Source organism: Camarhynchus parvulus, chromosome 4, assembly GCF_901933205.1.
Source record: "Camarhynchus parvulus chromosome 4, STF_HiC, whole genome shotgun sequence".
Taxonomy (NCBI): domain Eukaryota; kingdom Metazoa; phylum Chordata; class Aves; order Passeriformes; family Thraupidae; genus Camarhynchus; species Camarhynchus parvulus.
This window is the reverse complement of record NC_044574.1, coordinates 63,601,239-63,875,517: the sequence shown is the minus strand read 5'-3', so window position 1 is coordinate 63,875,517 and position 274,279 is coordinate 63,601,239. Positions and strand designations below refer to the sequence as shown.

At 41.3% G+C, this 274,279-nt stretch overlaps 5 protein-coding genes, 3 long non-coding RNA genes and 1 other non-coding gene across 16 annotated transcripts; 4 read left to right on the top strand and 5 right to left on the bottom strand.

Moving 5' to 3' along the window:
- Positions 1–12,238: 12,238 nt before the first annotated feature.
- Positions 12,239–28,395, bottom strand: MYOZ2 (myozenin 2). Of its 2 annotated transcripts, XM_030947597.1 has the most exons (6): positions 28,233–28,395; positions 27,579–27,682; positions 22,388–22,557; positions 20,840–20,969; positions 19,308–19,491; positions 12,239–12,667 (listed from the first exon to the last, which is right to left on the bottom strand). In XM_030947597.1, exons 2-6 carry the CDS (start codon positions 27,652–27,654, stop codon positions 12,436–12,438), a joined length of 792 nt encoding a protein of 263 aa, XP_030803457.1. In that variant the 5' UTR covers positions 27,655–27,682; positions 28,233–28,395; the 3' UTR covers positions 12,239–12,435. The 2 variants fall into 2 exon arrangements, with proteins under 2 accessions (XP_030803457.1, XP_030803459.1); XM_030947599.1 differs by lacking the exon at positions 27,579–27,682 and having other exon boundaries at positions 28,233–28,368.
- Positions 28,396–44,242: 15,847 nt separating this feature from the next.
- Positions 44,243–124,561, bottom strand: SYNPO2 (synaptopodin 2). The gene is made up of 5 exons (XM_030948418.1): positions 124,188–124,561; positions 71,316–71,467; positions 66,277–67,070; positions 60,904–63,089; positions 44,243–49,134 (listed from the first exon to the last, which is right to left on the bottom strand). Exons 1-5 carry the CDS (start codon positions 124,314–124,316, stop codon positions 48,571–48,573), a joined length of 3,825 nt encoding a protein of 1,274 aa, XP_030804278.1. The 5' UTR covers positions 124,317–124,561; the 3' UTR covers positions 44,243–48,570.
- Positions 124,562–131,164: 6,603 nt separating this feature from the next.
- SEC24D (SEC24 homolog D, COPII coat complex component) lies at positions 131,165–180,821 on the top strand. Of its 5 annotated transcripts, none has more exons than XM_030948419.1 (23): positions 131,165–131,254; positions 141,438–141,620; positions 142,511–142,637; positions 144,012–144,160; positions 145,506–145,778; positions 146,538–146,659; positions 149,365–149,476; positions 150,799–150,926; positions 164,850–164,988; positions 166,180–166,295; positions 168,616–168,740; positions 171,126–171,317; positions 171,924–172,017; positions 173,900–174,016; positions 174,319–174,486; positions 174,945–175,041; positions 175,654–175,799; positions 176,344–176,482; positions 176,893–177,011; positions 177,674–177,853; positions 177,986–178,177; positions 178,644–178,733; positions 179,134–180,821. In XM_030948419.1, the coding sequence occupies exons 1-23, from the start codon at positions 131,242–131,244 to the stop codon at positions 179,272–179,274; spliced, it is 3,162 nt and encodes a 1,053-aa protein (XP_030804279.1). In that variant the 5' UTR covers positions 131,165–131,241; the 3' UTR covers positions 179,275–180,821. The 5 variants fall into 5 exon arrangements, with proteins under 5 accessions (XP_030804279.1, XP_030804280.1, XP_030804281.1 ...); XM_030948420.1 differs by lacking the exon at positions 131,165–131,254 and adding an exon at positions 138,248–138,320 and having other exon boundaries at positions 179,134–179,274; XM_030948421.1 differs by lacking the exon at positions 131,165–131,254 and adding an exon at positions 138,372–138,468 and having other exon boundaries at positions 179,134–179,274.
- Positions 180,822–181,678: 857 nt separating this feature from the next.
- Positions 181,679–189,650, top strand: LOC115903747. Its single transcript, XR_004060725.1, has 3 exons — positions 181,679–183,516; positions 185,014–185,158; positions 189,487–189,650. It is a non-coding gene; the product is annotated as an uncharacterized LOC115903747 (long non-coding RNA).
- Positions 189,651–195,935: 6,285 nt separating this feature from the next.
- LOC115903633 lies at positions 195,936–198,020 on the top strand. Its single transcript, XR_004060717.1, has 4 exons — positions 195,936–196,290; positions 196,501–196,656; positions 196,810–196,948; positions 197,152–198,020. It is a non-coding gene; the product is annotated as an uncharacterized LOC115903633 (long non-coding RNA).
- An 8,888-nt stretch (positions 198,021–206,908) lies between these two features.
- On the bottom strand, positions 206,909–250,258 carry METTL14 (methyltransferase like 14). 2 transcript variants are annotated; one of them, XM_030946962.1, is made up of 16 exons: positions 250,174–250,239; positions 248,444–248,689; positions 248,268–248,339; positions 246,809–246,957; positions 242,885–242,952; positions 224,116–224,639; positions 223,938–224,026; positions 222,664–222,751; positions 218,503–218,583; positions 218,043–218,130; positions 215,482–215,572; positions 213,857–213,998; positions 212,469–212,561; positions 211,596–211,712; positions 209,181–209,391; positions 206,909–208,412 (listed from the first exon to the last, which is right to left on the bottom strand). In XM_030946962.1, the coding sequence occupies exons 6-16, from the start codon at positions 224,179–224,181 to the stop codon at positions 208,099–208,101; spliced, it is 1,380 nt and encodes a 459-aa protein (XP_030802822.1). In that variant the 5' UTR covers positions 224,182–224,639; positions 242,885–242,952; positions 246,809–246,957; positions 248,268–248,339; positions 248,444–248,689; positions 250,174–250,239; the 3' UTR covers positions 206,909–208,098. The 2 variants fall into 2 exon arrangements, with proteins under 2 accessions (XP_030802822.1, XP_030802823.1); XM_030946963.1 differs by lacking the exons at positions 248,268–248,339; positions 248,444–248,689 and having other exon boundaries at positions 250,174–250,258.
- Positions 236,672–270,052, top strand: PRSS12 (serine protease 12). 2 transcript variants are annotated; one of them, XM_030946959.1, is made up of 13 exons: positions 236,672–237,079; positions 244,733–244,871; positions 246,783–246,961; positions 248,472–248,622; positions 251,286–251,464; positions 251,664–251,805; positions 252,737–252,942; positions 255,909–256,050; positions 259,665–259,870; positions 260,585–260,663; positions 262,598–262,720; positions 265,559–265,839; positions 267,471–270,052. In XM_030946959.1, exons 1-13 carry the CDS (start codon positions 236,761–236,763, stop codon positions 267,776–267,778), a joined length of 2,454 nt encoding a protein of 817 aa, XP_030802819.1. In that variant the 5' UTR covers positions 236,672–236,760; the 3' UTR covers positions 267,779–270,052. The 2 variants fall into 2 exon arrangements, with proteins under 2 accessions (XP_030802819.1, XP_030802821.1); XM_030946961.1 differs by lacking the exons at positions 236,672–237,079; positions 244,733–244,871 and having other exon boundaries at positions 246,790–246,961; positions 251,205–251,464.
- Positions 270,053–271,503: 1,451 nt separating this feature from the next.
- LOC115902958 lies at positions 271,504–273,254 on the bottom strand. Its single transcript, XR_004060667.1, has 2 exons — positions 273,161–273,254; positions 271,504–272,732 (listed from the first exon to the last, which is right to left on the bottom strand). It is a non-coding gene; the product is annotated as an uncharacterized LOC115902958 (long non-coding RNA).
- On the bottom strand, positions 272,877–273,007 carry LOC115903799. The gene has a single exon (XR_004060729.1). It is a non-coding gene; the product is annotated as a small nucleolar RNA SNORA24 (small nucleolar RNA).
- Positions 273,255–274,279: the final 1,025 nt, after the last annotated feature.

Genomic DNA, 274,279 nt, shown 5'->3' with positions numbered 1-274,279 from the left:
AGGTAAGGGGCTGTCACAACCCCGCTGCTCCCTCCCCGCCTGGTCTCGGTTCGAGGGCACAGGCGCCCTCGGTTTAAAGGGCGCAGCGGGCGCCACTTAGGCGCCCCTCAGGTGCTCCTCAGGTGCTCGAGTTTGGAGTTAACAACCCGTTAAAATGAGCACGGCGGCGCTTGTTTTTTCCAGCAATTGTTTTCCAGTTCTCATTCCAGGATATCTGGCCGTGCACGTTGGCTTTCCTTGAGATGCCCATGGAATAGCACTGGCTTGGAGAGGCTTGTGAGCCAAAGCCCACACAAGTGTACGTCCCCCTCAGAGTTGCACTTGGCTTCCATGCGGCCTACAAAGGTCCTATGTGATTATTAATTTATCTATCACCTGCCCCAGAGTCATAGCCCCAAAGTTGTGTTCCCTCTGATTTTTATCTAATCTATTATGTTGGCCAGGGAGTGGTGTTTCCTTTTGTTGTTTGAGATAGGAATTCCGTATCCACAAATGCTCATATTTCAAGTTGCTCAAGTACCTTTTATATTCCACAATTACGATTTTTTTTCCCTGGATAAACATGTAGATTTCACTAACACACTTCATTTCTAGGTTAGCGGTGGTATTTTAGGTGCTACCACACCCAACATCAGTCTTTGGCACATGCTGATGGATACAACTTGAATTTTTTGTCTTCCAATTCCCTTTCTGATAGTCTTCTAGGAATGGAAAAGTGCTTCTGTGCCTAAGAGCATATTCAGTTTTCCAACAGCACCTTCTGCAATAGTAAATAAAATAATTTCCAGTAGAGTTCCCTTTCTGCGTCTGCTTCAGGTCATGCAGATTGCAAAATGACTGTGTGGAATGCAAGGCACTGCGTCAAATTAGCTCACTCCCTTAAATACCACATTTTGTTGTTCTTGTATCCATTTTTAATGGATACATTTTCCTCAGATTACTTTTTGCTACTGTTTCTTCCATTATACTGCCCGTGTAAAAACGCCCCTAGCAAAGCGATTTTAGCAGGTTCACTCTCCAATGTTTTCCAACAGCTTTTTGATTTGGTGATTCTTTGGCAAGACTTTCATTAAGTTTTCCAGACTTTTGTCTTTACATATATATAGAGATAGCTAGATAGATAGATCAACAGATAGATAGCCACATTTTTCAGTGATTTGTAGAGTCATGTTCACAAACTGGAATTACTTACTGCAGGATTTGTATAAAATGTTTTTTCTTGAGGCATTAAGATGTTTTCACTGGATTCCTTTTAGTTTTTGACAGATACTATATTTTTTGTCTCTTGTTTTCTTAAAATTTCTTAGAATTTGTGATTTTTTTAAAGGGAATTGAATATTTGATCCATTGTTCTAAGATTTATACAGTATCCTGGCTCTACTTTTTTGCAGCGTTCTTTCTTAACTGTTTGTTGAGAGATACTCACTGGAAATTTAAGGGTAAAAACCTGTTGAAAGTCAGTGTGTTAACATGGTAATTAAAAATCTAATTTTGTGTTTGTGCATCTTGTTATGGTATACTTATAAAAAGCATTCTGCTTATTGTTTTGGGTGGTGTCAGTTCAGTCCTTGATCCCTGCATTGCTTCTTTGCAAAGCCAGTCAAGCAAAGGCATCTGTGTGTCCCAAAGTGGGATTATGACCTCATTTTGATATTTTTGCTTTCCCTGAATTCTGCTTTTCATGTTTGCCTCTGCCCTTTCTTCAGCACGGATTTGTTTTTCACCACTAATCTTTAGAAGTCCCTTAGGATTTATATTGGTTTCTTCTGTTCCTTTTTTTTTTTTTTCTCTCAGAGTAAGTGTGGTCTGTGAGCTTTAATTATAATATATTTTAAGATTCTCTAGCACTGAATCTTAAGAGAGCAGTTCAGGCAGAGGGTGACACAGGTGCAGCACAGGAAGCCCTAAATGAGGTGGCAAAAGAATTTTAAAATTAGAATAAATGGTACAAAACAATGCTACCAGGACAAATGATTTCCTGCTGCCTTTTGTGGCAGTGCAGGATATGTGCTGGGCATGATGCAGAAGAATGTTTCTGTGGGTTTATGAGTACAGTTTGGTGTTATTAGTGAGTAGATTGTTACACTGGAGAGTTGATGGAGAGCTGGAGAGGGGCTAAATTTGCAGGAGAGGGGTTGAAGCAGGAGTGTCCAGGTTGTGACACAAAACACCAAGCTGGGAGGGAAAGGAGGTGAAACTCATCCAGATCCTTGAGCACATCCAGGGCACTGGGGGTTTGCACATGTCCATTCCAGACTAAAACACATTTGTGGATAGCTACATGCCAAAAGAAAAATCTTAACGTAGTTAGGAGACATCCAAATGTTCAAAGGTAATTGCATTAAATATTTTTCCTCAATGTTGCAGGAGTCACACATCATTTTCATCACTGACTGAGCTACAGATCTGTGTTTTACAGATGCACACAAGGGTTCATTTTGGTGTTACCGTTTTCCTGCCTAGGGTCATCTCTAATCTTGTTGCCAGTGGCTTTTCTGTAAATATATTCTGACCTCTTCCTCTGAAATAATTATATTTTGTCTTTTTTTATGTGCATTTTTATGAACATTTTCATACCTGTAGCTGTACTGAAACACCTGTTCTCTAATTTCTTTCATATTTCTGACTAATGCTTGGAATATGTTTACAACAACCTTTTCAATCAGCTGCTATCCTCTTCATGTTGAAATGTTTCATAAAAAATTATGCCTGCTCTAATTCTTCTTGGAAGGGTAGAATACTAAGGTTTGTGGGGTTTTTTGAAAAATGGTTAAGCAATGTTTTGAGTCATTGATTTTGTCATTGTTGCTCTTGTCTTCTGCATGGATCTTTCTCCTTCTTCACGAGCTGTTCATCATGTGAAATGAACTTTGTGTACTTAATAGGAACGGTGTCTGCACTTACTGGAGTATTTTGCAAAAAGTAAATTAGCAAATTATGTGCAAGGTCTGAGGCAGAAAATTCCATAAGCCAATGCAGAATTTAAGGTGTGCTTTATTAGTTGCATCTTTCTATTTAAGTATTTTCACTGCAATGAATTCAGCACTACACTATCCTGGCTGTTATGGTCCAGTGTGTTTTACTGGCCTATCAAGAACAATTTTTATGTGATTAAGTACCATTTAGCACTGACTTTAAGACACTTATGAGATAATGCCATTTTAATTGAAAACATGTTTCATTCCAGTGGATGGGAACTGCTGTCGTGTTGTTGTGAAGTAATTATTGAGCTCTGAAGAGAGTGTTTGAGGCTGTGCTACTCTTCTCAGGAGAAAAAGGATAAAGATAATCATTCTTCTAGAAGAAAATGTAGTTTGAAAGATACCAGGGGCACTGGGCCCTATTCTGCATAGGCTGTAGCAGGATAAAGTTTCATTAAGGAAGGTAAGGGTCACTTCAGAATATGTGCACATTCTCTAAGCCTTTGGGGTATTGTTAGATCCTATGTTTAAACAGTTCTGCCTGAAGAGGAGAAAAAAATCTTTCCAATTCCAAGATGTTCTTGCAGTTTGCTTGTCTTCAGGAGCAGTTCTTTTTCATTGAGAGATTGGCTCAGTGCTCTGCATAATTCTGCAGGAGTTAAGGAAAACGCCCTGGTAGGATGGAGTGCCATAAAGGTGGAGAAGAACCAGAGGAAAGGTAAATAGTATTTTTATTATTTGTGCCATCAAATAGCAATCATATGCATTTGTAATGGCTTCTGAAGGGAAGCCCTACCAACACTTTAGTCCAAGTTCTCTAGGCTGTATGCTCAGCTGTATTGTCACAAAATGATCCAGAACAGGAGCAAAACAAATGAGAAATATATCTTCAGCTTGCAGTAAGCTACATGAGGTTGTGTTTTCTTATGGGGAACTTTACCTAACTCCATTCCAGTGCTCAAATCTTCCCTGCCATGAACACCTTATTCCCACAACCTTTCTTTTAAATGCACTCCAGCAGTGTTTTCCTCATATAGTCTGTAGCAAGCAGTCACATGAAGCTTACTCATCCAATTGATCTCATTCCCACATCCTGCATAGAGCCTAAAATTTATACATGTAAATTGAGGACATTACAAGGCATGAATGAAAGGAGGAGAAAATGGATCCTGTCTGAAAAAAAACAACAAACACATCACTGGCTTTTTTCATCTTAAAAACTCCAAGTGAGGCTTCAGAAGCAATGAGAGTGTTAAGTGGTGGTTTATTTTAGCTAGGTTAAAAACACTGCCTAGCATTTCTGGTCAAGTTTGATCTTTTTTCTCCTCCTTCTCTCACTTAGCTGTGGACACTTTCACAGAGCACAGCCACCTTTTTTAAACTTATCTTCCTGTAGGTGCAGAAATAAACACAAGATATTTTCCTCTTATTCATTGTACACTAGCCTGACTATACAATTTTTCCTGGTAGCTTTTAAGGGCTACAGTGTTCAGTGGGGTGGCAAAAGCAATCTCATTGAAGTTATCTAGGATTTCACCCTTAGAAAAAGAAACATTGGTTTGCATTCTTCTCCAGACTTTTTGATGATAATGGGCCTGGAACAAGGTCTCTGTGTTCTTGATTTTTTTTCGTTCTTTAGGAACAAGGAAAAGGGTGGGGGTTGCATAAGTCTTGCAACTGAATATTTTTCCTCTTGGATAATCCAGTTTCCAGTCCAATAATCTACTTCTGTGGAACAACAATGTAATAGAATAGTCTAAAATAGGAAAGGATTTCAGTTTTTAAAGTTAGTTGCTGAAACAGTCAAAGTATAAGAAAATTCTGTGCATGCTGTACATATCTGACAACTGTTAAAAAATTGTGTCCTCATCTGGATGCTCCTGAAAAAATAAAGTTTTTATGATGATCTTTGTGTTGCATCAGTCTTCAACAATCCTTGCAAGTTTCCAGGTCTCATTTATTGCTTCCTCCTAGCATGTAAACCAATAAGAATGGATGTCTGCAACAGAAAAAGAAAAGAAAGAGAGCTCTGATTCATACAGAGAACTCCTGTGGTTGAATTAAACTTTCAGGGTGAAATCCAACATGAAGTAAAATGAAAACAAAAGAGAAGAATTTAGTGAGTATAAAATCAGAAGTAACATAGTGGCTGACATTACATAATATATTTTCTGTCTCATTAAAAAAAAAAACATTGAATACGTCAGATAATAGAACGCAGAAAATATTTTGGTTTTTGTCCTGGGTGAGAAACTAAGCATGATTTGATTTGAAATACATGAGTTGAGTCCCTTCCTCATGCACCTTAGTCTATACCCAAGAAAAATGTAACGGGGTTAAAACATAGTATTTAAAGATGATGTGACTTAGAGAAAAAAATGTGGAAGTAAATAGGATAAAACTTTTTTTTTTTTTTTGCCATAGACAGATCATGCCAGACTTGCCTGCTTTCTTTCTGTGATACAGTAACTGCTTTTCTAGATAAACAAATTTATTACACTGAAGAAAAGGGGAATTCTTAAGGTAAGTGTCAGATGGGCAAAGAAATAGCCCAGAGGAAAAGGTGGCAATATGTTACACTTAATGACAGTTGTTGGAGCTCTGCCTGAAAATTGGTATTGAAACTCATATTGTTTAATTTTTTCATTTGTGATCCTGGCACAAAAAGTGGAACTTGCTAATGAGCTCTGTTGACATCCCAGAGTTGTGAAACGGTCCCTGTGGTGTGGTGTCATACTGAACTAATTGGATGAGCTCGAGCAGTAGAGAAATAAAATGGGATACAATATAAAGTACAGGGTTGTGTGTTAGAGCCTAATGGGAAAGGCTCCCTGATAAAAGCTCAGAGTTTATTGGATGGAAGATGAGAGGATTTTAAAGAAGTGGGTGTGCAAGACAAAGACAGAGTGGCTGTGAGTCTCTGACTGGATGTTACTGTGGAAAATGTGAATCCAGTCACAAATAATTTCATCCCTGTACTTCTTGTACAGATAAGACATTATTAATGCCGTGTGTTGTACGTGTGGTCGGTGAGACCTAAAAACAGAACAGATCTGGAAATCCACATGCAAAAAATTGAACTTAAAAGAGTTGTAAAAATATGTTTTAAATCCCTACTAAATGAAAAGAGTGGACAAGAGACTAAAAGGACTTGAATTTTTTAGTCTGGACAACTGAAACATAAAACACCTTACAGTCTTTCAATGTACCAGTTGAAGAAAATGTGACAGGAAATGAAGCATGTATTAATTAAAAAAAAAAAGCAGTAATAAGAAATTAAGATGGATATGACCAAATTTAGATTGAAAATTAGAGGAAGATTTTTAACTATCGAGGTGTCTGAACATTGCTAAAAGAAAATGTCTTGTGCAAGGAACACATTCTAGAATAGCACTGTCTTCATCTCACAGAACTCTAGAGCTGCAGGTTGCTTTGCTGCTTCCCACTGATGCTTTCCATTTCCACATTTTCCTTTCTTTCTGCCTATTTTATAAGCCACATCTGAACAAATGATAAAGTGACATCACTAAATATAAGGAGACTTTTCATTTTGAGCTGTATGTAGTCTTGCTTCCTTTCCAGCATCGAGACATTAATGAAATGGATTTGCATCACTGCAAAACCCGGATAGGAAATAGACACTTCCATTTCAGTTCAACTTGCTCTTTTCCTTCCTTTTTGTACAGCATGTTCTTGTTTTTACCTTTGCCAGCAAATAGTCAAAATGTTCTCATTAAGGACTTGAGGAATGACATAGTGCTGGAATTTGCTGCCGGAATTAAGCCTTACTTGGCTCCTTGACGTACAGTTGGCCAGCCTAGGAAGAGCCTGTCATGCCTCAAATGTTTGTTTATAATCATTTGTAGTTATCTTGCGTAGTCATCTTTCAGTAATCTGGAGGGTGATGACCACAGTAAGTACTTTTTCAAGTTACTATTTGCCTAGATTAACTTGGCTCTGCAGAGAATCTTCTCAAAGGAAAAGGAAGTGCAGTGATACACTCTGGATTTCTGCATGGCTGCCAGCCTTCCCCCTATGGGGACTGAGTATGGTCAGCCTCCTGGCACCCAGGGTCTCCTTAAGATTTGAAATTTTTAACTTTTTTTTGGAAGATGACTGTCCATATGTCCTTCAGAACTCTAGAGAAATCCAGTTCTAAGTTATACCTTCCATGCAAAGTAGCCTGAGGGCTTTCCTGTGCTAATGAGTACAGCCAGCTCTGAACTGGCAAAGTTCAAGCTGTTCTTTGTACAAACACCATCGAATATTTTAATCTCCATTTGCTTTTGAAAGAATAGTTGGCTCAAAATACCAGGGCTTATTTTCACTCTTACAGTGATTTATAAATCCTCTGCCTCTTGCAAATGTTATTTAACTTTGTCTCACAGTGTCTTTGTGCAGTAGGGAAGTATTGCAAATTCTGGGCCAGGTATTTTGGATGAATAGTCTGTTCTCAGGAAATCCAATTTCCATCTGAAAACAAAAGGGTTGTGAATTCATTCTGAATTTAGTTTAAAGTTTTGTCCAAAAATAATAGTAAGAGAAGTTATTTAGACTTTTTAATAGCTAAACTTACATCTTTATTTTAAAAACATCAAATACTGATTTGTTGATACTTTTATTAGTTAGAGTCAGCCCATTGTAGAATGAAATCCAGTATTTCAAGTAAAATGAAAGTAGAATGTTATTCTACTTGTAATGTTTCTTGCATTCATTTTACACCCTAGCCAGGAATATTATGTATGTACTAATGTAAGGCTATTTTTTACTTTCTTTATTTTTACCATGAAATTCATTCTTCAACATGAGAAAAAAACAAAATGCAAAAAAAAGAAAAAAAAGGCAAAGCAAACCAAAACAAGCACAAAACAAACTAACATAAAACAAAACAGAAAAAAAAGCAAAAAACCCAAAACCCCAACCCCCAAACATACAGTAATAAAAAGAAAGGTTTATACAGCCTGCATTAGTACCTCTATTTTATTAAAGGGAAAACTGAGGAATAAGTTTTGTATGTTGTGTCCTAACCTGAGCTCTCTGTATAGAATCAGGACTCTTGCCCAAGGTGTAGCTGAGGTCAGGCTTTTGTGTTCCCTGCAGTGCCCATATGCTGTGTGGGAGGTTTAAGTTAGGCCTGGCTCTCTCTGGTCCCAGCTTACATTTAAATGTCCCCATTTCCATGTGGCAATTGACTTTGCTTTCACTGCTCTCCTAGTGGATATTTTGATGTAAATTAATGAACATCAGTCCTAATGGCACGTGCTAGAATTGACATGGTACTTTAATACATGGCTTTGGGGAGACAGAAAGTATTTCATAGGACTGACAAATCCCTCTTTCCCAGATCTTTAACAGTGCCCAGTAGATGATATTTACAGAAAGAAATGGGGTAAATATGGGGTGATCTTTGTAACACACTTCCTGTGTTCCAGGTGCAGATCCCATAGCAGCCATTCTCCATAATAGGCATAGTTACCACTATGAAGTTGTTTATGCTATTTTGAAGTTATTAATAGTTTTTGACCCACAGAATCTTATAGCACCAGGTTCCACAACCAGGCATTTCTTGAAAAAATATTTATTCCATTAATTTTAAAGCTGGTTCCTTACCATTTTATTAAGAGTCAGTTTGTTCCTGTGTTATTGTTCCCTCATCATCTTTTCCATACCGTTTGTGGAGACCTCTGTCATAACTTCCTTTATTTGTGTTGAGATAGTTTAATGACTGTGTCCTTGCAGTAAAATTTTATTTGTCTTTTTGTCTTCTGAGTCCCCTCTATTGTACTCTTAAACCATGATAACTTTTTTTTTTTGGGAGAAGGGTTAGAGCTCTGTAGTAGTTTTTCCTTGCTCTGAACACTTAGTCAGCAGGCTGTTTAAAATAATACATTATTTCCTTGAAAGGATTTCACCCTTTCAGTGCCTTCTTTATTTCCTTTTAGTAAGAGTAATTTATATGTAATTTTTTGTTTCTTAAACTGTATCAGTATTCTGACAGCATTTCGTAACTTTTTTATAATCTATATTCTAACACCCAGTTACGTAACAACTCTGTGGCAAACTCACTATTTATAAATCATTTAGATCACTTTTTATTTGGTTTTGAACAGTGTGTAGCCTCTGGGAATAATGAAGGAGCCAGTACTACGTGACTTGTCAGCCTTATAGGGATCTTCTGGTGTTTCTGTCTAGTCTGCTTATAATTTATGGGCCTCCCAATGAAAAATACTAATCTAACATATATGGGGGTTTATGCTTCACAGTCTTACTGTATTTCAGGAAGGCTGTTTTATCCTCTTGGTTTAGTTGCTGCCCAGAATATTTTGTGCTGGTTAGCAAGGGCATCTAAGAGCTGAGGTAGAGCGCAGATTATTCATGTCTGGTCTGAAAATAATTTTAAATCGATCTAATTAGATAGGGGCTCATTTCCCCTGCATTTCCATATCGTTTCCCAGAGTATATCTAAGGCATGATTGGGGTTGTTAGCACTTCACCATATGTAAAAATGCAAAACAAACTATCTACATAGTTAGGCCCAGCTCCGTGATCCAAAACATCCATTCTGATCCTGAACACATAGTATAAATTCTAATTGCAAGTACATGTTTGAGATGAAATAAATACCATGTAGATGTTCTGTCTGCACAGAAGACAGTGCCAAGAGCTTTGTTTGATTTCATTGGGAGTAGAATTCTGTCTCCAGTGTGTTTTTCCTGCTTCTGATTGAGACAATGTGTATTAAATTAATTTAAACAAAGGGATACTTTGAGACAATAGAATAATTATTTATTTCCACAATTGTCAGTTGTATGGATCATACAGGAGGGAAAGCAGCCAAGACGTGCTGACATATTTCTGACTTCTAAGAAGGGAGCATGCTGTTAATTTTTTTTCTTCAGAGCAGACAGTGCAGGCCATGGACTCTGATTTATCATGTCAAAAAAGGTTTAAGGTTCATATGTTTTAAAAATCCTTTTTAGTCATGGAGCTATTTAGAAGTGTACACCTCTTATTTATTTGTTACATACTGTCATCATAAGGTATTTTGTATAGACTGGGAAATAGTAAATCTATTTTCTCAATTCAACACATTTTTTAGTGAAAACATTGAAATTAATTTTTGAGTTCCCTTTATACTTCTGCAATTGGTACCTTATTGTAAATAAAAATGAGGCAAAAAAAGCCTTTGGGAACTAAGACTTTTAGGCATTTTATTGTATATTTATTCTCACCATACTTCTGACTTCTCACCATGCCCTTCAGTGCCTTTCTCTTTTTGAAGCAAATACGAGTCTTGTGACAAAATGTACATGATGTTAAATGCACATTTCCTGAAATATTTATAAACTTGTACTTGCTTGCTTCTGTTTGTGTAAATCTGTTACTTGTGTATTTTCCCATTCAATCTGTCCTTGCAGCTGAAAGAAGCCTTTAGGAGCCCCCCTGCAGCTTTCCTTCAGTTATAGGATACACTTCAAGTGCAATATAACAGTCTAAAAAAATAAATGCAGGTCCTAAAACCTAGTGAAGGTAACAGTGGACTTCTGAATTCCCAGTCTTACCACGGGATATTCCTTTGTGGCAAACTAGTTGGATTTTGGCAGAGGGATTTGTTTATTGCCATGGGACTTGCACAATGAGGCTCCATGCAGGCTGATGCAGCCAGGGAACATTCCTGGACACTGGCACTGGCTCCTGCGTGCTGTTGAATGCTTAGCACATTGCACAGTTAACACTCTCCCAAACCCTTCCCAGCTCAGCTCAGGAGTTTATTGGGGTCTCCTCCCAGCAGGTGCTTTGGCCAAGCCCCTCAGTATGGGAAGGTTGAACCGTGTGGCTGTGGACTCTTCCCAGCCAGTGGGGCTTCCACGGAGCCTATGGCCCCCATGATGGGCTGGTGTGCTTGTGGTGCTCTGCTGGCAGAGCTGGGGACAGAAGGCACAGGGCTCCTACTCTGCTGCTACTGACTGAGCTGAGAGGGGAATCAGAGCTCCCAGTTTTGCCTGGACACAGCTCCTCTGAGAAGTGTCAGACAGAACATAAGGACTGCCGGTGCTTTCTGTTGTTCAGACCATCAGCTGAACGTGTCCATAGCAGGCTCAGCACCTCTCAAACATCTAAAGCCTCCTGAGCCCGTTCTGCTCCAGTGGATCCATGGATTGCCATTATGTGTGCTGTGTAAGAAGCAAGGTGGCATGCTCTGCATGTATAGGTTGTTTTTACAGAGAATACAGTAAAAATTATGTATCCCCTCTTCACAGTTCTGACTGTGTATGTGCTATGCACCAGCTTTCTCATATTTCTCTTCATTTTATGAATGCTCATAAAATGCTAATTTCTCCAGAACTTGTTTGCATTACACCTCACCATAGTTTTTTTATTTAGTCTTGCATCTTTAACTTTGAAGAATTTGTATTTTTGTCATTGTCCATTTAATGGTTGTACAATGTGCACAGTTAAGATCCCCAAACTAATCCCTTGCTAGGAATGTGTTCTCAGTCAATGAGGTGGAATTTTTTAAAAAATTTACTTCTTTATTTCCTAAATTTGTTCAGCACCTGTACATTTATTTGTGAAAATTGTGTGACAGAGTAAATGAAAGTAAATGGATGGCAAAATTTCCTTTGCCAACTACCTGCTTTGAAATGACATTTGAAAAACACGTATACTGATATTTATAAAATATCAGAGCCTGTCAGTATATCAAGAGCAAGGACTCTCTCATGATTTTAAGTCCCAGTATAGATGTAGAGGGAAAGGTCTATGAAATTTCCTTCTAGTAAGAAAAACATTTGTGGTAACAGAGCTTGATGATACTATTTTTGTGTGTTTGACGTAACCAGTCATTGCTGGGCTTTTTAGTTGTGAATAATACAAACATTCTAGACATCCAGGAAATACCTCTGTACTTTTTCATCCCAGTACGTAATCCTTGACATTGCCAAATTTACTGAGTTTTCTGTAAACAAATCCAGGTGACACAGTCACTGATGTGCATCATGACTGCTGAGGAAGAGTCAGAAAGGAGGAAAATGGTCTGAACCTGCTGTCACTGGAGTAATAGCACAATTCTTACCTTGGTCCAAAGGCAGGTTTTGGGAAGGTTGAATTGTTAGAGCTTATCTACAGCAAGCAGGACTTGGGGTGCATTGAGTGCAGAGTTTGCTTGGCTATTTTCCCTAAATTACTGTACCTTTCAAGTCCCTTGAGAGTAGTGTCACTTCTTTTTTCTTGGTACACCTTCTCTTAAGTGACATGCAAATATTTCAGAAAGTAAAAGAAGAACATGTAAACACAAATAGAAAACATCACTGTCATATTTTCCAAGTTATTTTATTTAGCTCATGTTTACAGATGAAACCGGGTTCCAGAAAAGAGCCACTGCATCCCACATTATTAATTATACTCCAGCTTCCAAGGAAAAATTTTATCAGTAGCTTTTAGTAATATTTGGACCAAAAATACATGGATGTGCAGCTTTGAGCATTTTGTACCATGTAGGATGCAGCCTCTCTCACAGGTCCTCTGTTTCTGGAACGGGGTTGGATTCCGCAGGCTGAATGAACACTACTGGGATATTCTCGGATGTCCATCCTTTGGGAGTCCTGTTGAAGGATCTTCTGGCAGCAAGAGGGTTTGCAAGGATCATGAATCTGGGATCGTTTAGCATCAGCATATTATAATCTGGTACCTTGAATTTAACCAGCTTTGATGCTCTCTCAAAACCACCAAAGGGAGTGGCAACTCTGTAGATACCAGAGAAATAAAAGTTAAATGTGATTTTAAAAATACTTGTTTTCTTTCCCTCCCAGAAGCTGAAAAAACCAGATTTTTGTTCCAGTTTCTTGTTTACATTTTCAAGCTTCAGAAAAAAAATATTCTGTTTGTTTTTCTAGGAAATTCTCTTTAAGGTCTGATTAATTTACCCTTAGATAGAGCTTGCAGCCTTTTCAAAAATGCAAATGGATGGAAAAGCCAAGAGAAAAAGACGTTACAAGACAACCATGTAATCGGTGAGTCACAGTTACTAAACTTATTTTGTTGGTGATAAGTTGATAAGTCTGAAACTGTAGCTCAACACATTCTCCCTAGCAAGTAATTAGTTCAGAAACTTCTCACCCCATTTTCTCCTCTCCTCAGCTGCTTGTTCCTCCCACTACACTGTGTTTCAGCACCATATTGTTGTACCAGTTAGAATGTATGTGGGTTGTGCTCTAAACTTGGGTCACTTCTGTGATCTGGGTTAAGCAAAGACCCTTCAAAACAGAGGAGCGCTTCAAAATCCAAATTATTTCAGCAAGCTAGTTTATATCAGTATGCTTGAACAATTGTAGTAGTACAAGTGAAGAGGAGTGGAGCTTAATGAGTGAAGCAGAAAGGAACAGCCAAAGACAACAAGCTCTGGAAAGGAGGGGATGGGTGAGGACTTGATACACCAGCTTTGTTTCTCAAGAAAATGTTTATGTAACTAAACCTTGAAACACTGTTCTGCCAGTATTTTTCATGTTATTTGAATGTAGATTTCCCTGCAGGCAGTAAGCCTGAGAAACTGGAAGATAAGGAATACTAAACTGGAGTTGACTGTTACATGCATTTGCAAATACTTTAAAACAACAGTATTTCCAAATACCTCCCCTGATCTTCTGTATATACAGGTTTCAGACTGAAAAAACCCTTGAGTTTTCCTGTCACTTCTTCCAGCCTCCTTTGGACAAACAAACAGACTACGGTATGTGCTCTGCATTTTGATCAGCTGCATAACTTTGCTGGGATATATTCTAGCCAGTGAAGAGTGTCAGATTTTTCAATTGCACAAGAGCACCTGGTTTCTGCAAAAACCAAATATGTTGTAGCATGTTTATGGGAAAATGAATTTTTGTTGAAATGGAATTTCAGCAGCCTTGGTATATTTGGTGTGTGGTACAGAACAGAAGATCTGATGGAATATATTTCCAGTGGCTCCAGGTGTTTTAGCAGAAGCCCAGAGAAATTAATACAGAAACTAAACTAAAAGAGAACAGAAACTAAACTGAGATTGTTTGAAGATCTGTCCAGGATTTTCAGCAGGATAAAACCCCTAAGTTTTGTACTAAGAATGAAGTACACGCACAAAAAGAAGAGATTAGTTCAGAAAAACGAATTTGTGACATGAAAGAAATGGTGCTGCTCTCTCATTACATGGATGATTCACTGCATTTTGGTACGAGCAGCATTTGTTGAAGGGGATGGTGTTAACTCCAAAGCATCAATCCTGGGAGATATAAAAAATCACGCAAGCTCTGGGCATGCATCCTCACTGAGAGAAGAACACTGCTTTAGATTAAGCTCTGAAAATGTGTCTCAAATGATGATAAGACAAGATGTTGCTGCAGCAGCAGCCAGTCCAGGCATTAAACTCTTTTGAGGTCAAAGGAAATTGTTTATCCAAAGTTGGTATCGAGCCTGTGGTATCAAGTTTTTCTTGTGGAGCTGTCTTCTAGGTCACAGTGTCAACATGGATGCCGTGTGATACTGATTGAAAAGAATTGCTTGGTAATTGGCACGGAGTGAATGTAGTGATCTACATCTCACCGGATAATAAATATTGTTTTAATTGCTGCCCTAATTACGATACACATTCTCACATTGTTGTGATGTTTAATTATCACTGGTGTGTATATTAAAAGGATAATCAAAATAAACAGAATTGTAATCGTTTTATAATTTACAAAACAATTCTGTTGTTTAGAACATCCTTTTTGTAGTACTTATGTGTTTTATATAGAGCATATTCCTGTATATAACAGAAACAGGAGGGCTTTTTTTGGAAATTCAAGTATCTTTTGTGGCAAAATACCACCCGCCCCCCCCACCATAGTTGCTATACAAAGTCTGGCCTCAGAGAATTCTGCATTCCTGCCTTATAGGCAGGGGCACATGACGATTGACAGAAAGGAGAGTACAGTAATTGGCTAAGAGATGTTGATTTTCCTTTACAGCAGCAGTAAATATGGTCTTGTGAGCAATAACTTGTCTGACAACATGGTGTTGTAATGACCTCTGTTGTGTGCACATCAACTGTGCTACTTGAGCTCTGATTCATTGTATAGAAGCCTAAATCTCATGCCTAAAAAATTCCAGTAGTCATTGCTCAGAAGGGCGGAAATGCTGGTTCAGAGCCATAGGAAATAGTGCCAGGAAGTGTAACAGATTGTTTAATATTCACTTTGCATATTCCTAAAAAGTAGGTGCTTGATTTAACAAAAGCAGGTACAATCATGTTTATTTTTACCTGTCATTTTAACAGGAATTCTTTTTCATTTTTTACCCTTAGTCTTTCTTATTGAATATTATATTGTCTCAACATAGGAGACTGCTTGTAGCTAATGATTTGGGAAAGTCTGAAGTAATGTTTTAACTGCATTAGATTAGCACCTCTGGTTACATAATCACAAAAAATGTGAGTTTCACATTTTAAAATGGGATCATCATTCATAGAACATTTTGTTTATCATTAATTCTGCAAAAAAACGAGATGTAGGAGGAAAGAATCTGACCCTGCAAAATGCTCAGAGCTTCATGGGATCTTAGTGCAAGAGCTAATGCTAATTTCACAGAGGTATTTGGGTGCTAAGGAACTGGTTAAGCACCCAGCTCCCACTAATATCACGTCACTTGAGGTTAGCACCCAAAATTCCTGGGAGACTCTGGTCTTAGCATTTTATAATAGACTTCAAGATCCATGAATCAATGAAAACAGAGCCCGGTCCAGATGGACTGAATTCCTGTAGTGCTTTTGAAAGAGTAGTCTTTGGGAATTGAGAAAGCCGAGTAGAATTTGTCTGGTAGGAGAGGCAGAACTAGTCTGACTTGCTTGTCCTATGTGAGTAAGACGTGGTGCTTTGTATGTTACTCATAATCCTACCTGTGACATTTTATCCGGCTCCAAGAAAGCAGATGGAATAAAGGTACTAATTTAAGTAATATTTTAAACTCCTTAGCAAATGCAGATTCCTGCTGCTTTCCCACAGATTCATTACTTGGTTCTTCCATACTGATAAAAGAGACAAGAAATTTTTCCACTAGCAAATGCTTCCTCAATCCTAATAGGAATGAATCTCCAAGAGAAGCCAGATGGCATGGTCTGTTCTGCTGCTTTTCTCTGCTAGCACAGATTGGTTTTATCTCTGAGGGGGACAAAGAGCAGCCTGGTGTGCACAGTGTGTTCAGAGCCCCTCTGAGCCCCACTCCTCTCTGCCCAGTGCTGTGCTCTCAGAGCACCGCTGCCAGTCTCACAGACAGCCCTGCCTCCCAGCACAAACCCTCCTGACATTTGCTGCCACAGCTCTTCCTCCAGTGATCTGCCAGCACTGCAAGGTCCCTGCAGCTTAAAATGAATACTAGACTCCAAAAAATACCTCTATGAATTCCTTATGTGTTTTTAAAAATTCCTTAGTGTTATAAAAATTGCACTGCTGCAGGGTCCACAGTCACCTCTTCACCGCTGGACAGTGGGGAAAAAAATCTGGATGCTGTTTAGTGCTGAAGTGCTTTTATCTGTGAATGTGTGCCTCAGTTCCAACGCATCAGACGTCCCTATCTGCTCAGGTTGTGCTGCTTTTCCAGCTTGTTGTGTAACAAGGAAAGCTGAAAGGAGTCTGAAATGATTTGTAAAGTTTGAGTGCCACTTCAACAGACGCCAGTAAATGAACCGGGCGGCATCCCAGGCCCATTTCCCTTGGGAATCCTATGGCTCACACTTGCTGCTAACCACACCCCTCCTGACTAATGGTGACTGTAGCAGTGCTTTGCAGGAGAACAAGCACAATGGCACTTTACTGGTTGATTAAGCAGGATGGAAAGCCCAGATAGATACCCTCACTGATAACAAAATCGTGCCATTATATCACACTTTAATTGTTTAATACAGCATAATTTGCTTTCTCTTCAAGACTGCAACTAAGCAAGCCAAGGATGCTGTGACCTAGATGCACAGGATGACTTAGTAGGATCTAGACACAGAAGTCCAGCTAGTCTACTTCTGCTGGATAGCTTGGCATGGCAGTGTGCTGTTTTAAATCCCATCATCAAACACTCTCCTGTGCATTTTTAGGAGTGTAGACATCTAAGTCATGGTTGTGAAATCCTCTCCAAGAGATGAGTATCTTGAATTTTAATTTTTCAAATTCTCAATTTTTTTTTTGAATCTGCTAGAAAACATAAGTCTGATTGTAGCATGTAACAGCTTTTCTAAGGCTACCAGGTATCCTTTTCTACTGGATATCAGGTTTTTTCCATGAAAAGAACAGTTGTGGTGGACTATGTTTATGTATTTTTTGGTTTGAATTTTACCAGTTTCACAGTCTGGATCTCGATTATGTGCCAAATTTTAGGGTTTTGTGGCAGTTACAAGAGAGTGTATTGACTTTTCCCTTATAAGAATGCACATATGTTCAAGAAATTCAGACTGTAGTGAGCCGCAGTTCTGCCATGTCATACACAGAGAAACTCCACATAGAAAGAAATCCAAATTGTTAGTGTTGTGAAGAGTGCAGCTAATAGAACACAAGGCCACAGAGACAGCCTTAAAATCCACAAAGAAGCCATCAGACACCATCTCAAGACAGATATCCCTGTTAATGGAGTCTCTGTGCCCTGTCTGATGCTCTCCTTCACAATAATGACTAGCACCTCTTGTGAGAGGGAGAACTGATTCTGTCTCCATGCATTTGTATCTTTAGCATTTTTTCTCGGGCTCTTTTTTTTTTCTTTTTCTTTTTTTTAGGTTACAATAAGCACAGTACATAAACTGTGCTGTTACTGTTCTGATGCTGGCAGCTGTTGGCAGCTGTGGCACTTCTCTGACTTGCATTTGCTGTTTTGTCTGCTGAGAGGAGTGTGCCACACAGATTCAGTTATTGACATGGCAATGTATATTGCTGCTAGGAAATCACAGCTAATGCAGTGTCTGCAGTGCCAGTTTTGATGTTGAATTGTGTAATGTTTTAGTCCTTGCAGTCATAGTTGGGGCCCACATCAACACAGGAACACAAGTGATATTTGTGGTATATTTCTCTAAGTTTGTATTTGTAGGGGGATAGAATATAAGAATATAAAGATAGTATAGAAAGTAATCTTACCCCCTAAAGAGTTGCAGCTGGGTTAATTATTAAAGATTAGGAGCAAGCCTGTCTTTAACAGGTCACAGCTGTAGCCAGTAAGAAGAGTGTTATAAAAGAGTGGGTTGGTTGGTTGAGGGGATCTGGAGTCAGTTGGCTGCTGTGAGAAGAAGGAAGAGTCAGTGCTTAGAGGAGCTGCCTATGAGAAACATCAAGTATGCAACTCTAGCAATGTGGAACCTTTGTGATGTAATGACAATAGAACTATTGCAATGTAATAACAACATGTATTTCCATGAACAATTTTGTTTTTCAATAGATTGCTGTCTGGCCTTTTGAGTAGGGGTTTTGGTTTGGATCAGCTGTCTGGAACTCAGGAGGGTTGTCCATTACTTCAATAAATAAAAATAGCGTAAATAGAATGAAAGAAAGCAAAAGACATGAGTAAGAATTTGCTTTCAAGCTTTAAAAACCCAGTGTTGTCCATATATCTAGTTCTACTGAAAGCCATGATACACTAGTTACTGTGTAGGTAAAACAATGTCTAAGCTGTTAATGTGTTGCTTAAGGTTGTCAAATATATAAAAAATGTTATTCTGCAATAACAGGGAAATCTTCTAGTTATTTAGTGTGAGGGATTGGTTGTGGGATAAAGTTCATTGCACCATCGTTGCCTAAAACAAAGCCATGTGAGTTGTATTAAAAAAAGAAATAGAAGAAGAGTACTTTGCATTATACAACTTAGAAACAAAGTTCTGACCGAGAGATCTGACAATACCATGCTTACTGAAGTCAACAACAGGCACCCTGAAAGGAATTTGAAGCTCATGTTTCCCATTAATTGAGTACACTGAATCACAGAATCATAGAGTGGTTTGGGTTGTAAGGGCCCTTAAAGATGATTTAGTTCCACCCCACCTGTCATGGGCAGGGGGACCTTTCACTAGACCAGGCTGCTGAGAGCTCCATGCAGCCTGGCCTTGAACATCTCCAGCAATGGGCATCCACAACTTCTCTGGCCACTGTATTCTGATACTTTCTTTCTTTCAATATTTTTAGCAGTTTAACTTCTGTTCCTAGTTCTAGAGTTTGAATTGGGGTCCATACTTTAGAGATAGACTAATTTGCTCCTTAGCGCTCTTGTTTACCACTTGTAATCTCTGTGTGTGTTCATGTTTATGCATACACTTGCAAACACGGGTGGTAGGGTTTTTAAAGCTGGTAGAAGCATTTTATTTCATAGTAATTTTCCTCAGGTCAGTAAAATTCTGTGTTCATTTAGGATTACCTGTTAAAGCTCCTGTAGTCAGGCAGTTCTGGCTTTGCTTCAGGTGCAAAAAGTTTAGGATATAAAGCTTCCAGCAGTTCTGGATCATCCCTAATGGCTTCTATCCAGGGAGACTGGTAATACTTTGGCACAGCTGTAGTGTTGAACTTTTCAGGAGGAATTTCTTTCAGTGGTCCAGAATATCCTGCAATGTGGTCAAGGTAAAATGATTATAATGATTCTTTTTGTTTTCCACTTCCTTGCACCATCCTGTGCAAGCAGGAACTAACACAGCAGAACTTCTCAGTGAGTTAAAATTAACAATTGGGCCAAGTCACCAGGCTAGAGCTACACAGAAATAGAGACCAGGCAGGGCAAATTTGTAGCTTTTTTAGACAGATAATTCCTCCAAAGTATTCCAACTTCTTTTGAGGCTGTTTATTTTGATATTTTTATAAATTTGCTTCTATTGTAAGTATTTGTTTGAAACCAGAGAGTCCTTAGGCTAAATTAACAAAAAGATTTTAAAACCAGACTGTTGATTAAAAGTAAGATAATTCTACCTCTTTGAGTGAAATTTTCCACAAGTACATCTACATCTCTAAATGAATGCTGATTCATTCTATAAGCTTAAACCTCCCTGTGGCTTAATGTCTATTTTGACCAGATCTTTTTTGCCTAGAGAAAGGCTTGAAGATTTCTATCATGTCTTAGCAATGGAAATTACCTCTGTTTGCATTGTGTTTGGCCAAAGGATGCACAGAGCCTCAGTAGACACCAGCAGAGCAGGACTGACCTAGTTTACATGGACTGGAAAAGGTCTGCACAAAACATGCATTGAGTAATTCTGAACAAAGAATGAATTTGTAAAAACCATGGTCTGCTCATGGATAATTCATAAACAGGAAGAAGGGCTATATCACTGAATAAATTAATTAAAACAAATTAGCCTTCTCTAGTCTTTAAAGAATACGAAATAAAGCCTTCTTGTAACTCACTCCTTTAAATAAAGCCAACAGTACCCTCACAGTTAAGGATTTAAAAAAGAACAGTTTATGCAGCCAGAGGCAAATTCCTTTCAAAGTTACTCTTCTCTAAAGGGTTCCAGCAAAATTTAGTGGCTTCAGATTTACATTTATGGATAATTAAACTACAATGGATAGCTTGCTGACTGTTGAGCAGGGTGTTGCATGTTGGAAACAATGGTTTGACAAAGATAAATCAATATATTAACGTGGTTTTAAATCAAAGGATCTCTTTCTCAGTGTTTTAAAGACCTGTATATGTAGGAGCAGCCTCTCTTCATATTAAGTTATGTTTTCAGTTTAGAGAGAAGTAGCACAAAGGGTATATCAGATCTTTTAAAAATGAACACAAGCAACTAAGAGCATCCCTTTATATTTCTGGGAGAAGTTCTGATTAGTTACCTGACTCAAATGTGTGTATTTTAATATTAGTCCATTATCTTCCTATTGGAGATACTGCCTTAGTGGTCATTTCTTTGCTGTGCAATGAGGCTGAGTGTAGTCAGTGTCTGCAGACTCCCACGTTACCTGGGGCAATGTTGTCAGGGTGTGGAGGGCTCCGGGGGTCAGGTGTGTTGGGAGGTGTCATTGGGGCATGCTGGGGGATTCCTTCCGCACTGAGGCCATCCATTCTGACACTCTGGATGGGCTCTCCACGCTGTGTTCAGACAGAAGAAAGTAGAACTTCAGGCATGGCATTCTCTGGGGAGGCTGCACCAGTGCTCTGATTTACAGCCCAGATCTGATTTCCAACGTGCACAATACTAAAGCACACTGTGCTGCTGTTTGGTAAAGTATTCCCTTCACTCTTTACATTGTCTAAGTAACCAAAAATGAGCATTTTTGGTCACTAGACGCTAGAAGCTGTTCTGTGCCAGACAGAGCACCCATGCTACCCAAAGGGTCAGGAAATTTGGCAAGTTTGAGCCATTTGAGTTTCAAAGCATTGATTCTTCAAAGCGTCTCTTCCCATATCAGTTGAAAATTTGCTGCATTTGTTGAACTGCTTTTGTTTGGGATTGTCTTTTCCTTTATTTGTAGTAGAAATAACAACTTCAGTGCAGGTCACTTTCTGGAGATTCATGATATGCTGTTATTTTCCACCCTCCTATTGGGATATCAGTTCTAAGGAAACATCTGAAGGCTTAATCATTGTTGCATAAATATAGAATTAGAGTCTCATAAGAAGTCAGCATCTTATTTTAGCCATGACACATAGGCTAAAAGCAATTTAAATATAGACTGGTTTAGAGTAAGAATTTCTTGAATAGGAAAGCAAACAAATAATACTTCTTTAAACGTGAAGTAACAACAAAAAAGATCAAGGCAGAATGTTTTCTAGTCATCTTGAAGTAGGTTAAGAAGATTAACTTTGGCAGGCAGAACCCTAAAGATGATGTAGACACCACCAGCGGTGCTAAATAGACACTTAGGGGAGGGAACAGGAGCCAGAGGCATCATTTTTTCATGTGTTGGAATGTCATATTGACTGTAAACCAAGTGTATTCTGTGGTTTTGGGGGGAAAAAATGGACTAGAGGGAAATGGATCTGTCAGACTGTAGCAAAATCATGGAATTGCATACAGAACTCTGACAAGATTGATGGTGTGCTCAGAATTTATCTGTGTAGCTTCTAATACTCAGTAGAGGGAGAAATGGGGGGACAGTATTAATAGATGGGCTTTTAAATGATAGTGTTTAATAATAGCCTTGGGTGCTCAGTGGAGTTATTCAGATTTTTTATATGGGATTTCTTTTGTGCAGCTTTATTTTAAAAAGGCAGATTAATCAAAGCTCAAACTGGATCTCATTTTATCCCAGTGTAACTTAACTTCTGTTGTGCAAGTGATCAAAGACATTGGAAATATCTATACCATATGAAAATAAATGTAAATTTATTTTCTTGTCTATAGGATCTCATTTAGTAAAATACAATTGGCTCATTTTTTCTTAGCCTCATTCTAGGATTTTGCTTTTATTTTTCCTGAAACTACAAGTAAATCATCCACAATGCATATCATGAGCACCAAAGGAATCTGATGTAGAATCACCAAGAAGCCATTACAAAATACTCACATTTCTTGGCTTGTTTGCCACATAATGATAATTTTCATATGTGTATTTGTCAGATCTCCGCTGGCGGCGCTTGAAGAGCCTGGCCCCTCTGTTGCTGAGTGTCGACAGCTCCTCCACCATGATATCTCTGGGCGTGCTGACCTTTTTCCCAAGGTTCAGGGTGGGTGAGACTGCAATGCCATGGGTAAGTACAAACCTCTCTTTGTCTTAAATGTCTGATATTTCATGCTCTGCCCCTGAAATCCAGCAACTTCTTCATGCATATTTAGCTAACACATAGCACAGTGTCACATGGTGTTAGTGAAATTAAGCCTTCTTCCTGATTTTTGGAGATTATTGAACACCACAGACCTGTATTCTCAAAGATGATAAGCACCTCAAGCTCCAAATTAGACCAGGTCTATAGTGTCCTACACATTATATTAATAGCAGGCTAGTAAAAACAGGCTTCTGCTAAAACTGGGAACAAAATTCCTTCTGATCCCAGGTTCCCAGATCAAACCTTTGGTTAACTTTCTGTGTCCTCCATTGGATAGATAAGAGATAATCCCCTTTAAACACATCTAATGGTTTCTATTAAATGTTATTTTTAGACTGACTCTCAAAATAAAGCTCAAGGTGTGGAAATGAGTCCTAACAAAGAATTATAACATGCTTCTAGAAATTGATTCATTTAGGGCCTTTTGGGTTTTATTCTCTTTAAGGGGAAACTGAAATACTGGATGCATATTTATTCACTACTTGGGGAAAATTTCTTCTATGTCTTTATTCACATCCTGTGGAATTTGAAAAGGAAGATGCATAAGCAAGGTAAGGGAGATCAATCGGGATCAATCAGGAGAATTCTGAATGTCAGAATTCCTATGGTCATGTTCATGATGGTGTTCTGGAAGCTGGGATGCTGCTGGCACCAAGCAAGCTATTGCTTAGTGACTGAACTCTCACTGAATGTCCTCAACCTAGAGACAAAACTTAAACTTTAGAACGCAGAAACCTAAACGCTGAATAAACTATTTTCTAGTTATTAATTTTTGCTTACAGCATTGCAGAATTTAAGAAATATAACAATAATAAGACATTTTACGTTTCACATATTCTTATGGTCTTCAGGATTTAAAATTCTGAACTTTGACATGTATTTTAATACAATAAAATGAAATGAGGACAAATTATACATAATATGTATCCTGCTAGCAGAGTAAGCAGACAGGAGGGCTGATTTGAAATTAACATTATGATTTAATTAGCTGCAGAAGGTGCCTAATGCCAAAGTCAGTATTGCACATGAAGGGTTTTGTTTTTAGTAAATGGCATGTTCAGCCTGGCATGTGTCTCCTAGTAACTTTATGTTGGGAAAACAATGTGATGTGCTGACATTTAGGAAAACTTAATGGAGACAGATATATTAAATATTTAGCTGAAGCTGGATGGACAAGAGTTTTCCACGTAGTAAATCAAACAAGTAGATGGGCCCTGGAGCGCACCCCTGTTGATCCATTTCTGTCCATACCAATTTCAACTGAACGCTTGCAGTGGATTTCAGTGGAACAAGAGCAAGTTAACTGGATCATGAGCTGGATTGTGCACTTCTGCTTTAAAAATAGTGTGTGCAAAGAATCCTAACAACCTCCTGTTATTTAAGAGCTAGTTACAAAACAGAGCGTTCTTAACATGGGAGAAAAAGACTCAGCGTGCCCAGTGTATCCCTATCAGTGGCTGATAGTGGTGGGATTTTGGCTCTGACATGGAGATAACTGTACTGGTTATTGGCCCAGGGCCTGAAATTTAGACCTCAAGTCATATTTTGATTTTATTGTTTCTCAAAATAACTGCAGGGGTAGAGACTGCTGGATGGTTTTATATTAGCAAGAAGAAAGAAATTGACCCCACAATTCAGCAACGCTTTCACATAGAAAAGCTTTTGTTGTTTGTACACAGAATGGGGAGCTTGAACATCCTCAGAGACCAGGGAGCCAAGGCAACTGCAGAGCTCTGTCCAAAGCACTTGGGATTCTTCTGGGACACTCTGGGTGTTATCTATTTTGGGCCTTGCTGTTCCCTTACATACACACTGTTCTTGTTAATGTTAACTGAAGGCTCCAAGCTACTTTGTAACCCACAGTTGTGTACTCTTGTGTATCCAGGCAGCATCCCAAAATCATAAGTGTAAAGTTCATTTGAATTCCTTGCCAACTAAAATCTAATCATCTGTCTAGCTTTATGATGTGTCTAGGGATAGTTTCAGTGTCAGTGCAGATAAGGTGATGGAGAATGAGAGAAGGAGGACATTTAGGGGGTGATAGAAAGAAAACATTAATGTCTTAGATGGACATGGAAAAATAATATTGAAAGTTTAATTCATAGTTTAATCCTAATCTTAACCTTTTAGCTTCCTTTCTTTAATTTGCTCCTGCCAAGTCCTTCTTGTCCTGTGCTTAAAATGACAGCAGATTGTATTTAAATATGATTTATATAGTCCCTCCTGCATTCACTACCTAATATTCCTTTAATCCTTCAGTTTACAATCTTCTAAATACCTTAATCTGGACTATAAACTTTAATGACAAATATTAGAAAGTGTGTTTGTCGTAGTATCAGAAATAAGGTCTTTTAACTCTATCAGGAAAGACAGTTAATCATGTAGATACTGAAGAAAGCATTTAAGAAGTGATATAGAACTGGATGCGGGATTTAAGTGGTGAACTCCAAGGGCTTCCTTAAATATATGTATTTATGTGCATCCCAGTTTATCAAGTAGTCTTAGAAATGTTCTTAGTGGTCCAAGTCTGCCAGTGACAAATCCTGGGCTTGAGGAAGTCACTATATGCACTCACCGATTTACTCATGCAGTTCCTCTTTGAGACTGTAAGAAGGTTTACAGTTGGCGTCTATTCCTACAGCATTTTATGGTGTGTCCACTTTCTCTAAAAAATAGGACAAAGGCATGTCCCACAAGCCAACAGCAGAGGTGGACTTTCAGTCTTCACCAGTCTTGCCCAGAGATTGGTGATCTCAGACACTGGCAAAAATCTTGGCTGGTTTTGGAGTCTACCAACAACTCTTTCTACTATGAATGTCTTTTAACAAGGAGGTGGAGAGTCACTGTTTACCTGAAAGCAATATAATAAAAAGGGTCTGAAACAAAAGTGGAGTAGGAATTCTTAGACCATTCCAAGGTGCTAGGGTTTATGGTACAGAGCCTTCTGTTGTTGTGTACCTGTGCTGCCAGTGGAGAGTTTCACAGGGCTGGGAGACTGGCTGGAACTGCACATTTAGTTTTGATGTAATCACCAGTTGCAGGATTGTCATTAGGAATAGTGATTCCAAGCCCAGAGAGACAGCAGTTCACCTTCTAGATCTCAAATTAAGCTCATTGAATTAACAATTCAGAGCAAAACAAAATGTCAAAAATTAGTTAAGCTGAATCTAGTCAATTAAATAGTGTATTTCTCCTTGGTTTTTCCAAGGCTTGTTGAGATTTGGTCCCAAAAAACTGGCTTATATTTTGTGTCACTACAGCTTTGGTTATCCTTCTCTTTTGTATCTGGCTTCACTGAACTTGTACAGTTATAAATTTCAGTCTCTTATCACACCCAATTCATGGACTTTCATTTTTTATTAACATATAAATATCTCAAGCACCCGAAGAAGAGGTAAAAATAGAATTTTACTAAGAGTTAGAATTGCCTTCAGTGGCCACATATCACAGCATATCTTGCAGGATAAGCTGCCATAACTATGAGTATGAATCTTGACAGCAAATCTGATAATACGTAAATAATAAAAGGGAAGATTATGTGAGGCAAATGTTAAGCATCAGCACAGATTATCCAAATACGCCAATGATTTCAAGGGCTGTATGCTACATTTATTAGTATTGCTATGAATAGTAGCAACATTTACCATGTGAAATGCCTGGTTCCAAACAAACATATGAAAGACTTTTTTTTCCTTTTGCCCTGAAGAGCTTACAGGCTATTTCAGGCACATGTAGTGCTTGGGTTTACAATACCAAAAAAAATGGGGTTGTAATGAAATCTGGAAGGACAGACTGGCTTGCAGATTTGAGTGCATATTCAGTGAAGAATTGAAACAGGAAAGAGGTATTTCTTTAGGAATAGAAACTTCAGGGAAAAAAAACCCTCTGGAAATATCAGAAGGAGTAGAACCAGGCAAACTTGTAGCTTCTTGTTCTAAAAATTCTTAAGTCCCCCACCCTATTCTTCATGTAATCACAATGGTCTTCAAGTGAGTGCAGAAACCATCCACAAGGCTTTTGAAACAAAAGCCCACTGGAAAGATTTTCAAAACTGGAATTCCATGTTCGATATTTCATCCCATGAAAGTGGTATAACTTTCATAAATTCTAAATATTAATGCAGCTCCCTGTGGTTGCAGCTAGGCTTGAGGGGTGCTTATCACTTTTAGAAAATTGATCTTTTATCTAGATGGTAAAACAGTCTTCATGAGCAGGATTGGAAGGCTCTCCAAAAGCATCCAGCACATGCCTAATGAAAGCCAAGCAGATTTGTATTCCCACTGGAGTTAATTGCTTCTTAAGGTGTCATGCTAGAAGAATAACTTCAAGAATCTTTTTAGAAAATCAAACAACCTTCCAAAAAGTGCCTGCATTTTCATCAGTGCAACTACAGAGAAATAAAATTTCTGTCAAATAAGATTATTTGGTGGCTGTGCATTAGAGAGAATGCCAAATGCTAGTAAAATGTGTTAGTTACAAAGACAAGATCTGAGAGGAATGGAGATGTGAACATTTGTTTCAAATTTTTTTAATCATTTATATAAAAAGCAGAGTGAAACAGAGCAAAAAAACCCTAACAAATCAAGAGGGTACAGATCGTTATGTTTCTTAGATGATAGCCTTTTAATGTGGAATGAAGTCATGTTATTAACCCCAAATAATGTTCTGAAAGGCTATCCTAGCAGAATGTACATCAGCTGCTAGATTACTTCATTCCTCCACAGCAGTTGTTCATCTGAAAATAGCTCTCAAATGAAAAGAGGCAACTACAAAAGGATTAGTTACCATAGGCAGCATGATACTCCCACAAGATTATTTATGGCAAAACACCCAGAGATAAAGCTGTAAGAGAGTTAAACTCTGTGATTAAAAAATGTATTAGGGAGGGCTAGAGGACATTGCATATGCAGTAAGCTGGGTTCAGTCCTATACCATTTCTGTGTATTTCATCCATAATGGCTGATGCTTGCTCTTTCCTCTCTTTGGCCAGGGCAGAATCAGATAACATTGTGATTTTCTGATACGACTTTTCCTTGCTGCAAAAAAACAACACGTTTTTATATTGTTGAGCCAGCGCACAGAGTTTGGCCAACTTTCATTTCCAATAGCCTGTTTAGAATGGCTGAGCAGTGAAGTCAGGGGTTTCTGACTGAGAAATACTGCACTGCAAAATGCACTGGCAGTTCTTGCTTGCAGACAGATGTTAGGACATGTTTTGATGGATAGAAGATTCAAAGGAATGGACTTTGAGTTGGTTACATAAATTCTTCAGCAAAAAATTAGTGTCAGTGGTATAAGCCTTCTCACATCTACTTGCTATACCTTAAGATGTAAATTCCTAACTAATTTTAATTTACATCTTGGTTTATGTTTTCAGAAATGTTACATTTTGAAATTTCTTAATCTAATAAAGAATCTGAGGAATGAAACTAGTTCCTCTGGCATCTTTAAAGAAGGTGCATTTCTGATTAAGTAAAAATATAAACATCTGTTAAGTTGCAGAGTCAAGAGGTTACATAAATGTCTTGTATATGACATTTTGTAGGACAGACAATGTCAAAACATTTCAGGAAACAATACACTTACCCTACTGTTTTGTTGTGCAGATAAAAAGCGATGTCAACCCTTTAGCTGAGGCTTCAGAAGTTAGTTATGCATGGGGATGACCTGCCTGGTCCTGGATGGTTTGTACCCTTGTGCTGGGATCTGCATGGTACCTAGTACTGAGACAAACTGGGGGGCTGATCCTCTCCAAAGGGGTTGGCATCCAGCTGACATCAACCAGTTATATATAGAACCAAACACTCCAGCCACTCATATCTTCCTGGCAAAAGAAGAGAACAGAAAAGATTCAACTGCACCCACAACAAAGAGAGGTTATGTCCCTTTCAGAGCTTATTGAAAATTTGGTGGAATGCCCCCCCTGATGTACAGGTCATCTCCTCACCTTCTCATCACCCCTGAGAATTATAACCTGTGTGTTATAATCAGGAAGGAGACATTTAAAAAGAAGGTGTTAAGTGTATAGATAGGCAGGACTATAGCAGATGAGAATGGCATGGGCTAATCCTTCAGTGAAAGATGAAACCCTGCTCCTGTAGGGGCTGATGGCTGAATTCAGTGGCAGATGGCTGATATACAGAGGCTGCTCTGCAAAAGAAATGAGATTTTCTTCAGCATTGTACGTGCTAGGGAGTAATTGCTCAACAAGCACACGCCTCGCAAACTGTTACTCAAAATCCCTTCACTGTCTTTGAGCACTGGGGACAAAAAACCTTCAGCAATTTGAAGCTCACTAATATCCAGCATTCCAGGATAGTGTTGTGTCAGTTTATCAAAGAAATGTGTGATTTGTAGTGCGCAGATATTTCCGGACAGCAACAAACTTTGGACAGGATAAAACGGCGGCGCAAGAGAACATTCCCCCCTTGCCCTCCTGTCTGAATGCAGATAGATGAATTTTGGGGCAGCAAAAACAAGGTGAAGTTCTTATGTTTCTGATTTGGATTTGAGTTTGTTCTAGGAAGTTCCTTTTTATAATGGAAAATTATGATCTAATTTGGCTTGGAGGATTGATTAGAAAATTGCACATATTCTGACTTTAAAGGGAATCTGGAGAGTAATAAAATAAACCAACACAACCTGCAGACCTTTTCCAGCAAGAAGCACTTTGAGGTAGATAATATTTATATGCCTGATCCAATGTCCTGAAAATCTGCCTGTCCAGCTGAAAAATTGCATTATTTTTCCCTCAAGCTTGCTATTCCCTTTGCTTGGCTTTGCAAAACATATTTCTGAGATCCTGGCCATCTCTGCCCAAAAGAAATGTTCATTTTAGTCCTCACCATCAGAACTGACCTGCTGTTATTGCTGATTGGTGATTTTTTTCTAGCTTTTATGCCTGGATCAGACACTTTTAACAGTACTAACAACCATGGTTAGAGTCTTGGTTGAATCTTACCTATTCAACTAACAACTTTGAATAGTCTCAGTGGTTCATCACCAGCCGGTCAAATGGCACTAAGGGAAGAATTTTAATGTTAAAATAGCCTGATGAACTGGGGGGCGGTGGAAATCAAATGCAATTCAGTAAAGCCATATCCAAAAGCAATTATAAAGTGGGCATTCATCTGATTGGCACTGACTTAAATGTTTAATCCAGGAGGAAATATCAAGAGGCATCCCAAATGGGATAGTCTCATGTTTAGTCTATTCCAATTCCCATTAACTAATTATTTAATACAATAAAAAGTACAAAAATGTTATTGTTTTGAAGCTGAGCATTAAAAAAAACTTTGTAGCATGACTATCCTAGAATTTAATTCACTACTTAGTAGTGTGTGAAGGTTTTGAAATAGAAAGTAGAAATAAGCATATCATTGCAGCTGAAATAAAGAATATGTATCTGTCACGACTGCAAAGCTAGAACTGATCCTGTTCAATGCTGCTGTCTTTTATAATGCTCAGAGAGGGTCAGGACACCATAAAATACACCAAAGATGCTGAAACATGTTTCATATATAATTGTGACTAGTAAAATGTCCATAATTATTAGTAAAAGCTAAGGAAGGTGAAAGAATTACAGTGCCATATGACATCATCTTAAAAATTAAACCCTGCATGTCAATGAGAACAACTATTTTATTAGTGGTAAACTAGGATGTTTAGTCAGCCTGGTAACAGAGGCAATATTTTCCTGTCTTCTTCATTTAGGGCATTTTTATTTAACCAATAAGACTTGGTTAAATTGCTTTTATTTGACTAAAAGACTTTTCCTTTGGATCTGGTCTTTTCTGACACTTTGTGGCTTCTTTCCCACCATACTGCTTCCTCTAAATTGCACAATTGACCAGAAAGGGCACCCAGGCTGGCAAGTGGAAAAAGCCTGAACTATTTCTCCCTCATTTTCTCTCCTTTTCCATCCTTTGCCTCTTCTCTCATCTCCACAGAGACAATTTAAACGCTGAATAAAGCCCCAGTTCTTAACAGGTGCTTAAATTCAACCTGAGGCTGTGACTGCCAGTCTGCCTAACTTCATGCCATGAATTTAAAGCAATGAACTACTCAGGCTGTTAATGTATCTGCAGTGTATAATTCACAATATGAGCAATACCTGTTTGTAAAAAGGGGGCTATAATTACTAGACAACAGCAAAGTTGCTGTTCAATTAATGATGAAGCTGATGTTTCTGTATTCTGTGTCTATCTGTGCTTCAGACAGCGATTTACAGGTCTATCTTATTGTAAAATACCTGGTTGGAGCCAGGTAGGCATAAAGTGCCAGCTATTGCTTTTAAAAATTAAACTGGTCCTTTTTTTGGAGCTAAACTGCCAACAGTTGCTTTTTTCAAACGAAACTGGCCCCCATAGATCTAAGTGTACTTGTAATCTTCTTTTTACTTAAATTCTGAACCTAGGCCTCCTACATGTGTTGGAAATGAGACCAAGTGCTGTTGTCATAAATTTTCATGAAGTACATCCTGCAGTCTGACTGAGGCAGTACAGGGTTCCCTATTTCCACTTCTAAATTCAAAAATATTGGAATGAAAAAAACACCCATTATAGAGTTATCTGGAATATCCTTCTCTGCCTATGAAAATTGTGGGAAAAGCCTTTTTTTAAAAATAAGTCCAGTTTGATTTTTTGCTTAGGGAATTTTTTTTTCAGATGAAAAATGAAGTATTTTAATTTTAATTATATGGTTCATTGGTACTTTTTCTGTAGCTACATTGAGCAGACTAACAAAAGATCATTGCACTTGAGGTATTGATGTATTTAATAACATATAATCAATAATTTGATAGGCTTTAAAAATATTGTTACTGTTGTCTTTCTGTTCAGGATCCAAACAATATAATCTTTTATCTGGAATTAATAGGAAGACATTCTGTGATTTAGTATATGATTTAGTAATCTCACTATCCTCAAGTTTTTTTAAAACAAATGGGATGGTTTATTTTGTAGAATTTACATTTGCCACATCGGGCTCAGTAACAATTCACATAAAAGCCTGAGAAAAACGTCCCCTTGTTTTACCTGCATTGTCTGTAACAGAAGAAGACCTAAAGGAGGATGACAGATTAATATTGCCCTTGCTTACAGGCTGTCAGGCTGGTTTAATTATCTTAGCTGTTAAATAATAGTTCTCATTGAAATTCATGGTTCAATAAGTACAACTCATTGGAGACTCTGCTCTGTGTTTGATGGAAGTTAAATAATCTGTAAAAAATAGGAGAATTTCTTCAGTGGCGTTTCTTCCATGCTGTGGGATCTTTCTGCATTTAGTACAGACACATGGGAAATACATTTTCTGTGCAGAGGTGGGGATGGAGCTTCATTTTTGGAGGCAAAAATACTGTGCCTCTATGTCCCTGAGAGTGAGAAACCTGCCCCAGCAGCATGGGGCTGTGCTGCTGGTGTCGGTATGGCTGCAATCCAGCCTACAAGGACAGCAGATATGGGGGGACTCCTCAAGGTTTATTACTTCCAGTTGTCTGCCACTTTCATGCTTCATTCCCACTTGAAATAGGCATTTTAAGAAAACATAAAGCCGACAGCCTGATTTAATCCCCAGGGCTAAGGCCACAAGCAGCAGCCTGCGCTGTCAAAGACTTAATCAGAGCCAGCAGCTGGCCAGGGAGCTTTATTTCAGTACGTGAATGTTCTGATGGTCACTGAATGAAAACTTCATTTCTGTGGGTGGTCCACCTCACTGTGAGCCTGGCATACTCTTTGGGGTTGTTTTATTCTTCCATCAAATGATACAAGTCTTCTCCCTGCTTGCATCAACATTGCAGCCTGACATTGTGGCACCAGCATGGAGAGTGCTTGAGTAAGGGGCTCTTAAAGAGAAGATCCTTTCTTCTTAAATACTGCAGGGCATGCACATCTTTCTGGCAGGTTCATGTTTGTTTAGAGATAAGCCCTTTTCATACTGCATTCAATTACAAATTCTTTCTCCGTACCTAAAGAATCTATTTAGATGCCTTCACCACAGGATTTGGATACCTGAGAATTTTATTTTGTTATTTTTGATGTGGCGCTGTGATTTTAAAAGGAAACATTCCAAATGAAATAGGAGTTCAAAGAAAAGACTGACTATTCTGCCAAGTTGTTGAACTTCTGTTTGCTGGGGAGTGCCAAACATCAAACTGGGAGACTATCTTGGGGGGTTTTGTTTTTGAAGGTGAAGGGGGAAATTTTAGTCCAAAATACATGTCACAGTGGTTAAAGTATGTAGAATGTTTTTAAAATACTTCAGGATGTAGATCCAAGGCCAACCTCGCTGTATATGTGATTTTTATGAGCTCCACTGATACTATCAGATCAGTGGATTAGTTTCATACTTATTTTCCTAACTTTGTATTGACAAATCCAGCCATTCAGAATGAAGAGCTATCTTCTGGGCAAAGGTTTATAAAGAATGGGTGGTTTTAACTGCATTGTGAGGGAAGTACATAATAACTTTTGTCTGGCGTGTGTTTCAGACATCTTTTCAATTTTCTGAAAAGAAGCTATTGGAAGGCTCAAGTTCTTATGAATGCAGGAGCTGGAAATAAACAAACAAACCAAAAAAGCCTTAAAACTTTCTATTAAATTCTGACATCTTAACAGCATTGCTGTTCCTGACTCAGAAAAAAGCCAGACTTGCTGCCTTCATATGCATTGAATTCTTTTCTCTCTGTTAAGACAGCTACAAGCTTGGCTTGTGATGCTGCAGTACTCATGATGCAAGGATCTTGTTGATCTAACTTCTATAAACTAGGTAGTTTGAAACTAATTCAGAGAGGACAAGAGACTTTTGTTATGAGCAGGGTGAGTTCCTTCATATGTGGTTTGTAGTTCATATGTTTGTTTTTAAGTCAGGACAGTGTGAACTCTTCAAAATAAACAAAGAAGAGAGCAAAATGCCACCACTTAAAATCAGCCTTAAAGTGGTAAACACTGGTAAACAGAGCTGAGAATAATGGGGGTAAGGGAAAATAATTTTTGGTTTAAAGAAAAATAAGTTCCTGATCCTACCAGCAAACACCTGTTCAATTTTATATGTGTTTGGTCTACTGATCACTGGTGGTTACAGCTCCAAAGCAAGACTGGACTAACTGAAGCATGTTCAACAGAAAAGTAATCTGAAAGAGCAAATAAAAGACTGTAGAGCAAGAAACAAATTTGAACAGAAAGAAGAGTATTTGGACTATAATTTTTACATTCAAGTATGAGTACCATCAAGCCCTGTGTTTGTTAGGTATGGTTCATATAACTCTTCATGCTGAAATAATTTTAAATTAACCATAAGTCTGTCAATCTGAGAACATCGTGTGAGTGTAAAGGCACAGAGGTTGAGATGGAGTTATGGCTAAGTAGAAACATTGTTGTGCACACACAGGAGCTGTGCTAGCAGGAAATAGTCAATAACATATCCCAAGAAGGGATCAGCTGACCAAGTGTTGCCATAGGAAAAACTGGCAGGAAAATAGCCTTATATTAAAAAAGAAGAAAACAAGAACAAATAAGGTGGAAAAGCTTACTTTGGTGTTTCCCTTTTTTTCCCACACTTGAGAAAGAGAACAGTTATTAACATTTGGTTGAAAAACAGGGGTTCTGGCTGCCAGCCAAAGGTAGCCCTGCTGTGAAAACATTTCTGTGGCTGATACAATACTTTATGGTAATCTTATGATACAATACCTTATGGTAACTGCTGTGCAGCAGGGTAACACAGTACCTGTTTTATTGCTGATGTGTTTCAGCTGTTGTAAACACTTTTTCCTGAAGCAGGTCTATTAAAGAAGCATTCTCCAGTACTATTTCTGTTTCTTCCTCCATTGTTTCATCCTCTGTACAGCTCATCATCTTGCCTGGCACCTCTGCATAGAACTTCAGTGGACTTCTGGTTTGACTACCAATGTCAGGCTTCCTTTAGAATCTTAGGTTTCATTTATCATTTGCTCTAATTCTTTCCCACAGACGATAAACTTACTGCGGTGTGAATTTATTCATGTATATTTTTTGTTCTCCAGAAAGGACAACCTGTCTTCTTGTAAAATAACAAACTACATATAAAGAGTAATAGTATCTAGAGATTACCATCTTCTGAAGTAGATTTCTTTTTTTTATCTTTTTTTAATTTTTTTTTTTTTTGCTTTATTTGTGTTCCAGGCAGATTCTTTTTCCTAAATGAAGAATACAATCTAATATAACTTCTAATCACTTATTTTGTAAGGCCCTAGACTGTATCAGCATCTACTTTATTATAACCATTAGATGGAAAGCACTTTTCTGTTTTCTGTTGAGGAAAGTATCTCCCACAGCCCTTCACTGGACTCACAGCCTGGAAGCCTATGCCCATGCTTCCATGATAGAGGAAGGATGAAGAGACAGTTCTCTTTGAAGAGTGGCAGCCTGCAGTAGAAGGGACATGGATAATTTTGCATTCTTTTCTTAAGTCACTGTGTAGGCCATAATACAAACTTGAAGGCTGGCCCCAGTGCCCCATAAGACCACAGCTAAAAATCCCATTTCTTCATGCAGACATGTGCATGAGTGTCTTATCTTGTTTCACAAGAAAAAAAAAAAAGAGAAATGATGTGATACTCCTGTGCTGCCCTGAGGAAAAATTTTGTGAACATGGCTTCTAATCCCTAGAACTGAACTGAGTCTGTCCTGGAAACTTCAGCACGGTTCCAAGAGAAGTGTCATCCTAGGTAACAGTGGTTTCTTTCCAAGACACTTGTTCCTCTGGGTACAGTTGCTATTTGTAAGTGATTCAGACAAATGTCTCATAGTCTGCAGGAACCTTCAGTCCTGACACAGGGCAGCTGTGCTAACCTTGCTTTATCCTCGGGGCTTTGGGGCAAGGCAGCTCTGGTACTCATTGGTGTCACTGAGTTTTAGGCCTCCGTGTCACAGGGATGATACTGTTCTTTTTGAGATGGGAATATGTGATGCAGTGGATATTCTAGTGTTTGGTATAGTAGCTTTTGATGGACATTTCACCATAAATTAGAATAAATTAGGGGGAATTGATTTGTGATTTATAGCCACTGAATTTTCCCTCAGTGGCAAAGCTGGTGCTCACTCCAGAGATGGCAATTCATGTCTCCTTTCAGAGACATGAAGCATATTTCAGTAAGTACACATTACATAACTTGTCCCACATTTCTTTCTCTTTTTAGTATCCCAGTTTGTTATGAAAAATTATGCTCCCATTAATCATTATAACCGCTCATATTTTTCTGTGAAAATAAATCACCATCCTCTGCCCTTCCTGCACAGGAACAAATTTAAATCAAAACAAGGATATGTCCACGATTGGTTCAGGGAAGGGAGTGTCAGCTAATGTGGCTTTGCTGCTGCAGAAGGATGAAAGCAGGATTTGTCTCTGTACTCAGTGGATTGCAATGCTGTGTGGTAGTGTCACTTGCCAAATAAGATTTCCCCTTTAGCACATGCAGAGCTTGGCTGAACGTCAGTGGAAACTGCGAGCACTCAGCACAGGGAGACCTGCAGTTGGGTCCTGAGGGGAACATTGAACCCTCTTTTGTTCCTCCTGCATCTGAAAACATTTGGGCTGGCAAAGCTAGAAAGCATCTATACTACTGGGAGAAACCAGCAGGCCTCTAAATTCCTGATTTAGGTTGCCACCAGCTTTATTGAGACTGTTTTTAGAAAGCATTTAAATCGAGGTGTCCAAACTTGCATATGCAACACGATATTCAGGCTACAGAGCAGGGGACTGATTTTAAGACATTTAGGCATTTACTGTTTTCAGATCTCAAGGCTTCTGCAAAGTCATTTTTATTTACATGCTTTGAACATGAATTTAGGGACTTACCTTATCCAACAGTGTAAATATAGAGGCTACGCTATTTTTAGACTTCACAATGTGATACTAGGCAAAAGGACTTTTGAAACGGAGATTGCTGGCTACCAAACCACAAACCTGGACCAACATTTTTCAGTACCTGTCTGTTTCTCTCTATTCAGGACATGTGAAGCCTTGGAGAGTAAGTTAAAGGCTGTAAATGTAGATGATTCTCGGGGAACGGATCCTCTCTTGGGATGTCAGTTTTCTCCAGAGACGAAGTCTGAGGAAAATTTACCCTTAGGACAGACTGAGTTTTCTTTTACAGTATATATAAGGTGTTAATTCTGTATTACTTGTACAGGAAGGAAAATCCGTTCCTTATTTGGCCTCTGAAGAGAGAAAAATTTACTTTGGTCTTCTGGAAGAGCACAATGCTGTATTTTGGAAAATGAATATACAATACAAAAAAGACAGAAATTTTAGTGCAAAATGAATCAGATTCCTCCAGACAATTGACTACTTAGAAATTGAGCTTTTCTGCTGACCTGTTCAATTTTGGCTGAGAAATTAAGTCCTTTCATAGTGAAGGTAGCAGAAGTAAAGAAGTCATCCAAAAAAACTCTGGTCATCTTCACAGCTGACAATCATGCGACCAAAGCAATGGATGTTCCCTTTGCAACTATGCAATATTTGCTGAACTTATAGGCATTGGGTGTCAGTTAACAACCAGGCTTGTGAGGCAACCTGGATGTATTTTAGAAGCCTTCAGATATTATTTGTTTAATAAAGTCAGAGAATTATTATTTATTAATAAGGGAATAGTCCTGAATCTCTAAGTCTGCCTCTGGCATTTGTGAAGGTTCTTCTCCAGGTGTTTTTCACAGGCAGACTCAGTATTAGCAGAGAAGATGTAGAGTGTATTGCTGTTGTGGTTTTTTCCCAATAATCAGAAATGAGATGTAGATTCTCTTCTAAGATTATAGTCTGGCTGAACTTTCTGTTTTCTGTTTGGTGCTTTCATTATCAAAGAAGGTTCAGAGTTTCTCTCTTGTCACTGTTAATTTTGCTGAGGAAAAATATGCCCACCACCAAAGTAGTCTTCTTGTGGGAAAAATCCATCTTGGAAAAAATTCAACACCATTGTCACCATTGAAACAACACAAACTATCAGTTGGATTTTGGGGCATTTTTTCCTCTGTTTCACATGTAGGGAACTAATTTCTGCATTCAGCAGTGAAAATTGTTAGCAACCATCTTTAGTGAATTTTCCCTAAATGTAGGGATGTTGCTGTTCTGCTTTGTGGCATGTCCAGTGTTTGGTATTTTCTGGCGATCTCATTAACTTTGAAGTTACTTAGAATACTTCATGGCTGAAATGTAGAAAGCCTGTAGTTCAGCAGATATTCTTTTTATGAGTTAACACAAAAGTGGTGAATAAGAAGTAGTATTTCTTTATTGTGTCATCAAGACATGTCATGACCTTACCTTTCAAAAATTTGAACACTGTGTCCAAACTCATTTCAAAGGCTCTGCTAGTCAGTGAAACTGAATACGTTATCATTAACTTAGGCAAGTATAAATTTTAAAACTGTCACATGTCACAATTACATTATACCCCCAAATATACCTATCAATTTGACCCTTTTAAGTGCAAAATATTGCAGTACTTTTCATTGTGTGTAGCACATCTACTGTACTACTGTGCATGTGTTTTAGGGATAATATCTGAGTTTGTGATTAATTCTTGGCATTTTTCCCTTTTTTTTTCCCCTTTAGCTGTTATTGGAGTCGTGCAGAAAAGATCAGTGAGCAGGTTGCCACAGAAAGGATGTATTTTACAGGATATTGGAATATACAATCAATGTACAATAGGTTGGACACTATTCTTTACCAAGTGTGAGCAATGGTGTTGGAAGTAATACTTGCTGGGTTACACCATCATCAGTCTGCCCCTTTAATTTTTTTAAATAAAAAGTTATTTGCTGCATCCAATTAATTGTGACCTCACATAGCTCTTAAATATGAAGAATCAAAGGCCAAATTTTGATCCATACATCCATCTTTGCAAGAAGAATCATTTTTAAATGGGAGAAGGAATATTTCACTCCTGAAATGTGCTATATTTTCTCTTAATGTTCTTGCTCCTGTTTCTTTCTTCACAGATTCATTTTGTTTAGAGGCATTCCATGACTAATGGGCTTGCTAGATGATTAGCAGAAAATAAAACTCCTACCATCTCATATTTTCCACTTTACAAGAGTCCAGCCATGCCATAGATATTTTCCATTCTTACTCTTGATGTTCTACAGATGTGGAATTAAAACTCCTCGCACTGTATGGGAATGCATTGTGGAATTGTACATGTGTGTTTTACTCTCCTGAGTAATTTCTTCATTACTTGAGCTGCCCTAAATGTGGGCATTGTGCTCAGTGGAGTAACACTTGCTGTACCAACACTTTTGTACTTCTTAATTCAGATAAAGCTTATCTGTCAAATCAAACAGAAGCTGCCAACATTAGCAGCTTAATTGCTTTTCCAAATTCCTCTTTCACTTAGAACAGTGAACAGAGCTAAAAGAAACAAGAAACTATTGTTGGCAAAGGTCTGGAGTTGTGTTTATAGTTCCATCCCCCTCAAAAAAACACACTGTAAGAGTAAAAGTCATTGGTGGAGGAATTAAGGCTTTTTGAAGAGTAAAACTTCCAGGAATGTGGACTTGGAATTGCACTAGGAATAAAAGATATGTATAATATAGTATGTACACACTTAAATACCAAGGCTGAAGGTTTTCTCCTAGGGAAGGATTTATCTTTATGCTGTAACATTTGATTTAGAACAATAGCCATGCTCTGGTGCAATAGGAAAGACGAGACATGGATGGGTGATTAGGGATGACAGATCCAATGTTTTTGCTGTTCTCCCTGAATTGTGTTTACGGTTAGAACTTAAACTAAAACTAAGCAAGTATTTAGCACTGTCATGCAAGTGGATGGGAACTTGGGCCTGTGTGGCAAGGAAGCTGTAAACAAAGTGTGTGTGACTTTTGCCTGTGCACATAAGGCATTTTAATTATGCCAACTTCCTTCTCTTTCCCCCAGAGACTATGCCTCAGTATCTTGCATGGAAATCACTGGAGCTGGTGGTCACGTAATCACATGAACTGACTACATTTGTTCATTACCTTTAGGCTGTTCCTTGCCACTGTGCATTCAAGGAAGATTCTTTAGCAGTGCTTGTGTTGCTTTCTGTTTGTGTGCTTTCTGTCTCTCTTTTCCAGGAGGCTTCTGTTTCCAGGTGTTAGTATTGCTAATCCATTAGCAGAGATTTTTTTTTCTTTAAGCTTTTTGTCCATCAAAGTACTTTGTCTGCACACTGATTTTGTCTACATTTATTGTTATGCCACCTGCTAAGAAGGAGAAGTTAATTGTTAACTCCACTTTGCTGAGAAAGAAGTGGCAAGTTGGTCAAGTTTTGCTCACTCATTTAAAAATCAATCACAGTTTCTTATTTATGCAGTTTTCAAGGAGGGACTAGAGAAACTCTTGCACCATCTGTCATAAATTTTCATGTGTGTCACCTTTTCCCCAGGTTAATGGAAGTGACTCCTGACATAAACATGCCTTCATATGGTGCCTTTGAGTATGGCTGTGCCATTCTTTTCCCTTTAGTGGCAGGGTTGATCCCCTTAGTAGCAGCTGAGTGTATGTTTTACATTACTGTTGGGACAGATACAGAAACAATATGTGCTCCTTAGAAACAGACATCAGACTGAAGACATTGCCAGTGGCGATTTGGCAACAGCTCATGGGGAGGCTCATGATTTAACAGGAACTTAAGATTTGGTTCCTTTGGATGGGTTTTGTTTGCTTTGTTACAGACTTTAGGTAAGACTAGCATGGTGACATGGGAGAAGGCAGGGGCTTCCATTATGGTAAAAATGTGGACTCCCCCTTTAATTCTGATGTTTTAAACGAATTCTTCTACTGCCCTTTGAGGTTAATCTCTGTTCACTCAGCTGTGGTTACTATGAGTAAACAACTCCAAAGCCTTACATTCTCTGTCATGAGATTTGGTGAATTTTGTCAGGCAGTCTGGGCCATAACTTGATCTGTCTCTTGAGTTACTAGATTGTTTCTTCAAAGGACCTGGAGCTCCCTTCCTCTTCCTTTTTTGAGCTGTAAGAATGTAATTGTGCTGGTTGTGAAGTATGCATGACTGCTATAAATAACCAGTGGATTATAGGTGAAGGTAAGAGCCAGGAATGTACCCATCCAAGTGCAGCATTGCCATTGTCACAACAGCCTTGGGCAGTGCATGTGTTCTTTCCATTCCATGTTCTCTTCCTTTGGCAAAATGAGATAATGACATCTGTCCACCCCATGCTGCTGAGGTCAGGAGTAATTAACTACAGTCTGTGTGAGACTCATTAAGCAATGCCTCCTCTATCATCTGATTTAGCTCAAACTTTAAAGTTTTATGGCATTTGAGTTCCAGTGGACTGCTGATAATGACACTGCTTGGTGTCTGGTGTCCCCACAGATCTCTAACTGTGCCACAGCTTCTCTGTAGAAACAGAGGCTTTGTCAGGGAGAGCAAATAGTATGGATGTGTGGATTGTGTACCATTGCCCTCTGTTGGACAGCACTAGGCTTAGTCCAACCTCTTGTCTTCTTTTGGGCTTGCAAAACTTTAGAGCAATAAACCTGATATTATTGTATAAGTAAGCTTGAAGTGTTTAGTGACAAACTGACCATCCTTGTTCCAAAGATTGCGCCAGTCCCTAAAATGCAGACGGAAATAGAAGTTTGAAAACCTACCATGTCCTAGAATGTCCCAGAATTTTTCTGCTTTACTGGTAAAACATGATTTTATTTTTTCCCTCCTGCTCTCTCCCTACCTCACATCTTCTGGGGCTTGTGAGCTTTCTGTGTATATGTAGGTGAGTGTTCAATATAATGTATTTCTTGTATTTAGTTTCGCTATGGTTTTTCAGGAAGTTTATATGCTTTGTCAAAAAGTATCGTGCATTTCGTACACACTGTAGTATCTGAAAGAGAGATGGTGAATAATGGCAAGAATTTAAAACAGGGAAGTAAAAATATGAAAGGTACAATCAAATTATTATCTGAGGGGAAAAGAAATCACAATGTTTTTTGGAAGTGGCCATAATCCTCATTGTGGTTGTGAACTTAGTCCTAACTACTTTTGTGTTCTCTGCCCTTCAGTACACAGTTTATGGCAGAGCATTCAGAGCAGTAGAAATTATTATAAAGGTCACAAGGGAAAACAAAGCTACTGTTGCTACTGTCTGAATGTTATCTGTTTGGATTGCTGCTCTCCAAACCTGTATTCATACTGCTGTTCATTTGAGGCTACATGGAGAGCAGTCACATCTAACTCCAGTAATAAACATCCAAAACACAGTGATCTGTGGGTGAGCTGCTGGGTAAACAGCAGCTTATTAAAGTGTAGGAAGAGATGAGTGCTGATCTGTTCCTTTGAGAAGACTTCAAGTTGATTTTGAAAAAGCATCTGCCTAAATTTCCATAACTTTATGGCTCCCAAAATAACAACAATCATCTCTTCACTGTCCTTGGGTGTTTTTTCTGGTCTGTTGATGATCCATTTCTCAAGTACAGAATTATCCAAACAGACCTCTGCAAGCCTAGGTGAGTTTGGAGTGATGTAAGGCTATGCCTGGGGTCCTGGGATTCAGTTCACCTATTTTAGGCATTTGTTTGAGGATGGAGTTAATTTCTTTTTAAGAATGCCCCTTCACACTGGTTATACAGGAGGCCAAAACAGCAACTTGAGCCTCAGCAGAATCCCAGCTGAAATAACTCTCCATAATTCTGCACATGAGTGAGCAAGTTCCTAACAGAAGATAACATTTAAAAATCTGATTAATGCCATATTGTTTTGTCAATCACATTTTGTAATTCTACAGGCTACAAAAATCTACAGAACTGCTGGCACCAGTTCAGTGCTTGTAAATTTGTTGTGTTTTGTCGTGCTACACATTTCTGTGTGAGATGGAGTCTTTGCCCTGCTGGCATAAGTGGTAGATTAGTCAAGTTCCTGTTGATTTAGCTGGTAACAGGATTTTGCTCCATGTGTTCCAAGGAATTTTGTTACCCTGTTTTGTTCTTGGTGTTTCTTTGAAATGTGGGTTTTCTCAGGGTGTACTGATTCAGTAGGAAGATTTATTAATTTCTACACTAATCTGTTTATTTTATTACCACATGGAAAATCTCTTGGGGTTTTAAACTGCCAAAGGAAGTAAAGAATAGTGAACTCTGCAGAAAATAATCTTGAACTTTCACAAAATGATGAAATAATGTGGATCTGTGGTGGGGAATTTCTTGGAAACTATAAAAGTTACCAATATTGATCATCTTCTTCAAAATATTCTGTTTTGCATACAAGTAATTCACTAGGGAGCTTCAAGTCCTGTGTTTGTATACAAACCATTTTATAGGCCATATATTTTTCAAAAATTACTGACATTTTGAGGCTAAATCCAAGCACATCCATTGATATTAGGAAGTGACTAATTAAAACGAAAATTACTTTGGAATTGTTAATAATATAAAGAGTGGCAATTGTTTTATAGCTGACACAGTTCTGTGAGGTTGTTCACGCTAGGAAACTCTACCAATACATCTATTATCCTGATTTAGAATTCTGTAAAACTTCTTATTTTCCATTTTTGCCTTGGGCAAATTCTGCTTATCTACAGTCTGGTTTAAATTATTTACAACATTCAACATTGTTTGTCCAGCAATTAGCATATCTTTCCTTTGGTTTCCTTATTTATAGGGAAAAAATTAGTCATGAACACCTTCAGTATTTAGAAAAAATTACCCTTGGGTTTTGATTTACTTTAAAGATAAAATTAGATCTGGAGGTTTATCAACACCTTCTTTTTTACACGTGTGTCAGTGTATTGTAACCTTCCAGCTGTTTGAACTGCAGTGCAGCACAGTATGTTCTCCTAGTTCTCCATGAACATCTGTTAATTGACCATTACCTTTCTTTCTCCACAAAAACCCCCACAGCTTCATGTGCATGCACGCAAACGCTCCCGAGGTCATTTTGTTTTGAGTGTGAAATACTTGAGTCCGTTTTTAGGACTGAAAATGTGTGAACAAACACCAGACATTTTCCAGCATCTTGAGTGCTGTTTCTGACTCAGCAGCAACACAAGGCTTCTTTTTAAGGTCCAATAATATACCCAGGGAACAATTTCAAAGTACAAATGCTCAGTTTGAGGAAAACCAGATACTGGCGTGGAAATGTCTGCCTCTCTGGACCTAAAATTCCCCATTCCATCAGCCTCACATTCAGAAGGGAGCAGTCTGCCACACTGGAGTCATTTTAAATGCTCTTAAGCGGTGATGAATGCACCAGAAAATCGAGGGCATTCCAAGAAACCCAGGGTACATTCTCTGCACAGTGAAACATCCTACAAAACCTATGACTGTTCCCCTGGCAGGGAGATTTTTAATCTGTTGCCAATTACGGGACTCAAGGGAGTTGTGTTAAACTGTGAGTGTGGCTTATGCTTCCTTTCTTTATGATGTATTTAAGAATTTACCAAAGAATGGAAATGTAGCTGTGGAAAGGAATAGTACTTGGTCTCTTATAACCTTGTAAATCCTTTGTAGAGCAAAGCTCTTAAAATGCTATTGTGGAGCTTTTTCAGTTCCCTGAGTTTTACATGCATTAATCATTTTTCTTGTAGTGGGGACAAAATCCTGCTTGCTGTACAAATACAAAAACTGCTTTGGGATTCATTTCATGTCTGTAGTGAAAATCTGATCTGACTTTCCACAGCTAGATTGTATATGCTGGCCCTATTTCCTAAAGAGCTATTTATCCAAATAGCCTTCATAGTGTACAGACTGGTTCACAATTTATTCACAATATTTATTTCACGTTTGAACAGTAAGTTTCAATTGAGAATAAACAATGAGAATACAGCAATGTACAAGGAACTAAACAAAGGGTTAGGTGCAAGTAAAGTAGACAAGTACAGTAAGTAGATTTTAGTTGCAGATTTTTGTGGTTGGGCTGAAAATATTCAAGCAACAAAAACTGTTCTGTTTGTATTATTTAACCTGGCTAGATTGTACTTCACTGTGTTTCCTTCCCCTGCTTAGTCAGTATGGAAATGAAATTCCACTAAATTTGATAAGTTGCCTTTTGACCTGATACAGATTTAAGCTTCTAGAAGCTCATACCAGCACAAGGTCACTGACAGGCAAAGTCAGTGAGTCTAAAAATGGTGCAGAAAAAAAGAGATTAGGCTTTACTTGGGTTCAGATTATTTAAACAAACAGACAAGAATTTAGGGAAAACAAAATTGTGTTTCTCATCTGATTGGTCAAATCACTTTATTATGTGATACAATTTACATTGCTGGCATGCACTGTCAAATAAAGTGTCCTTTGCAACGAGCAAAAGTCTTTAGAAGTGAAGAGTCTTCTATAAAGATAACACAGTCTCTTGCTACTAGGCAGAAATGCAGTGTGAATAGATATTTGGTTGTGTTAAAGCACGCCAAAATGAAAACAAACTATGAACAAGAGTTGTGAACATCATCATCTAACATAACTAAAGAAATTAATTTTCAGTTATATTGTGTATTCAAATGCTCTGCCTGTTAACAGAGACACCTCTGAGGGTGAGCACAAAGCCAATGATTTAAAATATCAAGAGAAATTTTCCCTCACATTTACTGAGCAGATCTGTGCATTCAAAAGCAAATGTATGAAATACTTGCATTAATATATTCAGAACTCACACACAACAGTCACAACTATTTTATAGAAAGATGCTTTGCTAGTGGAGGAACGGGGTGAAGGACAGAAAGTGGAAAATGCTGTGGGGTCCTTCTAAAGCTCTGATGCATTAATATTTCATTTACTGGTCTTGGCCTGCTGCTTTCTTTGAAATCACTACATGATCTCAATCTGGATTTAGCCTGATTTCCTTCCAAACAAGGCTATGTGATCTGTATGCATGCCTGCCCTCATGTCTGCCCTCCCATTAATAACTTCAAAACTGTTTATTAGTTGCATTTCTCTGCAGCAGAGGAACAGATCTCAAAGACAATTCATTGCCCACAGACTTTGTAAAAATAGACGGTGTTGGGGAGGCCAGAGCCACTTACCAGTGTTGCTATTGAGAGAAATGGTGCACTGGGAAGTCATTCCATATTAGATATGGGAGAATCCACATGGGAAAGAGAGCTAGGAAATCCTCAGCAGGAGAAAAAAAAGAAATCTGGAGTAGGTCATGTTAAACACCCAAATTAATCTATGATATGATACAAAACCACATGAAACTCAGGGTCAGGGATTCTCATGTTCACAGAAGTACTCAGAGATTAATTCCTGCTTGTGAAGAGAATGAAATTATAGGGCTGCACATTTTTTATTCTAGGGGAGTTGACAGAAAGTCAATGATCCTGTCTGAAACTCTTCACTTCCATGTTTGTTGCCTGTTTGGAGTGGGGAATTAGGGCTTCATCCTAGAGAATGTTTTCCTGTAATGCCATGTGATCACAGCATTAAAGCCTTTCCAAGATCACTTGGTATCATAACTTTTTTTGCAATACCAACATTTAAAAACACTTCTGGCAATTTTTAATTGCTTGTACCTTAAAATTAAGCACACATTTGCTTCTGGTAGATGCATGACCTCGGAATTCACGCCACTACATTCAATGGGAATGTAAAAGTTAGGTGTCCAATTCTTAGAATTAAAATAATGGTGTTGGGTAAAAATATGCTTTAATGCAAACTCATTAATCTGTTTTTCTTTCTAATTATGTAAAGGAAACAGTTAAAAGCAGAAACCTCAACTTGACCTGGAAAGAGGATCTTGTTTTGCTGTGGTAATATGGACCACAGGTGAGCAAAATATGTAAGAGGCATGCACTTTTCAGAATGGAGGCCTTCTGTGAAATGCATATGCATTGGTATTTACTGAATATCTAAGGCCTTGATGACCTTGAACTATAGATTTCATTGAATTTCAATTTGATTTATAATTTAACTGAAATTAAGTGAGGATTTGGCATGTACTTCCAGGGCAATAGGGTTAGATGTGAGGATAAGCCCTCAAGGCTAAGGGGACTTCCACAGTCCCACCAGTGGAATATTCCCAATTGTGATAAAAGGGGACATAAAGGGACTCTGCAGAGAGGCAGAGAGACATCTATTTTTGCCTGTGTGGCAGGAAAATTTACTCTGATCATGTGCACATATAACTCTGAGGTGCAAAGCTCATTTTCAGGCATATCATGGCAGCCTTGTTCATGTATTTTTTCTAAATCACTTTTTTTTGGAAATTCATATTGTGAAATAAATCTGTAAAGTGCTATAGCATATGATCCTATTCTAAAGGTTTACCACTCTCTCATCTTCATTCCCTGACTGGTCAGAAGGATCAGTTGAATTTTAGGGAGGCTTCTGTTTGGCTACAGAATTTCTGCCAACTTAAACTCATTAAGGCTATATTTTTTCCTGTAATTATTTGCTTTTAGGGGAAGTTCCACCTCAACTGAACTTGGATTTCATTTTCCTTTCTCCTTCATACCAATTACATTTTATAATTGCTGTAAGTGAAAATTCTTTGCAGATGGGAATATTTTGTACTATATTTTTTCTTGCTGGGTATATGTTTTAGCTTTTTCTAATCGAATCCCTTCACTCACAGTGACAGCCTTACTGAAACTAAGGAGAGTTAATAGTACTGTTGCAGTAATTTCAGCTGACTGTGCTTGACAGATCCTTCAAGAATTCCCCACAGAATAAGGAGGATTGACAGCACTTCATAAAACTCGGGGTGTTCATTTAATGCTTTAACGACATCTAAACTACCCAGGAAGCCTGCAATACATACATTTTTAGCCACATATTTCTATTGTTTAAATAAGCTGCAAATGCAAGGTATGTCTCACCAGCAAAAATAACTCAGCATCCCTTCAGATCCATCAGCATCACTTAGGTATAAGCAACCACCCAAATATTTGCTCCTAGACTCACACACTGCACCACGTATCAGGAACCCTCTGCCACATGCCAACTTCTAGAGCAGGAACTGTCCTTGCTAAACAACTTATCTATGTCTTCCCAACTGAGGATACAACTCAAAAGCTTTCTAAACTTTGAGGTACCTTAGAAACACAAATAACTGCCCAGCCAGTTGGATTACCAGGCACTGGAGCAGTAAATGCTCAGCACATAGTGCATTTCACAGAGAAATAAAGGCTGTTCAGCCTCTGACTTGTTTGATAGTTTATTACAAAAATAACTTGCAATCCAGTTTAAATAGACTCCTCATCTCTTTTGTTGTTCAAGTATCATGGTATTGATCTCTATTAACAATGCCTCTCTTCCTGGTGTTTTCACATTAATTACAAGATGTAAAACTTCACTGGAACTGTCTTTAAATCTATCTGAAATGATTGACTGTGTGTGATTTCCTGTATCTACATACTGTGGTGATTCAGGTACCATTGCCACAGACGTGTTTTAACTGTTACCATAGTAAGAATATCCATGGATTTACTTTCTTAGCTCATTATAGAAATGCAGTAAAAACCATATGGCAAATAAGCCAGTGCTTCAAAGTCTTCCACTTCCATTAGAACTTTTGCAAATCTGACTATATTTAGTAACTTAGAACTCATGCCTAACATACTCAGAAAACCTGCAAGATCCTGTAAAATACTTCTTGGTTTTAAAATGCCCTTATTTTACTTTTTTTTTTCACATTAGCTTAACTGCAAGCATTTTTGCTGTCACTTTCCACATCCTTGCTAGATTTTTGCATCAAATACATTGAATGCCCCACTTTCATCTCCCCCCTCACCCCAAGAAATGCATAATTTTGCCTTTTGACAAACAGAACAATCTTAGGTGTAAAACTGAGTCTATTCTAGAGGTTGCTAGCGCTGCAGTCATGTGAAAACTGTGCTCCATTCAATTTTGTCTCCTCATTTTTTTACTTCAGAGATCACCAGGCCAGCAAGAAACTTTCCTTCTCCAACTCACATCTTAGGGCTTGCTGAGCTGGAAGAAGGGAAAATGCCCCAGGCCCTTCAGCTGCTCATGTTGGACGCCTCCATCCCCTTGGCTGTGGATTGTAGTTTGAATCAGCTGTTGACAAGCAATAGTCAGACCTGGAATCCATGGACATTATATCGGGATCCGTTGTGGAGCGCTGAGTGCAGTAGGGATACTGCAGCTTAGGGCCAGCCTGGGGGGCACTTGGGGCAGACAGGGAGCTTTTTTGGGGTGATAGAACCCCTGATTGCTTCCCTCCCAGTGAGGCTATGCTACCACTCGGGGCTGGGGGCTCGTAAGAAACTTTAAGTTTCCATTCATCTGGTGGCTCAGGAAGCGTTTTCCTGCGAGCAGCCGACACCACGTTAGCAGCAACGGATTCCTGCATGCTTTGGGGGCCAAAAGCTTCATCCACTAGGCCAAGGGGAGATCTGGCTGCTGCTTCCCAGGGAGTCAGTCTCTTGCCAGGCTTGTCAGCTGCTGTGTCTGGCTTGCTGAAGTAGTCAGGGGCAGGCTGAAATACAAGAGGAGAAGTAGGAGACATGGCTCGAGGGATGAATGAAGAAGGTCTCCCAGGAAGCGATAGTGAGCGGCCACTGCTCCTTCCCTAGGAAGACAAAATGCCAAATACAGTTATTAAGCAGCAAGAAAGGAAGCTCCTTCTTTTCACTTCCAAACTGGAACAAAAGACCCTGAAGGCATGTGACATCCTGGCAGTCCCTTTTTATGTCTATGGGTATCTTTTAGAACTTTAATTTGCTGGAAAGGCAGGAGTCAGAGAAAGAAACAGGAACAAAGACACAGCAAATTGAATTTTTGAGGAAAGCAAGCAGACCAAAGAGAGATTTTTACTGAAAAAGTACAGTGGCATTAGCAACTGTGCAGCTTTCCCACTACTTAGCTGGTGTGCCTTGCTCTGAAAAGACCATTCTTAATGCAGAAGGGAGTCATGTTGTGACAGTTCTGTGTGTGTTTACAAGATTCTTTCTAACATTAGGCACAGCCTAATTTATTTGATAACAGGCTCTGTCCAGGACATCTGTCCAAGAACATGTCTTTGGCAATCTCCTTTTAAGAAAGGCTTTTCTTACTCAAAAATTATTAGACTGATCCCAGTTTTCTCTTTTTGGGGCACAAAAGTGAGCACAAGCAATTAAAGGCGTTAATGCAATCATTCACTTAATACCCTTACATGATGCTACTTTTGGCTTCTTTAAAAGGCAATGCCCTCAGAATTTCAGTACATTCCGACCCACTTATAGGAGCAATCCATTCATTTTTGACAAATCCTAATCTTCTTAGTAATGCAGCACTTTGAAACAGAAACTGTGTTTGTGAGAAGGTTCCGCAGCAGCTGCCATTTGGCAGCGCACGAAGCAGGTACAGCCTGTCCCCAAGCCAGACCTGCTCTCTGTGCCACACAAATTACCTTGTTCTTACAGTTTCTACAAATGTGGTTCCTAAACTCACTGATTCACACTCATTGATTCATATCCTCAGGCTTAAATTACTTTAATTCTGAAATCTGCTGTGAAATTTCTGATCTGTTTGCCAGAGACTTTGCTAGAATTTACTCTGAACAACATTGCCCTGTGTTCCTTTTCCTAATGAGCTTCCCAAACTTAAATCACTGTAAGCATGAACTAGAGAGCAGCCAACCAGGTGTGTGATTATTCAAGATATAGCTGATCTAGCAAAGATTCACATAGAAATGTCACATTTTACATTTTTCTGCCACAGGACTTTCTGCACTTAAGAAACTTGAACGACCACCGCTTCAGGTTTTAAATCATGTTGTAATATCAGCCTTTTGCATGAGAGATGGAAACTGAGGAAGAGACTTGAGATTTCATAATTTTCAGTCAGTTGGGTCATACTTGGCCTGAATCTCTTTTAAAAAGTGTAGTGACACTCAGAGGTTATGTCATGAGAGTTTTGACAAGTTTCACAACTGATGCTTTATGACAGGACTGTCCTGTCATCTCTTAGCTATGATCAGCTATTTCCAGTTAGCATTTTCAGAGAGAAAACTCCCCAACATTATTAATCCCACCCACACACCCCACTATGTTAGAAACTAATCAGATAACCCAAACCACAAGAAGTTAGGTGGTTAATCATTAAGAATATAAAGCAATTAAGAAGATAAGGTCATAGAGAGGGATGAAGTAGTTGATCAAACAGGCCCACCTCATTAGTCTGCTGGTGTTTGCTCCTGTCAGGAGAGTTCTAGAGCACAAAAGTTCCCCTTTTTCAATGGAAATATCTGTTCAAAGCCCTGTGAGTACTTTGTAGGATTTCAGAGATGCAGAGAGAAATGATACTGTTTAAACAAGTGTTGGATAAAATATCTGTCTTTTCAAGACCTTTAGATGAAAATACTGTTGAGTCGGTCCTGTTCAGAGAAAAACTCCAGAATTCATCAAGTTATGGAAGTATCTTTTTGGTGTAACCATAAATTATAAAGCAGGAACTAATTTTCTTTGACAGAGTTTAATCAGAGAATAGTGAGTTATTAAGTGTGTTTTACTACTTTTTTATCAAAATGAATCATTCTATTGTATTATTTATGTAGAAGTCCTGGTCTGGTCTTCCATTTCCCACTTGATAGCTTGTCTTTAGAAAAAGGTCTGAGGACACTTATTTAGACTTAAGACCTCAGGCTGGGTTTTAACTTTGAAATTCCAAAATGTGAAAATGCACATCTGTTTCCTCTAGCTTTGGTAAAGTAAGGATAGTCTCTGCTTCCTTGAAGTAAGGACTGAACAGTGTGTGGGTTTAACTAATATTTATCTTCTTGGATTGTGAGAGGACAAAACCTGTGAGGGTAAACAGCATTCCAGATGTTTTACCTGGAAGAAGGCTGAAGTACATAGGAGGAACTTTGTCAATTCCATAAGGGCCTGAAGGAATTTGAGGAAGAGGATCCTAACTAACTAACTAACAACCAACCAACCAACCAACCAACCAACTAACACACTATTTTGGTGTTCAGCCCCTTCAAGCCAACAAATTCTGGAATTAAGGCAACTTCCAATCACTAGAATTCATCATTCATCTGCTGGACAGCAGCAGCCAGACATGCTAATACTTCCTAATATTTCCCCTTTATATTTAAATTCTGGAGATACATCTGTTGACAAGCATGTGCTAGAAACAATGCACAAACCCCAGACACAATGGAAAACATGAAGTGTAACTAAAGAATAATTACTCTCCCTTCTTTCTCCCTTAAGCTATAAGAAAATCATAAGAAGAGGGGTAGAGATTTTCCATTCTTCACCTCAGAAATCAAGGGAGGACAGAAAAGTGAAATGCTACCAGAATTATTACTTATCACCTTTTTGATTCCTATAATCTTGTGGTAAAACAGTTATTAGAATATTGCAGTATTATGCAGCAAGACAAACTAGAACCCTCTACACTGATTAATTTATTCTTTTCCAGTTCCTGCATGTTTTCATAAGGAAAAACCTTTTTCTACAATAGTTATTGAAGGGAAAATTACTCCTAAATGTAAAGAAGAAGGGCCATTTAGAGCTGTCCTTTGCAATCAAAGAATCCTGTCAGCTGCTGAGTGCTTTGGGTGTCTGTGCAAACAGATTAAACTGTTTAGGTTTTAGATTAACACTGATTTTGACAATGGAAACTAGTTATAAACTGCTCACTGAAGCAAACATTCATGACACTGCAAGAATCTCTGATCATTATAAGACATGTTAATATAAATTAAAATTTATATACTATTACTTCCGAAAGTAACTATTTCCATGTATAAGAAAATGAATGTAAAAGCAGTACTTAGGTGCATGCATGTACAGATCTAGTTAATGTAAGATGGATATGTGTGACTGTCTGCCTTTGATTTATTAATATCTTTACCTATAGTCTGGAAAAATGCGTTATTTGGAACTTACAGCTATTTCAATTTTCTTCTTAATTATGAAAAGCTGCAAGACAAAAACAACAGTACTTAGGTTCATAAAATAGTGCAAATTTTAAAGGCAGGAGTCAGAAAGGTCTTTTTCCTGTTCCAGGCTAAATAAGAATGTGTAATACTACTTAGTGAAATGATTTTGAGCAGCTGTTTTTGTGTCTCAGGTGGCACATCTCAGTAAGAGAAAACTTGGTGTGTGTGTGTGGGTTTACAAACCACAACTGCTTTTCTACCAGTCAAGGACACAAAAGTGGGCTGGACTCTGAAACTCTCTCCACATAAACTCCTCCCTAGTGAAGTCACTTGAAAAAGTTGGACCTTCGCATCTAAGTCATTAAAGCAATTTTATTTTTGTCTTTTCATTATGGTCCTGGTCCTTAATCCCATATCAAAGCACATTAAAAGCTGAGCTAACCATAGTGCCTAGATGCTGTTTACACAGAAAGGGGACAAAGGAGGAGGAAGCAGATAAAACAGTTGTTTTATCTCAAAAAGTGGCTCTGTCTTTATAAAAAGCCCAGAGTGATGCATTTCTCCTTTGGCTTTCTATGGGCTTGCAATGGCCACTCCAGTTAGAGACCAAACCACTGAGAAAATGCTAGGACAAAATAATTAATACTGAATTTTCATGCGTTTCAATTCTTTTCTTATTTTCTTCTTTTTAACATGAAAGAAGCACTTCAGCTTTTTTAACTGAGCTGAATATGGGAGACATACTGTTAATAATATTACAGCTTTATTTTTTGTCCCAAACCATTTATTATTTAAACTTTATGTAATGAAAAAATAATTTCTCTCAGAAATGCTGCCAGCTCTGCAGTAAATGCTACAGCTATTTTACAATTCAGCTTCCAAAAGCTTTGAAATAAAATGGGAAAATAATTTTTATTTGAAACTCTTGAAATATTTTACAGTAGACTAAAATGGGAATGAAGAAATTTGGTTAATGGCTGGGGAGGGAATCTCTCCTGTCTAACAACTAAAACCTTGTGCGTGGCTGTACTGAGATCAGGAATAGATTAAAATCACACAGTTCAGGCCTGATCCTGTCTTCCTCAAAGCTGTCTTGTCAGGACTTGATTCTGAAAATTTGTAGTGAATTTCAGGACTGGAATCTAATCTTTCTAAATTCAGATTGTTTCTAAATGTGGTGTTATTTCAGGTGAGAACAATCTTGTTTTCATCATTTGTATACAAACTAAGGAAGCAGTTACTGTCAGCCACCTCATGTAAGTTTTGTGGCAACTCATATAAGCTTTGTGACAGAAATTGTGAAAATTTTTGAGTTTAAAAATAAGGTCCTTTTTAGTTGTCAATTAATGGTAGAAGAGGAAAGTGAATTATTAGAATTAGGCCTTCACTACTGCAAAATGCCTGTGTGTTTAAAAACCTAAAGACTATTGCTAACTTGTCATAAATTATTTCGTTAGCTCACTTTGCACCTGTGCAAATGAAAGAAAGCCAGCTTTTCATTATCATTTAATCTTTATCCATATGTAGTTCTCTAAATACAGTACATTTAGGCCTACAGAAAGCAAATGTCTGACACTTTTGGCCATAGGCACCTCAAATTTCCTTGGAATAAACTGTTTTTTTTCTAGTAAGGAAGAATATTTGCTGCCACCTTCTGGATTTTATATTGCACAGCTACCAGTGCAAACGGGCCCTATTTTCTGACCTTTCTACCTTGAGATGTGGTACCCGTGCCTGCTTTAGAACTGGTTTGACTTTGTGTCTGAATTGTCCCATATTTCAGTGTAAATGTCCCTGTGTGTGAACATTCACGTTGAGAACTTTATGCAGGCTCAACAGGAGCACGGCCCCTATTCCAGCCCCAAATCCTGTAAGGTAGGAGGGTTTTAGTCATTCATTCCTACAAGTATCTGGCTGTTCGACCCCCTGTAACAGTGTACTCCATGATAGTATTCCAGGGGCTATTTTAGGTCTCAAAAAGCTTCCTCAAAGCAATGCAAGGGAAGTTGGAAGGTCAGCTGTTCCAAAGCTCTGAAATGAAAGCACCATTGCCCAGTGCTGATGCATTTTGATTAAATTTCAGGATTTCTCTCCCACCAGTGCCATTTCAGGGATTCATCTAGGAAATATTAGGGTTCTCTAACACAGGAGTATATTGTAAAAAAAGGTGGTTTTGTGGGTTGAAATTCATAGGTGGTCACTGAGGGTTCTCTTTCTGGAATTCCAACTGGAGGCTGCCAGCTGTTAACACTCACAGAGGGATGTTAAGGATCACATTGACAGAGTAACTGCTGCATGTGCTGCTGGGCTCTGGAGATGCCTTGAAGTGCCTTGAACTGGACACCCAGGGCCACAGAGTGCCCTGGTGTCAGTGCTGCTCAACCTGTGCATTATTTATTGATTCGTAGAATGCAGCAGTGCAAAGATGAACCCTGGCTGCTGAATGATTTGGGTGCTAACAGCAGAAATCAGTAAGAAAATAATTCAGAATGAAAGGCACCCTTTGAAGAGTGTGCATTGAGTAAGGAATGGTGCTGAGCACGGAATGATGTCAAAACAAAGCAGCAAAGAGCTGTTTGTCAGATGGGAATCCTTGCAATGATTGCAGATATTCTGGCCACACAAACCAAGGAGATTGGATTAAGCTGACACAGGCAACAAGAATTCCAAGTGCCTCGCTTTGCAATCCAAACAGCAGTGTTTAATATTGCTTTTCTCATAATTCTATATACACAGCGTCAGGTGCTTGCATCAGTTCCACTTCAGTACTCTAGGAAGAAAACCAAGTGTACCCAGATGCCAGATATTTTGCTTTTGTTTGCAGTAGAGAGCCATGTGCCAACAACAACCTGCATAGAGGGGTTGTGAGAAGTAGCATTCTCACAAATCAAAGCAAAAAATCACTAGCAGTTATTTGTGGGTTTTGAGGAAAAAAGAATCCTTCTTTTAAAAAATTGAAAATATTTATCCATAGGTTTATACTGTATGGAAACTTTTACTTATAAATGTGCTGAATTCTTTGCTTCTCAATCAGTTAAAGGTCACACTGAAACTGAATGTTGTGCTCCATGTCACCCTTTGTAATCCAATGTGCTCCCATGATTGGGAATGTATTTTACTTCTGTAATGTTCCTCTTTTTCTTCTGTTTGTTGTTTGTTCCTTAAAACCATTACAATCTGCTCTTTCAGATCTAGATGGAAACATCAAGAGAAACACTCTATCTGCTCAAGAGTCCAATCTTGACACCTATTTAGAAATGACCTGGTTATTTTCATAGCATCTTATCTTTGAATGGCCTGGAGTTATGAGGGGAGTCTCTGGTTTAAGATTTCTGTCTTTAAAATGTACAAAAGAATGAGGATTCTTGTATGAAAATGCTGGTTTTACATTAATTCCCCACAAAGGAAGCCTTCATCCAGATAGTTAAGCTGTAAATTCAGGAAGTTATTTCTCTCATAGCTGAGTTTTCTCAGCCTAAGGGAGTGTGCAGTTCTTATATTAACCCAGATGTTTGTGCAGGTTTCACATGCACTGCAATTAAAAAGTTTGTCAAGATCATTACAATGAGGAATAGGTTTTTCCTTTAAATGATGTAGAGGATAACTGGAGACTTGATCAGCACACAAAGAAAAAGTCTTTCCCTGGCTTACTTAAGGAAGCAAATATTAAACCCATGGGATTACTGTCATATGGTTTGTCTTAGCTCATAAAGGAAGAGTTCAAGTCTGCATCTGTAGAGATCATTTCAACATAGAGTTTCAGGATTTTTTCTACTTTTTAAATCATTTGATGAAAACCTGAAGGGCTTCCTTTAGTAAGCAACCAGCCTGAAAACCACTTGTCGAACATAACTCTTGAGTGATCCCAACTTCTCCTTTATGTAATGGCATGCAAAAGTAATGTCTGCTGTAAAGTAAGACCAGTTGTTGTACTGGGTACTGTGAAGTTGTGATGGGGGCACCAAGACTGCCATGAAATTACCAGGCTCACATATTTTCCCAAAAGATCTACCAGCAGTGAGTTCATTCAGAGCTTGTGAATCCACAGGGTTTTGAAGATCTTGTCAAGTTTCTTCATCTTACAGTGTTTCCATTCCAAGCTGAGCAGAGCCATTACAAATACCATTATGCCAAGCTGTGTAATTAAGATTTGCACTTGCTGTGCCAAACCACCAAAGCAATCAGTGCAATCCCAGCTGTTTGACTTCAGGTACAGAAAGTTGCATCATGTAAAAAGGTAAGACTGGAAGAGGGAACCTTTTTAGAACCAAAGGGTTTGGAATTTTAAAGCTAGCAAATCTGGAAAAGGATCCTGGAAAAAAGAGAGGAGAAACATTTTGCACAGTGTTAGTTGTTGTCATTTCCCTGCTGTTCCCCTGCCTCACAGTGTACAGAGCATTCCCCACTCCAGAACAGCTGGAGCAGCACACCAGGGCCAGGCTGGTCCTTTGCTAAGCTCTCCTCCTGGATACTTGATAAGCAATGCTCCTCCCAGATCCCATCATCAGGTGTGAAGTTTTCTTTATAACTGCTTGTCATCTTTTCTCAGAGTTCAACAAAAAAATTTCAGGAAATGTCTGGAAATAGTCAGCTGTCTCTATACGCAGAATAAATGAGGCCCTCTTGCTGCTCTTTTACCTTCATTATTTCAAAATCCTCTGACAGGTATTTTATCTTGTGTAGTCACTCTTTTTCTATGGAGTTTTGTCCCCCCAGCTTGCCTCCCTCTAATCCCAGTAATATTTTCTCTCAAAATTTATGCTTTGCCACTTAGCACTAATTTTTCTATCCGAACCACACACAAACTCCACACTTCCTACTTTTTTTTTTTTTGAGCTTGCTGGTATCTCAACCTCTTATTTTTTGTTTCTTCCTTAGGAGAAGAAAGCAAAAGAATGAGGCTTGCTTGTAAGAGATGGTAATGTTTATGTTATAAATGTTCCTACAGGAAAAATTCATTGAAATCTCTTTCTGGTTGTTTCATAATATATTTTTTTTTCTCAAGCAGGAACATGGTAAGAGTGGTTCCTCTAGAGAAGGGAGGAGGAGTTAAGCAGTTCTTAAGAAGAAGAGTTCTTCTTTAGTTCTTTAGTTCTAGTCGAAGAACTAAATTTTGTCTTTTATTTTTGCAGCAGAAATTTTAATTTTTTGTCTGAAAGCCATTCATCTCCAAAGCAAAACTTTCCAATTCAGTTATATAGCAGGATGTTTATAACTTAATCATAAATTGAAGATATGTTAACCCTTGATTGAGGTAGCTGATTTTATGAAAAGGCTGTCTAGAATGTGAGATCAAAACTGGTGCATTATAATACTTCCCGTCTGTGCTAATTAAATGTGTTAAAATAGTCATAAAACATGTAAACTCCTCCTTTAATGTGAACATACTGGAAGTATTGCTATTGGACATGGCTTAAAATTCACTGTCAAATATGCTTCCATAGCAAAGATGACAATTGCATCTTGGCAGGCTGGCCATACTATATAAAATAATTCTAATAGCTTTTTCAGAAAACCATCTACAAAAGCTCAATGCCCTTTCCAAATGAAATTTCTGATGGCTCCTCTACACAAATAATTTTCTTGACATTTCAACTACATTTGACTTTAGCTTTTCATCTAGACCCATGATAATGAGCAGCTCAGCTTTCCTCTAAATATCTGCTTCACGAGAGATTACATCTTGGAAAAACCTGTAGGCAGAGCAGTCTTTTGAAATAGTAATAAGAATTAAAGACTTACCTGATTAGTAAAAAGAGCCTTGAAGCCAAGTTGGATGCAAGTCCCATGTGTGTAGGATGATGTGTATATAAGAAATTGAATTCAGAGCTGGGCTTTGCATGAGATTTTCGAAAGATCCAAACTGAGTTATGAGCACTAAAGTCATTGACACTTTTGTTTTTAACTGTTACTGGTGGTTTAAAAATCCTTCTGTCATTGTTCTAGGCCATATAAAATGCTTGTATTTGAATGCAAATGTGATCAAAATTCAGCTTTTCAGCATAGACGCACTTTCAAAGCTCCTGTGTCTCGGAGCCACAGGCATCAATACCAACACTTGTGGAGGAAGAACAAAGCTGCTATAAATCTCCTCCTTAGGGAAATACTCTTTTGGTGGTGGAGTGAACAAGTACAGAAGTATGATTATAATTTACAGATGTGCTTTACAGGAGGAGACTTAGCAAAAACATGGAAGGCAGTATGAGGCTGATTGGATTTCTGTGTCTCTTCATAGCATTACTTACCTTTGGCAGGGGATCTTTATTCTAAGTATATCCTGGTGTCTTAAAGTCTACCTAAAATAGTGTGTGCTACTCCAGATTGATCTTGGAAAGAGGGGGAAAAAGGAGGGAGCAAAGAGAAGAGGAAAGAGGTGGGGAAGGAGAGGGAGGAGCTTTTGTATTAACAGACTAGCATAGGAAATAGTCTTCCCCAAAAAGTAAACTGTCAGTCTGTACATGGAAGTGAAACAAAAAAAAAGCAGCCAAACCAAAGAAAAAAGCCACAAACAGGCAGAGAGGAAAGGGACAAGTTTAATGATAGAAGAAAAGTACAGGTATTGACAGTGGAAAACAGGTAGAAGGGAGATCTCCAAAGGACTAAAATATTGCTACTTTCTATTTCCAGGTAAATGCAGTATAACAATTTCTTGAGTTTTCAAATTTTTTCCCCCTCTGAATATCCTATAATTTTTCTGAATTTTAAGGGGGAGATGGGCCCCTTGGTAATTTTCTTCTAAAGCAGTCATTATCCCAATCTAAAATTTAAAGGGGAGAGTAGAATTTCGGAGGTCCAAAATTCATAGGACTGTATTTTATTTGTTTGATTAGAGTTTGAATTCAGCCTACTTTCTTCATGTGCAACCAAATGCATTCTTCTCATCTTTGACTGCAGTTTGAGTTACCATAATGGGACCAAACTACAGAGATTTTGTTCATACTTAGGAATGTTTTCTTCATTGAGATAGATGGTTCTTCAAACCCTGCTACGATATACAAGGTCCATAATCTGGTCTGTAACTAGCTGAATGATAGTTTAAACAAATATGCCAACAAATTCTGCCACCTTTATTCACAGAGTTATGCTTTAATCTTTAGCTTCCCACCTGGGATGGATTTTGATTCCCTCAGTTGTGAGAAACAGCACCTTGTTTTAGCCCTAGCACCACTGATGCTGATGAAAGCCATGCTAAACTACTCAGATATTTGCTCTAGATTTACTGCAGGATTATACAGTACATTTCAAGATCACAGGCTCTTAGTAGCAGTATTTCAATCCTTAGTCCCCAATATGACAAGTAAAAGATAAAAGACCAGAGTAAAAAGATTTAAAGTGTGAAGAAGCACTGTGGAGGCCCAAGAGAAGAAAATTAAATGTGTACAAGAGGCCAGTAGGAAGACATGGTCATAATCATGATTTACAGGTAATTTCTGTGGCACAGAGTACTCTGGGAGCAAGAATCAGCACTCTACACTATAGGCAGCCCTCCAGTCTTCAGTCACTGTGCTTTCACAAGAAACTGGCTCATTACATTGCAGCTGCAAAACGCAGCTCACCTCTCTGACTGCTCAATAATTTTGATTTACAGGCTTCTCTCATACTTGTTGAGTTCAAGGCAAACTCTGGCTAAAATTATGCCTGCATGTAGGATGTGAAATTTCCCCAAAATGGGAAATTTTAAGCAATTTGTCCAGCTGTCTTTCCACCTCTTTTTAGTCTTCATAACACTCCAGCATCTCTTATAGCACGTTCTCTGTGAAATCACAGAGGCAATTCATGATTTTGGATCACAGCTGATCCACATAGCTTACTAGCTAAGCCCCTGGCTGATCAATCAGATTGCTGTGGAAGGACCTTCGAGCCAGGACAGATTCTGAGTGAATTCCATGAGGCTCTGTGCAGGCCAAAGGTCTATCCAGTTGTGTTCTGCTAGTGATCAGTCAGAGTCTAACACTGTATCTATTTTATGCTGTGTCAATAATACATATTACTATTAGTTAATAAGGCACTTCTTTAAAAAAAAATAACACCAAAGTCCTCTAATCCCTAGGTCATTAGAACACAGTTGGGGAGAGGGACAGGAAGAAAGCTGTTCTCTGTTAATTTGACATACCAGGAATATTGTTCACTGTTTCTGTTGTTGTAGTCCTAAAGCAAAAACCTAGTGTCCTGCTCACTTCATGCAATGGCACCTCTCCATTTCAGGGTGTCATCTCTATGAAGCACCTGATAAAATGCATAAATGTGCTAAAAATTTTAGATCTATTTTGATTCCTTTAAAAAGTTCAAATATTTTGGACCCAGATTTGAGGTGATACATCTGACATTCTTAAGTAAGCTAAGGAATACCACTGGCACAATCTGTGTGCCAGGTGACCACTGCAAACCAGTGACTGCAAGCAAAACGGACACTAAGTTTCTGCTTAGAAACCAGGTTTACTCTCGAATAACCGATGGCTTCCACACCTGTGCAGTGACACCAGCTTTCTTGGCTGAAAATTTTGGCCTCGGAGCAGTAAACAAAGAGGACGTGGTGGTTTCAGGCTTAGAAAAGGCAGAGTAGCTCGTGGGTGAATATGATTCATTCCCTGTGAGAGAGGCGTTGGACGGGAACAAAGGCTGGGACCCGTAGGCTGGCACGGAGTACACCGAGGAGGGCCGGGCCCTCGTGGGAGAGCCAGCACCAGGTGGAAGGTAGGTGGGTAAAGGCAGTGTTTGCTTTGAGGGGGACAGCTTCGATGTCTGCTTCAGGGCAAGGCTTTCCTTAGGAGGCTGGAAAGTAAATAAAGATGGATCAAGTTGATAAGGTTGATGTTTCATGATATCCAAAGCATTGAGACCTTTCTTAGGTTTTCTTTTTGTGTTTTTGGTAGCAGCAGGGGCCTTAGAGGAAGGCTTGGTAGCAGCAGGAGGGTAAGACGGGCAGTGGATGGGATTATAAGCGACGGGTGGAGGTGCTCGGATGTTAGATGAATATTTCCAAGAAGCTGGTAAAGATGGAGTTGGAGATGCTGCTCGTGCCATGTTTGCCTGCACAGTCTCTGAATCTACCACATACTTCTCCATTCGGGAATGCCTCCTGGCAAATAGCTGTGCTCCTTTCCCACTCATAGCTGGTGGCATCTCGAAGGGAGGCTTTGTTTCCCCAGAGCTTGGGGTGACTGGTGTTGCCTTGGGGGCAAGGTTTGGACTCGCCAGGCTGGCCTGAGGCCCTTTGAAAGGACCAGCAAGGTCGAGAGTGCTTGGGGGATGGACAGGAGAATGAGGATACTGTGGAGATTTGGGTGGTGCAGGATATGCTGCCTGAGGTGAGGCTGGTGCTGGGAAAGAAGGAGGCTTGTTGGAAGCTGCAGCTGAAGGTGACCAAACCGGTGAAACTGGAGAACTAGCAGAAGGAGACACCTTGAGTAAAGGCTTTGGAGCAACAGGAGGAGGGGCCTTTTGTTTAGATGCTTGAGTCTGCATGAAATTGCAAGCTTCTGCTCCCAAACTGAGGTAGTCTTCTTCGGGTCCTGACTCAAAACCAGCTCCGGTCCCTTTTTTGCCCTCTGCATTGTGTACAAGGGACAACAGGGCAGGATTAGGACTTACTTTGGGCGCGTCTTTGAAATTGAACATAGGTTTGGAAGTGCTTCTTCTCTTTGCCTCCTGCAGTATCCCAGTTCTTTTGGCTGGCACAGCAATCCTTTCATCCCTGGACGCGATGTGTTCCGTGGGCTCCGTGGCTGCCCATGCGGGCGGGGCAGCCTTGCTGGCCACAGGAGCTGAGACTGGTCTGTAGAAAGCCTCAGCTGGTGGGCTGACAGAGCAGTAAGGAGGTGGTGCTGCTGCATCTGAAAGGGGACTGGTGACATTTCTTACAGGTGAAAATGGTGCAGCTGCTCGGTTTTGAACTCCAGAAGGGAAGGGTTTTGCTGTTTTATTCAAAGATGCTGCCTTTTGAGTTCCAGAGGACTGAAAAGAGAGGTTTGTGCCAGGTGCTAAGCCAAAGCCATTTTGTTGTACAACTTTGCTGTGATTCTGGCTCATGTCTGTGTAGCTTTTGCTCACACAGCTCTGCTGTCTTGACATTTCCTCCTCTTTTGATTGATAGATGGAAGAGCTCACTTTCTGGTAGTTCTCTGTCACGGTGCTTTCCCTGTGCTCCTCTGTCTGCACTGTGCTTGCCTTCATCTCCTCTTGCTCCGCCGTAATCTGATCCATCCTCTGCCGCCTCTTGGCAAACATGAGGGCCCCTTTCCCTGTGCTGTCTGCAAGCGTCTGCATCTCCTCTCCACTTTTTGTCTTCTTTTCCACCTCAAGCAGACCACTGTCCCAGTCAAATGTCACGATCTTGCCGTCCTTGTCAATGTCAGAGAAAAAATCTTCATCTATTTCTGACTCACTTGTTGCAAGCAAACTCACCTCAAAAGTGTTTTCCTTGTCCCCCTCTTCACCTTCACCCTCTTCCTCCTCGTCCTCGTCACGTTCTAACTCCCCAGTCCCGTAGCTGACTAAAGTGTATTTCCTCGCCCTTTGGCGGCGCTTCTTGAACATCAACACCCCCTTGGAATTGGGGTTGGGAGCTGCTGTCAGCAGCAGTGCAATGCTTTTACATTTAGATTTGGCTTCTTTCACCTGCTTCTCCGACAGGCTCTCACTTCGTCGGAGCCCTGGGGAAGGAATCAGAGTGCACAATTAATTCATGCAGCCCACCAAACTGCAAGGAGATTCACAAGTGCATTTTTCTGTACTGAAATTTATTAAATATGAAAACATTTCTTTTGTATGGAAAGTTCATTATACTTGAGTTTTTGTCACAATATCAGCTGGGTTATAAATGCCATACCCAGTGTGCCTTGGAGACACACCCATGCAAGTTCAAAGGCTACATCACTTTCATTAGAACTCTCTTAGCTCAACAGGAACATTACACACATCTTTATTTCTAACATTCTTAATTTTTATTCCCAGCACCAACAGGCAGGTGATATTTTCTCATTTATCCAGCTTCTGGTCTGGTATTTTCCACGTATTTGACTACAAGTTCCTAGGCTTACAGCAGCCATTCCCAGCCAGGCAGGCCCATGACTCCTTAATGTCTAAGACCAAATGAAACTGAGCAGATTCTGCCTGACAGTGGCAGCAGCTTCTGCCATTTAAGTGCTTCTTTTACTCCTGTAAATTGCAAACTTGCTAAAAGTCAGTATGCTACTGTGTATTAGCTGTTTAAAAGCACGTATACATCCAGAAGGGCATAGACAGAAAATATTAGCATTAGCTTTCAGCCCCTTGGTAGATGTGGGAGTTTGCCCATGGTCTGCAATGAAAGCAGGTTTCAGTCTTTAAACAAGCATTATTTGCCTGAAATATAAGTTCTGTAAGATATGACATATACAGAATATTTATTTTGGAAATGTGGCAAGAGTAAATCCACATTTAAGAACAGAACCAAGGAGACTCAACTAACTTCTCAAGGTTATTCACTGGAGTAACAATGACAGTATTTTCGAAAGCATAAACTACTGGTTTTCTTCAGGTCATGTGAAAGAGGAACAGAAGCAGCTGCAAGGCTGATGGATGCACTGGACATCAGTGTGACTGCTTCCTTGTAATGGGACATGAAGCGTGTCCCTCATGGGGCAATGGTAGTCAGGTGGTGTCCCTGCTGCTTTCTCTTCCTTGTACTCTACCACTGAACCTCATCAATTACAGCCTCAATAGCTCCTCCCTTCAAAAACCTGGAATTTAAAGCTATTCCTGACTAAATCTATAGTCACAAGGAAAAAACATGTCTCTGATAAAAGTAAGTTATTTAGTATCTTTTTCTGGCATAAATAAAACAAACTTTTTAAAGAAAGCCATGCCCTGTGTTTTCTAGTCATGATCCTTTTAGCCATGTCAGTAGATGGAGTCTGATACTTCTCCTATTAAAGACAATTGGAGTTTTGCCATTATGCCAGATGACTGCATAACTGGACCAATGGTCCTCACAAGAATCTATAAAAGAGAAAAGAGCATGGCACCCAAACCAGCAATTTGTAATATTTTATTGTTGGAGAGCGGGATCACAAAATCTGTTGCTCAGTCCTGTGACAGTCCAATTACTTACAAGAGTCACTGAAGGTATTTTCCAAAACTATGGGTTTTAGTGTTGGAATGCTTCCTATTCAGGTAAATATAATCTGAATAATATTATTCAGATTATTATAATATATTATTACAATTACTATTATTAATAATATTATTAATATATTAATATCAATATATTACTATAATAATTATTATATTATTATATATAATAATATATTCAGATTAATATAATATTATAATAGAAAATTTCTGCTAAAGAGATCATAATAAAAGTTCTTCTCTAGTTCAGACTTAAATGCATAATAACTTCTCTTTTTGCAGAAAACATGCATAGTGCTTGCTGCACACAGAGCCTTCTCTAGGCTGGGCAATTTGTCTTTTCTAATGTGTAGACAGGTTAGTAGTAGTAATAATAATAATAATAATTAAAAATCGTAGTAAATCAGTTGTTCCTAAGCATAATGACCTGCCACTAGTTTATAAGAAACTGAGATTGTCATAGTTGACATGGAAAAAGGACAGGACTTCTTGAAAGAAGAGTTTATAATGTAAAAAGTAGTTCATTCTTTGTACGTTTTCCTTTTAAGACAGGCACTGCAAGTAATTCCCTAAGAAATGCAGGTACAGTCCCACAGTTAGTTCTGACTTTGCAGCCAAAATGTGAAGCATGTGCACTTTTCTTTTATACTTCATTTAATATGCCCTAAATATGTGGGTTGCATACAGACACTTAGGCATAAGTAACTGCCTAATCCACTTGCCAATGAGACACAAATGGTTATCATGCTAAAAATATGCTTCTAGTGGAATTAGCAGTGGGTTAGCAGAGGAGTTCCAACGCTGCATATGAAATAGTTTGTTGCTACAGTATCTCACTGCACACATTCAAGCACCTTTGACATACTGCTACTAAATCCCCAGACAGGATTCTTCACATTGCTGGGAAGGAGCAAGCAACCAATAGAAAGCTCTCAGATGAATAAAATAACAAAGAAATAAATAGATTAATTAATAAATAATACACCTCTACAATCAGTTAATCAATATTGCCTCCAGTGGCAAGTTTGCTTCCATGTAAACTTCTTGGACACATTTTGAAGCTGACCTCTGGGTCTGGGAGTGAGGACAAATAACATGTTCACTTTACAGTCTAGAGAAGGCTGACAAAACCAAAAGGATCATGTAACAGTTATACACATGCTGGTGTCCGTCAAAATCTCTTCTGCAGACAACATCAAGCTTTGCTGCTAGACTTTTTTATTAACTTTTCAAAGCAGTGGCATGGCTTTGGTTTTAGATGATGCAAATGACAACGCAAAGCTTTTGCTATAAAAGGAGAAAGCCACAGGATTCACTTAGACATGTGCAAGCAACTTGCTCTTTTTGTTAATATTTTACAGATTGCCACTGAATATGAGTTAGAAGACCAACAGAGTTCAGCCCTTTCAGGAGATGTAAGTATTTTTAGTTGGACAAAGTCATGAGTTAATTTCAAAGTGGAAGTCTACTAAGCAAAGTTATTCAGCGCAGTTAAGGCATGGGTGCACTCTTGGCTCATCACCAGGAGCATTGTATTACCCTGAAAAAATACATAAAGCAAGAACAGAAACATCATTTAAAAGAAAAAGAGAGAGGGAAAGTTAAAAAACTGCAGAAAAAAAAATCTCTAAACATTTTTTTTCCTAATGCATTCTAAAACCTGAGATTTTATCCAAATCTACAAAGGATGCCTCCAGGCAGTGCAAATATTAGATGGGACATACTCACTTGCGTGCCTTGCCCTGTGCTTGAGAGGTCTGTGTTCCTTTTCCGAGTGCTTGCTGTCTTCTCCCTGCACTGTGGCTTCTGCTGAGATTGCAAAGGAGAGGAGGGAAGGAGGCGCTTCTGACTGCCCTCCTTCCACTTGAGAATCAACACACCCCCTTTCAGACGGAGACCTGGGCGCTTCCTTCTCCCTGTCTGAGCAGTCCAGGATCACCTCCACCCTGGGGATAGATGGAGCTGCACTTTGGATCCTCTTGACCTCCTTGCTGCTGGAAAAGTGGACTACTTTGTTTGACCACTGGATGTTGCCCTCCTTCACAGCCAGGGGAACTGCGATGAGGGGGCTGCTCCCGCCCTGCTGTGCACTGGGGCCTCTGCCTGAAGGGGGGAACTTCTCTGCCCCCAGGAGAGTCACAGCAGGAGTACTGGTGGCCTTGTGGCCGTCATTTGAGAGGGACACTTGCAGCTCAACCATGGCACCTGGCCCTTCTTCTTCTGCCACCCCTCTGACACCAGCCTCGTCTGTCACGATCACTTTAGGGGTGGCTATCACTTTAGGAGGAATTCTGTGGCTTTGTGTGGTCTCTTGTTTTGTTTCAGTAAAGTGTGTGTTGCTTTCTGCTGCTCCGTGGTGAGTCCCACTGTAAATCTCTGTGATGCATAAATCTCCGTGGGGTATCTCTTGCTCTGTGTTCATTTGCAGTGTGGTGTTCTCCCCATAGTCCTCAATTTTTATGTTCTCATGCTTCCCATTTTCTCTTTCAGCGTTCAAGGTTTCATTTATTCCACTGGAGGATCTGCACATACATAAACAATTCAAGAAATTAAGCTGCTGTAAGCACAGCCATTGTAAATAGAGTTGCAAAAGCAATTTCTGCACAGTATTTCTGCACCCAAATTAATTGTGGCACCTTCTAGCAGGTCCATTTAAATAGAAGAATTTTCCCAGAATGTAGATGTCTTAAATAGAAGCATCTTGTATCTTTCAGAATTTTTCAACTTAGCAATGCAGTAAGAAGGAAATTGCATTACTCTGGTAGAGCTATGACCCAACTACTAAGCTAAAATGTGGAATTGTATCTTTCTTAACATCAGCGTGCTTTCAAAGACAGATTTCTGTTACAGGGTTTCCAGAGAAATGCTGCTGAGACTTTTGAGACAATACTTCTTCATATTCCACATGTCTGTGAGAAAACTGACTTTGCATGACACCACAGGAGTGGCCCATTTTTGGCTCTGTAGCCACTCCTGCAACTGTTTTAGGCACCATCCTTACATGTGGTTCCTGTCCCAAATCATTCACTCTCTAAGGAATAGAGAAGTACTGGATAAGGATCAGAGGGAGGGAAATGAATATTTGAAATACACATTCGAAGAATTCCTGAGAGGATCATCATCCTTATATATAATGGATTAATTGAAATATTCTGGGCCTATTCTGGTGATCCAACAAAAAAGGGTAGTGGACCTATACAATATTCCCTACCTATTTAAAAATAAACTATTTCCAACTGGAAAATGTTGTTCTCACTTACACAACCTACAATATATGTCAGTGTAGGTCCTTTTTCTAAGCTATTAATTCCTGTGGCACAGTTAAGATTATTTACTGCTCTTATGACACCTGGTGCACTCTTTAGCACCTTCTTTCAGTACTCTGGACCATACTGAGTACTATTAATTTAAGGAGAAATCTTCTCTGCACAGCAAGGCTGCAATTATTTAGAGTTTCTATCTGCTAGAAGATAGCAAAGCACTTTTTCAAATGAGGGAAGTGGTAGGTGTCCTCAGTAAAGTATTAATATCAAGTACTAGGGAGGTTTTTGAGATCAAAAGCAGCCCTGGCTATTCTGAAACTTTGGAACTCCCTAGAAATAAAGGTTGGAAGAAGCAGCAGAAGGAATGAATCTGTCAGTGTGCTGAAGAAACCTCAATATCGCTTGCTTTTCAGGCATGCAGCTCACTGTTTGTGGCAGCCTGGCTCTGCCTCAAATAGCACGAGAGGCGTAACATCCATTTCACCACATTTGGGGCTTGGTAAAGGTCAGGCAGATTTTCATTTAGGGAGCTTCTTGTGAGTGCTGCTGGATCCCATCGGATGGTGCTGCTTGGATGATCAATTGTAGTGCTCCCGAACACAGATAAATTACAGAAATCTGTAAACATTTCCTTCTAAGATATGGACTGGGGGCTGGGCCAGCTAAATGTTAGCCTTTATTGGTAGTTGAATGATTGTGTGTATGTGTGGGAGAGAAAGATTTCCACCTTAAAAGGCCCTTGCTACGTATGGATATACTTCTACTCTATATAGACATGATTGTGCATCCTGTGTCAAAAGGCAGAATACTGATTATGATTTCTTATTTGTAGTTTCAGATTCTGTTTTGTCAAATGATTGTTTCTGTTTCAGGCCTTCCCAGCTCACTGCAGGAACAACAGCCCTGGTGTAATTCCAGGAAGGAAGCAGAACTCCTGGAGTCAGCGCGGCAGGGTTTGTCATAGGCTCATGTTTTTACTCCCTACACGGAGTATTTCATGTCGGCATGCACTGAGAACTCCCTTCTTCCCTCTAGAAATGTTCTCTCCAGACTCAGCGGTAGCCCAGGAGCTGCTAACACTGATGTGAGAAGGCTGGGCTGGTGTTTCAGTGTCTGTCCCCTCTCTCCGTGTTTCCCGGATCCATCTACTCAGCATTTGCCGGGAAGGTCAGTGAGAAGCTCCCCCCGCAGCATCTGGGTGTGCCCGCCCTGCAGGGTGTTGCTTCCCTCTCATCCTGTAAGCCCAGCATTTTCTGGGCACTGCTGCTGGTCACTAACTCACTGTGGCTTACACGGCATTGGGAAAACTTTTGGGAGACATCAAAGGCCAAGTAGCATTTTAAAAACTATTTTAAAAGCCCAATTTTCCTCTCAGTAAGATTTGTAAGAGCAGAATTAGGTCAACAATTAATGCCTGTGAAAATCCATCCTTCATGCAAAAAATTCAGGGGCTTTCCAATGGAAAATGTTCTTTCCTGCTAACAAAAGATACTTAGATGTAAAGATCAGCAGTGGAATGCCGCTTAAATTATTCTTTCCTCATGCCTTCCAGCATTTTCTTGACGTGGCTGCTAACAAGTGGCTACCCAGGAAAGGAAGGATTTGCTTCTCATTGCTCTCAAAGGATGCTAAGACACTTCCTGAAAAATCCTCCTGGGGGTTGTGATGAGAGGGATAGTACTCACCAATGAGGTGGGAGTGGAAGAGAAGTGTTTCAGTCCGTTCTCCCATACCTGGGAAGATACAGACAGCAAGGACTGGGATTTGGGAGAGATGAGCTAATGAGAAGAAGTTTAAAGATTCCCACAGTGAATTTTTTTAGAACATTTTAGTCACTTTCAGAATGTTGAGCAACTCCAATTTTCCTAAAACTTCTGACATGGTTTCAGTCCATGAAACACTGAATTATATGGTATAAACAGTCTGTTTTGGTTCTGATATTTTCTGATATTCGCATATTTTCAGGACCTGCCTTGCTGTTCACCACACATTCTAGCAGGGGCAATGGAGAGTCCCTTTCAGCTGCAGCATCCTGTGGCCTTCAGACAACTGAAATATCAGTTATGGAACAGCAACAGGCAGGAGTCAAAGTATGTGGAGCTATTTCTATGGCTGAAGAGAAGACAGCTGGTCAGCCACAAATATCATTCTTACAAGTGCAGCTCCAATAGCCACGGTATGAATTAAAAACAGAAGAATGCAGCTATCACATGAGGAACACTCAGCTGCTCCCTGCTGAACCAGGAGCAGGAGCTGTGCCCTCTGGGGAAGGTAAGACCTAATCCTCAGCTACCTCTGTCCCCCTGATCCTGTCACACTGATCCCTTACTCAGCCCCAGACAATATGTACACGCAGGCCATGCAAAATATCTGTGATAAATAAAATGGGCACTCCTTGACAGTGTCTAGTTTTGAAGGCAGACTGTCACTTTGAACTGCTAAGCACTTGAGGAAAGCTCCTTTGTGCAGGTTGCAGGAACCATGAGGAATTCCATATGCTGTGTAGACATCCCTGGTAACCAGAGACAAGTGCCTGTTTTCAGCCTTTCCAGGGACACTGCTCTGGTAGCTGTCATGATGAATTCTGATCCTTTCCTGGTCCTGCCTGTGAGAGGGAGCTGCAGTAGCTCAGGGGGGAGCCTTAATTCCTTACAAGGAGTGTGGGAGTTTCAAGAATTTTCTTCCTCTTCTTACCCCCACTAAGGCAACCCAGAGTTCATCCTGTCTGAATTCACAGTCTGGGGAGAATGTGCTTTACTGTAGGTGGCTCTGAACTCAGGTTGCCTTTATTACACTGATGGCAATTACAGAGCAGGCATTGGAATAGACTGATGTTCAGTCAGCAGTAGTGCTGGCCTGCTTGCAAGTTTGCATGAAGCATCTCTGCTCTAAGAAACTCAAAGCATTTTCAAAAACTGAAATTCCCTCTCACTATTTTGCAAAGGCAGAAACTGAGACCCGGAGAGCTGTGACTTCCCCCGCCTCATCTAGTGAGGTGATAACAACTACAGAAATAGAATTCATGACTTCCAGACCCTCTCCTCCTCCTGACCACTAACACATTTTGCCACCCAAGAAGACCATTTGCCATGTCATCATCAAGGCATATCTGGGTAGCACAGTTTCTCCATCTATACAGCCTTTGTTTTATGTAAGCCTCACTTCCCTATCTGTAGTGAATAACAACACTTCACTGCTTCAAAGGGGTGCAGGGAACAACTGAACTCAAGGCTGCAGTATGCATATATGGTAGTAGACATCTTGCAAGTATTAATACTTACATTTGGAGACTGTACTATTAATTCTGTGCCTGACTGCTGCTGTTCAAATTATATACATTAATTCCTTCAGCTCAAATTCTCTGTCTTCCTTTTCCATCCAAGCAGAGTTAGAGACATTAACAACAGGACTATCAGAACCTCTCAGTATAAGTCTGCAAAACAAAGCCAGCATTTTCCAGGTGATTCACTGGATTGCATCAAAGCATCCTGAGCATTCCTGTACCTCTTGATAAGCATCTGCAGGACATCAGTCAGGCCTTCCATCAGAACAATGACTTCAGCATAGGTTAGGTCTCCACAAGGCTTGCCATTGATAGACACCACCTCATCCCCCTCACACAGTCCAGCCTTGGCTGCTTTGCTTTTGCTGCGAACCTACGAGTCAAAGAAAAATTCCAAATTGCACAGTTAGTGTTCATTTGAAAACAGCTGCAACCATGTCCTCAGCATACTTTTTGTCTGTGAAAAAGGATTGATAATATTGATCATAAACAAATTTACAGTAACACAAATTAATAACTTGCCTCAGTTGAGGTTAATACTATCCTGGCCAGTGATAATACAAAACCTTCTGCTTTACTGAGCTAGGTGTCAAACAGGATGGATGAATTATTTTAAAACTGGGAGACATGGAAGTTTGAGACAGACAATCAGTTGATCGCAGTTTAGCAGAACTGAAAAAAATGCCCCATTAGTTTCTCTGAAAATGAAGACTACTAAGAGCTGAAATCTGCACTGAGATTGTAAAAGAAGAGTCTGTAAATTCAGGCCTCTCTGGGCAGAGTATCAATATCTACATGCTGGTCACTTTTTCCTTAGAAGCCCAACTGTAGTTTTAGTCTCCAAACTATAGACATCTGCATCCGTGGAGATCCTAAATCCATGTTTAGTCATGTGAGTAAGTGCCCTGATTTATTAAAGCACGCCTGTTATGGTCTAAACTTCCCTGTTAAGTTCTCATTCAAGAATCCTGTGCAGCTCAGTTTTTCATTTTCACTCCTTTTTCCACTGGCAGTGTGTTATAACTTATCACAGTCTTTGCATAACAAAACCCAGACAGCTCTAACACCACTCAAGGTATGCCTACAGTTGATGGCTATTTTTGAAGTACATATTTGGCAGAGTGTGTTATATTAACCAAGATTCTTGCACAAGTCTATTTTAGAATGACATATACACAAAAAAAGGCTGGCCTTGAGTTCTTTGAGCTCCATCTTCTACCTGTTGGTGTGAGTACTTTGGCCTTATACCACACCCAGTTCATTCAGCGTGTTTCCCATGTTAATTCTCATAGTGTTTTCTTGAAAATTTTTAGAGAAGTAGCATTTCCACCACATTCACAGTAGCAGAGTCAGTTCCTACTCACTGTAGGAAAGCTACTTCTGATGTACTCTGGACCTGAGAGTGGAACTGCCCTGCAGACTCATGGAATTGTCCCACGTTTTCTATTAAGCCTCTGGGCTGGTACCTAAGATACATTTCAGAAAGGAAGTTCCTTGGAGTCAGGATGATGTGGGCCACAACAGTAAGACCGCACATTTTTCTGTGGCAGGGCCACCATGTCTATCTCTGCTGTTTCAATTTACACATTCCTATATGTCACATTATGGCTCTTGGAGCAGTGAAGGAACAGAAGCCTGATGCATACAGAAGCCAGTTTCTACCTTGCACAGTTAACATTTACAAATATGGAGTGGTATGCTGCTCTGTTTATCTCCCCTTGGACAAGAGCATAAACATCCTTGTGCCTTGGGAAGAAATGACACTTTTAGTCAGTGCTTAGAAGGTTTTGCTTCATATAAGAGCTAGAATTTGGGATGAGGTCTAGTTACTGTCTTTTTTTTAAATAGGAGGGTATGCTATTAAAATTTTACAAGACATTCTTGGCCTGAATGTAAATATTTAATGTAGATGCCATGAAGAATTTTGAGTGAGTCTTTTTCAGAAAATCTATAAACAGCCATTATAGAAACCTGTGAACTCCAAAATAGCATAATGTGATACCTAGACTGTGAGAAGAAAACTTGTTTCTCTTTCTTTATTTAGTGTTTGAGGGACTCCTTGATAGCATTAAAAAGAAAAAACAACAGACAAGGAGATAGATTGATTTTCTTTTCAAAGTTCTTAAAAGGTGCTCTCAGTCCATTTTTTCTGCCTTATAATTTGTTGAGAGATCACAATTCTGAGAAATATGAAACTGCATGCAAAACACCCTCCCAAATTTGAACAATATCTGTATAAAATCACCTCAGTATTAACCTTTTTTTTTGTACGTTTCTGTTGGGGTAATAAAAGGGAAGGGAGAGCACGCAGAAGAAAATAGGCAAGGGCATATTATGGGCTAAATTATAGCAGCTTGCTTTTAGGATAGAATATCCCATCATCATTTGTGTTATTTCAGCCTCAGCATAACACCCACTTACCCAACAATATGTAGACTGCTTTGCCAGGCAAGCTGCAATTGTTTCTGGCTTTGTTTATTTGTTTTCACTGGCAACCCACAAAAATGAATAAAAATTTACTCATGTAAACTGGCACTTTTCAGATTTCTGGGAAAAATAATATAAATAAATAAACAATAAAGAAAGAAGACCCACCCAGAACAACAACAACAAAATTCCAAGAAGATTTGTGGAAAGAAAGATCTCCCTGGTAAAATATGTGTTCAATAGACAATTTTCTCTCAAAGTTTTGGCAGAAAGCCTTTGAGGAGCCCACTGGGAAACAAAAGCTGCTTTTGTTAGCAGAAATGCAACTTGGTCACACAGGGGGTGGTAAGAAACCTTTATCCAATTCCTGGGGACTTAAGGCAAAGTTATTTGGTTGTAAAGCAGGAGAGATTCTTACAAAACCAGTGATTGCTCTTGAGCGCAACTCTGGCTTTCTCAGGTATTTGTTACTTCTTTGTACTTGAAGTTTTCCTGAGGAAGAAAATGTGAGTTTCCCAATAATTTTTTTTGAATGGGATCTCAAGAAAAATAAGCTTGAAAATATTTTCTTTGCTTTCCAATGTCTGCAATACCAGTATAACACAGCAAAACTAGGCTGGTGCTGTTAGTACTGAACCTGTCAAGATACCAGCTGCTAGTGGGCACCTTGAAGAGTTCCACTCCATTTTCAGCTGGTACTACCTCTATTTCCTGCTCCCTCTCAGTCAGGACTCTTTATTATTCATGTACCTGAAGTGAGTAATTTATTTTTATTCCCAGATTTCTCCTGTATCTAGAATTTCCCATTATCAGGAGTGGTCCTTGATCATTAAAATGTCAAGTGCTGAGCAATTCCTCACATCCACAGAAATATTAAACTTAGGAGAAAACTGTTCCATGCTATGTAAAGAACTTGGCCTGGATGTTCACTGTTGTCTGAGCACCCCAGGCAATCCAGGACCCCTGGCACCAGTTCAGAGGCAGCAGGGACTGGGGGCTGTCCAGAGGCTGCTCAGGAGGATCTGTGAAGACTTTAGGTGGAAAATGTGAGTGAGCAAGGTCTATGTGCTGTGCTGGCCTGGTGAGAGATCACCTCCCAAAGAACAGGTACGTGGGGAAAGTGTAGGACAGGAGCTTTGGTGGTGGCTGTGGGATGCTGCTGGGGCTGGAGTAGCCATGGATGCTCAGAACATGGGGCAGTTCCAGTCAGTTTCTTCACCAGTAAAGAATAAATGGATGGATACACAGTGGCTGTGCTCATGGGAGTGTGGGGAAAAGGTATTTTTAGAGAAAGCAAATGGGAGGGCCCAGCCCTCATCCTGTGTACGCTGTAGTGCTTTTAATTTAAACTAGATCAAGTCTCCTTCTGCCAGCTGGAGACTCCTTCCCACATAACTAGATCTCCTTTGATTTAATCTGAAAGCACTCCAGTTACAACCCAGAAGTGTTCATGCTATGAAACATATGGTAAATCAGGAATAACAGAGAAATTTGCTTCAAAAATGTTATCCCAATGAAGCTAAAAAGCTGGAGTAGGTGCACCTGTTACTTACTGTGTCTGCATGTGGATGCACAGACAGCAACTGGGGCTCAGCTGACCAGCTGATGATTTTGGGTGCATGTTTGAGCCCTATAATAAGCAGATCAGGGTTGAGGTATGTTGAGCCTGGTAACAACGTCAGTGAGTTGGAGTCTAAAGTGAGGCAAATGGACTTGAGGACACTCTGCAGTCCAGGTTCTCTAATGGCACAATGAGAAATTATTAGGATTTTTCATCATCTTTTCATCATCTTTACCAGTGTTTTTTGTTAAGGATGATGTGTATCTTAATCTTGTCCTGGAGTTAATTTATTCTGGAGCCAGGAGTACAAACTTTTATCTGGGACGTGTCTAAGTGCTGTGCAGCAGGTATAGCCTGAGAAAGCAACCAGTCTGAGGAAATGAGCACTATGACCATAAGCACAGTTCATTTAGCCTAAAATTGTATCTAATAAAGTAAGATGTGACAGTGGTCACTGGGGTTGTCAGGTGAGGGAGGAGATGAGAATGTTGACTCCATGTTCAGAAGGCTTGATTTATTATTTTATGATATATATACTAGATTATAACTATAGTAAAAAGAAATGAAGGAAAGGTTTCCTCAGAAGGCTAAGCTAAGATTAGAACAGAAAAGAATGGTAACAAAAGCAGCTCTCTCAGACTCTGTCCGTGACAGCTCGGCCCTTGATTGGCCATTAATTATAAACATCCAAGATGGGCCAATCACAGACAGACCTGTTGCATTCCACAGCAGCAGATAATCATTGTTTTCATCTTGTTGCTGAAACTTCTCAGCTTCAGCAGGAAAAATCCTAAGAAAGGATTTTCACCAAAAGATGTCTGCGACAGTAAGACTCACGTAGCTTTAAAATATACATATATTTGCACTGCAAAATTCTGAATTTTAAGCAAGCTTCCAAAACCATGAGTTATTTTCAGAATTATTTACTCGTCCTTTTTCAGTTTGCCAGCAGAACAGGAAATATTCTTAAAACAGCAGAACAGGAAATATTGCCACTGCCAGTGGAAATATCCTTCCCTGCATTTCAGGCACCTTGCTCATACAGACAGAGTAGTTTCTTCCATTGAGGGGTCACCTCTGGAAGAGTCTATTCAGTTGGATATCCTGTCTGATTCCTCAAGCCTCATTTGAGCTGCTGTTGCCCCTCAAGGTTTGAAGCTGGTTCCTGGAACCTTATTTACATGTTTGTCCTCAGAGGTAGGTTTGGGTCTTTGGTGGCTGGCCTTGTGTCCTGCTGTGATGAAATATGTTGCCCAAAATAGCAAGGCTTACCAGGCAAGGGTCTTCTCTAGATCAGTTGTCCATCCTCATTATTGTTTACTACTTTAGTTATGTCAACTGCAAACTTTACCAGCAGTGACCTTTTTGTTTTCTTTTAAACTGGTGATTAAACATCAATAACAAAGGACATGTCCTTTGGCTGCTGTTATACCCTTACTGAATAATGATTCCCCAGATTAATGTTACCTTCTCAGACCCAACAACTAGCCAGCTTTTAAAGCAGTAATTTTTACTACAGTAGCAAACTGTGCCCTTTGATGTCTTGCAGAAATGTGTTTAATAAATTTCTGTTTAAAGCCTTTTTAAAGTAATCATTAACCTAAATCTTGGGATTAGTACCCTTACTGTGTAGAACAAACAAACAAACAAACAAACAAACAACCAAACAAACTAACTAACTAACTAACTAACTAACTAACTAACTAACTAACTAAACTATTAATATAGTGACATTGTTTAAATGTGCCTTATGTTGAGGTTTTTTTAATTGTTCCGTTGTATTGCCAGATATGTGAAATGGTAAAGAAGCAGAGAAAATAGGTGTCAGTATGCAAGAAAGTGGGGCTGGAGAGACACTGCTGCTTCTTTTGATGATCATACTAATATTAAAGCAGTAAGTGTTTGATGCAATCCTTTCACAAGTCATACTCCCTCTAAAAGAAATAACTTGCACTATAACTTTGACACCCTGAATACAGTTCTGATGTTTCTAAATCTATTTTTTTTATTTACAGTCAGATACCTTAATTTTGAGAGAAAGTATAATTAAGTTAAGAATCCAAGTTAAATGGGTTATGTGTCAGAAATAACAATGAAGTCAACTGACTTGAATAGGCCTAGTCCTGGCCATAAAAGAGGTGGTGATTCAAAGTGATTGAAAAGACAGGAGGAGTGATGAAGTGATCAAAAATTTGAGACATCAGAGAATGTTTTATTCTGCTTGCTGACAAAGTGACAGATGTGAAAGTATCCAAAGTATAGTGGAACTCAGCTTTGCCACTTAACTAAATACAAATTAGTATTGCAACCATTAAAGGCCTGCCTGTTAATTGCTGCAATAAATTTATCTGGCTAACACATTTTTCTTAAATATGTTTTGAGGCCAGCATAAATAAAGTAATGTATTCACTACTTAGTTTAATTTTATCAGACATTAGGTCATACTTTCCAGAAGTTTTTTCTCATTAATTGATTAGCTAAGTGTTAGTCATGAAGTTCAGGATCAGCAATCAAAGATCAATGTTTCCTGTAGACAGTATTTTTAAAAAATCCCAAAACCCACCAAAAAAGGCACTTCATCTCTTCTGTTAAAAATCCTACATCAAGGACAGTGGCTGGTAAATGTATTTAAAAGTATTTGAAAGTTATCTGTCACTCTAATAAAATGAGCAACACTTTGCTATGAGAAGGAAGCAGAAGCACTCGGAGTGACAAATGTTAGTCTATAAGTAGTTTGACTTGTATGAAGTTAGGTAATTAAAAATGAAGTTACAAATCAAATGAATTCAGCCACAGTTTATAAATAAGGCTCTAGGGCCTTGTTTGGCAATGGTTATGCATGCAGGAGTTCTTCAGACAGACAAGTAGCCTTCAGTTAGTGAGCTTTTTGGGGGTTAGATATGAAGGGCTGTACAGTAAGTTAAGCCTACCTCCTAATGTGCTTGGGTTTTTTAGGCATCTCCGTAGATCCTTTAAATAGCTCAGAGGCTCCAGGCTGGTAAACAGTGCTATTGCTAAATCGGCGGGGGTGATGAAGGGACAAGCTCACATCCCTGGTTTTCTCCATGGTTTCTGGAGGGGATTTTAGTCAGGTTTACAATGAGAACATCCAAATGTATTTTCACCTTAACACTTTCTTCCCCATCCCCAAGCACTGCCATCACAAGTCATAATGTGGGCTGTATAAGTAATGAGTCTTAAGGAAAAAAGTGGCCATAAATGAGGAAAATTGGAAGATCTTTGTGCTCTTAAATTTCTGTTTTACCATGTATATAAAGAGAAAGTAGCTGTCAGTAGAGAGATAGTGATGTGCAGACAGGAAAGGGTCATCAGATCTTCAGGAAGGAAATTGGAGCCACTTGTAGATTTAACTGAGTAATGGTAGCAGAGGAGTTCCTTGAGAGGTTTTAAAAGCCATATAATTAGGAAATATTATTGCCTAGAACTCTTGCTTTACATCCACATAAATTCATTGGAAATACCAGGTTCTGGTCTAAACGGAAGGCATTTTTGGCAGGACAGGGCTCAAGCTTATGGATTGCCTTTTGAGCAAAATGGGTAAAATGCTATTGAGGTAACAATGTCATTGATGGAGCTGGAGTGGGATGATTTACCTGGGTGTATGTATTCTGTATACAGACTCCACAATGGCTGCATGTCTTTTACTCTTAGAAAGGGCCTCTTTAGAGCTGGCATACCAAATTTTAGTCTGCTTTCATTAGCCATGCCTGTACTTGAGCATGAGTCTGCTGCATGATGTGGCTCAAGCTATTTGCATCTGTGCTGCCTGGAGGTGACTTTGCGTCAAGCTGATTCCAGTTCTCATCCTCTCTGGACTGAATTTCTCTACCAGATAAGCTACTTTCTTTCAGAATCAGTCAGGGTAAAAGCCACAGAGTAAAAGCTTCAGACAGGGCAAGTTCCGTGGGATTGTGAGATCCAACCGCTCCCTAGCTCCTCTGAATGTAGGGGAATGCAATGAGGAGCCTTGCCCGAGAGCTACAGCTCAAGTGCTGTGACTTTAGCTACTATAAATATAGATAATATGAATAGAGACATTATGAGTATAAACTGCTTTGCTCTATTTTACCTTGAAGTCTCTGTGTCCCCTCCTTTGGGGATTGCAGTATGCAGTATTTACACAGTAAGATTAGTGAGAAAATGGAAATGCCTGTAATTAACTGGGTTAAACAAAGACGCTTCTAAGTTATCTCCCAAACAGTTTTCCTGAGAGCAAGCTTTGAATAATGAAGTATCTTTGGCTTGTAAGGTAAGCACGGAATATTTCCTCTCATCAAATTCTTCCCAGTAGCAGGACAATGATATTGGGAATTGGGCAGTTCAGCCCACTCTTTTCTCCTTCTGGTCTTAAAGGAAACCTCCGAGAGACATCCATAGTCATGTCTGTCTGTAAAGGTAATTATCTTTCTTAATGGGTTATGAGACAAAATAACATTAAAGACATCAAAGGAGAAAATAGTTAATATGCCCAGACATAGTTTTATTACAAAATGTTCAAAAATCCTTTCCAGAAGGGGAGGTAGGAAAGCACTCTTTGAATGCACAGGAATGCTGTCATTGATTATCACTAAGATCATCATGGAAAAAATTGAATGCTGGTATATTATTATAGTAGCTTATGGCAACACAGGACATCTAGGATGCTAAGCCATGTTAAAAAAAGGTACTTTTAAACTTTATAATCCATGGATCCCATTGCAAAGGTTCTGGTTTTACTTAGCAACTCACAGCTAAAGCAGACTTTTAATCATGGTTTGTTCACGTAGAAGTTCATGGGGCATTCTTGCAGACGGGATATGGTACCATATTGTTTTACTTTTTGATTAACTCTGTCTCCAGTTCTTCTGCTGGACTGTACATGTGAAATCATACTTCTTGATTCTGGATGAGTTCAGTGACTGTTGTCTCCTCCTTCCCACAGTGTCAGGAGTACTTACATAAAGGTTCAGATCTTTGCACTGTTTATTTGACAAATGCAGTTTGGTAGAACTTCTTACACATTCTGTCGTGGGAGGGTTACAGAACCTGTTTGGCCATTTATATATTGACAGAGCACTTGTGCCATTTGGACCCAGAGAGCAGACTGATCTCAGTGAGAAGAAAAGCCTGTCCAAATTCCCAAAAGCCTTGCCTAATGTACTGGTGTATCATCTTACTGCTGGTTGCCTTTTTCTGGCAGAAACCCAAAGTTAGCAGCTGAAGAAGAGATGAGATAATGACCTCTGAAATATTGATGTGGTATGCTGGCGACGCAGCAGATTTCCCAACAGTGAGCTTGGGTGTACAGCACTTAAAGTCTGCTTCATTTTGTACAGCAGATCCAGTGCATAGCCTTTCTTGGAGTGTACCATTGCATACTTGTAGCTGATGTGTCAAAACCAAAATTTTGTCATGCTGCTTTACCTTTTTACAGTGAATTTTTGCTATGGTGGAACATGTGACAAGGGGAGGAATGATGCCATAGCTTTTCAGTATGGTAGATGTGCATTGTCTGATCTATTTCCATTCCCCTTTCCTTCTTGCACTGCTTGAGCAGTGACTGCGTGGATGCTTCCTGCCTTATTTCTGAGTCCTAACCAACTTTGATCTCTCCATGAACACTGTAGATATGTTTTCATTTCTTCCCACTGCTCCCCATGCAGAGAGATAATTGCATTGTCAGTGCTTCTTTGGGATTGAGAAAATAATGCACCTTTACTGAGTGCATTGGTATAAAGGTAGAATCAAAAGTCTTTAACTGCAGTATACCTTATGTCCTGGAGATTAGAATTTCTATAATGATAAGGTCAAGGGATAATAAATAGAGATCTAAAATGTCTTTATTATCTGCTACTGAACAGTTGGAGGCAACAAGTGCTACAATAGACAGTTCTTGTGCTAAGTATATCCACTGCCTAACCTGGGGCTGAGCTCTTGTCACTGATGAGTAGAGGAACTGCAATATGCTTGCAGTATTTGTACAGTTCCAAGACCATACACTGGGAGTTTCCAGTAGGAAAAGGGACACCTTTCTTATACCAAAATTGCAGTCAAAGCACCAGTAAATGAAAGGTAAAAAGCTGCCTGAAAGTACTTACCTGCTGGTGCTGCTAAAAGAATGATGGTATATAATATATGCACACTGTTACAAAGAGAACATTTCTAGCCTAGACTTGGGGTTGCTGGGAGAAAACAGCAAATGTATGTGAGGTAACTGAACCCTTCAGTTTCTTAAAAAAAGAAAAATAAATTAGTTTGCTGGAGGTCTTTGTACTTTCCCCAGTTTAGTCCAAAGCATGTTTGTGTAATTTGATGCTTTGACTTGTGACTTGCCTTTCAGATTAAGCAACGTTTTGGGGGGACACAAGGGCCATGAGGGTTTTTTGGGGAGGTAGCAGTAGGGGGGATGACTGGCTTCTTAGTGACACACAGCCTATAAATCCATCCTGCTGGCAGGCAAATGAGCCACTCAGTTTACTGGTGTGCACTTCGTCAAATCCACTCATTCCTAGCCTCACATCCTGTATCAATTACTCTGTTCTGTGTGGCTCCCCTGTCTCATTTTCACTCCATTGGTCACCTGCCCAAATTCTCTTGATGCAGGGGGGATGGGAACAGGCAGAGAAGGAAAGACAGGAGGGTTCTCATTAGAAATCTGGATTTGAGACAACACATTTAATCCTTAAAGCAAAACTGCTCCAGTGACAGTTTAAATGTTCAGTCTCCCCAGTCTATTCCCCGAAATGGTATTGTTTATTACAATCCCTTAACATTATGTCATGAGCTTGCAAATACATGAGCGCGCCATATGATCATCCTCCCGAAAGGAATAGCAAAGGCAGCAAGAAGGAACAAATGCCGTCTTACAGGTTTCTGTTTCAGCAAGAGCTGCAGCTATCGCTGTCAGTGATGTCAAGGTTATCCTGAAATGTGTGCCCAGTGATGTATTTCTTGCTACTTGCCTCACTGCTGAGGCAGCAATTCAGTCAACACCATGCGAGGTAACTGGAGGCTTTGCCTCACTCCCAGTGGAGAAAGCAGCGGCCCCATGTTTATTGTGGGAGATTTCTGTGTGTACAAAGCTCAGCACAACTGGGCCAGATCTCAGATTACAGGGTGGAGGGGCTTTGGTGGCTGTATTAGCACAAATGAGAGGCATTGTTCAAAGAAACCAAATAACATGAGCATCTGGTAAAGGCAGCATCTAGATAATATACATTAAACAGTTATTGTGTTCTGCACAAGGAAAGTACCCAATGCCAAATAATCTTCACAGAAAAGCACACTCTTCCAAGTCATTTGAGAAGTATGAATCAAACAGTGGCCCAAACTCAGCTGAGAGCTCCTTACAGGGGCTGTGTTCCAGCTCCCAGTGCTTGTGGTCATCTTCACCTGGACTATTCAACTAAATAAAACTTAGAATTAGCCTATAGAAAAATGGTCCTGTGTGAAAGCTGCTAGATTTATCTACCAGGGCTTCACATGGAACTCTACCATGCCGCTCTCTCTTGAACTGAATTTATTCCTTCCACTTCTCAAAATAAGTCAGCTAGATTCAAGCTTCCCTACTTCTCAGGAAAGTTCTTACTGCCAAATTTCAAAACTGCCTGTTTCACTGAATTTTCACTCTTCCTTGAGATTTCTCTAATTCTCTAGCTCAATTCTTCATATCTGAGACAGGTAGTGTACCAATTTATATTGACTAACTTTAGCCATGAGGTACCGTTTCAGACAAGTCTCTCAAGACTCATAATTTAAACAGTCAAAAAAAGCATGCAGAATCAATTATCAATCTTTAACTTCCTTGGCATCCCTCATGCTTAGGATGTAATGTTTTGCGACAACCTTTTAGAACTGACGCAGTCTCAGGCCAACCCACCCATCTTGGTGTTTAGGAGGAAAAGCTCTGCCAAAGCTGGTGAATGTTCTTTGAGTGCCAAAACGTAGGTTCATGTGAAGGCCTTCCAGTGTTGCCTGGCTGCTGTCCTGGACAGCTCCTGTTTTGTGACTCATCAGGAAATTTGGATATTCATCAGCCTCACCTCTCCCTGGTGACTCAAATAAAGCTGGCCAGGAAAGGAGCAGTGATGGCTCTGAGAGGGGATGAACACCAAGGATATCCAAGCCTGGAGGAGGCCAGAAATCTGGGGAGGTCAGTGGTCTATTTCTCCTCCCAGAAAAGGAGACAAGGTTTCTGTGCTTGTGCTGGAAGCCCTAATCATGGGGGAAATGGAGGCTGGAGACTCCTGGGAGATGTTTTCAAAAGCTCCAGGGAATGAAGAGACAAAAGTATTCCCCCTGTGGGCTTTCTCACCTGCCTGGGCAACAACAATGGGCAAGATTTTTAACCTGTGCTTTTAACAAAAAAATAAAAGCCTATAATCTGTCACAAAGATTTCCTTATCTGAGTCTCAACTTTTACAGAATATTTCCAGAATTTTCCTAGTTTTAATTTTATCAGTTTTATCAAGCTCTAAAATGGCCATAGATGGATTGATGCAAGCTGTCACAAGAATTTATCTTTCTTTTTCAGTGGCTTAATCTGAAGTGGCTTTAACAGAAGATAATTATACACAGGAATAAGTATTTCTACTGAAAGGATCACTTTGTCATCCCCTTAATCCTTTCTTGTGAAGGCAGCTCTTGAACATATGACAATCATGCAGGTTTCATGAAATTGACATAGAGATTAGTATTCATGATCTGTCTTTCAGCTCCTAAATAAAATCCTAGGTAAGTCAGGTGTGGGACCAACCAGACTAAAACCAAAGTATCTTACAAGTAGAGCATGAGACTTGCCCTGGAACTGAAGGCAGAATGAAGAATGAATCTCTCCCAGGGTAGGCTAGATTAATATCCCCATCTCCTCATTCAGATTTTAAGATCAGTACTCACTTACATTTCATGATTTGGAAATACCAGCAATTTCAAATTCATGTTAAATATGCTTTCAGGAGAATATTACAGTGGTAGAAGATTAACTATTTTCGTATGGCAAATTGACAGTAGTAGTCAGAACACTGAGGAAATGCTGTTTTACTCCAACAGTAATTGTGGAAGCTGAGCCAGACTTCTGGCTCCCATGTCCAACTCTGGCTGTTGTCCTTGCACATTTGTGTCTGAGGCCAGTCTAACACAGAGGTACTGAGCTCTGTTTAATGCTCCCGGACTTCGTGCTCCCAGGAATTAGACCTCCTATTCTTACAGTCTCCAATTCCAGCATGCTGGCTTGTTTAATCCCTGACTTTAGTAAGAGCAAGTTGTCAACATCTTCAAAGGCTGGATGAAGAGGATTTGTGTTCCCCCTGCCCATTCCTTTCTGTGTGTTCCCAAGAGGAATGTCTGCCTGAGAACTGGAAAAAACTGCTACCCTGATGTGTGAGAATTCTGTTTGTTTGTTTTTGTCCTGTTGTCCTCAGTGCAAGTGTTGGGCTTAACTCAGGATATCGTGCCCAGTCAGGCAGTCTGGGAAAAGCTGGCAGTTGTGTCTGGGGGCAGGGGTGGGGGGGGAAAGAAAGTGTTATTTTTGCAGAGCTGTAAATCCAGCACCTTTTGCCAGTGCTGCATCTTTTTTTATTGCTTATTTCTAAGAAGGTATTGCTGCAACAGCACTGGCTGCAAACAAAATCTTGTTTGCTCAAAGTTCACCACAGGACAGGTCATGCATTTTGAACATTTGTGGGACACTCGTAAAGGAAATACAGAGCGCGCTTTCCAAAAGCTTCAGCTTGAAATGCAACAGTTTCCTTGCTGCCTGGAGCTTCAATGTCAAAGAGATTTCTATTTTTAGAGAGAGATTCTACTCAAAGAACTATATAAGGCTGTGCTGGGGAGACCATTACTTTTTTATTATAGATGAGAGTATTAGTCACTCAATTGGGAAGAAAAATTCTTTTTAAAAGTGAAAACTACAAAGATACTCTCATCTGGTTGTCTTTTGTGGGTGAGAAGGAACTGAGATGAAAACTGAAGACTCAATATTTGTTTTTCAATATTCTAATTTCTCTCAACTTCTTGAAACAAGCACTTTAGGCATTTAAAATGTCAGACAAGGCTCTTGATCTGAAGTGATGATGAAAGAGGGAAGAGATAACTCCAAGCAGAGTTTGATGTCAAAAGACAACTTGCTGTGCTAACATGTGACAACACAAGGGAAAACTCCACAAATAATCAATGTTTTATTCATGGGGAAACTAAGTAAAACGTGATGTTACAGATTCAGCCTTTACAAGTACATATTTATTGGTTATCCTGAGTACAAAGTGCTGGTTATCCTGAGTACAAAGTGCACCTAAACTGAATGGATGCTACAGCAAAGCCATCAGAGACAGTGGTCAGGTGGGCTCAGAATAGTAGTCACAGCTAATAGCAGGAAAATGGAAGAGTATCTGAAGTTCTGGCTTTGCTGGGGAGCCTTCTTCTGAAGCTTGATTTTTAGTCACATAGAATCATCCAGGAAACACCTAACTCTGTTACCCTTAATCTCTGGCTTAGTATTAATAGAGAGGAAAAAGATTTGTACAGAATTGAACAAACTTGTGCTCTCAATTCATGTTCCCACTGTGATTTCTCCCACAGTTTGGAGAGGAACTGTTGGGCTTCTGATCTGGTTGGACAATCATGACTTACAGACTGCTGGTGTCTGTTTACAACACGATGGTGTTGCTTAATCCTATTTGTCTCCTACAGCAGCATTTCAGTAAGAAAATGTTTCTTCTTTTGTGTTCAAGAAGTGCAGCCCAGGTGACACTGGTTTTAGCAGTTGTTGCCAATGTTAGCACAGCAGCTGGAGCCAATTTGGTTTTGCTTGAGTAAGGACTCAATGAGGTAAGAGAACTAAATTAAGGACAGTGGATCCACTTCTTCTGTAGTCCAACACAGCTCCTGTGATCAATTCTGAGCTAGGGATGGGACTGAAATCATGCTGGTCTTACCTTGCCCAGGGTTTCTACTGCTGTTTTTATATTGTCTGGCTAGCTGTGACACAACCTCTTTGGCTTCAGGGGAATAAAGTGGGGAACACCTACACTGAATGATGGGTGAAAAACAGCAGCTGGAAGTAACGTGTGCATTCCTGTAAAAAAAGGAAAGACAGTGCCCTTGGATTGCGCAGAGGGTAACACAGGGCAGACTAGGTGGTGGCAAAGCTGGAGTATAGGCAGCAATGGCTGAACAGTTTGAACAAGGGAAATTCTTTAATCCACTCAGTGCACTGAGCCAGGAATAGCAGGAGAAATAACATCTCTACTTTGACTTTTTTATTTTTATTCAAAAGAAATAAAATTACGCACATTTAGAAGCACACAGCATACTGATCCTGGCTTGTTATTAACAACATGAGAAGCAGTTCAAGCATGTCGGGGCCCAGGGGTACCTTTGCAGAGTAACTGGTGAAATCAGCGTTAATGACTGACACGGCTGCGGCTCGGCCCAGCTGGCCTTTGTTGGAGTTCGGGGGCTGCGCCTGAGGGGCCGAGCTGAGGGACGGAGCGGGCCCGGCCCCGCTTCCCGCGCCTTTCGCGGTCCCGTGCTGCTCCCTGGCGGCCGGCGCTGAGGGCCCGCCCGCCGCCAGGGAATTGCGGGAATTCTGAGGCGTCATTCCTGAAAGACCTGAGGAACGTGGCCCTAACTCTGCTATACCGTCCTGCTAAAGGCCTTACGCGTTCTCCAGGAGGGGGTCCACACAAAGCAGCCCCTCACCCGTACAGGACTTGGAAGTGTTTCTTCCCTCTGAGGTGCCTCCCCTGAGGAAGCCCCTCAGAAATGTCTCCATGGCCGTCCCCTCGTCCTTCCCCTGTGCCCGCTGTGCCGGCCAGCCCTGCCGCAAAGGCGCGTTCCTCACTCGATCCCCTTGGCAGCTGGCTCCAGGCAGGAATCCCGGGCTGTCTTTCCACAGTTCCTGGACAGTTTCCTTCTGGGATTAAACAAATCCCCACACAGTTTCCCGAACGAGCAACTGGCTGAAGGTTTGTAATTAATTCTGACTTTTGCTTGCTGTGCATTCAGATGGCAATAAACTTTTTCCTTCTCGTTTTTAATAACAGACACAGAGATTTTCTGATATTGACAAGCCATTTCTTAAAATGTTGTACATCTGGTCAGTCATTTGTCTTAATGTATTCTCAATTAATTTCTTCAGTGTGATTTCCACTGAAATTTTCATGCTTCACTTGTAAGATACTGCTCTGTGCTTGAATTTGTTTTTATTTTTGTTAGCGACTATCCATAGGGAGATCAGAACTGATAGTTGCTAAATAACTAAAAGCTTCCATTTGATCAACACTACCTTTTTAATAATGACATAAATGTATTACATAGCGTTTCCATTAGTAAAATTTAAGTACAAATGTCTATTCCAAGATGATAATAAAGGACTATAAGCTCCAAGGCACTTTTGGACCTGAGAAAATGAAGTATTAACTCTTTTTTGTTTGATTACAGCAAGGTCGATAATCCTGCATCGCCTGAGCTTTTGGCATTGGTTGGATATGTCAAAGAAAAAGCTTGGAAGTCCTGACAACCAGGGAGACACAACATCACATGTGAAATTTTGATCATCATTGATTGATCATCTGAAATGGTTAGTACAAGAATACATATTCTATGATTTAAATTGGTTTATATTTCCATTGAAGACTCTTTTTAAAACATAAACTTCAAGATTTTGGTGCCAGTATAAACTCAGTCTGCAATTTTTTTCTGAAGCTTTGTTCCAACGTCTGTCTCTCATGCCCCTCTAGATAAGCACACTTCTGTTTTCTGGGCTCAGTAGTCTCCAGTCATGTAAGACAGTAACATATTCTGCATGTTAAAAAGTCCCTAAATGATATAGTGAGCCCAAGCACTTCTTTAACACAAAAGAAGAAACATTTTCTTACTGAAATGCTGCTGTAGGAGACAAATAGGATTAACAACACCACTGTGTTGTAAACAAACATCATCAGTCTGTAAGTCATGAGTGTACAGTTATTTCCTCAGGCCTCCTCTTATTAGCTGAAGGTTCACTCAGCAGCACAAAATGCACAATGCTACAAAAACCAGCTGCACTGTGCATGTGTTTGTACAAGCCTGAATTTAGTTAAGGATAAAGATTTATTTGAGAAGCCACCAATTTCCAAAATATTTGTAAATATCTTACTACTCCTGGAGTCCTTTTGTGCAGCCGTTTTGAAACATATTTGCTGTGATACTTGCTCTGAGTATCCAAGAAAGGAGTAAACAAACTGGGTAAAAGAAATGAGATTGAGGGGAAATGCTAAATAGTTCTTTTTCTGTTGAGTACCTTTAAGTATTGTCTGATTGTACATGACCATAAGTGTTTGTCATTAGAAATGAATGTATAAACATCACATGTAGAGAACACCAGGCAAATGTAGGATACGGTTTTTTGCCTTTTACCCCACTATCCTTGTTTTTTTATTGATACGGAAAAAATATTATAAAATTTTTATGGAATTATCATAAAGCATGCATATAAAAAACGTAAGTGACACTATCAAAACTATACTTGGATGAATTTAACAGCTATCTCTAGCTGTAGAAAATTCTGGATTTATATGAATGTTGATCACCACCAGAGGGCCCCAGTCTCTCTTAGAACAAACCAGATTATGTATTAAAATAGGATAGTGGAATTTGGTCCTTTTTGATAATTACTGATTTTTTTTTTTGCTCCTGTTGCTAAGGCGCACACACACACATGCTGTGCATTTGTACAATGCAATATAATGTGGCTTTACTTTAATGAGATAATAGCAAACACCTGCACGGTAATTGAGTCTTATTTTAGTGGAAAACTTTGCAACCGGTGCAAAGTTTAATAGTGCTTGTCAGGCGAGCCTGGTATTTTCTGCTTAGAGGTTTCCCGAGTCAGCTGGCGCTACAGCTGAAGTTAATTGTTCCCTGACCGCTCTGTGCTTGTCTCAAGCACCAGAGGGCAGCAAATCCCCACGGAAGGAAAATGAAAATGTCGGCTCAGAGAAAAATTATCATTCCCTTTCCATACAATCCCACTTTCTAGTCATTCCCTATCAGAAATGGCCACTGTAGGGTATACCCAAAGTAAATTACAATAAATTGCATATATAGGTATCATAATATGTTTTGGTTTGGGTTTTTTGGTTTTTGTTGCTGTTGTTTTTTGGGTTTTTTTTTACTTAATAGTCATAATTCAATTTAAAAACAAATTCAATAAACTAAGATTATTTTGTAATTAACTGTAACTTGCAGGCCAGAGTACTGTTTGCTACGCTGCATATGTTGTTATCTTGATATATTGTAAAAGGGAGCAGAGAAGTAAGGACAAGGGAAAAAGAAAAGGAGATAAAGTCAAAATTAAGACTCAGGAAAAGGAGTACTACAACCACAAAAAACCATTAGCTGCAGCTACAGTAGTGGGTGGCTTTTTTGTAATTTTCCATGTCTGAATATTTTTGGCAGAAATGAAATATGAACACTAAGATCTGTTCAGATAGGCTGAGGATGATAAAAAAACCACAAACCAATAAAACACAATCAATCAAAAAACCCAGAAAGCTTGGGACTTTCCTTCATTAAAACTCTTTTCTCCTCAAACCTATTGACTTTAAAACTCAGCTTTGCAAAGAGGAGTCATTTGATGTGAAATATTCCAGCAGCTCTTTATTAAAAGACATAATTTCTGATGGAGGTAACCACATTCATATTGCACATTCAAAGCATTGCAAATTCTTCAGCACCATTTTCACATTTCTTAATCTATTTTTACAATCTCTTCAGATTAATGGTAAGAATCACAAGTTTGACCTAACTGAGACAGGGACATTTTGTCTTTTTTTTTTTTTTTTATCCTTACTAAGGCCGTTCTGATAGAGCATTTCTTTCGCTTCTCTGTCTTCTCAAGTGTTATTTGATGTGAGAACGTGAGGCTTTTCACCACCTCTCTCTATGCAGGAAAGTATCCCCATGGGATTGAAAATTGGCTGTTATCATTAATGGCAGATCTCCTGTGAGTTTCTGTATTTCTTTACACAAAGCATACCACAATTTTATTGCCAGAAGATTCTATCTTTGACTGGAAAACTACTCATGTTGTACTCTGAGACACCAGGGAAGGAATTTCCTTACAAGCCTTTGAAGGCATTTATCATTATTGTCTGACTTTGCAGGGTTAGATCCTTTGGAAAATGGTTTTTGTTTTGTTTTGTTTTTTTTTTTAAGTAACATTCTATATCCAAGCAGTGTTATATACTTGTGTAAAGAATGCCCTTTTATTACTTCTTTTCATTAATCCCTCACTGAAGCAAGAGTGTACACATATAATTGACTGATGAGACCCCACAAGGTGTGATTGTTGGCATTGTAAAAGAGCCACATTCAAAATGATCTGGCAAGACAAAAAGTGGATTTTTATAATTTGTTAGAGTAACACAAACTGTTTCACTTGGAAAATGGAATTTATAAATCAAGAAGTGTCTTGTGGACACCAGTTCAGCCACAGAGATTCTGGGGGTGCTTAGTGTGGTTCTAAACTGAATAAGGGAAGCCTGGGGCAGGAGGTAGGTAGTTGTGTTTTATGTTGTCTGTTGGGTTCTTTCCTGAGGAAAGGAGGGAAATGTGATCCTGGGCCAGATTAATAGGATAGCTCAATCTGCAGAACATGGGAGGTCATTATTTATCTTTACTTGGTGCTGTGAGTACCCTGTCGAGTTCAGAAAGATGTGGGCAAATTGGAAAGGCTCCAAAGTAGATCAGTAACTATGCTCAAAGAGTTAGAAAGCATGACCTATGAGGAGGTTGGGGAGGAATTTACTGTATTCAGTCTTTCTCTTGTGATAAAAAACCCACAGAAACAAGACTAGAGATGGGAGGAAGGACTTAACCTCTTCACAACAGGAAACTATTATAAGGAAGGCAGGAAAATTTTTGGTTCTTATTTGTAGGCTTAAAACAGCAAGAAATCAACTTTGCAGTGAAGAGAATGTAAGCTTATATATTCAGTATTCTTGAGGACAGTGGAGGACTTTGCTAAGTTAGGAGTCCTGGAAACTCCTTCACTGAAGGATTTTAGAAGAGTTTAAGCAAATTTCTGTCAGGAATTGCCTATGCAGGTTTAATCCTCTGGGCTAGAAGCTGGTTTCAGTGGTTCTTGAGTGAAGTTTTGTTCTGGCCACAAGTCCTGATTTATGGTGACTGAGGTTTTGACAAAGCCCCAGTGCAAGAGGTTGTCAGTGTGGTTGGTAGATGTGAGGTGTTTCCGCTCCAATCAGTGGAGTAACAGCCCCTCAAGGCTCAAGCAGCCCTGCACATCTCTGCTCAATGCTAGCAACCACCCAAACAATCTTATGGGAAAGGGGGAAAACCAGCCAGGAGCCCAGTCTATAGGACCTGACTGAGTTTGTAGTTGCCACAGAACTGAAAAGGCCCATACAAACACGTCTTGAATGGTGCCCCAAACAGCCTTGGTTCATCTCAGCCATATTTTTGAGAGAAAGAGTGCCTGCAACATGAATACTTGAAAACACAGAGCCGCTTTACATCTGTGTCTGAAAAGAAATAGTGTAAAAGAAGAGGAAATGCATTCCTTCCTGGAATAACTTAGCACAGAATTGAGACTCCATAAGGCCCAGGCTGACTTCACTCAAGAGGGCAGCAGCCACAGGAGAGTGTGTGTTATATAATCTCTCCCATTCTTCTGGGGTCAGTGCAGAAGCTACAGTCTGTGCTAGAGAGGATTCTGCAGTCATCTTGAAAAGGTTACTCCACTTGTTGATGACTCTAACAAGGTCTGGTTATGGAAAGTAAGACTCCTATAACTCCCAGTGCCTTTATCAGGCGTCTGGACTCATCTGGCAAAACAGATTTCAGGTCACTTTTGCTATTGGGAGTGTAACTACCTCCCAAAGTATGGCTGAGACGAGTGAAGTGTCTGGATGACTCAATGAACAAGTGCTTCATTTCTTTCCTGACCCAAGTTCATATCTAATGTGGAGAGTCTGGAATGGCTTTGACGTCACCCTAATCCACTGCAGATGCTTGCTCACCTTGCAGCTGGAGAGTACTTCATTACAAGCCATCTGTATTGCAGAGGCCCTACACACTGAAAAAGAGCAGCTCAAGGCTGAAACATTGGGGAGAGAACAGGCACACAAAAAACTTCTGGAAGTCTCTTCTTGTTACTGTATGTATGCAGTGAGATGTAGGAAACCCAAACAATTCCTCATGTGAGCAATGTAAGGAAATTAACTGTTTGATTTAGCACTGCTGTCTATCCTCTCAATCAATTGCTGCATCTAGACTTGCTCTGAGCACTGTGTCACAACAACTGTGCTGGCTTCCTGTTCAGACTATCAAGTACCAAAATGGCAGGAGATTTATTCAAAGACTAATGCCTTGTAGAGAGTCACTGGATATGTACAAACTATAGCTTCAGCTCTGAGCAATAAATATGGGAATGTTGTATACCACCCCTCAAGTATGCACAGATGTGTGTGGACCATGAAATGATAAAATCTTTCCCTACAGTTAATTATGACTAATGTAGAGATTTATGCTTCATCCAGATCTGTTCTCCAGGTTTTCCTTAAGGGAAAGTATCTATGTTATTTAGAAGCATAGCATATGACAACAAAAGTTTGCAACATGCAAGGTACATTCTTATAAGGCACCAGTCACTTGTCTTTTAATGCTTGCTTGTAGACCAGCTGGGTATTTGCTATTAACACATTTTCTCAAAATCTCTTGTAAGAAAGCAGAAATCAAGGGGGTTTTGATGATTACCTTGCTTAGAGGAAGTTGGTTTAATTATGTCAGTTGTCATTTACAAAGACTGCAGCAGTTCTAACATGATTCATAAAAAATGAAACTTCTTATACTTGAAGATACACCTTAAAAAAGCAGTGGAATGGAAGTTGTTTACTGTCCAATTCTGACAGTGGTTTGGTTTTTACTTTTTTATTTCCCTTCTAAGCAATTTCTTCTCTGCCTCTGGGCATTATAGTGGTTTTGCATTCAGTGAGATCACCTACAGAAGACCCCTGTTTTTATCAGAGAATCCCCCTGCTTGAAGATTATCCTGAATTATTCCTTGCTTTTTGGTACATTACAAAAAGAGGGAATAGCTGGAAGCATGCTATGCTGTATGGATTGCACAACCCTCGTATAGCTCATCTGCTCTAATTCTCATGCTGAGGAAGGAAATCATCAACTAACCTGAACATAGGCACACACAAGGCACTGGAGCTCGCTATTCCTCTTACTATTAAGGCCACCAGACTTCTCTTTTGTATACCCCTGCTTCTCATTTTTCTGTAACTCAACTTTTCCATTCAAAGTACTAATAATTTTCAATTATAAATTGAGTAATGCCAACAGGAAATATGAGAAGTTCAAACCAGTTTTGACTAGCCTAAAGTATTGTACTTAGAAGAGCTGAGAGTACTGCAAGTTGTGAAGTGAAAAATTATTCCATTTTTTTCTGGAACAATATTTGTTCTCTGCACTTCATTCCTCTCTGTTTTCACACCCAAATGAAATGAACTAAGGAACCTTAAACCCAGATATTAGGAAGTTTTCTTACAATTAATCACTCTGAATAAGAAGCATCTGGTTCCGACTGTACTAAATTTATGGGAGAAATCATAAATGAGATGACATCTTACATCAGGGCTTTATCTTAACATAAACAAATAACTCTTGTATTTCTTTTGGAACTCTGCTGTCCCCAGTCAGATATGAGAACAAACAAAACATTAGTTTTATTTCCCAGTATAAAAGTCCCTTAAAGCAATCTACTGGGAAAAGTGAGTCTGGAAACCACTGGAATTGTCTCAGCCTAAGCTATTTGGGTTGTAATGTATTAAAAAGGACAAAATTCTAATTTTAGTAGTGTTTTAAGTAGGCTTGTGAGAATTCAAAAGAGGATTGAAGTTGCTCATTCTTAATAAAACAACTTATAGCTGTGGTTTGATTTTTTTTCCTTAAGAAGCAGCTTAGATGATATGAATATTGATTAGGGCATGGGTACAGATCTCCCTGCAGATAAGGAGATGATCAGAGGGCATTACCTTTGTGTTGCTCCTTTTTATCTCACAGTACAGCCTGAGAGAGACGAGTTGCAAGGGCAGGTCCAGCAGGGAGCTTGGCAACCATGATGATGGTGATGATCCACAGTTCCCTTGCATGTTATCTGCTCCTCCACAGCAGATTGCACCCAACAAGTCAATGAGATGCCTTACTCCATTCCCTCATAAAGGATAATGTGCTGGATTTGACATGCATCTGGAAAAAGCATTGGTTCTTCAGGCTGTATGCATTGCAGGCCCAAGAAAAGGCAAGGCAAAAGCAATATCTTTGCACTCACCCTCTGTGTAATGGACACCATTGTCAACCAGCTGTAGAAAAATGTCCCCTTCCTTAAATTTTGCTTTCCAGATCAGACATTTCTCCTACTTTCTACATCTCTAGCTGTATTCTGTTGAATCAGCAATGTTTCCTTTGTTTAAAAGAAATTTGTCTATCCTATAACAAAACATTCCTCGTTGTTTTTCCTTCTTCTGTTTAGCTGAAATGTACAGGCTTGTTCTGCAAGCACGGACTCAGGGATTTCCAAAAGCTAAAGGTCAGCCTGAAATCTCACAGCATACTTACTGTACAAAAGCCAAGCAAGGAAATGTTCAAGGAGTCTTTGGAGAGCATTATCCTAAAATATAAACTCAGAGTCATGGCAATCCCATGTGCCTTGTGGTCAGTATTTTTTTTAACAAAGGATGTTATTAATACGAATTTTCTCATATCCTGAACTCTCAAAATAAAGTGGATTTAAGAGATCATTTTTACAGTTATCCCTTTTTCTGCAGAATGTGGCTGTCACATTTTATGTGACCATGTATTGACTGTTTTAAACAGGTTAGATTGTTGTTTTTATTTAATGGCAAAGTCAGTTATTTTTTCCTCAGACCATATCTTGCCCTCAAATACCTTCTTTCATGATGTGTTCTTAAGGTAAGCAGATATAAATATTGAACACATACTTTAATGTTCTATAATTACAGTGGATGTCTTAGCAGTGCTGCCCATCCTATGTAATTTCCTTATCAGGGAACACACTGGGATGTCCCTGGTCTCAAATAGCTGATTTACCCTGATGACAAAGATATTTATTGACATTTTTGCCTGCTTATTGCAGCTTAAAGCTATCAGGGAGAGTTCCTTTAGGAAGTATAGAAAAATATAAGTGCATGGACACCCACACACATTTTCAGATGACTAATGCTGTTGCTGAAAGGAAAATGCATCCAACAAATCTGCTTGTAATTGGACCTCACTCAGTGCTGATTCTTCCAAAGCTGGCTAGAAAAAGGTATACTAATTCCAATCAAAATTGCTCATATTCTGCTGTGAGAGAGTGGGAATTACTGTTTACTATCCTTAGTATTCTGCACAAAAAGATGAAAGTATTGTGAAAACTCTTAAATGTGTTCTTTCTGTAAGAAAATTGAGTGCATCTCAGTAGTACGTGGGCCAGGGAAATTGAACAAGGAAAGAATATCCTCAGGAAACTGTTGCCTAAATATGTCATGAAAAATGGGATCCAGTTAGTTTGGAAGCCTGGTTCCTTGTGGTCTACTGAAGCTAAATAGCAAGAGAATCCATAAACTGTGTTAAAGAGTGAAGCAAGTTAGAAAACTTTAAAGTCATTTTGTCCAGAAGTCCTCATTAGCTCACTAGTGGTTTTGGGGGATTTTTTTTCCTTAATCTTTTTTTCTCTCCAGACAGATCAGATATGAATAAACATACAGTATGGGGGAGAGCTTGCAATGGCTGCAGTTGGAGCAGAATCCACGCCTTGTACAGCAGTTTCACATTCCATTTAGAATCTATAGACTCTTCTTTCCAAACTTGTGTTTTAGCTTCAGTCCTGACAATTTTCTGTGCTAAACCAACTGCAGTTAGCATTGCTTGCTGTGTGTATTTTCCTGTGTAACTCTGCCATTCTGCTGCTCAGCATTGGTGCAAGGTCCTCTGGAAGGGTTCTCTGGATTTGTATCCTCAGCAGTGCAAGGGACAGCTGAGCTTCTGCTCAAGCCCAGCCCTTGAGTGTTGATCATTGCTACCCTAAAAGATAAACTGATGATTGGCAACCAGAGCATGCCAGCCCAGCTCTGGGCTGTAGCACTTCTATAAATCCACAGGGAACTTGGGCTCAGCCAGACACCAGGCTGCCAGACCAGGCTTCATTCCAGCTCTCTTTGATGTAAAGGCACTGCCTGAACTCTGTAGAAAGCGATATGTGAATAGGATGAGAGCAATCATTTTTAGTGCTTTACATCTGTATTACACTTCTAAAGTTTAACAAGACTCAGGCTTTTTATCTCTTTTTTTTTTCGCTGTGCAAGACTAAGGTTATTAACTCTTACCATTTTATCATTTTACATTTTTACCTACACACTATGGTCTCCTGCTGCTAAAAATTCCTTCACTCAGCTCTGTTCTCCTCTTTTTCAATGTTTATGTTTTTATGTGGATACATTCATTCCCAGCCAGGATATCTTGTCACCTCTTTGTGTATTCAATGTGATATCTTTTTTTTTAATTATTAAACTTATGTCTCCTAGAAACGACAAAAAAAAGGAAAACAATTATGTCTACATGTGTTGTAGAAGGTGGGAGAAGATGAGTGGCAGGTTTCTGAGCACAGGGTCTCCGGGCAGTTGATTTATTCAGTTTGGACTATGTCTACACAAAAATTTTTGCTGGCATAACCATTTTTCTACATCTCCATTTCTAAACCCTATGAATGGATACCTAAACTCATGGCAGTGGAAACAACACATCTGCCCCTGTCTGGCTCCAGATTTTAGCTGCAGAAACCTACCCTTTCCATTGTTGTTGTCACTAGGACATGTGGAGGGATAGAATGTAAGAGAATAGTGCAGAAGGTAGTCTCACCCCTGAGGAGCTGCAGCTGTACTAATCACCAAAGATTAGGAGCAGTCCTGCCCTTAACAGGCCACAGCTGTGTCCAATAAGAAGCTGAGTGCTACAAAAGAGTGGGTTAGCTGGGTGAGGGGAGAGCTGGAGTTTGTTGGTTGTGCTGTGAAGAAGAAGGAGTCAGTGCTGTAAGGGACCGCCCATGAGAAATCACCGAGAAGGTATGGGACTTTTGCAATAAGACGGCAGCAAGGACACAGCATTTCTCCAATGGCCTGTGTGAGGCTGCTGTGTGCTTTCTATTCTGTCCCGTTCTTTAGTACAGACAGAGGTTTGACACTTGAAATCACTTTAGCAGGTTAAAGAGAGAACTCAAGTTATGATTCTCTTGCAAAAAAAAAGAAGATCTGTGTGTTTTAGATGCTGAGGGGATTTTTTTTTTGGACCAGTATAGCAAATACCCCCAGTGTTAATTTGTGGAGTCTCATGTGGGCTTGTGAAAACCTCCAGTTTTGCGGCAACAGAACCCTTACAAAGAAATTTTTATTCCTGTTGGCTGTATTTTAGGTTTCATTGCAGGATTGTAACTATGTAACAGTTCTGAGCACTGTGGTTCAGCCAGTTGTATCAGTATTATTGTGAGCCTAAGCAGATAGCTGCTGTATAAATTAATGGTGTATATTTATACAAATCATGTGCTCGAGCACTCTGGTGGGTTATTGTAGGGGGATACAATATAAGTAAATAAAGGTAGTATAGAAAGTAATCTTAGTCCCTAAAGAGTTGCAGCTGGGTTAATTACTAAAGAATAGGAGAGGAGCAGGCCTGATTTTAACAGGTCGCAGCTGTAACCAGTAAGAAGAGTGCTATAAAAGAGTGGATTGGTTGGTTGAGGGGATGTGGAGTCAGCTGGCTGCTGTGAGAAGGAGGAAGAGTCAGTGCTTAGAGGAGCTGCCTACAAGAAACATCAAGGAGGTACCAAACTCTAGCAACGTGGAACCCTTGCAATGTAATGACAACGGGTTATGACTGTTGTTAGTTCACATCATGTGCTGCTTCTGGCTGAGAGAGTAGATAGGAATCGGTGTTTGTGAGTTATAGGTTCAGTCCCAAAAGATCTGAAAAACACATCTTCCGAGATTTTTTGAGAAACCTTGTCCCTCATTACATTAGCACAGCATAATGCTCCATGTTTTGTTGGTTGCTTATTTATAGCTCCAGATTATAAGCACAAATATTGCTGTCTGTACATTTTATAATTGCTCTATATGTAGCTTGTGCAAAGATGCTTCTTCTATAAGCATAACTGACCCTAATGTTGAAGAAATTAAATATTGTGATAAATTAGCTTTACTTTTTACAGATGTTTAAAATGAGGGAGGTAGAGGTGACACTTATCCTTCATTTAATTATAAACTCTGAAGTATGTGGTTTTTATAGTTTCACATTTCAAGGCCACAAGTATGGTTGTGAGAACTTAAATTTTGCTTTCTCTGGGTACGCCCATGTACAGAGCTTATATGCTTGATAATTGAATTAAAATGAGCTAATACAAATCTCCTTGCAAAATTCTGTTGAAATTTCTCTGTTTCACTTAGTTCCACATGAAAACTGAATAAACAGCAAAGCAATTTCATGCTTATTTGAAACTGAACTAAGCTCTTCCAAGCTTGCTTATTTGTGAAAAGGTTTGCACTACTCTATGAAATGCAGTGCTGAAGTCTGTTATGGATATTTGACATTCCTTCAGGTGATCCCCACAGGAACATTTGCTTCCTACGGAAAGTGAAACCACAATTTAAAAAACAGTATTCAATTACTTTTCTGGTTTTAAGGTTCTTTTTAATTTTTTTTAATCTGGAGCTTAATGTTTAGGCAAGATTACAAGCTCTGATGGAAAATTAGTAAGGCTGAATTACTTTCAGGGGCTCATAAAGGGTTCCTGTCTCATAACTCAATGAACAGAAGTATTTTTCCAGCCAGAATTTGAACTATTAGAGGATCAACTGATTTTTCTCGAAGTATTGTAGCTGTAGTGGCTGCTTTATGCTTAAGATTTATTATATGAGGAATTTGCTTTTAGCCTTGGGGATAATTAGTACTTCACAACCTTGAGAAAACACCAACACACATATGGACAGAAGGTAAATCAGAAAGCTTCTTTTTTGATATTTTATCAATTAAATCTTCTGTCTACATTTCCTTATTTAAGGAGAAGTTTTACAACTTTTGAGAGCAGGTGCTCAAGGTAATTTCTGTGGCTGTGCTTAATATATTCACAGCACAAGATTTTGCTCTATGTGCTGTAATTATTCTACACTGGTTTAGAAATGGCTCCTTATTGCAATGGATACACTTTGAAAGTCTCAAAAGAACATAACACTGTATGGTGCTCTCAAAAAAAAACCCCAATCTACATTAGTTTGCTGACCAGACGCCAGAAACAACAACTAGATTTTAGAAATTAGATACTATTCTATTAGAGGATCACTCACACAGGATTTCATGTCTTTTGTGCTCACTCTGGGTTCCTCAGATGGAGTTGGGGATCTGCTGACGTTTTAGAAATGCTTCATTTATTTATCTCTAAAGTGCTAGGTAGGACCTTTTTTTCCTCAGGAAGAGGAAAATTGATAAAAATATGTATATGTGGATAGTAGCAGTAAAGCTGTCATTATTAATCAATTTCCACAAGTGCCTGATTGGATTGAGGCATCTCCAGTGCAGTTTTAAAAACTTGAATTGATACAAGCCTGTATGATCAGAGCAGCTGCTTTAGAAGGAAAGAAAAGGATGTGGGTATTCAAATGGGAATTCACAGAACTCTGATTATGAAAGATCCTACTAACTTGTCATAAACCCTCTGTGAAAGCCTGAGAGAGGAAGACAGGGACCTAACCAACAAGATTTTTGACCTCTAAACAAAAAGAAAACAGCAGTACTGAAGGTAGTGATTGCTCAGAGGGAAAGAGAATTCAGAAAGGGTGCTCTTTGTTGGATTTAGATGCCCTGAGTCACTGTGATAATGCGAATGTGGCCATGGTTTGGCTTGTGTTGAAAAGTCTTGTATCATATTTGTTGATCTTGTCTTAAAATGAAACCATAGCAGTTCCTCACAGCTCCTCTTTAAGGATTTTGCAGTTAATGGTGGCAGCAGTTGTGCATTTCCTCCTTTTTTTACCCTTTTTAAAAATTTTCAATTCTCCAAAGAGCTTTGTGGTTTTGTTCTTGCATTCCATTTTCCTTTCTTTTCTTTCTCCCCTCCACTCTAGCCAGCTACTTTTGGGAGGGACAGGAATAGCCACTGACTTGGAGTACATGATTTCATCTTCTCATAACCCTAGGGAAGATGATAGGCGGTTTACTTCTGTAGAAGGAGAGAACAGGAAATCTTGTCTTATAGGAAAAGATGGTTTTGTTCTTGGATTTAAAATGAAAATGACTCTGCTCCTCATTCAGGAGGAATGCTTGTGATTGTAATAATTGTTCAGAGCTCAAACTGTGAGAGACAGACAATTTAAGAAAATGTGACCAACATAAAGATGAGTTAGGGTAGTCTTAATGCAGGCTTTTTGTGTGTTTGAGGAAAGCAGAAAATCCACTAGTGCAGGGTTACAAAGATGAACTTATTTCATGTGGTTTTAATCAAAGCTGGGATGCCTGGAATTAAGGGTCACCACCCTGCGAGGCACCTTGAGAAGAACTGCTGTTTCAAATAAGGCCATTGCTGACATGAATGTGCACTGAAAGTTGTGCTTTGTTAGAAACCAGGCATAACAACCAAACCAAACAAAACCAGAAAGAAAACCCGCATATCAACAGGATATCTCAATTTGTATTTTACAGTAATTTATAGTACAGAAGAGAAGGAATATTGTTTCATTGTCCAAGAAAATGAGAAATTGAACTTGTTCAGGCACATCTAATATATTACACAGTAATGATTCTGAGCTGTTCTGAGGCCAAACCACACTTGAAAAACTTGGCCAGATTTGTTCTCTATTATATCCACTTCACCCTGCTCCACAACTGACTGCAGCATCCTCCTTGCCTCTGCTGGCTGCAGCACAGCCCTGAGCTTGGGCTCAACGATCTGGTTCCACCTGGATGAATGTGTGCAAGCAGCTCCTGCACCTTCCATGGTGCTCCCCAGTACTCCCAGATCCCAGACTGGGATACAGGGACAGACAAACATACCTCACACTCAGCCTGACAGACTTCACACTGTGCCTGGATCTGTCATGCGCCATAACCCTTTGCAGAGCCACAGCTCATCGGGTACCACACAATTCCTCTGACAAGAGCTCATTTTGGGTGTCTCAGAGGCGATGATGCATTGCTTTCTCTGCACTCTAATATGGAGGAGATAGAGGTTCATCACAACTGCATCTTCAGCTGATGGTAAAAAAGTGAATGTGAGTTCAGTGTGCGGGATTTGGATCAGAAGTTAAAGCTACAGTTGTTTCTGTCAGTGATGCTCAGTAGTAGAAGTATTAATTTTTTTGAAAAAAGATATGAAGAGAACATTAGAAACCCACAGCTCCATGGATTTCATCTAGGTCTTGCATTTGATTTAATCTCTTGACATTAAAATAGAGTTGGACACAGCTTAATACAATGCAGTTTTACCAGGTCATGGGTACTTGTTCCCTTGTTGCCTAGCTATCCTGAGTACAAATAAACAAAGTATTCAAGGTAGGCATAGTTCTGGATGGGGGAGAAGGGCTTAAATGTTGTTCTGTAAGACTTAGCAGATGAAAATAGGTTCTGACACATTTATCCTGCGCTTTTCTGGCACAGAACTAGCCTTGTCTTTTGGCCAAAAATCGTGTCAAATTCATGTTAGGATTAAAAAAATGAACTCATCTGAGGAGAAAAAGCTCAAAGATAAGACTGCAGTAACAGATGACAGTACTCTGTGTGATCCTGCACCAATGGTTACTTGTCTAGTTACTTAGCAAAGAGGATTGTTGGATGTCTCCATGGGAACTGGAGCTATCTCCCCCACAGTGGCCACAGGAGATCTAACAGCACAGCTTCCAGTAGGGATTCATAAAGAAATTCCAATGTGCTTTACCCCTTGCATCCTTCAGAGATTGAAAAGCAAGTTTGAACAGAGAACTGGAAGCCTGGAATTTCCAGTTACCTCTCTTGACACGAAAGATTTAACGATGAAGGACTATCAGAAAAGGAGGAGGCCAAGCAATTGTCTAGATGGGGCCAAAAGGTAGTTGCACATTTAAGGTTATTTGAATTTGAATCTCTAGTGATCTTAAATTGAAAATTTAGATTTATGTAATGCGGGGGACAGAGAAAACAGAAGGAAAATACCAAACACCTTTCCAGTATTTCCACTTTTTATGCAAGGGAGCCCCAGGGCCCGCTGTTGAGGAATGGGATGTTGTGGGCCTGGCTTGCACTGAGTAGCATTATGTTCTTAAAGAAGCCCACAAACCACTGCAGAGCACAGCTGGCATAACTTGTTTCCCAAATTTAGCTGCACAAGAGGAATTGCTACTTTTTTTTTTCACCCAAGCTTTGAATACAATCCAGTCTTTCCAAGCTTCATGCTTAGAACATTTATGTTGTGTGAGAATTTGATCTTGAGGTTTACGTACCCTGCTATTTTGTGTGCAAATGCAGCAAATGAGCAATACTAGCAAATTCTGCCTGAAAGGTGCCAGCAACAGACTTCTTCCTTTAGGAGCTTAACAGATCCTTTGCAATACTCCTTATGAACAAGCAGTGAAGCAGCATTTGTGCCTGTGTTCTACTGCACTTGAAATGAAGCTTATTGTCATTTTGGATCAGCTTGCAGTTACGTTATCAAACCCAGACAAAGAAATCTAGACAGAAAAATTTCCTAAATAGGACAAGATGGTTGCATGGCCAATGCTCTAAAATTCAGCATGCAGTAGGTTGCCAGAACGTGAGTATATTTTTGTTTCTCCTTCTGCCTGCCAAGCCTAGTTAAATACTGAAGCATAATAGTAATAGCATCATGTAACAGGATGTTGCTATTTGCAAGCATCTATAGGTGATTTTTGCTGGGAACTGGCAACTTCTGTATTTCATATCAACACTTCTAAAGACATGTTTGGCTGTGGTTGTTTGAATGTATAACATGTAAATTATTCAATATTTCATTTGTATACTGTTCTGTTTTGGGACACCCTGTCTATAGGGCCATAAAAGTTCTTTTATGACTGTCCCTGATGCTGTTTTCATTTGGGGTTTATTTTTGATGTAAGGAGTAGAAGTAATACTAGGATTTTTTTAGAAAAGCTTTAACCTTATTCAAAGACAAAACCCCCCAAATAAATTTGGCATGTCTTCAAAGCCCTTTCAGCTGTGCAGATGCCTTCTTGTTCTATAGTCCAAACAGTTTTCTTAGACCCCCCCCCCCACCTGCTGGCTGAAGTAAATTTGCTCAGCTGCATAAATGAGAAAGAATTTCATACTGAGTATGTTTGAAGGCTTGTGAAGCAAGTGTAATCTACTGTCATCATCATTTACATCTTCTTGTGCACACAGTGTTTGTAGTGAAGCAGTTAATACATTTTAGTTACTGTTCTTCCCTGTTTGATAACCCTTACAATCCCAGACCGAACTTTTGTATTCATCATGCATCATGGCTGCCCAGTACCTTTACCTGGAATCGTTTCTTTCAAACCTGTTTCCCTTCCTTAAAACACCTGACAGATGAAGGAATGGGAAGTGTCAGGAAAGATGTGTATATGGCATTAAACAGGGGGAAGCATAGTGGAGCTGTTTCCCCTGGTAGAAATGACCAAAAAGACAACCCTAACAGCCCAGCTGATGTCAGAATAGATGTAGTTGTTGTGTGTGGAAGGATTTAGAAGAAAAGGACCAGAAAACCAAGGAGAGAGCAGAAGAAAATAGGACCCAGGTTAGGAGTTAGGTTAGACTAAGCAATATGAAGTGTTTGAAGACAGCTTTTTAGACCAAGGTAATTATCCAATTAATTGGATAATTATCCAAAGGTAATGTGCTCATGTCTCTGTGCAGAAGGAAATCAGAGGAGCACACTATGCGTGTTGGAGCCCGCAGAGGGATGAGGGACAGTGAGACATTAGATGAGGTTCTGACTGCAAATGTGTTCAGAACTGATCCACTTAACAACTCAGATGTGATAAAGGCAGGTTTGCAGGTAAGAGCAGTAGTTGGAAACCCAATCCCTAACTATTTCCAGAAAAAGCAGTATCTGACTCATAAGTTTAGGCCCTGGGCTGTAATGTGGGACTATTCTGTGTGGATTCATAACTCATCCCTGCCCCTCATCAGCTCTTTGTGACTGCTGCAATAATTACTGAGAACCAGCTCTTCCAATGGAGCCCTTCAGCACGTTGCATTGCCATTAATCAGTTCTGCTGACCACATCACTATGAAAACTAAACTTTGTGTTTCTAAAATGAGTTTGCTGGAGCAGTCTTGGGTCCAAGCTCAGAGTTAGGTCCTGGCATCCAAATGCCTCAAATATATAAGCTCAAAGTATTACAGACTTCTCACCCACATTGCAGGAGTTTAAAATTGGTCAAACTAGGAAATTTGAATACTATTTCTGACTTTGTTTTGTACTTCATCTTTAGCTCCATTAGAGTACACTTTGATTAATAGAACCTGTTGTTACCCTTGTTCTGTGCATCAGGCTATATTCTTTCAGAAGTAATTGTTGCTGTTATACACCAAGGTTTGAAACTGGCTGTGCTTTCTCTTGCACTTTTGATTTTAGCTATTCTAAGGAGCATGTTAAAAATGTTGTTTAACAGCTGTGGCCACATCTTGCATGTGCACTGTCAAAAATGGACTAGATTGACATTTAGTAGTTTAGCTCCTGGCAAGAGCTGGATATTTGTCAGCACCACTGGTCCATAACCAAAAAAGGTATTACTTTGAGAATAAAAAAATTTTCAAACAATTTAGGTTTCTGGTGCCGAGTGCAAAAAAAAACCAGGCAAAAGATATTTTATATTGTAAGCATGGAGATTTTCCTCCAGCAAAAGTATATTATAAGTTTTCTTCCATAAGGGTTGGTTTAAATTTAGGCTTTCAAAATACACCAAGTTGGAATTCTGGTGGTGCTGTGTGTAAACTTGTGTTGCTATGAGCTGAGGCTGCCAACTAATGCATAGGAGAACTCAGAAACCAAGAGAGTGGAACACTAAGGGGAGGCAACAACAGGAAAGGGACTAGGGGAAAGGACTTAACTTTCAAGTTGTGTGCTTGACCTCTGTCAGTCATTTGCTCTGCAGTAGGAAAAATATAAACTAAACCATTGGCCTTTGCAGCTTTGAGGAGGCTGCTTTACAGCAACTTGTCATTTTCAAGCTTTGAAGGAAATGGGAGCTCAACTGCAAATTCCACAGCAGTTTGAGGTAACACTTTTATGGACTATCACTACACTTTCTTTGAAGTCTTTTTTTTCATATATAAAATGTATGATGCTTCCTGCCCTACTGTTTTTGATAAGACTTTCCTTTATTTCTCGTTGTTGCCTTGTGTTTATCTTCATTATCCTTTTCTTCTTTTAGGCAGGAAATCATAACTTGAGAATACCACCTAAAAGCCAAGGTACTTCTTTATTCAACACTTGTAAATATTTCTGTTGTCTTTGCTGAATATTGTATTATTGCCCTGAATATATGACCTAGCAGTCTTTTGCAGTATGTGCTCTTCTCATAGCTCTTGCTGTATATTACTATGCTTTTTCACTTTGATTTTTCACTTAGACATAAGTATCTGCAAAAGCTACCATCAAGGAAGTCTAAGCAGTAGGGAAACACACTCTGTATTGCTCAAAGAACCCACTTGTCTCAACTGCAAGCAGCACTTTCTCACACCCAGTTTGTTCCTAAATCTCTGCCTTTAGTATGAAGTGCAATGGCTGTTATAAATAAATACTAGGTCTTTGCTGGCTGATGAATACCTATACCAATGCCAAACAAATTAAATCTACAGTCCAGGAAATACTCAGGATGCTTCCTTTTAAATCAAGAAAATTGCTCTCATTAAATCAATTAGGTAGCACTTAGAGGAAAATTGATCCAGGGTATCCGAAGGCATTAGTAAACTGTTGGGTTGTTTCTACTCCATTAGGGTTATATCCTGGCCAGTGGTTTGATCAGGATATTTGGAAAATCTGAAGCCATTCCACCAGAGGAACCCTTGCCCTCTCTGCAGGTGTTCAGCAGGAGTCCTCAGCAGAAGGGGGAAGGAAAGATTTGTTCTCAGTCCTGTTCTCTCCTGCTGGTACTGCTGGTTCCCTTTGATCACAAACCAAGGCAGCAGCTCCTCAGTCTTGGGTAAAGCAGTGCCTTGCTGTATCTCTGATTCTGCAAAATGGCTAATGTCACAGGGGCCAAGGTGGGTCCCTGCCACGTGTGCCAGCCTAAACACAATCACATCCTCAGCACATGTGCAACTGTGCAATGCAGTGGCTCATGTTAGGAAGCATGAAGAGCTCAATATGGTGTAAAGAAATCTGTAAAGGCTCCAATTTCTGTGGTCATAACCCTTTCTGATTTAGGGAAACTGTTTATTTTAATAGTTCACTTGGTTCTACTGATGCACTCTAATTGAATTCCGCTGCATTATTTCCCTCTCTGCTGCCAGCCTTCGGCCTCCTGCAGCTCCCTGGCAACCAGGTCCAGGGTAGGCCTCTAAAAGAGGCACTGCAGACTCTCTTCTGCAGCCTGTTGAAATATCACTCCCCTCATTATCAGGCAGAGCACTATCCAGACTATTGTCAAGAACGAGCCTCCTGTCCCAGCTGGCCTCCCATTCCCAGCAGCAGGACCCTTCCCAAATAGCAACCTCCTAGGTCCCCACAATGAACAGCACTTTGGGACAGCAGCAGCAGCAACAACAGTTTCACCCACACATTTTTAAAATGTGAGATCTATAAAATAGATATATTTTAAATCTATTAAAATAGCCAAATTCTATCATTTGTCTATCTGCAATCTACTGCAGTGGTAAATTATGACTTTGCCTGGAGATCTCCCACCATGAAAGGTACCTCATAAAGCATCAGCAGTGCATGTCTAAGCTCTACTGTAAAATCTGGGCTAGACTGTAAAGCACAGAGTCATTATTTCTGGTTTGCAGAAAGATCTGAGTGCTTGTGACACATCCATGAACCTTGTTTGGCCAGGGCATTCCCAAGTGGTCCAACATGAGCAAGCTGGAAGTGGGGTGAAGAGGGTTTTGAAGCTTTTTTTTTTTAACTTAGCTTGAAGACTACAGGACATTCTAGATATGTTCAGAAGATTCAAATGCAGTTAGCCTCATGGCAGTTTGAAATGTTCAGCATTCTCCTGTAAAATTCATAGGAATGGGAGTCCAGATACATCAACAGTCTTGCCAAATTACAGTCGTGATTTTGCTTTCCAAATGTGAAACTGCTTTTGAAATCACTTGGTCACTTTCTATAAACTTCAGCCTCAGTTGAACTAATCTTAGGAGAATCACTCAGGGAAAAGTTTCATAGTGCTTCAAGCATGAGAGAATGATAAAAAAATTCTTCTAGCATTCTGGGAAACTTTTATATAAATGGACAACATTGGAAATGACCTTTCAGACAAAGACCACCTTAATAGCCTGAAATTTAAGGGAATGTGGCTTGACTACAAGGGACAAATTCCTTTATATTGTATATACACTAAGGAAAAAGAAAATAAAAATTTTATAAAATTCACTTGCTAGATTAGCAATATGCAAATAACTAGTGCTGAACTTGGAAAAAAATGGCATTTTTCCATGTTTTGCGTGGAGCACCTGCTGAACAGCCAGCATCTCTCACCCAGCTGCTGCATGAGCAAGCCTGCGCTTTTTCAATGCATGTTCCTAAGATGAACCGATCACAAACCCTGTTAAACTTTGCTTTATGAGACATAACCCCAGTTTCTCCCCCTGAAAGGCAGGATACTCACATGCTGTAGCACTAAGAGAAGTAGAACTGTAAGTGGCATGTTGAAGACATGATTTCATTTATAAAACTGTAAAAAACTAAGATGAGGGCTGTAAGGAACGGATGCTGAATCATAAACATGAACAGAAGTTTTTCTGTCCTAACTTTACTATTGTATCCTTTGTGGCATTGCAGGGAAGGCAGTGCAGGGAATAATACAATATTTCCTTGTGGCATTTGCAGTCTCTACTGTGCACAGCATCAATGCTGTTTTATTGGAATAATGTTATAATTTTTAACAGTTTAACTGATAGTGTTGGTGTTTGGGGGAATTTCCAAGTACCCGAGGTACTTGGGCTGCAGCAGGAAAGTCCCACTAGTCCCCACAGCTGAGTAGGAGATTGTTCCCCAGCTCCATGTCTGGTTTTGGCAGCCAGTGATTTGCCGGGTGCATGCAGGAGCTCACTGCCAGACTAGACCAGACCAGAATAAAGTAACTTAAAATTTCCTTAAGAAAGGAGATCTCTGTCTTATCTATAGAACTGAAACTAGAGGAGAATGTTTTAGTCTTTCCTGACCTTTTCCACCTTCCCTTCAAAACACTACAGTATTAGGTTGACTTACAGCATTCTGAAAAAGTTCATATTTTGCTCTTTCAAACTATTCTTATCACGCCCAAAAGAGAAGATAATTTGATTTGGTTTTATTAAAATCCTTTCTGAACTTTTTACACTGTAGCTATTCTTCCCAAATGAGTCATACAATAACCATTCCCAGTTTGTAGTCAGTTCTCCAAAGAAGCAGCAGAAAAAAGAAACAACTTCCTTTTAAGGGAATGAGACCTGTTTGTAAAGATAAACCTCTTTCTGTTTCTATTTGAAGACATTCTCCATAACCCAAGAATTGATAGTTATAAAAACATTACCTACTTTATTTGGACTACAAAAACAGTGCTAGCTATAGAACATTGTTTAATGTTAGCCTAAAGCATCTGTATATACACTCGCACGTAAGGGCATTGTTGAAACGACAGATGCAGCATGTCAAATGAGCAGCAAGTTTACCAGAAATCTGTAAGAAACAGCTTGACATTTGTTTGATTTCCATTCATAGAATATTTTAAAATCGATTAGTTTAAACAAAGGAGTATTTAATATTTATGTGAAACGAAAACAGTTCAAGAGTATGTAATTGTAGAAGTAAGCTAACAGCAATTTCTTTTCAAGTGCTGTATGGTTCCCAAAAGGAATCATGCTGCTTGAGTGCTAGACACAATACATATGCTCTTAGGATTTGGGAAAATATCTGCATGCCATAATTTGCTGTGACAATCTATGAACCTCTGAAAGCCACTGTTATTTTAATAGCAGCTTTGTTGTGCTACTCCATTTCTGTCCCTAGAAACTGTAACAGGTATTTAAGTGTCCTCGCTGGGCATTTTGTTCTCAGACCATGGTCTTGCCAGGCTTATCCATTAACCCTGCAACCAGCAAATGCCAGTTTCTCTAGTACCACATAAAAACAGAATAAAACATTAAAAACTTGGGATTGCGTACTACTTGGGTTTTTTCTCCCTTGAGGGTGGGATTACTTTGCAATCCAGGACATCCTGAAATTTATTCTAATTTTAATGGAAGCTGGAACTCAGGTAAGAACCAAATTCCAGTAGCTGGTACTGTAAGGAAAGTTGCATTTTTCAAGAACCACAGTAAGTTTTTAAAAGTTGGGCTATGGGGCTTTTTTTAAAAAATATCTGACATTCTTTTCAATATATTAATTTTTAAAGTATAAAATGTGTGATTGCATGCAAATTAAACTATTTCAATGGATCTGTTACTTCTATAGGAAGGTAAGAATAGAGTTTTAAATTAGTCAAAGGTTGAAGGGGACAAAAACCTGATATTAATTCAGACACATAAGCAGAGATGAATTGTTAAAGTTGTATTGCCATCCATTTAGCTCTGAACCCCTGACACTATAGTTTATTAGAGAGGTTGAGACAACAGAATCCTTTGTAAAAGGGATTTATGTTACTAGAGGAGTTACAGCAGACTCTTTCTCTGTTGTTAAAATAAATTAATCAAAACCAGCAGGGGAGCGTCCTTGAATTACAATGATCACATTATTCAGAAACTGTAGATTGAATTTTTAAGGAAATCCAAAAGGCATGGAGCTTGGGAAGGAGCCAGTTGGGGTTGTTTTTAATGCTGCCATTTTTGACTATTCTTAATATAAGAAGCTGGAGTATTGTTTCAAGCAGACTTTTGGCATACATTTTTATGATTTTATTTCATTTTCTTCCTTGGAATTATTATTTTTATATATTAACGCAAACATAATATGGCATCTCTCATCCCAGATAGATCCTGAAATACTTTTATGGTCTTTGTCTAAGATCTGTGCCAGCTTTAAGACAGTTGCTAAGTCAAGGCTGCAGTTCCACAGACAGAAGATGAAATGCATTGATCCTATAGCAAGCCCAGCCAGATGTGCTCCTTCTGGGAGCTCAAGTAATGTTTTCCTAACAAACCTTTCACAGGGGAAAGGGATGCAGGGTAACTGATGCCATGAGATCATAGGCATGAGTTGGAAGTTTAGTTTTAAAATCTCACTTTTTTAGAAGTGAGATTCCTGCAGAGGGTCAGAACCTGCAGGTGCACATTTCTTGCCAGGATCACTGAGAGATGGGCTCAGCAGGGAATGGCCTCGTGCTGAACACACAGTGCTGACTTTCTGCAACACTCGTTCTGTCAAGGAGGAAGGGTTTTGAAAAACATCACCAAGTGAAGTGCTATTATTTATGTTGAGGCACAGCTTTTATTTGTAGCATGGATGTAATTTTTATAAAACCATAGTGCTAAATGTGACAGATAAATATTACTCATGTTGCTGAATCCCTCAAATGAATGAAACCTTGGACAAAATTCCTACTTGCTTAATTAAATGAAATCCTGGTCTCTTACAAAACTTTGCATAATAGAAATAAGGATTAAGAAACATAACAGGAAAATGCTATGAGACTAAAATAAAAAATATTTTCAAATCTTACTCAGATGTTAGAATAATAATAATTTTAAAGAATTTTCTAAAAATAACAACAAAAGAAACAAGCACATGCAAATGCACAGGATAATCTTGACTGTATCATACATCTGGGAAATATAAGTGCACATGAAAGAGCTGCTTATTTTGAGGATTTAATTTAATAACTCATCCTGCCCAAGAAGATTAACACGTGGCCATAAAAAACCTGCTTGCTGTCAGATTTCACCCCAACGTGGTCATAGAAAGATTCCAGATAGCCCTAGTTGTGTTACTCTAGCATAGCAGCATCCCTTCTCATTTTGTGTGGCTACTGTTGCTCCAACTTTGCTCCAAGATCTCCTGCATTTTTTTCAACTATTAAATTATGCATCTGACTTGGCTGCATTGTTGTGGAATCTCCAAGTAACTTTACTATGTTTAAATCCTAAACAGTGCCACATCCTCATGACTTGATTTTTAGACTGAAAACTGCATAGGAAAGCAACAAATAACTGCATCTTGTACCAATTAAGAGGCACCTTTTGTAAGTGCTTCTGAAATGAAGACTCTGGCAGCCACAAATCCAAAATCCTCCATATGACATTTCCCTATGGAAAGTGTGTCAACTCCCAACAAAGGTCAAATACTAACTTTAAAACAGGAGCCAAAAGCTGAAGAGGAAATGGACATCACTGCCTTCTCCTCTCATATGCACTGTGCTGCTTTCAGAGCTTATTTCTGGGAGAAAAAGCAGTCTGGAGGAACATCTGGCAATATATGACAGCTTAGGGTGAACTTTCCAAAGAGTGTAAGGAAGCCCCTGGTAATGTCGAAATCAGCCCTGATCTGCAGCATTTTCCCAAATGCCAAGCACCAAACAAAAGGAGTAGAGGCCAGGAGGAACATGAAGGCACAGGTATTAACTGAAAAGACATTTATATGTGAAATGGTTCCATAATTTTGTATTTGTTTCCTGAGCAAGTGCTTCCCAATAATGCAAATTGCTATGTACATTGAAAATTGATAGGTTGTATAACTCCTTATCTTATGGCACTGATTTTAGCTTTTTAAGAAACTCTTATGCCACAGTTTTCAGCATGCTGGTGACGTAAGGAATCATTTAAAAACTGACTGAAGAGCAGGAGTGACCTTTTAAGCAACTGAATAGGAATGTGAACATGTGCAGTGCTCTTTTTCTCCTAAAAAATGATAAACTGACTCAGATTGCCTCAGACGACTTTGCTGACACCTCTTACTAATATAATTTTGAGAGAAAGCTCCTATGGTATGAACTGCTAGTATCTCCTCAAGTTTCTCTGGGAAGCACACTTTTTAAGGATTGTGTAGTCTTTAAAAAGATGTCAGGGGCCAGCACCTCCATAAATTAAATTCAGTGTTCGAATCAGTGTCCAGTTTGCTTTTCTCACTATAATTTTGCCCTGAAACTTACCTTTTTCTTATTAACTTATGCAATTAATTGAAAAAGCACAGCAAAAGCATGTTAATGTAGTGATGATGGAGAGGATTGTACATTCTTTTAGCATGGAAGAAACTAGTCAAAACCAGCCAAGTGCAGTTGTGTCAGGATCTGTATTTGAGATACTGCTTTAGGGTGGGACTAAATGTGTTCAAATAATGGAAAAACTAGAGGTAGAAAAGGCCTCTGTGAGCCAAGTTAAATGTCCAAAAGGAAACCCAAGCGCATGAAAATATCTGGCCTGAGAGTATCTTGCAAATGTAAAGCTGAAGAAATCCACAGAAGTTCATGAAAACTTTTAATTTAAACTAAACTTACTTGGGCCTAAGTGCAATTTTTGCTTTAAGGGACATACAGGTATAACATGAGATTATGTGAATCCCTATGGGTGGACACTGCTTTCTGTAGTACCACAGACCTCTAAAAGCAGAGAGGATTTCATAACATATCCTTCTCATAATGATCTGATGGACAGCTATTGGAAGAAGCTTTTTAGGTGTTTATCAGATAGGAGACGCACTGCATAGGGCTGAGGCAATAGGTAACTCCTACAGCTGTCCATCACTGGGTCTGCATCTGACACATTTGATCCAGTCACTGAAATAAATCCCATTCCTTGCTCCTGATGGAACATACCTGCCCACAAACATGGACCAATGAGTATTTTTCAGCCTTTAAAAAAGTATTTGGGTCTAGAGCAGTAAAATGTTTTGGGGAAAGAATTGGTTTGGCTCTCATTTTAGGTGAGCTCCATTGCCATGCTGTTGCCTGCAGCAACACCCAAACACCCAAAAAGAAAGCATTTCCCACAAGAGGAAGGGTTCCTTCCCACCCTCTGCAGTTTCAGCTGATTATGCTAAAATGATCCCATTTCTGCCTGTCTATTTTTATCCCAGGGCCCAGCAGCTGATGAGCCATGCCAGGGTTTAATTCTTCAGCACTGGATGATGCAGGAATCCAGAGGCCTGAATGCAAGTCTGATTTGAATAGGTCAGTGCATCTTTAGTTTTTGCCTGAGTCAATTAGCACCCCATATCAATTTGTGCTAATTCCCAGCCTCTGCAACTTTTCCAGGCCTCTTATGCAAATCAGGCCTGGAAGCAAACAAGCAGTGAGTGACCCAGGAGGCTGGTACAGGGCTGGGTACTATTGTTCTCAGGCCATGCATTTCAGTGCTCTGTTTGTTCATAGTGTAACTCTAAAAAAATGACAGGCCACAACCCTAACTACCTCCTCAGGCATAATTATTGTAGCCTTTGTACTGTTCTTGCCAGTGCAGAAAAAGAAGCATTCATGGGTCTTTCACTACATTAAGATTCATTGGATTGTTTCTCACTGTTCCTGTAAATATAGAGGAAGAAAACTGAAACAGAATGACAAGAGGTTTTAAAGTCAAACCCCTTCTGTAGTCACAAATTGTGCCATGAAATCAGAAATGCTTTGGTAACATTATCCTGGGGATGTAGAAAGTGACTTAAAAATGTAGCACATTTAGGAGCTGCATCAGGACCCCTGAAAGGAAGATTCAACCATGAAAGATTTAGTTATATCACACTTGTGCTACTGATCTGTTAATTTTAAACTATTTGAGTAAAAATGGGCTCAAGCTGCAAAACTCAGGTAGATTTCCAACACCATGGCTGGTCAATGATGCAGTCTTGGATTTGGTGTACTTCATGTTAATCTATTCTTAATCAAATTAGTAAAATGAAGAGCTAGTGTTACAGACTGAAGTCATGACCAAAAGCGAGGGCATAGAAAGGATAATGAGGAATTAATTAAAAACACCATTTTAATATAGCTCAACATTTGATTTAAATTGGATGCAAGACCTGGGAGAGTTCTTACACCTCCAGGGCTCCCAGCCGTGTCTGCTCAGGCTGTCGTCATATTGGGCTGCAAGGAACTGAGGTTTGAGATAATATTTTTCATACTCTTTTCAACTATTATTTCACTGCATGTGATCAATAGTTGTGTGTAATGTTACTATTTAATGTTCATAGTAGATGCAGAAACACTTTTGTTTTCTCTTTAAAGGATTACAGCTGCTTCCTTCTTCTGCAATATGACTGAAATAATTTTTGTCAGGTTTTTTCTAAGATCAAAATTCATCCTAACTGTAGTGTTATGAAAGTCAAACCTTAATACAAATTTATGGAGCCCTCCTTAAGGGGATTACATTTTATTTGTGTGCAGGGACTAATAAGTAGAAGTGAAAGGACGATTTGGAATTACTAATTTGATGTTATGATTTTGATTAATTTGATATTCTGTGATTCTTGACTTGGTTTATATACAAATTTTCCTGAGGCATTAATTCTGCTATGTGGTCTGAGGGGAGCTGAGCCGAACAATACTTTCAGCTTTGGTAAAAAAACATTAAACCTCTCAATGAAAACTTCTCCAAGGTAGAACTGTCTTTACATTCACTTACCTATGATTTTGGGGATTGTGAAGAGCACCATCTAGTGATAATCAATAATATCAATATCATGAAAAGGTGATTATTTAAAGTGGACTTAAAGGCACACTGCAAATTCATTTGCCAAAGGGACTGGGGGGCTCCAAAGGAAACAGCGTCCTTGTTGTGATTTTCAAATGTCAGATACCTTCCAACAGATACCCCCAAAAATGCACAATGCATCTAAAGACTGACTTTGACTAACAGTATGAATACCATGAGAGAACAACTTTTAAACTAAAATTTTGTTTCAAAAGCTAATTATGTAATCTTATTATGCATGCTATAATGAAACTCTCCACTTCTGTGAATGGCTTATTTTATATTGATCAGCATTTAATATATTATTGATATATATACATAAGTATATATATAACATACTGATCCACTGACTGACAGTTTAGGTGAAACACTTCTAATTTCCTGGATATCGTTTTTTTTCAGAAAGCCAAAAATTCTCAAACTTTGATCTCTTTTTCTATGAATGATTTCTAACAGCTGCTCCTTCATGAGGATCTTAGGCATTAAATAGTATCACGTGTTGGAATTTGCTTATAACATCCATGCTTAATGATAGTTTTTCCTAATTTGAAGGATTTTGCAAGCAAGTCTTACACTATCCATCCTGCAAGTATTATTTTAGCATGCAGAAAGCTCATTATGAATATATGATGATAAAGAAAGCTATTTATCCCTTTCAGATTACTTCCATATGCATCCTCTGTAATTAAATCAGTGGCTTATAGCAGCTGGCCTTTGAAGTGATCTCTGCAGAATAGGAAAATGTAATTTGTGAGACAAAATGCTGATCACTCTATTCCAGCCACATCTGTTAAGCTCTAGTAGTTCAGAGATTTCTGTGCTGAGAGAGCTCATGAAAGTAGAAAGTTTCCTGTACTTCTTTCAGTCCAAAGGAAAATTAGTTGAAGTGATGGGAACTATTCTAACCAAATAACAAGGTTTGAAGTCAGAGGCATTTTTTCCCAAATTTGCAGTGAATTCACTGAAACTGATGTTTAAGTAGCTGTACTTTTGTATTTAAATAGAAGTACCACAGAGAGAATGATAAGAGAAAGCAGAGCAAGAATTCCTGGCAGAGAAGATGAGAATTAGAGAGGTAAGTAGAGAGATGACTGTTTCTGTGGTGGTGGATGAATAAAGATGTCAGAACTCATAATGTGATTCCCCTTGATAGCTGTAGGGGTTACAATATAAGTAAATAAAGTAAATCTTACCCCCTAAAGAGTTGCAGCTGAGTTAATTATTAAAGACTGGGAGCAGGCCTGCCTTTAACAGGTCACAGCTGTAGCCAGTAAGAAGAGTGCTATAAAAGAGTGGGTTGGTTGGTTGAGGGGATGTGGAGTCAGCTGGCTGCTGTGAGAAGAAGGAAGAGTCAGTGCTTAGAGGAGCTGCCTACGAGAAACATCGAGGAGGTACCAAACTCTAGCAATGTGGAACCCTTGCAATGTAATGACAACAATGACAATAGAACTCTTGCAATATAATGACAACAGATAGCAGCACATCTTGGGAACACCTCCTGTTACACAGGCACAGACAACAATTGCAGTTACTGTTGCACAGTTCTCCATGGAGGTGCTTTTCTTACAGATGACAAGCAGGACCTTAGAGCCTTTCCAAAGGGATGCCACTTAAATTGTTGGAGACACATCTGCAAGGTGGGTGTGTCAGGGAGTTACAGACTTGTCCAGCCACACCTGTGCCTGCTGGAAAAGTGTCACCCCCCAGCTGCCTGGCACTCTTCTCCCTTTCCTCCTGCCTTTCCTCACCTGGGGGTTTCTGCACCTCAAACCTGACAGATGAACTGCTCCTAGGACTGTTGCCCGAGCTGTCAGGCAAAATGAGATGAGTTAGCAAAGCCCTGAAATCTAAATTGTTTAGGGAATACCATTCATCCAACACAGGTCAGTCTGTTGGCAAAGCTAAAGAGAGTGAGAGGGCAGTTACAAGGAGTGCCTTCAACCAGTAAACATTTCAACTCAGGGATATGGCCACTGCCTAAAGATTTTCCTTAGCTTACACTGATAAATTATCAGTCCTTTAATTCATGGCTTCTACTTTCCAGTGATGTCAGTCTATTCTGTACTATTAGCAGTCATTTCTCTTACAAATAAGCAGATTGAAATGCCTTCAGCTCAAGTAAGTATCCTTGTCCTCACACAGACTTCCAAAACAGGTCAGAAAAGAAATATATCAAATAATTACCAAATAACTTGAATAAAAGTTGCATGATATAACCGTGTTATCACAATACCCCAAAGTCTAAGGTGATTTTTTGTTCCTTAGAAGGAAATTACTTCTGCTAGACACAGAAATCTGTACTAAATAGATCCATAACAAAATCTCCTACACTCTTCCCAATGAGGATTTTTATTCATGATATCTGCTTCCAATTAAATAACTGCACTATATTATACATACTAAGGTCCAATCCTTTGCCCTTTGAAGTCAATGGCAAAGCTCCCAATGAGTTCATGGGTTAAAAAGCAATTCCTCTGCTAATGCTTCCTTTAGTGAACTTTCAACTGTTAGGTTTTTAAAAAAGAGCTTCAGCTTTGCCATCTTTTTGCCATCAGACAACAAACAGCTCCTGATATTCCTGTATTAGGCAGAGTGCTGGGAAAGGCAAATTTAGTCTTATTGAATTATGCTCCCCTGTCATTCTGTTTGCTTTTCTTTCGGTTGCTGTGAAGAGCCACAATGGATGTATGGTGTCTTACATTGTTTTTATTTCAGAAACTTTCTAGAAATTCAATATTGCAGCAATTTATGCCATACATGGCATGTTTATGCTATGGAGAAGGTATCAAATGAAATCAGCAGTATAGAACACCACAGTTTATCTACTTTCTTCATAGTTTTGACCCATCACCAGTTCATCTGCTAATGAGTTGTAATATAAAACATGCTTCAAAACCCAAAACATCCAGTTTCCTAAATAGGACCATATTTCTAAAATATACTTACAAAAAGGCAAGTTCATAAAGTAATGATTCCACAGCTACTCAGTCCAGGATGACATAATTCTTTTGAAGCAAAAGTTTATCCATGTATTCAGTGCCCAGTCCCAGATGTAGGAAGGAGATGTAAAACAAAGAAAGATCCTCAAAGGATTCAACATCTATTTCTATAAAGTAGAATGACAACTTGCAGACAGTTTCCCTGCCAAATAATAGAGGGACAGTTTGTGCTGTGCCCAGGACTGCAGAACATTGTAGAGAGCTCGGGGTCTAAGCCTGTTGTCTCTGGCAAGCTTAGAGTCAGGTTTTTATTAGAATTTACCTTCCATATAAGCCACAAATAAGACAGCCACTTTTCACTGTTCTTAGCCCTCCACTGAGAGCAAGGTCCTAAGGTGTTTTGAAGATTTTTGGCCTTCATGCTCAATACCAGGTTGTATTGGCAAGTAACCAAAACACAGCACTTTGATTTTGGTGCACACTGAAGTGTTCCAGTCTAAATGTGTGTTAGTCTGATCCTAAAATTCCTACTGACTATGGCCTACAGATTCTAATGAAATGGTGCAGATGGGATAAATTACTGAAAAGGGAAAAAAAAATCCACTGTGTAACGTGTGTACATTAGGTTTGAAATTTAAAACCTTCAAGCTGATATCCAGGGTTTTTTTTACTGCCAGTTTTGCTCCAGCCAGCGCTCATGAGTACTGGTTGCAGTCTAAATGTTATCATTTCTGTCCATAGCTAATTCCATGCACAGAATTGTTCCTCTTAAAGCTGAAGCTATCTCTGCTAATCCTTCTCTCTTTATAGAGTGCTAAGCATTTACCTTATGAAATATGGTCCCTTAAAGTAATTTCTGCTCTAAATATTTCTGCTGCAAATAGGAAGAACACTGAGTTCTGCATTTGAAAGAAAAGCTTTCCATGATATGCATAAATTGTTAGCTGTGTCCTCTTAAACAATCAGACAGAATCCTAGAGGACTCTTTAAATAATATTTCCTGTTGTGATATTTTAATGTGAACTTGGCCAGAAGTCCTACTATTACATTCACATTCACAATAAGAATGCCATGGCAGAAAATACAGAACAATGACAAGTAATAATGTCTTGCAGGGTATTTTAAATGTTTCCAGCAAAGAAAGTACAAAATGAAGCAAAGCTCTATACAAAGCAGCTAATCTAATTTAGTAGGAATACACTGTTTGGTTTTTTTAGTTTGTTTAGTTTAAATCAGTGTGAATTATGGTGTTCATTCTATTCCATTGAAAACTCACCTAGCGTGAGAGCTGGAAAAGCATCAGTTGGAAATAAGCGCAAATGAATAATACCATGTATCCAAAACATGCTTGTATTTGGCTAAATACTGTGGGAAGCATGCCAAAACCAGCTTGGTATGTAGTCCTGTATATCCAAAATGGGCTGTACACTCAAGTGCTAGTTCAGCCTGCAGCTTTTAAACAACTAGATGGGACTCCAGTGCTAAACATTTCCACTGGCACAATGGCTGGAATGCAAAAGCTTGAAGGTAGGGAACACAGAGCCCTAACCTTTAGAAGAACATGTAAACCTTTGTTGGTTAAGGTGAATGGATTTTTTTCTTCATTATCTTTCCAACTAGCACTAGCAGATTTTTCAGAAAAAAAGCTATTTAACAGTGGTCTATTTTAGCTAGATTTGAGGAACCTTACTTTGTTCTTCGGTTTTGCAAAATAAATTAACTTAAGCTCCAGAAAGCCCATCTTCTTCCATTCTGTCAATGGAAGTTTGATAATCTACTTGAATACAAGCTGAACTATGTCATCTAAACATGTGCAAAAATGTATTGGTTATTAAATTGGGTCAAGGCTTGTAACACAGTCAAAATCCTCTCCAGAAAAGATAGATAAACTCACAATCTTCCACATAACTCCTTGTGTGAAAGAATATGTAAATATGCCTTACAGGGTTTTCCGAATATCAGCAAATACCAGCTGTGTCAGATGGTCTGAAGGGTGAATTTGAGAATAAGAGTCTGTCCAGGCTGCAAAAACAAACTATGTTTGGAAATGTATTAGCCAGCAAATTTAAACAAACAGTTTTAAATACAGGCCAAGTAAGGCAAGTTGTGTTTAAAATCATGTAGGTTGACTCTAAACTCCCCTCCTTTGCTGCCAAAGTTCAAATAGCACGTTTTGAACATTGTTCTTGTTCTGCTGATTGTGATTGCATAAAGTTGTGCTCAAATCCTGCTTAAGATAACAAGTGATACAAACTCAGTGGGATCAGCAGGGTGGTGTTAGCCCAGTGCTGAGCCTTCCCCCAGCTTGCTGAGAAATGCAGTTCCAAGCAGTGGTGGAGAGGAAGATCCTGCTTTCACCAACCTCCTTTACCTGCCTGCAAGTGGGAGCTGGCAGGGTGACAATTTAAGAGTATGACAACTTAAAAAAAAGGTCTCCTTCAACCCAGCAGCTGTGATGTCTTTTGTGGATAGTCCAACTGTTTGCTAATATATACATTACACTTGTATATGTGACAGCAGCGTGTTTTGCCTTACCTCAGGATCCAAAGCATAACTGTGCTAACATCTCTCACTCCTTATTTTTTTTCTGCTAGACAAAGTGTAGAGGTTAACTTGATGAAAACCTCTTGTTGTTGTTCTGTACGTGTCAAGTATTTTGGATAAATGCAGAGAAAAAGCCAAACTACCACAACATAGCCCACCTCTGTTTACATCCAGTGTTAAGTAATCATATTCAGATATTACTTTTCACACTGTTGGTTCAGGTTATTCCCAAGTCTTTGAGTTTCACTTTCTGTTTCAGGTTGCAATGAATCCAAAATGATGAAACTGAGACTTGAAATCTGAGCATGTTGATGGACAAGGGCACAAGTCTAAAATGACCAGGCAGCCAGTTGTCACATGCCATTACTGAGCCAAAGGTAAAGCTACAATTTGGGAAGCAGTAGCAGAAGCCTCCTTGTAAGCAACCATTCATTTTTACTTTTAGGACACTGGTCTAGATTTCCTTTCAAGTGCTTATAGGTCAGAGTCATGCAACTTGCCTCCCTTAAATATTAGAACTATTTGGTTAAGTTCCCAAACATGAATTACCAAGACTTTGACAGATACAAAGTGAGTCCATCAAATTACTGTTTGGTGCAGGTAACAAATATGCTCAGAATAATCTACCTCTCTTGCAAAGATGATTTAATACAGTCACATTGCAGATGAATATAAATCTAATAATCTATAGGACAACTCCATTAAATTACCTGTTGCAGAAGAGATGCTTCTTTAAGAATATAACTTTACTGTTACCTATTGTTAAGAATTAATAGGAAAAGTCACAGGACTTTCTTTCAAATGCTAGTTCAGAAAATCAGCCATTATTTTCTATATATTTTAAATCAAAAACTGCAAAGAAATTTTCAAGAAAAACCACCATGATATTAATTTAAAAAATATTCTTTGATGTATCTCATAGTGAAACAGAAAGGACACCATGCATTGCTTAGCTTTTATATATCTTGAATACTTATCCTTCTAGGGTCACTGCTACACTGAGATTTCCCATCTCCTGCTTTGGGAAAGCCATCCTACAGCACAGCACTGACATGCTTTAGTGAAGGAATACACACAACCACTGTTTTCCTTAGCTTTGGACTCATGATTAAACTTTTTTTTTAAAAAACCATCAATTTATTAGATAACTTTCTTAGCACAGTGTGTGTTTGCACATAGCATTTAAAATACTTTATTTTATATTGCAACAGTATGTAGAATATGCAAATTCTTTTTAACTGAAAATAATAAGTTTTCATTAATTATTTGCAACATTATTGGACTTCACAAAGTAAGTTGGTGTACAGAGGCAGGGTTTAGAGGAGGAGAATTGTTAAATATAAATAAATATAAATTCTTACACATCTACAGAAAATGAGTCAAATTTATATCTTGAATAAGGGTTTGAAATAGACAAGCAGAATGATACTTTCTCATACTTCAGAAAAATCCATTTGTTGCAATCTCACACTTAAAAATTACTGAAAGGTCTTGAATCTACTTTAGTGGTTGTAAAATTATTTGCTGATGAAAATTGCCTGTTTTATCTGCAAAAATACTTGTGAAAAAGTACCGAGATATTTTTTGGTAAAAGGTTTGTCTTTATCTCTCCATTAACATTTTGCGTGATAATGGAAGACAATAATTTATACTGCAGGTAAAACTCATGGATTTTAGTGGGAATGCTACTTGAACATATGCTTTAGGAGCTAGGCAGAGGGGGGGTGGTTTACATATTCTTTATACATGTAATAAAACTATTTTAAAATGCATTAAAAAAACTGGTAAAAGCCGCTTCTGGCAGTGAGCGGCAGTGACTTATCCCATCAGTTTAAAAGCAATATGTTTCCTTTATCAAAGAGTAGGTAGTGTGAATTTGGGAATTTTGTATCCTGACATATTTTAATGGATTATCTCATTTCCCTTTATTTCATATCCCTCTCTATTTTAGATCTGTATCACAACCACTTCTCCACTCATGACCAGTATCTGAGTGCCCTTCCCTCTGCTCTATCAAAGGTAAGCAACCCCTCTGGAGCTTTCCCTTTCATTTACAGGAAAACAAACTTGTACCTGTGAGTTTTTTCCTAAAAATACATATTATTATTTTCTAAATGTAAGTATATTTTCCTGGGGATTTTCCCATTGGAAAATACTGTGTATTACTGAAAATGCATTAAAGTAAGGTACAGCTATCTCAAGTCCCAGCCTTTAGTACCCAGGCTTAAATGGCCCAGTCTAGGATGTGAACATGAAAAAAAAAACCCCAAAAAAACAACTCACCCTTGAATAGAACATTTTTATCAGGAAAACTAAAGTTTAGTCAGAATCTTGTGGGGTTTACTTTTGATTTTATGTAATCAAGGCCCTTGCCTTTTACTGTTGCTCACCATTTTTAAGTTCTAGCTACAAGTTTTCACTAGATGGCAGGAGTCCACTGCCATCTGTTCTCAGAGGCTTTACTTGCACAGCAACAGTTGCCCATTGGTAGGAAAAAAGTGAAAAATTTTCAAGTTTTGTAACACATAGAAAAACAAACAAAAAACAGAAATGAGAAAAATTATTCAGACCCTCAATAAATCACAGTTCTGTTACTGGATATGATTAATATCATAGGCTGGAAATACGTGAAAAGAATAGTGAAATATGTTCTTTTCTTGACAGAGGAGCTAAAAGGACTTTCTCCTATAAAATGAGGTCGATTTATTGTTTCTGCTGTTTGTGAAAAAGTTAACTGATACAGTAAATTCAAGTTAACTAATAACCAAGTGTATTGACAGCCTGAGAAAGTTACAGCTTAAATACTAAACTACTGATGGAAAACACCATATCAAAGTAAAACAAACACACTCAGTGTAGTGCATTACCCAGATACTGAAGGAGATAAGGCACATTTTAAACTCTCTCCCTCGGTTTAACTAGGCAGAGCTCATGGGATGATGATCAGTCCCTGTACTGTTTCAGCCAGTGGTATTTTGCTGAGCTCAGAGCTCTGGACAAAATTTGTCCCTCTTGTCTAAGGGAACAGAATGCAGCTCCATACAGTTACATAAGCCTTAATAACCGTGACAAATCTTCATTGTTGCACTGGAGTGAGCACTGATTTTTAATGAAACTACCTTTGAAAAATTATTGCTGCAAGTTGGGACTACCAGTTCCTATTTTTAATTTATTGTCAACTTCTACAGTCTGTCTTGCCCTCCTCCTATACGTGCAGATAATTTATAAAGTGTCCAGTAATTTTCAGCGTTGCTCATGAAATAGAAGAGGGGATGTTTGGCATCTATTAAAGCTGCTTCTGAGACTGGATAACTTTCCAAAACCAGAGATAAGTCAGTGTAATGCTTTCCACAATTCCCAAAATAGTCAGAACATTTTCTCATGATAAAGCTGTATTTATTCTATGACCAGAGTAGAAAAACTATCATAAATAGATGACTGAAGCAGCATTTCCTAATATGAGATTGAGTTTTGCAATGTGCTGAGTGCACTCAGAGCCAGAGAGCAAGGCAAACAGGAGCTGAAAGGCACACATCATGTCACAAGTGAAACATTCGGCATCTAACAAAATTTGCAAGCTACCCAAAAGTAATAATCCTTTTTTATTGAAACCGACAGAATCAGCACCTGTAGAATCTCTGCAAAACCCATTAGCAAATTCAAACAAGCATCTCAACAAGATCCACACCATTTCCCTGGAGGCAGGATGGATTTAAACAAAGTGCTCCTGTCATCCGTGCCCACAAAACTCCAACAACATCTTTCTGTCATGCTCCTACCTTGGCGATTTGCAAAGGCTGCTTCTGCTCCTTGCCCCCTTGCAGCCTGAAGCCCCACGGCGCCCCTCCGCTCATGGCAATGCAGAGATAATCCCCTGTGCCCATTTTCCCGGTGCAGTTGGGCAGCATTCACAGACGGGAGAACATGAACTTGGCTTGCAGATGTTCAGCGAGCTGCAGATCTGTCTGCCGGGCAGAGCTGGAGACCCAGAGCACCACACTGTTGCTGCTGCTGTGTACTGCACGAGCAAATGCAGTCATTGAGGGGAATGGAAGAGCTCCCTCGCCCCGAGGGCACAGCCCACTCTGTCGTCAGATTCCGATGCTCAGCCCACCTTCAAAGTAAAGTGAACTTGGAGCTGAAGGGAATGCAGGCGCAGACTCTGCCGTGAGGCTTTGAACATGATTATCCTGCCAGCTAAATCAAAACAACAGCAAAAAGAAGTGTACAATAAGTGTACTTACTTCCCTGTGACAATTTGGGAAATAAGTTTACTTTAGTAAATGGTGCCAGATGTTTTAAACTCTAATTTATCCATTTCTTGCATTTTTACTCCAAGCAGAATTTCAAGTGAAACACCACGTACATCCTCTGAATAACTGATTCACTTAAACTGAACTGGCTTTAGGATTTTCATCTCTACTCTGCATGTACTTTCTGCAGCACCACAGGAGAAAAACTTTGTCATTTCCTTGTCATAGAATTCCTTCTTTTTCTAGTTTTCTCTCAGTATAGTTTAACATGTACTGCAATTTAGCAATGATCTGAATTACTATTGGACCCTAATAATCCCTGTTCTCATGCAGCCTGCTGCCTTTCCTACCAGAGAGGGAAAGGGGGTTAGTAAAATGAAGTATCAGATCCTCTACAGATGCTATCACTGGATGGTTTGCATTATGTTGTTAAAGGGGAACCTTACTATAAGCACAAAAAAAAAAAAAAAAAGAAATTCAGTGGGGTGGTTTAAGAGGTGACTGTTCTTCAGCACTGGATGAATATTCCTAATATTCCTCTAGCTGTGTGTTAACAACTGACAGCATTATCTCCTATCACCTCAGCCCAAAGTCAGGTAGCCTGGTTTAAATCACATTGCATTTTGAACTATGCTGGTTCTAAAGGAGAGTTCAGCAGGTGAGCAGTCTTTATGTCTGGACAAGTTTCTGAAAGAAACACCTTTTGCTTTGAACCCAGGGTACTGGGGCGCAGATTCTCACAGTATAAATTCACTCAGGTCCCTCTCTGAAGTGTTTCCACTTGGTTGGTTCTAAGCTGTCAGAGATGTTGGGGCTACAGGAAACCCTCATCATTTAAATTACATGACTTTGTATCTAAGAAGCAGGTAACCACTGAGGGCTTAAACCTATCCCGTGCATCTGTCAATCAAGTGACCCCTTGAATGATGCTTCAAAGGCAAAATATCAAGGTAGGGACAGGATCTTGTGTCAAACTGAAATATTCTGGCTGGAAAAATAGACAGACTTTTAGGAGCCTGAACACTTCATTAGTCCTCTAAGACACTAAGGTACACAAAGGTTGGGTGGGGACAAGATCCCTAATCAAACAGAGTAAAATGTCACTCTCTCAATAACAGGATTTAGTAGGAGGAAGAGTGCTTGCTTTATTGACTACAAGTCAACAGCTCTGGAGAAGCAAAACAGGCACAGGTTGTCATATAATTAAATACTTTAGGAAAACACCATCAGAGAAGCCATACTAGGGAAGGGGATGGCCTTTAAAGGGACTTTGCTAGACAACCTTTGAGTCCAGACACCTCACTTGAAATAGTTCAAGGTGGCTAACTGCTTATTATCTTCTGCAGTGTTGATACGTTGTGGTGTCAACCACTGTGGCAGACAGATTTTCAGTCTTTCTCTAGGCAGAATCTTGCTTTAGATAAAATTCTCTGCTTTTCACCTAATGATGCAAGTATTTATAGATTTATGGCAATAAATCTCTTCAGTAAATAGCTGCAACAAATGCTCCATGACACTCTGTTAAATACAAAAATTAGAAATCTGTTTGAGCAGAATTTATCACATAATAATTAGTCCTTCAAATGTTACAAGTTTGTGATGAAATGCTTAATTACTGTTAGGGTGTTTTGAGCTTGTATTAGTCTCTCATCATTTTGGTAAAAAGGGGAATAATCAAATCTAATCTCTGCTTCTGAACTTCTTCATACACTTATTGGAGAAATCATATTAAAGAGAATCACCCCTGCATTTGGATGCTCACATATGTGATGGTAATTTGTACTAGATACAGATGTTTCTGTCACTTTTGACCACATAACTGTACTGTGTATAATATTAGAACAGAACAACCTTGATTAGTGATTACTCAGCTGAAAAAATGACCAGTCAGAACACCAGGATCTGTGTGGTTTTGGTGTATGATAAAGCTTTGGGGATATTTTAACCTGGTCCATTTAAAGTGGTACAGGACTCTTCACTTGAACTGACAAGAGCTGTGATCCTGATAGGAGAAAAAAAATAGGAGAAATAACTTTTGTCTTGTCAGCATGTTGAGGGAGTTTTCTAACAATAATTTCAAACAAATTGCTGCTTTCCTCTAAGGGCTAATTTCTTGTTTGCTCTGCAGTAAACCACTTGAAGTCTGTAACTAAACTATTCCCATGATGGGGACACCCAAAGCTTCCTATGTCTTAATCTCTCAAAGAACATTCCATAGGCCTTAACAATTCCCAGTTGTTTTATATGAATTTCTTAAATGCTTTTGCTGAAGCATGTTTTGCTTTTTAATACAACTCATATCCTTTTGTACACTCCTGCATCCTTTGGGATTTCTGAATGCTGGTCAGAAACTGGACATCAAGATTAAAGTGGAGTCCATAATGGAGTTTATGACTTTTGGTCTCTGTAATTTCTAGATCTTAAATAAATTGTATCAATTCTGAGATTATTTTCAAAATACACTGGAAAAATTCAAGCTAATATTAACTACAGCCATTTAACCACTCCCACCATCCATTGCTTCACTAAAACCTAAAGATCCAGTTTTAGGCAACAAGTGATAAAACTTTGATGTCACAAATAATCCTATAAACTGGGAAGATGGCAAGTGGCAGAACTCACTCAAAATCTATCTGTGCCCAAATACAGGGAAAGCTTTGGCTTCAATCTAATCTTGTATGATGAGATCTGTATTACAACATTTCCAGGTCAAACTTCCCCTTGCTCATCTCCCTTCAAGAACTGCCAGTCAAGAAACCCAGCACAATAGCCTGGATGAGCTGTGATAATGTAGGAATAGCCACACTTGTAGAATAGCCAAAGTGAGACCATCTATCCTGAAATATTGTGTCTGATAATAGATGGAAAATGGAACATGGAAAATGGTGCATGTCTTTCCCCAGGGAGCTTCCACTCAAAGATTTCCTCAGCTGGATGTGGCAGCTCTGTACTTTGTAAGAGGAATTTCTCTTCCATGAATTCTGCATGTTGTTTCCTCTTGATCCCACATAACTTTTAGTATCTTTAGTTTTAGCGTGGGAAGTCATCCCTAACTAAATACTGACATAAAGAATCACCTTCTCTGCCTTGAATCTGGATCCTGTAGATTCATTTGATGTCCCCTGGTTCATGGATCAAGGAAAACTGTGACCAAGCAATCCCCAGGCACTTATTTTACCTTTTGCATATCTGCCTTTTTTTCAAAGAGAGAATAGAATAATTAGTCATCCTTTACTATCTCGCACCTTTAATTTTCCTCATTTTCTTTCTCTATGTCCTCTATAGTTCTGAGTCCTTTTTGATATGAGGGTCTACAACACCACATATGCTTCAGGGAGCAGACAAAGTTGGGATTTGTGCAATAACACGATGCTATCTATTTTGTTCTCTAGTTGCTAACCCCAACACTCCTAATTTGCTTTTTCAGACACTGTAGAGTTAATGTGTTCCTGGAATTACCTTTTCCAAATCTTCAAATCTTGTCTGTTGCTGCTTAGTTCAAAGCGCATAGTTTTATTAGTGAATTAATGGGTTTTTCCCCAATGTGTATCACCTTATACTTCTAAGCCATGTTATGGTATGGCTGCTTAGTTTTCTTAAAAGCCTTTGGTGAAGGAATTTGTTGAAAGCCTTTTGTAAATCCAAGATCAATCAGATCACCCTTATCCACGTGTTTTTTGATCCCCTCAAAGAGCTGCCTTATGTTTGTGAGGCAGGAGTTCCTTTTATGAAAACTGTTTTAACTCTTCCCAGATAAGTCATATTTATCCAGATGTCCACTGTTCCATATTACAGCTTCCACCTCTTTGTTTTGGATAGATATCAGGCTGACAGACTTCTTGTTTTCTGAGTCTCTCTTGGAAGACTTTAGTTAAAAAATGGCACTCTCTAATCTCAGTAATGGTCAGCTATTTTTCAGCTTTGAATTCCTCTAAAGCTCTGTGTGGTCTTGGTGACCACTTCTTAGGATTTTTTGCCTCATCTGCTGCCACTTGTCCATATATTTTCTCCTTGTGCTATCATAATTTATGATACTGAACAGTTTTACTACAAGTGGATTTATCTAAAATCTAATAATCAAGTATTTCTGCAGCTGAGTTCAGAAGACATTCTTCAAATGTGAGAAGAAATAAGACATATGGTTTGTCTTTTCATCCAGCAAGAAAAGCAAAGCTTTCATTTTACCTGCAGTAGTATCCTAGGTCTGTGGATTCTTTAAAAATGCAAACATTTCCACCCATTCCTTAGTAATGAGGAAGAGACAGAGGGAAAGGGGATATCATGATCTCTAATTTATGGGCACCATTTTACTGCTGTAAGTACCCAGATGGTCTGACTTCCTCCTTTTTCTGCATTTCATTTTCTTTCCATATCTGATTTTTTTCCACATTAAAATCAACATAAGCTAGTTCTCCACTAATACTTATTTTAACAGCTTTCTAGATTTTAACGTATCATCTGTAAACAATTTAACAAAATACCCAATTTATTGTAGAATGTGATTTTAGCCAAATGGGAGAATCAGCAGGGGGGAAAGGAAAAAAAAAGTCAGTGCTTATTTGTTTGGTGGGTCCTTGGTGGGTTTTTTTTTGTTTGTTAGTTTGGTTTGGTTTTGGGGGACTTTTTCTGTTTGTTTTTGTTTTGTGTTGTTAATTATGTGGAGAAAATCCCTCACTTGTAAATATATAGCTGGTTTAATAAAAAAGATGATAAAATCACAGCCATGCCACTAAAAAAATCATGGCACACAGTCTCTTCCAAATGAAGGGAAGACAACCTCTTCCAATATATCCCTTCAAATTATTTTTTAAGTGGTTTCTGTAAACTGGGCAATGTCAGGCACCTCAGCACATGTTCTTTTCCCAAATCCTTGCCTAATAGCATACCTTGTTTCATAGTCCTACAATTCAGTAGTTAAAAAGGCAAAAGCAAATTTTGAAGGCAGATCAAAACATCATTTTCCATAAATGTTACAGAAGTAGAAAAATAAATTTCTGCTTAATTGCTACCCTTAAGTTTTTTTCTCCTGACTTAAGAAGCAGCAAGGAACAGAGACACATGGAAAGGATTTAATTTTCAAAAGAGGTATAAAATGACAATGTGAATTAAATATATTGATGGAAGGTTCAAATGCATGGCTCCAGCTAACATCCATTAAAGCTGATTTTCTTCATCTTTTCCCAACAAAACTCTCTTGTCCTACAAGACAAATTAATAAAATCCAGATGTTTTGATTGCACGAGGAACCTTGCAGTGCACTGCCAGATGGATTTGCTTACTGGATGTTCAGACATTAAGTGGCAAAGGTACCAAAACCAGTAATACCAAGTTCTTAGTGAAAACAAATCAAATATACAGGTCATAGATAATTCTTAGCTACCTATAAGGTTAGACAGGAAAACTCTGCTCACACTCATATTAGGCATGAGTAGTTTCCTCAGCAGTAAAGGTAAAAGCTTTTAATTTTAATCCCTAATGTGGATTATAAAGCAAGGTACTGTATGATGGGTTGGAATTTTAGAACTAGTCTTGCTTTCTTGATTTTTTCCCCAGCTTCAAGACTGGCAAATGAAGCGCAGTGGAAGAAGCACAGAAAAGTACAGGAACTTATTTCTCAGCATTTAGGTTACTGGGTGTCATCCTAGATTAGGAGTTCTGGATCTATTGTGAGGGGGAAAATCCAAATAAACTGGCAAAAGAAGCCAATTTCCTCCAAAACACAGAAGCACTGTTGTTAGCATTGAGCATTGCTGACTTATACAAGAGTAAATGGAAATTTGTGTAGAGAATGTAACTACAGTCCAATTAATGAGCAGCTCTCAAAGCATGTACATAGGGCCTCTGCAGCCAGAGACCTGCACCATTAAATATAAGGCATAAGAATGTATAAAAATGTATAGATAACTCAAAAAGACAAGAATTTGGGGAAGAGACTTCTCATGTTTCTTTGGTGTTTGTCCTACCTGTTCCTACCACAGCCAGTCTCGATAATGAGGAAATAGTTTCCTAAACTAGCTAAAGAGAAGTTAACTTTTTTTTTCCCCTGGATTTCTTGGAGAAAATTCTTTTGAGGATTTCCTTTTATGAAAAGACAAGGATTTCAGATTGTGTCCAAAAATTAATTCACAAAATAGCTACAAGACTTTGTTGTGAGAGAAAGTAAAACACATTCACTGCAAGGTTTGTGAACATGGAAGAGAAATTGTGAGGCTGGAATTACTGTTTCTTGTTAATCTAGGAGTAATGTTTTGGGCTAGAATTCATGTTTCCAGGTGCCATTCCACTGCTGTTTTTACTTATCCCTGTGTTTTAGCAAGTAAGAACTAATTTACTCTTGGGACTTGGAAAGAGTCTTAGGTGTGTATTTCCTTTTCATTTTGATTCCCAGGAGATGGGATGACTACATTTTTGGCTTCAGTAGTTGGAAAAATTCTGATAAAAGCCTCTAAAGTAAAAAGAAAGCTATTTACTTGTCATTTTTGTTCTGGTTTTGGCAGGGAGATGCTGCATCACATTCTTCCTAACAGAGCCTGTGAGAATCAAAATTGATCTTCTCTGCCAAAGCTTGGAAGAGCCTTGAATGGAACACGCATGTGAGTAATGCAAGCAGGTGTTTCACTTTCCTCACCTCTGCCCTAATGCTTCATCCTGCTCTTTGAATTGTCATTTAAAGGGGGCAGTTAAGTAACACGGCACCTTTTAGCCATCTGTTCATCCAAAACAGTTGGATTTTATGGTCTCCCCTCTTCCTATTGAAAGAACATTTCATGCCAGCGTGTTGGGCTAAAGAAATCCACCATGCCAAATTCTCCTCTGATGTACAGTAGTGAAATTAATCAAGAGTAATCACATCATATTCAGTTAGAAAATGTATTTTCATCATAGCTGAGGTATGAATTAGGCCCAAATAATCGACTAAATTTTGAAATTATAGTTTAATGTGGAATTTAGGATTGAACACAAATATTTAAAATTAGTCTGATGAATACTCTCCTGCATCAGATTTCATCTTTTAAATTTTGTTTCCTGTTAGCAAGTGTAGAGGTGATACACTCCCCTTGACTGGTTGCTTTGAAAGAGCTCAATTACATGCATGGCTGCAGTCCAGCATAAAAATCAACTATTTTTGCATTGCAGTTTAAAGCAGGTATTGTTTCTTACTTGGAAGGCTCCTAAGAATGAGTTTTTCCATAGTGAAAACAAGAACAGGAGAAGCAGAGAAAAACTGAGCTATAATTCAGTACAGGTCTCAGGAAGTTTGGGTTCTGTTACTTCACTGGAAAATTCTCATTTTTTGGTCTGGGCCTGGAAAATGGGAGAAATAGCTGCTAGAAACCTTGAGAAATATGATAACTTCTAAAATTCTCTGCTTATATTGGTAGTTTGATAGTTTAAGTCCTCCTGGATTATCCTTTCCTTCCCTCTTTCCTCTGTATTACAAACTAAGCTGTAAGGTTTGCGAAGCAGTTTCTAACACTCACAACTGCAGGGAAGTGTTTTGCTCAGCGTCTGCCCCAGTGGGTCTGATGTTGGTCGTTCCAACTACAGCATCTGGCAAAAGGACAGGGCATAAAAAGTCACCTTGGCATCAAGTCCTGCCTGCAAAAGGCAGACATCATTGCTCACTCTGCCTCTGAATGGTTCTGGTTAGGCTTTACCAGAGAAGCAGAGGTGACACAACCAGGACCTCCCTGCATGAAATGTTACCTTCCATCCAAATAACTGCAATAGATTAAAAACCAATCCAGCTATCTTCATTCCTGGCAATAGGAACAAGAATTCCAACTCTTTGATAACTAATTCCTTTCCAAGTGGAGCAGATTCTATTGGAAAAATCTGCCCTCCAAAAACACCTTGATGTTTAACCCCTGCTGATCCTGCAGCCTTGCCTGTTGCACTGCAGCTTCTTGCCAGGAACCAGTTTCCAAACTTCTCAATTCCTTCTGCCTCTGGTACAGGCCTCTGCTTTTGGTGCTCATGTACTCTGTAGCTGGCCTTGACATGGATCTGTCTGTTTCCCAGACAGCTGCCCATGTCTGTAAATGCTGAACAAGTGGTTTGTGTGCCTCCACAGGGCAAAGCTACCACACATGCTGTGACACCAAGCGTGGCGTAGAATTTTGCTCCTGCCCTTAATTTTAATTCCAGCTGCATCTCCTATCCCACTGTTGCTTCTATGCTGTAAAAATAACATGATGAATTTTTTAAAAAAATAATTCTGATGTTTATTTTTGTTGGTCATGGAGAAGGCATCAATTGCTTTATACTGAAGGTAGCCATATAGCATGAACCCAGTATTTTTGGGTTTACTTACAGATTACTTTGTGGTCAAGAGTAATATTTAACATTAATGGTGGAGTAAAGCAGAAGCACAGTCAAAGTAAGAACACACATAGAAGTATTTCCATCTTAAGTAACTCAATCAAATCACCAGTTTGTTATGAAGAACTCACTCAGCTACTCTTATTTCATTGCTAGTAAGTTTGAGTACTGCTCTATAGCAAGACTCCACTACTACATCAGAAATTTTAAACACAAGCAGGAAACATAAAATGAAACCCAATGTAAATAAAGCTGCTTCAGATGCTTTTGAATGTAAAAGTGAAATATATCCATGTTTGAGAAATTCCGTACATTCAGCAGGTAAACACAGAAAAGCTGGTTTAACTTTCTGCTGTTCTTTCAGACTGGTGGCCTAATGTTTATTCACAGTTCTTTATAAGGGATACATTATTAATCAGATTATACTAAGACCTCATCTTTGTTTTTATGTTAGAGTTCATTAAGTAGCAATTACAGCAGGATAATCAAGTCTTAGAGGTTTTTTTATTAAGCACAGGTAGTGCAATCTTCCACTCTCATGCATCTTAGTAGTAAATGAATTTAAAAAATAATTGAAATTCCCCAACTGAAACATCACAGCAGTTTTCTCAGAACACCACATCTATCTCCTGTAAATGTTCTGGATCAAGTTGCCAGAATGTTGATTTCATTAGAAAACCAAAATAGCAACAGTCAGTGAGAGTAAGCAGAGGAGTCTCACAGCTTGCAGATATTGGGAAATCCAGAGGCTTGAACTAGCCAGAGAGGATATTTTGGGAGGAAACAGCCACAGTCATTTTTCTAAAGCACATTTGCTTTTGTAACGTGTGGCTTGCATAGAACTTACCACATGTGGACCATAAAGTGTTTTATAAACATTTCTGTTTAACTGAGTTTCAGGGAAAGAAAGTGGTTTTAGCTAAAAGGGGACCAACTTAACAGGAGATCAGGACCTTGGCTTTAAGGCAAGTGCCCTGTTCTCAAAACCCAGCGTGTCTCCTATGTAAATAGTAGCATTAAGTACTCTTTCACTTGCATATCGTTTTTCATGCCTAAATAGAATTTTTTGCTTTGCAGAAGTGCCAGCAAACTCTACCAACAGTCTCTGAGGTAGGCAGTGAATGCCCTCTGTTGGGTTTTGTCCTCTGGGGGACTTAGGGAGGATGGAGACAACAGGGGCAGTCGTTGTGGATTTCCCAGTTGCCAGTGATGTTGAAAAGGGTTGGGGCAGGGAAGGAATGAAGCACTCCCAGTCCTCCCATCTTCTGCACAATATAACAAAATGCAGCCATTTCTAGGGTGAAATAGTGCAGCTGCTCTAAAGCTTACCAGCAACCAACAAAACATCTCAGTTCACAGCAGGGAATAAAATGTATAATCAGTCTAAATGAATTTGCAGATGAATTCAGACAAACAGAATACAAGTTTATGAATTGGAATTGGATTCACAGTTCTTCTCATCCAAAAATACTTTGGAAACTTTAATGAGCACAAGGTGCCAGGATGTCTTTATGCTGGAAGCAGCCTGAGGGGTAGCACAGCTTTACCATCACTGTGGAGTGGGATGTCAGCACTCAGCAGAAGGAAAAAGGGAGATTCACTGGCATAATCCACGTGCTCAGCAATCCCTAATGGCCTCCTAGTGACCTCCTCGACTGGCCAGGACCCACCGTGGTTCTGGGTGCTCTGATCCACAGCCTGAGTTACCTTGTGAACAAAAACCCAACAAACCAGGAAGGAATTATTCTTCCTTCACTGTGGCCTGAGCTGAATTGGGTGCTAGTGGACAGTCCCTGTAGGAAGTATCTATTAACACAGGATAATTAAAATATACAGCAATGAATGCATGGCCAGGATTTTAACATTCCTGTATTGTTTGTGCTGAATAACAACACCTACAGACATCAGTCTGGTATTCTGAAAGCCCTTGGATATTTTCAGTCCCTATAGGGCAGTGTTTTAAGGATGCACTCCAATAATATTTTCTAATTGCCTTTGAGACTGTTGAATCACAATATCATTATTCACTTCTGCTGTACCCTCTTTCAGGTTTCTAGTGTGCTTAGCTTTTTATATTAGAAATGTAGATGAGTCACAGCACTGAAGTGTTTCTTCTGACAGTAGTGTTCTGATTCCTGAAATATTACATCTTTTCTTTTTCTTCACATAGCATTTTCTAATCTGACACATGATTTTTTGAGGAACATAGTTCCTTCAAAGTTTCATTGGTTTTTTTATACCAGAGTCCTTGCCTTCATTTTAATCAAATAACACTTTAAAATATAATTTCCATTTTTCTTGTAAAGCACTTTACACTGAGCTGTAAGCTGTTTTTCATAGACCTTAAATATACAGTAGGCAAAGCATTAAAGAAGATTTTAGTGAATATATGTAAGCAAGATAAGAAAACAAAGTATTTTTCTATGTAAATAGCTCTTGGGACCCTTCTGATGTGCAAAATCAGACCTGTAGCTTGCTTGAAGGACATACAAATGAAATAAAAGAGGAAAAACAGTTTCAACAAAAAGAAGCACCTTTTAAAATGTATAATCCTTGGAGTTTTATGAACTATTCCTTGTGATGAAATAGTCTTTACTTTAAAGAACATACCAAATATTGCCCACATCTTCCCCTAGGGAAAGGTTTGTTCTGATTCTTCCTGGCACCTTGTAGCAATGCTGTATTTTAAGGACATGCAGTAACTGAACAGGTTAGGATAGGATTTATGTTTCCTGGAATCGCACACACATTGTCTTAATGGACTGTGCTATGAGATAGAGACAGGAGATCTGCGTGGTTTGCTCAGCTGGGGCTTTTATAGACCTCCAGTAGTAATTTCTGGGAACAGTCCAATCTCAAATTCTTTGAAAAATAATAATAACTAAAAACCAAATTTTATAATAGTCTCTGAAAGATTTGAGGTAGCCTCCTATAGAGCCTGTGTACTACTCCAAACAAGGTCTGAAATGTATGAAATCACATTCATTTTCAGCAGCATTGCATAGGTACCACTACAGGATAAATTTTCCAACCTAATTGATTCTGTTAAGAAAGGTAATTTAACCTACAAGCTCATCATCACTGACAATGATTGAGACCAAACCAGTCTGATTCTCAGATTTTATGGCACAGTTTAATTAAAATTATTTAATACAATTACTTACAATAGTTTAGCAATCCTGCATTCTCATTTTTTGAAATTATATTCCAGACCTAAAACACACTTTAGTCTTTAATGATGTTTCCACGTTTCTGAAATTGAAAACCTTAAAATACTTTAAATGTTAGAAGATAAATCCTGCTTGTAGTTCCAAACATCCAGACTGTGACATGCTGCATGCCTTTTGTCTCAGTGTTCCAGGCTAAAGGACAACAGGAGCATCCTCCAAAAAAAGAGGCATCTGGATCCATTTCCAGAGCGGGCCTGAATTAAGGGAGGAACTGCCAATGCCATGGCTTCTGCTTGGTATCTTTTGCTGATCTCATGTTTCGGTTTCACCGGAGCTGATTTCTGGGAGGAGAAATCTGATAGTAGGGATTCAGTGGCCAAGTAAGTGCAGGCTTCCTCAGTGCTGAGTTATCCACAGCTGCTCACTGTTAATAGCTCAGAGAGAGACACAGCAGGACTGCTGGGATGTGGCTGCCTGTCTCCCTGGAAAATAGGGAATGTCCAAACTTAAACCTGTTATTTTCCTCCATGGCATGGTATTTCAGAAGAGTTTTTGCATAACTTCAATGTGTCTGTTATAACCAGGAAAAGAGATAAGGGTGAGGGGTGGAACTGCAGCACAGCAATGATGAAAGGCATTGGTTTGCATCCTGCTTATGAAAGAGTCACTTATACCCTGCAGTATCAAAACCACAAAACCACATCCAGTTTAACTGATGCTTGTCACCTCAGGGATGACATTTTCCATTCTGATTAGACAGTTGGGAGAGATTTGGAAGCTTTTAGACTTCCCCTGACATATCCAATGTATTGGCTCTGATAACACATAGAAAACCAGCTTATATTATTTAGTGGTGAATCCAGCTGTGGTTAGCAAGAATAAGACAGACCAAGCCCTGTTCTTGCCTGCTTGTGTTGCTTGTTGAGGCTTCTAGTTAGTCTTTCATGTAAAGAATGCCATTGTTATCTTCATTATGACATCTGATTCAAAGGTCCTGGGGTTTTTTTCTGAATATTTTTGTACAGCAATGAATGCTTTGCAGAGTTTGTTTTGAGCTCATAGCCATTACTGAGGTATAGCTCTAAGTAAAACTGTTTAGTACTTTCAGAAGACTTCATGAGGTTGTAGAACAAGGACAAGCCTCTGGAGCCTGAATTCCAGATACACGTGAGTTATCAGCTGTTGTGGTGTGATTCTTGGGGCTGTCCTGTGCAGGGCCAGGAGTTGGATTTTGATGATCCTTGTGGGTCCCTTCTAATTCAGGATATTCTATGATTCTTTGAGTGATTTTTTTTTTCGTCTGCCAGTCTCCTTTCTTTTTACTTTAACACAATTATGTCTATTTGTGATCGGGAAGAAAAGTGACTTTACAAACACATCTTCCTCATGTTAATTCCAATCTCTCTCATGTTACGCCCATGTTTCTACTTTGTTAATTAGAAAAACATTACCTATCCTGTAACCAAGGCAGCATTTTTAAATGCACTTGGACAGTAATTAAAACCAGACTATGCAAACAGGTAAAGTACCTGCATCATATTTCACTGGAGATATTCAGGTGGCATAATTTTACATACAGATATGCAAGATATATATGTGTAAAATGTAGTTGTAAATATACATATATGCATCCTCGACCAGGCAGCTGGCCACAGGATGAGAGGATACAGTCTTAAGCTGCTCCAGGGGAGATTTAAGTTGGACATTAGGAAGAATTTCTGCCAGAATGGATCATCAGCCATTGGAATGGGCAGCCCGGGGAGGCGGTGCAGTCACCGTCCCTGGAGGCGTTTCAGGAAAGCCTGGACGTGGCACCGAGGGACATGGTTTAGTTGACGTGGTGCCGTTCGGTCATAGGTCGGACTCGACGACCTCAGAGGTCTTTTCCAACATCACTGATTCCGTGATTCTGTTTTTCAAGCACATAACGAGGAAGAACAAGTATCCCTTTAGTAACCGGGCTCCGTGTCTGGAGCCGGATGGATCCCCCGAGCCAAAGGAAGCTCCGTCCCGGGCTGCCCGCCCCGGGCTGCCCTTCGCCCCCGCCGGGAGGGCACGGCCCGGCCGCGGGCGCGGCCTCGCTGCCCGCACTGCGCAGGCGCGGCCCGCGCCGGGCCGTCTCAGACGTGGCACTCGGGCGCGTGAGGCAGCGGGCGTGCGGCCGCAGGTAACGGTCCCAACCGGCCCCGCCGGCTGAGGGGACAGCGCGGGGACAGCGCCGGGGCGGGCACGGGGCTGCGGCCGCCCTCAGCAGCACCGAGCCCGGGGGCTGCGCTCGGCCGCCAGCGGCGGAGCCCGGCCCCGGGCAGGCACAGGTACCGACTGCCGCGGGGCGGGCGGTGGCTCCGAGCGCGGGGCCGGACCTGTTGCGAGCTTACGGCGGCTGAAAACTCGTAGGCGATGGGGATAGAAAAGTTACATGCATGCAAATATGTAGTAAAGCTTGGCAGCCAACGGGGAAAAAATTAGATATTGCTTTCATAGCAGTGTGGTACCGGAAAAGAGCCCAGAAATAGGTGTGTGGCTGTGTCGCATTCGGTGTGTGAGCCCGTGCGGATAGAGGCGCACACCCCGGGATGGGCACCGCACTGACCCTGCCTGGGAAGGGACCGCACCGCTGCCTGCATGGCGTGCTGGGGAGCGCAGTGTCTCCGAACAAATACAAAGTTGATACTTCTCCTTCAGGGAGCCAAGGACTCGAGCCTGGTTTTGTTTCTGTTGTCCTACTTCTGCTTGCACATAGTTGACTTTTACATCTTCCCAACGACAGCAGAGCGTTGCATGGGTGCAGCGATCCTCTGAAAAAGGTGGCAGCCTGTTTGGTGATAGAGGTCAGTTAAATTCTGCAGCTGTTCCTCAGTGTTGGTGTTGTTCCCCAGGTTATGGGATATAAGGTAAACTAGTGTTGAAACAGGGAGAAAAAAGTTTTCATGACCTTCTGTATGAACTCTTTTCCTGGTGTGGCGGTGCATCCACACCCCCACGGTATAATTTCTGAAATGCTCATAATCCTTCAGGCAACCTTAAAACACTCATTTGTGATAGTTGGTATATATACCTATCCTGAGAAGAGAATAAGTATCCTTGGTGCTAAATAGAGTCTGGAACTGTGTTGAGGAACTTGTATTATTTCATCTGTGCTTAGAGCTTCTGTCTCACTTCAGCACAACCTCTCTGTGTTTATACTGTCTGTGGGAAGTTTGACGTGGCAAGATTTTTTTTTTCTCATGTATGTGTGAGTAAGCTGTGGAGGAAGTAGTTTCCTCTGAATACTCTTACAGCTTAAGGTGCAGCTGCCTCTAAGTGAAAATCTCTTCCTTTACATAGATATAAAGTATGTATATGTCTGTGCTGGTGTGTAAGTAATTTAATGCTAATTTAGTGTCTTTTGGAACAACTGAAGCTCTCGCTGCCACGTCTTTTCTGATGGAAGGGGAGAGGGAAGAAGGTGCAGCTGGCCTCAGCAAGCCTCTGATTAAACATTTTTCTTTCTTCTCCCTGTGTTTAACTTGTTAGCCAATAAATAGGAGAAAACTCCATAGGATTAACTCCCGGGAGCAGTTAACCTCTGCAACTGAGGAATCTTGTGCTGCATTGAGGAGAGTGGAGAGGGCCAGGCCCTGTACACAGCTCAGAGGGATTTCTTGTCTGATGTGGATGATCAGTAAAACTGTAGAGGTTTTTTTCTTCAGAAATATCTGTTTAGTTTGGGAAGCCTAGGAATGGGCTTTCTGGTAGGGATAACTTTTCTCTACTGACATGTGCAGCATAAATTTATTTCTGTGTTCTTGGAGCTGTAATTTCAAGGTGCCTTTGTTGTTGCTTCTGAAACACAAGTAGTGTTTTATTTTCATCCAGTTTCCATGTTTAAAGATGACTCCATGGCTTGAGTTTAAGAATGTGAAGTACAGGTGGTTGGGAAAGCTATTTCAAAGGAACACTTAACACCTGAAATGCTAATTTATGTTGTGTAGTTCTTTGGGATGACTGGCTTATGTGCTTGGGACTCTACAGGAGTAGTAAATGCTTGTTCAGGTTGGATCCTCAGCATTTCTCATAACAGTTTAGTTTGGGCCTCAAGAAAGTGAAATTCTGTTATTGTTAAATTCAGTCTGCTATCAAAATGGAAGTTCTCACATGGAAAAGAGGAATCTTGTTATTAAGGCTGCAGAGTGTACAACTTTAATAACTTTTCAGATCCTTGGAGGCAAGGGCTCTGTATCTGAAAACTAATCTGGTAAAATACAATCATATGGTTTGTCAATGCAGGATTCTTCAGATTCTTTGCTTGTAAAAATGATGGCAGTTACCAGGACACTCTTTCCTGAAAGTTTTCTAAAATGTTACTCTGAACTGTTAAACAAAATCTGACTCCAAGAAAGAAATTACATATCTTGTGAATGCTCTCATCATTAGAAAACTCTTTCTCAATTGCTATCTATCCAATTTTGGGGGTTGTTTGTTTCGTTTATTTAACAACAACAGGATCAAGATGTGAAACTTACAGAGAAGATGCCTGATAACAGCAAGGGCAGCATACAGTGCTGTGGAGGCCATACTGCCTCAGCTGTCTCTCGTGGAATACCTGGTGCTCAGTTTTGGCCCACTGGGGAGTTCTAGCGTAAAAAGGCTGCTCAGGCCTGGGCCAGTAATGCAGAAGACAACCAGAATTAGGAATTCTCTCTATCTTGTCTTTTATTCTCTCCTTTCACCGGCATCAAAAGCAAGGAGTCTTCCATCGCTTGCTTGGCGTGGGGTCGATGCAGAAGTTTTGTAAAAGGTTTCATGGAAAACTGGTGTCATATTCCACACCTCCTGTAAAATAAGGTGTGCTAGCGCAGGAGAAGCATTTGCTAGGGGGAGTTTTTTGCTCTGGTCACTCTGCCTTTCCTGATTTCTCAGTGAGTTCTGGGTTCTTTGGGATGGCTGGTATTTGGGGAGCAGGATTCACAGTGTATTTTCCATGTGCAGTTGAAGTCAAGGCTCTCCCAGTAAAAAGAATAGTTTGGGAATTTCCTTTGAGATTTTTTTCCATGTGCACATCCATTGCTTACAGTTCTCTCTGTGAGCTTGGGAGAGGTGAATCCCATTTAAATGCAGCATGTGGTAATGCTGAGGAAACTAAGCTATCAAGCAAAACCAATATTTGCCCCTGACTTGAGGTCATTTTTTGCCTTCAAATGTGTCTTCTATCTTTTTTGGGAGGAGAATACAATTCACAGCCTTTTAAAATGCAGAGAGGCGATGTGATGAATAGTAGCAGGTGTCATTGTCTTTGTTGCAGATTGCTGTAGAGGACACAATACTTGGAATGAAAAAATTGCCATCATGAGTCAACAAGGTTATGTTGCAGCTCCTCCATATTCCCAATCCCAGCCAGGAATAGGAGGTTTTGGACCACCCAGTTCTTCAATTCATTATGGACATTATGGGGACCCTAACTCTTCATACTCAGCACCTCAACCAGGTATTATTTTGGCTTAAAATTTGTTTTCAGACTCTACCTTTATATACTGGTGTTTTGCATCTCTTTCTACCTTGTGTAAATTTTACACTGATACTGCAACAGGAAACAGGAAAAAGGTTTTACCCAGTTTCTCGAAAACTTATTAAAGACAGCAGGAGTTGTGTTAGTCTAATCAGATGCTGAATATAGTCAGAATTCTGATAGAAATGCTTCTGGTAATTGATTTATTGGAATACTTGGGGTAAGTACTGGTTTTCATACCAGATGATTTTTTTAATATTAGAATAATTCAAAGGGAAAATAGTTCAAGAAATACAGTTTCTTGAAAGGTTGTTCATTCAGCACTGCTGTTTACATAAATCACACTTTCTTCACAGTCACTATACTAGATCTGAATTAGGAACAGTTTTCAGCACTGGAGAGCAGGTTCTACATATGGAAGCTCTTTTTGTTTTTACTTTAACAAATTGTTTTAAGTTTTCTTTCCTACCTTTGTCTCTGAAATCAAAGGGACTTCTTGTTTCTGCCTTGAAATATAACTGGGTGACAGAGAATTAGTACTGCCCCAAACTGGCAATTGCTGTGTCTTTTTGTTCATTGTTTTTTTCTTACTGTCCCTTTTGGGTTCTTTGCTGCGAAGTTATGAACTGCTGTTTGTTTGCTTTTTACTCTCTCTTAGTTTTTTGTACCTGCTTTTATAACTGAGCAGAAATCTCTGCTTTCCAATAGAATCACTGAGATTGGAAGGGTCCTCTGGTCCAGCCCCTTTACTTAAACAGGGTGACCCAAGACTGTTATTCTTAATGCCAGAGCAGAGCTGCACACTTGCATTTCTTGCCCATCTTGTTCTTTTTACAAGCTTTTACATTAAAGTGCTTAATCTTTTGCAGGTGTGTCCAAACCAACTGTGCCTTTTGGATCTCCAGCTCCTGTTGGGCCTCCCCCACCTGGTGCACAGCAATTCAGCCAGACCAGTTTCCAGAATGGCTCTGGTACCCCAGGACAGCAGCCACACAGGTGACTGGAAAGGATCAACACCTGAGCTGTTTGACCTCTGTTACCTCTCTGTGAAGGAGGCAGGAATGGGAAGGGGAGAAAACAGGGACAGGTGAAAGCTGTAGAAAGAAATCTTTGAAAAAAGGTTGTATGAGGGGATAGCCAAGCTTTATTGCTCAATATTTGTGTTGCAGGAAAATATGAGTCAATATTTGAGTCAATATGCAGCTCTTTTATTTAATTCTGTCAAATATTAGTTACTTTTCCATGTTTCCCAGGAGTGGCAAAATTAGTTTGTGTACCCATAGCTCTTTCAGTTTTAGTGAACTTGACACCATTTAACAACATTCTTCTTGTAGTTGGTTGAAATCTTAATCTCCTTCTATGGTTCTTAGTTTTTGTGTAGTTATTTCATTTTCTCTGTGGGAAGGAGGACCCAAAAAGACTGGTGATCAGTTGTTCGAGGTGATGTACTCATGCATAGAAGTGGTGGTTGTCCTGAAGATGACAAAACAGGATGAATAGAGTCAGGTTGACATGACCTAGCAAAATACTGATTCTCTTCTGTAGCTTCCCATCATTGCCCTGACAGCTGCACATCTCCCGTTCTTCACCTGCTCTTGGTTTTTTTCCAGAATTGCTCAGAACTGCTGTTCTAGGCCAGGAAGTATCTAGACAAAAATTTCAAGTAAAGTGAGCTCTACTTCTCTTGAAATAGCTGGGCTCCTCCTCAGTTTTACAAGGGGTCACAGGAAAATCCATGTTGATTGTCTCTGGGACATAGCCTGGGATCTTATTTTACAGAGTGCAGTAGTCTGGTAGAAAATACCTTTGTAAGCCATGTGTGTGTTACTGCTTTCTTTGGTTATTTTCCTTGCATTCACGTTTTCCATATCTGATAGTCATGAAGTTTTTCTCTACCCACATCATCTTTTCTCCTCTACTACAGAGAACTCCTCAAGCATTCCTCACTTCCTTTTCTTCTCTTCACAGATTTTTCTCCTAATCTTCTTCATCCATCCCTGGTAGGGAGTCTTTCTTTATAAGCTTGGACAAGCCATGGAATGCTGTGATATGTTCAGAAGCTTGTGTTTCTTAATCTTCAGGCTTACAGTTATTACTGCTCTCACTTTGCCATGCTATACCACTCTGCTTCATTTCTAACAAGTGCAAACAAGCATGGACTGCTTGTTTTTATTAAACAAATGTGCAATCTCTGTGTCCTGTGTGTATTTTAGTACAAGTGTACATTTTCTGAGCAGAATGTGGGCATACTCCATTAGGGTTTTGTCCTAATTAATTGTTTCAGCACCATCTCGAGGAGGTATAAGATCTTTGAGAGTTGTGGTTATTTGATGTATTTTTTTGCATAACTGCACTGATTTTTTCCTTTAGGTTTCAAGGCTCTTCACCTCCAACTAACACAGGACCTTCCTATCCTCCCTACAGTCATCAGTCCCAAGCAGCCTTCCCAAGTACTACACCTGCTTCCTCTCCAGCACAACTTGCTGACCAGATCAACAGCATGCAGATAAATAGCTATGGTAATTGGTTTATCTGATGGACTTCTTCTCAGTTACAGCATTAAGACTATGATAATTAAAACTTACTGAACTTCTGTATAAACAGAAAATGCGACCTTTGACCACCATCATTGGCTTAAGTTCTTAGCATTTTATCTCATCCAGTTCCTTAAATGAGTAGTATTGGGTTAATTCTCAATTGATGTTTGACAAACCTTCCATAAAATTCTGATATCCCAAAAGTTGTTTCTCAAAATACTCAGTGAATGTGTCAGTAACAGCCAAGGCATGAGCAATAATATGCAGACAGGGTTTAATTTTTCTCAACTTTTTACGGGTTCTCTAGTTACAAAACTATTTTCTTTTCTTGTCTAAACATTTTAGGGTTTTAATCTAAATTTATCTGCATTTATTTCGATGTTATACCATCTCAAACCTAGGCCATTGAAGGTGTGATCATGTGATGCTTCCATCTAAATTACTTCCAACAGCGAATGCTGATATGTATTTAAATTATGCAAAATATATTATGTAACAATTTTAAAACAATTCTATAAAATACAGTGTTCTCATGTTATGTGCTGGGAGGCTTGAATTTTGCATGTAAAGATTTTTTTTCAGTTAACATAGGTGACAGAAGACGTATTTCAGTGTTTTTATATGAACACGTTCTTTTGCTTCAAACCTAATATTGGTTATTCTTCTAGGTCTCTTTAAAGTTGTGTTGTCTTTGGGGGAAAATCTGATTTAAAAATGTAGGTTTTGTAAAGTAATAAGTGTTTACAGATTGTAAGTCTCAAAAAACCTCTCTTTCCAGAGTCTTCTTAATTCTAATTGAAATCTGGATCTTATAAACAACAAACAGTTCCTTGCCAGTGTCTACAAAATAATTCCCACATGTTTAATCTTTTAGTATCAAGTGGGTTTATTTTCCATCAAACCTGTAATGGTGAAATACAAGTAGCAGACTAACAAAAACATGCCACATGAGAGAAATGGATTATTGAGCAAAAAGAATGTTGTTTCACATTCTGAAATGAAGTAGTATTTTGAAAGCTGAGTGACCTATGTGTGTTCTAGTGAAGAACTGTCCAACTCTGGCTTCTCTCACTCTTTCTCCATCTACTCCAGCTGCAGAGTTTTATTGCAAGTAGAGCCAAAAGAAATAAAATGACTGAATCAGCTGAGGCCTAAACCACGATTTGTCATGTGGTCAGACACACAGAGTCCCATGAGGCAGCACTGTCAGTATGGGATCCAGTGTTGCCTGTATGCTATAGAAATGTACTGAGCAGAACCAGAGCACCTTTGACGCAGGTTTGGGAGGTTTTCATTCCTGACTCACCTGATGTCATCTCTCGCTCAGGTCCTGGCACTGCTCCGAACTCTGGCGTGACTCCTGGGCACCCGGCGGCTTTCCAGGGCCCGCGGCTGCTGCCCCCAAGCCAGCAGCAGATGGGTTTGCCTCCTGCAGCACAGCTGCCTCCTCCACCAGCAAACAGTGTCAATGGCCTTGGTGCTCAGCCACCATTGCCTCCTGTGGCCAGGCAGGGTGGAGTCCCTGGGCCTGTCCCTCCACATCCTAACTTGCAGCACCTTCCGGGACAGCCTCCAGGGCCTGGATATCATCCTCAGCAAGGTAGGGAAGGATGTTTGTTATGTGGTTGAAAACAAAGTGTGCAGGAGCAATCACTGGTGGAACTGTGTCCATTCATGACTGAGTCTTCAGCTGACTGGGGAAGATGAAATATGAGTTCCCTTTCTGTAGAAGGGAAGGATGTGCATTGTCAGTCAGTATGCTTGAGACAGGCTCTGCTTTTGCTCACAAGTTTAGCACTCTGTTGAGACTGTAACAAGAAAAAGGAGATTAATTAGGATAAGAATCAGAATTAGTGGTTAGTAATTGGTGAAGGCGCACCGCACCTACAGGAAGGTATTTTTCTTACACTCTCTAAAGGTATAGGCTGCTTTCTGTTTTGCAGTAGTGTCATAAACAGCTTTCAAAAATGCTTTGCTATAGCAATAATGGATTGTGACTGAATACAAAAAGCCAACTAATGATATCAGTTTGCATTGACTGATGTTAGTGGAGAGATTGTCACTGAGGTAATGGCCTGGCATGAGTAGCTGTGGTAATCTCTACTAACTGTCCTACTCGACATAAACCTGAAAACTTCGGAGCCAAAGTTGTCACATCTGGTGTTGGTCTTACTTTTTAAAAACACAAACTAAAGCCAAACTGAGCCACAGAAATCCAGTTATTTTAGTTGCTGAAAACAGAGGGGAAAGAGGAGTTGCACTTAGTTGAGTAAGAATTAATTGCATGGCAGAAGTTGATGCTAAGCATTGATAATGGAACTTAAATACTTCAAATTAATTATCATTTGTAACTCTGCAGCAAACTATGGTCCTCAGATGGCAGCATCTCAACTGTCCTATCCTGGTGCTTTTCCTGGTGGTCCAGCACAGCTCTCGGGCCCACCACAGAAGAAGCTTGATCCTGACTCTATTCCAAGTCCAGTAAGTAATGTGGCTTTAATTTTGTATAAATGTAACTTGCTGCTGCATTTAAAATAAAGCAATGACAAATGCTAACATTGTGTTTGTTTTAGCTGGTGGGGTTTTTCATAACATGCTGTGGCACTTACATGTGTCCTACATGGCTTGGTTCTCAACATACCTTGTAGTTCTTGCAGTTTCTAATTAATGCAGTTTTGTACTCTGTGCTGTCAGTTTTGGATCAATTAGTGTATGAAATTAGTTGGAGTACTGAAGAGGCTTTATAACTTTATCTAACATGGGACACTCATACATGAGTATGTCCCAAGTAGTTTATAGGAAATACTTCACTAGGAATTCTCAACAGGATTCTTAATGAGACAGTGACCAGTACTGAAGAACTGCTGGTGTTCACTGCAGCTTATCACCTTTCCTTTTCACTCTGAAAAGTTTGAAGGCTTGAACTTCGTACCAGATACCAGAAGTAGGATTTGTACACAATACAGGTACATGAACTCTGGAAGTGCAGTCCTGGCAAGGCTGAGAAGTCATGTGCTCAGAAGCCACTTTGCCTTTTGATTTCTCAGAGTTTCTCAGGCAACTGGAATTATTTGCCTGAGCCATCATTTCAGTTGCTGCAGCCTTGTAAAGATTTCAGTAGCCTGGAATATACCTGCTGCTTAAGCTTCATGCAGGCTGGAGAGACTCAGCTGTTGAACACACACTGGTGGGACAGTGTCTCTTCTTAGGATGGTGCTGGAGAAAAGAAGGTTATGGTTGCATCCATCTTTCTGAAATAGTCTAATTGGTATGCAGAGAAAGGGCTGGTCAGGCACAGGCAGCATTTAAGTTCTTTATTGGAAACAGCTGATGGAAATAGAAAGCAATAGCATGCTAAACTCATGGAGAAAATGTTCCTGTGCCCACACTTGGAGTGGTTCTAGCAATCACCTGGACAGGTCAGAAGGTCCTCAGAGAGTCAGAATCCTTGTAGCAGCTTCAACCTAGAACTTCCTACTTTAAAAAAATGTTTTCACCACTGCACAGCAGGCTAGTCTGGGTGAAGGAATTTTACACTTCTCGCTGAGGCAAGTTTGCTGTACAGGAGAAACATTTTTGCAAAAGCCTCAGACTGTTTAGTATGAAACTGTCTTGCTTCTTTAAATTGGGGTATTCTTTTGTCCTTCTAGAAAAGATTTTTTTTTTTACCGAGTGATGAATTTGATGTAAACCCCCCTTAACTTCGGAAAAATACTTGTTGATAATCCCTTAGGGGTTAATGTAACAACTGCAATTGCCTCGTTAAAGGCAATTTTTAACTGAAAAGCACTGTGTAAAAAACCCCCTGAATCAAGTGTCTGTATAAATAACAAATGCCCTTAAGTCAATCACTCCTAGAGTTTCAGTGCAATGCTTTTTACAGTAGAGGGATAAAACGATCTTGTCTAATTAAAAAAAAAAGGGCAGGGAGGGAAGGAGGTCTGGCATGAAAACATGGGCTGATGTCTTGTTTCAGTTATGCACACAGTATAAACAGCCTTGACTGCAACAGCCACATTAAAATAGGTTAAAAGGTTTGTTTAAGCCTTACAGAGAGGATCAGAAGGAATGTTTGAAAGAAACATGATCTGGGTCAGCGTCTGTAAAGGACAAAAAGCTAATTCAGAACGAGGAATAAGTATGACCATGTGTATTTCTGTTGTTATATTTACATTATATAATTATAGTAGTGTTGCCAGATAAATTTACTTCTTATCTGTAGCCATTGTTGATTTATATTTCTCTTATATATGTTAGAGGCTGATATGTACCCTGACAACATCTATGAAAACTTGCATCTGGACTTTGTCAACAATTATTTCCAAGAACAGTGATATATTTAGGTCAGTCAGCTGCAGAATACCGTGGCACATTGATCCCTTGCAGAGCTAAGTCTCAGAGTGGTTTGCTTTCTTCAGCCAGTGGACCTTTTTAGAGCAAAACCTTCTTCCTTCTAATGCAAGAGTTAGCTATAAGTATACAAGCCAAGGAGGCAGGAAAAAGTAATCAAGCAGAAGATCTAACAGGCTCTCTGAGGAATGTCTTGTATATTTAAATTGCAGTACAGAAAATTTTATTGATGAAAAAAAAAAATTATAGGCCCCAGACTATTTTCAGTGTGTTAGGAAATACCTCTTGGACATTGATCAGTAGACTCCATGCAACTAATTTAGTTTTTCTTCTCTGTTTGCTTTCCAACAGACACTTCTGAAGTTCCCTAGCTATTATTAGAAGTTCATGTGCAGTGTAAAGACACAATTCCATGAGGTACCAGCAGCGGTGGCAAAGCCAGTTTGAAAAATTCCCTGTCTCATTCCTCTTGCCTGCCACAGCTGTTTGGCTGCACTGTAAACCAGGTTGCTGAGGAGAGAGGAGGAATGATGATATCAGTGATTGGATTTCTGGTGTGGAACAAAATACAGCTTTACATAACTTTGGTTATATCCTGAAAAGTGTCAGCATTAAACCTGAGTGAGGGATCGTGCAGAAGTAACAGGGAGCAGCCTATGGGAAACGAATTTGGGCAGCAAAGTCAGCTGCATAAATATTTCCTGACATTATATTGTAAATTGTTATAAATTAGGCTTCAGCCAGAGTCTTACTTTGTGTAGATCTTAGCCTGTTCATGAGTGTAGCTGAATGCATGACTTGCCTTCCTCATGCTGTTCTTGCTTCCTACTCATCAGATCCAAGTGATTGAGAATGACAAGGCTGCCAGGGGAGGGCAGGTGTATGCCACAAACACGAGAGGACAGGTTCCTCCCCTCGTCACCACCAACTGCGTGATCCAAGACCAAGGTAATGCCCTTGTTGCTGCTTTGGGAGTCTTCTAGGGGAATTCTAATATAATTAAATTTAAAAACTATTCAATTCTCAAACTTCTCATCTGAAGATGATGGTATTTGCTATAAATTGTACATGAAATTGCAAACTTTCTTTGAACAGAAAAAAAGGAAGGATGAGGGAAGTGGGACTTGAGTTCTTACACCTTGGCTTAACACCTCCTCTACCCTTCCTGGCCTTTCAAAGAATATAAATAATTGAGACAGCTTTCCTTTTTAACTTAAAATTTTTGAAGTTGTCACATTTCAAGCTGAAAATTCTTTTTCTGGATTATTCTGAAAATTTGAAAGGTGGACACTAGAAGACGCAGTAAGACTAGACTAGCACTGTTACCTTTTAAGATGTGAATTTCTATTCAAGTGATAGAGGCAGTGTGCAAGCTGTCTAGTTGATGTACGCTGGCCAAAGGAAAAATTTATCTGCCTTTGCTTCTGCCTGGAGCTTGGGGTTGCAGTCTTCCACATGCTGCTTGTGACAGCAGGCTCAATATTTTAATACAGGTTAAACTGGTGGTCTTGTTCAGCCCAGCAGTAATTTATTAATGCTGAGATAAATTGAATAAAATGTACAAACACACTAAGATTTTTTGGCATTATCTAAGAATGGGATAAATCCGTTCTGATGATCCAAGAAATTCCTTTCAAGAAACTGAGCAGAGCTGCAGTTTGTTGCTTAGAAAGGGAGCATCAGGAAGCTGATTCCTGAACTCCTTTCTGTGCTCTTGCCTGCATCTCACAGCAGTTTCTTCTTGAGGGGGCTGTGCTGAGTGTCCTCTTGGAGCTGTGGTGGTGACTTTGTACCCTGTATTTTGCAATGTAGGTGAGCATGGTGATGTCAAGACAGACACACTGTTTTCTGCATCAGAGGTAGCTCATGAGAGCAGTCTTAACAGTAGATATCAGTCTGCCTCATCCCTTTATGTGCAGTGTTGACATGTCCACCGGCAGAGCATCCACATTTTCTTCTAAGATCCTAGATATGGGATGTTTCTAAGTAATCTCTGCTGAGATTCTTCTTGCAAGTAATTGTTGATTGTTGGCTTATTCTTGTCATGTTTAAATCTCTGCTTTAAACTCAGGAAGAAAAGATTTAACTAGAGAGAGGGCAATGGGCTGGGATATAAGGAGGAAAGATGGGTAAAGCCTGCATGGGAGGAAAAGAAGGAATGTGTTGAATGTAGCACATGCACTTGTTGCTTTGTGTTCTGGTTTTCCTGGTTGGTGCTGGGCTGGGCAGGTTCCTCCTGGCAGCCTCTCAGTGCTCTGTGGTGTTTGCAGGCCATGCCAGCCCGCGGTACCTGCGCTGCAGCACCTACTGCTTCCCGCTGACGGCAGACATGGCCAGGCAGGCCCGCATCCCCCTGGCGGCCATCATCCAGCCCTTCGCTGCTGTCCCCCCGAACGAGGTACGGAGCACTGGGCTCGCTCCTCGGGCCTCTGGGTTGCGGGGGAGGGTGTTTTAGCCACACTGGGAATTGGTACGACCAATTCGTAAAGAGGTGGCAGAAGACTGAGGTGTGCTTGGGTCATGGTGTAGCTTCAAAGGACAAAAGTTTTCGTTTGGAAAAGGTACAGTAGTGATGACTCCCCTGGATTCCTGGTGTTTCCCCAACTGCCTCTTGTTCATGCCAGCTTTGTCAGTTGCTTACTCTGCTGGAACTCCGTAGTTTTAGGCAAAGGTATTAAAAGAGGATGACCACCAACTGTATGAAGTTAATTTTAAGATGTGGAGAGTTAGATTTGAGGAAACACATTTTTCTATTGAGGTCTTTACAAAATAATTTTATTTCACAATAGACCAAGAAGATAAGTGGGTTTTCTGCTTGGATGAGCTGAGTCATAGAAGGAAGACAAATGTAACCAGCCATTTTTAGCATTCATTTGAAGGCACTAACCTTTTCTCACATAACCATCTCTAATGCCCCTCCATATTCAAAACATATCCCTAGTTTTTCTGCACATTTTTCCTGCAGTATTCTCTGGTTTTAAAACAATTACCCAAGTTTCCTGGCACCCCCAGAGGATTCTATCAGTGGCAGGGATGAATCCATTTTTCTACTGCAGCATTTAGCTACATCATCTGTGGGATTATCTTGCTTGGTCTTCATCTGCTGTGTCCTCCATTGCTTCTAGGTTCTTCAGCTTCCAAATTCTGCGAGGTCTGCAGAACGCATTTCCTTTTCATGTCTTACATTGATTTACTCCAGAGTGCTGTGTCATGGGGGAAAAAGCAGGGATTTCATCAAAGTTGTAGTATGTGATTGCGTCTTCAAAAACTCCTCATAAACTGCCTGCACAGGAAAGCCTAATTAAATTGCTAAGACATTCAGTCCTTGGTTTTGCAGTCTGATTTTTCTTTAACTTTGTTTTATTGCTTATAAATTCTTGGTAGGTTTTTTTTTTTAAATATATGTTGGAAAAAAGCAGATGTTGCTCTTTATCAGGATGGATAACTTCCAATCCAGCAGACCTCTGCAGTTTGAATTGAGAGTATTATTTTAGCAGGGTAGATTGTAGTTATCTGCTCTGTGGTCCACAGGGAAATAGGATGTATTACTGATGGCTCTGCAGATACAAAGTCTCACCATTTGTCTGCTAGACAGCAACTTCGGGTTTCATTCCAGTTCTTGAGGGAGATGTGCACACTTGGCCTGTTGCCCCCCCCGCATTTTCTCCTAGATAAAACTCCTGCTGTTGCTTCTCCACCCCTTCACTTTATCAGGCAACCTTTGCTCTTTACCACCCTTGATCTCAGTTTCTGCGCCCAAGTGGCACTTACAAAATCCATTTTCACCTTGGCTCTTCATTTGTGCATCTCGCACTCAGAGTCTGCCTCTAGTCCTTTACGTTTCCCACACATGGCTTCCTTGTCTCCTGCATTGTGTTTGGACAGGGTGATCAATGAGTTGCTAAAATCTAAATCTCTTCTGTATACATCAATTTGCAGTATGTCCAAACATTTGTCCTTGGCCAAGTTCAGGGGGGTTTTCCTGGGGTTGCCAAGAAGATGTGCTGAGAGACCCACCCGTTGTGAAGTGTGAGTGCTCTCGAGCTGTTGCAAAGGTCAGTGGGGCTCATTAATCTGGAAGGAGCAGTGTGTTTTTCCCTAGCCTCTCCTTTGGAGGAGCCTGAAAAATGGCTCTCAAAATTGGCAAAAGCCCAGTGTGGAAAATTCTACTCAGAATAATTCTAGCTTGGTAAAATTGTAAGAACTAAGGAGATAGTGTTGGAGTGGGAAGAGCTGGGCAGTCTTAGCTGAGGCAGTTTTTCCATGGCTTGCGTGTGCCCTTTGTCTTCACTGCTGCCAAAATAAGATCTTACTCTTAAGATATCCTAATAAAAATGGTCTTCCATATGGGATTTATAACTACTTTAATTTTGGAAAGCCACTTAATTTGAAAGAACTGGGCTTTTTATAGAGGTAAAATACATTCAGGGGCTTATTCGTGTTTCTGAACTTCTTAGTATGGTGTATTCTGCCTGAAACTGGTGACTGCAAGGCACAGGAAGTTCTTTGTTTCAGAATATCCACCCTATTTTAGAGATAGTGCCTCTTAACAGTATCTACAGGTGATGCTTATCACGTGCTGTTGGGTTACAAGGTGAAAATATGTCTTATTTTCTTTATTTCTTGATAAAAAGCATGTTTTACACAATAACTGCAGCAAAATTTAGTTAAGAACAAGGAGAAATAGCTAAGTCTTCTGGCAGTAGCAGAATTAGGAATGTGTATGAAAGGGAGAGCTCAGTTGTACAGATCTTAACTCTCTTAATTGAACACTGTCACTGTTTGGGTGGATGACTTGTAAATGTAATGGATTTTGTTTTTAGAAAATAAACTGTCAATTGCCTTCATGGAGACAGTAACTCAGCTGGAAATTGAGTTCTGGGGATTTGCTTCCTTTCACTAAGGTTACAAGAGGAGATGGAGATAAAAGATCCTGGGAGCTGTCAACTAAAAGGTTTCAATCTGGGGACTCAACAGTATTCTCACACTTTCAGTTGGGAAGTTTTCCAAAGGGGAAAAGGTAATTTGGTATTTCAAAAAGTCTGAAAGGCAGATTTAAGTTCATTTGTCACTGTGGGTTCTTTTTGGCCAAGTGGAATGTCTACACAGAGGGACTGGTGTCCTGCCTCCAAAAGTGAAGTGGGAATATTAACATGCAAAGTGCATTATTTTTTTAAAGTTTGTTTTAGCTAAGATCTGATAAAAAATTGTCAGGAACAAAAAAATGTCAAAACATTGAACAGGGATGTCTTTTTAAGAGGTGTACACCAGTTATCTCCATTTGTAGTAAGGAATAGGATACAAGGAACGGGATACAAGTTATCTCTGTAGGAGAAAATAAGAGCAGAAAGTGAAATCGTAATGTTGGTAGATAAGGATGGTAAATGAAACGATGTCATGCATGTCTTTGAATAAATGTAATGTGTTTCAAGTGATCCCCCAAACAAACAGGATTTGCCCCTGCAGTGAGAAAGAAAAAAAATGAAAAATGTAACCTGGTAAAGCTGCACAATGAAAGCGTTGTGGAGAAGCCATGATTAAAACTGAGACACTAACAGGTCACACTGAGGAAAAGGTCACAAATGAAGCTTTACTTCAGAAATCACACATGAGAATGAGTTTAAGACGTAAGTGGAGACCACTGGGTAAAGATGGTTGTAGAGTTGTGTTTGATACCCCAAGAACAGGTGAGGTAGCAGCACTTGGCATGCAGGCGCTGAGCCTCAGAAGGGCGTGTGAAAGGGATTTATTCAGAAAAACCCTCAAACTGAAAGTTAGTGGGGGAAAATCCATGGAGGGCACACAGTCTTTTAGAGGTTGCTACAAAAAACCTGCAGCCAATCTAGAAAATCATGAACTAGTGAACATTGCCTGTGCACTATTTATCACTGGAAACAAAGGCTGTTAAAACATTCATGCATTCCCTCCTCTGCCAGTGTCTTAAAAGCACTACAAATTTCACAGTCTTATCTTTCCAAGTTCATATTTATTATTTCGCAAAAGTAACAGTCCATTTTCACTCTCCTGATTTGGATGATCTATGGAAAGTATTTGTTTGTTATAGATTGAGAGTACAGTATCATTGTTTGACAGAACTTATTTTTAGTCCACCAGTGCTTTAGCAACAGTCTGTAAAAATAAACTAACTCTCACAGTTATCATCCTAGACCAAGCCCTGCATGAATTTGTTTTGGAGATGGATGAATGTTTCCACAGCCTGAATAAAGCATGTGATCTTGATTTAGCATTAATACTACTTGATATCAAAAGTTAGTTAAAAGAGTATTTCATGTTGTAAAATCCAAAATAAACAATTCAAAATACTTATCTCTAGCTTTAGTTATTTGCCTTCTTTGCTCCTTAGTAGTTTTGTGTCATTGTTCTCTGCCATGTTCTTTCTTATTTATTCAAATTTATTGGCTTTTAGAAATATTTAGTGGTGGGAATCTAGTATATCACATCCATTTTCTCCTCGGTTAATTAATGAGTTAAGAGAACGGAATTGCTTCTCAGAGATGCTGGTTCATGACCTAAAAGCCATTTTACCTTTTCAGAATAGTGAAATTTGATGAGGTCCAGTGCAGCTAAGCTGTTTGGAAAGCGATGATTTTTACAGGGATGATAGTATGGGCTCCATCTAGGGATGGAGTTGTAAGGTTGGCAGCAGCTAAAAATTGAGTGGGGTGCATAATTAAAAATGTGATCCAATGTTATCAGTGTAGTTTTTGGTTTTGGGAAATCCTCATGCTCCTCCAATCTACTTTGGGCTCTGTGGGGCCCAGGTTCTGTTGTCCCTGATTTCACAGCTAGTGAGCAGAGCAGGCAGGCTGTGGCACAGACACACACATTCATTAGCAGCTCTGTGCTTGTGCAGAACGTGGATTTGAGGAGAGTGAGGAATGCTTAGTCTGCAAGATGAAATGATTCCACCTAAACATCCTGCTGAGGGCTCCTTTCTGTTAGGAATGTGTTGATAAGCTGGCTGTGAGGAGCAGGGGTGCTTGCTGGTAACACCTATGCACTGAAAAAGCCATCATTTGAGTTTTACCCTTTGATTTCTGTCTTTTATTTGGTTACTGATTCACAGGAGGCTGTTACTGCTTAGAGCATGGGAGCTTGGCTAATTTAAGAGCTTTGATTCCATTGAAAGGTTCTTCCTTCAAAAGGGTTACATTATATCAACCAGGTCATGCTTATCTGCATGGTGGCTGGCCTGACACAAATGAGGACATCTCTGTCATGACACCCCTCCGTGAGAGCAGAGTTAGACAGTAAAATTGTCCATAATGCTAGTAAGGTGATAGTTCTAAGGAAATTGAAGAAAAGAGCTGCTGTTGACACTTCTGTCTTGCTGTCTGTATGGATTATTTTGCGTGTTCTGGTGTCTGGATTGTCCAAGATCCAGCAGGGAATGATTTTGTCAGTGTCTTTGGGTTGTTGTGTTTGTTCTAAAACGTGGTGGGAGTAGAAGCCCTGCATATGGAATGTGCTTAATACATGTTGCTGCATACCATGCTGGTGTGAGCCTACACACACACATTTTCCAGCTATTGAAATAAAACCATTTCCAATGAATCCTTATTGGTGGTCTCATTTGGGAGTGGGCTGAGACTTTGGGCTCATAGTTTTGAGTCTGCTTGGGGCAGGGCCATCTTTGTTGCTCTGTCAAAGCTGTTTTATTTTATTTTTTTAGCTAACTAGTTAACATTAACCCAGGTTAATGTTTGGGGTTTTGCTAAGCTCCTCTGAGGTGCCAGACTCTGCCATTCATGGTGTGGAGAGCCCAGAGCTCTCAAGCACCTGCAGGTGCTTCACCCAGAAAGTGTTACACCCCTCTGGAGATCAGTGCCTGTAAGCTTGGTTTCACAATGCCTAATTTAGAGGTGCATAAATCCTGTATTAGATGAGGCTTTCTTTGTGGAGTATGCCCTGTGCTAGTGTGCACTTGGTAGTAAATCATTTGGAATTGGATTGCTTCCCAAGACTTCATCATCAAGGAGTAAGTTTTTGTTAGCCTGTAACTGCACTCTGTAACTAGAATGAGCATTCAGAGGCAGGTTTAGCAATGGCTTTTGCAGCAAAGCTTCTTCTAATGGAAGCAAATTTTCTCATTTACTTTTTTCTGTCTCTTGGTTTTTAATGTACATGGAAAAATAGTCCTAAAATGTACCCTTTAAAATACTTGTGTGGTATGTTGGTCCCTGCACCACTGTTGTTATGGTAAGGATGTAATTCTGATAGAGATGAGAGCAGTGACTTGAAAATGTGACATTTATATAAATATTATATAAATTTAATATACATTTATATAAATTACAATTTAATGTTGTAATCAGAGTTCCTGACTGATTTTATACAAATTTGAAATTTAAACCAAGAGGAAGCCTTTATAAGGATGATGTAATGCAGTTTCTGGTAAGTCAGAGACTGTGACTGTCCTTCAGAATTGTAATGGCAGAAGAAAAGTGTTACTAAGCACCAGTACATATAAAAGGGAAATAAAAAGTAATACTTGTATCCATTTAATTAACTGGCCAATAATGCTGATAATTTGTTTTGCCAACAAAAATGACACTCAAGTTAAAAATCACTTGGGCTATTGATCTACTCCTTGAAACTTCAGAGAGTCAGAACACACTGGTATTGAGTAAGTTCCAGAGGAAAGGTTTGTATTTTGCTTTTTAAACTGGAGCTCTTCTTGCATTTTTTATTTATCAATGCATATTCTGCAATGTTGTATTATGGATGCCACCATGGAAAGTGTGTTATTACATAGAAGTTGTGTGCTTGCCAAATAGAGGCACAGATCATCTCCTCAGTGGGGCAGCTCTGTGTCCTTCACAGGATTGCTTTCCTCATGTCATGGTTTAACCCCAGGCAGTTCACTCCCCCACCAGTGGGGCCAGGGAGAGAATGGGAAGGGTAAAAGCTGGAAAACTCATGCCTTGACACAAAGATTAATAGGGAAGGCGAAAGCCACACATGCCAGCAAATCAAATCAAGGAATTTGTTCACACTTCCCATGGGCAGCCATGGGTGTTCAGCCATCCCCAGGAGAGCAGGGCCCCCTCACAGTAATGGTGCCTTGGGAAGACAAACTCCACCATTCCAAGCTGATGGGTTCCTTTTCCTCCTTGTTCCCCCCATTGCTCCTTGTTCCCCACTTTTACTTACTGACCATGAGGTCTGGAATATCCTTCTGGTCAGCAGGGTCAGCTCTCCTGGCTGTCTCCCCTCTTCAGTCTCCTCCCAGTATGGCACTGTGGAAAGCAGGAAGGGCCTTGGCCCTGGGTGAGCCCTGCTCAGCAGGAACAGAACCATCTCTGTGTTCAGCACATATCCAAACACAGCCCCATTCCAGGCACTGTGAGGAAAACGAACTGTAACTGAAAGTGAACTGTAACTGAAAAGTAACTGTACCCCAGCCCAAAACAGCACACTGCCTAACTCAGTTCCACCCAGATGTGACACTCAGCTGTGCTAATAAAAGAGAGGAGGATCGTTGCAAGTCACATACAAATATTATTAATGTTTGAAGGTTCTGGAGTCTGCTTGAAGCATCCCAGCTATTGTAGTAGCAAAAATATTCATGAAAGAAAGACTCAGAGTGGGAACATTGTGACCTGTGTGGTATTTGTGAAGTAACAGTTAGTTTTACTATTGACCTTCAAAGCCACCATCCTAGAAAGGACTTGACTTTTTATAAAAGGGCATTAAACTCATCCCAAACGTCCTTGCTACAGAGGTGAAATTGTTCAGTGCTGCTTTTTGTTCACATAGCAAAAATTCTCCTTGTACTTTCTAAGTTCTCCTGTGGCAATTGGCTAGCTCTAATTGGCTTGGGAATGCAGTATGATGCTTTAACTATGCCCAGTTCTTACTGATCTCTGTGGAAATAAATTAATTAGCCTTAGAGGTATTTTCACTAATAAATATTGTCCAGGAAAGGCTGCACATAATCAGAACTGTTCTTTCCATCTCTAATTAAAATAATTCTAAACATTTCTATGCTTTTTTTCCTAATTAAAGTTTCTTTAATGTATTTGGCTGTGCAGAAATGGAAACCATACAGTTCCTATTGTGAAAATTCTCAGGAATGCAAACATGAGTAGTCAGTTTAAAAAGTCAAAGTAATGTCATCTAGCAAAAGAGAAACAGCCTTGGTTTTGAGAAGGAGGGCAACCTTCCACTCATTAGATTCTCATGCATGATCTCAGGTCAGCAATTGCTTTTCTGTCATATGCTGATAAAATATATTAGGTCTATGGATACACATCTGTCTGTCCTCCTCTGTGTATAAAAACGAAAAATTCCCTAAAATTCTTTGATTGGTCCCTAAAGTTGCTGATTGCCCAGCTGGCCAAAATGGATCTGAAATCCAGCATGGAGTTTTGGTTTTGTTGCTGCTGTGAAGATGTGAACAACATTGATAATGTTCTGGTACAGAATTTCCTCTAGGAGAGTGTGGCTTCAGAGGTCACTATAGCACACTTAGATTCATGTATAAACTGAAATAGTTGTTCTGTAAACCTAGAGCTGCATGTTCCATGAGCACAGTTTGGAGTATTGCTTTATTGCCTGTCCTAAGGATGTAGAAATGGTCACAGCTTTGTATGCATTAAATGGTCTTAGACTTTTAAAAACAGAATTGATGTGCCAAGTAAGCAATTATCTTTGTATTTTACAGGCTGTGCCTGTGTTTTAAACTGTGGTGTTGAGCTGATAATTTATTTAGCTAGCTTAAAAAAATTATGAGAGGATAAACTTACCTTGATAAATCATACAGCACCATACAGTAAGAGACTGGGCCTGTCCAGAAATCAGTATTTCATGCCCAAATTCAGTCTGACATTCTGAAGGTTCTCTAGAACTGTGCTGCAGTGATTTGCAGAAAAACAGAACTCATCCCTGAATGAGGTGTCTTCAAGAGTTCTGTTTGGTTTTGTAAAATAAGCCAGACAGATATTATGTCACTGAAAATCCTACTTCAGTTTTAATGTGAAAATCTTATGACCAGTAAAGCTAATCCCTTGTAATTACTACGTAGCATTTCTTAGCATTGTAGAGAAGCTCTTTGAACCTTTTCTGTCTTACTTGTCAGTGATTTTACAGCTAGAGTAACAATCTTGCCTAAGAGTCTCAGAGCAGGAGTGCAGTGCTGCACCACCTGTGATACTGGTAAGGGGGGAAGTGGAGCTGTGCATTGGTACAGCCCTGAACCTCAGCCCTGGCTGTGATGTGATGGAACCTGTGCTTATCACCCTCAGGGGTGCTAACAGCAGTAACAGAGCTGTCCTGGGGCGGTTTGGTCTGGCCCTTGTTCTTCCCCTGGGTTTGTGCCTCTGCAGTAGCTCCTTCTCCTGCTGGTTGAGGGTTGAGGTGCCCTGGGCTGAGGCAGGTCTGGCTGAGCTGATGGGTTCCAAGTGCCAGCATTGTGGAAGTGTGTTGTGCACTACGGTTTCTTGATTAGCCAATTTCATGCTCCTTCAATCTATCTGAGCACCCAACACTGGAAAGCTGAGAGGGGCTGCAGAGCACTGCCCTGTTAATGCCTGGGGCTCCCAGCCTGGGATCATGACCAGCAGAACTTGGGGTGCCTCTCTCAGGCATGGATAATGAACTTTTGTTTTTTTTCTCCCCTCTCCTTATGTCCCCTGTATGATACATGTGTCATTATTACATGTATTTTCCCCCATCCCCAAACTTGCACAAATCCCTCTCATGTTGAATAGAGTGTAGTCTGTGTTTACACTCTTCACCCTGCCAACTCTGTTCAGTTAATTGCTATATTCCCCTTAAAAAGGGAATGCTGAGTAAGGATTTCAGGGCCAGGCTGAGGTATGATACACAGAAAGTGATAAATGGTTTTCTGGTTTTTTTCCTACATACTGGATCATATCCCATGTGCAGGGTCCACTTGAAATTCAGCTCCCATGCCATGGTGAGTTTTGCAGTGCTGTGTATCCAGAGGAATGTGCAGCCTGGGCCTGGAAGGGCTTTGAGCAAGGAGGTTTGAACATGCTTTTGGTGTTTTTATGTGGTCTGTGAAAAGCAGGCTGGAGCCAGGAGACCCTGCATCATGTGGGGGATGCTCTAGCCTTGCTGCAGTCTTGCAAGCAAACAAGGAAATCAATGGAAAAGAAGTGTGGTACAGTAAATAGTTGATCCTGCTGTGAACCTTGCGGATGAGATAGTCCAAACAGGCCTGAGTCATCAGCTGAGGAGGCTGAGCATGTTCAACATCTGAAAACCAAGAATAGGCAGAATAACTCCTGCCTTCAGAGGGAATGGCTTCTGATAAAAGACAGTGGGAACATCACAAAGGGAAATGCTTTCTTGACATTTTAATGTGAATTAGTAAAGCAACTCAAAACCAAGGGATTATTTGTAGACTGGTTAATCTTTCTCAAAAGCAATCCATGATGATAGAAAAAAAGAAAACAAACCCCTTCAACAGTGCTAGGAAACAGAGACACTTTGGTGCATGACCTAGTTTTTTTCCAAAAACATCAGTGTTATATTTCAGAATTCTCTTTGATTATCCAGTGGAGTTTTTTGTCATCTTTTTACTGTGCTAATTAAACACAACATTTTCCTGGGGCAGCAGTGCCATGCTTGGACAAAGCCTTCTCCTTTGTTCATTAGAAAGTTATGTTGTATAGCATATCTTGACATTTTCCTAGGAGTATTTTAGTGACCAGATTTTAATTAATGTGTCAGTAACAACTCTAGAAGCGCTGCTTACACTGTAAGGGTGTGGTAGAGACACTGATCTGTTTATTTTGTTGTCTGAGAAATGGGTCATTTTCTTCAGTGTCTGGATGTTCCTCTCTTGTTCTCCAGAGGATCTCTCCCTTAGGATTTTTCTCTTTACATGCTTTCCCAGAGGTGTGCCATGATGATCTGGAGCTTTAGCACAGTCCTTACTCCTACACTTAAAATTTGCAGCTGTGGTCCACATCCTGCAATAAGAATATGGTGATAGTTTGCAGGCATCACCCTCAGGAGCATGTCAGGACTTCATTTTTATAGCAAGCAATAGAAATTCAGCTTTCTCAGACTTTAAAGTACAGGTTCAAGTCCCTTTGGAAATTTTTATGGATGTGTTTTATCTTGGAGCTGTGCCACCAACGTCTGTCCGTTGCTTTGTGATATTTTTCTGACTCCTGAGAGATGGTCTTGCTGAAATATTTCCAAAATAAAACTCCTCTTATTGCAGCTATATTTGGGGTTAAGTTGGGGTTTATCAGATCAACACTCAGGGCTTGCACTTCAGTGGGGCCTCAAGGTTCCAGAGAAATATAAGTTTGTGCAGGTCCCTTGCAGCATTTTCCATCTTCTGCCCAATCCTCCTTTGCTTTAACATAAAATTACAGTGTTGTGCCTCCCAGCAAAACTGGGAGATTCTTTCTGAGACAAGAGAGAAGGAAAATGCTGATACTTTGTTGGTGGAAAGGCAAAAGAAATAGGAGTATTGCATTTACTAAAAACAAAACAAAAAAAAACCCAAAAAAACCAAACCAAAATAAAAAACCCACCAAAAACAAAAGAAAAACACCCCCCCCAAAATATAAAAAACTCTTATTAAATTTTACCCCATTCCCCTGCTGCTATGAGAATTTGCCACTGATTTTGATGAGAACATAAAGAGATCTCTCTGCTTTTTCTTCTGGTGTACAGTGACATCTACAGAGAGTGGAGTGCACCAAACAAGACTGTTCCATTCTGTATCACCTTTTTTTTTTTTTTTTTTTTTTTTTGCTTTTATGTATCCTTAATTTAAACTCAGGACTTCTTGCATGCACAGTGTTACTTACCTTTGTACATTCTCACAGAAATGTATTTTAAAAGTTGTTTTACTATGACAGAAATGACTTTGATGTTTGGAAGTGCGATAGCAGTTTGCACACAGAAACAGCAATTCCTTCCTCTTGATGGGGTGGTGGGATGCTGGGCTCTACAGTGCAATGCACTGAAAGGCAGCTTTTTGGAGATGAAGGTTCTTTCACAATTGTATTGTTCTCATCAAGAAGTGGATTTTGGATTCTTTTGGTCTGAGCTCTTCTGGAGTTATCATGCAGATAGCTTTTCCATTAAATATTTTAATTATTGATGTAATGTTCTGAAGTGTTAAAGAAAACACTTCAGATTTAAAGATGTAAATTTAATTTGTTTTCTAAAAATTCCAATTAATAAATTAGTTTAGGAGGCAAATAGGGCTGCTTTAAAAAAATTGGTTTTCAGACAAACTCCTTAATTCGATCATGTACATTTTAATTGTCATTTCTTGGTTTATATTTTTTTGCTCTTAATTTTTTGTCTTCAAGAAGGTAATTTATTACATGTGTGTAAGAATGTAGATGCTTGGGCTCTGAACTTCATGGCATTTATTTTTTAGTTGTTCTTGTTTATGCCTTTTATATAAAAGTCTTAATTTTGATATATCAAAATGTGAACATTTTTGGGGAGTAAGTTTTCTTGGATATTAAACCAAGGTTAAAAGTTACTGCATCAATGTGTATAAATGCATCAGGAGTTGGTTTAGTCTTGGGTTTTTTCCCATACCAGGTCAGATGTTATGATAATATTAACTGCAAACCAAATCCAGGTCTCATTAAACTAATCTAACAGAATGATAATCAGAAAATTGCCAAGTAATGAACAAAACCCAGAACTTTTAAACCTTATTAAGCCATTGTGGCTGATGAGCAAGTTTCATGGCCAAGGCTTTCATGTCTGAAAAATGGCCCTGATGTTTGCCAGCTGGCATTATTGGTTAATTTGGGTTAAACTCAATTTGCAAAGAGGAAAGAACACAAAGTGAAAGAATATCTCAGTGGAGCAGGAGGGAGCACTTAAAACCCATGTAGTAAAAATCTACTTGTATGTAGAAAATCCTTGGCAAAATGCATCCTTATGCAGCAGTAAAAAATAAATTGTATAATAGATGAAATACACCCATTCCTTAAGAAGAGACAGAATAATTATTTTAAAGAAAAAAAGAAGGTACTGGTGTGATGTGTTAGCATTGAAAGGCATTATCAGCATTTTTCTTGTAGGGATCTGCTATGTCCAAACTCTGGACATTGCTTATTTCTGCCTTTTGAGATTTTTAGCTGGGGATGACAGGAGTAAGGAAAAAAAGATTAAGAAGTATTGTTTCACCAATAATTGACGAAACTTCCATTTCTGCATTGGTTTCAAGTATGAATTTTCTAACTCTAAGAATAATCACAGGAGTCTTTCAGTTGCTGCAGTTTTTATGGAAGGAGGCATCTGGAAAATGTCTTCCCTTAGCCATGGGTTTTGGCAGGGGCTGTAAGCGAGCGTGGTCAGTGGAATTAAACTGACAAGTGCTTGAGGTACTGTACTTGTTTACTGTATGTACTTTCCTTCAAGAATTATTAGTATTTATCCTAAATCTCCCCTCTAGCTGGTGACCTTGACATCATTTCAACTGGAGTGTAGCACGTAACAAGGCAGCACGGGAGGCAGCATTTAGGACAAAATATTAAGGGTTTTCTCAGCAAATACCCCTTTGCAACTGACAAGCAGCAGTAGATTTCTTCAGGAAAAGTTCCATCTGACAGAAGCCAAAAGACCTGACTCCAACAGATTTTTCTTAGTGAGCTGTAAAAATTACCCTTTGCTGGAGAAAATCAGCCTGGAGCCCTAAACTTCCAATGCTTGCAAAACCTTTTGGAGTTTTGGTCTGAATCCTTATTCTTTTTCTGATAAACATCAGAATACAGCCCGTGAGCTTGTGAATTTAGCCCTGTCACAGACATGTTTTATGAAAAATCCTTTCCTTGGGATTTTTTTCTCCTGAGAAGCTGAGAGGCTTCAGGAACAAAATGTAAACAATGATTATCTGCTGCTGTGGAATGCATCACGTAGATCTTTGATTGGTCTCAACTGGTTGTTTCTAATGAATGGCCAATCACAGTCCAGCTGTCTGGACTGTCTCGGTCAGTCACAAGCCTTCGTTATCATTCCTTTTCTATTCTTAGCTAGCCTTCTGATGAAATCCTTTCTTCTATTCTTTTAGTATAGTTTTAATATAATATATATCATAAAATAATAAATCAAGCCTTCTGAAACATGGAGTCAACATTCTTGTCTCTTCCCTCATCCTGGGACCCCTGCAAACACCACATAGCCCCTGAGGGGATCTCTGAGGCTCAACAGCTTTTGTGTGAGTGCAGAACAATAAATGATCTCTCAATCAGGTGCTCTCTAAGGAGTTAAATCTGAATTAACTCTTTGGAGCTCTCCTTGGTGTCATGTTGACATTGCTCTCTCTTTACCTCTTCCTCCACAGACCCCTCTTTATGTCATAAACCACGGGGAGACCGGCCCCATCCGGTGCAACCGCTGCAAAGCTTACATGTGTCCCTTCATGCAGTTCATTGAAGGGGGCAGGAGGTACCAGTGTGGCTTTTGTAACTGTATAAATGATGGTAAGTCATGTTTCTCTCATCTGGGATTCATATCAATTCCCTAAGACTAAAAAGAAACTGTATCCCTAAAATTATTTTCTTGACTTGCTGATTTAACAAAAAATAGTTCAGGGAGATGCAGTAACTAGGCTTATATCACAAATCTAAAAAAAATCAATTCCCTAGGATAGTAGAGGGAAATATTTCTTCAGTACAGTTTAAAAAAGATACACGAAAAATAATGCTGACTCATGAAGTCCAATCTGGTATGAACAAAACTTTATTTTAAAAATTTTGTGACAACACAGGATACAGAACTGCTCGTGTTGTTAATTGAAAGCAATTTTTATGCTGAAAGAAAACATTAATTTCTTTAAGAAATGCAAATATACAGCAAGAAGCAAATATTTGGACCCATGTTAGCGTCTTCCTGTGTATAACTGTGGGTGCAATGGTTAAATAATCTATTCATCTTGCTGTGACAAGTGTTGGTTTTCACAGAAGATACCATGCCATATTTGTTCAAGTGTGCTGCATGTGACTCATAACTGTTCTTGTGCTCCTGGCGAAATCCCAAATCTTGGCCAGAACGAGCCTTTCTAGACATTTGTATCAAGCTGCATTTCCTCAGCTGGATCACAGGGCTACGGTGCTTTCCCTAATACAGTCATCTTTTCAACTCTGAAACGTGAACCTTGTCAGACTCCCTCCAACTGCTTTGCTGCCTGGAGCTCTAATGTTTGTGCAGGCATAGCAGATAATAAATTTCATCGTTTGTTAACAATTTAAACTCTCATAAAGGGAAATTTAGATGCACTGGGAGCACTTCAAGAAAGACATTTAAATTGCAGTATCATTTTAAATCATGCTGGTATTACTACAGTGTCTTAGTCAGAAAGCACTTACCAAACCAAAAAATCATTGGTAAGGACTAAAAATGGCTAAGAAAGTAGCCCAATGGCTAAGAAACTAGGTTGATGTTCCTCTCACTCACACACACATGGACTTTTACAGGCAAAAATGTGAAAAATAAGCATTCTGAATATGTATTCATTGAGGAACCTAAGACTGGCTCTGTGTAAATTGTTGGTGCAAACCCACTTGATTTCTTCCTGCTTTGGAGTATATCACATCTGCTGGGAGGATTTGTTGTGTTGTTCCTCTCTTTGCCCAGTTTGAAATGTTCATTCCTGTTCTTGTGTTGGCTTGTAGTCCCGCCATTCTTCTTTCAACACCTGGACCACATGGGCCGAAGGATAGACCACTATGAGAGGCCTGAGCTGTCCCTGGGATCCTATGAGTACGTGGCTACTTTGGATTATTGCAGAGTGAGTACTGCCAGCGTGCACTGTTATGGCAAAACAAACAAGCTCCTCAGAGTAAATGCACTTGTAAGCTGCATATCAGCTTCCAGGAGCATTGTAGGAAATATAGATAGGTGTGGAGAATACAGTGGTTTGTTCTTTTGTGCTGCAGAACATGATAGAAGCAAGTAAGAGTAACAAGCAGTGCAGCAAAATCATGGATGAGCAGTCTTTAAGCAAGACATGTGCACATGTTTACCGGCATGTTGCGCTGTTCAGGGGATAGCTTTGAAATTCTGGTGCATTGTTGCATTTTAGGTGTATGTCTTCTACTGATTTTTTAAGACCAATACATGCCTAAATTGCCTTCCTAATATCCAAAACCTTAGCAAGGGAATTTGACCTTGGAATCTGTTCCTGGCAAGAGTCTTCTTAGTATTCTGACCAATAAGTTACAGTGGAATTGGTTCTCTCTTTTAATATCAACTCACTGAAGAACTCAATCCAGAGCCCACTCATCTTACTCTAAATATTTGTAGTTGGTTTTATTACAGAACTCTATTTGATAGTTCTGAAAGCATAAATTACTTAATCTTTTTAAACTTCAGCTCATTTTACAAAACTGCAAGTCTGACTTCATCTGACTGCAGCATGGACACATTTTTCTGTTCTTGCTGGAATCAGGCAGAATTTTTTTCCTGTGAGTGGAGCTGAGGCCATCATAAGGTTGGAAAAGACAACTGGGTCATACAAAATCTTGGAGTAGCTACCAGTATCATCTTCAGACCATCAAATTTTTGCTGGGATGAAGAAAATGAAAAGGTTTGGTTCTGCTTGCTCACTGGAGTACTGCTCCAAAATCCAGTGAGATCTCTGAGCTAACCTATAAGATTTGATTGAAACCTGGGTTAAACCCCAAAGCAGGAGAGAATTTTGGTGAGATGCTGCAGAAATACAGTGTGGGACACTCAGTGTACATCCAGTGAAGCTCCATCAAATTCTGAAGCCAGAACTTCTGCCACCTGTCTTAAACCAGGGAGTTTCCTCTACCGGTTATCCAGTCTGGTCTGCCTGCTTGCTACAAAGATGCATCCTCAGACTTACTGCAATGTTACAAAAAAGAAATCTCTTACAAAATAGCAGTCTGGAAATGCTAAGTTATTAAATGTAGCATTAATTTGTAATGGACTTTCCCCTTGGCTCCAAGCTGCAGTGGTTCCCTTCTTTTATAAATCCAGTACAAGACCAGAACTGAGAAGTCATTTCCTTTTGTGCTTATCAAATGACAAGGATGAAGAGCTACAAAGAATGTTAACAAATCCCAGCTGGTTTGCATTATTGCCCTCCTGCTAAGCGGATGTGGTGAGAGTACAGGTCCATGTTTCTGCCATATATTTGTCAGAACTTAGAGATTCTTTCTAAATGCTGATCTGATACAAGAGTTTGGAAGCAGTTTTTGGTGCAGTTTCTGAAACAAGCATCCAAGTACAGTAAACAGAACAGTTTGAAAAATACTGCCTGGTTTTGGTCCTCTGGAATTAATCCTGATTTGCACGAGTCAAATGAGTGAGATCAAGGATATAATGTTCAGTTTAAAGTTTGCCAGGGACTAGGGATAAATCATAATTCAAGGGTTAGATTAATTTTTCTTAACTGGAATTTTTCTAGGGTTTAGTTTAACAAGTATAACTTGTTTAAGAGGTCAGAACTTTATATGAGGGAAGTGAAACTGTAATGAAAAAGCTGTCCTGAATTTGACACCAAATAATGACTCCTACTCATGTAATGGGAATTAAGAAAACCCATTTTAGGGAGTGTGATGTTTACTCTTGCTCTGTTCATTTTGTATTAACTTCCAAGGTAGATCTCTTGGCATTACTTTTTTTTTTTTTTAACAAACCTTCCTCTAGTTTTTCTTACTAACAGACTCGTGTCAGTAGTGTAGGCACAATTTGTGTGCCACTTACACTGTGGATAAGAGGAACTCCCTAAGGAAAACAGGAGTGCAGAAAAAAGCAAAGTACAGAAAAAATACAACTTTTTTTAAACACTTGAGTTCCAGCAGAAAAGTTGGTGCTTCATCTTACCTAATGAACTGTTAGCCTTTAGAGATTTTATTCCATTAGGATGCTGTTTTCCAGTGATAGTGTTCTATTCCAGGGCTGAACTTGACCCAATATGTGTCAGCTCTATGCAGTAGTTACTATTTATGATTCACAACCTTTTTCAAACAACTGAACACTGTACTTGCATTGCCTTATGGTACCAGCTCTAAATTTTTTCTTCATAACAGGACACTGTCTAATTTTCCCTGTGAATAGTCTTTTTTTTTTTTTCTGTGTAGGACAAGAAGCCTCCTAAACCACCAGCTTTTATCTTCATGATTGATGTATCATACAGAAACATAAAGAGTGGCCTGGTGAAACTCATATGTGATGAACTGAAGACCCTGCTAGACAAACTTCCAAGGTAAAGAGGCATTAGTGTGTGCTTGGCTTAACTCACTATGCTGCACTTCTCATGCAGCTTTGCATGTTGAAAGGCAAAACCAACCTGTGGAAAATGTCAGAATTCCCAGAACAGGAGTTTTTTGAGTGATAGTGACCAAATGTTAATTTTTAATGCTGCTTGCTGGCAGTTGTTACAGTTGGATATCTGGGCTTACTGTATGAACAGAATCTGCCATGCTTCTGCACGTGGAGTTTTTATTCTTTTCCTTGCTTGCAGTGAACTCTAGTGGTGTTATCAGTTCAGTAGCTTTCACTTCACTGGCAGCAGTTGTGTTTGCTGGGGCCCTGCTTTTCTCATTGAATTACACAGGGAAACACCCAAACCAGAATCCTCAGGAGTAGCCACTCTCTCTAAGGCCGTGGCTTGTATCTTTAGTTCTTACTGTTAATTAGCAAAACTTTTAAGGCTTCTTGCTGCATTGTGAGACTTTTCTGTCCTGGTTTGTATCTGAGAGAACAAATCTTGCAGGCAGCAACAATTTTATGAAATAGAGCATGTGTGCTTTATGAGCATGAAACATACATCAGTAGTGTTACTGCTCATCAATATTATTGATAGTGTATGATTTGAGTGTATTGTGGTGTAAATTTTAGTGTATTCATGTAGTTTTCAATAGTTTAAATAGCACAGACACACAGGGAAATGAGAGCAGTGAAAGACTGAAAAATGAAGTAGACAAGATGTTTCTTGTCTACATATAAAGGCATATTAAAAAAATCCACAAAGAAAATGCTTTCTAAATAACAGTGCTTGCAGAGAAAGAACGGACTTAAGAAATTAAGAGATCAGTGTGAGGAAGGGTGGGAGATGACATCCTTGGGACAATCTGGGATATGTTAAAAATCTGTTTTTTCTTATGGCCTTCTGGGATCCCTGTGCCGGAAAGAAATTCCAGTCCAGGGTGGGGGTTTATTTTATCAAATGCCCATGTAAGGCCATCTCTCAAGTAGTTTTTCACTGAAGATTACACTGGAGACACAAGTGTATGGTATTATCCTGGGCATATCTCAGAGTTTTCCATCAGGATTGGTCATGACTCTGAAGAGAATAAGAGGCATGAGTAAAGTAACAAAAAACATGTGGCAGTTTGGAAATTCGAATGGGGCAAGCAGAAGAGGAATGAAAGCAAGTGTATCCATATCACAAAAGAGACATACTCATCCTTCTCTCCAGCACTCTGAGAGATCTGTTGTGAAATAATTCGGGCCAAAGTTTTCATGTCTATTGAAAAAAGCAATTAAAAAAAGAAGGCCAGGCCCTTCATTTTCCTCAGATTTTTCTATAGGCTTAAGCAATATTAATTCAAAAGAAGATAAACATCAGGCATTCCACCAAAATGTATGGTGAAAATTTTATTATGTTGCTTAGACAGAGAGGTCACTGTGTGTTCATTTTCCATTGCTGGGTGAAGACACCTGTGGAAATACTCGGCTGTTCCCACATGAGGGAAAAGCCCTCTGCAGGGAATTCACCTTGAGCTTGTATCTTTGAGAGGAAGGACTTGGGGTACCAAAGAAATCTGTGCAGATAAAGAATTGCTGAAATTTTACAGCAGATGTTTTCAAACCTGTGTTCCAAACAAGAACCCCCTCCCTGACTGTATCTTGAGAAATACTGAGAAATGTGTTTGTAGAAATGTGCTTATGAGTTCAGAAAACCAGAATAATGAGTTGTGCAATTATGATTTTTAGGTATATAATTAAAAATAAAAAACAGAAAGTATTTTAATGCATTTCTGTGCATATGGGTCAGGTTTCTCCTTGTGAGTCTTCCAAAATAACTAGTGTGTGAGCTACAGAGACAATTGGCTGCTTAGAGCTAACCCTTAAAACAATGCTGGAACTTGATGGAAGTGGGGCCGTGCAGACTGACACTGGTAAGAGCAATATCTGGAATAAAGGTCCCAAACACCTGGGCTGTAACACCTTAGGGAGTGGGATGATGTAGATGCTTCTCTTTGAAGTAGCAAAGTGGTGTATGTACAGAAATTGAATAGCTCCGTAACTAGCTGTGCTACTCTTTCTTTGCCATGTTATGATGTCAACCTGGTTTATTCTTTATCTTTGGGATTTTTGACTCTTTGAATGGGATGCACCATTGATAGGGTTGATGTAACTTTATTACCTTTTTTTAAAGAGTAAACAATAGAGGAGTTGTTTTTATTGAGGTGTTGGAATTTGACCTAAGGCCAAGATTGAGGCCATTACATCTGCTTGGTTGTTGTTTGCTTTGTTGTTCCCAGTACAGATAATGATCAGAGAGCAGCGTTGCATGTCAAAGGGATGCTTTTATTGCAAGGTCAGGATTTCAGAATTAACCAGTTGGGTTTTGTTTTTCTTACAGAGAAGAGCAAGAAGAATCCTCAGCAATTCGAGTTGGTTTTGTCACTTATAACAAGGTCCTCCACTTCTTCAATGTAAAAAGCAGCTTAGCTCAGCCTCAGATGATGGTGGTCACGGATGTGGCAGAAGTTTTTGTTCCTTTGCTGGATGGCTTCCTGGTTGACTTTGAGGAATCCCGATCGGTTGTTACCAAGTAAAGTACAATTATACTTCATGAGAGTAAGATGTCAATGCTTACGATGTGCATTAGTTGGGTTTGGGGACATACAGGTATCTATTGAAATACTTCAGAAGCCTGCAGATGCTTCAAGCCCTGTGTTTGCTCCTCTTGAGGCAAAAAAAAAGCAATAGCCATGGCCTTCCAGTGCCAAACTGGAAAGGTTATGTAGGCCAGGTGTAAGGCACCTTTCAGCTGTGCTGCTTCAGAGCTGGGAGGGAGGTGAGGCTCTGAGCCACGTGATGTTTTCCCTCTTGCAGTGCACATGATGTGCACCTGGATATGATCTTAGAGCTCTGAAATCCTTACAGCACAGCAGAACTACTTAATGGTTAGCTATTTTTTTTTTTTTATTGCATGTTCCTTTAGGTTACCAGCTTTGAAGCAATGCATCTCATGGAAATAAAATATGCGTATTTTCTTTTATTCTGGCTTAGATCCTAAGAATTTGAACAAGGAAAATTTGTATTATTTTTTGCACTATAAATTTGCATGATCAACATCTTCCTGTGTGAAGACAAGGTGTGTTTGGGGATTACCTTACACTGACCAGCTGAGACACTGATCCTTTCTCTTTCATAGCTTGTTGGACCAGATTCCAGAGTTGTTTGCAGACACTAATGAGAGTGAGACCATCTTCGCACCAGTTATCCAGGCTGGCATGGAGGCACTAAAGGTTAGAACATTCCTCTCTGTCAGAGAAGCAGCTTGAAATCAGGTTTGCTAAAAGCCAGTCCCATCACAACCGGAAATTAGGGGAAAAAAGGTTGTTGAGTGTTTCCAGCACTAATGTTCCTTTCTTCTAACAGTACCTTCCAACCACTGTAGTCAGAATAAGAACTGACAAGCATAACATCTGTTCCCTGATGTTCTTCTTGAGGGAAACCAGTCCCCAGAGTCTATTCTGTGTAGGAGGGATGTTTAGGAGAAGAAGAGGAGCAGGAGTCAGGTTCTTGTTTGGCATTTAAGAAAAATAAAGACATGTTCAGTTACCACAGCAGAGCAAATCAGTACTCTTGTGTCTCCACAGGTACCCAGCCCTTGCACGTGTGAAGGGCAGGAAAGTCAGAATAATAATAATAACATCAGACTTTGCTCTGGTTATTCTCTTGCTTCTGCGAAAGTAGTTGTGCAAAACAGAATATTTATAACTATCTGTCTGTGATTGAATCAGGCTGTGGCTGGAGGGTTTCCTTTAACTGACAAGTTCTCCCAGCTTGGATATAGCCGGCAGGGAATCCACAGCCCAAGGTGCTCCCCAGTTGTTTTCTGTTTGTCTGGGACATCCCCTGAAGTCCTGACATTCCCATGGAGCATTGCCAGTTAAATGCACACCACCCTGCTTCACCACAAGATTTGTAGGGGCAGAGAACAGCAAGTGGTGCTTTAAAACGGTTGATTTGGGAGCTTTGCATGAATAATGCATGAACTGTGAGTACATAAATTTGTCAGAACAAAAATTTCTCAAATTTTTTTTATATATTGATTTAATACCTGCTTTCTTGTTATTTGTTCATATTACCAGCAGGTATGTGTGCAAAGCACAACTGAATGCTTTTTCCTAATATGTGACTTCTACAAAACAAATGTAAGGGCCATAATTGTAAATTGCCTTTGATGATGGCGATAAAAGAAAGCAGTTCTTAATTAAACATTTTATTTAGCTCAGTATTTTTAAGTTATAATTTCTAAGGATTTTCTCTCGGAATTATTAGTCTGCAAATACCTTTGCTCAAGAAAACAGTTCTTGTCTAAAAAGAATAAATGGCTTCTGTTAAAAATACGTATATTTTAGAAATTTTGTCAAACTGGTATCGCTAATTCATGATGCATATCAGGACAAACAGGTATTTGGAAAGTCTTTCAGCTTTCAGCAGAAGTCTTCTTCAAAGAAATTGAAGAAATTGTCTTTGGTGATCAAAAGTGAATGGTTCTTGAAATATCAGGGGTGAAATTTCAGCCATTTGAAAAGTCAGGTGCTGCCTTCAGTTGTGTTTCTGCCATAGCAGAGAGACTTCTGGTTTTGCCAGAATGCCACAGCTGATTTTGAAAGGTGGAATATTTTGTGAACATGATGATTTCTGATTTATGCCTGCAGCTTGGCAGTGTAGATTTCAATGTGGAACCTGCTACAGGGATGGAATTGTCACCCATTTATAAAAATGTATAGAACACCAGTGTGCCTGAACCGAATTTTTCTGTTCAGCTGCATTTCCTTTTAATTTGATCCAATCTGAGTATTTGTATTATGGTGCCCATTGCATAATGCTTGTGTCCAACTGGAAAGTCTCCAAGGGAGGAGCTCCTCCTTTTGCCTCTGGAGAAAGTGCTGCTGGAATGGCTCAGCCATAAAACCTGTGTGCTGGAGTGCTACTTCCTGAGAGAAAAGAGCCTGTTTCCCCGGGGGCTTATTCCATCAGGCTGTGAGCCTGGAGATGAATTCCTAAGCTGAGAAGAGCTTGCAGGAAGCACCCACTGTTCCCCGAGCCACCGGGGTGTGAATGTGGACCCCTTAACCCTGCAGGAATAAACGTGCCAATGTGGTGTCTTTGGAACAGGCTGCAGAATGTCCTGGGAAATTGTTCATCTTCCACTCTTCTCTGCCAACTGCAGAAGCACCGGGGAAGCTGAAAAACAGAGATGACAAAAAACTGCTCAATACAGACAAGGAAAAGGTATTTTCTGCTCTGAGCAAAGAGGGGACTGCTGTTACACTGCGCTTCTCTAATAGAGCATTGATCCTTTTAAATCTTTTTTCTTTCACACAAAAGTGTTTGGTTATATGATACCTCTGTAGTGGTGAGTTCTCCAAGAACATACTGAGGTGTTCCCTGTATCCATGGGCAGGGAAAGCATGTTTTTGGTGATAGCCATGCCTCACTTCAAACTTCCACTTCATGCTTTTGTCTTCATCTGGCCCTTTGAGTTGTGATTAATATCTAATATGATGGCACTTGTATTTTTCATCCCTGTGCAGACCCTCTTCCAGCCACAGGGAAATTATGAGGCCTTAGCCAAGGATTGTGTGGCCAATGGCTGCTGTGTGAATTTGTTCCTCTTCCCAAATCAGTACATGGATGTAGCCTCCATGGGCCTTGTCACAATGTACACTGGTGGAACACTGTACAAGTACAACAATTTCCAGGTCAGTGGTGTGGGTTTCCTGCCTTTCACATAGTAACTGCTGGGGGTTGCTGTTGTTTTTCGTCTCATTTCAGTGTGTCCTTGGACATTTAACTTAAAAGCAGAGTGAGTCTGGAAAACCTGGTTATCAATTACAGGGGATAAAATCCAAATTTAACAATGGCAGGTCTCGCTCAACTTTGGATTTTGAAGTAGCAATAAGCTGGTTGGCATCCTAAAATTTTGCTGAAAGATTAAGTGCAGGAATGTCCAGTTAATGTTCAGGCCTGGTAATGAGTGGTGGACACTTGCATATACTGATTGTGTTGACAATCACATTTGAAATACTTTTTAAAGGACTCAAGAGCTGTGAGCAGATTTGCTGTGGGGAGAGGGGGATCATGGCAGGGGATGTTGGGTCACTGCTGTGCTGCTGCCCTTGGGTATTGAACCTCTGAACCTTGTGCTTTGTGTTTGCAGCTCGAAAGTGACAGCCCCCAGTTCTTAAGTGACCTCAGGAAGGACATCCAAAAACAGATGGGATTTGATGCAACAATGAGGGTTCGGACAAGTACAGGTAATAGGACCCATGGGAATGAACTTTAAATAATGTAGTGCCATGCAAATCGCTGTAAGATCAGGCTGGTTTAATTTCATTGTGTACCTCTTGAAAATTAATTTAATAGACTGACAAAATCCACGGCTGTGTTTGTATATATTGGTACTTATATACATGTATATGGACACACACACACACGTACTTCCTGTATGTGCCTCCTTAATAACTGATTTTCAAGTCTGAAGGCTTCTGCTCACTCTGCACACAGCACTGACTTGCAAGGAAGTTGTATAAAAAGGTGTTGCTGCTGGATACTACTGACCTGTGCCTTCATTTTTGTACTCAAATGACATTCCTGTGTCTATCCAGCTTCTTTCATTCATTCTTAGCTCAAATGTAAGTATTAGAGAAAGGGACACACCCAGAGGCCAAGCCAGCAGGGCAGAAGCTCTGGGTGTCCAAGTCACAGCTTTTCCCTTTTTCCAGCTCTCACAAATGCCATCAGCAAGGACAGTTGTTGGGACTCCTGAGGCTGTAAAGCCCTGAAGGGAAAGGGCTCCTGCTTCAGTAAGTGATGTCAATTTAATTTGCCATTTTTAAATGAAATGCTCTGTTTTAATCTGGCTGCAGGCTTCAGGGCTACAGACTTCTTTGGGGCCATTTACATGAACAACACCACGGATGTGGAGATGGCAGCGGTTGACTGTGACAAAGCAGTGACAGTGGAGTTCAAACATGATGACAAACTGAATGAAGACACTGGGGCGTTAATTCAGGTAAAAAACCTTAGTTCTTGTCTGCCATAAAATGGTAAGCAAGACATTCTGCAGCCAGAGGGATGGTGTAGGAGTGATGGGAGCAAGGCACAACTTGCACAGACTCTTGGGCCATAACACCACTAGTAAAAAGTGTGTTCCCCTACACCTGTGCTGCATGTTCTATTCAGGAGTACCCAAATCCTTTCTAAACACTCACTGAGACCTCATCAGCTGCTCATTTTTTCCATTTCACTGTAATGAAGTTTATGTGGAGATAGAGACTCATTGCTACTTATCTGGCAATTGTTAGTGCTGTGGCATTCCTTGTGACCTCTCTATTCAAGAGAAGCTCTATTGCTAAACTTCACTTCCCCTTCTAGGTACTGTAGGATTTCTAATAATTTTAATATGAATAACTTATTCTGTAATGTCTGATAGATGTCCCTAAGAACCACCAGTGCTGCCAGCAGCGCTGCCAGGCTGCCCTGGCTGCAGAAGTTGTCATCTGCCTTGTGTGCCCAGAGAAGGTGGCCCATGGTGACACTTTGTGCCTCTGTTGCAGTGCGCTGTCCTGTACACTTCAATGAGCGGGCAGAGGCGAATCCGCATACACAACCTTGGTTTGAATTGCAGCTCCCAGTTAGCTGATGTCTACAGGACTTGTGAGACTGATGCACTTATCAACTTCTTTGCTAAGTCAGGTACAGCAACAGAGCAGTTTTTTCCTTTTTTACTTTGGCATGGATGAAGGGGAAGGAAAGGGGGCTGAAGTGATTACCTAGTGGGAAATAATTTTTTATAATTTGCTGCTCCATGCCTGAGCAATTCCTGAAGTATTATGAAATGGAAAAGGCAAATAATTACCTATTTTAGACAAACTGCCATGAAGGTAATACTTGTGTATAGGCAATACACAGAACGGGGCAGGTACAGTAAGTGGCAATGGACATCCTACCGCTGTGTTGGGGGTTTGGTGGGGTTTTTGGATGTCTGTAGAAGAGACTGAAAAGCAGCCTCAGCATTCAGGTCTGTAAAATCAGAAACTAGCAGCAGACAAAGGTACTTTGAGAAAGTGTCTTTTTTAACACACACTTTTGTTCTGTGCTTGTAGCTTTTAAAGCCATTCTGAGCCAGCCCCTGAAGACAGTCAGGGACATCCTGATGAGCCAGACTGCTCACATGCTGGCCTGCTACAAGAAGAACTGTGCCAGCCCAGCAGCTGTCAGCCAGGTAAAACCTGCATCCAGTCCTACCCACCCAGGCTTTGCCACAAGTGCACAACCACCCCACAACATCAGCCGAGCCAGAAAGCAAAATTTCAGGACAGACTTGTCGTTTTCTTTCAAACAGAATTAGTGACAGGTGGGATTCATTGGTGGCACTTAGAGCACACAGAAACTGTTGTTCTGGAACAAAAGGAAATGCCACTGATTAAACTGATGCCTGTACTCACACAAAGGAGCTCAGCTAGCCTTTTTCTTCCTGCTGGAAGTATGCACTGACTCACAAAGCTTTGATTTTTAGTTCTTATGTTGTTATGGATGGTTGTAGTATTCTAATTTTTGACTAAGCAGAGTGACTGATTTGTTTCTATTTAATTTATTCAGTCACATTTTAGTGATTCAACTCAAAGAAAGACTCAGGCTTTTCCATCCCAGAGGTGCTGTCAGTAACCACAAGCCTGGGCAGTGAACTGTTCATTGTTGGTGAGGACCAAATATGTCAGAAACCAGAGCCATTTAGTGTGGACCACTATTTCTCTTCTTAATTCTCCAGAGAGTGCCCCAAAAATTAACAGTGTTCCAGGAAGATGACAGCAGCCAAGACAGCAACTACAGCTTATAGAGCAAATAATTTCTGTTGGATTCTTTCTAAATGTGTTGTTTTCTCAGCTGATCCTGCCAGACACGATGAAGGTGCTGCCCGTGTACATGAACTGCCTGCTGAAGAGCTGTGTGCTGGCTGGCAGGCCTGAAATCCCCACCGATGAGAGGGCCTTCCACCGCCAGCTGGTCATGGCCATGGGGGTGGCTGACACACAGCTCTACTTCTACCCCTTGCTGCTGCCAATTGTGAGTCAGTGGTCATTCTTTCACTTTAATTTCTAACCCCTCTGACCTGAAAGGAATCACTAAGATTTACCAAGCCTTTCAGTAGTTACTTTTCAAGTCAGTTCCACAGCTCTTGTGTCTCTTGCCCCACAGCACAGCCTGGATCTGAAGAGTGACGCGGTGCCAGCTGCCGTGCGCTGCTCCGAGGAGCGCCTCTCCGAGGGAGGGGCCTTTCTGCTGGCCAATGGGCTGAGCATGTTCCTGTGGCTGGGAGCCAGCGTGTCCCCAGAGCTCATCCAGGGCCTTTTCAACGTGCCATCCTTCGCACACATCAGCACCGAGACCGTGAGTAGATGCACGCTAAGAATTGAGGATTTAGCAAGACCAGATCAGAGAAACAAGTGAAGTCTTTTCTCATCCATCAGCCTTAAAAGCAAGAACAGGTGACCAGCAGAAGGCGTTTAGACACCAGAACTGCTTTAACTTACATAAAACTTGACACTTTGACACTCACAACACTAAGAGGACAGAAGCTTTCACAACTTCTTTAATCTTCTTAAAGTCCTTTCAACTGTGTATTACTAGAATTAGAACAAAACACTTTGCAATGGTTAAATTTTCCTGGTGATGCATTTTCATGTAGTGATTATTTTAAACTGGAACATGAGTCCTCAAGATGACACCTTCTAGTGAAAGACATGGATTTTCCTGGTTTAGTATGAAATCCACAGTACCTTAGCATGTAACTATCAGCAGCTAGTCTTGGTTAAAGATGTGACTGGACTATAACAACTTGCTTTCCTTCTGACAGACATCCCTGCCTAAGCTGGACAATCCATTTTCTAAGAAACTGAAGCATATCCTGGAGCAAATCCAGAGCCAAAAGCCCTACACTATGAAGGTAACTGCTTTTTGCCTCAACTCCTTCTTCGTACTTGTTCAAAGGAGCGTTCCAGGCTTTGCCAAAACTTACCAGTGGCTGTAAAAGGTTTTTTCGGTATCGGGAGTCTTCCTGCATGTAGATGAGTTCCAGCATGATTTGTAGGCACAGGCATCTCAAATGTGCTTTATTCCAAATCAAGACTGATTTTCAAAGGTATTCAGGTTTAAAGGATAACCATTTTATTCTGCACTCTTCAATTCCCTTAGTCTCTCCAGCTTCTGCCATGTGGAGATTTATTAGTTTTGGGGGTTTTCCCCACCTCAAGAGCATCCACTATGTCTCTTACCTAGGAAAACTCTGCTGCCATCTAGTCTGACTACATCCTAAAATTATCTGTCTGTATCTTTTATCTCTCCAGCTGATGATAGTGAAGCAGCGGGAGCAGCCAGAGATGCTTTTCCGCCAGTTCCTAGTAGAAGACAAGAATATTTATGGAGGAGCCTCGTATGTGGATTTCCTCGTGTGCATTCACAAAGAGATCAGCCAGCTGCTCAGTTAAGGCAACTCAAGTAAAATGTTCAGTTCCTTTTTGCCTTTGCAGGAGGGACAGTTTTTGGTGCCTGAAGGCTGGCCCACAGCTCCACCAGACCCAGGCCTTCTGCTGTGCTTTACTGACCCTTTTCTGTGCTCTTTTTGTACAGCTTCATTTGATCCCACCTCTCCCTGAGTATTCTGCTTACTTCTTAAGCTGTAGAATAGGAGGTTCTGCACTCAGGTATTAATCTTCTGGGAGTAGTGACTCTCTACATGAATTGCCAGATTTCAGACTACCAGTGCTTAAGAGCATATATGGTATACCTTTCTTAAAAGACAATTCAGAAAACTCTCTATTATTCCTTTTGCTAGTCATAAGTTGTACCAGAGCTGGGAAAGATAATCAGAATCTGTACAGAGGATTAAAAAAAACCAAAACACTTATTTTTCTAAGTGAGGACATGGAGTTTAATCAGATTTGAAATAAACATGTAGTTCAGTTTGAAGGATTTCAAAGTCCTTCCTGTGAAGCAAATCTCTGTAAAGTAAATCCCTTTTTCCTTGGAAGGGACAAGTGTTACTGTATACAGAAGTAGAGCTCTAGGGACCCTTCCACAGCCAGGGTTATCCAGGAGACAGAAATGCCTCAGTTGTGTAACTGGACTTGAGTATGTGTAACAACAACAGGGATCACAGGAAGAACAGTAATCAAACAATCCTTTTGCTGCCTTTGGCAGAGGATGTCACACTATTATGGTACAATTCTGCCCACTTGGGGGCAGCAATTAGCTTAGCTTACTACTTAATTACATTTTCAAAATTGCACAGGTTAGGCTTTATTTAGTATATTTGCTAACTGGAATATTCCCAACACAACTCAGAAAAACCTGTCCCTCAAAATTTCTGTGGCAGATCAGCTGTGAGACAGTTGACACATTAACCAAAGGTTATTTGTGGTGCTATAAAACCTCTTATTTAATACCAATTCTATTACAGTGACCTCCTCTCCCATGACTGATTTAATCAATGGTCACTGCTTTGAAAAACTAGCCTTTGCTAATACCAGTATTGAAGGTAGTATTTGGAAAGCCAGAGCCTTTGGAATGGCTGTTTACCTCAGATCCCTCATCAGTCTTTCTGTCTCTTTAGGACCAATGCCTCTGAATGCGAGATTTGAACTTTGCCAAGCTTGAAAAGCTATTATTAAATAAATTAGTGTTTCAAAGAAAGCCAAAAAACACTCAAAAGCAAGGCTAAGCCTCAGTAAAGAAAAAAGTGCCTTTAAACATGTTGGTATTGCTACTTATATTAATTATTTAATATCCACAATAAGCAGTGAAAATGCATAGTTTTTTGGTTCAACCGTTTATCTATACAGTCATTCTTGTCATTGACCAAGAGCTCTTGAAATAAGTGGCTGTATTACAAAAGGGTCCTCAGCCTGAATTCAGCTGCCAAGACAAGCACTTTTTAGCTGTAGACATTACCGTGTAAAAAGTATTCATTGCCATTTCATTTGTAAAATGACACCAGCAACATTTGTGTAAAGAAATAAGCAATTATTAAATATAATCTGTGTGTGTGTTTGTTCTTTCATACATCCCAAGTTCTCCAAGGTTTTATGGCCATGGCATCCAGCAGTGAGTTCAGTGTAGGTCACCTTGTCCTACTGTGACTCTCAAGACAGGCAGCTTACATGGCCTCAAGCATTTTCAGTGTGTTTCTGCTGCTGTCACCACCCATGGCTATGGTGAGAAGACACAATCCAAGTGAAGGAAAGTGTCTCAAAGAGGGGCTGTTCAGAGCCAAGCTCAGGTAAGCCAAAGCTGTTGCTACTGGCAGAGCTACTGCAGCAGAGCTCTGGCCTGCCTGGGCAGTGGTACCTGCAGCAAGGCATCACGGTGGAGAAAACAGCACATGGTGACAGCAGTCATGGCAGTGACAAGCATCACACAGACATACTACAAGTGCAGTGCTTGGCTTCATCATAAACTGGAGTATTTAACTCAGTTTTACACAAATTAGGCCTTTTTTTTCTCCTTTTTCATTGCTGCAGTAATTATACTCAAAATTACTTTGTGTTTCACAGAACTTGCCCACTGCTTTCTTTTCAGCCCATGAAAATGACCCTGTTATGAAAAGGATTAGTGCATCTCTCTTCCACATTAACATTGAGCCCATCACACAGTTGCCATTTCTGTTAAAGCAATAAAGTTGCCACCAATTTCAGTAATTTTGCAAGGAGAAAAGACCTTTTCTGCTATATACAGAAAGAGTGGGTTCATTTATCTGTCGTTTTCAGATTACTCAGTGTATCTTTATAAAGCCACAGGATTCAGAGATCTTTTCAGTGCAGTGGGCTTGAAATGTTCATGTGTCCTTTTTTAGAGTGCTCTCAGGATATTAAAATCTATAGCAGGGCATAGAAAACTAGCTGAATATTCTAAAATTCATTCCATTATTTACTGCCAGTTAACTTCCATGATCATCTCAAAACTGCTCATTCAGGTTTGGAGCCTGAATTCCACTCCTCTGAACAAAGCATTCAGCACCTATGAACATGCACAAAGAACTTGTGCTGGGGAAGAACCTCAACCCCCTGAGAGCATTGACTGCCAACCTGCACAGCACACCAGCATTCCAGCCAGCTTCTTACAACCAACACTGTCAGAGAGTGCACAGAATTCTCCAGCTGATGGGTGATTTACACACAATATACGTGACCAGGGTCTTAAATTCCCTCTGAAGCCAGATGCTGACACATCCTGAGTACCTTGTCAGTGCAGGTGTTGAATCCTTCACTGAATTCACTGGGTGTAAAATAATCCAAGGACTCTAAGCCTACTCCAGAATGGAAAGACATGACAAGGTCTAGACAAGCTGCCCTGTCAGACTGAAGGCATTACGCATTTAATAAAAGCAGAAAGGAAGAAACTCATCAGGCTTTTTATCTTCCAGGACAGCGTGCTCAGATTAAGCCTTCATTTACTTGTGGCAAATGAAATACTCATCAGCTCAGTGATTCTGAACCTTATCCTCCCCTTGCTCTGAAAGTGTTACAAGTGAGAAATTAACGGACAACTGCTAATGGAATTAAAAGTTTTTTTATCTCTATTCACCGTTTCTATATGGTCCAAATCCCAGTGACTGAGAAAATAACCTGATGTTTTTACAGTCTAATGGGGCGTGTGGTCAGTCGCTCATTAACAATATGGATATCTCAAGTTGCTGGCAAAATTTGCCTATCCAGACAGTTCTAATCTAACTTAAACTCATTTCAGGGGCAAAAAAAGAGCTGGTTCTGCTGTTTCAGGGCTTGGGAGGCTCTGAGGCCTGATGGGCGTCACTAAGGGCAGTAGGTGTAGAGGTGGCTCTGTGACACGGCTCAGAATCTCGTGTTTTTCATCTAAAACTTGATATTCTTGATGGAGGAATTTTCCAAGGAACCATCATATTTCAGTGCTGATTGCTGAAAGCTTGGATTCTGAGGTGGTTGGAGTTGGTGTGGCTGGAAAGAGCCGAACCCTGGGGCCGGGAAGAGCCGAACCCTGGGGCCGGGTCGGAGCCGCCTCAGCCCGGGAAGAGCCGAACCCTTCGGCCGGGTCGGAGCCGCCTCAGCCTCGAGGGCACAAGCCCCTCCCGGTGTCCGTGTGAAAACGGGATCGAGGTGTGGGAGCTGCCGTCCCTGGCAGCTCTGCTCCCGGGCTGCCTCCCTGGAACCTCATTGCTGTGGATGTGGGGGATCCCAGGATCCTGTGGAAACCCTGGCTGCCCTTCAAACCGCCCCGAGCCCGTCCGGCCCTGCCTCGGGATCGCCGCCATTACCGCAGCCCCGTCAGCTGCGGTCAATGTTAGAGCCCCGCTCCAGAGGGGAGATTTCCTCGTGAAGTGTGGAGAAAAAATATACATAATTGAGTTTATAGCTCGAAAAGTGGTAAAACAGCCCTTGAAGAAGTCATTAGATGTGAATGGACTCAATGATTTCTGCCTGAATCATCAGCAAGCTTTAAAGACGCACAATGTGTGCGTGAGGGAAAGGCAGGAGCCCCGGCCGAGGAGTGTTCCTGAAATCCCACTGACTTTGTCGTTTTTGTAATTTTATTTGTATTTGTCACTAAAACGTGACTGGAAAACTGACACAAATGCATTGGATTTCACACCGCTTCACAAGCGGTGAAGGTGCAAAGGACAATGATATCCCACACCAGCGTTCCTCATCCACCGCCTCTGCCTTCTGCTGAAGCCGGGACTGTGACACCGTGACCGGGTATGTGCTGCGTTTTTTAAAGATACTTTGTTTTTATGTCTGTTAACTATAGATGGGCAAGAAAGAAAGCAATTCTGAAAATGCACAAACTTCAAAATTTTGTTGGAATTTTTCTGGTCTGTAATAATACTGATGGGTTTGTGTGATCTATATGATAATTATTTTGCAGTAGGAGAAAAGCTGTTATGAAAGTGTTTCAATATTATGTCTCCATTTGGTGTGGGAGGGTTTGAGGGGGGCTGAGGGCGATGGTAACTTGCAGCCTTCAGGTGCTCTCAGCAACTTTTCCTATAAGTACAAGGTTTTTGTCTAATTCATGGAATGTGAACTTCAGGTAGCTAGAAAATATCTCAGGCTTTAATTGCCAAATTGTCTCCCAACCCTAAATCTCCAACAAACAGCCAATGTAAATACAATTTAAACAAGGCTGACTAAGAAACAACGTTCCCCTTTCAAAAAGATCAAGAGATCTTTTTTCTTCCCTTAGAATTGATGTTAATGTTTAAACCAAGTGTTTCCATATAGCATTTGTACTTTGAGAAGGGAAGATTTAAAATTAAGCTTCATTGTGTGAATTCTTGCTCTGCCCTTAGTATGTCACTGTTTTGCGCACAGTGGTCCCTGCTGAGAGCCAGTGGTTGGGAGCCACCATCTCTCCTGGCAAGGCTGAGAGTCACAGGCTGGAAAAACATGGAATCATTATGGAAATGATTGGTATTCAGGGGTTGTTCTGAGAACACGATAAGAAGGTAGAAAAAAGGAGAGGTCATTTTTCCCTAAAGAACTGATATTTGTAGAGTGAAATCTTACCCTTTGGGATTTAAGGTTATATACAGTGGGTGTATATGGTGTGTTAGCACTAGTGCCAGCTAATAGTTGGCAAAAAGAGGTGACCACAGGTAAGTAGTTGTATTTAAAATTAACTGGAAACCTGTCAAAGAATCCAACTATGAGGGAGGACTTGGGAAAGGAGGAAGGCACCTGATTTGTGACTCTGCACATCATTAAGGTAAGAAATTCAATGTTTTTATGTCCTCAGGAACAGCTTTGTGGGCTTTTAAATGCAGTGGAAAGGAAAATAACTAGCAAAAATATTTGTTTTTATTTTCTTTTGCTGCTGCATTTCTTGACATTGTGTTACCTATCTTTACAAATGATATATTTAGAGGCATTCAGCTAAGTGATGCTTTTCTGTTTGTCTGTAAAACTGTGAAAAATGTGAGGTAGCAGAGCTGGGATATCTCAGTTACAGAATTCCAGTTTCACTTGTTGGTACAGAACTTTGTGGCATTTCCTTAAAATGAGGGCAAAGGAGAAGCTGGGGCCGTAGTTGCGGGTGTTGTCACAGAGCCCCCAGTGGGTCTGGGGCTCCCCACGGGGGCTGTGCAGCCACACCCCGGTGGATGTTCCCTGTGCCTCTCCATGGGATGTGCGGCTGGGAGAGCGCGGTCCCGCCGCTGCCAGGTGCCCATTTCGGATTCTGTGTCTGTGGTAAAGGTTTCCTGCTGCTCCACACCTTATCCTGAGCCGTTCCCAGCCCTTCCCTGGAATCGCCGCCTCTCAGAGCCGTCAGTGGAGCTGCGTTTGGAGCCTCTCCGCGGGCCGGCTGTGCTGAGCTGGGCTGCGCTGGAAAACCCCCGTGGTGAGAAGGGTTTGAGCTGTTGGAATGGTTTAGGCAGAGCTGGGGTGGGAGCAGTTCCTGAGCCATGGCTGGACAGCTCTCAGTCAAATAATCCTTTTTGTCTGTGCTGGGGCACGGACTGGGGCACTCTCCCTCCTGACTGGGACAGGAGCTGTGGAGGGTGAGGTGGCATTGAACATGGGAAGGAAATGAAGTGCTCCTGCCACATGGGAGACTTTCACACAGGCTGAGAGATAAATATAAACCAAAACCTAATTAAGTAGGTGCAGGCACTTGGAAGCATTTTCATGTTTACTTAGACTCATGCCTAGTTGCCATAAATTTCTCTCAAGGGAGTAAATTATTGGAAGAAATCCCTTCTCAAATACTGTTTTCAGTTAGGTAAAGCGGCAGATAAAAAAAAAAAAAGTAAATTCTCATGTAAGGGATCATCCTGTTTTTTTCCAACAGGAAAATTGTTTTGTAACAGGAAAAAAAAACTGGACCAGAACCCCAAGAAAAAGAGGCTACTTTTGACATTTAAAATCAATATTTAAGTGAGGATGTGGCAGGGCATGGCATGCCTCTGGAGGTGGCACAGTAAACTTTGTGCATCTGCTTCTCTCCTCCCAAAGAGAAGCCTTGGGGTTAGACCTTGGTATGTGCTCAGTAAATGTCCTTTTCCATGGCTTGTGGCAGTGAGAAGGAGAAGGGCTCCCAAGCACAACTCAGATCTGGGCAGAGAATTGCCTGAAGTGCTGGGCAGGCTTTAAAATGTGTCCTTGCTGGTGGAAGTTTAGTTTACTGGAACCAGTGAAGTTCTCACCGGATCAGGCTCCATGAGATGTGCTGGAACTGTCATTGCTTATCACTGAAAAATCAACAATTGTATTTAGCAAACAATGTCCCTGTCCAAAGGCTCTACTGCCACCATTTCAGGAACTGTGGGAATTCCAAAACCCTGCTTCTTGCAGCAAGGGATGATCTGTATAATTAGTGAGAATGCTGTTGTGTGCATGAGCAGGTAGGGTTTGTAAAGAGACAAAACTTTTATTAGAGTAAAATACATAGCTGGGAAAAGCACAGTCCTGTTTGGATCAGTAATACATTTCCAGCCTGAAACAGAAATAGCAAGCTTTAATCTGAAGATGGTACTTAAATATTTTAATTCAATAACAGGCGAGAGGAAAGGAACTCACATTTTTCCTTTCTGGTAAAACTATTGTAAAATCTTGGTATGTTTATTTTTGTTTGTGCTAGCTTTAAAAAAGCCCAAACATTTTAAATATATATCTTGTTTAATATTCTATGAAATTCTAACAAAAAGCTGTCCTTGGTCAACAAAGGTCAAGGTCAATAAATTTTAATTCATTATAAGGGAATTCAGCAATGTCCTTCAGTATTTCAGTTAATGGCTGAAATCCATTAGCATTATGTGCCTGGATTCCTCTGTGTCCTCTCAGAATACTTCCTCTGCAGCTTAAATACTGAGCACTGTATGTGAAATTTTCCCTAATTAAACCCATCATTGTGGATAGCTGCTGTTCTGGGAGAGGAAAAGTTTCCCTGTAGAAAAGCAAGCAGCCCAATTCTGCACAGAGAACACAGTTCCTCAAAACTCGTCCTGTGCAACGTCAGAGCACAAGCTTTAATGAATGTGGTGAAACCGTGGTTACAGGTGTTCATTCTAAAGAAATGAACATGGAAACAATTGATTTTTGCTGATTCAGTTTATTAGCACACAGTTCCCTGTGCAGCCAAGCCTAAAATAAAGCTGTTTTGGGGCTTTTATCCATCACTTAGTGAGGGTTCTTTGAGTTGCCATTCAGCTCAGCAATGTTCCCAAAATGCCTCAGTTCCAATTTCACTTTGTATTTCCATTCACAAGGCTTCACCCTCCCTCCCCCTGCCCTGTACTCTCTGGAGATCATAAACAACCCACACAAATTCAATTTTATTGCCCAGGTAATGGTGTTATGCAAGGATTCAGATTGTTTAGGTGCATCCCAAGTAAGATACTTGGCAAGTTCTGGAACTCTGAAATTGTAGGGAGATGAAAGGCAGGGCCTTTGCTGCTTCTGTTCCAGACTAAAGCTGAAATTTGGATGGCTTCTGACTTTCCTGACACTTCTCTGGGATTAAATTGGTAAGAGCAGCCCAATTTTAAACACAATTCACTTTGTGGGGTTTTTGTTCATGTGTTTGGGTTTCTTTGTTTTTGTAGGTTTGGTTTGCTTGGGAGTTTTTTGTGTCTTAAATCAAGTCAGGAGCAATGTCTGTGTTACCAGCACTTAACTCCCACTTGTTTGTTTTTAAGAGTTTCTGGTTTTAAGATTTCTGGGCAGAAAAACTCACTGGGAATCCCAAGTTCCTGCTGATGGTCAGGATTTTGTAATGCCAATTTGTAATGTGTTTGTGGATACCACATGTAAGGAACTGGGAATGGTAATGCTGTTTTAATTCATTATTGAGCTCCTTTTGCAGTGACATTCCTGCAGTTATTTGTGAATGATTTGAAATACTTTCATTTCTGAGCTGTGTTTTCTCACTGTCTAAGCAAAATAGATGCCATCCCACCAAAACCTGTTTGGGTCCAGAAATCAAATCAAGAGAGATTATTTGATTCCTAGGAAAGCACAGAACTGGGGCTGGCTTTACTGCACTCAATAACATTCCCCCTGCTGCCTGAAGAGAATGACAGGAAAATTCCACATGAAATGATACCAGTGTTAGAGTATTTTAGAAAATATATTTATTGTGAAAGGAAATAAGTATGTAAATAAGTTGAAGTTACTTAAGTATAGGTAACTTATTTTTCAAGTACTTAAATATTGGAAGGACTGGTAGGAATGACAAGGAAATGAGATTGAGAAAAGCACAGTAAACCAAATTCAAAGAGTATCCCGTCTTAAAAACATGGCAGTTACTGTTCTCAGGTAATTAATTTTGATTAATCCAGGATAAATTGTGATTTTAAGCCACTCGGTGGCATTTTGCTGGAAGGCAATCCTGAACTGGTTGTGTTGCCAAAGGGCAGCTCTGCCGAGGGGCAGCAGCAGGGACATTGCCAGGCTCAGCAAGGGGGCTGAGAAGGTGAGAAGGCCTCGTGTACAGAGATGGGCTAAAGAAAGGAGAGCAGCTCCTCCTTCCCACAGAAATTCCTGTGGACATAAAAGCTGGAAAGTTAGGAAGTATCTTCAACAGTAATAGCCATGAACTTCTCAGAGGAAGGTGCACATGGTTTGGTGCGTTTGAAAGATGTCTGGTGTAACATTCTGGGGGATGAGGCTGGTGGGCTTTTCCTCTTTATTTAAAGCTGTGGCATTTGAGGAATGGCACGGAGGAGGCACTGCCGGGTACTGCCGTGGGTGCCGCTGGTGCGTGTGCCAGGAGCAGAGCGGGAAGGCGTTTCCTCAGCCTGGCGCTGCAGGCAGGGCTGTGCCCGGAGCAGGCGGGGCTGGGGCTGTGCGGGGCGGGCGGGCCCTCAGCAGCACCAACAGGGGCAGCGTTCTCAGCTGCCCCATCTTCTGTGTGAGGGCTTCCCTGGGAAAGACAGAGGGAAAAGCAGCCTGGGCCGATGCATCTTTGGCATTTACAAGTAAATAGACAAGTCCTGCACATCATCCGTGGTGAATGATTAGTACCAGCCTGGCAATCACTGCAGTGATTTCCCCTCCGTTTGCTCCATGGACTCCAGTCCCGGGAAGTCGGACAGGGCTGCATCAGGCACTGAGTTCAGATCCCAGAACTGCTCCTGAGAGGGGCCAGAGGCCGTTCAGGAGCTGCGGGCACCACACTGGAGCAGCACCTTCCATCCTCTCCTCTGCTCCCTCCCACAGGAGCGCCAGCAGCAGCGCCGGTGTCAGGGCTGGCAGGCAGAGGGGCTGCCATGGTCCGTGATGGGCAGGGAAATGCTGCTTTTCCCTTCCAGGAGAGAACATTTCCCAGGCAGGAGCAGGAATTCTCCCCTGCTCCCCAGGGGCTGTTGGAGGCTGCAGATGCAATGGCCTCGTGCTGTGGCTTGGGCCTGCAGGAATATTCACACTCTGGGCAGGATTACTGCTCAGCGGGGCAGGCTGGGCCCAGTGAGGTGGGGGAGTTTGCAAAGGGGCCCCTCAAACACCAGCACTGCTTGGGCTGCCTGAGCTGCACACATTGCACCTGCACACTGAGGGGACACTGCAGGGAACACCTGCAGCAGCACAGGCATCAGCAGTGCTGAACTGGGCCCCAGAGAGAAATCTGAATGGGATGGGGCATCAGCCAGTGGGGTTTGTTCCTCTTGGAGCACCAGGCCTTGCTTTTCTTCCCTTCAAATTCTCATTTCTTATTGGTCTCCCCATTTTCAGGTTTGTGTTGGACAGTGCCAGCCTGTTTGTGCAGCACCTCATCCTGTACGTCATCCTCCTCTGGGCTCCTGCTCTCTGTCACCCCGACATCTGCACTGCTGCCCACCTCTGCCACCCCAACATCTGCACTGCTCCCCACCTCTGCCACCCCAACATCTGCACTGCTGCCCAGCTCTGCCACCCCAACATCTGCACTGCTCCCCACCTCTGCCACCCCAACCTCTGCACTGCTCCCCAGCTCCCCAGCCCCTCAGTGCCCCAGGCCCGGGGAGGGCAGTGGGTTATGGGATCCCCAGGGATCCCCCAAGGAGCCCCTGTGGAATGGCTGCTCCCAGCAGCAGGGCCCGACATCGCAGCGTGCTCCCAGTGCCCAGCAGGGAGGTTTGCCTGCAGGAGCTGTCAGGCAGAATTTCCTGGGTTTGTCACAGCTCTGATTTCTCCATCCCCCAGAGTGGCCTTGCTAAGAGGAAGCATTGATTGCTGCCAGCCAGCACACACATGGGAATGGGATTCACTCCAGCCCAGTAAACTGCCTCCTTTCTCCTCTTATTGGAGTCCCAGCTGTAGAAAGAACGAAGCAGTGGGGTGAAATCATTGTTTGAAATTACCGAGAATGAATCTCAATCACAGCCTCAGAACTGAGCCACGACCATTGCGTTTGCCTTCTCCTGAATGCGCTGCAGTCACTGCTGTGCCCCAGAGCAGGGATTTGTGTGCCAGCCTTAGCAGGCTGAAGTGTTGGAGATCTCTCAGTGGGCAGGAAATGGGGCTGCCTTGGCTGCACCTGCTCCTGATCCAATATCCATGGGGGACTTTGCAGTGACCGCGTGCGTCAGTCCCGGTCCTTAGGACAGGCTCCCGGCTCTGCCCTGGGAGTGATCCGGGAGCTCTGGGACACCAAAGGTTTGGAGCAGCCCCCTGACCCTTGGCAATGTGTGCAGGGGTGTAGGCTTCCCTGGGCCAGGGGAGGGAATCCCTGCTTGTTCACAGGCGGGAATTGCCGGGCTGGAGCAGTTAGGAGGCGTGGCCGATGGAAAGGGACGCGAGCTAAAGGCGAAGAGCTCAGGTGAAAGCAGCAGCTGCCAAGGGAGCTGAGCCAGAGGCAGCCCGGGCAGGGCAGAGGATGGGAATCCTGGAAGGTGAACGTGCCGAGACTGGCAAAGGGCAGAAAGCAAAAGTCCAAGCAAGCAAAAGACAACATAAACCGTGGAGATAAAAAGACTCTTTAATTTGCCTTTTGTTAATGAAATAAATACAGCTGGAACAACATATATAAAAGCAGTTGGAAGGATCATACCGACAGGTGGGGTTTTGCTCACTTCTGCTTTGTTTGATTCCACTACAAAAGATCAAGACTTACCAGGAAGATGGAAATTAACACATAGGTTGATCCAAGAGCAGTGAAAAGTGGGAATGAGACACTTTTAGCCCCATCAATGGCTCTTCCCTTGTGCGCTAAGAGAGAGCCTCAGCAGCGCTTCCTGCTCTGGTGACATTTTACAACAATGTGTATTTTCTACAGGGGAAGACTTGAAAAAGAGCAGCTCCACGTTCAGATCATGTTGAGAGCTGCTCATGAGTTTCACAGCTGCAGCTCCCCAGAAGCTGAACTGTTTATTGCAGGAAGAATGAGAGGCAATTTGTTTTGCCATTATCAGTGTGGTAACAATGTGTGCCATGCAAATGTCACGAGCAGAGATGGCAGCAGGCTTTGGTCTGAGAAGCGGAACAGGTTGGATTTAGGGCATCCTAATGAGATTAGAGTGAGACAAAATCTCAACTCATAGGAGCAGAGGAGCACGTGGATCCATCCAGGGATTTCTGTAATGGAAAGCTAAATATGCAAAGATCTGGCATCAGGTTTAATTTATGGCTGTCATCTTTCTGCTTTTGAAATCTAGTCAGTGGCATGGTATTGGCCAGAGTTTGAAAAAGAAAATGGCATCGGGTGTTATTAATCTCACCTACGTGTAATTGCATAAAGAAGGAAAGGAGAACAGCGTTCTTTATCTTTGTTTTGAAGCCTGCAGACATTGTGGCTGTTTTGCATAATGCACGTTGGTATCGGTCGGTGTGCGATAGTCTGTAAAATGAATATTAAAGCTTCTGGCCATCCCTTAATGCCGCTCAAGGAACACAGAGCGAGTTCTCCCCTCGGGAGCAGCCCTGTCGGCCGGCAGTGCCGGGCTCCTCCCGGGCGCTCCCATCCGCCTCCTCCTCCTGGCGGAGCCCGAGCAGAGACCCCGCGTCCCCGAGTCCCCGTGCGGGATGCGAGTCCCGGGCTCGGGCACGTCCCTCTGCTCCTGCTCAGTGCAAGGGGCTCAGTGCCGGCTGCTGCCGAGCCCCGGCCGCTGGGGCTCCGGTTCCTCTTCCGAAGCTCACGCTGTCCCTGAGAGAGGCAGGGCAGCTGCCATCGCACGGGAGCGCGGCCATGCTTGGGGAGCTGCTCCTTCCCGGCAGCGGCAGGTGGGAGCTCCCTCAGCCTGAGCTCAGGACCCGGCGCGGAGCGCCCGGATCGTCACCCGCTGCTGCCCGCTCCGGCCGGGGCACCGGGCCCCCCTTGGGTTCCCCCGGGCCGAGCGGATCCGTGGCTGTTCCCCGCGCCGCGGGAGCGCCTGGAGCCACGAGCGGCATCGCTCAGTGAGCCGGAGGCGGCACAACAAACCCGGGCTGGGGATAACAGGGTATCACATTGCTGGGATCACACGGTATTGCAGATAGGCTGCATTTTATGGCATCCTTTCAGGGCAGGCTTCCTACCTTCTTATGCCACGTGTGGTTTTTTGCTAGTCTGAAGCAGTTCTCACAACAGAATCGAATGTGTGAGAGGTCCATTCCCTGTCACCATCCGTGGGGATGTCCGCAGTTAATTCCACGACTCTGTGAACTGAGACTAATAAATTGGGCATTTTTCTGGTCTCGGAATCGGAGTCTTAAGTCCTGTGGGTGTGGTTTGTTTTGTTTTGGGGTTTTTTTGTGGTTGGGTTTTTTTTTTTGTGGTGGTGAAGGTGAGGAGGGCTCAGGGACAAAGTCCTCCGCTGCTGGCACTTGGACCCAGTCCCATCTGGCGAGGCCCAGGGCTGTGAAGCAGGGACTTGAGCCCTGTGTTTCGGGAGTGCAGAACGAGGCTCGCCCAGGCCTTGAGCACAGAGGCCAAGTCCTGCATTTTGGGGCCCGGGGACAGAGCCCACAGGCCGGGCCGCCTCCCGAGCACACGGTGCCGCTCGGAGCCCCCGCGCCGGGCCCGCTCCTGGCCGCGGTTCCGCGTCTGCACCGGGGAACGGCCGCCGCTGTCCCGCCCCGGTTCCCCGCCGCTCCTCCGGGGCGGGAGCGGCGGTGTCAGACTCGGCCCCAAGTCCCGCCCGGAGCGGCTCCTCCCGCCCCATACCGATCCCGGTCCCGATGCCGACGGGGAGAGGCGGCACCGCCCGGGAGCCCCGGCAGACCCAGGCAGCGCTCGGCCCCCGCACCCCGGGCCACGGTCACGGCCCCGCCGCAGCGCTCCGGGCTCCGAGCGGTCCCCGGCGGGAGCAGCCGTCGGGCGGGGCTCGCACAGCGCCGAGCGAGGCTCCCGAGCGATGGCCCCGGGACCGGGGGGGACAGGGGGGCGGGGCCGGCACAGGTGCGAGGGGCGGGGCCACGGAGCGCGGGCACGGGGCGCTGCGGCGGTGCCACCGCCACCGTGGCCGGGGTGGGGGGCAGAGCGCCGCTGGGGCGTGCCGGGCGGGGCCGCCTCTCGCCCGTCGGGCGGATCGAAGCGGCACCGGGCCCGGGATCGGTTTCGGGCCCGGGATGGCCGCGGGCACGGGGCGCTGCCGGGTGCGGGATCGCGGCCGTTCCCAGGTGCGGGCGCGGAGCCTGCACAGGTGTGAGGGGCGGGGCCGCGGACGATGGCCACGCCTCCATTCCGGGCGCGGGGGGGCGGACGGCACAGGGGCCGGTGACAGGGGCGGGGCCTGGCGGGGCAAGGGGCGTGGTCTAAAAGACAAGCAGGGGGAGCGCGGGGCGGGGCCAGAAGGCACAGTGGGCGGGGCCGGGCGGCACAAGGGGCGGTACCAGAGCGCAGGTGTGCAGGGCGGGCCCAGCTCAGGTGTGCGGGGCCCCAGGGCGGCTGCGCGGGGCGGGGCCGAGGTGATTTAGACCCCGGAAATCGCCTCGGCCGCCATTTGCTCACTCAGAGCACGGTGCGGGCGGGAGCTCCCTGTGCGGGCTCCGCAGGTAAGGCGCGGAGGCTTCGGCCTCCCCTTCTGTCCCTCTCTGTACCCCTCCTTCCTTCTCCGCGTATTCCCTTTCTTTCTCCCCCTTCTCTCTCGCCCTGAAACGCTCCTTTCCTCTCCTCCCAAACCCGAGCCCCCCCCACTCCTTCCCGTCCTGTCCCTTCCCCGCTTCTCCCTTCTATTCCTCCTCTCTCCACCGTCCCTCTTCTCCCCCCTCGGCCTTTCCCTTCCTCTCCCGCTTCCCTCCTCACTCCGACCCCTCTCCCTCCCCGTCCTCACCACCCCCATCTCTCCTGTCTCCCCGCTCTCCTTCTCCCCTTCTTCCCTCGCAGCCGCGGGGCTCGGGGTGCCGGGCACTAATAAAGCCCAGAGGGCCGGAGCCCGGCGCCCCCGCCCTCGCTGGGGTCCCCACACGGGGCCGGACCCGCTCTGCGGGTCCCCCCATTGCAGTGCAACACAGCGCCCCACAGCGCCGGGGCTCCGGCTTTCCCGACATCACACTGGGGGGGCCCTGGGGTGGGGGGTCCGGGTTACAGGGGCCCCCTCATTAGGAGGGGGTCCCGGGGGGGGCGGGAGGAGGGGTTAGAGGGGCCCCCTCCGGAGGAGGGGGTCCCTGGGGGTCGGGGGGGCCCCTCCGGAGGAGGGGGTCCGGGGGTGGGGGCGGGGCCTGGGGGGGAACCCCCCAGGCCCCGCCCCCCCCCCGGACCCCTCCTCCGGACGGGGTCCTGCCCCGGCCCCCCCCTGGGGACCCCCCCTCCGGACCGGGGCCCGGGGGAGGGAGGGGGCGGGTGGGGTGGGGAGGGAGGGAAGCAGAGGGGGGCACGTCACTCTGCAGCGTGAAGACACTGGGAACAAACAATTGTCAGACACACGGCTGTCCTCCCTGGTCCCGCCCCCCTCCCCGGTCCGGAGGAGGGGGTCCCCGGGAGGGGGCCGGGGCCGGACCCCGTCCGGAGGAGGGGGTCCGAGGAGGGGGCGGTGCCTGGAGGGGGAGTTACCCCCCCAGGCCCCACCCCCCCCCGGACCCTCCTCCGGAGGGGCCTCCCCGACCCCCAGGGGACCCCCTCCTCCGGAGGGGGCCCCTCCTAACCCCCCCTCCCGCCCCCCCGGGACCCCCTCCCAATGAGGGGGCCCCTGTAACCCGGACCCCCCACCCCAGGGCCCCCCCAGTGTGATGTCGGGAAAGCCGGAGCCCCGGCGCTGTGGGGCGCTGTGTTGCACTGCAATGGGGGGACCCGCAGAGCGGGTCCGGCCCCGTGTGGGGACCCCAGCGAGGGCGGGGGCGCCGGGCTCCGGCCCTCTGGGCTTTATTAGTGCCCGGCACCCCGAGCCCCGCGGCTGCGAGGGAAGAAGGAGAGCGGGGAATGGAGAACGAGAATAGGGGAGCGGAGGGGGAGGTGAGGAGGAGGTGGGGAGAGGTCGGGGTGTGCAGGGCAGCGGGGGATGGGGCTGGGGGGAAGGCAGGGTGGAGGAAGGAGCAGGATTGAGGGCGGGTGGGGAGCGACTGGGCGGGGGGAAGGGGAGCACGGAGAGGGGGGAGCGGGGAGCTCGGTTACGGAAGGAAGGAAGAGGGAGAGGATGGAGAAGCAGGGTAGGGTAGGGGAATGGGAGGGGGGCCGGGGGCGGCCGTAGGGGGGGAGGGAGGGGAGGGCTAGGGGGGAGAGGGAGGGGGGGTTTGGGGGGGGGAGGGAGTAGGGGGTGGGGGAGGGGTGGAAGGGAGGGTTGAAAGGAGAGGCACAGAGAAAAAGAAACACAACAGAAAAAAAACGCAAAAGAAACGAAACGTAGAGAAAAAGAAATATAGGGCCCCGACCGGCAGCAACCTCCCCCCCCGACCGCCGAGGAGCAAATGGCTCCGCCGGGCCTCCCCGCGCCTTAAATCCCCCAAGGCCCCGCCCCGCGCAGCCGCACTGGGATCCCTCACACCTGTGCGGGCCCCGCCCCTCGCACCTGTGCCGGCCCCGCCCCCGGGGCCCCGCCTCCCCCCCGCCCCCCGCCCGCCCATAAAACCCGGCGGATCCGCGCCTGTCCCGTTTTCTGCGGGGGATGCTCGTGTCGGGATGCGGCGGGAGCGTCGGTCGGAGCGCTGTGCGGAGATCCGGATTGGGGCTGCTGCTGGTGGTGCGCAGGATACAAGGCGCTCAGGTGGGACCGGGACCGGGACCGGGATCGGGATCTGGGCCTGGTGATTTGGGTCTTGGTCCTGCCGGTATTCGCTGTAGGAGCCGGGCCGAGCCGCTTCTTCGGCGGGCAGGGTACGGGTGCCGGGCCCGGAGGATCGAGGTGGGACTGGGGCTGGGATCGGGACCGGCACCGCCGCGAGCGGGAAGAGCCGCTCCGGGACAGGCGCTGCCGCTCCGGCTGCGGCCGGCGCGGGGCCGGGTCCCGCCGGGGCTCCAGGCATGCTCCGGCTGCGGTGGTAGGGAGCCGGTGCTGTGCCACTGCTATGCCCGCAAGGAGGACCACACTTCACGGGAGGAGCTGCTGGATCGCGGCTGGAAGCGGGAAGGACACGGAGACCGCCCGTACCGGCCCCGGAACCCCATCGGCACCGCCGCTCACTCAGCGCCGCCGGCCCCCGGGCCCGGTAAGACCATGAGCCCCGCGCTCCCCGACGAGCCACAGCGTCCGCACCCCCGGGGGCTGCAGCGCCCCGGCCGGGAGCAGCCGCTGGGGCCGAGGTGTTGCTGCTCCCGCTCCCATTGTGCCTGGTGTGGGACTGGAGCCCCAGAGAAACACTAGGGAAAAACCCCTCGTGTTAAAAAACCAGTGGAAACTGTTTGTTCTTTATTTCCAGGGCCGTGAGGATCATCGAGTCAAATGCTGAGCAGTGATGAGCCCAGCTGTGCATCGAACACAGAATTTTGGTCTTCTCAGCACCCTGCTCCAAATACCTGAGCCAATCCCAGGGTTGTTCCAAAGGTCCTGTGTGGGATGGGAATGATTGCTGCCAGTAAGAGAACTCCTCTACAAATGCAGCTCCTTCTCTTCTGCTAATGCTGCTTTACACACCAGCCCCTGCAATGGCTGTAGGGCAGAACTGGCTGGCCCTCAGCATGCCAGCACCAACTCTTCCCCATAACCCTGATTTTTCTGCCCTCTCCAGGATTTACCCAGCAGCTGTACATGTGCTCCTGCAATGTCCCTGTGTTTCCCCAGGAAGAAGTGAACAAGACAAGTCCTGAGGGTCACCTTGCTCTGTGGCCCAAGCTCTTCTGGAGAGCGCCAGGGGGCGTTTCCTGCAGGTGAGTGTTGCCAGGTCAAAGCGATGGTGGCTGCTGAGGCCAGGGCTGTTCTTCTGGCCCAGAGGCCTCGGTGTCTCCTGCTCGCTGCCAGCGATGCTCCTTGGTGTTCCCTCGGTGTGTCCCAGCTGGCTGGGAGCGCAGGGCAGGAGGAGGCCAGGAGCTCCTGAAAGGCAAGCAGCACCTCGTGTCTTTGGCATCTGCAGGGGAGGAGCTGTGCCTGCACCGTGGCTCCTCGGCCAGGGGCTGCTCTGACCGGGCACGTGGAAATGCCTCAGCCCAGACAGAGAGCACCAAGAGCCCAGAAGGACCCCAAGGAGCAGCTGGCATTACCTGGGAATGGAGGCAGGGGCCGTTTGCAGAGGGGCTCACACAGCAATTCCTGGTTCAGAGCTCCCACACAGCTGCCAGGGATGTCCCAGCCACCCCAAATCCCTTCCCTCCTCCCCAGCCTGAGGCCATCATCCAGCAGCAGCATTAAAGCCAAGGCAATCTTCCCCCACAGATATTAAATCCCAGGCAGCAGCCCTCAGACATACCTGAAAATCAGTGGGATGGAGTTTGGAGTTTCTCAGGGATCCAGCTGCAAGTGCAGAAGTGAAGGAAAGCTTTCACAGGTAGCTCCCACTGGAGGTGTGCTGAAGACAGAGATGTCCATCCCTTTCCTGAGAGAAAAGAATTTGTAGAGGCCACTGCTGAGGCTCTGAAAGGAGCTGAGCTCCTGCAGGGAGAGATGTCCCCCCCTGGGCACAGGGGCTGCCTCAGCACAGGCTGGGAGCACATCTGGCCACTGCCTTCTCCTGCTTTAAAACATCAACTGGATGTTCTCCATCCTGGAGCTCAGGGGGTGAAATCAGCTCAGTTCCAGGCAGCTCTGTCCAGTGACCCCAGGGACACCATTGGGGTGAGGGTTCTAAATAGCCAGTTCTATGGAATATGACCCTGTCCTTGTCCCTGTGCTGCTGAGCTGCCTTGGAAGCTCTGCTGGCTCCTGGCACAGCTGCTGTCCAAGGCAGCAGCTCTGCATGGGAACACCCACACTCCATGGAGCACTGTGAGGTTACTGCAGCGGGAATGGAGCAGGGAATTTGGGGCTGTGGGTGTAATTCATCACAACTAGCACAGCTGACAGGGAACCCCAAATCTGGGCACCACACAGAGAACAATCTTTGTCCTGCCCTGTCAGCTCAAACCCCTGGGCTAGGAAGTTCTGGGAATTAAATGTATGGAATGATACAAATCACAGCAAGTGGCATCACCCAGAGGGACAATCCAGGTCCCAGACAATTCCTCCACAATCCACTATGGGGGAAAACACCCTGTGCCTGCCAGGAGCTCTGACTCTGCTTTTCCTGCCAGCTCCTGAGCAGTGTCAGGGCCACCATGAGGGCTTTAAAATCCAAATAAACCCCATATCCCACACAGTGAAGAATCCAAATAAAGAAATGCATTCTTGTCATCCAAGCTCAAAACTGTGTTAGGAGTTCTGACAACAAGTTCATGGGATGCCCAGGAATCTCATTGATGCTCTTGGTTTCATTTTTATGTATTTTTAATCCCTCTGTGGGCAGCCTGTAAAACTTATCATGGCATTTAGAGGTTGAGCAGGGCTGGCTTTGGATTGACCTTCACCTCTGGCCCCAGCCTGTGCAAACTCACCTTGTGCCAGGGTGGGTGAACTCATCACCTCAGCTTTTCCCTCCTAAACATCCCCTACTTATCTCTCTGGAGATTAACTCACATTTAGCCCCAAACCATCCACTCCTCACCTCCACGTGGCCTCCAAGTGTCCATTCTGTTCCTCACAGGTGCCCTGGTGACACCATGTTGTGGTCCCTTTGCCTTTCTCCAGCCCGAGGCTGCTCCTCTGCTCGCTCTCTCCAGTCTCATCCCACAGGGATCCTCTTCTCCCTTCCCTGCTGGCTGCTGCCAAGGAAGGAGGACACAGTGAGTCTCAAGTGTGACCCCTTAGCCCTGGAGAGTCCTGGCTGTGGGCCCGAGGGGCCTCGGATTTCCCAGGGAAACTGTCTGCTGGTCTCCCTTCAATCACCTCAGCAATTCCCTCAAAAATGCCCCCTCACTCCCCTGACATCCCTCACATTACATTTTCCTACACAAACAGTTCTTGTATCCCCTCTAGATTACACCAGGTTTTCAGCTAAAGGAATGGCATCATCTGTGCCCACTGCTTGTTATTCACCCAACCAAAATCCAGAGCAAATGTTGGTTGGGCTTTAATAAGAACTTGAAATAACTTTAACACAAAATAAATCACCTTTTTCTTCTGTGGTTTTTTTTTTTATCCTTCAGATGCTGGACTTCCCTCTGAGGATGTGTGCTGAGCTCTGGTGGAGGGGACTGTCAGGCTGAATGGCTGTGAGTTTGTGTTCTTCTCACTGGGGCATCAGAAATTCCCCCAATCCCTTTTCCCAGGCTGTTCCATGTGCCTGTGGTCAGGCTGTGGCAGCACAGGCAGACGCAGCTCTCAGCACTCCCTGCTCCAAACACAACTCTGGCCTCCATTGCAATCTGTCTCTGCTGGGAGGTTTTCTCCTAGAGAAATCAAAGAATTGCTCATGGCAATTTGGAGAATAAATTTCCACAAAGGGAAGTAAGGAATAAAATCCTGCTCTAGGAGCCCTTGGGATCTGTAGGGCTGATTAGGGCAGGGGACATTCACTCCCTGCAGTGCACACAGCCCCACCTGCAGCACCCAGCACACACTGCCAGCTGGGCTCTGCCAGCCCCTCTCTGAGCACCCTCCCTGTCCTGCTCCCTCTCAGTGCCTTTGGCAATGCAACTCTGAGCCCGACCAGCCCAAAGCTCTGTCCCCAGCCCAGGGACAAAGGGACACTCCCAGGGATGAGGCACATTCCCAGCAAACGCTCCCAACAGAGCACAGAGGCACCCCTGGAGCTCCTGTGTGGGGCTGGCAGGAGGGCACAGCCCCCAGGTGGGGTGGCAGTGACAGTGACAGCAGCAAACTGCCACGGTCTGATGGCACAACAGAGACACCAAGGCCAGCAATGCCCGTGGGAGGTGCACAATGAATTCTGCTCCCTGTGCTGCCTCATCCCAGCAGGAAAGCTCCAGGGGGGATGGAAACTCCTCCCCTTCCCCCCAGCCCCAGAGAAGCACTGCTCAGTTTCACACACCCAGTTCTCACCTCCAGCTGCTCCCGGGGCTGCTGCCACATTCCTGACAAGGTGCCAAAGGCCACTTGGGACAGGGCTCCCTCTGTGCCTCAGGGCTTGGCCCTGGCAGGGACCAGGGTGCTCCAGCAAGGACAGCCTGAAACCAGAGCAGATGTCTCAGGGTTAGCAACGGGCTGGGGACAGGAGTTCTAGAGCCAGATTTCTGAAAACAGCCCCCAAAATGTTCTATGATCTTACCTTTAAAATGGCTCCAAAGGGCAGCAGCTCCGTGCCAGACCAGCACCTGCACGATTCCCTGTGCCAGCCCTGGCTCACTGAAAAACAAAACAAATCAACCATCACCCAGGCCTTGTTTGCAGAATTCCTGATCCAAAGCCTCACCTTTCCTGCCCAGCACTGAGGGAAACCTGACACAGCATTAATAAGTAACCTCTGCTGAGAGCAGCCATCATCCCAGTCCTCCAGCCTTGGCAAGATTTTGCAGTGAATGGACCTAAGTTCTAATCCTGAACCTAAATTTCTGTCAGTTTTTGTCAGAAAGATACTGGACAGTACATCATGCAACAGAATTGAAAAATTGCACAAGGAATAACAAGGCCCAGAGCAAACCCAACCACCCCCATCACTGCTCCACCCCAGTTCTGGGAGAAATACTGATATCATTCCTAAATACTCCCCTTCCCTCCCACTCAGTCCTTCACTGCACATCCCTGGAGAGGATTTACTCCATCTTTTGTTCCCAACAGCACCTCTCCAGCCCAAAGGCCACCTCTCACAGACACAAACTAAGCAAGCCTAAGGCACTGTTCCCAGCAGCAGATGCAATTCCTGAACTCCCTTTGCCCTGGATTGCTCTTCTAAGCACTTGCAGGAAACTCACCTCAGCCCAGAGACTGTTCTGCTTTCCCAGAGGGAAACACAGCCTGATGGGCCACAGCTCTGGCACCACATTCCCCCTTGTTCCTGCTGACCTGGGAAGCCACAGGTAAAGCCAGTCCCTCAGACCCCATCCCTGGACACCAGGAGAGCTGGAGCTGTTCCCAGATGCCAGTGCCCTGCAGGGCTGTGCTGACACGAGCACAGGCTGACCCCTCTGCCCAGCACCATCCCTCATTCTCCTCCCACTGCTCCCAAATCCTCCCAGCCCTGCCCCTGCATCTGTGCCAGGCCAGTGCCTGCCCCCAGCCCAACCAGAGGCTGTCACCCAGCCCTGCCCCAGCTGCCAGCCCTGGCAGAGCTGGGAATACACTGAGAGCTCCTGAAGCCCCAGAGCAGTCCTTAGGTGCACAGATAATGCCCAAGCTGCCCCTCAGGGCACAGCCAACACCACAACTCCATCATCCCCAGGCAACTCTGGCATTTGTCTCTTCACCTCTGCCCTTCTCCAGCAGACACAGCCAGGGCTGGGCTGTCAGAAATGGCATTCCCATGGCAGTGAATCCCAGCAGAGAGGAAAAGAGGAGCCCTGTGTCCCTCTGACTTACCCACAGCACGGGCAGGACCAGAGCCCTCCAGCACAGACCCCTGCTGCTGAAGCCTCTTGCCTTTGGCTGCTTAAACACCAAAGCTTTTGGCAAAGATGGGAGGAGTTTGATGATTTGTCCTGCCCTGGAAAGAGAGGAGGAAAAGAAAATTAAGTCCACTGTGGAAGTCAAAGGATCCCAGCTCTCATACTTCTGCTCTGATTGCTCACTATGGGGTTTTATCCATGAGAGGTGACACCAATTCAAACATAAACGTGTCCTTTCCCAGCATTTCTATTCCTAACTATTTCAGACATGAAAAGGATGCTCATTTTCCATATTGCATTCTTTGCCTAATTTGAACAGAACCATTTTTATCCCAGACCCCACGTGTCAGTCATTCAATCCTTTACCATTGGATTTGCACAAAGGAAGGGACACCCAGGATGCTGCATCACAAGAAATCCCAAAGAGAATCCCCTCCAAAGCCTCACAGAGAAAGGTTTTCTGCTTTTGGGACACAAGCCAGGCCTTTGACCATTTGCATCCACGTGGAAAGCCCACACTGAGCACTTGGTTTTAAAGATGTTGCACTTGAAGTTACAGACATGGAATTGCTTTGGGATTTGGCATTTCCTGCACCCACACAAACACATTAAAGGAATTAAGTGCAGAGTCCTGAAGTTTGGTTATTCCAATGCTGTTTTGGTAGTGCCACTTGACATACCAAAATCCACAGCAACACAAAAAAATGAAAAGCAACTTTCACCCCCACATCCCCCTTCCTGTCGATTTTGCAGTTTTGGGGTCCTCTTAAGAACAGGTTAAAGAAAAGAAGAAGAAAAGCCCAGGACCTACTACCAGCTGTGTACCAACCTCCTGTTTTCCACAGATTCTCATTACAGCTGATGGCTTTCCTAAGAAAGCCTCAGTTCAGCCTTACCAGAATCACCTGGCAGCACTCACTATCAGCCCCAAAGGCCAGTGCACCATCTCTGTGCTATCTCAGGAAGCTCAGTCGCTCTCTGTGGGACAAAACCTGTTCTGGGCCCCAGAGCTGACTCTAATCCCTGCCAGCTGAACTACCCAGCTGTAGGATGCAGCTGGATGCTGCAGGGCAGAGTGTGTAACCCTCTGTGAAAGCCAGGCTCCAAAGGCAGCCCTCGATGCCCCAGCACTGCTGCTGGAAGCGCTGGCAGCCCTTGGTACAGATGGGATGGAGCCTTCCCACAGCTCTGTCCCCTGGCACCGAGGGGGGCACAGCAGAGGCTGATGGAAGCGAAACAAACGCTGGATTTCAATGGGCACTGATGGGACTGAAAGCCCCAGGCCAGAGCTGCTCCCTGCCCAGCACAGGAGCTCCAAGTGCTGCTGCAGGGCACAGCTCTGAAGGAACTCTGCAGCTGTGACAGTAAAGCAGCAACAGCAATCACCAGGCAGAAAGAGATCCCCACTGCTCCAACAACTGAACATCTGTGGCTCACCCTCGCGGGTGTCCCTGCTCCAGGGAGGATGAGCCACACAGCCCCCGAGCCTGGGGTCACACCCTGCCCTACCAGCAGAAAACAAGGGGTTAATGAAGCTTTGGGGACACCTTCTGTCCCCAGAGTGGTTTGACAGAACATCCAGCAGTGTGGATCTTTAATAAAGACAGCTTGTACCCATCCCTGCAACAGACTCACGGATGTTATTTCCTCAAAGTCTCTGTTTTAATGTATTTTGCTATTACAAGTGTTTAAACAAGGCTGACCATGAGCCCTGCACCCCTGCCATGCTCCAAGCCCTAAGGAAGAGCTGGATATCCTCACACTCATCCAATCTGAGGGAGCTGCTGCAGCATTTAAAACATTTAAAACCCACCCCTGCCCTGAGGGTGCCCAGACCTGGGAGGTGCCTGGGTGCCAGCCCAGCATGAGGGATGGGACATCAGGAGACCGAGCAGACAACACCCACTGCAGCCTCTGCGCTCTCAGCACTCCAGCTGCACTATCCCCATTGCTCAGGGACTCTCAGTTCTGTTTCCAGCACTCCCATCAGGAAGCCGAGGGCCCTTTCCAGACGCAAATGCCCAAAGAACCACTGCTCTCCTCTCCACCCACCCTCCTGCTCCAACTTTTACCCCTTTGATCGCCACCACCCCCCCAGGACACAGAAGGAGGCTCTCAGGTGCCAACTGAGACCCAACTCGTTCCAGGTGGCTCAGGAAATAAATACAAATAAACTCGTCCCTTCTAGGGTAACAACGTGTCTTGGTGCCCAGTTCCTGTTTCCTAAGGCAAAACACACGGAGCAGGGGAACATGGCAAGTCCAAAACCCAACAAAACCTGGTTTTCCATCGGTTTCCATCAGGACTGTTCGGGTTTCCCACTGCCCCTCAGCTGCAGCCACAGGAGCAGCTTCTCTCTGGGACCCGGGGGGGGCACAGGGACACCCATCCCGCTGCTTCCCGGAAAACAGAGCTCAGCCCACCCCAGAATTGAAAATAACAAATGCAGTCATTGCCTCTGCCATTTATGTATTAGCTCTGGCACAGTATTATTGACCACACAAATCCTGAGAGAGTACAATCTGTAACTACTGCTCTGATAAAGTATAATCTGTCAGTTCATGTATGCACTGCACAGCTTTTATAAACAGCAGTGTAATGGATCCTATCTTAGACTGTAGCATAACAGAGACTGTGTAATGTTAAAATGCTTTTACATGTAAGGAACTCAGAAAATAGTATAAGATAATTGGGTGATTTCCCACATTTGGGAACAATCTTATCTGAAACACGAGATAACAGAAACAGAAACCAGAGCATTGAGAAAAAAGGAAAAATTTCTTGACCCTCGTTATCAACTAACGAGGGAGTGAAAATAAAACAGGATGGCACCACAGGAAGAAATAAAGTGTATTGGTTTAAGCCACAAGATGGCACGAAGGTTAAAAGCAAGCAAAAGAACATCTAAACTCAAAGGACTGTCTGAATATGTATAAGCTCTAATGAATATGCATACACCACTGCAATGGACCAGAATATAGAGAACACGGTTTAAGGTAACCGGGTGCTCCTGGCAAACAGCCAAGCACCCCAGCGCTGCCTTTTATCCCTTAACAAACCTGTAACAATTCGAAAGAGTGGACTTTGTTTCTCACACAATAAAACGCTGTCCCCGCAGCTGGGACGAGCCCCAGCTTTATTCCACGGAACACGATCCCAGAGAGCCGCAAGGCCCGGGACAGACCCGTCCCACCCACAGCGGGTCCCCCGCAGCAGCGCCGAAAGCGCCCCCGTCCCCCTGTGGGTGCCCCCGGCCCCGGTGCCCCGGCACAGCTCCCTCCCCTGCGGCCGCTCACCTGAGGGCACCGCCCGCTGCCTCCCGGCGCTGCTGCCGAGCCGAGGGGATTGTCCCCGCTCCTGGCTCCCAGGCCGCGTTCTGCGCTGCAGGGCGCGCTCCGGGGGACGCGGGGGCGGCAGGGACTGGGTGACCCGGGCTGAGGCGGCTGTCCCAGCGCTCTGTCCCCTCACGGGGCTCAGGCCGGGGAGCGGCGCCCTTCCACCGGCCGCCATTGCACCGCGGAGCAGAGTCAGGTACGGCCGAAGAGCCGAGCGTGGCCGACAACAGCCGAGTGTGGCCGACAACAGCCGAGTGTGGCCGTGTAGCCGACAACAGAGTCGAAACGCGGCGTGCGACAACAGCCGAGTGTGGCCGACAACAGCCGAGTGTGGCCGACAACAGCCGAGTGTGGTCGAAGGGCCGACTCTGGCCGGGATTTGCCGAATCGATCCCAGTTTAGCTGAGATGAACGGAACGGAACGGAACGGAACGGAGCCGCGTTCAGCCGAACAGAACTAGATAAGCCGAACCAACCTGAACATTACGGGGTCGGTCGAACGGAGCTCAGCTCCGAATGCAGCGAGCGGCTCCGCGTTCAGCTGAACTGAGCCGAGCTCGGCCGAACCCTGCGAGCGGCAACGAGTTCAGCCGACTGGAGGCATTACGCATTTAATAAAAGCAGAAAGGAAGAAACTCATCAGGCTTTTTATCTTCCAGGACAGCGTGCTCAAATTAAGCCTTCATTTACTTGTGGCAAATGAAATACTCATCAGCTCAGTGATTCTGAGCCTTATCCTCCCCTTGCTCTGAAAAGTGTTACAAGTGAGAAATTAACTGACAACTGCTAATGGGATTAAAAGCTTTTCATCTCTAGCCGCCATTTCTGTACGGTCCAAATCCCAGTGACTGAGAAAATGGCCCAATTTTCTTCCTGTATAATGGGGTGTGTGGGACTGTGTCTCCCTCCAGTACTTCCTAAGCCTCATGTCCATCCCCATAAGGACATGGACCAAGATTTGGGAGTGCACAGCCCTGCACTACTGCCTTACCTGTACAGCCTTTGTCAGTCTGTCGCTGCTGAAATTCCACCTTCAGATGAGCAGGGGCAGTGTTGTTCTCCATGGAGGACAAGTGCAGAGGTGAAGTTCCTTATCCATTAACCTCAATTAAAACATTCCATCAGCTGCTCATTAACAACATGGACATCAGGCTTTGCAGGCAAAGGGGGCCTCATCCACACAGCTCTAATCTAACACTCACTGCAGTACTATTCATTTTTTCCTTACAGTTATTGAGCTATTTCTGCTTTGATGGGAAGAACCAACAAACCTCCATCACCTGCCACAACTTTACTCAGTCAGTGAAGTCTTGAGCAGCACCACAAACTAATACAGTAGCACTTCAGATCCAATAGCTTTTGACCCTCCTCTTCCCTTTAGCCTAAGTGTATGTTAAAAGCAGCTCAATCACTGAACTACCAGTATTGGGCATGTAATTAAAAGGGGGAAATGGAAATTAATATTTTCTACTCATTGAAAAACAAGAAAATACTTTTCCCTGGCACAAAAGCAGTGGTACTAAGGTAAAATGTCTTTACTTTTCAAATAACAACATAATTAGGGCAAAAATCTCCAAAAAAAGTGTCGCTACTAGAGTACGTACCTTCTCTCAGGTGCGTTCCATATAGCCCGTGGCAGACTTCACCAATGACCATCAACTTCATAACTCCCCTCAACTTTAACATCAACTTTAAAACACCCCTTCCCAAATCCAGTCACTCTACAGATATGCACATATGGCAGAGGAAGAAACAAGCTGTAAACAACAGGTAGTTTCCATTGGCACTACAGCAATCTCCTGCTAAACATGACCAAAGCCAGGGAGTTCCCCAGCCCATCAAAATCTTCAAAATCAAAAGAACAGTTCCTGTCTACAACAGCACAGAGGAAACCACCTAGCAATTCCAAAACCTCAAGGACAACAAACACACAAAATATGAAGAAAGATATTTAAACATCAGCTTTGATAAACATGTTTAATAATCCACTACTTTACAGGACAGTCATTTAAAAGCTGGGCTTTGGGAGAAACATTCAGACTTAAATGCCAGTTTTCCAAAACCCTCACCTAAGACATTGAGACATCAAAAGCCAGGTTTGATCAGCCTACCAAGAACTGCACAAGAAGCTCAGAGATGTGGTTTTGCTAAAAATGAACATTGTACCTAGGGAAGGGGGTCACTTTCTTTCCACACTGCACTGGATCGGCAACAGCCATTCTCAAATGTGTGCAACACTCGCAGGGAAAGGCAGCACTCAGTTCCCTCAGTGTTCCCTGTTTCAGGAATCACACACTCACATCACCTCCCGGGTGCAATCCTCCCTCCAGCAAGGTCTCTGGGACCACTCTGCAGTGAGTGACACTGCTCTCCCTCCCAAGGGACAAGGTGTTACAGACACACACTGGGGGAAAATCCCCACTCAAGGAGCAGCCCAGACCTGTGCACAACTTCTGGGCTGCACATAAATGCACTACTCGGTGCTTTCCAGGAAGGACAACACATGGCTGCACAGAATTACCACTGTCCCCACTATTGACACGATACGTGAGTGCGTATACACCACAAATTAAAAATTAACCTTTTCCTATTCCCAGGAATAATTTGGGAAGTTCAAACCAAATAAGAAAAAATAGAATTCTATTTATTTCATTTGCTCCTTGGTTTCAGAGAAGTTAAAATAGGTGTCAATACAGACACAGCACTTTTTCTTCCATAGGACAGCAAGTCTGCCGTGGCCATGCAATTCAGAACTGCATCTCATGGCCACTTCATTATATTAATGCAAGTCAATCCAAACCCAAACCTCCGATGGAGGAGGAATCCATGTTTTGGAGAAAATGAAGCTGAAAAAGAAGTCTCCAGCTTGCAAGGTTCCTAAGTGGAGAGCAAGGGGGTAATTTCCATCCTACCCGTGGTGTGAAGGGCTGGTGCTCTCTGCTCTGAGCTCAGTGCTGCCCGTGCAGGACATGGCCAGGTGAGGGGCTGAGACTGCAAGGCCGACTGTCTGGAACGGTGTGCACCATAAACAATTGTAAAAGTCATCTAGCTTGAGTCCCCAGAGGAAGGGGGAAGTTTTTCACTGTAGGGAAAACAAGACTACAGGAAAGATTCCCAGTCAAGGCGTAGGCAGGGGAAGCAGCCGTCACCTCCTCAGCGGGTGGGGAAGCCCCCTCGATGGGTCCCTCCACGGCCCCCTCTGAAGCCTCCCCGCTCACCACGGAAGTTGGTTCTGTTCCTCTCCCTGCCCCTTTCTCCCCGTCCTGCCGAAGTCCCTCCTCTTCCTCCTCCCCTGGGAGCACCCCCACCCCGGTCGGACTTGGATTTGGGCGGCGGGGACTTGGGCCGCAGCCTCTCGATCTCCTCGGTGCAGCCGGTCAGGTGGGAATTGGGAGCCGTGAAATACGAGGAGTACGTTTCTGCGTTGAAGTTGCTGTTTGTGAGGGTGGGTCCCACTGTCAGCCAACCTCGGGAACAAAACCACAGTGAGCAGAAGCAACAACAAACTTCACTGAACAGAATGAAAAGTCACCTCTAGAGCTGCTGCAAAGTTAAGATTCATCTGGGTATTTTTAAGGGCTTGTTTTCCTTCTATTTTTTTAAATTTTTTATTACTCATGGCTGTGGCAACATTCACACTGTGCTTTCACAAACCCCTAACCCTTCTTCTTACTTGTCCTTACACCACAACAGTGCTTTTAAAAAAGACACTGAAGTTCTACCAGAGTAACCTGATTGTGAGACACTGACATACAGAATCACCTAGCAGCAGCACTGAAGGAATACCTGGACAATGTGTCCTGATCCATGTATTTCTTGCATTTTGCATCATGTCAGATGCAGCAGCCACTGTGAGATACTGCCACTTCAGACACAGGCAAGAGCACTAAGCTCATAGGGGCTGAAAATCAGTTGGAAAAATAAATCACTTGTCTGAGAAGCATAAACATAGGGGAGAAAAGAAATCTTAACTGGATTTTGTTATGCTCGCTGATGCATTGAACACACGGATAGGCAAAAATATTGGTCAACAAAAATCTCTCTTCTGGAAAAATTACAGAAATGAGAGTTCCCATAAACTTTCTAAACAACGGTTCTGTGACTGACAGATCTTCACATACACCAAAAAACTATGTCCTTCAGATCTGCTGTCTGTCCTGTGACATACATCAGGAAACCTCTTTAGGACCCTGCAATGAATTTTACTTTTTGGTCAAAACCAACACAGCAGTTACCTGGTCGAATAGTGCTGTCTCTCCCAAAGAGGTGAAGCCGCCGTCGCCCGAGGCAGAAATGCTCAATAATGTGAAAAATCTCCACAGGTTTCTCTATGTTGCCGATTTCAGGCTCCTCAGTGATGATGAGGTCGATGTCAACGTTGGCGTGGATGAAGTCTCCGTCGGTGCTGCGGCGCACGGTGCCCTTGATGCCCATGAGGCAGTGCTCCTGCAGACACACAGAGCTGTCACCTGTCACACCTACTGCTGTGCCAGGTGAGCACAAGGGGCAGCAAGGACAGTTCTGAGCACATTACACTCTTACAGGAGAGAAAAGTCTGAAGCAAGAACTAGAGCAGAAAAGCTGGAGCCACGAGAGGAGCCAGCTGAGAACAAAGCAGAGCAGTACTTTAAGCAGAAGCTTGATGAACTCCACTATGAGGTGGTAAAACTCCAATCAAGGCTGAAGTCAGCTACGTGGACTTCTTCAATTACAGAACTTTAGGCTGGAATGTCTGAGAAGTCTTCACAAAGCAAAAGAGAGAAACGTGATGGCAAGAGCAAGGAATGGTTATTAATTGTGATTAATACCTGTCTTAGCATTCTGATCCTAACTTTATTCATATAATAACTTGAAAAGCTTTCAGTCATGAAACAGGCAGTGGAAATAATATGTACTTTTCACACTGTACCTCTGTTAATAAAGGGGCCCTCAGACTCCTTTCTAGAAGATATTACTGCGTAAAACCCCACAACCACTATCACACTCTCAGGCAGCTCATCAGCATTAGAAATGCTCTTGAGCTGTAACATGCATCATTTTCCTTCCTTCTACAACACTGCAGACCAATCTGAATGAGTGATACGTGGCACCCATGAATGAGGGTTGCTCCAGGATGAAAAGAGGCTCCTACATACTCATTTCAGAGCTCTGTTTCTGGAAATATCAATCTTGGATGAGCGATGCTCCCCAGGATCAAATGCTCTGACTCACTACGCGTCACCAGATGGCTCAGGAAACAGTTGCAGACAAGAGAATATAATCATTCCTGAATTTTGGAAAGGGTTTGCAGAGTGAGTGGGTAAACATGAAAGGCACAACAACAGACCTGTCAAATCTGTGCAGATGGTATTGCACTCATGCAACACGGGTTTGGACCCAGAATTTACCTAAGGGAAAGGCAGAAGACTGCTAGACTGCTAAGCAAATCACCCACCAAGCCAAGACTCCTCAGTCTAGTCCTTAGGAGAACTATCCCCAACCTTTTACTTCCATACCACAGGGTATGTAACTCACAACTCACTGGGATTCTCTGACAGGTGGCACAGCACCGAGCATCCTGGAGAGATGCCTCAGCCAAACACAAGAGAACACATTTGCTGCTCTAAGCACTGGCAAACACAGCTTGCAACAGTGTTTGTTTAGTCAGAGCAAACTCACTCCATTTTCAGTGTTTATCACAAACAGTGACCTCAGCTGAACTCTCGCTTGATAAACAGGAATTCCCCCATACCAGAAACTATTTTTCTGTGCTAAACAAAGACATAAAGTCCCCTCAAATCCTCCTGTGTTAGTTTAGCCTTGCCCTCATGAGCAAACTGCACATATTTGCAATACCATATGCAATAAACATACAGTATTTATACTTTTAAATATTTATAACTAATACAACACACTTTCAAACAAACTTCAGATTAATGTAAATGCACATCAAAGAAAGATTCCAGATATCCTAAAGGGAAGTTTATACTCCTAACAATGGCCAATTTGAGACAGACTTGAGGATGTTTAATGCTAATGAATGATTAATGAATGAGGAAGGAGCCCTGAGGTTCACTGACAACTTGAAATTAATAAATTGCCAATCAGCTCTCTGTACTCAGTAGAACTTCCAGTTACACTCACATATACCCAAACGAATTATTTATGAGTCCCATTAACATTTCTCTAAGTTTCTGATCAACAGACATTTGAGTCACAAACCAGAACACTTTTTTTTCTCTGCACCTCCTTCAATACACATCCTCCACAAATCATTTTAAATCAAAAGTTTGGTTTAAACCAAGCTGACCCATTCTGCCACTTGTGCTATACAATCACCTCCAGAAGGCAGGAGATGCTCTGGTTCCCCCAGGCTTCTCTCTGGTCCAAACTCTGGGTGCACACTTTGTGTGCATTTAGAACCAATAGCCGATCTTCTATAGTTATTTTTTATTAATAGGTTCTGTTAAAATCTACAGATTTAAAAGACTTCTTTTGACATTGACTTTAGTCAGATTCTATTGCTAAGTTTAGTTCCATAAAATGTACTTTGCAGAACAGAACTTGGAAGTCCTCCTGTTGGCTTTCTCACAAGCCCGTCACCAACACTGGCTATGTCATCAGCACAGATACAGAATGGAAACAGAGGAGGAATGGAGCCAATCCTTTACCTTGGTTCTTTGGAAGACAGCCTTGGGGTCTAGAGTCTTGGTCTTGCCAGGGTTGTTCTTATTTGTTTTAATCCAGCAAATGTCTTCACATCTTCTGTAACCCCATTTGCGCAGACACTAAATGTTATAAACAAATAAACCAGTTCACACTACATAAAAACACCAAGTGACCTGAACTGAACACTCACTTAGGCCCTTGACTTCTCTTATTCAAGGACTGTCCAGCTACTACAAACCTGTCTATGACCAAACCCAGTCTATCTGGCCAACTTCAGACTGAAACCAGCCAAAGCAAAGAGATCAGTAATCACAGGCTGCCCTTAAACAGGTGTCTGTCAATTGTTTTCATGGAAAGCACTGCTTGAACTCAATACTGCAGGAGCCAATTGGGAATTGGTTTGCTTGAAAATACTGCTTGAACTAAGCACTGCAGGAGTCAATTGGGAATTTTTAGTGCAGCATCCCCAACACCAGCAGTGTTTCCCTGGCATGCAGAAAGATGACAGTTGTATCTCAATTTATGAAACAGTAGGACCTTTCTTCTAGCACGAACAGCATGCCAGTTTTCTGGCAGATAACTACTGTTAACAGAGACTTCTGTTAAAAAATTGTAACTTGGAACCTGCTCCTCTGTCACCACACATACATCCAAACCACAACCCCAAGGAATTATGCTTCCTCACATAGTCAGTGACTTAGCTGGACATTTACAGTATCGAAACAGTTAATGCCATTTAAAATCACGTATCCTCTAACACAGTAACAAAACATCACTCAGTAGTTAGGGCTGAGAATTCTATACAGGGAAAAGTCAAAGATAAAAATAAACTCTTAAGCCTGTCCCTGATAAATTGAATTAAAACAACATCTTACCACTCGGCCGAGATCCAGACCCTCGCCCGAGCCGCACCACAGAAACACAAATGACCTTGGGGCTGCAATTTCTTCTATTTCCAATTTCATGATCTAGTAACAGTAAGTGCAATAAAACCATTTCTGAATTAAATACAAATCACCAGTTGCATCAGGAAGAATACTAAGTCTTGAGGCATTGTCACAGAAACCATCAGGAAGCACAGCTGGGGGCCGCCCAAGGGAAGCAGGGAACTAATTCCTTGTTTTGCTTTGCTTGTGTGCTTGGCTTTTGCATTCTCATTAAACTGTCTTTGGTTCAAGATTTGAGTTTTCCAGCTTTTACCATTCCAATTCTCCCCCTGATCCCACTGGTGGGGGAGTGAGTGAGTGGCTACCCAGGGCTGGGCTGCTGGCTGGGATGAAACCATCACAAACAGAAATTCTACCTGTATCAGAAATTCTAGACTTAAAAGGTCAACACAATCCACATGGTCTCCTCCTCCTCAAATCTCTGCTTTGTTTTATCATTCCACTGGCAGCAAAAATGTTTAATACAGAAGCAACAGTACTCTATTTCTTTTCCTCTCTGCAAGTACTCACACGAAGGTCGTGAAGACATTCTAAAAATCTCAGCTTAATTCCTATCACTAAATAGGAAAGGCATTCTCTCAATTTTCACTTTCAGGAAAAGCAGCCAGAATTTATGAGAACAATGGCAAATGAGTAACATTCAAGATGAAATAACTTTGGATGCAAAGCATCTGTTAGTCATCACAAATTGAAAGGATTCATCTCTAACTTGCTAACCCATCAAATCAAGCTTCATTCAATGCAATTCCAAATAAAAATAATGCAGGAGGGGCCATCCTAGGAGGACGTAACTCCACACTAGGAAGATGAGTCCTGCCTCCCACACTCTAGTTTTTCTGTTAGGGTGGAATGTTTTTTCCCTGGGTAGCACTGGCAGGCATAATTTTTGAATAAATACAAGAGAAAGACTTCCACAAGTGAGGTTTACCTATTTTGTTAAGTTTCTAGGGATTATTACTAGTTTGACCATCAAAATTTCCTACCCAATCAATACTTGGAGAATGGAGGAATGTCAGTAAAGCAAACGAACCTGCACTTTTTACTAGAAGACCAGCATATTAAAAAACATGCCTTAATAATCTCAAGAATTTCAAGAAGCACGGGAATCTTTTCAATGGACATTCAGTATTTCAACAGCCAAAAATCAAAGAGAAAGCTCAGTGAAGGTAAGGGCAGAGAGAAAATCCACTATTACTAGGCTCAAGTTTTCAGCCAGGCTCAGAGAGAACAAAAAGTTGTATTTACTAAACTAAACCCTGAAATTATTTGCTTAAACAAATCTATGAAATGTTCTTCACAGCAAAACAGGTACTTACGTCATCCCAGGTCCAGCATTTTTCATTGGCAGTGATGCCAGTCTCTCGGTAATATTCTTCCAATGGTGGCTCCAGGAGAATCACATCAAATTTGGACTTCAGTTCCCTAATATCAAAGGCTTCCAAGTCTGCTTGCAAATACCTGTTTAAACAGATGATGCCAGACTGCATCAGACAAGGTGCAACAGTGGACTACACTCCACACAGCACTTCTGTGCAGCCAGTTAAGAGCAGGGTCTCCTGGGTGGGTTGTACATCTCAAATGCTCTAAATCCAGAGGAGATCCATTACACATCCTCACTTAATCATGGCTGGGTGCTATTGCATTGTCGTTTTTAAGTAGTCTTAATAAACAGTTTTTAAGCTTCTAACTTAGCAAGCAGGAAAGAGATGTCCACACAGACTGTACAACAATACCTAGTGCAGACTCACTGCACTTTCTGTACACCTGTGGACTATAATAGTAGGAAACATAAACATTTCAGAAGCAAACACTCACTGCCTGGCTAACTGGGAAAGTGGCGTATTTTTAGAATTATTCCAAAGACTCTAAATACTGGAAACATTGTTACTTTTTATATAGTATACGTGTATTTCTCTATTCCTGTACCCTCCCCTCAGCTATTGATTCCATTAAATACATGCTCACACACACTCTTATGACTCTCCTTCACACCTGCACACCACTCACTGCTCTACCACTATGAAAAAATTACACTGCCCTCCCCAAATTCCTTTAATTTTAGTAAAGCTGATCAATAGACCACCACCTTCCCCTTCCCAAACAGCGTGTGGAAAAGATGCCATATGTACTTGGCGCTGTCGGAAGGCAGCATTTGATTACTGCTTTTCCTACTTTTGTACTTTATGACCAAAATACATGCCTAGCTTAAAAGAGCAGGTTGAGTTTACAGTTTGCACTCAGTTGTTCAAACAACTATTTCATAGGGTTTTATGTGACTATCATTAAATAATGTGGATTTTTGTGGTACAGATCAAGACTACTGCATGTGATAAGCATAAGCTTAAGTTGTTAAGTTCAGAGAGGTCTGAATCCCTGGAGTAACATGCTGCACACTGGGGCTGTGTCTGACATTTAGCAAAAACAAGGACAAATGACTTTCAGTCAGCCTAAACATTTTTGTCCTCAACTCCAAAATAGCAGGTGATTGATGGACACTGAGATAATAGCTGAACACTATACAAAACCAGCTGCTACAAGAAAAGCTAAGGTTATATTGAGGCAATTTTTTTTAAAGCTCTTGTTATCATAAACCACATGATAACGTGAGATTCACCATCACATGATATTCTCTTAGTTCCCAAATTAAAGCCTTCAGCCAAATCAGTTGACAATTTGGCCTTAAAAAATCAAAGCTTTAGAGACTATAAATAATCACACACTGGAAAGAAAATCTGGTTTATACACAGTATTAAACATCTAGATTAAACTAACAACACCAGAGTGATCTTATTCTTCTATGCTTCAATTGATTCATTTGTATACACAAACAGAAAGAGAAAATGTAAATTCTAAGCAGGTGCTGAAGATAGAGATTTGCAAAGCAGACAGCTAACTTCAAACAGGTCTGGAGAAGAAAGGCATTTTCCACAAGAACACTTACATGGGAGGAGTGTTAGATTTAGATATCAGCTCATCCTTCAATCTGATGAGCTCTCTAAGTTTTGGATATTCTTCAAACCTATCTGCTAAGCCTAAGAAGAAGAAAACATGAAGTTAACAACTACTTAACAGAGTAAATCTCTATCAATTAAGCATTGTCCAGTATTCTAAATAGGTCCAAATGTTAATACTTAGCCTCATTTTAATTTTTGTTAGAACAAAACAAACCCTTTAAAGCAGTTTTCGTGCAGTACTTGACAAAAGCCTCCTGCCCTCACCCAGCCAATGAGGGCTGTTACTGATGCAGTGTCTATGCTCTGATCTTCTCTAGAACACTACAGTTGATCAGGAATTCACAACTCCCGTTACCAGAAGGAACAACCTTTCATTCAAACTGGAAGTGCCAGGATGATGACAGAAACTATTTTGGTTTTCCCCCATCTCTAAATTTCTATTAAGATCTAATTAATATTAATTCACAGCATAGTCTGTGTAATCTTTGACAGTGTAATCTTTGGACCGTTTCCAAAGTGGCACCTGGGGTGTGCCAGGTTCCCTGAGGCAACCCTCACACTGAGATTTGGTGCTGTGTTGGCAGTCATGAAGATCTGAACACATGCTCCTACATTTAGCTTTATGATGTCAATTTTCCAACCTTTCGTGTGCACAGAATGCAAAGGAGAGAACCCTCATTAGATCTTTTGCAGAAAACGTTGTAAAAAGGAAAATATTCTTTGAAGTATATTTCATTCTCACTTAGAGACAATGGGTTTGCTACTGCCAGCAGCAGGTTCAGCATAGACCAACAGGGTGCCATTCCTGCTTCCCAAGCAGTATCACTTCAGCTTAAGTAGGAGTGATTGAAAAGGCTTCGGCTTCATGTTCATTTAAAAGTACAACTGGAATGGTACTAATAAATTGGAGAGGAAGAACTTCACCCAGACCCACGAACCCTTCATCTCTCTCGTTATTTTAATTCAAACTTCTTAAGTCCCAATCCTAGGAACGCAATGATAAAAGTGAAGTTCTCAGTACCTAACCTTTATTATTTCTTGCCACTTGTGCATGGAACACCCAAAAGTTATTTTCATCCTTTTTTCTGCATATGTAACAGCTTAAAGCTACTGCTGTGCTCTCCCAATTTCCACTACTGCGCTGCTTCCAACCATTGTCCAATAGCCCTGGGCAACAGCAGCTAAGCAACAGACACAAAACAATTTTCAATCAAAAACCCTCAAACTAACCAAACGCAGACCCACAGGTCTCCCACTTTTCCAACAGCAACATCAAAAAGATACAGCTGAGTGTTCTCTTAAAACCGCTTGTTTCTCGTTGGGCTACATGCACTAACACGCAGCACCTCAGCAGAGTTGTGATCATGATGTGGAAAACGTGTGCTCACCAATGTATAGCTTGACACAGCTCAGCCCTGTGCTCTGTGTTCATCTCCACACCAACACCTACCTGTTTTTCCTCTCCCTTCCCTGTTCATCTCCACACCAACATCACCTGTTTGTCCTCTCCCTTCCCTGTTCATCTCCACACCAAGACTGCCTGTTTGTCCTGTCCCTTCCCTGTTCATCTCCACACCAACACCTGCCTGTTTGTCCTGTCCCTTCTCCATCCGTTACACAGCAGTCATGGCACACAACAGGGGCTGCTGTTTCTCCATTTCCAAGAAGAGTGCAGAACTGCCTCAAGTACATAACTGTGAAGGCCAAGGGCTTTTGGCATAAAGATCCAATTGAGTCAAAACAGCCCAGATGTGTTTCACAGAACCATTCACAAAACAGAGAAGACTAAACTAAAAGCCTCTGGAGGCAAATCAAACCTCTTTGGGCTGCCATTTAAAAACACAACCCTCTTGCCTTGGCAATCTTACACTTGATAAAATATAGAGAACTGTTGCATAAAACTGCAGAGGGAGATGTTCTGCTCCTTTTAAAAACCAAATGCCAGGTACCTATTCTGGGAAACAGGACCAAACCATGCCTTAGTTTTAACAAGTTTAAGTTCAGGCCCAGTGCAGCATCATTTCAGTAGTAAGTTATGTCTGGATACATGTAAACTTGAAAAGCAATGTCCTCTACACCTGGGCATGCTAATGAGCTGTCAGCAGTTACCTAACTTAGCTGAGAAACATTAGCCATACTGCTTCCTGACTTAAATGTCATTATTTCCCATACTTTACATGCTTAAGAGGCAATACAGCCCAGTATACAGCTGAACTGTAAACCTCCGGGGGTTTCAAGATCTCCAATTAAACTCATCTACTTTCTGGAATCAAAATAGCTTAGGTTGGAAAAAAAATCTTCCTGGTGAAATACTTCAAGTAAAACTAAAGGTAAGAACAGCCTTGGCAATAACGACCTCCTAAGAAACTGAAAATAAAACCATTCATGTAGATGCCTATACTGATAGTATGCACACTGAGACAAAAAACTAGGAAGAGTTTGTGTATCTACACTTCTCAGAAACTGTAAGGAATTACAAAAGGGGAGGAAAAAGAAGTGCTGTTGAATCAAATGAATCATCTTCAAACAGTTCCTGGCTGAGACATACCAACATCTCTGATGAAGTTCTGGGGTCTGTGTCCTGTATCCACAAAGTGCTGGCAGTAATCGTTGTGTGGATTTAAGCTCTGAGTGCCCTGGAGAATAGGAAGAAGTTCAGTGAGAGCAACAGGAGATAAGTGGATGTGCACAGACACATTGTACATGTTAGTCTGATAAATGAGAAAGGAGCAGATTATCTTTTCAACATGCCCTTATAATTTCCCCTGGTCAAGACCATCCTTTTAGTTGCAACCCAGGCCCACCATTCCTGCAGCCCATTGTGAGGTGCCTCAGAATAATGCTAACACCAGTTATAGTCAGAACTGTCACAGGCAACTTCTGTACCTGTGAGTTCCAAGCCACTACTTCAGCCTTTAAAGCTGTATTTCAGATCCCATCCGTTGCAGAAACAGTTTAAGACAACTAAACCAGCTTTGACTACACTTCCAATTGCAAAAGCAGCTCACCTTAAGAAAGGTACTGGAATCTTTGTAAATCTCTTCTTCATAGGGCAGGTTTTCTTCATCTTGCTGCAGCTCTACTTCATCCTTGGAAATGAAGCAGGCATTACAAGTATGCACACAAGATCAAGCTATTTCTGTCCTTTGCTTAAGAAGCAGATCATAAGGAGAAGTGGACTGTACAACAGCAGATCCAGCTCCACTGTTCAAGTGGGGAAAAAAAATTACCTATTCCCCAAAAGGTCTGCACCTCTCTCACTAACAAGGAGAGTGTTACTGGGAAAGAAGAAAAAAGTAAAAACCCCTTCAATTGCAGCCCCTGACAGTGCTTTACATTTTTGTCCTACAAAACTTTTATTCTTTGGACTGAAAGTATAGATTTTGTCGATGTTATTCTGCAGCAGAACTTCTGAGCATTTATATCCAGACAGTCAACTCTTATTTCCCAGTCTTAGCAAAGTCTACACTTCGAAGAAACAGCTCATGGTACAAGTCAGTATTGCATCTGGACTGCCCTTAAATATAACTTACTCTTCTATAGCCCCAGAATTTACATTAAAACGATCTAGAAAGACAATAACTGTTCATTCAACAGTTTCTGGGACTCAGAGATCTGTTACACTGACATACTCTGAACATTCAACACAGAACTCAGAGAGAACAGAAACTCAAGAGAGACTCACTTCACATCACTGCCTTCCCACTGATCCTGGATCAACCCAGTATATAAATTTATAGAACACAGAAGTACAACTGAAGAACTACTAAATTGATAACATCTGCCATATTATCACAGCTGTATTTACCCTATGCTACATAAGCTGTCTGAATGCAGAATAAAAAATTAAGTGTTGTCCCTCCCAATTTTGATCCCTCTAAATGTTGAAATCTTCAAGTAAACTTCTGTTATTTCCAAGGTGGAGCTTTGGACTGACTTCCGAAATGCTTGATGGGATAAACAGGTCACAGCTTCCCCTTCCCCATTCAGGTGATGAACTTAGAGAAACACCGTCTTTTTGCTTGTCTAACCAGATAAAAAAAAAGATTACAATCAGAAACAGCAAGAGTGTTTGCAAGGAAAAGAAATGTACAGACAAGCAGCAAAGCAGCAGCAAGTGTTATTCAGGTCAAAAAAAAAGCTGAAAGCTTGAATTTTACTAAAAACTGCTTATGCCATCCTAAGTTACACCTGTTTCCCTCTTTCATCTCTCTCTAAATCTTGTCCTTTTGATGATAAGTACCCGTTAGATACCCGAGTGATCCCAGCTCTCTTTTATGCCTTTGTAAGCAGTTTAAAAAGAGTCTTGTGACCACAAACAAAAGCCCACACCACCAACTTTCAGAGGGAAAGGACACAGTCACAGCAGAGACAGAATGACACCCGCAGTAACACAAGATACTAGGTTCTTGTACATTAATTATCTGTGTTTTCCAAAGCATCTGCTATAGAGCTGCTGAGTTAGGGAGACAGGAGCGCCCCACAATATTCAAACATAGCTTGTTTCAAATGACTGGAGATATATGGAACCATGATTCAACCAAGTAAGCTTTCTTCAGCCTCCACAACAATGGCATGGAAGCATCCCAAGCCTGCAGGCCTCTGCTTACACCAACCAAGTAGAACGGGGCAGTCTCAAATTAGGCTGGCTGACAGCAAAACAGAACCACAAGTGGTTTTGTACTCCACACACCAGACACTCAGACAGGTTCAAACAATGGAGCCAAATCACCTGGGGAAGGCAGCAGGTGGAGCAGCACTCACAGCTCCCAGAAGGGCCTCACAGTGGCAGCAGACTCTAATCCCAAATACACACCAGGGAGCTCAGCTAACCCTGGGACAACTGTTACAATTCCACAAGAAAGGAGTATTTTAGGAGCTCTCCAAAACCACAACTGAACTTTCTGACTTTAAATATCCATGATTCCTTTTTCCAATAGGGCATCTCTTCCCTATCACCCATCTCCCAAGGCTGGCAAGGCAGAGCCAGTCTCCAAGACCAGAGTCAAGCTGCCAGACTGGAGTCAGTGCTGCCCTTTGCTCTCACATCAGCTCGAGTCTTAAGAAGAATCACCACTATAAATTCACACTTATTCTATGAAAAAGCCAAAACCAGACACACAGAAATTAAAAAACCCACCAAAATTAAAACACATTGCTTTTTTGTTTTTTTTTTTTGCATCAGATGTTCCTACATGGCTGAGAAAAGTAAAATACTTCACCTTTTATCTTAGAAACTGCTCTCACACAGGTTTGAGGGTACACTCACTTCCACCAAATGTGAAGCCAGGGCACAAAAAGTTTAAATAATTTCAGAAGACTTTCCTGATCCCATCACATAGAACCCAACACTGCAAGTCAGGGGTATAGACACAAGTCCCTTCACATCAGAAATACCTCTGATTTTCCAAACAAAACTGGCAAACTTACAAAACTTGTCCACAACAGTTCTAGTTAAGTCTATTACTGCTTTTGTCTAAGTTGCATTAAACACAATACAATAGGGCTTGACACCTTAAGGATGCAGATTTTTGTAAGAGTTCATATTAGAAGACTAAATTTAAGTAGGCTCAGAGAGCTCAGGAAAATGCAGATGGAATTTTACTGTTCTTATCTCCTTGCCAATAGAGAATTAGCAATGCCTGCAGGAAACAGCTGATGACTCCACAATAGATGTTCTACTCTGGGGTTTCAAGTTTCTTAAGTCTGTTCATCTGCTCAACTGAATTTTGTCTCAGCTATTGTTATTAAAATATTCTTCCATTTCAACGATATAGAAAAAGTCTGGCCACTTGCAAGTAGTTACAGCTCACCTCAGGGTAAGTCTTCTCCACAATGATTAAGAAAATCTTAATGATAAGATTCATGTACTTTGCCAACCCAAGTAACTTATCCACATATACTTTATAGGTAATAAAAATTTAGTTCTTTACCATGTACTTGGTGAAGAAGTAAAATTAATTGATATTAACTGATCACTAATGCAAGAATAAAAACACTGCTTCTCAAACAGCTGTCTGCATCATGGTGACAATTTCTTTACTAAACAAGATACACAGACTAACACTTATCATGTTAAAAATAATGTCTGCCCCTTCACAGAGAGACTTTCAAAATCAACCATCAAAAACCATTCTGTCATACATTAACTTTTTGGTTTAGTAAGATAAAAGGTAGACACTATCACAGGAAGATCTACAAACCTGTACAGAAATGTAACATGATGAAGGCTTTGTATTAAAAAAATTACTATTTAATCCAAGAGAATAGCAGACACTGAACTATTTCATAAATACACTGACATTGATTTAATTTAACCACAGAAACAAGGTTATTAGGACATGGAAAAAAGGGAGAACATACACTGCAACCAGATCCCAAACCAAATCATAAAGACAGCTGTGTCGTTATCATGCCTTTATTTAAGCTCTTTCTGTCTCTTATCTTGGCCAAAACATCACATGAAGAGAAAGATGTCACATAGCTTTGGGAGGAGCATTTGAAAAGTGAAGGGCATAAGAGTTTGACACTTCAATGACCACGGAGGCATTTTGGTTTGTCTTTTTTAACCTTACTCTTCCTGGACATTTTGGATACTTAAAAGAACATCCTGAACCAAGACTCTTACTTCCAATTCCCTCAGGATCCCTTGTTTCTTCCACTCATCCAGAACTGCATTCCTTGGCACTGCACAGATGGGCCAGGAGACACTCTGAGCCTCCCTTGTCTCATCCCATGGCCTGTGTCTGCTGCTAACAGCACAACTTTTCTTTTGACACAATGCAATTCTAGTCAAGATTCTTTCTGTGTTTCCCCAAGCACACACACACGTATTTTACTGCTTCCTCCCACAGTCAGGTATAGCTCAGTGCTGGTTCCCTGGGCACTGACTCCTAGGCCTGCCTCCTCCTAGGAGCAGCACTAATTAAGCCTCCACACATTGGGGTTTGGTGAGTGCACAGTTCAATGCACACCTGAGGTGAAGAATGTAGCATCTATGTCCTCTCTCTTACACTTCTGCAGTGGAAGGCATCAAGGGAGATGCCACTGTAGAACATACATATTAAAGGATGTATACACATCACATTTATTTCTATATACACATTAATTTTCTAAGTACCTCAGGGACACAACACCAAAGAAAAGTAACTATTTCCTCTTTTTCTTACCTTATATTCTTCAATCTCTTCCTCATCAGCTTCTCCCTCATCTGGATATTTACGTTTTGCATTTGGTGCAGAAGTATCATAAGCAGCCCTATGAAGAGCCAAAAATCCTCATAAGAAATTTTCTGTCTCCAAAGAAAAGTGTTCAGGAATCTTTGATAATATCCCTTGTCTGCATGTTATAAATTTGAAACTATTTCAAAACATCATACATGAAAAGCTATTCCTCTCTCAGTATGAGTTCAGCACAACTTATTAAGAATAGAACCCTTGAAAAGAGTAATTCCCTTGCCTTTCTCATTTTTCTGCTCTCAAAAGTACAGCTTATTTTAACCAATGCAGTATATCTACAGAATTAAACTCATTCCCTTCCATTTCTCATTTTTCTGTTCTAAAAGGTACACCTTGTTTTACCCCAAAGCAGTTTGTTTACAAAATTAAGCCTGTTCAGACAGATGTTGCAAAAGCAGGGGAAAAAACCAAGGAGGAAGACACAACCTGGGAGGGAAGATATCAGGGACATGGCATGGATACTTAAAAAAAAAGTCCTTGCCAAAGTCAAAAGCCATGAAAAGGCCTGTATGCCAACAAGTGCAGGGACATGGACCAAAGCTTGCCAAAATTCCCCTTAAATTTCATTTCACTGTTGAAGGCCGAAACAGAAAAGAAGGACTTATGAACACTCTGGAATGGAGATACCATCAAAGGAAATGAAATTGAAGTGGAAAAAAATATTGGGATATTTAGTGACTACAAGAAAATGGACTGGGATTACATCTGGTGCAGGACCAAAACAGGCCAAAACTAACCTGACAGATGTTGCAAAAGCAGGGGAAAAAATCAAGGAGGAAGACACAACTTGGAGGGGAAGATAAGCAGTAGACTTGATTTGATAAGCAGTAGATGATAAGCAGTAGATGATAAGCACTAGATGCTCTGTCCTAGACATATCTGTAGTTTCATGAGAACTTTCAAACTGAACTGTCCTGAACTGTGCTTAGCAGAAGCACGAAGGCTCAGGGACCCAAGCAGACGGCCCATTCTAAACTCAGATCTCAGTTTTCTTACACAGTAGCTTTTTCACAGCAGAAACAAGTCAGCCTGCATTTCCAACCTGCTCTTAGAAGGGAATAACCAGACCCCACTCGCCTTAGTCGCGGCTCTGATTTGACTAATTACTGAGTTTCCTTTTACCGAGTGCGATCCCATGGCACTTGCCGGGCCTGTTCTCCTATGGAGCCCCCAGTTCCGCACAGCCACCGCCCTCCCATACCGACCTGCAGGTCTCCCTGGTTTCCGCGATCTCCCGCTGCTCATCCTTGCTGTTGAGCACGGCACCGATGCTGTCCGCGTTCTCGGCCCCCAGCTGCACAGCGGCAAACACAAAGTCACTCCGCGGCCAGCCCGGTCCCCCGCCCCGCAGCGCCCCGGTGCCTCGGCTGCTCCCGGCCGTACCTGCTGCGCCAGGAGCTGGCGGCGGAGCTTCTGCCGCTCGCGGATCTCCTGCAGGCGGCTGTTCATGGCCCGCACCGGCCCCGCGCTGCCGCCGCCGCCGCCGTCACTTCCCGGCCGCGCGTCACTTCCGTCAGTTCCCGCAGGGAAATCCCGGTGCCAGCATCCACCGCCCGTTCCCGAGGGATGCTGGCGATGGTCAGGTGTAGATGTCAGGTTCACGTTCACTCAGGCACTGCAGGGCACAGATCCGCAGGGAAATCCCGGCGCCAGCGCACCGCCCGTTCCCGAGGGATGCCGGCGATGTTCAGGTGTAGATGTCAGGTTCACGTTCACTCAGGCGCCGCAGGGCATGGACCACCTCTGAGGCGACACCCGGCTCAGGCCGTGTCACATCTGTGACCACTTCAGCACCTGGTCCGTTTTTCTAAAGTACATCCTTTATATCTAATTCCAGTATCCAGAGTGGTTATTCGTAGGTTAACCTTCATGTTTTGCTTAATCTTCTGATCCTTTAGAAACTTCCGCTATGAGGAAGAGAATCTTTGAAACTTTTCATCTGATTTTCGGTGTCTTTCCCGCTTCCTCCTGTCTCCCCTCACCTCGTACTATCTGTCTGGGAATGTATCTAATCCATATTTCATGCTTTCTGAGAACTATTCAGAATGCAGTGAAGAATAAAGATGGAAAGAAATAAAGGCCTGCAATAAATGTCAGTCCCCACCGTCTCACAAAAGGAAACTTAACAAAAGAATAAAGAAACATTACAAATTATCCCACAGTTATAATTAATGCTGATGTTTGCTCTCCTGACACAGACCAGTTCTTCCCCTAATTGCCAGACCCAGCGATGTGGGCAGCAAGAGCTGACAAGTGACACTCAGGTCACTGCTACACACAGCATGCTGTTCCTCTGCTGGTTTCTGAGTGCCAGATAATGACACACTTTACTGATACAAGATGTTATTCTCCTTTTCTTGAATGTGTGAATATTCTTTTTTTATATTGTGTACATGACAATGACATTATGCAGGTCACAAGGTCACACTGAAAACTGAGAAAGATGCATGAAGAGAAGGAAATGAAAGAAGTCCAGACTAATACAAAAAGAAACCATTTGCAGCTATCACATTTCTCAGTGATACAATATCCTAGAAAGATGAGAGAGCTTTTGAAATTTCATCTATTTGATCCAAAGCCCTACAATACCAAAAGTTGGGGTTTTTTTATTTCCTTAGGGAATACATTACTAGTTATACTGTCCTATCCATGGAAATGTTATGGGGAAAGAAATGCTCAGTAGCTGTCTTGTACTACTGAGCACTGCTTTGATATTGTTGGCTGTAATGAATACAGTAGAAGCCTCTGCACAGTAACAAAATCACTTCCTCCTGGATGTGATCTGATGAGGTTTGTGGGAGCCTGCACTCCATTTTTAGAACTGGTTGCTAAGATGAGCTGATCTTTACAAACATTAATGGCTATGAAGATGTTCTCCTGTATACATGCACTCTTTCAAAACAAAAAAGTTGTATTTTTGCAGAATGCTCCATGCCTTTCTGCTTCTCTGTGCATGCTTCGTCAGTTAAAGTAAGTATCAGACAGAATTCTCACTGGTCTAATGGTGACTAAGGAGTTTGTGGAACTGCTATCAACTCTGATCCATTATCCAGACTTTTTCCTTCATATTTATGAAGCCAATTGTTTCCACATCCTATTTTTATTTAGCTGATTATCCCTGAGTACATTACTTTTCACTTCTCTTTTCTGACACGCATTTAATCTTTTTAGTTCTTTCTATTGTTGCAATAAGTTTCAATTCAAAGACTGTCCTCCAGCCTACTGTATCTACTTCCAGTGTCAGGTGGCTGTGCAATAAGCAGATGTTCTCTGCCACTTTGCTTTACCACTTACAGCATTACAAAGTATTTATAAAACACTAACAAATAATGACACAAATTCTCACCCATTTGGGAATTGTGTTACACTGACATATTCAAGTCTAGACTAGTGCATTTAGCAAAAAACTGCTACTTATTTTGTGTCAGTAGAAACTATTGTAAAAGTTACAGAGCATTAGTCACAAACGGCTTGATTTAGCACCGTTCTCTCATTTTAATTGTTCTTCACATCACATTCTGCCCTATTAGATGCTAAATAAATTAATAAACTAAAAGCACCAAATGGATCAAATAGACGAAATGAGAAAGTTGGTCTCAACTCAAAAAGGATGACTAGAAAAACATAAAATATAAGAACCTTTTATAACAGAAAAAAGATATTAGCATAGACTAACATCACGCTCTTATTTAATGTCCCTTTCCCCCATGCTTTCAATGAAGTACCTAGATCTACCTCTTTAGCAATGTCTTTATAAATTGTTACCTCAATATTGGAGCCTATTTTGAACAAGTGACACTATCCCAACACCCAGTGACCACGGCTGCTCTTGATTTTGTACCCCTGCCTTAGCCTGTGTCCCCACGAGAAGGCAAATCCCAATTAATGAGCCTACTGCAAAAACACCACACCCACGAGTCTGCACAAGCTCACTGTAGCAGCTCCAATTTAGTCTAAAAATCGATTGGAAGGACCTGAGTAGCAGCAGAGTGTCTATCAGGAGAGCACTGCCTGTCCTTAGTAAGCCCACAAGCATCCAGCCAAAACAGAGCCTCCATAAACACCCTGCTGCTGGCTGGGGATAATTTGCCCAGCATGTGCTGCGATTTCACACTTCATCTAGATCAAGTTGCACTGCCACTTGATCCAGCCTCGGACATGTCCTTTGTGATGGACACAGAGCCTTGATGTTGGAGCTGCTGCCCCTGCACCAAGTGATCATACCTGGATGTGATCATTGACAGGAATTTTCAGAGATTCTGTAACTCCTTTGCTTTTGAGTGGCACCATATTTCATTCTACTTTGTCAGCAAGAATAAGTGACTTGCACACAAAAGTTTAAAAATGATAAACTATTTCTAAGTCCCCTACATGGAAGAAACTTATTTAATGGCCTGAACTAAACATTTTTCTGGCCTCCTCACAAGCAGTATCCAACATTGCTGAAAGAAAACCAGCAGGATTGGAGCAGAATTAGAGAAGCATTTTGAACAGAACTTTACCTGAAAAATGTGGATGGGTGAAGAGAGGGTTTTAAGACCTTGCACTGGATTTGCTTAACTGCTAGGAATAGTAATAATTTCTGCTTTTAAAAATTATTCTGATTAATATGTTTTGTTCTAGAAATGTCACAAACTACCAAAATTATAGTCTATATTCTTAATTCAAGATATCCTGTTTACAGCTATTCAGACTTGACTTTAGGAAGCATTTCTTTAGGAGAGGGTGGTCAAACACTGAGCAGGCTCCCTGGAGAGGGGATCAATGCCCCAGGCAACCTGTCGGTGTTTTAGAGGTGTTTGGACAATGTCCTTAACAAAAGCCTTTAACCTTTGGTCTGCCCTGAGGTACTCAGGCAGCTGGACCATATAACAGTCTGATCTAGTTTATTCTAATCTACAAATTCAGTTGTTAATTTGTATTGCAAAAGATAAGACTTGGCCTTTTTACATTTCTTCCCTCAAGTCTCACTTCATTTGGAGACCGGGCAACAGGCTGCTCACCACATTCAGAGAATGCTTTTCAACAGAAATGTCTGTGTGTATGCCTTAAAATACAGCGGGTGAAGAGAGGGTGGAGTGCAGCTTTATGTTGCATTGCATCTAGCCTTGTATTGACTCCTTTTCACTTAGACACTGACCCCTTAGTGAGGCAGGAGTAAATATCTAGTAATTATACGATTCAGTGTTATTATTTGTTCTACCGCTGAGCTGAATTTGATCCACTCAAGGGCAGTACAGATCTAATGACATGACATCTCTGTCTCCTGGCTTTACTGTTACAAACCAAAGCACTAAAGTGGGAATTGGTAATGCTTTGAATAACAGAGAACCATATTTCTATATATCTCAGTGTTCACTGACTTACAGACTTAACTCTACAAGCACCAAGATCAGAAAATATTATGTATCACTTCCCTGCTTTCCCTATGTTTTTCACAGAATGCATTAAAATTACACTGCCCGTTTTATCTTCCAGCCATACCCTGTGTCCCCTCATGCTTGCAAAACAAGCCCATTCATTTTATGTTTAGTTGGGGTACTTGTACACATGCTCTGTCTCAGCTGCTTTGTTTGTGCTGACTGGCAGTAAAGGAGACTGAATGATACTGTACAGAATGTGACAGGATATGGCAGCTTGGTACACTGAAAACCTCCTATGTCTGATGTCTCTGTATTCCAGAAAATTCATCTTTATGTATTGCCTGACGTACTCAGTACTTTAGTTTTCAGTATTATTTAGTGTCTCCTGGTTACCTCCACAGCTAACTAAATGGGGTATTTTCCATCAGCGTGTTATTTGTACAAAATATTTTAAATATTTTTAAATATGGCCCTGAATTTATTGTTTATCTTCTTGTTACTCCAGAATATGGCTTGTAGTGAAATCTTAGAGAAAGGAGTTTTTCACTTTTCCTGGATCCTTGGAAATTCAGAGAGAAATTCAGGAAGAAAAGCCCACATATACAGAAAAAAAAAAAGAGGACACATGGACTACACATCATTGAAGTATTTTCCCCAGGGAAGTGTGGATTCCCCAACGTTGGACACTTTTAAGAGTGCTGAACCATCCTGTCTAGGTTGTGCTTTTGCCAAGAAAGTTTGGGTCAGATGGTCCTTGAGGTCCTTTCCAATATGGTGTTCTATGAGCCTAAGACTCAAATTGCAAGTTCACCTCCTACAGCTCCCAGCACAAGTTACTTACTTGATTTCTAAGGGCTAAATAAAGGCTCTGCTGAAACTAATAGCCACATTCTGAGACCTGGTTTCAAAACAGAGTAATAATCATAATAAAGCAAGGAGAGGTTTGAAATTTTACAATTTATAAAGTTAGCAGTACTTCTACTTCAGGCAACTGGACATTTGGTCTGGTAGAATTTCATGATTTACCATCAGGAGGTATTGTGTAAAACAACAATGTTGAAAGGTTTAAAGTAAAATAAGTAGAGTGTAGTGTAATACAGTGCTTATTCAAAAAATAAATGGAGTGCTAAGCAGATCAATATGAAAGCAGAAGTCACTATCTATGTTTTGTATAGCTGTACCTATAGAAAAAATTGTGTTCTTCATAATCCAATGGGCTTAATTTTAATTTTTCCTTTTACTTGACATATCATTACGTCAGCCAAGATGGCTAAGTATGAAACCAGTAAGTTGGAACGTGTAATTCCACAGAGCCATTAGACTAATAAGGAAATAGCAATGGGGAAATCACAATAATAGGACAAGAGGGATCTGAGGAGATAAGAAAGTCAGAAGTGAAGATGAATAAGGGAGGGTTTAGCCAATAATGATGATTATAAGAAAGCTCTTTGTTTTGCCAGTAGTTCCAGCAGTGGAACTTTCTTGCTTTGCACCCTTGTCATCTGTCACCCGTCCCATTCTGTGGGAATGAAGGCAATCTAAGTGCCAGTGTCTGTCACAGGTCTGCACAATGCCAGTGCTGATCTAACTACAGGAGATATAATTCAATAGTGCAAAGATAACTGATCCCACCTGGTACAGAAACTCCTCAAAACTGTACACAGGATCCCCACCTTATTTATTTTAAAGCATATGTGTCTGCATTGCAAAATTTCAACTACATTGTTGAAAGGAGGCACAAATATCAAGTATATCTTTGTGCAGCACTTTATAGCAATCAGTGTGAAATGATTGCTGCAGCTCTGCATATTGTGAAAGGAATCTAGGAACTACTGGGATCTATATTTTTTGAATGGTACCAATATGGACAAACTAAGGCATGTATTCACAATGCACAATATCTTCTCACTAACATGTGAAGATTCACTGGTTTCAATGAAATTATTAACCTATACAGCCAAGAGACCATGGATTATAAATACTCATGAATATATTCCCCTCCTTAACAGTTACACGTCTCAAATAATTCAAGTAAAACAAAAGGCAATTTGAAATTAGTCCTCATGCTTTCAATACAAACCAATAGATCCCAGTCTCCCTGAGTCAAGTAAGTATAAACTATTTTTTTGGCTTTCCCTTCAGTAAGTATGAGAATATATGTTCCTTTGAAAAAATAATATTCTTATCCAAAACTATTATGAGAGAAGAGAATGAAGAGAGAATGAAGCCTCCGTCTTTCTCAGAAAACAAATTTATATAAAATAGATAGGATTAAATTTGGCTAACGTTGACCAAGGATCATTGCATATATATAGCTCAGCACTAAATCAATTCCTGCATCCCTCTGAAAGTCTGCAGAAAAAAAGTCTTTACAGACTCTGTGTGTGTTGCTGTTGGAGGTAGTGTAGCAAATAGCACAAATGACTCATTGCACTGCTGCTAATGGGAAGGTGGGACTTGGGTGAGGTGAAAGACAAAAACACAAACTAACCCTGCCTGCCTCACTTTCTGTGGTTTGGGATTTTCACTGCACTTACACTTCACAATAATGAAATGCAGAATTCTGAAACAGGTATTATTAAGAAATGTTTTGAGAAATTTCTCTCTGAGCAAAGAGAAGACAAATGCTACCATTCGAGACATAAATCATTGGAGGGAACTACCTGGATTGTTTGTGAGAGAAGATCTTATTTAAACAAGTACATTTCTAAAGCACTGTTTACCTCAGGGAACCTTCTACACATGAATGTCAGAGGAAATTGTAGAAGGTCATATATCTCAGCTCTGTGAACCACTTGTCGTCAATGACAGGGGATGTTTTGTATAAATAAGACTTAATCCTGCTCTGTGGCAGGCTTACCTAATGTTGACTCATTTGCAAGGCCACCTTCCATATGAAAAAGAGTCCAAATGTATGTTTTATGATGAATTTATCTTTTTTTTTTCACATTTTGTGTCCCTTAAAAGACTGACTCACTCACCAGATCCCACAGAGACTCAGGGTAGTCCAGTTTGGAACTGAAGTTCCATTTCTTAGCAAAACTCCACTAAGCTTGTTTGTTAACAAATGTGATTTTCTATACCATTTCTTAAAAATATCCTCCTTGGCATATTCTTGCCTCTTTAAATATACTTATTTATAGGCTGGCTACACAGCCTCCCCTTTCACCCAGTTAACAGACTGCAACATATGGGATGCTGCCTTTACTTCCCATATTGAGCATCAGGAGCTAAAGCAGCACCTCCGCTGTATTTCTACAGACAGGCTGGGGCTCTCCTGCTCTCACACTCCAGTCTCATTCCCCACTCTGCCACATGGCACCGCACACTTGGGATCTGCTGAACGCTCCTTGTGTGAGAGGAGCAGAAGGAGTGCTTGGAGGTTGCTCAGGGAAGCAATATCAAACAAGGCTCAAACCCCACAGCACTGGGAGTGCATGAACAGGCCCATATGCTGTGCCAGTTGCACGTTCCTGGGTGTTGCTGAAACAGTAGCAACACCACGGACACATCCTGTCTGCAGTGCTCCAAGGTATTCCACCTGGTACTCCTGTCACCTGCTTTACACATGCAACAGAAACTGGTCCCCACTTTTAAACCTTTCTGTTTTAACTGCAGTTACATCATCGTGTCTGTGGAACCCAGTGTTGAGCACATAGACACCTATGTATTGAAGTCCTCCAGGAAATCAAGTTTCTTATTGCCTTGTTCCAGGAAAACAGGTTCCTTATTCCCTTATAATATGAACTCAGCCCCTTGTATAAGAAATTACTTAACACTTTAAAAAAGCTTTTCCTGTGATCTCATTACTGTGCCCACTGTGTTATGTGTTAATGGAAACCTCATCAATTATCGGCTGTTCAGCTACATCCTGTGCAATGCAGGGTCATCCTATGGAGCTTATATGGAATTATGGACAAAAGGCCTATTCTCTTCCACATAAGCACAAACCCAAATTAATTTTGAGTCAGACTTGGCAGCATTTCAAATTTCTGCTGCCCATGTAGTTAAAAAGAATGACACTAATGAATAAAATTATTTTATAAGAGCGCTGACTTACATCCTAAAAATGTTGACTCATTTGGGCGCCCGTTCCATGGCTCATTTTGCGCATGGAAGTCTCCTTTGTGAGAAGCCTTGCTTCCTCTCCTAGTCCTGACTTCAGCCTGGTGTTTGATCTCACCCCGTGCCCACTAGGTCATGTGTGCAAGTTTTTCCATTTATTCCAGCACTTGATCTATTTGCCCCAGCCTAGTTAATTATATGAAAAAAAAGCGCACAAAATTATTAGCTAGACAGTAAGGAAATAATTTTATTGTTGTGCCTGGCTGTTTGACTACATTTTCTCTGCTTTGTACTTTTTTCCTGGGGGAATTTTTCACATAGCTCATTGCCTGAAGTCAGCCCTTGGTCTGAGCTGTCCCATCTGTGCTGCTGCTTGATGCTAATATGGGCAGGAGGGAATGCAGGACAGAATACCTTGGATAGGGCTATCAGTGGCAGTGAGACAGGACTGAGTCAGGCCTTTACTTGTCACCAGTATTTTAACTGAATTCCATCAACAGCTGGAAGTGCTCAGCTTTTCTAAAATCTCTGCTGACAGCACACTGCATGAGTGACTCAAAAATAAAGGTAAGCAGCTTTACTGAACACAGGAAGAGGCTAATCAGTGAATTTTCCTATTGATTCAAATGGCAGCAGAATTAGACTGATTCTCCAGCGGAATTTTAAATGCCGGGTATTAAATGTTTTGAAATGCAGGACTACTATTTTTGCACAGTTAACCCACACATCAGATATTTTCACCTATTCACATGAACCACTCATTGAAAATTAGTCCTCTAATAACCTGTATCCTCACACGATGCAAAATCAGAGCCAGCCACAGGGAAGAACTATCAAGTGCTTTTAGAAAGCTATTAGGATGAAGGAAGCTCTTGAGTAAGTTTCCTTTAAAGCCTTGCATATTATGAATAACCCACACTGATCTGTATTATGTGAGTATTTCCATTATTTCCATTTCTTGGGTAACCTAAGGAATCTATGCACAGAAATATGAGGAGAGCAGGGGATGTTGAAGTGGTCAGATCCATTCATAACTATGAATTATTTATTATTATTTGTTTTATCAACACTTCGGTGTTGGGGCTATCAAAAATCAGTAGAGAAAAAAAGCAACTAACCCTGTGGAATTGTACAGAAACTAAAACCTATTCTGGCAGATGATTTCCAACTGCTGTCTTGGAAGTTGCCAGCGCAGATTCCCCAGCTTTGGTCATGAGTGTTGGTCTACAGGACTGTTGTCAAAACAACCGAGACTAAGTATTGGAACCATTTTGCAAAATCGGGAATGGGCTTCACCTGGAGCCAGTTCACCCTCTGTAATGTCATCGTAATGGATTATTTTCCCTACCAATCCCAAAAGACCATAACAAGCCTTTGCTTTCCTATATAAATACAGGCTTTGTTGAACACAGATTACTGACTTGAAATCCCCCAGTGCTGCAGCAGGAGTTTAACTTGCAGTTGCCACAGATTTGTGATTTTTCAGCATTTTTTGCCTTTTTTTCCTAAAAAGCTGGATGCTGTAGTTTCAGAATCCAGGCTATATGTAACACCCAGATTGATTTTGAGGTTTCCAAAGTACTACTTGCTTATTTTCCTAACTAAGAAAACATATTTTTTATTTCCTTTTCATTTGCAATTCCTTATTCATTTGCATTTCCTTTTTCAAAAGCAGTTCAATTTGTGACTGAGTTTTCAATAGTTTTGTACAGTAGAGAGAACACTTTTTAAGGTGGCTAAATTCACTAAGAGTATTTCATATCTGGAATCTTTCTAAAGCTGTATCAGAGTAATAACCCTCTGTTTCTTGTTTCTAAATATGTGAAGGTAAAGTCCACCGTTAAAGCTTTAGTGCAGTTTTTTACTGTTATTTTAACTGTGAGAGTCCATTTTAAGTCCAAAAGAATCAAGATTCTCCAGACCACAGTCTATAAATGTAACTCTTGCTTTGTCTTCACTCTTTCCAATAACTTTTGAGTGATTGTGACTGCATGTGACAGAGGCAGAATTCACAGAGATAATGAGCTTCCTCTGAGTGTGATAAAAGCAGTCAAGCAGATCACAGTGATTCTCTGCGTGGCACCTGTAAGTGCCAGAGCTGCAGGACAAACTGTGCATGTGCTCAGACTGTTCAGATACCAGAGAAACCATATGGGGGAGACACTCAGAAATGTTCAAGCCAAGACAGAAGCTGCAAGCAAAGTGCAAAGCATATAGCCTGCAAAAAACCCTCCATCAGCTCCAGGATTCCTTAGAAGAGTGCCCCTCCTCTTTACAGTAAGTTTACTGTCAATGTCTTGAATGGACACCAGACAGAGTCCCTAATTTGTAAATTGTAACAAAAGCTTTATTTCCTGTAGCATTAACAGATCTCATATCATAGGGAAAGCTCGTTTATAGTTTCTAAAACAAATGAAGGCTCCTTCTCCGTATAAGGCCACATCAAAAAGAACAATCATGATAAAAATTAAAATCTTCAAGAGTCAATCTGTACATGTGGATCCTTCCATTAAACATGAACCCTGTCTTGGGAGTGAATCATTATGACACTGCTTTTTTGTTTCTTGATGCTTTTTTGGAATTGTAGTTACTTCCAAACCTTTTACCCTGAGGAGCCTACCCTCTTTTCCCCCATCTCCTGCTGAGTAACATTTTGCAAGCTCAAGCACAAATACCTCAACCCAAATAGGTAAAGAAGGTTCACTGCACAGCCCACACACCTTGGGGAGGCGAATGCAATCAGAATACACGAGTTAAGTGCCAGGCTCAGAGCTTTGCCTGAAGCACTTTGCAAAACTCATCATACTCATTTGTTCTCTTCCCCCTGTGCTGATCAGGAGAACCCTTTTTCTTCCAGGCTACAGAGGGGTTGGAAAAAGAGCTTAGGTCAGGGAAAATGAAATATTGTTACTTGATGCCAAAAAGTGTTTACTAGGCGATGCAGGAAACCTTAACCAGCTAGGCTGAGTATGCTTTTAACTGGTCCTTCCCAAAGGATAAAAGCAAGCAACTTGTCATGACAGAAACAGAATTTCAGACAATTTAAAAATGGCCATAATGAGTTGCTTTCAGGCTAATATCTTGTATATAGTCAAATACTTTGAAAACAAATTAAATTCCTGCCAGTCCTGATGTTTTTTTAAATAATGCATATCCATATCCTCAGAAGAAATCTCAGCAAGAAAGAACAATCTGTGCATTTCTATCCACAAAGAAGTGCAACAGACACTGTGATAGCATAGTTTTCACGTTGCTGTAGAAACCCCAGCAGAGTATGCTTTAACTTTGTGAGTGATTAAAATACAAACTGTAATGCTGCCATAAAGAATTAACCACAGATAAGCAGAACTAAGATGAATGCAGGCAATCCCAAACACTACGTTACCTGCTTTCCTTAGCATTGGAGCTTTTTTGTTCTTATAAACAAAAGTCTAAACTGATAAAGTTGCATTTTACACCTTTTGAACCGTTTGGAGGTCGCTAAAGGAAGGGCACAGTTCACTGGATATATGTGGCATTCTGCATGGAAAGCAAAATCACTCTCTTTCTTTTAGACTTTTGTCTCAACAAAAGGTAGTGGAAATACTCACGTGCTCACTCAAGAACCAGATTAACACTTCCCAGACAAAAAAATTAGAGAGGAAAAGGGACCTTATGGAGAGGTGAATCAACAGACCCACATTACAAATTGCTGAATAAAGCGTACGTGCTCCATGAGGCGGAATTGGACCTCAAGAATGAAAGGCGTAGATTAAAACCAGCAGTAAAGTAAAACATAGTAACTAACCCAAACTAACCACCAAACGATGTGAGACAAAGAAGCCATCTGACTGACAGCCATCCCGGTGCGACAAGGAAATCAGAGAGGATCAGGTCATGCAGACCTCTGCAGGGCTCAGAAATAAGCAGATTACTATTCAGAGCACATGGGACTGGGATAATGCTAAACCCTCGAAGACATTTCACGGCATTTGTTTCCAGCCCCTTTGTTCCCTGCTAACACGTCTGGGGATCTCTCCATCCCCTGTGCCCCCAGACGGCCCTGGGGGCCTCTTGCCCCGAAGCTGCGCGCCCCAGGCCAGGCTCTGTCCCGGCTCTTTCTGCTCTTTGTGAGGCTGTCGGAGGTCCGGGGAGAGACAGGCACGGGAGAGGGCAGAGAAGGTGGCTGCTAGGGGAGCCCCAAAGCGGGGGGTGGGGTGAGCCTGCAGTGAGACCGCGGGCAGAGCAGAACTCGAAGGGACGCCGGCGAGGGTGAGGGATGGTACAGGGTGGTAGCCCCGAGGCTGGCGGGGGAGCGGGAGGGAGCCCCGGGGCCGGGCTCGGGGACGCATCCCCTGTAAACCCCGCCAGGGCTGCCCGAGGGGCCGTGCCCGTGGCCGAGCGGGCGCTCCGCTCCGCTCCCCGGCGCGCTGGGCAGGCTAGGGCAGGTAGGGAGCCGGCAGCGCCGGGGCTGCGCCTCCCCGCGCCCCGCTCGCCCTGCCCCCGCGGGCAGGGGTGTGCGGCGAGGGGGATTAGCGGGACGCCGCGGCCCCGCCTTCCCTCCTCGCATCCCGGGCGCGATGAAAGGGGGAGATGGACCCAAGCCGGCGGGACTGGCACCATGACATTCGCCGGCTTCGTGGTGGCGCTGGTGATAGGGGCGATCCCCGGAGCCCGCGGGCCGGGGCAGGTCTCAGCCAGCCTCCCGGCCGCCCGCGCCCCACAGCCCCCCGCCGGCTGCCCCGCTGGGGGCTTCCCTGCGGCCCAGCGCCCTTGGGCACCGGCGGCGCCCGCTCTGCCGCGCCGGGGGGCGGCGGGCCGGGCCCCGCGGGGCCGCCGCAGCTCCTGCGCCCTACCCGGCGGCGGCGAGGGGCGACCCGGCTGCGCCCCCGGGGCCGGCCGGGGCGCGGCAGAGCGCGGCCGTGCTGACTGCGAGCGAGGTAAGCGGGGAGGGGGAGAGCCCGAGGCAGGGGTGGCGGCGGAGCGGGAGAGTGCGAGGGGCTGAGGGACGCTGGGGGGAGACGGACACTGAGAGAGCCTTGGCCGGGCGGCGGCGTTCTCCCATCCCGTACCGGTTCCCTGCCGCTGGAGGAAACGGGGAACGAGGGGACGGACACCGTCTGCCAGTGACAGCCAAAGCTGTTCGCAGAGGAGAGTTAAACTCGTGCATCAGAGGATGCAGCGGAAAGACGAAGGTCCCGTCTGGCTTTATTCCGCCGCTATTCTAATACTGGGTAGGTGAACAGCGTTTCAAAGCTGCGCCATAAGCATTCAGTAGGCTCAGCTTGCCAAGGCTGGCTGGCATTCCTTTTTTGTAACCGGGTTCACTTACTGGGAAAGCACTTTGTCTACAGAAGTGAAGTGGCAGCAGAAAGAGAAATAGAAGGATGCCTGGCTCCAAAGATGAGATGTTTACACAGTATGACTTTCTTTGCCCCCCGGTCTTAGGATAATGGGGTTCACAAGTTAGTGCTGGTGCTCAACAACATCCGTGAGCTGAGCCAAGAGACTTGTGCTCCCCTCACACACTCCCAGCTGAACTCCCACTGACTTCAGTGGAAGTTTTCAATGTGTAAGGACTGAACAGCAATTTCAGCATCCAGCCCTTGATCAGCTTTATATTTCATCAGTGTTGGCATTAAATAAATTGATGTACAGTCTGGTTTTGAGTGACTTCACATTTTCTCCCACATTGCTCTGGTATTATCTTCTACCTAAGTAAGAATTGTGTCCTATCTATAGCTATACTAAACATGACCAAGCATAATTGTTGAAATGAAAATGAAAATTCCCTGCTTCATTGTCCTTCCTTTTACATCTTTTGTAACAGCACAAAGTCAGCAAGGAGGTTGATTGTTAATATTACTTTTTTGTTTGTTGTGAAAGCTGACTTTGGGTTGTGAGGGTTTTTTAAAATTAATTTACTTTCAGATGACTGAAAAGGATTCTTATCCTTCTCATCCAACACTACCCATAGAAGGTGTGTGAAAAAAAGGTAGTTTGAACAATTATATGTATTGGTACAAAATACCCCATGAAGAGGATATGGAGGCACCGAGGTCCCTATTGATCATTTATACATAAAAAAATGCAGCTTCCAAAGCTGTGTTCCAAGTCAAATGTACTCCTTCAAGAAGACAGAATGATGTTATGCAGTACAGATGTTTCCCTGGGAAGAATACCAGGCATGGAGGAGAAAACAGATACCTTTTTTTTCACAGATGAAAAAACCCAGAAGACTTCATGCCCTTTAACTGATCTCACTTTCAGAGAGGGTACCACATTTGCTTCTCTAATTTAGCCCAGCATATTAATATTTTTTTTTTTGATTCTTCAGTCTGGTTCCCAAAATACTTTATGAGGACTTAGTCTAATATAATAGTGAAGAACACAGCAGTTTATTGCTAAGAACCCAATCTTGCACTTAGTAAGTTTCAGAATCCCCTGTAAGTTCAGCATGAAGGGGATTTAAGCAAAAAAACCACTAAAAATACTACATGATTTGTGTTTAGCTGTGTTTCTCCAGTCTTTTCAGCATGGTGCTTTGTTCCCACAGAAAAAGGAAATCCAGGTTGGCCCCTGCTAAGAGGGAAGTCACAGCTACTGAACAATAGCCAATACTTTGTAATGGACAGATCATCTGTTCCTGTTGGACTTGGTGGTAAACTCCAGTGGCATCACCAGGGCCAATGTCTGCCCAAAAGCCTCCATGGGGCAAGATGAAAGAATTAGAGAGTTTGTGAGATGGCTAAAGGTGGAACATGGACACAAATCAAGCCATTTGTCCAGAAATAAAAGATTATTGCAACATTCCCCCTGAAGTATGTTCTTTTCTTACGAAAAGATGCCAGCGAGGCAATGTCATGATGTGGTTAGAGCTAGAGAGAGACAGACTGTTCAGAGAGAAACTCACTGCACCTCTTGCTTTAGTACCTGGGCTAAGGAAGCCCATACTCAGTGTTAGGCACCTGCCATAACTAAATACAATACCATATTCAAAGGCTTACCTGTAAATCTCTGGGGTTTTCTAGCTTAAATATTATAACTTATATGCAAAGTTAATTGGCTAAACTTTGTGCTTATGCATATGTTAAACTGTTTTATATTTAAACAGTTACAATGAAATTTTTTAAAGTGCCTTTGCAATTATACTGTACAGTACTAGACTAAAATCAGTTTTACTGTTTAATCTAATAGGTTTTGGTGTTTCATTTCCTTCCCTCTAAAAATATCTGGGTAACATTACTTATTCATGCCTTGAAAGCAAGTAACCGAAATACAAATATATATAACTTATCATGATTAACCAAGGATACCAGAGAGGACAATAAATGAATAGGAACATACTCTCTACACAGAGCCCGTATAAGTCCGCCAAAATTTAGTATTTTAGTTGCTGCTAATAACAACTTACTTGTGGTGTACTCAGGTCCCAAGAACGAGGCCTAGCTCAGTACCTGGGAGCAGCTGCTGCCACACAATGTTTGTGTGGCACATAGTTACAGTTTTGTGCATATGTTGTTCATGCTATGTTGTTCCACACCTAATTTAAAGCACTTTGAATCAAGTGGGTTAATTATTTGCTTTTCTATTACGAAGAGGGACCAATACAAAACAGGCTAAGTGCCTTTGTCAGAGGTCAGTGGCAGAACTGGAAATACAGTACACATCTCCAGGAAGGCCTGACTTTAGAACCTTTCCATTAAAATTGCTTTTATCAGAAGGTGATTCCACTAATGTCAATCATAAAGGTTCACTAAACTTTTGTGAGAGAAGAATCAAGCCTCAGACTCATAATCTAAACACTAGATTATTCTCCCTACCTGTTATACTATAGTCCAAGCAGTTGATGGAATGACTTTTGGGACTTTGGTTTTTTCCAATAGCTTATGATTAAAGTGAAACATGAATGCCCATATTTTCCTTCTAAGAAGCAGCTCCTCTGGAACCATTCTTACCTGAGCTGCACAGAGTGAGACCCCTCATTTTCTCCAGCTCTGCCCACATAAGACAACTGCAGTCCTTCAGAGCCTGTTACATTGCTCAGTTTCAGTTTAGATTCTCAGAGCCTTAAACCATTGATTGCTGACATGATGGATCTCAGTGCTGCAGGGGAACCAACGCAGCACATTACACACTCAGTGTATACAATATTTATGAAAGTTCTAATATAAGAATCCTTGAGTATGCAATACTGCTACTGATCCTCAAGATAGTTCTTAAAAAGTAGTTCTGCTGGAGGCACCCTTTTTCAAGGTTAAAATGCCTGGAGAAAATAACTGTAATTTTAGTCTAGGAGCAGTGCTCAGGGAAGTGATAGACAATAGCATTCATTGATCACAGTGAGCACCATGCATAATTTTGCTGAAGGTAACAGGATTAATTTATTTGATTTTAGTCAGGCCTGATCCTGGAAGGGGAGTTTCCACTGATTTGAACCAATGTTAGGTTTTACCTGTGCTACATGCAGCTTTTTACAAGTACCTCATACAAACCAGTGAAATAGTTTTATTTTGAAATTGGGATAGACCCTTTTATATGTATTATGGATCCTCCCCATGTATTCTAAATACTACAAGTAACCATGTGATCCCATGGGATATAGAGCATGTATCAATGGGAAACCCTCACACTTGATGTCAATTTGGACTGACCTAATTGACTCCAAGACAACTGAGATGAATTGTCAGTGCAGGGCCTTTCTGAAGCACTGTTCCACATTGGAACACCTTGAACATTAGGGCAGAAATAAAAATATTTGTTGTTTTTAAAGATTTCCAAAATTGAAATTAATTCTTTTGCTTTGCTTTAAAACTGCCATTTCAGAGCATGCTGCACCAGGGTGAAAGGCACAGACAATTTTTACTTCTGATTTCTATTTTCCTAGCCTACATTTGCAGCCAAATTGCAAACCTTCGGACAGTATATACCAAGAAGCTATGACATGCCTTTAGCCAACATCATAAACACTACTTCTGCAGCACTAACACATAAAACAGAAGTGGAAGTGATTCCCATCCTATTTGCAATTCAGCCACACAGTAACAATGTTCATTCCCAGTGAAACATAAAAAACAAAACGGAGTTTGAAGTTACCCAGCAGCTCTGCACATGAGAATGTATAGGAAAAGAGGCCAAGCACAACAGTGCAATTCCTTTGAAGCACTTCTGCTTTTCTGAGTTAATTAAAAGTTGGCTGGGTGGTTTTCCTCTCCCTGTTTTCCTGAGTGTCTCATCTTCAGCCTATATGGCAGGTGTTCTGGAGCAAGTCTCAGCAGCACCCACTGGATACCCTTACTTCCTTGCATTTGCAAGTATAACTTAATCTCCTTTCAAGTGATAGCAGATAGGAAAGACTCTGACTTGGGCAGATACCAGGACAACTAAAATTAACAGACTGTATGTAAACAACAGGAATTGACCGTCAGTAACCTCAGCTAAAACAAAATGACAGTAAATGCATACATACTTTCTGAGTATTTATACTCATTTTTATAAATTAAGGCATTTCTGTCAAGACAGCAGATTGTATTTTTTGATAAAGGGCTGAATTAAGTTTGTCCTAAGACCACAGTATATGTCTAGAGCTGTCTCATAGGCCTGCTTTGTGTCCTGTGCCCTTGTTTCTAACTACTGTGGGGTCACATCACCTCTCCTCATCCTCCCTCTTCCTAACTAGTGCTGAGGAGGGCAGAGCCATGGGCAGGATCCTGGTGCTGCTGTTCCCTGTTGCTGAGCTTTGTGTTGAGACAGGGCAGGTTTGATAAGCACTTTAAGCAGAGGTCTGACACCATATTGGACTGGGGGAGAGCAGAAAGAGTAGATACTCCTGCATTTGTTCTACTCCCAATGGGTTTATAGTTTTGTTCAGCAACTAAAAGGGCTGAAAAATTATAGCTTACAAATCTGAGACGCTACTGTACCTCTGACTCCAGAAACCTGGAGCCTCCAGTGCATACACTTAAGCCAGACATGTTTTTTAAGAGGGAATGCAGACACTCCTCTGCAGAGTTGTTGTGCTCCAGGGGCAGCACAGAGGAAGCCCCTGAGACATGGGTTTGGGTGCTTGAGGTGTTTCACTGGAACAGCAGTAGACTTAACCAGTGAAAATAAGAATTAACCTGTATCCTTTCAATCATGCTAAGTATTAGGTTGCTTGCTTCCTATGAAGTGAAAAAGTGTTTCCTGGCAATTTTACGCTGCAAACACTGACTATCTTGCAATTAAAATATTAACACATAAAGAGACGGTAATACAGCATAAACACACACCATGGCAGATCATGCTGTTATCCTGCAATTCCCTAGGATCAATTTACACAGGAAACACAGAGCTGTGTTTCATCATGAAGAAAGAGTTTTATATACTGGAAAGAAAAATGAAGCTACTGTAATGAAAGTCTTGATGTTGAGGTTCTCTTTTTTGACGTATCACTACTGTAACTAATGTATCTCTTGATCTGGTAATATAACTACCAGGTGTCTGAACACCACAACATTTTGAGTAAACAGCAGAGAAATAATTTTCTCATTAGTACCTTTGATATGTTTGCTACATAATTATGACTTGTTCATATGACAGAGTTTGATACACACTTCAAAGTACATGTACATTATATTTGGTTGCCTCTATTAAATGGCAGATTTAATATTACCTACATGTAAAAATAGGCTTTCTTTTAATTTCTTTCTAGATTATTTTATCAGGTGAAAATCAAGAATATTTAAAATTGGTTACAAAATTACCTTTAGCAATCCTCTTGTGTGTTTTGCTGTGTGTACATGACTAAGTTCTTCCACCGTCATTAGGAAACCTGTAAATACAGAAAGAGGAGTGAGCCAAATTCTGCCATGGAGACTTTAGAAGAAAATTTTATTCTTCAAGTATTCCCTTATTCAAATATTTGAATAGAAACATTGTGTAATGTGTACTCAGGAAGCACTGTATTGATTTCAGTAGGTGTCATGCAGCACTGTAAGCAATCATGCACTAAAATAAACTTATTTTTGGAGATGACATCTTCAAACTCGCTTTCTGGTATGTCAGGAATCATTTTGCTATGAGTGCAGTTGATGTTTCAAGTGAAAATAATAGTCTATACAAAAGTCTAGTGAAGAGCAGAAATAAACAGAATTCCAAACTCTGTCTGTGACATACAGAAAAACACAAAGAGAAAAAATTTTAAGACAGATAAATGATGTGCAACATGTCTACAGTATAGTTATATTTGACTCAGAAATAATCCTCTCTCAGGAATGATAGCTCACTCCGTAACATGAGTCAAATACATGTTGTTTGTAATTTACTGCACAGTAAGTTACTGCTGAGAAAGTAAATAGGAGACAAAAAGGAACATGCCAAGCCAAACATGAGGTTAATTAATCCCTTGAGTTATTTGGCAGTTGTTTAGCTTTGTGGTTTTATAAAATACACTGAACTAAACCCAGGACAGAGGCTGAGAAGAAAAAGTGGATCTACCTATTTTATTATTATTTACACAAAGATGAACACAGACACAATGAAATGCAGGCACACTGACTGTCTTCATCCCATTGCTAAACTCTTGCAAACTGGATGATTGTGTAGCTTCTAAGTAGATCACAGAACAGAAGCAGATGGATTAACTGGGATTTCAGACAATATGAATTGTCTGAATATAGCTGGGCTGTGTTTGATAATTTAACAGAAATGTTTCTTGCTGAATTACTGCTCTGTCATGATTTTTTCTGTTTCTCTGTAGCTATCCCTATGACCAGCTTTTCCCACCTTTGCCAGGGGCACTTGACTACCTTCAACAGTAGATGCATCAGACATCTCAAGTAAAACTACTGTAACACAAAAATGCAAAATCTGCAATTTTTCTTGGATTTCTGTGCTCTGTAGCTCTCAAGAAGCATTTTTTTCCCTCCCCACTTCTTTTAGACAGTTCCTGATGGCTTTTAGCTTGCTTTGTCTGAGAGTTTGGTAAAGACCTCTCATGAATTAATAGAAATACATGCAGTGTTTTTCTGTCTGAGAAAAGTATGAACAAATGCATTCTTTGGCTAAAATAAACTGCTGTCATCTATGACATGCATAATGTAACATGGGTCAGAGCAAAAGCTATGCAGTCCATGTGGTTATTTTCTGATTCCCTTAAGGTCAATGGAATTTTGTGAAAGATAAAAGTATAGCATATTTTACACAAATATATATATACATACACACACACACTGTATAAATATATATATACACACGCACATACATATATATGTTTTGCTCATTTGGGTAGAGGAAATCACATTTCAGTAATTATGTGTCTATAAATACTTTGTGAGATCTTTAAGTTATAGCATCAGAAGGATCAGAAATATGATGCAGTTTCAGTATGGGGAGAATAATGCTTTCCTCATGTACAAAAAGAGTTCTCTTAATTTGTGTATCACTGTACGAGAATGTTAGGCGTGCCAGAATGTTTCTTGGAAACAGTTCAGTATCCATGAAACAAGAACTCAGGGAAAATGAAATTCAGAGTCTTTTGTGTGGGATGCATTAACCAAGAAATAGAGTATCCTGGAGGTGTAATTGTTTTATTTTTAATTTTTGGTAACTAGGGTCAGTGAGACTCCGGGGAGGCAAGAATGAGTTTGAAGGTACAGTGGAGGTTTATTTGAATGGAATCTGGGGAACAATCTGTGGGAGCCATTGGGACAATAATGACGCGACAGTTGTATGTCGACAGCTTGCACTTGGGTAAGTTTCAGTTCGAGTAAAAATCAGTCAACTCATTTTCATGACGTTTCAGTATAAAGGACAATCTGCTTTGTAAATCCTGAGGGCTTTTTGTGTTTGATGATGGCTTTTTCTGTTTCAAAGTGTTTGAATGCTGAAGTTGTTCTTCCCAGAATACTTTGCTGGCTTCAACCGCATTACACTTCAAAGAGGAAATCAGTATTTCCTCAGAAAGCTGAAGATAGGATCTGGACAGGAGCAAACTGTGGCAAATGCTTCGCTTTCAAAGTGAAATGTATGAACAGGGCAGCAAGCTTCAACAAACTGCTCTACTGGACATCTGGGAGATGTCTACATGGGCAGAATTACGTGGTCTGATCCTGATCTCACACATCTAAGTGTCAATTAACAGCTCCAGTGAGGTTATTGAATCTATAACAATGTAAATGGGGCCAGGATTAGACTCTACATGGGCTCCTAATCACAGGAAAATTCCTAATTCTCAGGGGAAAGGGGTTATCCTAGTAATCACCCATTGTAGTATGCCAAATGACACCTGGAACTCATCCTATGTTTTTGGCAAATGGCAACACTTTAGAGCTGCAGCCATACTGGACAGGATGAAAATCTCTGCACTGTCCTCGCTGACCACTACTTCTCACTCCTGCCAGAATGGAGTTAATCAACAGCACCCTTTAGCATAATTTGTCTGCCTTTATTGCCTTTCTGAGATTTCTTTCACTCACATACCAAAGCACTGGTTTTGCTTGCTACAAACAGTAAGGGGCTTTTATAGCAGACTTGCACTGTGACATTCCTAATGATTAATCCACTTTTTAAGACTGCTAGCCAGAACTAAATCTAAGCTGGTTTATAATGTTCAATACTAATCTGGACACACCATGCCAACTTATAAAAATATAAGGATTAGATGAGATAAAAGTTCAGCCATCTGGAGGCTGTGATTTTGCTTATGACTTCAGCTGTCTACGTGCAGTGGCTCCTTCCCTCATTTTCATGTGAGTCCTATCTGCTGTCTATACCCTGAACATTTCAGCTGAACGAGGCCGCTGTTAGCAAAAGTAGTTCAGCAATACGGGTGAATGGTTTTGTCTTTTCAACAGAAATGGCTCAAAGCTGAACCCAGGCCAAAAAAGCCCCAAGCAAACAGTAGCTAAAACTTGGAGCTGTCTTGAATGTTTCACAGAAATTTGGATCTCTGTACCACCAGGTGAACTCACGAGGTATTACTGGTGCTTTTCAGGTGCTCCATCTATCTGTTCCTTTGATATCACCATATTTGGGCTTCGTTTTAACTTCATTGTGCTTTGCAAGGAAGAGAAGATGGCTAGATGGCTCTATAAGTGTTGCTGTAGATTCAGCATGAGAAGGAGAGAGCTGTTTATAAAATGTTCTGGGTGGATGGGAATGGCTGAATTGAGAAAAATGGGTGGGGGCCTGATCTGATGGAGTGTGAGGTGGTGGCACTGCCCCATCATCACAGGCACAACACAAGGCATTTATGGGCAGAGCATGGTATGTCTGCATGGAGTAAAGGACAGAATAAGGGAGAAAGACCTGGTGGCATTACCCCTCCTGGAACTGTAACTGCAGTGGGCTGGTACTGTAGATTCACCTATGGACTGTGGAGTCTGTGTTGATTTTCGTAGTTAAGAACTGGGAGAGCAGGAATGTAGCTGGCTCTGCAGCAACACAGTCATTGTACTAAAATATCCCACAACAAAATGGTGAGAACTGGGTCACATCTGTTACTTTTCTTTGTGCAGAAGACAATGGTGAACTGTATGAAAATGTGATGAATTTACACTACTGAAGAAAGCCCTTTCTTTTCTACTTCAAGATTTATATATGAGAAAATGTTCCCACTTCCCTTCCTCCCACTCTGATATCCTATCCGGATTATTTTAACAGGGAAAAAGGTACAGCAAAACACATACCCTTTTCTGGATTAGGCCTTATTCCTGTTTTCTGGAGTGAAGTGCGTTGTCGTGGTGATGAAGAAGATATACTGTTATGTGAAAAAGACACCTGGCAAGATGGGACATGTCCTCAAAAAATGGCAGCTGCTGTCACATGTAGCTCCTCCCTGGGTAAAAAAAATACATATGTTTTCCTCAAGTTCTTGTTTTATTTAAGTAGAAGTTGTAATAAATACAATAATTAAATTAGAAAAAGTGTTAAGATTTCTTGGAACAGATTATACAGATTGAATAATTGCATTATTAACTGCTCCAAATACCTCAAGCAGCACCTAGCTTAACAACTTTTTACCTTTCCATAATCAACAACAAGTTGTTTCTTTCACATGTAGGTTGTGAGAAAGAGTAAGGCAGCAAGAATCTCTGTCTGTAAAATGAAGATTGTTTCCCCACTTTCTTTAAATGTCAAACTTATATTATTAGGAAAACAAGAATAATTAATGTTTTTAAGATACTTGATATTATTTTAATCAAGATGCTAACTAAATGGGCAGGCATGCCATCAGATTTAAGATAGGGCTGCCTTGAGTGGGGCTGGGCTGGCAGTGCTGGGGAGTTGGCAAGGCCAGTCTATTCAGCTGAAACCAAAACATGTGCCTGCAGCCAGTTCTGTGCTGCCTTTCTTCTCCGACTTATGCTTTTATGTGGCTTTTAAAAGAAAATTTTGGTCTTAGAAAATTCTTGAGTAGAGGGAAGGGAGAATCTTTTCAAGCTAGGACACAAATTAAAGAATGAAAACAAGAGAGTTTTGCCTAAAGAAACTGAAAATTATAAATGCTTTCGCATTTTTCAGGTTCTATTGCAAATAGCCTTTAAAAATATTTATACCCCCCCCCATATCAGTGACACACTAATATGAAATTGGAGAAATGCCCTCAGTACTGTTGTTTTGGGGTTTTTTTTAATAACCAAGAATTAAATAGTAGCATTAATTGTCTGGAAAGTTACACAAATATTACTCAAATTTAAATAATTTGGATGTTAGACATGGTGGAACTTTAAAATAACCTGGTTCACATTACAGCAGTTATGGGGTTTTATATGGCTTTAAGCTATTTCCATTATTATAGATTTATTTAGCAGTGAGGCTTTCAAGACAGTTCCTTGGTACACTAGAAGAGAGCTGCTGATTTTAAAAGAGTGGAAGCAAGCAGGGAACAATACGTGCACAATTCAACTGAGACTCCACAGTGAAAGAGATTTCACAGCTCTGACTGCATTTTCTAATGGAATGAGAAAACCCAAGGATTAATTTCTGTGTCCATCACATAATTTTTACCTCTTACTTCAGATTTTACCCAATTTTGCTCTTACTTGTAGAAAAGTAGCTCTCCTGACTGATTCAGTATTTGGCCTCACAGCACTAAGTGTCTGTGAATGCTGTGACACTTAGGTAATTCAAGATCAATATGCTTACTTGTATGTGTAACCTTTTTCAGCTAGTGAGAGTGGAGCATAAAGGAACTCACTTTACTTTCAGGTTTTCCATCTAGTAGAAAAAAGAAAATGTGGTTCTTGAGTGATGTCAGAGAAACCATTAAGCCATCTTCCTCCCTCTTTACTATCAGAATGATATTTTAGGACATGAATGACCTGTTCTATATCCTGCGTTTGCTGCCAGGCCCTGTCTTCACTCCGATCCGGCTGGCTGGTGGAAGCAATGCCCATGAAGGAAGAGTGGAAGTTTACCATGGTGGCCAGTGGGGCACAGTCTGTGATGACCAGTGGGATGATGCAGATGCTGAAGTTGTCTGTCGGCAGCTTGGCCTTGGGTTTGTTTTTCTACATGTTTGTTATTCTAGCAGCAAAGCAGAAGAGTTCTCAGACCCTCAGCTGAAGCTAGGAGAAGCGTAATTGTCAAAAAAATGCTCCTTTAATATCATACCAATACTTCGGAGCAGTAACTGAGTTTATTTATAGAAGACTCAGGTACAGTGACAATAACTTAAATTCCCTGGAACCAGTTTTCAGTATCATATGAGAGGGCCAATTTTGCCTGTTTGGCCAGACAGATAAAGAATAAATGTTAACTTTCTACTGAAAACTCACTAAAATTCCTGTAAAGTTTCAATCCAAACCTGTAGGTGAAGAAATTTTTGACTGTTTGAATCCTTACAATTCATTTTACTGCAGAGTCTGACAGCCTCCTGGCTTTGGCACAATAACTCTGCTTTGTCAGGAAGGATATGTTTTTGGTATGCTTGTGAGAATCTCTTTAGATTTGTTTAAACCACGCATCTCTGAAGGTTTTCAGTTTGCATATATTGAGCTACAGATCTGTTTGAGGTTTTGACAGTTAAGCTTGTCAGTGATTCTGTCTGAAATAAGCATGGTCCGAAATAGAGCTACAGCAGCAGAAGAGGATTTTCTTGATTCACTTTCTTAACAGCCAGATGGGATTTTGATACCCCACATAAGATAAGTATTGGTATTTCGAGAAAAATGCTGCAGAGGTGGGAGACTAAGAGGAAAACTGCTGGACCAGAGAGAAAGGAGATGAGGACAATTGGGATGGAAGGCCAGTAGGGCCAAAGAGGGAAAGAACTGGGAGCAAGCAGCAGAGAAGATGCTGGGTTGTATCCCATGCAGGAGAAGGGGATTATGTCTGAGACAGACTGGATGAGAACTAAGCAGGTAAAAGCAGAGAAGACTGGAACAGAAATTGCCTGTTCAAGCCTGCTGGGACTACAGTGAAGTGAAAGAAGTAGTATTGAAGGTACCAAGTTCTGTGGCATTAATGGGTGATTCCCAGAGTGTACTTGTTTTGTAGCTGAGGCCTTGGGCTACCCATGCCACCCAAATTAGCTCAGAAGGATGAGAACTTTGGACTAGTTAAAATTATTGTAGATCTCCTGCTGAGCCAACACAGGAACCAATATGCTGCTCTGACATGAGTTTTTTTTTCCCCCCAGCTTATTTTATGTTGTATTTCTATATTCCTGCACATTTTCAATTGGGAATACCTATTGGAAAGCCTATCTTCTTGCAGGCTTTTCTTGCTTTCGAATTGGGCTGCTATTAATAGGTTTGGGGAGTTAGTAAGCCCTGCTTTGCATTTCTGTATACTAATGACAAGTGTAATGCTCTTAGCCTGCCTCCTTCCTGATGATACTAAAACTTTTTATTACTTATATTTAATCATCACAAACTGCAGTTTTGTGATGCTTCTAATTTGATTTGTTTTTCTGAGTAAATTAATTGTATTAAGATGGTGCTAAACCTGCTAAGTCTTTTTGAAATATGTCTAGAGATTTACAGAATTTCTCAAGTAAGCAAGATGTCACAACAAACATGCTAATTAATATGAAGTGAAATCAACTTACCAACAGTGGCAGTAGACCAGTTCTGAAGTACTAAAAATAATCCAAATTTGCATACTGTTAATCCATCTGGAAACTGTAAAAGTAAAGCTTCTCTGTAAGTAGCTTCCCACACCCACAACTTTTCTGTAGTACTCCTGTAAAACTCCAGAATATGAATCTACCATTAACAGGTGGAAAATAATGGCAACGTCTTTTATTATTTGGTTTCCTAAATAATTTTTGTTTGACACAAATTCCCCTGGTTATAATGATGGGATGTGTTGTCTCTGCCTAACTCCAGAGACTCTTAGTGAAATATGGTATAAATTGTAAAAGCATTCAGAGCAGTCAATCATTCTCTCTTTGATTTCAGCCAGCTGCTTAATGAATAAGGATTTTTTCCTTAATATTTTCTATACATTTCTGCCAGCATTTTTATCAGATACACTGGAAAAACAAGATGCTTTTTTAGTTAATTTAAACTAATGCTTTAGATAGGTAAATCATTACAGTCCAAACTTCAGACATTTCAATCTTGCCATTTCAAACTAGAATGAATATAGGAACAGAGAAAATAATGAGTGGAAAGAAACCAAACCATGGCAAACACTTATATACGAAAGACATGATATTTTAAATAGAATTGGAAAAATCCTGATAGATGATAAAGGGTTAAACACTGTATAATTTCTGTAATTCTAAAACAATGGAGTGTTTTCAATCAACATAGTTTTTTGTGCTCAAAACCTGTTCTGCTGACAGAGAATATACCCCATACAAGGCTAGTCATTGGTCTGCTTCCTGTTCTTATTTCTATCACTGATGGGTGATACGACACTTGTCAAGTCAAGATCTCTTTGCTGTGGTTTTTACAGGACTAAACAGGCAACAATCACATTTATCTGGGTATTTGATTAATGTGCTTTGAGGACAACAGGTGAAAGTCACTTTAGAAATATATATCTTAGATTATTTTTACTATATATAGATATTAAATGAGTATTAAAATTAGAATCCTCATACTCAAGCTGTTCATCTGTAATCTCTCCTAGGAAAGTTAAAAGTCAAAGGCACATGAAAGGAAAATCTTCAGCTTGCTTCCTTCTGACTGGGTGCTCCTTGCATTTCTACAGGGGTGTTGCCAAGGCATGGAGCCAGGCTTACTTTGGAGAAGGCTCTGGCCCCGTGCTGCTGGATGAGGTACAGTGCACGGGAAATGAACTCTCGATAGAACAGTGCCTAAAAAGCGCCTGGCGAGAACACAACTGTGGCCACAAAGAAGATGCTGGTGTTTCCTGCACACCTCTCACAGGTACTCCAGTCATCAATCATCACAGGGAAAAACGGGACACAGCCAGAGTTCACAGCTCTGGAAAAAACTTCTAAAGTTTGCAGAGGCACAAACCCAAACTGGATGCAGTAAAGGCAGTGTTACTGATTTTGCTTTAGAACAACCATGAGATCTAAGAAACAGTGATCCTTGTTTTTGCTTTCCTTTGTTCCGGGCACAGATGGTGCACTGCGGCTCGCAGGCGGGAAGGGCAGCCACGAGGGCCGCCTGGAGGTCTATCACACAGGCCAGTGGGGCACGGTCTGTGATGACGGCTGGACGGAGCTCAACACGCAGGTGGTTTGCTGGCAGCTGGGATTTAAGTAAGATTACTTGATATTGGATATCTGACTCTGTGACTTGAGCATGATGACAAACAGTTACACGAACCCTACATGGACCCTATTTTAAGAGTCTGCTTTTTAATATTAGCTGAGTGCTTCAAAGAAACAACCAAGTTAAAATCCATTAAAGCCTGCTTTCCTCAGTTTCACAGAGGTATGTAGGCCTTAGTTTAGGTAGAAAAACCTTCAACAAGCATGATTTAGCAGCCTTTATTCACTGAGTTCCTTCCAATTCTCTTTTTTGCTGAGATCAATGCATGTGCTATAGAGAAGAACTGATTTTGATTTCTATCTTCCCTATAAAAGTTTGCTTCTTCTAAATCTTTGCTTGTTGTACAGTAATTAATGACACACATTTTCAAGGTGTAAGTACTTCTGCACTACCTCAGAAATTCCCACAGCCTGGCCCTGGAACAGTTATGTATTGAAAAGCATTTTAGAAAAATCCCATTCATTTCATGCATTCAGTCTTCCCTACTTTTCCTACTGATCTCTGGCTACAAAGATACACTCTCAGCAGGTGACTGTTGTCTTGCCTTCAAACTGTAATAGCTGACATTCAAAAAAGGATTTTGTCTCAGACTGTGACATTTAAATGTATACAGAATACTAAGAACATGCTTAAAGCCTCAGAGTCATTGAGCCAGCCATATGCTTGGTTGAAGAGCAGCCTTAATCAAAGGCATTACATTCTTAAGTTTGAACTAATGTAACAGTAATTCCTTAAAAAAACCCATTACTGAAGAGGCAGCATATGGTGCTTTCGTTGAATTTAATGCTAACTGAACCTACTTAGTGAGAATACTTGAGAAATCTTTATTTCCTCAGGAATACCACTTTCTTTTCTCATGCTTAAGGATCACGTGTCCTCTGATCACTGTGGACCGAAACATAGCTCTGTGTTGTGCAGGTATGGAAAAAGTGCGGGTATGGAAAAAGAGAGCTACTCAGAAGGAAGCTCCGGGCCCATCTGGCTGGATGATGTAATCTGCTCTGGGAAGGAGACAAACCTCCTGCAGTGCTCGCGGAGGGAGTGGGGGAAGCACGACTGCAACCATCAGGAGGATGTCAGACTCATCTGCCACCCAGAAAACGACAGCCACAAGCGCTCACTTGGTAAGGAAGCTCTTTGCTAAAGTCAGTATGAGTATTGCTGTGGATACAGATCTAACCAAAGTACAGGATACTTAAGGATTCTCAAAATCCTAATATTTGTCAGAGAGGTGCAAGGAAAGAACAGGAAGGGAAAAAACCTAACTTTTCTCCTGAAGATCACAGGAAGTAATCAAGTTTTGTTTAGAATGTAAGCATCCAGAACATTAAAGCTCAACCCAGATTTGCATGGTAACAAAGGCACATTCCAGCGATGCTGTTGTCTCAGTCTCCACTAGATTTTGAACCTATTCAGCACTTCCTGATAGTGTACCTAATTTTACTTGGCACTTCTCAACCTCCAAGTAATGCCTGGTGTCAAATGCTGGAGAAATACCTGAGCACTGAGGAATACAAATCAATAGTACATCCTCCTGTGGCTTTGCATTCAGACAATCCAAAACAAGGGATATGGAGAAGATGAGAAGTTCAGAGACAGCAAGAAGGTAGGGTGAGAAGCATGAAATTATTTCTGTGTTACTATTGCCTATCATTTACATTGTGTCTGGGTGAATGGGCTCCAGTCGCTGACCAGGACAGCATGATACTACACACCCAGATAAAAGAGTTAGTACCAATGTCAAAGGCCTACCAACTTGTATGAAAATAAAGAGAAGAAAAAGACTGATGAGAAATGATGGAAAAATACCAATTACACAGTGATAAAAATATAAACATAATAAAATAGAAACAAATAAATTTCAAAGATTCCTAAATCCACATGCAGATAATTAAACAATAATGCTGGCTATGAGATATTTGCAATAGAAACTACAGGGGAACAATGGGTTGCACAGCAATTCTGAAAAAGTTTCATTTTTACAATTTGCTACATGAAGCGTGTAGCTTGTCAGTATGTAGCCTTAGAAAACTGCTACCAATGCCGTTTAGCTTACCCAAGATTATTTCAGTTAAATTTGAAATTGGCATTATATGCCTGTTTCCTTGAAATCACAGACTGAAGGTTTTTCCCACAAACTACAACATGGTTTTACTGCAGAATGTTGCTACTTGTTATAACAACATTCAGCACTTCCACATGTACCTTTTGAGTCTCTCCCTCTTTACAGGCTTATTCTGTATAGCCCTCTCACCATCCAATGAATGTCTTGTGTTGCAGTACATATATCAAATCCTATTTGTTAGAAAGAATTTTCTCAAACCAAAACTAACAGGAATTCAGTCCATGACTGCTGTCTTTACAGATGCAAACCATCTGTGCCACTTTGCTCAAATTCCTATAAAATATCTCTGCTGAAGGAGTCTGGTTCACTTAAATACATCCATATGGTAACATTCTCACATCCCCACTACCAGAATGCTATATTAATTTTGTGCTCATAAATATATATATATGTTTTCTAAACCACAAGAAGATAATAAAATATTACTTAAACAATAAATAAATAACAATAAAATATTAGTACTATTCCGTGCTTCTATTTGGTTAATAGAAATATAATTCTCACCTAAGTTGTATTCTTCCAGAACATATCAGTTCAATAAGAAAATAAGATTTTATCTGACATTTCCTAGGAGATTTCTGATCGGAAAGTGGACAAAATGTTGTTACCATTTACTTCCCAGCATTTGAAAAAGCATTTTTTTCCCGTAAGGATAAATTCAATGGAAAAAAAAGAGAAATTAGTAGATGATAGGACTTAAGGAAACACAGATATTACGGAGCACTAAAAAGGACATAGGATATACTACAATATGACATTTTTTCAGTAAGATCACAACAGCGTAAGTAAACAGAATGTTGGTGAAGTTAATCCATGTAACTGTCCAGACAGTATGAATTCCAACACAATATACTTTAAATTACATTGGAAGCAAACATGCTTGGATGTTTGCTTCAAGTATTCATATTTGAATACTTCCCCATTCATTTAATGACTTAGGCCAGATTTAACTAGCATTGACCAGATTTGTGTTCGGTATACAGAAGTTACGCATACCCTAAATTAATCTGAATTAAATAGCAAATGCAGCTATCTCAAAATACTGCTTTAAGAGTGCAATTAAGTAATTCTTCACATATTTAGAAAAGACTGGGAACAGGTTAGAAGAATGAAGAAGAGTCTTTTCCATTATTCTAAAAGACAACTCTCATGAGCATATTAAAGATTACAAAGTATGCCATACAAAAAGATTGAGAAGGAGATCTGCCCTTGAACATGACAAAGAGGCCACAGAGGAATTCATAACTGTTTTAAGGGTATTTGCATTGCTTGCAGGCTACAGAGGCATTTTAGAGTAAGTAAGTATTAAGTATGTACTTTGCCTAATGAGTGAAAACTTAACTAGAGGCCAAGCACTGCAGAAACCATGATCAACTAAGTCTGACTAATACACATAACTGAAATTTCATATTATGAAAGTATCTGATTAAACAATCAATTTAAAGTGCTAGAAAAATAATGTAGAATAACATGCTGCAGAACAATGTGCAAAGTGATAAGGAATAGTTCAAGTTCAACACAATGCTGTACTATTTTGCTGAGAGAGTGGTTAGGAGGAGCAGCAGCAACCAGTTTGAGAATGGATTTATGGACTGAGATACAGTTACATTCACCCATAAAGTGTCTCTAAGGAAAAATCTATCCAGCTTGTATGGGTGTCGTATCAAAGGTATCTCAGGTGTTTTCTACCATTTGTATAGAATGGTGGTCAATTTCTAAACTATGTCACATATTGGCTTGGAATTAAGGAATCAGCTGAAGAGTAAAGTGCAGTAGAATTTAGTATTTGTCTTGTAATTTGTACAAACTGCTTCATTTTGCCAGCCAGGATGAATATGACTACTTTAACCACTGATATTAGGCTTGTTGAAATAAATATCAGTTGTACTAAATATAATGAAAATAACTAAAAGTACCAGTTCTTGCTTCTGTTGCTGTGAGCTGACAGCAGTAATTTATTCCCAGGTCCTCCCATCAGGCTGATGGATGGTGAGAATAAGAAGGAAGGACGTGTGGAGATTTTTATCAATGGCCAGTGGGGCACAATTTGTGATGATGGATGGTCTGATAAGGATGCAGCTGTAGTCTGCCGACAGCTTGGCTACAAGTAAGAAAATTCATTAGGCTGTTTGTCAAGTTATGTTTTCTGTATCTAAAAATCTTAAGTTTCTGCAACCAAATACCACAAACTTGTCTAATAAGATAATGTATGTCTTTTGAAAACTTGTCAGTTTGGCATTCTTTTAGAAAAATGTATTCCTACTATTTGTATGAAAAGTAGTAAGGCTATGTCTTCAAAAAGAGTATTCATTAAGTAGCATAACTGGGAATGGGAATGTTAGTATTCAAAAGTGTGTCAGTCTGACTGACAACAAAAACGTAAGTTAGTGAGAGTTATTAAATATTTTTCATTATAAGTTAAACATTACAAATTATTGAATCTATTAATTAAATACAAAATTTTAGTTGTCATATTAGTTTCAAAAACAGGTCAGTGTCCACTGTCACGAGGCGTGGATACGATGACTGCAGATTCAGATGCAGGCACATCAGCTACTGAATTCCTAATTTAATGGAGTTTTTCCTTCCTTTACTGATCTGGCTAGATTTGATGTAGCTCAAAGATCTGATGAAACTGTTACACAAGGAATTATGGCTCCAGTCTGCATGACAGTAATTTCAATAAGCTTCATTTAATACAGGAATAGACCTGACAGAACAAACCCACCCTCTAATTAAAACCACTGCAATATATGTGTCACTTTTGAAAGAAATCACTTAATCAGGCTTACACCACTCATCAGCATTTTCCTTCTGGATACCCAAGAGTAGCAAAAAGATAACTATAGGGGAGATATATAAATAGCAGTACTAATAAGACTTTAAAAATACCCAGTATAGTAGTGAAATACAACAGGAAATTAGCGAAATGTCATTTCCAAGTGTATCTATAAAGAAATTTGAGCTGAAGAAATACAAATCATATTGTTTGTTGTATCTAACAATGTGAAGTTTGTCCAACCAAATACTGTCACATTATGCCTGAACACACAATATATACCTTGTAAAAACTCCCTGGTATTCATTTAGTAAAAGCCCATTTAAAACCAGTACTACACTGTGGCTTCAAAATGGCAAAACTTGACTTACAAGTCAATATATCACTCTTACAAGTTTCCTAACTTGTTAATTCTACGATAGGTGTCCATCTATCCTAATCCACAACATTTCCTCATTAACAATATCATGAATAATAATAATAATACTGTATCTGAAAAGCTCAGCATTGTTATTCTGCATGGCCCTTGCTGTGGGAGAACTGAGAGGAAAAGACCTGAAGCCACTTCTCTCCATGGACAGATCTGAACTGACAAAAAGGTTGCTTCTCTGAGGGTCATCAGAGTATTAATAGCTGGCTTGGAAAGTAGCAGTTAAGGGACACGTGTTTGTTAGGGGTGCACTAAATCCAGTTGTAAGGGCACATTCCAGCATGCAACAAAAACACAGATGTAACATTTGAACCTTCAGAGATTTCCCAATCATATGAAATAATTTCCTCTATTAAGCTGCACTCCTTGCTCAAGAACACTATGATTTTTTACAATTGTTTCCTGAGATTTTCTTCAGTGGGGGTTGGTTTGGGTTTTCTATGGTGCTGTTGGTTGGTTGGGTTTGAAAAGCTTTCATTCCCATTATCAGTGAACTGAGAGATTACTGATGCACAGTAAGAGATAGATTGCTTTCATACAAAGGTAGGAAGAAGGAGGTAGTGACCTTTTACTAAGTAACTGATAAGATCTGGAGAGAGAATTCTGTACTAAAATGCAATAAATACTTATCTGGGGAAGGATAAGAATATTGTGGTTGGTGATTGATAACAAAGTAGTTTTCAATATCCTGAGGAACTTTAAAACAATGCCCTAAAGCAGAAACTTTGGAATTTGACAGAGATACCAAAACCAGGTAAGAATTTACAATGAGTGCCTGTACTGTGTCACTGTGTTGAAAGAGCAAACATGAACACATGAGCGGCCCACAGGTATCAGAGAGCTGGACTTTTTTTTTTTTTTTGGTTATCTGTTATCAGTATCCCTCACAAAAGAAAAACATTTGGAGCAAGAGTCACACTATTTGGGACTGACAAGTCAAATCATAGTAAACTCCTTAGGCAGAGATTGTCCTATACTGGTTCCAAAGGCAGTTAAGGCTTTGGATTATCTGGCAAATACCTCCTAACCATGGAAATTGGAAATATGTAAGGACAGTTGACCTTGTGGTATTGTCTCTCACGCAGTGTTTCATGAGTTTCTCTTTCCTGGCTTTTTACAATTTCTGCATTCTAACCAATGTTCCCTACTTGGAAATCCTGCCCACCTACCCTTCAGTACATAGTAAAAAAATCCACACAGGCAAAGCTATCCATGTGCAGAAGTTTCAAAAGGGAGGAAGCTCTTTGTGTTACTTTCATGTTTCAGTTATATGGATGCGGCAATTGAGAGCTGGTTCACTTTGAGCCAGTCACATTTCTACTGTAAGGAAGCTTTGAAAATGGTTTGACAAATCAGAATTCCTCCCCAACAGACCAAACCCAGCTCAAGAAGGGATGCAAACTACTCATGCCATTCTCACCTATCTTCCCCAACACTGCAGGTATTAAAGAGGTACAAAAAGAGCTGTAAAGGGGGAGAAATACTTTCTTGCCTAATACAGTTTCATAGTCAAATTCTTTCTTGGCTCCAGCATTTCATCACATCTGCAGTTACAGTTCTGTATGCACAGAAGCAGTACTTCACAATATACAATTATAAAATATCCTTTAAAATGGAAACCTGTATTTTAATTATCTAGAATTCCACATATCTTTATCCCAGTAAAATGTCAGTGAATTGCTCTTAACCAACAGGTAAACTTGTAGATCAGGCATGCTTAGAGGTGTCTGTGGCTTCCTGCCCCACTTCTCTGTATAGCCAATTGGGTGGTCTCTCAGTCATAATTCCTTCTGCCTCTTAAACCATACACAACAAAACATCTATTTATAAATTAAGAAGATTACTTTAACTAATTAACAGTAATACTCTATCACAGGAGTTGCCAAATGAGATGCTTAAATGCTACAAAAGCACCAAGTACTGGGTTCCTCCCAAGAACAGGGGGGTGCAGACACTGAACTGGTGTCCAGCCAATGACATTTTTAGACCTCAAATATGGGGTGCCCTGTAAAAAACAACATGATAATAAAATATTTTAATAACTGCTATCAACTGATAGGTCTGTACATCATCACTCCTACTACACCACAAGTATACTGTATTTAAGTGGCTCATCTATCTGAGGGAATCAGACCTGAACAAATTATTTTTAGCTTTCACAGATGCTGACTTTATACGAGGATTAAAGAGATTATGAAAAAGCAGCTTTCACATATTTTATGGCAAAATGTAATGCTGATACAATGTAAAATACTTTGCACACTGCCTTCTAACCAGATACACAAAAGCAGTTTTTAAACCTTAATGAAAGATAGCAATTTTGTCACAGTTTTATTTTTTCTATATAGCAGAATAAGAGAGGTGGTGGAAGGTGCTTGTTATCAAGTGAAACAGTGACAGGGTTTGGAATGAAATCTCAATGTCTTTGACTATTCACTTGGAAATTTGAGCAAAATGTAGAATAATTTTGCCTCAAAATGTTTAATAATTAAAAAAAATGCTCTGTTTGCAGAGGTCCAGCTAAAGCAAGGACAATGGCCTATTTCGGTGAGGGCAAAGGCCCGATCCATGTGGATAACATCAAGTGTACAGGAAATGAGAGATCCTTGGCAGACTGCATTAAGCAGGACATTGGGATGCACAACTGCCGGCACAGCGAGGATGCAGGAGTCATCTGCGACCACCTAAGCAAGAAAGTCCCCGGCAACAGCAATAAAGGTGAGGCCCTGTCACAAGGGGCAGACCAACAGGTCCAGGTGAGCGAGTTCCTGGTAGGAAGAGACAGACTTAGAGTTCCTGGTAGGAAGAGACAGACTTAACAATCCCACCTCAGAGGAAACAGCTTTATCAAAAACAATTCTAGAACAAAAGGGGTGGGAATTCTCTCTGCTGACACTGTGTGAGCTTATTCTTTGCAGCTGCACAAAGGAAGCACCAAGACTACTCAGTCAATACAGGGTATTTGTTGCCATGATTTAGAGCAGCCATGTTCATTAAGCTGCTTGAGGGACATGATGCAAAAACCCAAACAGCTCCCTTCAGCTTTTCAAGGTGTAGGTTATCCTCAGATAAGGACTGAGACCTGTGTGGTTGGCCAAGGTTTGCTTCCACTTAGAGGAAATAAGGAAGAGCCCTATAAAATCCTACATGTGAGAAGCAAATGTGTGAATGACTCTGATCACAGTCAAAAGAACTCAGCTACAAAGCATTTCTAAGTCTTTAAAGAATTCAGTGTATTTTCCCCAGTCAAAAGATCTCAGCTATAAAGAATTTCTAAGTCTATTTTCCCCAGTCAAAATTTGCCTGTTAAAAACTACCATGAAAAATAGAATAACTTCAACCTTTAGATTTTTTTTAAAGTTACCTCTCATTGAATATTAGCCACTTTTCATGTTGAGTTTAACGCTCTCTACATCTCCCTTTCTGGTTTAGATTCTCTTGCTTCTGTTTGTGGGCTGAGGTTACTCCATCGTCGACAAAAGCGAATAATTGGTGGGAAAAATTCTTTACGGTAAATAATTGGTAAAGACAAATAATTTTGAATATAAAGCTTCTAAGACATGTATTTACCGCAAGTGGTTTGCCAAATGTACAATTTTATTGTAAGTTTGTTGTTTGTTTTTCTTTTAACTTGTCATGATGTAGGAATAGAAATATACCCAAAGCAAATTTGCAGGAAATGAAAAGGTATTAATTGGTAAGTACTTGCAGCATTAGTTGAAAATCTGTAGATGCTTGTGGGTAAAGTCCGTGAATGGGTTAAATATTAAACCTACAAAATAGCTATTTTACTTTTATCAGAGGATGTCTTCATATCAGGATGTGAGCTATAAAAACAGAGCTATCAATGTAGTACAAGGTTTTAAATACCACCTACACCAAAGAAAGAGGCCAGGGTATGATTCACTGCCTAAGACCTTATTTTCTTTCATAAAATAAGCCTTGATGATGACACAACTAAAAATCCAGGAGGCACTGACTTTACTTTTTCAACAGTTGTGACTAAACACAAAAAAAAATATATTTACACAATCTTACAAAAGGCATTGTTAAAAATACACTAACAGCATCATTGCAAGCACTGTGCAACCTGTTTCCAAGTACATGCACAGCACTGATCAATCCATTTCTAAGAAGACACTGCCCAAGTGGGAGAGCTTAAAAAAAACAGTAACAAGAGGGAGCCCAAAAAATATTTTAACACAGCCAGATAAAGTAAAGTAGGATGACTTACCTTAGTAAAGAGACAAATGAGATAGCAGATAATGCATAGCACAGAAGGAGACTGAGAATTCTTGCCTTAGAATATGAGTTCTAAGGACACTCGCTGAAATGCAATGGTGACAAACAACGTATTGCACAATTCAGAGCAAAGAAGCTGGTCTCATAAATCAGTACAGAAATGTTAGATGAAGCAAAAAGGTGATGAAAATCCAACAGTGCATGCAGAAATGCTTCAAATTTAAGAAAGGGAGCATATGTATGTATCAGAAAAGGACTCAATGTCACAAGTCATTAAGACAAGGAACTTGAGGAAGTTTGAAAAGAACTGGATACTTACATATGTACCAGCAAATCCAAAGCTGTCTGAATCACCTCATTTTAGAAAAACATATTAAATCCTACCTTTTAAAACGGAGGAGTATCTAAATTGTTTTGTTCTTTATGGGAAGTAAACTCCTCCACCTTACTTTAAAACATTTGGCACGGGTAACTCTGAGATGCTGGACTAGATGGCCCCTGGCAGCTCTTGTTTTTCAGCACACCCATTCAAGTGGGCAGTACTCAGAAAACACTCAGACTACCTGTTGCTTACTCTTAGATGCTGCTGTTGCTTACAGGTGCATCTCTCTCCCTTTCCCTTCTCTGACTCCTGATGTATTAAACCAGCAAAATAGAAATCATCCTGTATTCATAGGTATGCAAATATGGCCAGATCTACTATAAAAACAGATAATCACAGGGTGAAGAAAGGTGCTTTTCAATATTTGAGACTTCTACGGTTGCTTTATACCTCTTGTTTTGCCACCTTCCTTTCTCATGAAGACAGAAATGGATGCTGGGTTCAGCTTTTCAAGAAATTCCCCTTTCCCCTCTCCAGTTGACAGGAAATTTCTGGTTTGTTGACTTGGACGGTATTTGGCGAGCAACCCACAGAATGTATTTTTGGCTCAATGAATGCAATCTGAGAAGAGAAAATTCAAATAGCTGACTGTGGGAGGAAGCACTTAGGAGTGCTGGATGCCCAAATTCTCTGTAAAGTAATGTGGACCATTGTTAAAAGGAATTCTGAATGTTGGCAGGATATAAATTATTCACCACCCTTAATAAACAGCACATTTTGTAAGTAAGCTGTGTCACTCAAACAAAGCCAACAGGATGCACACTGCAGGTAACCGGAGTTCCCCACTGCTGTACAGTGAGCACCGTGTGTCACTCCTGCAGGGGCGGCTGGCCATGGCAGGTGGCACTGCGGCTGAAATCCTCTCATGGTGACGGGAGACTCCTGTGTGGTGCTACTCTCATCAGCAGCTGCTGGGTCCTCACTGCTGCACACTGCTTCAAAAGGTGGGTCTCTCTCCAATAGGGCACCGTGTTTTAAACTGCTTTGTTGTTCTGGGCATAAGGAAAACCATTACAGTTCAAGCCCATGGAAAACTGTTCCAAGAGTTGGCCTTTGGTTTTAAAAAACTCTACCACTCAACCTCCTTTCCCTCAAACAAACAAAACACCCTAATGCATTGAAATTATTTGGGTGTTATCATTCATGTGATTTCTATTCACCACTTCAGTATTTTAATGAAAAAATAGAGATAATACTTTGGACATTTTCACTTTCTGTTCCAAGAAAAAAAAAATGCAGTTTATGGCTTTTAGATTATAGTAAAGACAGCTGAGCAGACACCAAACATAGGGACTGAAACATTTTAGATTAAATTTGGTAACAACAAATCTTGACAGGGATAGACATTTTTACTGTATCACAGCAGTAACTAAATGCAGGACTTCACTACTGACAAGTTACTGAAGTATAAATAAGGAAGCTAATCTTGTGATTAGTGACTATTTCCTTGGACTGGGCTGGGAAAAAAACATAGAGGAGCACTACAATTTTGAGGGTATTTGCTAGAGTTTGCTCAAGCGAGCTGCAAATGTTTTAAATTTTGATTTTGAGCCTTTAATTTCGCACAGTAGTAACTAAAATGAAGAGTCAGATACATTACTCAAATACAGTGTGCATTACCCTTGCTGTGCACCAGATGCATATCTTTTCCTGTGTCCTGAAATCATGAAGGACTTTCCTTGGAAATATTTCAAGCTGAAATAGTCAAAGTTAGTAAAACTTCCTGCTATTTCAACTGACGTCCTAAGTGATTCTGCAGAACTATGGAAGCTCTTTAGCTGCTTTCATCAAAATTCATAGACTATGGCTTCCTATTTCCCTGTTCATTTTCTCTGTAGTGATTGCCAAGGATGCTGCCTGAGGGTCTTGAGAATGCCTTTGATTACAGGCTTGAAAACTGAATGTGGCGCCAAGCAGTGCCAATTTTGGATACTCTGCTAAGCACCTACAGGATGGGGCAGCAGCATGGCTGGAGCAAAGTACACTGTGGTACTTCCAGATTGGTGCAGCCACCCGAGGGGTTGTCCCAGGCTACCCTGAAACTGTCACCCGTGGCCTCAGGGACCAAAGTATTGTTTTGTCCCAGAAGTTAAGTTTAAACTGCAATTATATTTAAGCATGCAGCTCCAACACCCTGTGTATGCACTACTGTTTACTGTAAATGAGGGAAGCCTTTAGCTCTAAGCTGGCTTTGGACAGGCTGGGCTGAACTTCCAAATGATCTCAGAGTGATTTTCGGGGATAGGTTTCCAAGAGCTATCTATAGATCAAGTGCCTTCTTCACATATTTTCCACAGATGGACAACAGAAAGGCCAGTATACCATTTCTCATATCCTGGAAATTGAAACACTGCTTAAGTAACCAATGTGGGCTCATCTATACTAGGAATAAAAATTAAGCATAATTTTATGCATGATTATTAGAATTGTTCACCAGTACTACAGTGGAATTATTGGTTTCTATACTTTGGCAGATACAGTATTTAAGATAAAATGTTTGAAGCTATTTTTTGTTTTATAACCCATCCTTGTCTTGAGTTATTCTGACAGCTAAAGGGAAATTGGAAGGTTCATACATTTAGAAAAAATAACTGGATAATTAGAAACATGAGGAAACATAGGGAAAACCCCTTAATGTATCCTATATAGAAGTTCATCTTTGGGTGAAGGGATGTCTGTTCACAGCCCGCGGTTCTCTCTCCTTAAAGCCTAGAAGAGAAATTTTGCTCAGAGGAGCAAAAGAAGACCTGAAGGATTAGACCAAGAAAGCTTTACAACCAGGCAGCCAGGAATGCAACCCACAACTAGGAGAAATACTCAGTGGTACAGCTATATATTGTGCAGAAAACTGTAATTTTTCTGCTTTGTCTGCTGCTCCTCAAGCAGGCTTTAACAAGCTAAGGAGACCAAAATATTGCTGGATGGTATAAAAAGAACAGGCATAGGTTGAAAGGTGATGGACCACTGTGGGTACTGTTTTTTCCAAGCACATTAGAAATCTCCTGTTGAAGGCTATTAAGGGAAGGGAGAAAAAAAAAGGAAAAATATTTCTGTTAGCTTAGCCATATTTTAAATACAGGTACCCAACAGTACTCCCTTGTTTGCATTTTGCCTGGGAAGGTCTGTGCGTAGTAAGACATGCACAGAAAATCGTTATTTCAGCCACAGTAGTAATCTCTAATGTATTTACCATTTAGTCCACAATGTGAAAGAAACTGGGATTATATCAGATGCAAAACAGGCTGCTGTCAGTTTGACAATAGTTTGTGCTTGTGATGCACAAATACTTTGTCATCCTCACTATAACTTCAGTTGATGTAAGAGGCTTTTATTAAGTTACCTACGCCTCTAAAGTTCCTCAATCAACTCAAGAAGCAGGCCTGAACACTTGTCATTCCAGTAATTATTTGGAGTATCCCAATGATGTCAGTACTCAGGCTGTTGTTGCAATTACTGGCAGTTTGTGTTACCCTTCCTAAATAAATTTATAGTGCACACCTTGTACATTTGAAGTGCCAGTCATGGCAAATGGCCAGAAGAAAATTGCCTGTGAAAATATTCAAAAAAACATGGCACAACCGAAAACCTTGGAAGAAGGTTTTTGTATTCTTTAGAACACACTGAAATGTCAGTGTAAACATTTGAGAAAGCATTTTTGCTCTTTAAAAAATCTTTTGCTAGCATTAGTTATGTGAACAATAAAGAAAGCAATGAACTAGGTTAGCATGCTCAGGAAGTGACTTTGCCTGAGCCAGCGCTGTTTGTTTTCACCTCCATCTCAGGTATGGCAACAACACTCGCAACTACGTCGTGCGGGTTGGAGACTATCACACGCTGGTGCTGGAGGAGTACGAGGAGGAAATCGGAGTCCAGGAGATTGTGGTGCACAAGGACTACAGGCCTGACAGCAGTGACTACGATATTGCCTTGCTGAGGCTGCAGGGGCCCGAGGAACAGTGTGCGAGGTTCAGCACCCACGTTCTACCTGCCTGCTTGCCACTGAGGAGGGAGCGACCACAGAAAACTGCTCCCAACTGTTTCATCACTGGATGGGGTGACACAGGTAAAGTCATTTCCATGCACCAATCTGCTTATCTGAGGCTGTTTTAGAAAACACTCTTCAAATAATTAAAGAAGGAAATGCTCAAAATGAAAGTATTTTGCTCTTTTTTTAACATAGGCAAATATTTTCTCTCCTGATCCTTAACCAGGAATGACAGTATTTTGTTTACTGATTATAGTTTGTATTTGTATCCAAGCAGTGATTAACCATGCCACTCTAAATCACAGACCCTGTCATATAAGTGGCCTCATTAAGAATGACAAGCAGGAATAAAAAGCTTATTTGTTGCCAGGCACACCCTGCACAGCAGCTTATCACCCTCTGCCTCAGTACATAACTAACAGCTCTAGTAGATGTAAGGTTTCAAAGGTAAGGACCATGAATATTTTAATTTTAAAAAGGTTATTGAAATGACAATACTTCAATAGAAAAATGGATGGAAAATATGCACATGATAGAATTTTAAATAACATTTTAGTGTTCCCTGTTGCCACTGACATTTTCAACCAGCTTTGATTTAAATAACAGAACATCTTGCCAAAATTTACAAGACCCTCAATGCAATCTGCACTCCAGGCTTCTACTTGCTTTTTTTCGGTCAGTACAAGATTCTTCCTCTTCAAAGGTCTTTGTCCTTTAAATGTTTCACAAATTAATAACCATGTTTTACTTTTATCTTTTTGTGGTGCTGAGTACAGTGCAAGACAGCAACCACACTTGAGCCTTTGTTCCAGTGACTCGCTAGAACTGCCAAGGAGACAAGGCAAGGCCAAGTATCTGCCCCTCCTCTTTACAAGCACTAATCTGTGTGCACAGATGTCAGGATCACTGTACTACAATAAACGAGAGAGACGTGTAGGGTGGGTTTTTGCTAAAAACAATTGTTAATTCATTGCCTAGTTCTGTCTAGCCTTTTTACATAATTCACTCAAAGTCCTGCAATACTGTTAAATTAGGACATCTATTTCAGGAAACATTAACCACTGCAGTAATTGGCTTCAATTTATGGTAAGAATTTACATCATTGCAGTACCTCAGCTGACATTTCACACTTACTATTTGAATCATAATTGCTGCACACGTTATAAGATTTTACTTAAAAAAAGGTAAAACCAACAGTGGCTTTCATTTCCCATGCTTTGAATCGAAAGAGGTGGAAGCTATGGAAAAAAAGTAGAAAGATCTACCTGGAAGCCACCAGAAGATGCAGCATCTGTTCAGGCTGAGCTACACTAGATTTGAACTGATGACACAGAAATAAAGGATTTCTACTGCTTTACTCTCAGCTGCTCAAGACTCCCAAAAACTGCTTCCACAAAGAGGTATTAAAGCCTACGTTCTTCTTTAGAAGATAACGCTCGGAATAAACCAAACCCCAGCCTTGGAAAGATCCAGAGAACACATGCAGAAAAGCTGCTTTTTAAAAAAAGCATCTACATTTGACATTTACAATATGTACCGTATTTTAGTATTTAATGCAGAGATTATTTTTTTTTAGTAGACTTGCTTCCAGAAGTTTTATGTAATGACAAAGCAGTGTGAAGACCTGAGAGCAAAAATTGGATTAAATCACATTTATGTTTCCAAGACTGACCATTGTAATGAGACAATAATTCCTATCTCCTTTTTAGGACGGGCTTATTCAAGAACGCTGCAACAGGCTGCCATCCCCTTACTTCCCAAGAGGGTGTGTGAGGAGCGCTACAAAAGGAGATTCACAGGAAGAATGCTCTGTGCGGGAAACGTGCAGGAACAGAAACGAGTGGACAGCTGTCAAGGAGACAGCGGCGGACCACTGATGTGTGAACGCCCAGGGGAAAGCTGGGTTGTGTACGGTGTGACCTCCTGGGGCTATGGCTGTGGGGTCAAAGATTCCCCAGGTGTCTACACAAAAGTTTCGTCTTTCGTACCTTGGATTAAAAGTGTGACCAAACTATGAATGCCCATAATGAAAACCAAACTTTGAGGCAGGACAACTTGAACAGCACATGCAGTGCACAGCTGGGGCCCACAGTGGGTGGAAACAGACATTTTCCTGATTAATGTGTTTTTGTTTTCATTAAATCCAAGCTGTATACACTCAAGCCTTCCAGTTAGGGATTACTGTCCTTCCTGTTCCAGAAGTTTAAATATTGCATGAACAAGCTACCATGTATCTAAGGGGAAAAGTGATAGCCAGCTAGAGTTAATACTGGAGCAGGACAGCTGGAGACTTTGCCCACAAGACTGTTGCTCCAAGCTATTTATGCTCCAAGCTTCTCTACAATTAATTACAGATCTCAATCTTCAGTCTAGTTTATTTAGTCTATTATTCCTATGATTTTACACTCAGTCCCCTAAATCTGACTCATGTTTCAGTAGCTTCTGAGACCATTCATGGCCTGATTCTTGGTAAGTAACTCTGAGTATGTATTAAATGCAGGAAGGAAAATAATGGTCAATAATCACATTCCCAGTCAATTGCCTAAATGTCTTCACAGGTTAGTGTGCCTAAAGTACATTCCCAAGTAAAACAGGGAGTACAGTGACAGTTTCCCCACAGCATCCTGCACAGCTGCAAGAGCAACAACTTATTTACTTCACTTAGGTAGCATTTGTCCTGTTTCTGAAATTCGCAATTTTGAGTATATACAGCATTTTGAAGAAGATTCACTTTTTCTATTTACCACTAGCTGTCAGTACAGTGTCAGACTAACAGACATCCCTATCCTTTCACTGCTGGGCTTTGCTCAAGCAGCACCAAGAACCTCAGTCAATCCTACCAGACAAAGTTATACATACAATGGAGTTGTCGAGCCAAAACTTGTCTGAAAAGGTCTATAAAGTCTTAAACTATGTTTTCTATAAAGTAAGATTTAGATGACTCTCTCCTGCTTAGTTGCAACACTGGTTCACACTGATCTCACAGGAAAGCTTAGTTTTCAGTGACTTCTAAAGCACTGACACATCTTGATTTTGTTTAGTTACGTTTCCAAATACTGTTCCCCATGCCATGAAATCCCTAACAACTTATTAAAAAAATGCACCGATAACCAACTTGCTGTCCATTGAGAAAGGGCCACCACACCGAACCTAGAACACAGCAGGTAATCACCACCTTATTGTAACACTGAAAGGCATCAGGCTGGAAATCACCTGTGAATTGACTCACTGGGGAGGAAGCCACGACACTACAATCCGCAGATCAAAGACTGTGCTGAGTCCAAGTGTGCTCTACACATCACGGTAACAACCATGCTCATAAAAACACAACTGAAAGCTGTGGGCCATGAAACACTCCAGTGTGACAAGTGTGGCAGATGAGTCTCACCACATAGTGATTGTGCAAACTGCGACCACCAGTGACTGTTTCCCAGCTTCCTATTCCCCAAACTGGCTATGACTGTGTTGTGTGGTGTTTTGTGAAAAAGTGGGGTGCTTGCATTCATGTTTTAAGTGGGCAATTATTCATTTTTGTATTGTTGTGTGTCTCTCTGGTGTTATAAAAAATATCCAAGACTCACTTGCATATGAAGTGGCAATGACATTGCCAAAGCCCATATGATTGAACATTAGCCCTTAATATCTCCAACCTCAAATTTAAGTTTTCAAGGGTCAGGACTAATTATTGTAACTGGTGCTAAACTAGTACATGAGGTGCTTTAATACATTTTAGTTCTCTGTAATTCCACACTATTTGAAATAGTGTAAAATATTTTAAAACATCATAAATCACTGTACTGTGACCACCTACTGTTAGACCAATGCAAAACACTGTGCTAGTCAACTTCAAAACCATTACATTTTTACTTCTATATAGCCCTTAATTACACGGGAATTACAAAGTATCTGCATGTAACATCCAAGTTTTGCTGTACAAGACCCATTGAGAATTGTGGTGAAGTAGGCTACATAGTGCAATACATGCGTTATATACAGGGGAAATAACCCTTTAATAGCTGCACCACAGAAACAGGATACTTTGTGGCGGGGGGAACTAAACCTGCACACTAAGTGTAATAAACATTTAGATTTAGTACAATACTTTGTTATTTTTGCTCTTTTAATAGAACGCTTTGTTAGATTTTAAAATGTTGCACTGTTTCCATGCTGAGCATACCTTCTCAGTTTCTAACATAAAATGAAATTGCCTCCCTCTTATGCCATTCTCATTTTTGTTCAGTGAGCCTGATGGTGTACATGTATAAAATAAAAACTGCCACACTGACTACAATTCCTGTATGTTAATTAATACCACAGATGTACAGGCAGCTGCTGCAGAACATCAGCTGAGTGAAACTCATGTGGGCTGTACCTGATTAAGGGGACTCTTGAAATCATCTTCCTCAAAGCATATAAACCTAGGACTGTTTTCTCCAAAAGGAGTTTGTCTCATTCCCAGTGCTTTAACTCAGACCAGTTACATTGTCCTAAGTTCATCCTACACTTTAAAAGCTGTTTAGTAACTGTTAATGGGGGCACAAACCATGAAAACACTTGGCACTGGTAACCAGATGAGATGACAACCCTCAAGGTATGTCATCTCTCCAGGCTCCCCAGCACCACGAAGACTTAGTTAGATACAGCCCTCCTTAACTTCCCAAGTTTTTATTTGCCAGAGAACACAATAAACATTACCGCAACTGACAGACAAAGCCTCCTTAACTGTATCTTATTTCAACCCTAGGCAACTTCCCAAAATAAAAGGGCCAGTCTGCCTGGCATTTGCCTATTAAAGATAAGCAAGTGGCCTTGCAGAGCAGATGTAATTTCTACAAGTGCTGAGGTTACTACAGAAGTCCAATGGTTTTGGAGAAAAGGGAATTCTGAGTAAACACTCCTGATTGTTGGCCACCAGGCTTGGCAGGCACTACCTTGGAATGCAGAGCAGTAAGCCATATGATAAGGCTGTTAAAAGCAGAGAGTAACCATGCACCACCAGTTAAACAGGTGTGCTATCACTTGGTACAGCGCCACACAAGGAAACACATTTAACTGTACTTCCACTTGGGCAGAAGAAGTGTATGTTAAAAAAAAAATGGAGTTTCCTATGACAGCTCCCTGATCTGCCCACCAAACATAACCACCAGAAGTCATTTCCTCAGATGTAATGCACTGGAATTAGAGCCCACAGTTCTGCTCCCTTCACTTCAAGCAGGAATCCTGACCTCAGCTGCCAAACACTCAGCAGCAATTACACCGCATGCTGATCATCTCAGCTCTGGCTTCACAGATTTTGTTTCCCAGTCCTTTCAAACCCTTCCTTTCCCTTTGACTTTTCAGTTTTAACTATTTGCAAAAAATACATTATTATTTAAAAGACATTCCGTAAGAGATTGTGCCAGCACAGCTGGTATTCACTGTACAATAAAGTATCTTATCTGAGTATGCCATGATTCACCATCTACTGGATCTCTATCAATTTTCTCAAGTATGGATCCCTCAGCAACTGCAAAAATCAACTCTATTTAAAGTTGTTGTTTCTGCCCTGCAGCACTTAGCCCTGATTCAAGCCATACCACTTCTGGAGCAGTTTCCAGACAATGCATCAGCCACCTGAAACCAGAGATTCTGCCCAAAAGGTGTGTCCCCAGAACCGGCAGATTTGGCATGTGTAAGTAATCCTGACAAACACACGCAGGTCAAGTCTTAGTTACCAGCAGTTTTCCAAGAAAGGAACCACACTTGCAGCCAGTCACGTCTCTTTATTGACTTATTCATACATTCAAAGACTTTACATTCACACAGACACCAAAATTACAGGTGGACTTTCCACTTCCATTTTCCAGACTTCAAAAACTTACCCGCAGCTTCTGCAGCACAGGAACACTCGTTGAAACACCCTTCTAACACGCTGAGAGCAGAGGAGCCATCCCTGAAGGTGCAGTACAGCCACTCAACTACCAAAACCAGTACTGTAATAGCTTAAGGCTCAGTGACAGCCCAAAGAGAGGAGCAGTACACAATGAGATCCTAACTGTATTTGTCTGTATCGAAGCAGTCAAGGCTAATTTTAGGCACAGTAAGCTGGGTTCCAGCCCCTCTTCATCAAGAACAGATGGACTGCAGAAACTCTCATTAAAGCTCCAAATTTTAACTTTGTTTAAAAACTGAGATAAAGATCTAGCCTAAAATTAGCTTTTACTAGCTCTGCTTGACAGCCAGAAATATTACTGCTCCCAAAAGTCACCAATTCCAGATGATTAAACATATCCACCCTACCCTAATCAAAAATGAACAGGTTTAGACACAGCTACTCCTAGAATTCGCATGTGGAATTTAGCCCTGTCTTCTTTCAAGAGGGTTTTTCCCCTGTAAAAACAAGTTTGAGGCAGTTTAATATTGCTACTGGAAACACAAACAAACAGCAATCATCACCAAACAGTAGGACGCTCTCCCAGAAGTTGTAAAGCTGCTCTGAGACAAAGCTGCTGGTATTAACTTCCAATCTCCCTTGATCCTACAGCTGCAGATTTCTCTTAGTACTCACACGCTTACAAAAAAAGACACTCCTCTTGCCCAGGATATCCCTGAGAAATCTGTGCATTCAGATGTTTCTAGTTTGGCAGGCAAAGTACTAGCAGTGTGTTTTTTATGCTGGGAATAGCAGATTATGTTTTCTAATGTCTCTACATCCAAACCAAATTCCTCCCGGTCACACTAATGCACTTGATTGCACTTTTCTGTTCCGAAAACACATAAAAATGAAGCATGCCTTAAAACAAAACATCATGATACCTAGATTTCTAAGTACAAGTCACAAGAGAGTAGTCGTTAAACATAAATTATCAAATCGGTATTATTCCTGCCCCAAATCTCACCTCTGAAGAGCTTATTAGATACAGGCAGACATATGCTTTTTGGGAAGAGGATCTTTAACAACTACGTCTGCCATGCTTTCAGCTTCTGTGCTCCTGCGGAATTAAAAAATAGTAAAAAAGTTTAAGAACTGGGCTGTAATAATTTTCTGAAGAAAAAAAAAGGAGAGAAACCTGAAAAACCAATCAACAAGAAAACAGCCAAAAAAGGGAGAGATGGCTAACCCCACGGCAGAATCGGTGTGTTACTTGCCACAGTCAACGACTCCTACCCACAAGAGGGTAAAAGCTATGCCAATTAGCAAGGCCCTGCTCTTCCATGTCTAGGAAGGGAGTCAGCCACAGATGGCAGCTCCCATGGATTCATGGATCTCTGCTTCCCTCACCACCCCCCTCGCTGCCACGTGGCGGCGGCCATTTTCTCTTCCTCTCTCCCTCCCTCATGTGGGCCCAGGCCCCAGCCCCGCGCGGCCAACTCCCACCCGTCCTCCCTGTTACGCAGCCCACGCCTTCATGGAGCCTACCTTCTGTCTGTTACGCTCCGCTCTTCTGCTGCCGTGGAGGAGAAGGCACCCGATCCACGAACACCGCCGCCGTCACTGCCACGTCCCCCTCAGCGCCACCGGCCGCGCCGCCCGCCCCCCTCAGCGCCAACGGCCGCGCCGCGAGGCCCCCTCAGCGCCAACGGCCGCGCCGCGAGCCCCCCTCAGCGCCAACGGCCGCCCCGCGCGCCCCCTCAGCGCCAACGGCCGCCCGCCGCCCCCCGGTGCCAACGGCCCCTCAGCGCCAACGGCCGCGCCGCGCGCCTCTTAGCCGCGCCGCGAGCCCGCCCACGCGGAGCCCCATCCGCACGCGACCCATCCTCACGCGCCGGCTGCGGGAACTGGGCGCTTCCGGGACCCCGGCCTGGGGGCGGGGCTTGGGGCTCTGGGCGAGGCCACGGAGCGCACGCGCACTGAGCGCGGCCACAGGGTAATGCGCGGCGGGCAATGGGATCGATGCCTCTCGTCTTTTGATTTCCGCTCCTTCCCGAAGATACCGAGCAGCATCCTCGGGGGGAAACGGGTTAAGGCATTCTCCAAAAGAAAACAGAGACCTTCAGCTGGTTTGAGACAGCGGTGCGGCTTTGTCCGTGTAGATACACGTGTGTGTGTGTTTGGTCCAGTCAGCAGATGGCCTTAAATGCTACAATAATACTGCTCGGTACTTGAAAACCATGGACTAAAATAAAAATCAGAGGTCGTGAAAGATGTGCTAGAAAAATGAAGTCATCCCTCTAGGTGAACACAGATTACTTTCCTTTTCCAGTCTATGTAAGCAACTGCACGCTGGCCAAATGCCCACACCTCAATTTGGAGCGCGAACAGGATAGAACAGAATACTCAAGTCGGGATGCACCTACAAGGATCATCAGGCCAAATGCCAACCTCAGGGCCGACCAGAAGTTAAAGCCTGTTGTTAAAGGCATTTTCCAAGTGATTTTTAAATACTGACAGGCCTGGAGCATCAACTACCTCTCCAGGGAGCCTGTTCCAGTGTGAACACCTTCTCATAAGGAAATGCTTCCTAATGTCAAATCTGACTCTCCCCTAATTACTGTAACTTTCACACCACAGCAGCTTATTGGACTATTACTAGTCATC

Bases quoted from the DNA above. Each gene is read 5' to 3' on its own strand.
- MYOZ2 (XM_030947597.1), bottom strand. From the start codon at position 27,654: ATGTTATCTGATTCTGCCCTGGCCAAAGAGAGGAAAGAGCAAGCATCA. The intron at 22,558-27,578 runs GTATAGGACTGA...ATGGCATTGCAG, and splicing joins GGATGAAATACACAGAAATG to TCTCACCCACCCTGAACCTT. The intron at 19,492-20,839 runs GTAACGTGGGAG...ACCACATTGCAG, and splicing joins CCCTGACAACATTGCCCCAG to GATATTCTGGACCACTGAAA.
- SYNPO2 (XM_030948418.1), bottom strand. From the start codon at position 124,316: ATGCTGCCCAACTGCACCGGGAAAATGGGCACAGGGGATTATCTCTGC. The intron at 71,468-124,187 runs GTAGGAGCATGA...TTTGACTCGTAG, and splicing joins AGCCTTTGCAAATCGCCAAG to GTTCGCAGCAAAAGCAAAGC. The intron at 67,071-71,315 runs GTACAGGAATGC...ATGTATGTGCAG, and splicing joins CTGCAGATGCTTATCAAGAG to ATCCTCCAGTGGAATAAATG.
- SEC24D (XM_030948419.1), top strand. The intron at 146,660-149,364 runs GTAAGTAATGTG...CCTACTCATCAG, and splicing joins CTGACTCTATTCCAAGTCCA to ATCCAAGTGATTGAGAATGA. The intron at 174,487-174,944 runs GTCAGTGGTGTG...TTGTGTTTGCAG, and splicing joins ACAAGTACAACAATTTCCAG to CTCGAAAGTGACAGCCCCCA.
- METTL14 (XM_030946963.1), bottom strand. From the start codon at position 224,181: ATGAACAGCCGCCTGCAGGAGATCCGCGAGCGGCAGAAGCTCCGCCGC. The intron at 209,392-211,595 runs GTAAAGGATTGG...GTGTGTCTGCAG, and splicing joins CTGTCTTCCAAAGAACCAAG to GAGCACTGCCTCATGGGCAT. The intron at 208,413-209,180 runs GTAACTGCTGTG...TTTGTTCCCGAG, and splicing joins AGACAGCACTATTCGACCAG to GTTGGCTGACAGTGGGACCC.
- PRSS12 (XM_030946959.1), top strand. From the start codon at position 236,761: ATGACATTCGCCGGCTTCGTGGTGGCGCTGGTGATAGGGGCGATCCCC. The intron at 244,872-246,782 runs GTAAGTTTCAGT...TTATTTTAACAG, and splicing joins TGTCGACAGCTTGCACTTGG to GGAAAAAGGTACAGCAAAAC. The intron at 246,962-248,471 runs GTAAAAAAAATA...GTTTGCTGCCAG, and splicing joins CACATGTAGCTCCTCCCTGG to GCCCTGTCTTCACTCCGATC.